At 30.2% G+C, this 243793-nt stretch overlaps 3 protein-coding genes and 1 non-coding gene across 8 annotated transcripts; 2 read left to right on the plus strand and 2 right to left on the minus strand.

Annotated features, from left to right (window-relative positions):
- The first annotated feature begins 68475 nt into the window (after positions 1 to 68475).
- LOC142329331 (UMP-CMP kinase 2, mitochondrial-like) lies at positions 68476 to 127066 on the plus strand. 3 transcript variants are annotated; one of them, XR_012757469.1, is made up of 6 exons: positions 68476 to 68821; positions 76096 to 76216; positions 83682 to 83883; positions 87614 to 87841; positions 124344 to 124427; positions 126592 to 127066. XR_012757469.1 is itself a non-coding variant. In XM_075373817.1 (5 exons), exons 1-5 carry the CDS (start codon positions 68759 to 68761, stop codon positions 126593 to 126595), a joined length of 618 nt encoding a protein of 205 aa, XP_075229932.1. In that variant the 5' UTR covers positions 68477 to 68758; the 3' UTR covers positions 126596 to 127066. The 3 variants fall into 3 exon arrangements, 2 of the variants coding, with proteins under 2 accessions (XP_075229932.1, XP_075229931.1); XM_075373817.1 differs by lacking the exon at positions 124344 to 124427 and having other exon boundaries at positions 68477 to 68821; XM_075373816.1 differs by lacking the exons at positions 124344 to 124427; positions 126592 to 127066 and adding an exon at positions 93243 to 93581 and having other exon boundaries at positions 68482 to 68821.
- Positions 99431 to 140303, minus strand: barr (non-SMC condensin I complex subunit H). The gene is made up of 14 exons (XM_075373815.1): positions 140144 to 140303; positions 138760 to 139173; positions 134531 to 134713; positions 125307 to 125399; positions 122179 to 122403; positions 119378 to 119609; positions 118248 to 118457; positions 114301 to 114558; positions 112762 to 112978; positions 110379 to 110520; positions 107999 to 108160; positions 106277 to 106378; positions 104135 to 104361; positions 99431 to 101155 (listed from the first exon to the last, which is right to left on the minus strand). The coding sequence occupies exons 2-14, from the start codon at positions 139129 to 139131 to the stop codon at positions 101113 to 101115; spliced, it is 2466 nt and encodes an 821-aa protein (XP_075229930.1). The 5' UTR covers positions 139132 to 139173; positions 140144 to 140303; the 3' UTR covers positions 99431 to 101112.
- Positions 140304 to 146045: 5742 nt separating this feature from the next.
- Positions 146046 to 146119, minus strand: TRNAI-AAU (transfer RNA isoleucine (anticodon AAU)). Its single transcript has one exon. It is a non-coding gene; the product is annotated as a tRNA-Ile (tRNA).
- A 415-nt stretch (positions 146120 to 146534) lies between these two features.
- LOC142329466 (large proline-rich protein BAG6) lies at positions 146535 to 242601 on the plus strand. 3 transcript variants are annotated; one of them, XM_075374126.1, is made up of 23 exons: positions 146535 to 146853; positions 156218 to 156293; positions 157873 to 157990; positions 160838 to 161065; positions 163589 to 163754; positions 170085 to 170224; positions 174049 to 174199; positions 177125 to 177278; positions 178909 to 179085; positions 181833 to 182124; positions 188424 to 188558; positions 196964 to 197260; positions 201384 to 201821; positions 206779 to 206885; positions 209219 to 209272; positions 209523 to 209651; positions 215925 to 216116; positions 219216 to 219324; positions 223447 to 223574; positions 230366 to 230572; positions 234012 to 234149; positions 236760 to 236916; positions 241347 to 242601. In XM_075374126.1, exons 2-23 carry the CDS (start codon positions 156231 to 156233, stop codon positions 241553 to 241555), a joined length of 3789 nt encoding a protein of 1262 aa, XP_075230241.1. In that variant the 5' UTR covers positions 146535 to 146853; positions 156218 to 156230; the 3' UTR covers positions 241556 to 242601. The 3 variants fall into 3 exon arrangements, with proteins under 3 accessions (XP_075230241.1, XP_075230242.1, XP_075230243.1); XM_075374127.1 differs by having other exon boundaries at positions 181833 to 182106; XM_075374128.1 differs by having other exon boundaries at positions 170085 to 170170.
- Positions 242602 to 243793: the final 1192 nt, after the last annotated feature.

Raw genomic sequence — 243793 nt, forward strand, 5'->3', positions numbered from 1 at the left:
GAAGCAGGACCGATATAAAATGCCGAATAGCACAAGCTAAACGAGCCTTCAGTAAGAAATATAATTTGTTTACATCAAAAATGAATTTAAATGTCAGGAAAAGATTTTTGAAAGTGTATGTTTGGAGTGTCGCTTTATATGGAAGTGAAACTTGGACGATCGGAGTATCTGAGAAGAAAAGATTAGAAGCTTTTGAAATGTGGTGCTATAGGAGAATGTTAAAAATCAGATGGGTGGATAAAGTGACAAATGAAGAGGTATTGCGGCAAATAGATGAAGAAAGTAGCATTTGGAAAAATATAGTTAAAAGAAGAGACAGACTTATAGGCCACATACTAAGGCATCCTGGAATAGTCGCTTTAATATTGGAAGGACAGGTAGAAGGGAAAAATTGTGTAGGCAGGCCACGTTTGGAGTATGTAAAACAAATTGTTAGGGATGTAGGATGTAGAGGGTATACTGAAATGAAACGACTAGCACTAGATAGGAAATCTTGGAGAGCTGCATGAAACCAGTCAAGTGACTGAAGAAAACAAAAAAAAAATTAACAATAACAAACTATTATACTACAAATCTCTCTTTTTCTGTTTAGCCTCCGGTAATTACCGTTCAGATAGTACTTCAGATAATGAATGAGGATGATATGTATGAGTGTATATGAAGTGTAGTGCTGTACAGTCCCAGTTCTACCATTCCTGAGATGTGTGGTTAATTGAAACCCAACAACCAAAGAACACCGGTATCCACGATCTAGTTTCAAATTAGTATAAAAGTATCTAGTAAAACCCTTTACTAAGACTTGAACGCTGGAACTCTCGATTATAATATACTATACTACAAACCTAAAAAAAATATTTTTTGACATCCAATTTCGTGTTTCACGTCGGATATCTTAAAAACTATTGGTATTACCGTTCTGTGACCTGTTTTATCCTATTTCCCTGATCAAATTACATAAGAAATTACAAACCTTGTCCCTTAATTTGGGTCCTAAAAATTACGTTAGGGCTTCTTTTTATTAGAAGAGTTGAAATCCAGGCGAAATCTTTCTCTAGCCGTAACTCGAAAACAAAGCGTTTATGTTTATATGAACTTTTTTCATTATTTTCACCAGTAGAACATAACCTCTCCGTTTCTTCAAGGGACACTAGTATATGAGGTAAAAGTCACAGAAACGTATTTATAGTGAAAATTAAATATGAAACCAATACGTCCCAAAATGGTAATTTAGCCATCATAAAATTTTTACTAATACTTTTTATAAATACATTCCATTCCTTTAATTCTTTTTAATATATTATTTATATATATATATATATATATATATATATATATATATATTACATTTTAAACAATGGAATGAATTTATATATACTGTATTTGAATATGATAATACTAATAATAAAACAATTCTTATTTTTACATTTTACCCGACTTAATCTGTTAACCAAATAGCTACAACAAAATATCGTTACTTTGTTGCATATCATATCGTACTGCTTTTTATATGCTACTTTTGTAGCATATCATATCGTTATGACGTGCTACAATATAAGCAGTGAAAATGGGGCTTAACATGTTTCGTTATCATTGTTCTTTTTCGGCTGCTTTCTTTTATAGAAAAGACAATACATAAAAAGAAATATAAGAAAAAACAACGGTAAAATTTCATTCTTTAGATATAATCATACACGTTTATGTGACTATAACATAACCGATAATCAAATATACAACGACCTGAAACACCATCATCTCGTATTCCAACCTATTGTAATCTACTTAACAAAAATGTTTCTTATATTACTTTTATAGTAATAATAACAATAATACAAATAAAACGTTTTGTTAATATACTATTACACGTATAATATTGTATGATAAAATAACAAATATCTCAAAAGTAACATGACTATTTTAAATAATTATTATTTAATAATATAAAATATTTTCAAAAAAAAAATGTATTATGTAACTTTTTTGTTCATTTCTAAATGAAATTAAAAAAAAAAATTATTTTGCGAATAGTTTGATTGGTTTTTAAGAATTATATGCAAGAATATATTTAATGTCCATTTTTAGAAAAATCGTGTTCACAAAGAATCATTTTATTACTTTGAATGGAAAAAGAGCTCCGATTCGAAATCTTGTCAATCATTAATTCAAAAAATATGGCTGCGGTGGTTGTTTAGGAATCTAAATAATCCTCTTGCCTTAGACTTATTGAAAACAGTCGAAGCGTTTTATTTATTTTTGTTTTCTTTCTTTGTATACAAATCAATATACCAAATCTTTTCACTAAGAAATTTCAAATTAATATATAAAGAGGAATATGGTTACGTACGTTTTTTTTTTGAAAAACACATCCATCCTAGTTTGGGTTACGGTCACGGGTTAGAACACAGTCCTTGGATAAATCTACAGAGTTGCTTCCATCAAACAACACAATGCCGAAGACCCCCTTATTTTTCAAGGTTCTCACATCGTTTACATAGATTCAGTGAACGTTTAATAAAATCCACGGATTACTAAAAAAGAGTAAGGGGTGGAATTAAGGGAAGAGGGAATCGGAAGGAAATCGCGACTAGAGCCCCCCGTCAACGCATTCCTGTCAGACCACCCGAGTTCTTAGTATCGAAACTGCTTTCAAAGGATGGAATAAAAAGAAATACCGCAGTGTGAATAATTGTAACTTTCTCGAAGCCTCCGACGACCTGAAACTATCACAAATACCTATATTATAGAAAAGGAATGAAAATCACTCCTTCCATTGATCTATTCATACAATACGAATAACATCAACTAAATCACACATAACCGCTGTTCCGCAAGAATCACCCAGCAGCAAGGGAGAAAAGTCAAGGGTCTATGACACATAAGAAGATCCTCCCCCACACACTTTTAATCAGTTCCTTTCTCGACCAGAAGATCAGATAAACAAACCAAAATAAAGGAGTTCTTCAATGATCCACTAGGTAATGGATGTCCAGCCTTCTCTTCCACAAGAGAATGTTGATATTTATCCCAAATGGGATAAAGACAGGTTATTATTAATCAATGATTTCTTGTTGACAACCTCAAGTATATATCCTGGAACAAAGTTTTTGTTTTCAAAATTTTAAATATTTGGAAGATTTTTTTGTACTACCGGTATTCTAATTACTTTTGTAATATACACGAACATTTAAGCAAAGTAAATTTAAAATCATTCTACGAAATACGTTTACATTTACATTTATTTAAGCATCTTATTAATCAACAGCACAATCTTAAATGAAAAAAAAAAAACAGACAACTATAAATCCAAAAGTAAAGATCGTTCTTATTTAACTAAATTGAGGTTGTTAAATGTAACGATGCTTATTTGAATTCAAAAGCAAGAATAGAATTGAAGTAGATAAGAATCTTTCTTTTAGATGAGCTACTTCTAGTGAAATGATTGTGAACTCCTATCTTACGGTCTTTTCTAAATACGTTAAATTCATTCTACTTTAAGATTGATTATTAGGACTATAAATGTTGCCTAACTTAAACTGATATGTCAGATAAATTAAGAAGAAAAAGAAAACAAATCCTATTACATTAATCGTCGATTCAATCAATCAATCAATAGGGAATGAAAGTACTGTCATACAAATGTATCAATCTGTCATAAGAATTGACAATAAAAATAATTAGACAAAAATTATAATTATTACTTTCCCGAATTGAACAAATTGTAAAAATAAAGGAAAACGAAATTTTATCATCAATTTCAAAAGGTTATACAGTTAACCGAGAGAAGCAAGAACCTGCTGAAAAAGACGTTTTTGTCATTTCATTTGTTCGTCTACCACTTCTTCCGATCTTTATTAAATTCTACAACACTTTTTCTTGTAATTAGAAGAAACGGCATACGATTTTTCCAGATTTTCCGTTTTAAATTGACGACCGATACAACTGTTGAAAAGAATGCCGATTGCTATCCGTCACCCACTGTGTTAACAGGTGCTCTTCGTACATACTACTTCGAAATTATTAACTAACTAAATTTGTATAACTTGATTCTATATTTGAAAAAGATTTGAAAGATGGAAAACAAATATGGATAAACGGTGGAAATACTTGCTAGCAAATCAGTGATATCCAGTGTCTAGAGAAGTGATTACACTATTGCTACTACAACAATTTTAATTTTGGACTTTGATAAATGTTTTATTATCAGTTATGATTCTTTGCATTATTTATCTCTTTATTAAGCCAATTTCGTTGCAGATTTCTATTTTTTTTTAAATACAACTGGGTTGGTCGATCATATATACAGTTATTAATATACAAAGAATTTTTAAACTTTTGAAAGCCATCAACTAATTTTTATTATATTACAATATTTTCTTCAGCAAAAACCCTCAGAATTTTAATAAAAATTTGGTAAAAAAACATTTTTTATCATATAATTTTCAACCTGGTTACCAGAATTCTCTGATCTAAATGCAAAAATGTCAGTGGATATAGAAAAGAGAAATGTCTGGTATATGTCAAAAGTGTAAAGACAAGTAAAAAAAATTAATTATTAATTTATTTAGCTTTATGAAAGAGCCAGTAAAAGAATTTTTCATTATTTTAAAAAAAATATATAAATTAGACAATTGAACTGAAAAGAATAAATATATTGTATCACTTTTCACTAAGCAGTGCGAATTTTTAAAATTCATCATTTAAGAACAGACAAAGAGAAAAATAAGTACGAAAAGTGGTAATAAAGTAATGTAGTAATTATAGAACTCTAAGCTTCAGTACTTTTAAAATACATATATGGAGAGCTTTGATAAATCTTTTTTTTAGTCCAACCTTTTTACTCGCCAGAAATTAATCTGACATGCACATGACAAAACATCATTCTCACACTAACAAATTATAAGAAAAACTAGTACTTTTCATGTTAAAGAACTAATATGAGTTCAACGTTCTTAAAAAAAAATCTAATACTTATTAAACCTCTATTCCATTTCATAAGAACACCTGGCTGTCGCTTTATAGATCGGTTGAATACTTCCATATTCCAAACAAACAATTCCAAGTGTCTGTGAAATACCAATTTATAATCCTGACTTATTCTCCGAATGGCTCTTCTAATTTCTGGAGAAAATCAATTTATCGCAACATCGTATTTAAGCAGGTCAATTCAAATTCATTCATAAATTTACCCAACTAGTTAAATGTAATTCGATAATTTATCAAAAGATTGATGGAAGTCCACAGAGTAAAGAAACCACATTGCACTCTTTTAAGGCACATCAAGTTTTTCATCCTTTTTCTTGTTCTTGATATTTTCTACTCGATATTGTCCCTTGAGATTTAGCCACACTCCCGATGAATCCGCACTAAGGACGTGAGGACCTGTAAATTTCCTATTGAGCTTCATGAATCTACATAGGAGATTGTTTCTTAGCCTATAACTGTACAAAAATATACTTCTATAATTGAAATTGAGATGTTTATCCGGTAATAATAACTTATCATAGTACATATACATCACCGGCGGATTGATAATTCTTGGCTCAAAGTTTTACCTATGAAAAAGACGATTTAGAGCGCCAACTTTTCCCTACAAAAATAAACATCTAACACAATAAAAAAAAACGACAATGATAAAAACGCACATATAAAGTACTCAAAATAAATAACAGAAACATTAAGAAAACTGATGAATTTAAATACCCTGGAGAAAACACCAATCACAAAAATGAAAAAGAGGCAATTAAAAAAAGAACAGAAAAATCGGGAAAATGTTTTTATAAAAGGAGTTTATACAACAAAAAATGTTTATCTAAAAATATTAAATCACTGTGACCAGTAATAAAACCAAAGGTTCTTTACGACATACAATTATTACTTATAATGCGGTATAAAGGTACAATAGGAGATTTAGAAAAGAAAGAAAGAAGAATTCTAAGGAAAATACTGGGTCCAACCATTAAAAAAGATGGGAAACTTCTTAACAACTAAATCACATGTCGACACGTTTCGAATGTACTCTACGTTTCCGAATCTCTACTAAAACGTAACGAAATCGAGAATTTCTAAAAAGGATGATTACAATTGATGAAAAATGGATAACCTACGACAACACTGCGTAAAAAAAACTGTGGTCGAAGAGAAAGAAAGCTCCACAATCTGTGGCAAAGCGCACACTGACGCGGCCCAGGAAGGTTATGCTCTGCATTTAGTGGGATCGGATAGGCATCGTGCACCACAAGCTGCTGCTGTCAAGCAAAATAATAGACTCAAACCTGTACTGTCAACAATTAGCGCGACTGTACCTAGCAATTCAAAAGAAACGGCCTGAACTGGTCAACAGAAAGGGTGTCGTATACCATGGTGACAATACCAGACCGCATACATCTTTAACGACCCGTCATTAATTTAGAGAACTTGACTGGGAGGTTTAAATGCATCCACGTTATAGCCCGGATCTGGTACCGTCAGACTATCACTTGTTTCGTTCTCTGCAGAACTCCGTGAATAGTGTTAAGTAAGTTTCAAAAGAGGCCTGTGAAAACCATGTATCACAAATTTTTTATAAGAAACCACAGAAGTTCTATAGCGATGGGATTGTGGTGTGATGTACGAACAGATGAAGTTCGGCGCTGATTCTAAAAATAATTAAAATCATAAGTCGATGTTATTATCAATTCTTTATTATATTTGAAAATACTTTTGTATGTATAAATTGAATGTTTAATATACTTAAAATGTTAAATGAATTATTTATATATTATTAAATGTTTATTATAATTGAATTATGAACTGGAACTGTTAACGAATGCGACTGTACAAGAATAATGCGATTGCCTTTTGTAGGCGGCTGGCTGGAACTGAACAAGAGTGACGACTGAAGAATGAATAATGAATGACCACAAGAATGACGATGGACTTGCTTAAATAATGTTACTGGAGCCGCTGTTTCGTCAGGAGCCGAGTGTATCCGAAAGGAGCCGAGTGATGTCGTCAGGAGTCGTGTGCATCCGAAAGGAGCCGAATGACGTATAACGAGCCGCTGAATCGTCAGCAGCCGAGTGCATACGAAACGAGGCGAGTATACTGTAAATACCGAATGAATGCGACCGAAGCCGAAGATATTTAAATTTAAAAGTCTTATTAAATACATTAAAGCTCCAATATTTAAACGATAACAAAATATAAATATCTAAAGAGTACTTAAAAATTAAAGAAACCTAAGTCTAAACATATGGTGCTGCCGGAAAAACGGCAGGTCATCTAAAATATAGTGCATATGTGGTGTCTTAATGTTATTTTCCAATAACAATGAACGTATTCAAATTTTAGCCTCAATGATAAGATGGAAAGTACGGCTTAAGATCAAACTCTGAACAGTACAACTTTTGCCAAAAAATAACAGATGAAATTAATAAAATAAGAAGAAAGATTAACTAAAAATAATACATAGCCTTTTTTTAAATAAAAAAAACCTAATCAAGGAAGAAAAAACTTGAAAAGATCTAAAAAACACATGAATTCCCACAACACATTTAAAGGAAATAAATGATCAGAAGAAAGGAAAAAGACCTTTGCAGAACGTATGAGAGAACACTGGAGAAAGAAATAGTTATATTTTCGTAGTACACAGCTGGTCGACATCGAAAAAACTAATGATTTTTTCACACAGTTACATAAGTAATTAACCATCTTTTTTAACTGCTAATATCATTACAATTATTTCTTCTGCATAATCAATTTTTCTAAATCACCTGTGTTTTAAATCAAAACTAACAATAAAGTAACTAACCTTACGAATTGTAGAATATAAATACAAGCGTAATAAATAATGATAATAACGCTAGCGACTTCATTATTATAGAAGAAGCGTCGTGACAAGATCAAATCGGTAAAATGGAATGAGTACGGAAGGGTGATAGTATAATATAATGTAGACAGGTTTCGGTTACATTAATCCAAGTCAGGAACATATACAACTCGGTCCCGCTGTCATTCCTTTGTTTAATAATTACTATTATTATTATTAGTTAATGTTACACAACTTAGATGGATGACTCAATTTAAAGTTTGCCTTGTCGCGTGCTCAACAGCGCTCCTGGTGGCGACAGCTCAAACTGATGACAGCATAGTATAACAACAGGAGGGGTTGGTTCGAAAGACTTTTTCTTCTTTTTTTTTTAAAAAAAAGACCTTTCATTTCTTTCATGCGATGAAAAGAACTTTTCCGTCTTTAGCCTTACTCCCCCTTCCACCGCTTTACCGTTACTCACTTATTCTCTCCTCCCTCCATCGTTGCCGCCATTTCATGGAAAGTAGCCGACTAGAAAATGAGCTAGTTTAAAATGATATACAAAAAAAAAGAATTCAATACTTAAGCCGGCCTTCTTTCGTCCCTCTTTCTCTATAATATCTCACTCCACAAGCTCTTTTCAGCAATCTTATTAGAACCGACCGACTTCGCTCACAAGTTCCTCCTTGCTCGGATTAAGCAGAAAATAAAAGTTCAGATCTCATAAAGAAATTGTAACCCCGACCGTGGTTCCATCCTTTAAAGAGGGTAGAAGAAGTACCACCGCCACCGCCCTCACCGACCGACCGACCGTACCCCATCATCCGACATCTTACTCACCAGTACTCTTCTTCTACACCCTCTTTTACCCCTCTATCTCTAAACTAAAGGCTTATCTAAAACAAATATCACAATCGCTTTAAAACCTTCATTCATTTAACTCTTCGAAGAAGAAAAAGTATTTAATATTAATGCAACCTAAAATGAACTTTTCAAGTAATTCGTTTAAAGAAAAAAAAAGAATTCGCGTTATTACTTTATATCTGCACCATTATTAGAACCATTATTTGTTACTTATTACAACTTGTTTTGTCATGTTTATTTTCATTCCTCAAACTAAACATTGATCCTTTACTGTTTTCTACACTTTTATTTATCTCTTTGTCATTCCTCATGTTTACGTATTTATTCGGTTACCAATTTTTTATCTTGTAAGCCAAGAATAAATTGTTTTCTATTAAAACATAAGGTGAAATAATATACATACAGAATAATTAATATCATATCCCGTAAGAATTTTTCCATCTACAGAATTTTTCCCCCTACAACAACATTTAAAAAAATAACTAAGATCTTTTCAAAAGGATTCACTCAAAAAATAAATAAACACTAATTAAATTTTATGAAAAAAAAAAGTTAGATTTAACATGTATAAATATAACTTTTTTTTTTTTTAAATATTTAACTTTTTATTCAAAAGATCTTTTTGGAAATTACTACTGATAGCGTATTAATATTGTTATGGGTATGAAATCCACACCTCAAATAACACTTGCATTATTATTTATAATAAAAGATTCAATTATTATAAATACTCAAAAAACAGGAAGCAAGTATAACTATATGAAAATTTTACGTAAACCCCAAGACCTCAACTCGACTGACAACATGAAATATAAAATACAGTAAATTTTGAAAAAACAACAGGACCAAACACAATAATATTACTGTTCCTTCAGAGAATTTATAATATACATAAATCGGCTTATAACTACTGTTAGCGATTTAGGGACAGATAATTCTATTAATATATTTTTTTTTTAAGGTAACATGAAATATAAATAAGTATATTATAATTGAAAGCATTAAAAAGTTGCCTAGGGCTATAAAAGAACAGATCATAATGAAAAGAATATAAAGAAAAATCAAAAAATAATGTGGAATAATTTGTGAGATAAAATGCTTTGTGGGAAAGATTAAAATGAAAATAATACATAATGATAAATAATGCAGTTATTTGTTTAACGACACAGAAGAGTAAATTAATTTTTTCTTTATACTCAAACTTTCTTATTCGGTTCTGAGATAATCAAACCTATTGAGATACAAAAAATATTACAGCAATAATTTTTTCTTTATCAAAAAATAATGATAATTCAATGAAAAATCAGTCCTTGAGATGAATAGAGTGAAGGTAAAATTTCTGTTAACTTCAAAACCATTTCGATAAGTTTGGCATGCTTATTATATAAATAAAACGCTCGTCTTGATTAAAAAACAGTTCAATTCTCACTTTTTCAATTATGCAAGACACTAACAACTTGTTCTAAAGGACGACTACAACGTTTTCAACTCAGATCACCGATAAATTAAAATTATACTTATACTGTACTTGAATATACGGTTCCATCGTTTACATAGATTTTACGATATCAAGAATTTTCTCGCATTATATAAAATTTTAAGAATAATATTTCTTAGCCTAAAATAACAACACAATAACCGTAATTTAAATTTAAAACCGTTTCTCGAGCGTTAAAAATTACTTCGTAAATTATCAAACGATTACTTTAAAATTTTTATAAAATAAAAGCGACTTAATTTTCGTACGTAGTTAATTGGTCGCAATATGACAGCGTCTTTATCAAAGAAACATTATCGCTGGCGGCGCTCTTACAAGAAGGAGAGACATGAGGACGGAAAGCCGCGGATTGTAATTTAAAGTATATTATTGAGAATTTGTTTTCGATATTAGCTAACAAACGCACTAATCTGTGATATATTGAAAGCGGTAAGAAATAGACAATAATATTCATAAGCTATCAAAAACACGGAATAGAGAATGATCGGCTGGTTCGTATGATATATCGGACGTTTCCAGTTATCTAGAGCGGTTTTCTTGATTCAGAGCCCGTAGATAGGCGAATATTAAGCATTTAGTTGAAAGAGTACATTATGTCAATACTTCACTATAATAATACATTCTTATTAGTAATGTTTTATTAAAGCTGTCTTTGTGGCAATACTGTAGTTACTGTTGATCAGATCAAAAGATAAAAATCCATCGCTGTATAATTTTTGAATCGTAAGATGACAATTTTTTTAATAAGAGTATGTATAAAGTCGGTAGTAAGTCACATACGTCTTTATCTTCTTCATATCGAAACTACACAGAGTTCGAACTCTTGGTTAGATGCGTCAAACTCTTGGTTAGATGCGATAACTTATTACATTTATGGATTATCAAACCAGAATGTGTCATTAATTAAAGCTTCATTACAAAATAGTGGCTGGAAATAGCCCACAGAAACCGTATCAGTTAAGATATAACCGGTTCGGCTGGGTCTCAAACTATCAACTTTCCACATGCGAAAGATAACGCTAATCATTTGCACCACTCCATATACTGACATTACACATTTACACATACAATATTAAATTTCAAAACCAAACAGCCAACCGGCTGTTTGATAAATTAAATAGTTTATCATTATGACGACAACGGTATAATATTTTCTTTTGGTAAACACTCTACAAAGTGTTTATTATAGTAGTAGTTTATTATTTATAGTACCAGATTTCAACTTTCAATTAATTTTTTCCCGCTAATGAATAACAGAAATATATATAATGGATTGTTTCAACACAGAAGAAGTTAAGATTAATTTATTACTTTACATTACCTATCCCAGATTGGTTGTGAAACATAAAAACCACTTAAGAGAAAATAATTAATCTTACTTCTCTGGAAGAATTGATTTTCATTTTCAGCCCATCTCTTGGGTTAGTCTGATGAATTTATCTCTTGTAGAATAGAAAATTTTCTACATTTTCTCGGATTAAGATGCCGGTCTACAACTGTATAATCAGTTCAAGAAAGGAGAGGTGAGTGAAAAATTACTTGATTTCTTACTTATCCACGTAGGTCTGACATGAAAAATTTAAATAGCCATCCTTTTTTTTTAATACTAACAAGCAATTTTTCTCAAAAAAATTGTATTATAAAAATATCATTAAAAAATTATATTGTAAATATAATTTTTATGAGTACACATAGGTGTACTCATAAAATCGATCTAAAAAAAAATACATTTGCACCAGAATAATAAGAGTAGATATTATTTTTAAAATATATCGCTAGTAGTATATTTTCTTTATTAAAATATAACAAGAAAGGTTTTATGATAAAGTTAAAAGAGGCAAGAAGAATGAAGAAAATGAAGTTAAAAATCTCCACAGAAAGACTCCTTTACAATATAGTCTACAGATTGAGTTTACAAGACTTCAGTAGGCTTTAAAAAGAGAAGAATAAAAAGAAAGAAAGGAAAAAAGTGTTTTATAATTCCTCGTTAAAGATATTTCCCTCCCGTTCACTACATCATTATACTCTCCCTCTTTCTCTCTTTATCTCCCTTTCCATTATCGAGTTGCTATAATTTATGACCGTTTCAGCGCCCCATAAAAATCTTTTCATGTTCACTGAAGCAATTCTTTGCCACCCACCCGAGCCAGTGTAAAACTTCTTTCATACTTCATTTTCCGTGTCGCGGGCTCATTTTACTTCAGATATTTTTAAATTTCTCTTGAAAAGCACTCATAACGTGAGTTTTTCATCGAGGGAGGGAGAAGATAAAATGAAAAATTATATTTTTAAGACGACTCGAAATCCCGTTAAATTATCAAATCGGCCTGCCGTATTTTGTTTATGAATCTTTTCCACTACGTAGTACTGTTAAATACTACATACATATTAATATTTATAATATCTTATGCATGTGCAGCCCACATTTTAGAAAATACGATTTAGATTGAAAATCTATATGTTAATATAGATACAGATATTAATATAGATAAGTTAATATCAGCCTGAAGTTCCTTCAATTCCACCAGAAACAACTATAAAAGCTTAGACAGCATTAGAAAGTTGTATCAAGTGAAGAATCATCATCATCAACTGGTGTTCTGACTGGCGGCAAGTCCCTTACGCCACTACCGTCTCCATCCATTTCTGTCTAGCCTTCGTCCTTCGTCTTCCTGTAATTTCCAATCTTCACCTTATGTATTAACTTTATCCTTCTTTTTTCTCGCTTCCTTCCTCCTTTTACTTTCAATGCAGTTGTCAAGATTTCCACTTCCTCTAGGCATAGTCCTAACCGTTTTCCTTTTCTTTCCTTCTTCCTGCATAAGTGCTCTAATCCTCTTCATTACTTTCTCATTCCTCACTTTATCCGTCCATCTTATTTACTTCATCCTTCTCCATAACCACATCTCAAAAGCCTCAATCTAGTTCCTCTTTCCCTTCTTCATCGTCCACGCTTCACTTCCGTACAAGTCACTTCATAAATAGAATTTGCTAACCTCTTCGTTGACTCTAAGTCCAGACTTTTACCGCATAATAATTTCCTCTTTTTATTTAAGCGTTTCATTTACCATCGCTGATCTTCATTTCAATTTCATTGCGTTCTTCTAATCCTCTGCCACCACGGTCCCCTAACATCTGTAATTTTTTTAATTTTTCTATTTTCCTTCGCTTGTCCTTTTACCACTATATTCTCTTTGTTGTTTACTTCCATTACTTAATGGAGATAAAGCTACTCGTGTACATTGCAGAATTGAGATTAGAATCTACCGTCTCAGTAGGCACGCCACTACAAGTAATCAACCGGACGCAAAATTGCCAAATCGTCCCAAAATTGTTACTTGCCACAGCCTGTCAGCCCCGGCGCTTGGAAACTGTTCTATGTTTGCCGCTGTCACTGTATGAGACTGGTAATCCAACCCGTCCCTTCTGACGATCAGCATTGAAAAATGCAGGGGTAGATCGTCTTCAGAAATAACTTTCGCTTTGTGTTGAGGATGGTAGACGATCTTAACGGAAAGCGCGCTAACAGCATAGAAGAGTAAACTCATCAACAATGCTACGCTTGTAAACGATACAAAATTGTTACGAAGGTAATCCAACTGTAGAATAGTTTATTCCTTTCTCTCTCCAATTATGCAGCTGCAAAACTGCCACACATACATAGACGTAACGATCCAACTGTTTCAACGCCAATTGGTGCCATAATCTGTTCCGCTTTCTGTCAAATCTTAATTCGATTCATTTTTCTTCTGTTATTTAAAATTGGATTTTCTTTATAATTAAACTCAAAACATCTGGTATAAGTTTTTTCTAGAATCCCAAACCCACTCGCACTTAAAAGACAACGTGCCACACAAAATAAAGTATAAAACAAAAAACACCGCTAGCGACAGAAAATAAATCTTAGTAACATACATCAATCAACTCATATAACATCGACAATATTTTCTGGAAAGAAGGTTACTGTGTCGCCTTTAAAACAAAAACAAAAAAAAATACATTATGATTATACGGAATACCAGCAGAACATCCACTGACCAACATAATAACTCAAGTGTGTACTGCAGCGTGAACTAAATATTGCACTGAACAGACTGACTGCACATCCACACAGAGGTATAGGAGCACTAACATAAAAACAAGATCAAAATTTTTCAAATCACTTCTAACAAAAAACAAATCGAACAAATATATTACCTGACTGTATACTTAAGGGTTTTAAAACGGACGACATTAAAAATTATGTTTATTTCATTAACGAAGATGCGACACAATTAGCCGGTGCTAAACGTCCAATGGAAGAAAACGTCCGGAATTCAGAGAGTAGCAAATTATTTAATAATTTTAAAGAACTTAGTAAGTATGGATTTTTTTCATCACTTTAAATAATTATTTTTCCTAATTACCTCCTTTTTAAACACTGAAACTTAAGAAAGTGAAAGAAAGCCAAAGATTAAAATTATTTCATATTCAGAGGAATCCAAAAATTGTATTCACTGTTTGCTAGTCCATGTTTGCCGTCTCGTGACAAACTTGACGACGTGACAACTTTGGGCACTGAAAGAGGGTTACAATCAATATGTGTTCAAAATGACCACCAGCAGCTTCACACAACGCCACTGCGCCGAACTGCACACCGATCTACGGCTGTTAGTGTATCTGCCGTAATGGCAGCATATGACTACGAAGTTTTCACGTAGCTCGTCGATTGTTGCTGGTTTTTGTCGATACACGTCATTCTTGACGGTAAATCAGAAGACGGAGGGGGTACTCAAGAGCACTTCTTCGATCCACCCACCGACCGGGTAGAGTTTTATCGAGATACAACCTGACATCTCGACGGTAGTGAGGCAGAGCTCTGTCTTGTACGTAAAAAGGTTCATCATCATACAGGTTTCTGATGGCAAGCAAAATCTTTGTCTGAAGCATATATCAAGGATACGCCTCACCAGTTACGGTATTCTCGAAGGGACCAATAAAACCACGCACTGATAGACCACATCACACAACAACCCCCGATAGATTCACTCCCCTGTCCATATGAGCGTGAGGATTTTCAAGAGTCCAGTAGACACAATTGTGGCGGTTCACAGTACCTTTAAGTTTGAACTGATCCTCGTTAGTCCACACAAACTTTCCTGCAAATTTCTCATCCTGGCCAACCATGAGCTGAAACCATTCACAGTACTCCATCCTTCGATCTGGGTCGTCCTCATTCATCGCGTGTAGCAGTCTTGAAATGTACACTTTCCGCTTTTCACTCCTCAGAATACGTTTTACAATTGACCGGCTCACCCGACTTAGCGCGTGGCTTGGTTCACTGATTTTTGCGGTGATCGGGTGAAATATTGCAAAACCGCAGCACTGGATCTTTCCTTGTGTACATCTTTAACAGTTCCGTCGGCTTCGAATTTATCGCGAATGTAGGCAATCGTTCGATGTGTTGGTGGTGGTACAATAAGCGAACCTCAGCCATTGTTGCTACTCGACTGTCTTCTGCTACACTGGCTCGTTCCACCACCCGCACATGCGCAACATAAATTGCCAGCTCCGCCTACCACGACAAATTTAATACCTTACACTACACTAGACATTAGATTAGTTAGTGTAAGTCTTACTATTTAGATATTATTTAATTGCACACAGTGAGTACACTTTTTTGGACCCCTCCGTACTATTCTTAAGAAATATGTGAAGAAAGAATGCTTTTTTGAAAGTATTTAATCAAAAAAAAAGAAAACGTTTTACCTATACTTCCTGTATACCGTTTCACCAGTTTATCTTATATTTACAATTTTAGTTTTTCTAATTTTGGAGTTGCTGTGCATGTAGGAGAAGGCTTTCTGAACCGAAGACCACCCAGAGAAAGTTAGATTGCTGTTCAAGTCTTACCAAACGACTACATTTGGAGCAACGTATAAATAAGAGAGAAAATGATATAGCAGGAATGAGGAGACAAATGTTTTGGGGGTGGGGGAAGGTCACAAAATATAATAGTGTAATTTAAAAAAATATGTTTCTGAAAACGAATAAAAAAATAATTAAATGAACCCATTATTGACATGCAATAATAAAAAAGCATAACTGTTATCAAACAATGAAATTTTGGTTTTTACTTACATTCACTCGACCCATATTCATTCTCATCTACTCTTCAAAATTTTCGTCCACATATACATTAATTACACAAGTTTTCGGTATTTTTTTTTTTTTTTTTGTGAAATTCTTCGCAAACTTTAGTCTGAGGGATATAATATTTTTGAGAGCCGTAAGTAAAACAACTTATTAAAGTAAGTAATTAAGAAAAAATTACCATTATGTATAATAAGTTAGTGTATTCCAAAGGTATATATACAATGTACTCATGTTTAAAGAGTCCATTGGCTAATTACTATGTATACTAAATATGTATAATATTATATTTTCGAGGAGATATAAATTTATTGGGTATTTATCCCTAAACTGATAATTTTTAAATTTGTCTTTAAATCTGCCATTATGATTTATTGGAGTTATGGTTAAATATATATATATTTATTGGAGTTACAGATACATACATAGATACATTCTTATATATATATATATATAGGGATCAAACACAAATTCGTGTATAAATCGCAAATGAGAATAGTCAAATGAATAAAATATGTCATAAAAGTACATGTTATTTGCAAGAAAAATTACGCTTATTTTTTCATGTAACTGTTCCATTAAATTTTATTAAATATGAAAAATTGCATATTTTTTTATGAATTTTAATGTGGTGCTACGATCATTTTGAAATAATTCATTCGAATCGCCTGTGGGATACGAGGATACTTTCATTATTTATGATCTATTTTTTTTTTTACGTTGAGGTAAATCTTGATCCTAGAACTTGTTGATTCGATCAACACTTGGTGGTCTGTGTTTGGACCGATATGAGGACTCTTTATTTATTAGATATCTTCATAATTACAAACCTACGGCTGAAGAGTTTTTAAGGTTGTATTTTCACTCAACAATATTAATGCAGTTATATTATGTTTTGAAATACTTTATCGTGATAAGATAACATTTTTTTTTTTTACTGTGGGAAAAAAGACAAAATTAATCATTTTGAAAACTAAAAAGACACTTCATTACGTCCTACACTGAAATAAAACCAAAAGAAAAATGTAGAGGTACGGATGGTACAAAACCAAAAGAAAATTCTTTTCATTATATTTTAAACATAAATTATGTAAAATAAACGTGTGTAAACTTATGTTTTTAAACATACTAGCTATATCTAATACAGTCGTAGTTAAAGTTATTAAAAAACAAGAACCTGGAGGGGTCGTAGAAATACACAAAAGAGGACAGTATACACTTGTCACCAAAACACCTGAAGAAATAATCCAGTACATAAATATTATCCAAAAATATAAGAACCACTATTCACGCTTGTGAAAACTAAGAAACAATTTTTAAGTCCCGATTTAAATGTAGAGAAATCGTGTTCATTGTATCAAGAATTTTGTGGTACAAATAAAATAGGTAAGGAAAAAGTAGTAAAAAGGTGGCTTTACATAGACATATTTAACAAAAAAATTCAATGAGCATAAACCTGTGATTCGTATGTAGTAAAATTAAAGGGTGAATGAACTTGACATGGAAAAACTCTATTCAAATTAGTTATAAATTGAACCTTAAGGAATCACAGAAGCGGTATGAACAAAAAGTAAAGATAATCAAGTTGAAGTGTTGACAACTGATTTACAAAAAAATATTTAGCAACACTACTTTGTTAACAGACACCGGAAGTGCAGGAAGTTGTGGACGTTTAATTTCATAATTTATGATTCCAATGATGCGACTTCATTCTGGATGATGCGGTGTGAAACTAAGACAGGACGTGGTGGGAATAAAATTGCTTCATGCATTCTAAAATGGGCTGAACAAAACATTCACAATTCAGAAATTGAAAAAATAAGAAGTTTGGCTTTTTTTTTATATTTTACACCGATATCTACAGATAAAACGTATTATTTATAAATTCTTGATAAAAGGCCGTACGCATATGGAAGCGGACAATGTGAAATGCGCTGATAGAACGAAACAAGAAGAAAATAATCAATTACTTAGATACTGATACCTAAGGAGCAGCTGATTTACCAGTGTTCAAAAGAATATTATGTTTTTTCAATATGAAATTATACGATTGCAAGAATTTTAAATTACTGTACGAAAAGACATGTATGTAATTTTTAATAAGCAGCCAGTACTCCTGTCACGATTTGTTCACGTTAAATTTTAGCAAAACAATATTTTATAAATATGAAACTGATAATGGTGTACAATTTCTTTTAGTTAATTTCTCACATAGAAATTTGAGAAAGAATTGACGTCAGATTTCCGGATGTACTTCATGTCATTAGAGTCGACCCAAAATCGTTATCACTATTAAAATACAAAGACCTGTTAACTCTACTTAAGTATTTATCATCAGTTGTCATCTGTTTTATCAAAATATACATAACTAAGGTGGAGTAAATGATTTCTCTGAAGAAAGTGATGAAGATTAAAAGAAATAAATAATAAGCTTTGTCTAACCCAAAATCGTTACCGGACCAATAAAATACGAGGAATGTGAAGTGAGCCGCACGCCGAATAGACAAGAGGTATAAAAAACCCCGGCCACCTGTTATAAGTAAACTGTTGTAACTTGCTTTTAATTTTAATACAAAGTTTTCAGTTTAATAAAACATTTTATCAGAAAATCAAGAATTTTTTTTATTTTTTAATATCATTTTTTTTTCTAATTTTGTTTTAATGAAATTCCCCAAATGTAAATTTACTTATATTGCATTTCGGTCAAAATCCGTTATATGCCCACACACTTAAAAATTTTTCTATAAACTTTTACTGTTAAGGGATAAATGACTAGAACAAACAGTTTTGGTTAGTTTTTGTATTTGTACATAATAAAAATTGTACCAAAGAACATATATACCTTCTGACCCCTTATGGGAAGACACCCACTATGTAACAGTTGCGGTCGCCACGCCACCCCCTCCGTACGTAGCCTTTAAGGGCTTTACCAGAGGTCATCTTCAGAACCTCGGCATTGACATCTTTCAGTCTTGCCTCAGCTAGGATGCCACCGATGCGAATGCCACAAATGAAATTCCCATCGGTGTACTACTATCCCTAAAAACAAAAAACAAAACACATCTCACGTTAGTTTCAAACAAGATTGAAAACCAAAATTGGAAAGGAACTGATATCCACTACCTACTCAAAGGCAAAAGAGTGAGTTCAACACGTAATTACAACAAAACAAATATTTAAAAATTACCAAGTAACAGATTGTTCAGGTGGCCAATAACCAGCTATATCCTAAAGGATTGTCTCACACGGGTTTGCTCCTGCTGAAAGTCGTTTACACCGCATAATTCAAACAGATAACTATCCAGCATCTTTGAATGATTACCAAACCGGCACCTAAAACTTGATTTAGCTATACCCCACATCACTGTATTGGTGTGTACGCCGGTAACCGGATCAATAAAATTTTGATTACGGTTAACTGTTTTGTGATCATACTCGTTATTAGCGGTTGGAGGATTTCCATTGATAAGACATATATATAGTGATCCAAATGCAATACTTTCAATTATTACAGGCATAAGTGAAGCAGGAGATCTGTTTTCAACTGCACACAAAATACACTCTTTGGTTTCCCGATAAATTGCTCCAAATACATAAGCTGCCACGCCCAACTCGACAGTACCTTTTGTCTCCGTATAGTACACGCTAGTGTGCAAAATTTATCAGCCAACCAACCTATCTGACTTATTCATTATTTTTTATTATTTAAATAAAATTATATCTGTTGCCAAAATCCATTCGACTGCGCTCGCGTGTATTTTGGATTTGTATCAAACATAAGTTTTCAAATGAAACATAAGCCTTTTGTTTAGAATTCTCCCGTAATTTAAAGATCGACTAGCGGCCTCTAGCGTTATTATTACTAAGTGATGTTATAACACGTCTCACCTCAAAACCCGTTGTTTTTTTCTTTCCTTTCCTGCTACAGATAAAATGAGTACCCAAAACCTATTTCCAGTCAATCCAGACGTTCTACTGGACGAATCAAGTTGATTTTTTTTATTTTGTTCGGAATGGCCAGCACATACGTCATCTAACACCGACGGACCTTCAAAGTGATTTTCCTGTGAGTAATAACCTCAAACACTTCTTCGATTAAAGAATAAGGATTTTATTAGGATTCTTAGAGGAGACTCAAAATTGGGGTCTGATTACACTTGATGACATATCTGTGGATCATTTCCGAGCAGAATAAAATAAAAATCAGCCCGATTCGTTTAGTAGAACTCCCACACTGATTGGAAGTAGGTTTCAGCCCAATATTTTCTAATATACTCGTATAAGATGGTTTAGTATTTTTCATAAAAAATGTGCCTTCCTTTTTCACCCCTTTATAGGAGAAGTTTTCCAAGATCCCAACTACGTTATAAAAACAATGTACCCTCAAAAATTCATCTACTTAGGTAAAGTGGTTTGAGCTGCGCGTTGATGAATCAGTCAGTATGTAGAACACTTCGTTTTATATATATTTTTTTTTTTGTCTTCAGTCATTTGACTGGTTTGATGCAGTTCTCCAAGATTCCCTACCTAGTGCTAGTCGTTTCATTTCAGTATACCCTCTACATCCTACATCCCTAACAGTTTGTTTTACATATTCCAAACGTGGCCTGCCTACACAATTTTTCCCTTCTACCAATATTAAAGCGACTATTCCAGGATGCCTTAGTATGTGGCCTATAAGTCTGTCTCTTCTTTTAACTATATTTTTCCAAATGGTTCTTTCTTCGTCTCTTTGCCGCAATACCTCTTCATTTGTCACTTTATCCACCCATCTGATTTTTAACATTCTCCTATAGCACCACATTTCAAAAGCTTCTAATCATTTCTTCTCAGATACTCCGATTGTCCAAGTTTTACTTCCATATAAAGCGACACTCCAAACATATACTTTCAAAAATCTTTTCCTGATATTTACATTAATTTTTGATGTAAACAAATTATATTTCTTACTGAAGACTCGTTTCGCTTGTGCTATTCGGCATTTTATATCGCTCCTGCTTCGTCCATCTTTAGTAATTCTACTTCCCAAATAACAAAATATATATAATATATATATATATATATATATATATATAAAATACAAAATATGTATTAATAACAAAATACATATTGTATATTTTGTTATAATGTTTTAATTAAGATTTTACCAAGGTTTCCCTTGATTCCTGTAAGCAAATACTAGGTTAGTCGCTATTTTATCCATAATATATTATATATATTATAATATATATTATATATAATATAATATATATTATATATATATATATATATATATATATATAAAATACAAAATATGTATTAATAACAAAAAGTCGCTATTTTATCCATAATATATTATATATATTATAATATATATTATATATAATATAATATATATTATATATATATATATATATATTATATATATATATATATATATATATATATATATAAAATACAAAATATGTATTAATAACAAAATACATATTGTATATTTTGTTATAATGTTTTAATTAAGATTTTACCAAGGTTTCCCTTGATTCCTGTAAGCAAATACTAGGTTAGTCGCTATTTTATCCATAATTTAACACACCTAACTATTCCTAATGTGATCTATATAATATTATACCGATCTTAAAAAAGATTTATTCAAACTTTTTTTGTATTGCCAATAATTCATAAATCGAAGTAATTCACCTTTATTAGTTCGATTAGGTATGCTAAACTAACGAATAAACCTAGTCAAGAAATAAAAATTAAGAAGTATGAAGAAAACAAACGCGTCAGTGTGGATGGGACGAAGAGTTAAGCGTTAAAGACCCATAGCGAACCAGATCTTCTTGTAACTACAAATTTTCGAAATATTACCTGTATTGCAGTTTAAAACTGTAAATAGTTTTAGTTCTCCTTAAAGCTACAAGGAATAAATAAGCAAATAAACTTAATGGTCTAATATTTTCATAAGGTATAGGATGTAGTTCCGTTTATAGAAGTAGATTTTTTGAATTTTTAAACAAAAAAAAAGCTAATTAAAATGCGGATTGAATCAAATTTTGTACATGTAATTCCAGATTTTACATTTAAGTTAACCGATAAACTTTGTATTTTTTAACATTGAACTACTGTTATTTAATCGTTAAAAGGATTTTTTTTTTAACTAATTAAAAAAGAAAAAAAAAGTAATCAAGGAAAATATTAAAACGCATTATCAGTACGAGTATAGCCGGGAATAAAGATAGTTTAATCTGATCTATTCTCAGAATCATAATAAAAAAATTAAAAAAACATAAATGAAGATCCACATTAAAAAACTGTTTTTAACGACAAAACAAAGATAAGAAAAAGGAAACAGGCAGAAAAAGAATTTTGTGAATGAAATAAATTAAATTATTCAAACTATTTCTGATATTTCTGCTTTACTTTTTATTACAGAAAAATAATGGAGTTTCACTGTTTGTTGAATAAAAAAACTATATTTAATATTTCTATATGTTTATTAGACATTAATGTAAAAAACAAAGTAAAACAAACAAAAAAAACCTAGGTAAAGAATAATCAAAACTAATACCGAGAAACTTTGGAATTCTGAAATTGTTTTCGGTTGTGAAAGAATTCTTTTGTAATTAAGTATAATTTTAAATATAAATAAAATGTTGAAACACACACTAACGTACGCAAATTCACGCGTATAGTATTAACACTAGGTTATTATTGATAGCATCACAGGAAGCATGCTTTGTATATATTTATAAGAATATGTAATAAATTTTGCTGTAAATTTTCGTGTGCTGGTTTTATATATATATATATATTTTTTTTTTTTTTTTTTTTACTGTACTTCTTGCTGCTTATATAATCATAAATATTTCTTCACAATTATTTATTTCTTATCTCTTTTTTATTTATTTATACATTCATTCACATATACATATATATAAAGATCACATCCGTTTTTAAAGCTTCTTATTTAGACTTAATTCGTGTACCGTGAATGACTGACTTTAGGCGTAAAAAGTTACTACGTTACTTACACAGCATAAATAGATAGATTTCTGACATTCATAATTTACGAGATTTAATTTTTTCTTTCTTTTTTTAATAACATGCAAAGATATTTAAATTAACGCGTACAAAATAAGAAGCTTTAATAATAGAAAAATGAACAATTACAGATTTTGTTCATTTTAATATATGTTGTTCTAGGGATTTTTTAGCCGTAGAACTTTCCTATCCCAATATCAGATGCGCTTATTTAAAAGGAAATATATCAAATTCTGCTAATAAATTTACCAGAAAAGTACAGTTTTTATTTATAGTGTATTGAAAGTAGCATGATGGAACATTTTTTAGTTCACCTTCTCCAAAACTAACGCAGAATATAATACAGTTATACTACTACTATCATATTAAAAAGACTCACTTTGTAGAGCACAGAGAATTTATAACACAAAACAGTATTGTTATCATGTCAAATATTACTCATTGAAATACATCAATTTTCTGACTCGGGAAACTGTAAAATACCAAGATCAGGAAAAAAATGGTTTTAAAAAAGGTTTACGTCCATGCACGCGTGTTGGTCGCTACGTCGGTTAAAAACTTAGTAACAGGTTGACGTAGAAATTTGATGAAATGACTTTTATACACGGAGAAATACGGAAGTAAAAGAGGTGTCACATCTATAAAAATTTCAGAATGGCAAATTTTTCCTTAGTTATTCTTACCTCTTTCAATATAAGTAATATTTGCGATAAAACAGAATTTTTCAGAAAACCATTCCCTTTCCCAAATATTTTCAATCAGAACTGGATTTCACTAATTCTATTGCAATTTAATAATAGTTAATTAATGGTAAAAATTAAAATATACGGATACTAAAAACTTAATTTGAAATCTCAAAAAAACTGGCGATAACGAATTTTAGTTACTGTTCGTGTTCTCAAACATGAAGTAGTTCATAACGTGATTGCTGTATACCAAACAACGGTCGATAAATTTTTAACTTAAAAGCACTGGCGGCTCGCGTATAGACACTGTGGAACTGCAGCACTTCCTATTTCCACTTGATATTATCGATAGCATTTAATATAATTAGTCCTCTTTTCTTTAATTCTTTCTTTACACTTGTACAATATATAATCCTTAATTTTTAATATCGGTAACCATCCCACAGTTTATGAAAAAAATACAAAACTCTTTGTGTGGAACTGTGCGCTTCACAGTTCCAGCGGCGTGGGGTTCAGCTGTTGTGCGCATGCGCACATAGGAAGATGCACGCGAGGCTGCAAGGGGAGAGAGCACTGTTGCTCTCGCAATACAGACTCTGGCGTGCCCGTGGAAGTAGTTTTTTTTTTTTTTTACTTCACGTGTGTGTGGATTGTTCCTTGTTCGTTCCCTTTTCTACTTTAGTCGGTGGTAGGAATATGAAACCGGTTTAGTTGCTTTTTAAGTAGCGATCAGAAGATGGCGGAAAGCAAGGGGCTTTGATTGCCAAATCTGTCCAAAAACACGCTGGAAGGGCGAAAGAGAAGGTAATTAGTAAAAACGAATTATATATTTGTTTCTGTGTACATATAAATTTAAATTAGGCACCTTTGGCCTACAGTTTTTTTAAGCGGACATTTTATTAAGTTATTATCTAATAATACTAAAAAATATTATCTGTATTGACTCTTTATTATTTATTCGGATAAACCGAATATAGTTTTTAAGAACAATGTGCTTAAAAACCGTGTACCATAGCCTGGAATGTGATAAAGTGTAGAATTATTATCCTGCTTCCAGCTATTCTATTTGATTCATTTTTTTAGATTCTTTTATTTTACAGAAACCTTTAACCGTGGCGTTGAAAAGGCCCAGAAAAAGATTTTCTGGATAAGTACCCCCACTAATTTTAGCTACGAGCCCCAGTTGCTTAAAAATAATTTCTTGATGTAAAAACATTTTCCAAAAAAGTCGAAAAAGTTGTGCAACTTGTTGCCCTTTTTTGAATTAGCATTTATTATTTTTATTAGATTAGAATTTTAATTATTTCAATAATTAGTTTGCAGTATAACTTCCTGACATTCTTAAGTGTAGCGTCAAAAATCCCATCCGGCCATAAGAAATCAAATTAATCCCAAAAAGAACTAGCGAAAAATGAGCTTAAAACATTTCTTTCTTTTTAAACTACTTCTGATAGAATTTATTTATTATTATCATACTTTATAGCTCAGTTTTACCCGATAGCTAGTTCACATATTAGGCTTATTTTGTAGCCTAAAAAACTAAAATAAAAAACAAAATCCTGTAAAGCCTAGTAATCTTCGCACAATTCTTATTTTCATGCGTATATATAAAATTACGAGTAATATAATTTCAACTTCTACTAAAATAGTAAATTAAAATTACTCACGGCGGCCATCCAATATAGAATACATTTACGAATTTTAGATTGACAGATTCATTATTTACTGATACGAGCGAAGACCTACGTAAAAAATTAAAATTTGAATTAAAAATGAACCAATAAAATAAAAAAAATTATGAAAATAACCAAAAATATGTTTTCTTAAGATTTAACTGTCACGCAAATTTAAAATTAAAACGATTTCTTTACGTAATGAATGTTCCCATTAGGAACCGATATATATTTAAACCTATCGGTTTATTTTTAAATTCTAGTTAATAATTACGTTAATTCTATAATTTAATGTTAATATTTTTAAAATGACATCTCCTACAAAATCTACAGCAGGAAGCAATTATACGTACTTTAAACAAAACAAAACAATTATAACAAATAAATTAATAATATTAAAGTAATTTTAATACTACTGTACATACCATGTGTTTTATTTCCTTTTGTTTTAAAATCGTACCAATTATTTTTGACCAATTCAGATTTGTAAGTTGTCCGAGCACTTTTTCTCCATGAAGTCATTTATTGCATTCGTGTTTTCTGAAAACATATTTAGCAAAAATCAAGGACCCAATACGAATTATAATTATTAAATAATAAACGAATCGTTTACAAAATATAATAAATAGATCATAAAAATTTATTTTCAATAGGATCTTTCCAGACTAACCACAAACATCTTCTTCTAGAAGAAGAAAGTAACCGCAATAATTAAACAGGTTTCGAAAGATTATTATTTTGAAGAAAAAATTAAATCTATTTTAAAGTAAACTCTTTAATGTATATCTGCAGTAGTTTTAATTAGTTTCATCACTTCATTCTCTTGTTAGACAAATACAATATTTTTTCGTTATTATTTTTATTCAAGTCTTAGGAATAAACTTCATAAAATTGATAATCGTTTCTGTTATTTCCGTAGAAGTTTCAAAAAGATTATTTATTTTATATATTCTCACAAACTTATCGTATTACCCACCGGGTTGGTCTAGTGGTGAACGCATCTTTCCAAATCAGCTGATTAGCAAGTTCCAACGTTCAAATCCTAGTAAAGGCAGTTACTTTTATACGGATTTGAATACTAGATCGTGGATACCGGTGTTCTTTAGTGGTTGGGTTTCAATTAACCACACATCTCAGAAATAGTTGGTCTGAGACTATAAAATTCTACACTTCACTTACACTCATACTTCTCATTCATCCTCTGAAGTAATACCTGACGATGATTCCTGGAGGATAAACAGGAAAATAAAAAAAATAAAAATTTGTGGTTATCTTATTCAACACCATAATTTCCACAAGCTTATGCTTATTTAATCGGTAATTATAGTTGTTAGTTAAAAATTAAAGTTTTAACATAACACACACACACACACACACACACACACACACACACCAAACATATAGTTAATAACACGAGAATAGTGCTTGTAAATTGCTAGTAAAGAATAAATACGACTGGATGATCCACATGAACCATGTTTTATTAGTTGAAGCCTATTTTTTTACGGCTGTTAACTCACATTAAGTGAATGTAAAAGAATGTTAGAAACAGGAAATCCCCCCAAGAAGCAGCGTCATCAGATGTTACTCGGGCACGCTATTTTTGATTGGAATCTGTAGCTATAATCCAACCATAAAACTTCCCCACAGAGAAATTTATTGAGACAATTCTTCCACGGCAAACTGAATTTAACCGTATTACGAATGAACGGACAGATTTTGAAGAGAATATCTTCTTACTGTCGGTCCTTTTTTTTACACACACACGCGCACTACATATATATAAAACTTGTCACTATATATCTTATACATTTTCCAATTGAAAAAGGGATATGAATCTATCATAACTTTACCTTGAGCATTTTTGTTATATTTTTATACTTTTTCTACTCGCTTTATAAATATTATAAAATTTCAAAAAAAGTTATAACATAAATTTAAAACTGAATTATTAGTTTTTTTATTTTTTATTAGATACATCATATTCTTTCTAAAACGATGGAAAGTTATAATAAAGTACGGGATACAGTTCTCTTAAGCGATGAAAATATTATTTCAAACTTATTTTAAAGCTATATAAAAGAATATCGAATTTATTTTATTTTAAGTATTACATGTTTTCAAAAACTTCTATTGACATATAAGTTATTTATTTTACTTCGTAATATTTACTAACATATTTTTTGACAATTTTACTAAAATATTATATATTAAACTACCAAAAACGCAACATAAAAATAAGTTTAGAATGTAAAAATTTTACATTAGAATAATTTATTTGTTTACACATTCATGTTTTAATGTAATAGTAATAATAATAATAAACCATCTCAATAACTTTCCTCTATGAAATTTATTTACGGCGGTGAATTTTACCAACATCGCAATATATGCTTCGTTTTATACATCCTGTAACTTGAAAACTATAGAATCTACAAAGTTGAAAATTTGTATGTTCGGTGTCACTTTTGAAAAAAAAACAAATTAATTGCTATTTAAATAAATAAACAACTATTTTTTTTCTCTGCTCAAAACAACACAACTTTGTTCTAATTACAAATTCATCTACCTGACCTGGTGTTTTTTTTAAATTGGAACAGATTTCAAACACCATTATCGTTCATTTGATATCGAATTGTAAATCTTTAGATTTTATTTTCCTAATGTGTACGTTACAATCTGTTCAACTTTCTTTTTCCTGTTTAGCCACCGGTAATTACCGTTCAGATAAAAGTTCAGAGGATGATATGTATGAGTGTAAATGAAGTGTAATATTGTACAATCTCAGTTCGACCACTCCTGAGATGTGTGGTTAATTGAACCCCAAACACCAAAGTACACCGGTACTTTGGTGTTTATTTAGTATCGATCGAAGTTAAAAGACATTTCTTCCTCAGAATCCGATATAATTAACAAAAGGATAAATAATGTAATATAGAAACTTAGTTACCTATGTACGTACGTACGTCACGCTGAAACCAGTCAAAATGGATTCAGGGATGATCAAAATGAATATTTCCGTTGAAATCTGAAAACCGAAATTTTTCGCGATCGCAATACTTCCTTTACTTTGTACAAGGGAAGCTGATACATTAAACAATACCAGTTTCTGATCTGATCAGTGGTTGAAAAGAGTAGGTTGAACGCTTTTCACCGCTTGAACACTTGTCACAATGAAAATGTCATAGAAAAAAATAAACAAATTTTGTATTATTTTAAATTAGCTTTCAATTGTCAAAATATAATAAACATAATGATATAATAATATAATGAATAGTTTTTTAACCATATAAATATGTTATCACACTTAAACTCTTATTTTCAGAAAATGCCTCGTACGTAGGTACTGGACGGGCTGAACTGAAAATAAACAAATAGTTGCACACTTCTTACGAAGAAGAATTGAAACTTTCACGGATAAGTTTTAAAATAAAAATAATTTAAGTCAAATAGTAGTAGTAGTATTTAGTAGTAGAGATATCGTCATTTGAATGATATATTTTCGTTTCAAGATGCCCCTTATTCAACAAATTTTAATCAAATAGATCGTGAGAGGATTGCTGCAGATTTTATTGTTTCAACTTGACATCCTAACCCAAAAAAAATTTATCCTTCTAAGATTTATTATTCTGATGTTCCAGCTAGAGTCGCTGAAAATAATCCTTTTTTCAGGATGCTTTATTTAAGTAACCCATCGGGTTGGTCCAGTGGTGAACGCGTCTTCCCAAATCAGCTGATTTGGAAGTCGAGAGTTCCAGCGTTCACGTTCTGGTGAAGCCAGTTACTTTTATAACGGATTTGAATACTTGATACCGGTATTGATTGTGGATACCGGTGTTCTTTAGTGGTTGGATTTTAATTAACCACACATCTCTGGAATGTACAAAACTACACTTAATTTACACTCGTACATATCATCCTCATTCATCCTCTGAAGTAATACCTGAACGGTAATTCCCGGAGGCTAACCAGAAAAAAGAAAAAGTGCTTTAATTGCCTAAACGCGTCAATACATGCTTTTTCTAAAAAAGAAAGAAATTAATAAAGCAGTGTACAGTTTCAAATATCCAGACAACGAAAGCATGATTTAATCTGTTCCTTACAAAGTAACAGCTGTGCTAAACCACCATTTAAATGAACCATAAAATTACAAACTATGTAACATGAAATAACAGCTTCATCATCACAGGATCAGAGCATAAAAAATGTTTACATCCCGGGCAAATATTATACGGTTCGGAAACTTACCGAAGGAAAAAAAATTCTATAAAAGGTTTGACAAAAATTTAGCGAAAACAATTTTACTCTAGAATAATGAAGAAAAGGATCTGATAAAAGTATGAACAAAAATGTTACACTTTCCTTAAAAAAAAGCAGCAAGATAAAGCATATTTAACCTTAGGCAAAAGAAAATTGAACTAGAGTAAGGATTTTGACTTTATAAATATATAAGACCAAAGAAAGCCTTATAGAATGGCAAAAAATGTTTTCAATAAGAAGAGGAAATTATTATGTAGTATAAATCTAGCATAAAAATTAACAAAGAGGTTAGCAAAATTTTATATATGAAGTGTCCTACTGCGTGGAAGTGAAGCATGAACGATGAGGAAGACAGACAGGAACTGAAATGAGGCTTTTGAGATATGGATAAGGAGGAGGACGGAGAAAATAAGATGGACAGATAGTGAGGAATGAGGGAGTAATGAACAGGATTAAACAAAAAAGCGCGTACTTCCCGCGTTATGCGGGAAGTACAAAGAAGAAAAAGTAACTGGTTAGGACATATGGTTATAGGAAGTGAAATTTGAAGGAGGAAGTTAACAGATGAGGTGAAGATTGAAACCCTTCGACGGGACGAAAGAGAACGGATGGGGCAGAGAAATTGATGAAGACAATGATAATGGTATAAGGCAGTGGTTCCCATACTTTTCCGTGTCGCGGCGCCCTTTTTCAATTAAAATAATTCCACGGCGCCCTACCCTAAGTAAAAGCATGACTACCTGTAAGTAACAGATAAAAATAAATAAATTCGATTATTTTTTTTACTTTATTAACATAAATTAATAATTATAAATATTTTGGTTCCACTTATTATGAAGCTTTTACAATATTTGTAAAAGGGCGGCGCACAGTTTGGGAATCACTGGTATAAGGGACTTGCGGCTGGGCAAAACACCAGATTATAATGACATCGTCTGAAAACTGGTCCAAAAAATAGCTTATAGAAATTTGAAAGTTTTAAACTTATCCAAATCAAATAAAAAGCGGGTAGTTAGAAAAAATAATTTACGATTCAGAAACTTCATTATTCAACGATATGAAACCAGCACCTTTAAAAAGTTTAAATACACTTACGATCTTTTTGTAAAATTTTTCTACCATAAAACTATTGAAACACCTTCCTTAAAATTGTTCATAGAAGGCGGCATTTCTTTGATCGGTTTGAGGTTCAAACTATCTCTTCCTTTCTCGAGATAAACTGTAACCTTATACGGAGAGTACATTAAGCATTTCGATTGGTTTTCCGTATTTCTTCTTCATTGAACCAAACGTAGTATAACACATTATCAGGCAAAATCCATCAGAAACTTTTGCCATATTGCTACATATTCATTATATGAACGATAAGGATTGGCTACATGATGAAAACCATTATTCTCAAAGAAGGCAACACTTTACTGCTGCTTCTTGTACCTCCAAAAATATTCTAATAAAATCTCCACTTCTTTTTTTAGATTTGACTTATAATGAATGATTTATCATAATAATACTTGTATATATTACATAATCAATTGTCCGTGTCCGATCTCCGTGGCGGAGTGGTAGCGTCTCGGTCTTTTATCTGGAGATCCCGGGTTCAAATACCGATCAGGCGTGGCATTCGTCGTGCTACAAAATTTCTTCTCGCGTACAAACTTTAACCGGATAAAAAATAAAATAAATTTCACGTACAAACTTCTTTGTGATTTTATCAACCAAAAAATAAATAAATAAATTACAACTATAAACCGTATTTCAGCGCCGACAATTTTGAAAATGTTGTAATTACTACAAAAATTAGTATTTGTATTAAATTAGTTTCTTCTGCATAAAATACTAAAGAAACTTGAAGATCGATATTAATAGTATCAACCAAACTTATAGTAAAGCGAACATTTTGCATATATATATATATACATACATACATACATTTTTTTTTAACGTTTAAACTGGCAAATTTTTACTACATACATAGATCTTAAATTCAAAAAAAGTATTAAAAAACTCGCATTGAAACCTGAATTGTTTATAAATATTAAAAAAATAATTTTTTTATAAAGAAATATTTCAGAATACTAAAAACAATAGCAACCTCAAAAATATAATTAAAAGAAAAAAATGATATATGATATAAATATTAATCCTAATTCTTGATTTAAGTTTGCATCCATTCAAATTCAATGTATTTTGTAACGTAAAAATATATAAAAAATAAAAATAAATTAAAAAAATACTAAAAAGTAATTTGTAAAAGGATTATTAATATCTCGGTAAATTAACAAAAATAAACTTAAGCTACTTCGAATTAAAGTTAAAGTCATTAAACAATGTCTTTATTAACTTATTTCCCACCGTCTCTGTTTGTGAAATTTTCGTATTATCATTTAAATACGATTCCGGTTAAAGTATTTTGAGAGGCATTAGAAGAAAGAGAAGGACAAAAATAAGTAAAAGAAGAGGAAAAATAAATAGAATAAGATAAAGAATAAGAAGTAGCATTTAATTTAAAACTAAACAAGTAAAGTAAATTTCAACACTGACAAATAACATCTACATCTTTCAGTTTTATATTAAAACATAAATAAAATGTCAGACTCGGATTTCCTTTTCTCTCTAACATTTGCGTTTAACAGAATCGCATCAGGATGTCTGGGCTGAGATATTAGATTTTAAGTGAATATAGATAGAAACTTGGCAATTTTGCAAGGAAAATAACTTTTTAATAAAGTAATGTTGAAGGAGTAAGACTTGCCACCGCTTATATTCGCCTTTTCAACGAAGAAGGATTAATATTAATGGACCCAGAAGATATTTTCGAGGGACAAGAGGAGTAAGGAGGGACGGTTGAAAGGGGAAAGGGGCGAGGCGTACGGGAAAGAGTAGGGAGTGTTTGCAAGTTGTACCGAGGGCTTCGAATATATTATTTATCAATGCAAATTAGTACACAGTTTTCATTTTTCACTTCTGTTCCGACGATATTGGATCCATTCAGCATGACGCGCGTTGACAGCTCCCAAAGGGTGAGGAGGAGGTTTAATTGTTTCGAAAATGCGATGTACATGTCAAGACGTTTTGACAACAGAATCGCTTCGCCATCAACAAACTGTTGGTCGTACGATATACAGAAGCGTTCGTTTACGACCGGGCTGCTGTCGGATCGTCGGTATGGTCTGTTACCTCACCCTCTCACCCCTTTCTATGTATTTTATCGCACTCTCGCTCTGTCAAAAAACGAAAAATATTGTCATTTTAATTAAAAAATGGAAGAACTTTCCATCATAACATGTATATGTATGCATGACGACTTCGACATCAGTCAATCTAAAACACATATGTCTCTTCCTCTCTTTCCGGTCCGTTCTACAAAATATAATTTACATAAAATCCTCACGGTCGCTCTTTTACTACCTTTTTAAAAATAGATGTTTCATGTTAAATATCATTTTTCATTATTTTTATTTTAGGGTAACAAGGTAAAAAAAGGTTGTACGTGTCACACAGTGTGATAATTAAAGTGTAGTGAGACATTCAAAATGTTTTTTACGTTAAAATTTATTTGATGGAAGTTATTTCAACAAAAATCCCAAAGCGGAAACATTATGTTCATAAAATATGCATCAAAGCTTATAAATAACAGTAGCGCACAGGAAACAGAAAAATGAAATTGATTCTTAAAATCCTTACCTTAAAAATATTTTTTTTAAAAATAACAATCATGTTTGCATGTATGTTCGCAATTTATTTAAGTGATATATTTCTGTGCGAATTCATTTTACGATCAAAATAAAAAAATACGTCCAAAAACGCTTCATTTTAGAATTACGATTAATAAAAGATATCATCCTGACATCTGCTTCAAAGTAAAAACGATGCTTTACTTCAATTCTTGAAATACAAACTTTAGGACTAAATTAGCAGTTTTATATATCTAATCTGAACCTTTTTCATAATTAGCCGTAAAACTTCATCTTTATAGTAATTCCTAAAACGTTGCTGTAAGTCACAAATAATTAAACGTTGAAAAATACGCTACGCTATTTAAGTATTAATGGTATTTTTTAAATTATCAATAAATAGATAAAACTTTACCGCATAATTTGTCGAGAATTTTATTTATAGGAAATTGGTGTAATAAAATTCTTTTAATAACTTCATTTCATTAGGTCAATTATAAACTGCTCAAATCTCAATTTTTTACAATTTTTTTTTAAATAAGTGATCAAGAGTAGATTAAAAAAATAATGAGTTGAAGTAGGCTCACTACAAAATAATTTGAATTTATCTGTTAAATGGGAAAACGGTTATAATTTATATATCACGGAGTTAGTTAGAACTTCGTGGTAAGAGGCGACGAAGTCAACGAACTACGCTTACAGTTCTAAGCATGATCTAACCTAACACTGAAATGAAAATTGGAAAAAATAAGCGTAAAAACATTCTATTTCAGTTGAATTAGATTAGTAAAAAAGAATATTTTTAACATACACCTCGAATTTTGTTAAACAACGTTTTTTTCCTTAGATGAACGGGAGGACTCGAATATGTCATTTTATACAATTTTTAATGTAACTTTACGAATCGCGCCACTAGATAGCAGTACTTGATAGTACTAGGTAGCGTAGAAAAACTTGATTATGTACTTGAAATAACAATATTTAAAAGAAAATTTACTACAGCTTGTTTTAATAGTAAATGCCGTTATGTAAATGAAAGTACTGAAGATGAAACAATTTTTTTAATTCCCATCACTTCTTAAAAAAAAATAAATAAAAGTATTAATTTGCAAGAGATTATACTAGTTTTATTTAAAAAATGAATAAATAAAACAGAAATAAATTCGATAGGTAAAATCGAATTTAACGATAAAAATCGAGGGTTACACTTACAAAGTAATAAGTGCAATATTACATCACGGATTTTCGATTCGTAAAGGTCATTATACTACTTTTATTAAAAAAGGAAAAATATGCTAAATGTGCATGATATGACTACAACAAACAAAAAATTGGCCGTGAAATTCAATTTTTTTTTTCTGAGGCAATATTTTAATAACAAATCCATAAGATAACAAACAATCAGTAATTAAAAAAAATAAAATAACAATCTAACAAAACGCAGTGATTTAAAAAAAAATTACAATAAAATTGTAAACAGTACGGTAAGAGTCTCGCAGATATATCTTCCAACCCATCGGGTTAGTCTAGTGGTGAACGCGTCTTCCCAAATCAGCTGATTTGGAAGTCGAGAGTTCCAGCGTTCAAGTCTTAGTAAAGCCAGCTATTTTTACACGGATTTGAATACTAGATCTTGGATACCGGTGGTTGGGTTTTAATTAACCACACATCTCAGGTATGGTCGAACTGAGGGAATGTACAAGACTACACTTCATTTACACTCACACATCATCCTCATTCATCCTCTGAAGTATTATCTAAACGGTAGTTACCAGAGGCTAAACAGGAAAAAGAAAGAAGATATCAATCATATCTTCCGCTCAAAGAACAAAATTTCTGTAATATAAATAAAACTGTTTTTAACAAAACTATACTGATATCAAAAAAGGTAAAACTCTACATTTCTATTATCAAAATTTGTTATTAATTTAGAATTTTCTTTAAAAATAATACACGTTAAATATATGTAATAGGCAATATATATGCAATAATAGATAATAAACAATGTTTAAGCGTTTCATATAATAAGAAAAATAAATAAATAATTTGTTACTAAACTAATCACATTTACAGAATTAATACAATTATGATTATTCGTTGTCAATTCGTCGTCAATTATGATGAGGTACCATGAAATAAAACTATTTTTCTACATATGACGTTACCAGACCCCAAGCATCCATGGAAGACATCTAAAAACAGTAAATGAAAAGGGTAAGATTGTTACAAATAATTTTAAAGGGTTTTAAAAAACGAACAATTTGACGTACAGCATTTCGGGCTACAACAGTCCTGCCCAAAATGGTGCCCAATTAATATTTTTAACAGCCGGATTCAAAAATAGCATATAGTACACCCCAAGTAGTGGTCACGTACCAAAATAAATTGGTGTTTTAAGGTAGGGGCATTTGCTACATTATTTAAAATAGTTCACTGTTGAGCAGTTATTTAAGAGGTACTGTAAACGATTTTTGAAACTAGCTGTAAAAAAACATTAAATGACCGTCATTCTGGTTAGGGTATTCAAACTTCGAAGTCAAGATTTTTGTTTTTCAATGTCCTCTGAAATGATCTGTCACAACTCTACCCTTTTTATTTAGAAGTTTTGAAATACCTCTCATATAAGCCCCCTGGGTGCTTGGAATATGGTGGTACAAAAAAATAATAATTTCGTGGTAGATAATTTGTTAAATTTCACTTTTTGCGTAACTTTATAAAGATATTTAATAGTTATATTTTATTAATCTTCACACACACACTCGCGCGCGCACGCGCACACACGCACACGCAAGCACGCACACGCAAGCACACATACGCGCGCACGCACGCAGGCGCAGACACACACGCGGGCACATGCATGCACACACGCATGCACGGACACACACGCGCGCACATGCATACACACACGCACACACATACCCGCGCGCGCGCACGCACACATACACACGCTTGTTCATACACGCGCGCGCGCGCGCGCGCACACACGCATGTGCACACGCATGCACGCACACACGCATACGCACGCGCACACACAATTTGGTTTCATGATATCGCCACATAATCTAGAGCATGGGATATGGAAATGAAATTTTTCAGCGTATGAAAAACGCCATGCCTGACCGGGATTCGAACCCGGGATTTCCGGATGAAAGGCCGAGACGCTACCACTCCGCCACAGAGATCGGCTACGTATATAGGAATACAAATATTAGAATATATATTCTCAGATAATCGAGGAATCGAGGATGTAAAAATATACTGATGCTAAAAGATTAGCAAATAACATAAAAGTGTAAAAAAATAACATGAAACCAGTTCAATGACGGATTACTCAAAAATAATACTACGCAAAATGAAAATCCAAATAAACATATAATATATTTTCTGTGCTTCCTTTTAATTCTTCTTTTGTTAATATAAAAAAGAAAAAAAACAATTATTTATAATTGCATAAATTTTTTTTTGTTTTGTTTTTTTTTTTTAATTCATAGGGATGACAACCTAAAGAATTAAACTTTGAAAAAATACTGAAAACGTAGTTTCAGAACTCAAAAATTTCATTTTTACTTACTTGTACGAAGTAAAGTAAGAATTGTATTCGCGAAAAATTTCAGTCTTCAGATTTCAACAGAAGTATCCACTTTGACCATCCCTGAAACAATTTTGACTATTTTCGACGTACGTATGTATGTAACTCAAAAACGATTAGCCCTAGAATGTTTAAATTTTGGATTTAGGACTGCTGTAATATCTAATTGTGCATCTCCCCTTTTGATTGCAATATATTTGACAAAAAATGTCCAAAAATGCCCAAAATCCAAAATATTTATATTTAGATTTTTTTTAACTGCAGTAATAAGCCCTCATTGAGAGCTTTTCAACGATATATCATTAGCGATACGTATTTTCATTGGTTCCAGAGTTATAACCCAATAAAATTTTAATTAATGAAATATTTGGATCTTACGAGGGGAAGGTACATCGGTTCGAATCAGATTTCATTTCCTTTTCATTTTTAATTTAAATATATTGATTTATTAATAATAATCGTACTTTAATCGGGTTGAAGCAAGGCAGAGTAAAATTTTATTTTAAAAATACTTCTGGCTTTGCCTGGTAGTACCTTCCACCAGCTTTCACTACTATTAGTAATATTTGAAGCACAGGATGTATATATCTGGTAGACCTTATTTTTAAAGAAATAATGGTAGAAAAAACCTCAAAATTTATTTTCTCCTTATTGCAAATCTACTTCTGAGTGTAGGGTGGCTTTACATTCGCTTATTGTTGCAGCTGATCACTTTCAACTGGAGCAGAGGTATAATTCTGTTCGTTGAAGTCTAGAAAATTTAGTTTCTAGATTTAAAGAATTATTGACTGTACTTACTTGGTGAACGCGTCTTCCCAAATCAGCTGATTTGGAAGGCGAGAGTTCCAGCGTTCAAGTCCTACTAAAGCCAGTTAATTTTACACGGATTTGAATACTAGATCGTGGATACCGGTGTTCTTTGGTGGTTGGGTGTCAATTAACCACACATCTCAGGAATGGTCGAACTGAGAATGTACAAGACACTTCATTTACACTCGTACATATCATTCTCATTCATCCTCTGAAGTATTATATAAACGGTAGTTACCGGAGGCTAAACAGGAAAAGAAAGAAAGCAATCTATTTCGCAATCTATCTTATAGACGCATATCTATTTCTTGTTATAAGTCGATTTATTATTGTACAAATACTTTTGGTCAGGTGAAGCATTATCACTATTTTCCAGTTAATTTTAGTTAAATTAATTTATTTCTCAGATCCCCTTTTGTAGTTTATTACACTTTTTTTAAAACTAGGAAAAATTGAAATTTATCAGTTTTGCAATTTTGTGAAAACATTGTTGTGAAACCGTTGAAGCATTTAAATGGTGTCTCACTATGCTATTCTTATTTTTAATAATTTACATAAAGTTAATGGTTTTTATAAGTTCTCTCGGCACGGTTATCTCTTACCCGTCTTTGATTTAGAATTTAACAGAAAATTTTCTTTTCAATTAAATTCAGTCGGAAATAGATCACGGGAACACTGAAGCTCTTGTCGATTATAAATTGAAGTATTCAGTGAATTTATTTTAAAGAATTGTCTCGTATTTGTTATCGAGAGGTCCTTTTTGTTTTTTGTAAGTAATTTTTGAGTTCTATATTACGTAGCCAACTCAATTAAAAATATCTAAACTTACGTGATTTATTAGTTGAAAAATGAAACAGAAAAACTGGGGGAAAAAATACAATTAATAGTAAGAGGAGATTAAAAGCAATACGATATATGAATATGAAAGAATTTCTTTTTGTTTTCAAGATGAATTTTATCGGCTTAGAAATACATAAAAAAAAAAAAAAAAAAAAAAACATAAGACCGCCTAATAAAAGCTAGACCGTGTTTTATTATGGGATAAAGCAATTTTCTTCGGTAGTTTATTGATAATGTCATTGTGCTGTGTACAATCGGTGAATTACGATTCCAGGCTTTAAAAAAAAAAGTAGTAACTGCAACACCCGAACCAAACTTAAAACACATTGTCCGTCCCTCAATAAAAATAAAATAAAACCGATTGAAGACACAAAATAAACACATTTCCGGGTATAAAAGGGGAGAAAAAAACACGGCTTATTCTTTGCTATTATGTTTACCCACATACGCCCTCTTCAAAAACCACAGCTGGAGGGACAAGGCGTAAATTTCCGGAAAACATTTCTGTTGTTTTTTTTTTTTGTATTTCCACCACAAAAATAAGTATCAATTGTGAATAAAAAGAAAACTTTGTATAAATAAAAAATCGCAATATTTTATTGCCTGATTAAAGTATATATACGTTTGGTCAAAATTTATTGTTTTTTTTTGTTACTAGCAGCCAAACCTCTGTCAGATAGCCACCGTCAAAATAATTATCCTCAAATACAATAAAAGACAGTACCATCGTTTACTACTAAATAAATTTATTTACGTAAATACTGAGAACTGCACGTTAAAATGAGAATATTATATTGCCAGATGTGAATCATCCGACAATTCTCAGTCTGCAATTCTTAACAACCAAGTATTTTCCCCTACGATTGTTTGGAACGAAATCAATTAAATTTTCAAGCATTTTAACATATCGATCACATAAAGAAACAAATCAATATTTTTATTGGTAAAGTTGACCAGAAAAATTGATTTATTTTTAATATCGCCAATTTATAAATTCAATCAAGAATTATTGGAATATCGACCTGTTAAAACTCCAACTTTTAACTGCTCCTTCTTTTCAATATTGAGCCAAAGTCTCAAAATTATTAATTGGAACTGGAGCGAAGAAAATTACGTATAGTTTTTATGTTGTTTTAGAGAGAACAAGTATCATCTGTATAATTTACCAGGTAAGTATAATAAAATAGGAAATTTAAAAAAAAACATTGGAGAAAAAAATTAGTAGTGTGTTGCCCCCCACAATTTTTTAAACCTACTTTTAAAAGAAACAATAACAAGTTAAATTTTAAAAAATTCAAGTCTGAAATTTCTACAATTTCTGTAACTTCAGGACTTTTGTTAGTAATTTCCAGCTAGAGTGCGACATATAAAACTCGCTTTCTATTTACTCATGGTGTACGATGATAAAATATAAACAATATCATTAAAGTAAAGATAGTTTTAAAAATGAACTTTAGTACAAAAATCATCTACAAAAAATTAGAATCCATAAATAAGTACGCATTTCGACAACCAATCAATACAAAATAAGATAAATAAATAAATTAAAATCAAATTACTAAACAAACAAAAATAAGAACTTACATATTACATGGTATGTAATATTTACATACCATTTTCTACAAGCATTTATGAAAATTATAAAAAATATCTGAACAACCAAAACACAAACACACATAAATACATATATATATATATATATATATACACACACTATTATATAAAGACGACCCGAAGAGGGTTTTTGTCTGTTCGGGGTAAACAAAAAACTACTCGATCAATAGCAACCAAATTTTTACCCATGTTTCTTGGCATAACTGAGAATGTTTATAGATATAATTCATCTCAAAAATTTTCGAAAAAGAATATATATATATATATATATATATATATTATATATATATATATATATACCCACATGTAGTACTGGAAATTTATTAACCACACATTTCAGGAATGGTCGGCCTGATACAATACTAAATTCATTTACATTCATACGTATCATCCTCTGAAGTAATAAGTAACTGTGGTCCCGGAGGCTAAACAGAAAAAAATATCCCTTTCGGCACGCCGGAAGGCGAAGGTAGATTTCACCGGTACTAAGTAGGAGATGAAAAAGATTTCCACCTTAAAATAAGAAAAACCTCAAATTTACTCAATACGACAATGGTTGCATGTGAAAAAGTTTCACATGTTTAGCATACGACAAACCATCTTACAATTCCAGCAAAATTTTGATGATCCCTTGCCGTAAGGTCTGGTCATATTAAAAATTGTTTCAAAGGTTTTAGGTAATGTTTAGAGGGCTAACGACCACTTTAAACCGATTCGATACTGTTCCTATTAAGGGAGGTATGATATTTTTTTTGTCTTTGAAACCCCATTTTCTCCATCCCTGGGCCAATGGTTGGCGACATTAAAAAATCTTTACTAACATAAGTTTTAGGCCCTTATCCAAAGAATCGTAGGAACTTTAAACGAATTCGATATTTTACTTAATAAGAAAGTTATAGCGATATTTTGTTTTTTCGAAAAAGCCTCCCCCCATTTCCATTTCCATGGTCCGATTTTGGCCGTTAACGAACTCGACGATTTTCGGACGAGTTATTTTTAAGGAACAATTTGAAAGTGATTGGCGCAAAACTACGGCAGTTATCGTGTCCACAAGAAAGTGAAATATATATCTATCTATATATATAAAAATGAATGTTTGTCTGTCTGTATGTCTCTTATGCCTTCCTAAACCGTTCATCCGATTGCAATGAAACTTTGGGGGATGGTTGGACGCATTCCAGGGAAGGTTTCTGAATTTGTTTGGATCCCCTAGGTGGCGCTGGCGTCGAGATATTTCGAAAAATTGAATTTATGGTCCGATTTGCCTCATATTCAGAATACGTGTTACATGGAAAGAATTATCTCTGCGAAAAATGGACCCGCTAGATGGCGCTAGGGTTGAGATATTTAGAAAAATTATATTTATGGACCGATTTGGTTCATATTCAGTATATGAATATTAGCTACGTGAAAAGAAATATTTTTGCAAAAACTATACCCGCTAGGTGGGGCCGGTGTCGAGATATTTACGAAACAAATAGATATACAAACAAACTTTTTTATTCTATGGGGGATGTGAAACGCGAAGATATGTCGAAATTTTCCGGAAGTTACAATAGGTAGATTTCTTATGAAATCTACTTAAAACAGATTAGATTCTCTAAAAATATAATGAAATAACTATTTTGTAATTTGGGGGTTTTTACCCATTTGCAACCCCTTAAAATTGGATAATTCATTCGATTTGAAAAAAATATATATTTTACATAAAAATAAAAACAATAATTTATTTTTTATTATTAAAGATCTCTTACTGATTTTGAATAAAAGTCCATTTAAAAACATCACGTCGTTTATATTAGAATAAACATCGGACATTTAATTATTAAATATCACGTCATTATTTTCAAGTCATTTAAATATAAAGTGATTCTTTGATATTAAAAGTATAAGTTAGCCCTATTATAATATATTAAATTTAAATTTGTTTTTCGTATTATAATTTATTATAAAGGTGTCATTGCACGTGTATTATTAGTATTTTTTTCAAATTTTCTTTTTATAACATAGGCAGTTTTAATATTATTACTTTCCATTAAATGAAATATTTTATCTCTTTAATTTTGAAATAGCAAACGTAATAATATTTTTTAATACTTTAGACCGGAACACTTGTTTATATTATATATATATATATATATATATATGTGTGTGTGTGTGTGTGTGTGTGTGAATTTTTACTTCAGGATTATTATCTTTTTTTTTCTGATTAGCCTCCGAAACTACCTAATGTATTACTACAGAGGATGAATGAGGATGATATCTATGAATGTACATGAAGACTAGTCTTGTACAGTCTCAGGTCGACTATTCCTGAAATGTGTGGTTAATTCAAACCCAACCACCAAAAACCACTGGTATCCACTATCTAGTATTCAAATCCGTAAAAAATGTTATTCTTGCCTTTGCTAGGATTTGAATCTTAGAACACTGGACTTCGAAATCAGTTGATTTTCGACGACGAGTTAACCACTAGACCAACCCGGTGGGTTTACCAATTAAGCCTGCTACTCCTTCAAGATCTGCGAAATCGAATTTTTACAGCAGTGAATTCAATAACCAATTACAAATAAAAATAATTTGGGATTAATTAAAGTAATTAACTGTTACTTATAAATCTCGATTTTTACATCCTTGTATTTAGTAAAGGAAGTATTGTAATCGCGAAAAATTTCGGTTTTCAGATTTCAACGGAAATTTCCATTTGACCACCCCTGAATCCATTCTGACTATTTTCGGCGTGACGTCTGTAGGTACGTATGTATCTCGCATAACTCAAAAACGATTAGCCGTAGGATGTTGAAATTTTGGATTTAGAACTGTTGAAACATCTAATTGTGCACCTCCCCTCCTTTTGATTGCAATCGACTTGACCAAAGATCTCCAAAAAATCCCAAAATACAAAATGTTTGGATTTTGAACTTTTTCTTAACTGTAGTAATAAATCCTCATTAAGAGCTTTTCAACGATGTATCATAAGTGACACTTATTTTCGTTGGATCCGGAGTTATAGCCAAATAAAATTTTAATTAATGAAATATTTGGCTTTTATAAGGAGAAGGTACATCGGTTCGAATCGACTTCATTTCCTTATTTTAAAATGAAAATTACAAAAAAATTTTATTTCACTAATAACTTCTGATTTTTTCATATTTTTTTAAAATTATTATTATTGAATTATTATTTATCGTAAAACGTTTTCTACAATCAGAGATTAACAATTATTAATAAATCAATATAGTTAAATTTAAAAAAAGTTGAAAAAACAGATTTCACTGGTGCTAAGGAGGGGATAAAAAAATTTGAAGAAAAACTTCAAATTTACTTAATACGACAATGGTTGCATGATAAAAAAAGTTTCACATGTTCAGCATACGACAAGCCCAATCTTACAATTCCACCAATATTTTGGTCATCCCTTGCCCTAAGGATTGGTTATAACAAAAAGTGTTTCAGACAAAAGTTTTAAGTAATGTTTAGAGGACTAACGACCACTTGAAACCGATTCGATACTATGCCTGTTAAGGTAGATATGTTTTTTTTTGTCTTCAAAACCCCATTTTTTCCACACCCTGGGTCAATGGTTGGTGATGTCAAAAACTTTACTTACATAATTTTTAGGCCCATATCCAAAGAATCGTAGGAACTTTAAACGAATCCGGCGATATTTTACGTAATAAAAAAGTTATATAAATAACTTAATTTTTTCGAAAAAGCCACCCCATTTCCACCCCTATGGTCCGATTTTGGCCGGTAATGAACTCGACCGAGATTTTGGGTAGAGAATTTTTAGGGAACAATTTGGAAGTGATTGGCGCAAAATTTCGGCAGTTATCGTGCCACAAGAAAGTGAAATATATACATATATAAAAATGTGTATATAAACGTTTGAGCTGACTGTGGTTTTGGGGTCTGGGGGATGTGAAACGCGAAGATATGTCGAAATTTTCTGGAAGTCAAATCATGGTACCTATTACGATAGGTAACTTTCTAATGAAATCTACCTAAAAGTGAATAGTGGAGATTTATCCGTTGAAGCAAATGAATTTAATGAATTGAATTAAACTGTGAACTATGAGTCACTACCAGTGTGTGAGCTGAGTTTGAACTGTATGATTCGAATCAATTGATAAAAGATATATTACAAAAACAATAGAATTAAATTTACGTTAAATAAAATAATATTAAATAAATTCAAAAAATTTCCGTTTAGCAATAATGGCTATCCCATGCCAACTGCGTGTGAGGCTAGAGTGGTGAGGTATGCAAACAACTATTGGTTAGCTAGACCAATCACCACCATTAACTGGCAACACACGGTGTGCCCCTGGGGTGCTGTTTTGGGAGGTGCAATGGGGTACTCTTATAATATCTTTGCAAACAATCATCCGATTTTCAAAATTCAAACGGGGTTATTTGTTAGTAGGTTAACTTTTGAATGCATCAGGTAAACTCTCGATCTAACAGATTACGGTTATTCGAAAATGTAATAAAGTTTGTCTGTTTGTTTGTTATCGCGTCACGCGTGAACCAACCGACCGATTACTTTCAAACTTGCATGATACATTTGTGTTATCCCAAGAAAGGTTTTAGGCATCGACTGAGGCCCTAGCTCCCTTGAAGTTAAGATATTAAAAATCTTCTCTTGGCCCCTCTTTTATAACTTAAGTTTCTTTTTCAGGTTTCTATAAAGCCTGAATACTACTTATTATTTATCATTATTATTCTCACAACCGTGAGAATAACGTACAGTGGGGGGATGCAGGGGGTGGAGCCCTCTGGGTAGATAGGAATGGCGACCGAGGCAAGCTCTGCGGGTATCAAGGGCGCCGGTGCCTCTGGCAGATTGGGAATGGCGAACGAGGTGAGCTCTGCAGCTATGGAGTAGGTTCCTTGGCCCCGAGAAGCCCGTGAGTTGGCTCCGGGATTCGCCTGGGCTGACCTGAGTCCTGAGGGTTCAGGTTGTGGGTAGACGGAACGGCTACCCGTATATATATATATATATATATTATATTTTCACATTTAGTGACGATTATTTTTATTGAAATATAATTTAGTTACAGAACTCATTCTTTTTATAAATGATAACTTATAAAGTAAATGAAAACTTCTTTGTAATTTTTATCTCAATAACCGTACATCATAACTCGTGATATAATTATTAAAAGGAAATGAATATTCTACGAAAATTACTCAAAAAATGATTCACTGGATGAACTGTAACCATCTAATTTTAAATATGCGACCGTTGCAATGAGCTTTTAAGGTAGACGTAACATTGCTGATCGCGTGCATAGAACTCCAGTAATTGACGATAGCATTTCTATTGTCCATAAAGTAAACTTTCTGGATGTATTATTAGATAGCAAGTTCTTGTGGGATGATCAAACTGTCAAACCGTACTGTTCTGCTTTGAAGCGCTTTAATAAAACGCTAATTTTATCGTAATTCTTGAAGAAATGCCATTCTAGCGTTACCAGGAAGGGAGGAGAGCCAGGGGTGGAGGTTTAGTCGGTAGTACGCAGGTATACAGACGCATATTCATAACATCTTACGGCACCTGTTAGCGAGCCCGACATTGCTTAGGCGTCCGTAAATGGGATTCCACCATCTCTATAACAAAAAAAAAAGCTTATCGTAATCATTAAATATTTATTATTCTCACACGCATTCCCGTATACAGTATATGTTACATCTTGGGAGCTACCTCAAAAAGCCAGAACGAGCTTTTAAGACGCAAAATGGGTTGTCAGATCATTATTTTTTTTTCATATTTATGAATGTCCAACCTTTGATAAAAAGAATAGTTACTAATTCCTAAAATAAAACAATATTCATCAGTACGAAAACCAGACAGCGGAACTAAATTGTTTTCACATTAAAACAATGTACGAGAAAGGACCTTATTATGCTTCCGTTGCCACTTTTAATAATAAATTACTGGAACATTTAAAAAAAAATCTATCCACAAATTTATTTAAAATGCAAATAAAAGGATTTGTTTTGTAGAAACAATACGCGGTCATCGAAAAAGGTTGCAGCAATAAAAGAAAAATCATATCTTCCTTTACAATTGAGGTAAAGTATTAATCGGAACTACAAAATAATCAGGATATCAAAGTTTATTTTAGACGTGACCGGCCGTGACCTTGAGCCGATGCGCACAACGGCACAACACACAACGGCTCTGCGCCACTGTCAGTCAGTGCAATGGCAACATTTCAGCAGCGCGTTTCCTGGTTAACGGAATATAAATCGGTTATAAATGTTCCAACAGACTTTCCGGCATGTTTATGACAATGATCTCCCTGATGCAAACAGCATTAGACGGTGGTACGAGCAGTTTAAGGAATCTGGCAATGTGGTAAGAGAAAAAATCTCCCGGACGGCCCAAAACGAGTGACGAAGCGGTTGAGCGTATACGCCAGATTTAATCAAATTGAACTAGATAGATCAAATTGAACAAGAGAGTAACGATCCTGTAATGTATCAACAAGATGGTGCGTCCCCACACTTTAGCCTAGGCGTTCGACGCGCTCTCAATGAACGATTCCCTAATCGTTGGATCGGTAGGGCCTCTCCTGTGCTTTGGCCTCCGTGATGCCCAGATATGACACCTCTAGATTTTTTTCTATGGGGATACGTTAAAAACACTGTTTACAGTGAAAAACTCGCCGCTGCTATTGCCACAGTTACGCCTGCGATGTTCCAGCGGACCTGGACAGAAATCAAATATCAAAAATCAAATATGTTTGCAGAGCGACCAACGGACCTCACACTGAAACATTCTAAGCTATGTAAAAACACTTTGGAATCGGTGAATTTTTTAACAAAATACTCGTTTGATTATCTTTAGTAGTCTCTGAGATTTTTTTAAACAGCTGCAACCTTTTTTGATGATCCTGCATTACTCTCTGATGAATTTTTAAATAATAATAATTAAAAAACTGCAAAGAAAACTCTGAATTTTCTTCATCCCGTTCAATCTAAACGTAAATATGTGCTCAAATAATTTTCAATAGCGACTTCTGAATCGTGAATTATTTTGTGTATATATTTTTACGTTTAGTATCTTAATAAACGTAACATTATTTTACGAGTCACTACTTCATTATGTTTTTATATACGTATAATTTATCATAAAACGGTGTGATCTATATATTATTATCTGCCGATCAGAATAAAAGATAAATTAACTACTAGTCTGTATTTAACAGAATCATAACCGAGCCTTGTTATTATCTAAAAAATGTTCAACTCCAACAGCTTTGAATAGAATTTTTTTTAACGCGGTTTCTGTATATTAACTTAAGGTACTGCAAAAAACCATTAACGGTTATAAAAAGCCATTTTCATGGTGGCGTTTAATAATCCACCAAAGAAACCTGCTACACTCACAAAACTGCAATAATTAAATTCATTCTGGATTCTTCTGTACATTCTTTAATAATGACAATAAATCAAAAATATTACAAAATAAGCTTAATATGTTTTAATATTAAAATTAAAAGATAAAATTTTATAATTCATCAAGAGGGAAATTTTAATCTTAAATAAACAATTAATTGAAATAATAATTGTGATTACTTCTGCTACGTAATTCAATTAAAGAAAATCATTTTCCACGCGACAATATCGTCATTAAATTCACCTACCATCACTCAGTTTACCTATTTTAAAATTAAAATAATTTAATTTTTAGTTAAATTAGTTTTATTTAACTTTCATTTTATTCGTACATAGATTTCCTTTAATTTTCACTACTAAATCGAACAATTTATCTATATTTTTCTAACATTTTTCACAAAAGCAACACACAAAAATAAAGTAGAATCTTTATTAAAAAAAAAATAAACAAAAAAGGTATGACGAATTAAAATTATTTTTAAAAAGACAAATAACGCTATTATAAAAGGCGCTAACTTATTAAATTTTAATTACCCCGCGTACGAGTAACTAAAGTTTTTTAATAAAATATCAAAACTGTAGGAGTAATAACTTATATAATACGACTAAAAAAAATTAAGTAAATAAAAACATCGACTTAAAAACAATTTGTAACAAGATTAAATGCTATAAAATTTATTTAGTTAAACGTATAAGACGAGTGTATTTCCCCTTTTATAAAACCCGACTTCAACAAGAGGTCTTTACTACGTATAACTCTATGTATACTGCTAAAGGAAAGAGGGCTGAGGCTTGTTTTGCTGTGCTGACACTATAAAAGGAAACCTTCTGTAGGAAGGCTGGCGATGTTTCACCGCAGACCATTATAGGACCGGAAGCGCGTCAGCAACCCCCTCCATTACGCAAAGGAAACCGTCCGATCACCCTTTCACACACTCGCTAACTTTTGTTTCCGGTTTACCCCCTTTTCGGATAGTGTACCCCTTCTCCGGACACAACTTTTTACCGCAGTAAATCAAATTTTAATACACCTAACCGTGTTACGCTTTCCTTTTTTTTCAAAATTTATATAAATCTCATAATGTATACCGGTTCCATTACTTTAAAATATAAATTTCCTTTAAAAATTAAAATAAAGAATCAAATCAAGCCGACTCGTAAGAGTCTACACAGTGCAGTTTCATCGCGTTAAACTGTATTCCATTATATTTCATTTTTACTAAACTACAAACATCTATAACTCAAATTTGATTAAAAGTAACTAACTCTTCCATAGCCGAATTCAAACACAAGTAATCGTCAAATTAAAGAAATTATATTAGATGATATGATATTAAAAACTCTGTCAAATGATTAGTTAAAAGAAGTAGTAAAAATAAAACAAATATGTAAATTAACCTTCATCTAAATTTATAAAAAGAAAAAATCGTGTATTTGAGTAATATCAACAAGAAAAGGTCAATAACAACAATCAAGACATATAAAATAAAGACAAAATACTGACAGCCAAATTAACTTCCGTTGATCGCTGAAATTAAATAAATACACCTGGATAAAGTTTCCTTGTTTTCTATTACAATTTATTAGTAGATTATCAAATCAATAAATATGACAAAATAATTATTTTTTTTTATAAAATAACTATGAGAAAGTATAAAAATACATCAAATTGATTTGACGTGAAAATACGGTCCAATAATTTCATTCGGTTTAGAATATCCCTTTTTTGTCCATTCAAATCCATTCTTTCTATCCTACACTTACTTAACTACTCACAATTCATTTAATCCATCCTGGTTCACCAGTCACTTTTACGCTACATGATTTTACACTTCAAAATAAGGAAATGGTTTAACTTCCCACTAACAATCTCATTTTTAATGAAGCCTACCTAACGGATGTTTTAAACCAGTGGTTTCAAAACACCACTGTGGTGTTCACAGAACTGAACTGTGGTGTTCAGAAACACCACCACAGTGGTTTCTGGGTTGTGGCACCATTTTTCAATTAAAATTTTTCCATGGCGCCCTACCCTTTCTTTTTCCTGCTTAGCCTCCGGTAACTACCGTTTAGATAATTCTTCAGAGGATGAATGAGGATGATATGTGTGAGTGTGAATGAAGTGTAGTCTTGTACATTCTCAGTTCGACCATACCTGAGATGTGTGGTTAATTGAAACCCAACCACCAAAGAACACCGGTATCCACGATCTAGTATTCAAGTCCGTATAAAAATAGCAGGCTTTACTAGGACTTGAATGCTGGAACTCTCGATTTCCAAATCAGCTGATTTGGGAAGACGCGTTCACCACTAGACCAACCCGGTGGGTTTATGGCGCCCTACCCTAAGTAAAAGTATAACTACTTGTAAGTAAGAGATAAAAATAAATAAAACTCGTGTACCTTCATTACTTTTTTACTTTATTAACATTAAATTAATAATTATAAATGTCTTGGTTCAATTAATTATGAAGCTTTTACAATATTTCATGGTGCCCCTGTGAAGAGGTCGTGATTTCCTGGGGCGCCGTGGTGCACAGTTTAGAAATCACTGCTATAAACTATCTAAAAACTATCATTTCAACAATTACACCTGATTTTCTTTTACCCTATACCACATAATGTTTAATATCCACTTTTTTTCCAACATAACAGCCTTTATTTTATAAATTTCAAATATGTATTACTCTATAGTTTAATATTCCAGCACCTACTGTATAATCCTATACAAAATGTATAATTTGTAGAATAAAATACGATTGTTTTCCCACAATGACTGTGGTTGGATTAATATTTCATAGTCAAGTGGTATTATATTAATTCATTAATGTACACTATTTTCCTGTGAATGCATAATCATTAGTTATTATAACTTACTGATCTGATCAAGGAGGAACAGGACACTTAATCCCGTAACATCTAACCATAGATATCTCTTAAATACTCCCTAGGTAAATGGTGAAAAGGAAACAAATTATTGTATTATAAAGGCAAATCAAACCAAATTTATTTTGACATTAACATTTTTAATCTTATCTCTTACCCCTTCAGTCGCTTTTGTAATCATCTTCAATAACTGACAATCACTGAAATTTAGTAGTTGTGTAGTTACAGACTCTCGCAATAAATAGTGTATATATTACAATGCTCCCTGCATAAGAAATATTAATAATGCTTCTTGTGGCTGTAACTAAAGTACAGACATGAAAGAGGAACTTCTCTGGGTTGGTTCTTCTGAAAGTAATAATATTAATTATACAAGCAGTCCTGCAGTGAACAGATGAAAATCATAGAATTTAAGAGAGTGTTGAACACTGATATCCAATAGTATAGTTTCGTTCAGTGAAAAGATCAATTTCAATCCTCACATTCCTAATAAATCTGGTATTTCATTCTTGGAAATGGTTATACAATTTACTTAAGTAACTAATGTCTAACATCAGGTCATGTATAACTATTATGTTTATAATGCCTAACAAATATACAAAGATTCTAATTATTTTATTATCTTAAAATAAATGAAAAATTTAAAAATATAAGTGCATAGAAACTTTTTTTTTTTGGAGGGCAAAAAACGCTTTTGCATTATCATCACCCAGTATAACATTTTTTTTTACAAAAAATAAAAAAAAAATAGTCTAAAACTTACAAATAATATTACAGCTAAAAACTAAAATTTAACTAATAATAAACAGAATCAACTAAGTCCGAAAGGGGTGTAAGGGCCCCTTCTCAGACAACAGAAAGACTAAAAACAATAATTAACATAATAACTAAAATAGAGAAATAAAACTTAAAACTAAATCACTAAAGAATGTATAACTAATATCACAGTAGGAAACTTAGCAAGATAAAATTTAAAACTTAATAAAAATAAATAAATAAAAAATTTAAATAAAACATCAATAAAATCCGAGAAGGGGATATAAGGTCCCTTCTCAGATACTGAATAAAAAAATAAAAATCAAAACACAATTTAATGAAAAGAAAAATAAACGAATTAAAATAATTTTTCTTTTTTTTTTTTTTTTTTTTTGTCTTCAGTCATTTAACTGGTTTGATGCAGCTCTCCAAGATTCCCTATCTAGTGCTAGTCGTTTCATTTCAGTATACCCTCTACATCCTACATCCCCAACAATTTGTTTTACATACTGCAAACGTGGCCTGCCTCTGCCTACACAATTTTTTCCTTCTACCTGTCCTTCCAATATTAAAGCGACTATTCCAGGATGCCTTAGTATGTGGCCTATAAGTCTGTCTCTTCTTTTACTATATTTTTCCAAATGCTTCTTTCTTCATCTATTTGCCGCAATACCTCTTCATTTGTCACTTTATCCACCCATCTGATTTTTAACATTCTCCTATAGCACCACATTTCAAAAGCTTCTAATCTTTTCTTCTCAGATACTCCGATTGTCCAAGTTTCACTTCCATATAAAGCGACACTCCAAACATACACTTTCAAAAATCTTTTCCTGACATTTAAATTAATTTTTGATGTAAACAAATTATATTTCTTACTGAAGGCTCGTTTAGCTTGTGCTATTCGGCATTTTATATCGCTCCTGCTTCGTCCATCTTTAGTAATTTTACTTCCCAAATAACAAAATTCTTCTACCTCCATAATCTTTTCTCCTCCTATTTTCACATTCAGCGGTCCGTCATTGTTATTTCTACTACATTTCATTACTTTTGTTTTGTTCTTGTTTATTTTCATGCGATAGTTTTTGCGTAGGACTTCATCTATGCCGTTCATTGTTTCTTCTAAATCCTTTTAATCTCGGCTAGAATTACTATATCATCAGCAAATCGTAGCATCTTTATCTTTTCACCTTGTACTGTTACTCCGAATCTAAATTGTTCTTTAACATCATTAACTGCTAGTTCCATGTAAAGATTAAAAAGTAACGGAGATAGGGAACATCCTTGTCGGACTCCCTTTCTTATTAGGGCTTCTTTCTTATGTTCTTCAATTGTTATTGTTGCTGTTTGGTTCCTGTACATGTTAGCAATTGTTCTTCTATCTCTGTATTTGAACCCTAATTTTTTTAAAATGCTGAACATTTTATTCCAGTCTACGTTATCGAAAGCCTTTTCTAGGTCTATAAACGCCAAGTATGTTGGTTTGTTTTTCTTTAATCTTCCTTCTACTAATAATCTGAGGCCTAAAATTGCTTCCCTTGTCCCTATACTTTTCCTGAAACCAAATTGGTCTTCTCCTAACACTTCTTCCACTCTCCTCTCAATTCTTCTGTATAAAATTCTAGTTAAGATTTTTGATGCATGACTAGTTAAACTAATTGTTCTGTATTCTTCACATTTATCTGCCCCTGCTTTCTTTGGTATCATGACTATAACACTTTTTTTGAAGTCTGACGGAAATTCCCCTTTTTCATAAATATTACACACCAGTTTGTATAATCTATCAATCGCTTCCTCACCTGCACTGCGCAGTAATTCTACAGGTATTCCGTCTATTCCAGGAGCCTTTCTGCCATTTAAATCTTTTAATGCTCTCTTAAATTCAGATCTCAGTATTGTTTCTCCCATTTCATCCTCCTCAACTTCCTCTTCTTCCTCTATAACACCATTTTCTAATTCATTTCCTCCGTATAACTCTGCAATATATTCCACCCATCTATCGACTTTACCTTTCGTATTATATATTGGTGTACCATCTTTGTTTAACACATTATTAGATTTTAATTTATGTACCCCAAAATTTTCCGTAACTTTCCTGTATGCTCCGTCTATTTTACCAATGTTCATTTCTCTTTCCACTTCTGAACACTTTTCTTTAATCCACTCTTCTTTCACCAGTTTGCACTTCCTGTTTATAGCATTTCTTAATTTCCGATAGTTCCTTTTACTTTCTTCATCACTAGCATTCTTATATTTTCTACGTTCATCCATCAGCTGCAATATATCGTCTGAAACCCAAGGTTTTCTACCGGTTCTCTTTATTCCGCCTAAGTTTGCTTCTGCTGATTTAAGAATTTCCTTTTTAACATTCTCCCATTCTTCTTCTACATTTTCTACCTTATCTTTTTTACTCAGACCTCTTGCGATGTCCTCCTCAAAAATCTTCTTTACCTCCTCTTCCTCAAGCTTCTCTAAATTCCACCGATTCATCTGACACCTTTTCTTCAGGTTTTTAAACCCCAATCTACATTTCATTATCACCAAATTATGGTCGCTATCAATGTCTGCTCCAGGGTAAGTTTTGCAGTCAACGAGTTGATTTCTAAATCTTTGCTTAACCATGATATAATCTATCTGATACCTTGCAGTATCGCCTGGCTTTTTCCATGTGTATATTCTTCTATTATGATTTTTAAATTGGGTGTTGGCAATTACTAAATTATACTTTATGCAAAACTCTATAAGTCTGTCCCCTCTTTCATTCCTTTTGCCCAGCCCGTATTCAACCTCTATATTTCCTTCCTTGCCTTTTCCAATGCTTGCATTCCAATCTCCAACTATTATTAAATTTTCATCTCCTTTTACGTGTTTAATTGCTTCATCAATCTCTTCGTATACACACTCTACCTCATCATCATCATGGGCGCTTGTAGTCATATACACGTTAACAATCGTTGTCGGTTTAGGTTTTGATTTTATCCTTATTACAATGATTCTATCGCTATGCGTCTTGAAATACTCCACTCTCCTCTCTATCTTCTTGTTCATCACGAAACCTACTCCTGCCTGCCCATTATTTGACGCTGAGTTAATTACTCTAAAATCACCTGACCAAAAGTCGCCTTCCTCTTCCCACCGAACCTCACTAATTCCTACTATATCCACATTTGTCCTACCCATTTCCCTTTTTAAATTTTCTAGCCTACCAACCTTTTTCAAGCTTCTAACATTCCACGCTCCGACTCGTAGAATGTTATTTTTTAATTTTCTGGTGACCCCTTCCTTAGTAGTCCCCACCCGGAGATCCGAACGGGGGACTATTTTACCTCCGGAATATTTTACCAAGGAAGGCGCCTCCATTATTGCTATGTGAAAATGCAGAGAGCCACATTTTCTTGGAAAAAAAGCAGCTGTAGTTTTCCATTGCTTTCAGCTGCGCAGTACTCAGAGGACTGAGTGATGTTGATACGGCCGTTTAAGTCATTGTGACTCACGCCCCTAACTACTGAAAGAGCTGCTGCCCTCTTTCAGGAATCATTCCTTAGTCTGGCTCTCAACAGATACCTCTCCGATATGGTTGCACCTTCGGTCCAGCTACTCTGTATCCCTGAGCACTCAAGCCCCCTCACCAACGGCAAGGTCTCATGATTCATAGAGGAGGAATAATTTTTCAACATGAGAAAAATATATTACAATTTTAAATTTTGTGTAACATGTTAACACTTCATAAAAATAGCAACTCCCATTCTAAACCTTATTACTGCCCAGAATTTGATGAATTTTTCTCTGTAATTTAATTTACGATGCAACGCCGCATAACATCTGCAATCCACAAGTATGTGGCGCACAGTCAAGCGGCAGTTGCATCTAAGGTGCACAGAAATGCACAATGAAAACATCTTTTCAAATATTCAGTGAAGCTACTTTATCAGTCAGATGAAAAAAACACCTGACAAAAGTGCTTCTCGATTTCTTTGAATATCTTTTAAAGTATACTTGGTGGCATCCTTTAAATTTGTTTTAACAAAGTTCGATCAACATTTTCCGCGTATTAAACACCTAATCTTTCTTATTTCTGTAGATTATGTGAAAAAGTATAACGAACATAGAAGTCCAAATAAAATGAACCACAAAGTAAAAATTTAGTCACATTCACAATTTAAATTACTTAAAACATGAAAAACAAAAATAAAAAAAAGAAATTCGTTTTTTGAGAATCCCAGTTAATATAAATGCAAAAAATGAGAAATTTGGGAGAACTACCTTTTTTAAAACTGATCTATATACATCTAAATAAAAACTCCAACTGTAATTTGATAGCTGATTCAGATTCTGACTGTGAAATCTTGAGACAATTACATTAACTGAACCACAACAATGAATCAATTTTGAATGATCTGCATTTCAATTATACAAAAGTATATATGCTTATTCCGCCTTATTGACTCAGTACTTTTTGTAAGTAGAATCAGAAAATTAAGAAAACATTATATATAGTTTTTCAGTTAAGATTTTTTTTTTTTAAATAAAAATAAAATCATTTAATACATTTAATAAAAAACATAAACATAAATACATTTTCTTCAGTTATGAAAATATTTGATAAAAGTAATTTTATTACAAACACTAATTTCATATGTTTATTTATCTAGTAACTTCATCCCTAATGAGGATAATTATGTTCAGATATTGTTTCAGTCCTTGCATTACATTATAATTATGAGAATCTAATTATTTTTATATATGTTCACCTAGAATTGAATAAATACATTTTAAAGGAACTGTCATAAATTATTCATTTTTAACAAATTGTTTACAGGTTTCATATCTATCTTCTTATTCCTACCAAGAATTTAATAGCTTCCTTCCTAAAAATTCTTTCTAATTTAGATTAGATGATCCTCAAACCAGGGCATTGAGCATTTTATATGAGACACTTTTGATCCATAATATGTGTTGTTCTCATCAATTAGTTATCACAAAGCATGGATACTTGAACTCAGATAAGAATGATTTGAACTTAAAGTTCTGTAAATGTTGTCATTTTGAAAGAGGTTATCATCAGTGTTACTCCCAGTAAATTCTCTAACAAAAAAGCAGACTGATTCAGATCTTACTGTCAAATCATAACAACTACATTCTCTGAGTAACAATAATCAAATAACACTGATGAATCTGCATTTAAATTATGGTAAAAATATTTTTTTTTTCTGGACAAGAAGGGTCCTTTACTTACCACCTATTATTAATTGCTAATTTATTTTTAAAAATGTTTTAGTACTTACGTATTAACACCACCGCAGCTACAGCTTTATTTAAAAACAACGTAGTCAATCGGATTTCGGTGGAAAATTTACAGTCTCTTTATTAATTTTAATAAATGGTAATTTATATTTATTTATTTTATAAATATAATTTAACCAAACTTAACATACAAACCTACATACAAACTTAACATGCTAACCTTGACTAATTAATACCATAATTTTTTGATTATTTATTTAATAAATTCAGTAATTATTGCAATTATTTATTATTTAAATAATCAAAACACTCCTGTTAATTAGTCAAGTTTAGTGAACGAAGCGAGCGTAGGTTAAGTTTGGTTAAATTATATTTATAAAATAAATAAATAATAACCATTTATTAAAATTAATAAAGAGACTGTTTTGAATCTATGTTAAATTCTATCGGCCCATTTTCCACCGAAATCCGATTGACTACTTTGTTTTTAAATAAAGCTGTAGCGGTGGCATTAATACGTAAGTACCAATGTTTTATTATCACAGGAGATATCAAACCACAGGATGTTTGAAAAACATCCTGCACTGGTACAACCTTCGTCAGTAAGAGGGCAGTAGTATTTATCACATTTAAGGTTATGTGGTTTTAAGGGCATCTTTAGTTACTGATGATTTCTGATATCAGACTACCATATGGAAAATATATAATACAGAATTATGAACACCAATACAAACCAGTGCCAGTATAAACACATTAGTATTTGTCATTTTTCCGGTGACTTAGTGCTACATGCGACTGCTTACATTCAAATAATGATGTTCGATAAATCTACTTGCTTCATTTGTTGCATTATAATTATGAGCATCCAATTTTTTTTATAAATCTGTTGATCTAGAATTGTATATTGCTTCTGAAATAAATAAAGAATGAAGATCTTTCATACACATCTTTAAAGGAGTGTTTAGAAGGTTACAATATCTCATTCCTACCATCAATCTAATACCTTTTTTGTATAGCTTAAAAATGATGCAACAACTTCAGGATCATTTGCTGCTTAATATAAAAGAAATAAGATTTTCTACCTTATTATCTAATCAACTGGATGGAAGAAATAGAATCATGAAATTACATAATCATTCTGTGTTATTATATGTTGAAGATTGCTTTAAAACTAGATCTATTTCCTCTAATTCACCATAAGAATGGTTCCATCTGCTTCCAAAATGTGAATGGTATTTTTCTAGAAATATTAGCAATAGAATATTTTACTGAAAGACATCTTGCACTGGTATAACAACTGTCATCAGTCAAGAGCTGTCAGTACAGATGTGTACAATATCTTTAAACAAGTAAATAGTACTTATGGAATAGTATTTATCACATTTAAGTCTATGTGGTTTTCTTACTGATGATTTCTGAGACCAGACTATTTTATGGAAGCCAAATAATTCAAAATTATGAACACTGATACAAACCAGTACAAGTATAAATGAATTTAAATTGTAATGTAAAATGTATAAATACGTTAACTATAATGTATTTATTTATATAATAAAGACATTACAGTATTTAGATACAAATATTTAACTCACTTTCAGTATAATTTCGTAATAAGTGAAAATAACTTTATAAGCTCTAAAAGTAAATATAATAAGCAAAATATATTGCTGGTTTCATAATAGGTAATAATACAATAGAATAGTCTGTTTTTTATTATTGAATTTCTTGGGAGTAACACTGATTATAACTTCTCTCACAATGACAATGTTGCAAAATTATATCTAAAATCGTTTTTATCTGAGTTTAAATATCCATGCTTTGTAATAATTGATTGATAAGAATAATATACATTACGGTTCAAAAGACTCTCATATAAAATGCTCAATGCCCTGCTTTGAAAATCACCATCTAATCTAAATTAGAAAGAATTTTTAGGAAGAAAGTAATTAGATTCTTGATAGGAATAATAAGATATGAAACCTGTAAACAATCCATTTAAGATGAATGATTTATGACTGTTCCTTTAAAATTTATTTATTTAATTCTAGGTGAACATAGAAAAGAATTATAATTCTCATAATTATAATGTAATACAATGACTAAAACAATATCTGAATATAAGTATCCTCATTTGGGGATGAAGTTACTAGATAAAAAACACATGGAATTAATGTTTGTAATAGAATCACTTTTATAAAATAGTTAAAGAATTTTCATAACTGAAGAAAATATATTTACGCTAAAAAAACCTGAAAGAAAAAATCTTAACTGAAAAAAACACATGTATATTTGTCTTCATTTTCTGATTCTACATACAAAAAGTACTGAGCCAATAAGGAGGAATAAGCATAGGATTCTTCATGTCTAGACAAAAATATACTTTTGTATAATTTAAATGTAGATCAATCAAAATTGCTTCATTGTTGTGGCTCAGTTAATATAAATGTCTCAAAATTTCAGTCAGAATCTGACAGCTATCAAATTACAGTTGGAGTTCTTATTTAGATGATGTATATAGATCAGTTTTAAAAAAAGGTAGTTCTCCCAAATTTCTCTTTTTTTCATTTATAATAACTAGAATTCTCAAAAAACAAATTTCCTTTTTTGAATTTTTTTTTTGTTCATGTTTCAAGTAATTTAAATTCTGAACACGACTAAATTTTTACTCTGCATTTCATTTTAATCTGGATGTACTTTTGGACTTCTTAGTTCGTTATACTTATTCACATAATCTACAGAAATAAGAAAGATTAGGTGATTAATACGCAGAAACTGTTGATTGAACTTTGTTAAAACAAATTTAAAGGATGCTACCAAGTATACTTCAAAAGATATTCAGAGAAATTGAGCAGCACTTTTATTAGGTATTTTTTTCATCTGACTGATAAAGTAGCTTCACAGAATATTTCAAAATATCTTTTCAGTATGCATTTCTACGCACTTGTACATATATTTCAATTTTTCATTTATTTTAAGATAATAAAACAATTACCTTTGTATCTATGTTAGGCATTATAAGCATAATAGTTATACATGATCTATGTTAGACATTAGCCACTCAAGTAAATTGTGTAACCATTTCCAAGAATGAAATACCACATTTATTAGGAACATGAGGATTGAAATTGATCTTTTCACCAAACGAAAATATACTATTGGATATCAGTGTTCAACACTAATAAATCCTATGATTTTCATCTGTTCACTGCACGACTGCTTGTATAATTAACATTATTGCTTTCAGAAGAACCAAACCAGACAAGCTCCTCTTTCATGTCTGTACCATAGTTACAGCCACAAGAAACAGTATTAATATTTTCTATGTAGAGAGCATTGTAATATACATATACTGTCTTTATTTATTACAAGGGTCTGTAACTGCACAACTACTAAATTTTAATATTATTGGTCATTGAAGATGATTGCAGAAGTGACTGAATTGGTTACGAGATGAGATAAGTTAATGTCAAAATAAATTTGGTTTGATTTGCCTTTACAATACAATAATTTGTTTCATTTTTACCATTTACCTCAGGACTATTTAAGAGATATATAGGATTAATTGTCCTGTTTCTACTTGTTCAGTAAGTTATAAGTAATGATTATTGACTCACAAGAAAATAGTGTACATTAATTAATTAATATAATACCATTTGACTCACAAATATTAATAAACCAGACATTATGGGAAAACAATCATATTTTATAAATTCTACATTTTGTGTTGGATTATAAAGGAGGCACTGGGATATATAACTACTGAATAACACACATTTGAAATTTATGAAATATATAGGCTGTTATGGTGACATAAAAGTGAATATTAAATATTATGGAGTAGAGGGTAAAGGAAAATCAGTTGTAGTTGTTGAAATGCAAATTTTTAGATTGTTTAAAAATTTGCATTATTTTGCATTTTCAGAAATAAGATTGTAAACTGGGAGTTAAATTATATGTCCCAATTTTGTATAAAATCATACCGTGTAAGAGTAAATATGCTGAACTGGGATGTGCGATGAATACTTAAATAACAGCAGTTTAGTAAGTAACTGATAAGAAGAAAGGATTCATGTGAACAACAAAAAAGGAATTCTGAACAAAATCAGAGTGAATGGACTGTATTTTTTGTATAAAACCATTTTTCTGTATAATCTGATGTATTTTTATACTTTTCTGATTATTATTTTATGAAAAAAAAAGTATTTTTTTTCATATTTACTGCTTTCTTTGGTGACTAATAGCAAACAAGGAAATTGGCGTACACCCGTTTCAATGGTCTGTGGAAACTGATCTATAAATTAGGTCTCTGGCTTCTAGTATTTTATCTTTAGTTCATATTCTTTCATTTTTTTAATCGTCTGTACCTTGTGTGGTAAGCCTCCTGTAGAACCATTGAATGCCTAAGCAATTAGAACAAAATATTCCTCATTAACTGGCAGCCCAAAAGCTCACGGTAGTACTGCTCTAACACTAAACACTTCTAAAAACCAAATTATCTAATTTTTTATCATTCACCTGCTCACTTTCTAGGGCGGTTTATTTTGTTAATTTAACCACTATTTCAATCTATTTTACGTTCAATTGTTCAATTGTTTGCTTATTTTATCTTTAGTTCAATTGTTTTTAACAAAGAAGCCTTACTTTTGTCAAAGTTGTGTTATAGGATGCTTAACTGAAAATTTTAAAACAGAAACATATTTTATTGTTCAGCATTTGCTTTGTTTGAATTAATGATTACGCAAAACAAACTTCATTTAAGGGTAACAACTTTGCAAATTATGACAAAACAGATAGCACGTTTACAAGTGAAGTGACAAAGTAGAACTGCTTTCTGTATGGCAAGGTTAGCTTCTCAGCTTAAACAAGCTTTCCTATTTACATCTCTTCTTCCCTTCCAAATGCTACAATCTACTTTCTGAGCATGTCCTTAACCTTACGCAATGTAACATATATGTAGAAAAGCTTGTTCTGTCATGAAATGACATACATTTCAGTACAACTTCCTTGACCTATCCATACCCAAACCAGATAACAAACAACAAACTCTGCACAAATAACATATTTATTGCTAAAGTACAGTAAATAGTGTAAATATGCAACCTTTTTTATACAAAATAAGCAGAAATAATCTACTTTATCTATTGTCAGCTCTAAAAAAAATATGTCAGCTCTAAAAAACTATAAAAAATTTTTTTATAGTTTATTAGTATTTTTATAATTTTTTATTTAGAATCATTGCAGTTTCAAGCCATGTTTTAACTTTAAACTTCTTTCCATGAACACATCTAATTCACAAATAATATTAGACAATTGCTTCGCTAAATACAAAATCTCATTTACTAAGAGCATTATAAAATATACATTACATTTATTATCTACATCTTCACCATTAATTTGATACTTTGGAGAGAAATTGTAACTACTAATTTATTCATATACTTTTGTGTCACCTCTACAATGTTTGACAACAAGACGTTTTGATTCAAAAAGTTATAAAGCTATTAAGATGATTAAATATCCAAATTATCCAAGTAATAATTGAATCTTAATACTGTTATAATTGTTTACTTTAATTTTCAAAAAACAGAAAAAATACACTAAACATTAATCTTAATTTCTTAACTGTATCCAAGTTGCTTAACAGATTGTATAAACAATTTAACTAATTTCTACTTTTGTGTCTAAAACAATCAAAATAAATTTTTTACTTTACTTAAGATAGTAATCAATTTTATTAAATTGCTTCTTTTTTTTTAATTCATGAAAAAATCATGTTGTACAATTAAAATTAAAATCTGATGTGGACACCAAATGACTTCCTTGCATGTCTATTAACTTACATACACACATTTTTTGCTGCACTTCATTTAAATTTATTTCATTTGAAAGTGAGATACGATCCTCCAATTCTTAAATAAGACACACAACTGCTGAAATATTAATTTTTATTAACATCAAATGTTTAAACAATTATTAATTCAACAATCTTACATGAAATATTAGGATAGTCTCTTTAGAATATTAGAAGAATATTAGAAGTCTCTTTATTACTCATATTACTAGGTCAGTATTGCTCATGTCTTTGTCAATTGCTGATTAACAAAAGTTTTAGATTTCTGGTGTGTCATATAAACAAAAGTTAATAATAATTCAACTATTCCGTTTAGTGAACTCCTGTATACTGGTTACAAATGTTAATTTTGACTTAAAATATTCAGTTTTTATTATTGGATTATTTGGTGAATAATCAGAAATGAAAAAGAAAAAAAATGCAGGAAAAAGATAACATGAAGAAATATATCTCAAAAAACACAAGATGATGAATATGAAGGGGAAGAAAATTTTAAGTACAAGAGAAGAATAAAAAGATTAAGAGAGGACAATGAATATGAAGAGAAGAAAATCTGAAAACTGGAAAATGTGTAAACAAATTAAGATCAGAATTATATGAAATCAAAGAGTGATTAAATGTCTGGCAACAAAAAACAAATAAATGAAATGATAATCAATTCCGACTCAGGGAGAATATTGTCCGACAATATCAGAGGAGAAATGAACTAAAAAATAAGAATTTCTTGCAATTTATTAAAGACTGGGCACATATGCCTCAGTGTAGATGTTCTTGGGAGGGTCTATTTTTCAGTTCTAACACTGATGCCATAGTTTAATATGTTTTTTTCATGTCGACTGCATGAGTTATTGGATTGGCTTTGTTGGAGTCAACAAAAACATGATATTCTTCAGGAATATGTTGAATTCCATGATCTTTCATAAGGCCATCAACATCAGTATAAACGCATAATGAATTTTTCATAGCAAAATAAGTTGAAAGAGTTTTATTTTGTGTTCTAAAAATAGTAACTTTTGTTTTTTCCGCTAAAAGATTCCAGTTGCAGTCTAGACCTCAGAAGTTCAGCTTTGCTGCTTTGATAACTTTAAATCGCAAACTAAATCATTAAGTTTATGTTCTTGAATTAAATGAAGAGATTTCTCATCAGCTGCAGGAAGAAATTCTTCAACATCCTCTAAATCATCTGCTTCATTTTCAGATTGATCTTCTAGCAATGTCTGATTAGAAGGTGGTACAGGTACAGGTATCTCCTCTCTGTGTGCTACCAGATTTAGAACTGAGGATACATCTGCATATTTTATGAACTTTTTATTTTTGAATGAAAATTCAAATATATTTGTCATACAAAAGTAGCAGTCAGTGTAGTCCTTAGGTCCATGCCAAACCAAAGGTCCAGCAAATGGCATGGCTCATTGTCTTCCCTTCAACCATAAGTTAGAGTTACTGAGCACAATATGCAAATAACATGAAGTGCCCAGATTTTATCTTTTACCCCGAGTGCACAATCAAAATAAAATTTATAAGCTGTTTTTATGAATTCAGAAATAGTCTTTTTTTGAGATTTAAGCATAAATTTACCACAGACAATAAAAATTGTCTGGATAATTTGAACATCCACAAATTTTTACAGAAGCCATGTTGTAGCAAATAAAAACAAGAAAAATTACTTTTGTATTATAAAGAATTGATGAAAATATAACAAAACAGTAATAACTCTGTTAAACACAACACACAGAATAGATAAATGATTGTTTGATTATTTTTTCATTTAAAATTTTTCAGTACATATTTGTTTCCATTTAGTTTCAAAATATCATAATTTATTGTTACAAACACATCTCACGCAACGATTAGATATTTTCAAATTTCATGATTTGTAAAAGATTTTTTGATTATTTAAATGTTTAATTAATTCATTTATTTTATAATACGTATAAAAAAGACATTTTTCATTAGTAGTTAATATTTAGAAAAAAATTCATCAAAAATTTTAATTTTTTTTAACATAAAAAAAACATGTCTGTAATTTTTATGAAATATATCACATATATTTGGATCAAATGAGTTTTATTTATTTATATACAATTTAACATTATGCTGAATATTCTATTCCTTAAATGCAATGATAAATATTTGAAATAATGTACATGAAGTAATATGATGTTTTTCCAGGTTATAATCAGGTGATCTCATTAAATTTTATATAAAACCACAAAAAATAGTAAAAAAATGCCACTTTTTTATGTTTTTTTATTGTAAATGTAGTCAGTTATTTTAGCAATCAAAAAAAAAATTTAATTATGAGAAAAATTGTAAGAATTTCAATTTTCAGATTAGCCTTGACCTGACGATAGCATTATTCTAACAAGGTTCACAATAGCAGTTAAGGGTTAAAGTTGGAAGTAAGTTAATTGAATTATTGGTTTAAAGAAAGATGGTAATATAATATACACTGCTTAGGAGTAATGTTCAAATAACAGCAAGTCTTATTATAATATCTGTTTTTGTTTAATTATTTACTTCTTGAATGTCTATTTTAGTTTTCTTTCAAAAAATTTAAATAATAAAATGCAGATATAGAAAATATATTAAGTTAATACTTTCTTTTTTATGTAAATTATCAGCACAATCAATATGAGGAAGACATAAATACACAGCAAAAACATGTAGAAACATAGCTGATCCATTTATTACAAATGGCAATTTATAACCATCAATCTGTTAATTAGATAAAAATAAAAACCATATATGTTTTAAATTTTTGCATGTATAATCATACATAATCTATATTTCTTTTGTTAATTATGAAATAGATAGGCAAACTACAAGGGATGGCTAAATTGTAATGCACACTGAACATAACAGGAGAACAAAATGTCAAAGCAACAGGTGCTGCTTTCTTGTAGTTTCATTCCCCTTTTAATAACACTCTAAAACATATTGACCTCACCCATCAAATTTTCTGTAAGTAACCACTGTTATGTTATGGTGTCAAGTATACCTGCTTTGTCAATGCTTCAAAAATAACATGCAGTAAGGGCATTTTTAATTGGAAAAAGTGAATAGTAATGTGAATGTTACTAGTCTCTAAAAACTGATTTTGGTGATTAAAAATGGTCGGGTATGGAATAGTGATTATGATTTGCCACAATAAAAAAAAATTCACAACACAACCCCTGAAAAAAATTTCTTAGTGTTCTGGGATACCAAACAAATGAATATGACTGTTTACTTGGATGCCAAGTTGTCTATAAATTCTAAGTAATATTTAGAGATGTTAAAACATCTGAGGAGACATATGTGTCATCTTTGGCAATCCATAAAGCTGTAGTAATGTAATGCTTGGCTACAAACATGTCATGCAACCATTGAGACTTTCGTGAAGTTGAAATTTGAACCTATGCCACATCCTCCAAACTCACCAGACTCGGCACCCTGTGATTTTTAATTCTTTCTGCAATTAAAGAGGGATATTCCCTATCAATACTTGACAGTATCATTATTCATGGCAATATCATCACAAAATAATTACCTCCTTGCTTATACATGCTTGTTTTTATCAACCTTCATCATAACAAATACAGTGTAACTAAAAATAATTCTATTGTCTGGTTTTACAAAGTAAATATTTAATAAACTAATATTTTTTTGCAGCAGTAACACATTTCTAAACACAAGGAAATGTACATCAGTAACAAATGAGAATGAATAACTAAAAATCACAAAGCATTACTGTACAGTTGATAAGAGGGCTAAAGTTTTTTATTCAGTAGAAATAAAAAACTTAATGTTCTTGTTCTCTTCACATCAAGCTAGAAATAAAGCATTTTTTTGACGTACATCAAACCAGATTCAACTGATACATTGAACCACAAAATATCAAAACCCCCCAAATCAATACCAACATGCACTGTTTGTGCATTTTCATATTCAACAAAAAATTTTAATTTGTAGCACATTTTGTTTAAGAACATTAATAGTTTTTTATCATGTCATCAATGGATGTGCCAGTATATTGTTTTATGAAATAAGATACACCTTCAAATGAATATAAAAAGAGTAGTTAAAAGCCATCCACAGCAAGTCAATATATACCAATCATGTAATATATACAAATCCATCAATAAAAATTAATAAAAATACAGAAATCAATCTGCATTAAAACAAAATTAAAAAATCAATGAAAATAAAACCTAAGATCAAAACAAAAAATTAACTAAGATATTCTATATTTACACAAAAAACGGCACATCTGTTAGGACAGATATGAGAGTAAGTAAATAACCAAACATTATTGAATACATGAAAATACAACAGTGATTTATTAAATAAACAGAAAAAATTCAAATCCAACCAGTTTTTGGTTTCATTCTAAATATGTCTGCCTAACTAAAATAAAACACCAGTAATAACCTCAGACAATGTGGTTGAGAACAGCAGCAGCACCAGTCACTGAAAATAATTTAATAAACCTTATTTATAAAATCTAAACACTAAAATATTAGTTACCACTACAATAATATCAAGCAAGGAAAAATTTAAGATTCAACCTAAAAAAATACTACTAAAGCAGTAGAATGCAGTATCAGTGTAGTTTATCTTCTACAAATTCCATTTCTTTCCTAAATGCTGAATTTTAAGAAAAACAAGCAATGTGAAACGCCTGTTCTGTATTGGTCTAAAACAATATTCAAACTACATAACAACTTAATTTCATCACATATACTTACATGAATCATACACTGCTTAATCTTTCATCAAGTAACGCTAACATAAAATAATGGTTTTATCTTCGTTTAAAGTAGAACAACATTAAGTATTATTGTTTAAAATCATTAAAATACATGTTTAATGCCGCCGACGCGCACACCACTAACCTTAACGGAAGACTATAACAAAATAAAACTATTCAGAGCATGTCTGTAGCGCCAACTTTTTGATAACATTTAGCGGAAGATATCACAGTTTAACCCATTATTATTGTTAAATTGGTAGAAATTGTATGTAAAAAATATTTGATTATTAAATGTAACTAAGCTTAATCTATTTTTTATTTCGTTATTTCAACTCATAATCATAAAATATCATTGGCTTAAAAATGGCTACTCTAAACAAACAAGTAAAATTGGCAATTTAATTGACTACTCTATTAGCTAAGAATATCGCTGCGAATATGTTCATTCCTGTCCCTTCAAATACTAGTATTTTTCTACAAAATACAAAACTTAAAATTATACAAAAGGTGTACTGTACAAAATACAAAGATTAAAATTATGATTGAAAATATAACGGGATATCTAGAATTATAACCAGTTATTACCCAAATTAAAATTCATCATGCTGCATTTCTTTTATTGGAAATATTGTAATAGGATTGTGTATACCCATTCATACTAGGCTATTCTGTATTGCATTATTTTAAACTACTACACGGTAATTTTCGTTGATCAGCACGACAAAACAAGATAACATGTTTTAAAAACTTTTTAATGTTAAACAATTCACTTTCGAAATGCATGGAACTGTGCTTCCAGATAATTTTAATTAACGTCTTCATTAGTGAAGTTGAAGAAAACACTGTTTTTATGTTATATTAGTTATATAAATGGGCGTTTTTCGACGGTTCGTAATTTTTAAAAATGTGTAAATTTTAGGGTATGCCGGGATAAACTATAACAAAGGACCAGATTGCAGCAATCTAGTATAGTAGCAATAAGGAGTTAACATTCATACACATCATTCTCTGAAGTAATAGCTTACGGTAGTTTCGGAGGCTAACAGAAAAAGAGAGAGCAGAACAAGGAGCTTAGGAAAATTTTTATTAGTTCTTTTAAATCGAATCATAATGTGAACACTGACCGAAAGCATCACCTTAATCAAGTCAGTGTTATTCACTTAATGTATTTACTAACCTCAGTTTAATATACCCCGTTAACTTCTTTTTACATTTCAGCTTTTGTTCTGAAATTACTATATCAGAAGACGTATCTGCCTCATTTTCCTAAACAAAGATCATATTTTTTATGAATGTAAAGTTTTTATTGATACGAAAAATGAGGCGTTAATTTATTATTTTTTAAGCAGATAAAACTTCCGTCCATTTCGTTGTAGTATTGTAATGACTCATTACTTAACAGTGTTGTTAACAGTATACGTGAACTGAATTGCAATGGAAGACTCGGTAGTTTTTAAATGTGTGGATTCTGTGATTAATGTTCTTGAAAATGAAGAGGTAATTTTATTTAAATTATAGGAGCAGCTTTACATACTGTTACATTTTATTAGAATCATTTCAGAAATAATTTTTGTATTCATTTTGTTAAATTGACTAGTTTGCATCAAACAGCGATGTTAATTCTATTATTGCTGTTTAAACATTGTATTATTTCATCAGCAAATTTATCTTTATATAACGTCAGCTACAACATTAAAAATTACTAAATTAAAAATGTTAATAAATTATGTATTTAATAATCTAGATAATTTCTGATCTGATAATTTGGGAATAGCATATTACAATGGACTTCTTTCTACTCATACGTCATTTTCAGAAACTGCCTGATAGATGGGAAAGTTCATTGTTTTGTTAACAGATTGTTCTTTTGTAATTGAGTAAAAATAAACCGAAAATTAAAGGACTGTACCAAATAACCATGCAAATGTGAATTTTTACAAATTTTATATTTTATTGTGAGCATATTATTTGTTATATTCAGTTATTACTTAATGAAATTTAATAAATCTAAGTTGACTTTCACGTTGAGGAGGGATTGCTGAACCGGTGACTAGCCTTTTGCTATCAAAAGTACTGTTGCAATATCATTCTGTATAGTACTGTTAGCAATGCCAATATTACTTTAGGCGTGCCAAGTTTGACTAAAAACTTTCTGCCTTTAGAGGCATAATTAATCTTACTGTTTTCTTTTTCAGAAAAGGAACATCAGTTGATATTCTGATTCAGTTGACTGAGACTTAGTATACTAAGTCTCAGTCAAGCAAGGTATATTTTAAATACTTTGTGTAATTTAATAGTTTCATATAAACCCTAATTTAATCAGTCTACTGTTGTGGACAATTGCATTGTATGCAGTGCTAATTATTAGGTATTTTGAATGATAGCTTAAATAAAATTTCAGTTGGAAGCATATTTAATTTCTTTTTCATTTTGGATTCTCAAAAATTGTACAGGAAGCACTAGTAGTAGTAAATCATAAAATCAAAAACTTTTAGGCATATTACTTGACCAATCACAGCCAGCTGAACGTGTAGGCAATAATAATAGTAAGTTAGGTCATTTGTTAATGTTAGAACAATCCATTAATATATATTTACCAAAATGGTTGCTTGGTCAGGATATTTAAACTTATAACACAGAATATACAAACAGTAATATGCAAATTATTAAGAAACGTAACTATTCACTTCTTATTTTTTTTTACACTTTTTTCATTTGTCAGTCCTCTGATTCTTGTTAATAACTGCCCAGATCTTTATAAATCTTACCCTGTTATAATTCCATTATTATTTTCTTTTATAAAATAAATTCTTTATAGAAACATAGGAAAAATAAAATATTAAAAACAAACTTCCAGTCATGAAAATTTGACATATCTAAATACAACACTGTTTAACATGATTTTTGTAACATTAATGAAAACACACTTTTTTTCATTTTTTGTGTAATTTTATTAGTTATTAAAATATCTATTCACAAAAATGTCCTACCACTTCCCATTTTAGAGTACCTGTTATACTTTCTACCTGTTAACCTGTTTTGAATTACCTGGAATTTTTTACACCAAGTGATTTTATTAAATTTTACATAATAGGCAAGTTCTTCCAGTCTTACAAAAATATACGGATAAATTTAGTCACATATGTGGAAGATTTACTTTAAAGTCATAGACTAGATCTATATCTCAGAAAATCAAAAGTCTACATTTTAGTAATTGCTACTTTTGCATTATTAAAATCAAGGGTATTCAAAAAAGCCAAAGGGCAAGATTGAGTATTCAAATTTGCCTTCAGCACTAAGGCCCATTCCTCACAGCCAGGAATTACCAGTGCCAATTGCACCTTTAAACTTGGACAATGTTATGTTTCCCAATGATTCTCATTCTTCATCAGGATCTGATTTGCAACTTCGTGAGATCGACCTAGATTTGTTAAAACAAAAACTCAAACTTCTTGGCTCCAGATCTCAACAGCAGAAGTTGTTAGAAGTATTTCACGTTACTGAAGATGAGATATAACATTTTCAAGTTTTTATAAAATGAAAGGATTGCTAAGCGTCTGTTACGGTATTGATAGTTTAATGAATGAACTTAATACGGAACCTATACCTTCGGAGTGGTGCATTTTCACAGATTCATCTAAATACCGCTTAAAAGTAGTCTTACTTCATACTGGAAACGAAAAACCCCTTTAGCTTATTCAGTGACAATGAAAGAAAACTATGATACCTTGGCTACCATATTAAATGAAGTTAAATGAGAACAGTATTAGTAGATTTAAAAGTGATAGGTATATTGGTAGGACTTCTAGGGGGTTTTACAAAGTATTGTTTTTTTATACCTATGGGACAGTTGGGCAACAAAATAATATTTTGTTAAGAAAGATTGGCCCCATAAAACTTCTTTTGAACCAGGTACTTCAAATATAAAGTATGCTCATCTCTTTGATCCAAAAAAGGTGTTTCTGCCGCCTCTCTATATTAATCTTGCACTAATGAAAAACTTTGTTCAAGCTATGTACAGGAAGGTAATGGTTTCAGATACCTAAAAGAGCTATTTTCCCAGTAAAGTGATGTAAAACTAAAAGAAGGCTGCTTTAGTGGACCTCAAATAAGGAAACTTTTAAGTGATCTCCTTTTAAAAGAAAAATTAAATGAGAAAGAATTGGGAGCTTGGAACTGTTTTGTAAGTGTAGTGAAGAGATTTCTGTGTAATAAGAAAGATAAGAACTAAAACCCTCATAGATGAACTCTTAAAAGCATATGAATTAATAGGATACTGCATGTGCTTAAAAATGTATTTTTTACACTCTCATTTGGATTTTTTCAGTAAATTTGAGTGTAGTAAGTGATGAACAAGGAGAGATATTACATCAGGACAATGAAAATATGATACCAGAGATGCTAGGATCCATCTATAATTAGTGACTACTGCTGGTTTTTAAAAAGAGAAGATTTTTCTGAACACAAAAGAAAAAAAGTGGAAGATGTTATCACTATGTAACATTTTTTATTGGATATGACTTAATAAAATGTCTTTAATTCAATTTCACGTGTTTTAGATGTAAAATACATTTTATTGAATATACATTACATTGCAAAAATATGTCATCTATTTTTAGTCAAACCCCGAACTCCTGTAAAAAAAAAAACTATGTGTTACTATATTTTGCATATCATCTATGAATTTAGTACCAAAAAATACTTTAAATACAGCTATTTTCATCATTGTTCAATTTGTTGATTAGCATAACATTCTTCTTTAGTTTTCAATTTGTGGGTTGGTTTACATTCGTCTTCTAGTCTGTACTACTTCCTCTTCCTTTTTTGTGTAATTTATGCAGTAGTAACTTCCATCATCTGTTTTACATATTAGATAATTAGATTTTTACTACCTTTTTCCATTCTGTAGGAACTTTTTAACTGAGCTTTCATGTCTTAAAACAGACTTACTTATTCTCCATTTTTTTTACACTCGTCCAAACACAAGTACCTTCTGTCTTGATAACTAATGTTAGTTATTATTTTTTCTTCAGATAATCCTGGCATTCTTGAATATTGTCACTTGAAAAGAAGAATTAGCTTAGTTTTCTTCTGTGTTCTGAAATTCAAGCTTTCACTCCAATGAAAATAGTTCAAAGTTCTTACCAGTATAGTACTCAAGATCCCTTTCATTTTCTGCCTCTACCAGTTTCTATCAAATCCTACTCAAAATATAAATTATACTCAGATTTTAAATTTGTCAAGATAGCAACTCTGTATTTAAGCTTAGTTGTAGATAACAGTTGAATAAACCTTGTCATCCACTAACACCATTTCGATATCCATTTCTTTGTATCAGCTATGTTGTCATTGAAAAATGAGTATCTGTTAATTGTAGACTTTTTCTTCATATAAATCTCTGAAACTTGAAAAACTATTTAAAGCTATCAGTAACTCTAATATTGTTTTTATTCAAAAGGACCCAGGCCAACAAGTTCTTGAGGACATGAAAAACTGCATATTCACTCATCCAGAAATTATCATAGAAAGTTATCTTAACAAATTGGTCTGTCAGTAGCTACTCCTTTCAGGTGTAAAAAAATTATGTTGCAAGTTTATTGCATTGATACTCATAAATTGAAAGAATTAGACAATGAAAAAATTAACACTATTGTTACTGGTTACAATCTTTTGTTGATGAAAGTGGGATTGAGTTGCTGGACCATTTTTATTGTATTGAAGTTTGGTTTCATCTAGACTATAGGAACTTTTTGAACTGTGAAATAGTATATGAAGCAGTAAAAATCTCTATATTTTTCATGAGCTATTAAACATACATAAAATAGTGTTTGTTATGTTCATCTTCACTTTGATAAGTTTGTAAATCATGAAGTTTATTGTCAACTTATTTAACAGTTTAATGAATTGTTAAATTAAAACAAATTAAGAATGTTGAGAATTATAATGCATTATCCTATCTCTCATACTGTTTATGAAATGACATCCATGTTGTAAGAATATTTTGGTAATCAATTAGCTTAAAACTTCTGGCTGTCTTCAAATCTTACACTACAATTTTTTTCTCATCTGGGTTTTTTAAAAAATTCTCATATACTTTATAAACTGAAAGTGAGATTACAAGTATTATGAAAAAATGCACATGTGAAACTGATAAGAAACAGCATCAAGGTCAGAGGAAATAACTCAATGTCTATTATTAAATTAAAAGTTTGTTTTTATAATTTGAGTGTGATATGAAAAAATAGTTCAGATATTCATGAAATTTGGTTTACATCCTTTTTAAAATGCTGTGTTCACCATTAATATTTCTTATTACCATCAGGCAAGGAATTCAGCTTAAACTCTTTAACTGTTTAAAATATCAATACCGTCAAATAATTTGAATAGAGATTAAGAAATAAAAAAAAATGGTACAACATGGCTTCTGCAAAGCCTTCGTGGATGTTCAAGTCATAACAGTTTTTGTCATGTCTGTAATAAATTTATGGCTAAATCTAAAAAAAAGACTATTGCTGAATTGATAAAAGCAGCTTATAAATTTTATTTTGATTGTGCCCTCGGGGCTCAAGAAAAATCTGGGCGCCTCATGTTATTTGCATATTATACTCAATTATACTTAACTGAATGGTTGAAGGGGAAATGACGAGCCATGCCATTTGTTGTACCGATGGTTTGGCATGAACCTAAGAACCACTTTACCCCGACTAATACTTTTGTATGAAGAATATATTTGGATTTTCATTTTAAATAGAAAGTTCATGAAATATGCAGATGTATACTTGGCTCTAAATATGTTTACACAAGGAGAGGAGTTACCTGTACCTGTACCACCATCTAATTCGACATTGCTAGAAAAACAATCAAAATGAAAATGAAGCAGTGATGTTGAAGAATTTCTTCCTGCATCTGATGAGAAATTAATTCATTTAATTCAACAACATGAACTTAATGATTTAGTTTGCAATTTAAAGTTATCAAAGCAGCAAGCTAAACGTTTGGGGTCTAGACTACAACAATGTAATCTTTTAGCGGAAAAAACGAAAGTTACTACTTTTAGAACACGAAATAAAACTCTTTAAACTTATTTTACTATGAAAAATTCATTGTGTTTCTACTGATGTTGATGGCCTTATGAAAAATCTTGGAATTCAGCATATTCCTGAAGAATATCATCTTTTTATTGACTCTTCTAAAGTTAGCATGAAAGCAGTTTTATTGCATAATGGTAACAAACAGCTATCCATTCCAATAACTCATGCAGTCGACATGAAAGAAACATATGAAACTATGGCATCAATGTTAGAAGCAATAAAATACAGTCCGCATATATGGCAAGTTTGCAGTGATCTGAAAGTTGTTGGGTTACTTAATTTGTTTACAAAGGTGGGTTTATGAAATATTGTTGTTTACTTTGTCTTTTGGGATAGTCAATATACAAAAAGTCATTACCAAGTAAAGAACTGACCATTGCAGCAGAAATTTTTGGCCGACGAAAAAGATATAAAGCATTTATCATTAATTGAGAAGGGTAAAATCATACTACTGTCACTTCACATAAAACTTAAACTCATGAAAAATATTGTAGAGGCACTAGACAAAGATGGACCAGGATTTAATAATTAAAAATAAGTTTTCGTAACGTGATTGATGATAAGCTGAAGAAGGGTGTATTTATCAGTTCGCAAATCAAGAAACTGTTTAAGGACTCAACTTCTGACAATAAACTTAGCGAATGTGAACTAGCTGCATGGAAGTCCTTTGAAGGTGTTGGTGTTTTTTAGGCAACAGAAAAGATGATTTTTTTTTTTGTTAATAAGCTGTTAGAAAACTACAAATATTTAGGATGTCATTAAAAATTAATTTTCTACACTACCAACTAGAATTTTTCCCTGAAAATTTAAACTCTGTCAGCAATGAGCAAGGAGAGCATTTACATCAAGATATTGTGACCATGGAGTATTGGTACCAAGGAAGATTGGATCCTAGAAGGGTTACTATTGCTGGTTTTCTTTTTTTTTAGAGAAACTTATCAAAAAAGAGAAACTGTTAAGCAAAAAAGTTTGTCAACATATTTTAAAAATTAAAGGTAAGACAATTCCAATGATTTAAACTTCTAAAAACTATTACTTTAAATACATTTCCAATTACTTAGAATTTTATAAACTGTTATTTTAAAATTATATTATTGTATTTCAATTTATCTGCCTTTAAATAAATAAAAATTTGGTTGATTTAAACAAATCTTAAATGAATACACATGAATAATAATTTTTTTTTTAAATACTGATTTCACAGTGACTGTGTAGTTATTGTTAATGTTAAATAAATAGTATATATAAAAAAAACAAAACATATTACACAAATTCTGATAACATTTATGAATTCAGCCCTCAAAATTATTTAAATCACCATGTACGATTCCAGATACAAAAAAATTTTTTTTTTTTTTTTTTACTATTGTAATTGGCACTACTATTAAAAAAAAACATAGTCCTTTTAGTTGATAAGAAAAAATCATGATTTATGTTCCTTTTTTTGTTTGTCATTATGTTGGAACAACATAATGAAAAGTCCAACATAACACATTAAGAATTTTTTGGCTTCCTTTTGTTTGTTTACATGTAAGTAATCATTAGATTACCAAATATTTTTTAACTTTTTGTAACAAATTATAAAACTATCTTTTTCTTATATACAATAAATTGAAAAATTAAAAACTTTTGGAAAATAAATTTATTATAATTAGGTTATGTTAATTTATATTTCATCAGAATTCTACATCACCAGAAGTACATGAATTGATATCTATTTATAACAAGAGTAAATCTAATGTGAACTTTGTGGTTGAAAAGAAGAATCCATTAATTGTGTTTGAAGGATTGGATGGAGCAGGTAATTACTGTTTTTTTTATTTTTAAGTCCATTATATTTTTTATTTTTGTATATTAAACTGATCGCTACCATTAACACTTGTATGTGTAACACTCACTATAATTAAATTATTTTCTTATGTGCATAATTTCCTATGATGAGTAAAGTAAGTAATGTATTTTTCCTCTACAGATTGTTATACAGTGATTTATTGCTTTATACTATCTGTCTTAACATTTCTTATAGCCATAACTATGATAACTAACTTAAATTGTAGACCTATCAGTTATATTTGCTTGCTTCAACAATGTTCACCACACAGTTAGCCCCTGTAGTGAATAAAGTTAAACATTCAGTTGTTGGTCTAGATATCATCTTGTATTTTGGTAGCCTTGGCATTCTGATGTACTACAATATATTCACTTCTGTTAAGAAGGCAAAATGAAACCACTTCACAACTAATTTTTAACTTGTAAGCCTGGTGTAGGTGATTGTTTTTCTTGATTATACATGAGAGCTCTGCTGAATAGTAGAGGTGATTTGGGGACATAGGAAATTTTGAAATTTGTGTTGTTAGGCATGGGGGAGTGTCAGCACTGAACAACTTATAGGGTCAAGTTAATAAAACATAACAACTTCATGTTATAATCTAGGGTGTAGTGATAGCTTTAAGTCAAATCAAAGGGAGTAAACAGTTGAGTTGCAATGCATTGTGACCTGGAGTAGGACTGGGAGATCAACAACCCTTCAGTGAAGCTGATTCAATTGAATCTGAACCATGTGGCTTTGGCACAGGACATTTTGGTGTGTAGTGTTTCAGAGATGAGTGCTGATTTAGCACTCGTCTCTGACCCTTATCGATCCCACTCTCGAACAGACTGGATAGTATCGTTGGATGGAACTTCTGCTATTTGGGTATATTCACCTTTATGGGTGAGGGACTCTCTGTGTAAATGTATGTTTACAAGAATGAATATCGGCAACACCTATTTCTACAGCATATATATGTCGCCGAACATAAGCATGGATAGATATAAGGAGACAATGGCAATACTTATTGAGGGTATAACTGTGCATCACCCGGCATTAGTTGTGGGTGATTTTAATGCATGCTCTGCATCGTTGGGCTTTGCCTACACTGATGCACAGAGTAGATTGCTTATTGAGGCGGCAGCAGATTTGGACCTGGTGTGTCTTAACACTGGGAAAGAATTTACTTACCAGAGAGGCATATATGGGTCTGTAGTGGATGTCACCTTTGCCACCCATGCCCTTGCGGTTAAAATTTGAGACTGGCGGGTGTGGGAAGGTATACAGGGAGTGACCTCCAGGCCAACCCACCGGGTCGGAGTGATGAACACGTCTTCCCAATCAGTTGATTTGGAAGTCGAGAATTCCAGCATTCAAGTCCTAGTAAAGCCAGTTATTTTTACACGGATTTGAATACTAGATTGTGGATACCGGTGTTCTTTGGTGGTTGGGTTTCAATTAACCACATATCTCAGGACTGGTCGAACTGAGAACGTACAAGACTACACTTCATTTACACTCATACATTTCATCCTCTGAAGTATTATCTGAACGGTAGTTACCAGAGGCTAAACAGGAAAAAGAAAAGACCACCAGGCTGTCGTTATGGCGATTGACGATGGCAGACATCGTGTCATAGGGCAACACCTGACTCAAGGATGGAGTGTGAAGGGAATGGATGCCCATATTCGAAGAGGGCCTTGATTTGAGGAAGGTTAAAGATGTGATGAGACAGAAGGAAAGGTTCAATTATTAATGGATTAATTGATGGCTTGTGATGGTCTCCTACCCCGAAGGTGTTACAGGCTGGTCATCCACCTGTTTATTGGTGGAATGAGGAAATCTCACGGAAACGCAGCCTAAGGACCAATGCCTATTGCAGCCTCAGGGCCAGAAGGGAAATTCAGCAGCCTTATTTCCATTCAACTAGGGAACATTGTAAGGTACTTTACAAACAGAGAAGGAGGGAGCTACAGAAGCTCATAAGGGAATCCAAGAAGGCTTACTAGCGGAAACTTATTGAAGAGATTGAAAAGGATCCATGGGGAAGACCATACAAGATTATTGTTAAGTATGCTGTGAAACCTAAAGTACCCATTAGTATGGATATGGAGGTAGCACATCATTGATGGATTATTTCAACATGGACTGTGATTCTGGTGACTACTTCAGGTGAGGTAGTGGATCTACCAATGTTCATGAAGGAAGAATTGATCACGGCAATGGAGTGTATCTCTCGTGACAAGGCCCTTGGTCCTGATGCGTTACCGAAACTTGTGATTAAATTGGCAGTCCGAGCTAATATAGATGTATTTCTCATCATTTATAATACCTGTCTGAGAGAGGGGGTATTCCCTGAAGCGTGTAAGGCAAAATGTCTTGTATTGTGCCAAAACCTGGACGTGATCTGGTGCTTCCATCGTCTTATCATCTACTGGTGATGATTAATACATAGGGGAAAATCATGGAGTTTATGCTCCAGCAAAGGCTGATTCGTGCAATGGAGGATTCAGGTAGCTTGTCAGGGAGACAATATGGTTTTCAAGCTGGCAGGTCTGCACTTGATGTGGTGGAGGAGGTGATAGGCATGGCTCGGATTTATCTTACAGAGCGTAAAATGTGTGCGTTGGTGGAGTTGGACTTGAGAAACGCATTCAATTGCATTTCTCACATTGCCATTGCGAATGTTCTCTGGAATCTGCAGGTTCCTGTAGAGTGGAGAATGGTACGATTGTAGGGACCATTGATTGGGGTGTGCCGCAGGGGTTGGTCCTTGGACTGACCTTATAGGGTATATGATGTAGTCCTTCGAATTTCACTTCCAGAGGACGTTGCTGTGGTCAGCTATGCGGATGACATAGTACTTGCTGTCGGGGCTACCGCAAAGAGAGAGATTGTGGACCAAATTACAAAAGTTGATGAATACTTGGTAAGAATGGTGGGATGCAGGAGAGAAAGGTCAGTGGACTTACTATCTGATTGGGAATGTAAGGAGTTGGTGCGGTAGGACTCGCTGATCAATTTATTATAGTCTTACGCAATTCCTGGACTGGTAGGTGGTTACAGGTCTTATCTTTTTAGGTTCACTCTTGACCATTCAGGCCGCTGTCCAGTCTGCAATGTTGAGGAAACTCTGTTGTACGAGGTTCCAGGATGCGCGGAGGTGCATGCCTGCGTGAAACAGTGGACTATTATTGCAAATTATAGTAGAAGAGTTTTAGAAGAACTTAGAAACACAGAAAAAACTCAAGAGATGACAAGCATTGGAGGGTGTTAGGTTGGACAGGTCTGCGGCTGAGTGCCTTAGGGGCCCTCTCAAGGATGAGGGGAGTTGCTTTGGTGTGGTGAGGTTGTGGACACTCTGCTCCCAGTACCTGAGGGCATTACTCATGTTTTTAGTGATTATGGCTGATGGGTCATGTGGATAAGTAATAAGTTGGTAAGTAGTTGAGTTGTGTGTGTATTAGATGGTGGGAATGAGTTTGTGTACTCTGGGTGAGATTGTGGAAATTTAATTAACTATTGTGCTTTGGTGGATAAGTTATGTCTTGTGGCCATGTCTTCATGATTGTTGTGCGCATGTCTTGTGTCGGCTTGATTGTATGAATGTATAAATGTGTGTAGTACATCTTAGTATCACACACTAGGTAGTTAGGTATGCTATGTTCCTGGGTGTTTTTCTCTGTTAGGTATTTGTGGTGTGTAGTGGTTTGGTATGAATGATGTTTGCTTGTGGAGACCGAATGTGTGTATGCGCGCTTACCCCTGTTCCTGAAGTAATACTTTATTGGCGGGAGGTGGGTTCGCCAGGGGTTGAGGTTTAGTCGGTAGTGCGCAGGAATTCATCCGTATTTTCTGTAACAGCTTGCAGAACCTGTTAGTGAGTCCGACACTGCTTTGGCACCCATAAATAGGGTTCCTCCACCTAAAAATAAAAGGGTGTGGTATCCAGGAAAACTGAAGATAGAGTTACAACTACAGGTAGTTGGATTTTTTTTTAAATTCCTTGGCAATTTAGGTTTTCAAAATGGGATTGCACTGGTGTCCATCATTCTACTGTGTGTAAAACTATAATCTTTATTATTTACAAGATTATTGCTAAAATTAATAACTGACCTAACCATGTCAAAGACTACTGACTAAGTGGAGTGTGCCCTACCTCAGACTTCTAAATAACGAGATTATAACTATATTTAAGTAGTTGTTTCTTCACTTAATGTACGTCAAAAGTGAAGTTATAACTACCTTTGCGGAAAAATGAAGTTTAACTGCAGGGGGTAGTTGTAACTTTCTTTTATTCATACCAAAAGTAATTAGAGCTTAAAAATACCATAGTGTTATCCTCAACTCCTTTTTATCCACTTTACCCATTGAAGCCAGCTCACACCTTCTTACCATTTAGTTGATCATGGATGCTTGGAGTGATGTACAATATACTTTTGCCATCAAAACTTTTTATAAAAATAATGACAGCAATAACGGAGGCTGCATGTAGAGAATTTTGACTCCATGATCAAGTACTGTCAGAATATGCAGTTAACACATGTGTATGTAATTTTGAGGGAACATGTTCATCAATGAAAAAAGGATCTCAGGCAGTGTGCAAACTGCTCAATCAGCAGTCATAATAAGTCTACACTGTTTAGTTTGTTGTCATGCAGTATCTTTACTGTTGCATAGTTCAAGTGTTTGAATAATATTGCTGCAGGACTTACTTTACCATCTGTACAAGTTGCAGATCATCCAGGAACTGAAACCAGACAATCACATAATGCATCAGTTGTGTGAACAAATGGTTGTAAAGATAAATGAAGACATGACTTTGTTATGAAACTCTGAATGTCAGACAAAGCTCATTTTTACCTTAATGGATTTGTTGATAAATAAGATTTTTGTGTTTGGGCACAGGAGAATTGTACACAGTTATATCAATACCTGCTGGATAGCAAAAAGGTTACATGTAATGTGCTGTGTCATTGTGTGGCATAGCAGGATCTTTTTTTTAAAAAATGAGGATGGTCTGACAACTACAGTCACAACAGATCCATACATCACCATGCCGGAAAACTTTATTGCACAAAAACTACCAAAATTATAAATTATTGACAACACTTGGTTTTAACAAGATAGATCAATATCACCCGCAACACGATTATCAGTAGCTGCTGTACATCAATTGTTTGGCAACACAATAATTTCAAGAAATTGTGACATTGCATGGCTCTCAGATCATCTGATTTGCGATTTCTTCTTATGGAGTCATCTTAAAAGTAAAGTGTATAGTAATTGACCTGTTATGACAGAAAAATTAATAACCAAGATCTGAATAGCAATAGCTGAAATTCCTGTTGAAATACTGCAAACCTTGCACAGTTTCACTATGAGACGATAGGAATGTCTATGCAGAGACAGAGCTCACCTGCAACATGTGATCTTCAAAAAATAAATTTTGTGTATGAATTCATATGTGGCATGCTTTTTTCATTTAAATGTTACAAATATATTTATTTAATATAATTTTTTCATTAGAATATTTCATTTTCAAAATTTCCTGTTTTCCTTTATAACCTGTATAACTAAATAAATAATACTTAATGTAAAAGAGTATCTATTAGTTTCTGTAAAATAAAAATTACCAAAATCTGTACATAAATGTTTTTAAATATCTATTTGCATCTCGGAGTTGGGAATCTGAGTGGTTTAAACAAGTTTTTTAAGCTAACTTTCTACTTTTAACTGAAATTGTTTAAAACAATACAACATAGCCTTTAAAATAAAGAAATAAATACCCTTTTTTTAGCATTACATAATTTTTGTTATTTAATTATCATATCATTAACAAACAAAATATGAGTAATTAAATAATTTTTCTTTTTTTATAATGAACATTATCTATTTTTTAATATATACTGAGTATATCTATGCCATTTTCAGGACTGTTATACTGTCCTGATAGTAATTAGTAAACAATAGTTTACTAACACCAACTGATTAGTAATAGCATCTAACAGACACAAAATAGCATTAACCAGATGGTTGGATAATCAACATAAGTGTAAACAAATAATAATATATTCAATTTAATGTTTTATATGATATGCAGAATCATATAAAAATATGAAAATTGAGAAATAGAAAATTGCAACTACATATGTAACATTCAAAGATCAGAAATTTTCAAAAACGTTTTTTTATTAAAAAAAAAAATATATATATATATTAATATATTAATATATATATAGTGAATTTCCTAGTTAGTAAAAGCAATTACATAATATTTTATTTCTTGATAAAAGAATAAGTTAATTTTTTACCTTTTTTTCTATTCTAATCTTTCTTCTGGCTGTGATGTATGTAAGCATCTAAAATATAAAATGAAAGACAAAGTTGTTTTTTCTGATAGTAATGTTGTTCACTGTACAGTCTTGCTGTGGTGAACAAAGTAAAGATGTGAGTTTACTTACTTAATGGTGAATGTCACCATTATTTCTTTGACTTAGTGAAAAAGTTTATGGGAAACCGCTTCAATCCTAACTTTCTGTAATACGGCTGGCATGAGTTTCTTATTAATTTGTAAATAGCTATGCCAATTCCTGCAGTATCTTACCTTATATCAGATCACCTACATCCTTTTTGATTATGGCACCGTTACTTTTCAAGAGGATACCGATAAGGCAATCTATAGTTAATCAGTTGAAGGTTAAACTTGATATCTGAATACCTAAGTAATATATACTTATTTAGTTTGTCCTGAATATCACTGTCACTATCACTTAGCTAATAAAGATAAACTATTGCTTTAATATTAAGAATATAAAAAAATCCATCGCTTTGCTAATAAAGATAAACTTTGTATCTGAATACCTAAATAGGACGTAAAATTATAAATATAATCTAACCAAACTTAACCTACACTAGCGAGCAAAGTGAGCATTACAATTTTATTTATTTATTTTAATTCAGTATAGCCTTTCAGTGGCGCCATCTAACATCTAACTGACTAACTACAGATCACCTTATCGGTTGCAAGCATCTTCTTGAAAAGTACCATGGCACCTCACATACATGAATTGTCAGTTATAAATTGTAAAAGAAATTATCATTAGTTTTTTTTTTACTCCATACAGTTTTTCACAGTTCAAACTAAACAATTTTTCAGGCCCATCCTTAGTCTTTTCTCCAGAGATCCATGAAATACCCTTAACTTTTGATGAAATTGTGCTTGTTTGTTTTTTTTACTTTTATGTGATTTCCATTTTTACTTCCTTATGCAGTACATTTAGCTTTTTATTAATCTGCTTTCTAGGAACCTTATCTTGCTTATCTAGGAACCTTAATAAATCACTTGCTTGTTTACAAATTCATGGTAGATTCCTATTCTTGCTCCTCTCTTTAGTTTTAGGTTTATTAGACTTAATGTATTTTCATTTTAATAAAAAATTTTTTTCCATTTTAGGAAAATCAACCATTATGAAAGTACTAAATGAACGTATTAAATGTAAAACAATATCAACACCACCAGATAATATTAAACATTTACGTAGTTACTTTGATAATAAATCTACAGTACTAAGAAGAGCTTTTTATTCACTAGGAAATTATATAGCCGCAGAACAAATTAAATGTATGTTAAAAGAAACAGCTGTTCTTGTGGATAGGTAAATCAAAATTATTGTAATTATTTAATAATATTTTACAATGCAAATTGAATATTGTTATTTTTAAAAAGTTTGTAAATAATAACATTAGAAAACTACATGAATTTTGCACATGGTTAAAATAAATACCCACCACTTAAATTGTAGTTTCCTTATGTAGTTATTTATAGGTCTATGTATAAAATTTTGTGCTCGAAAATCCCTAAAACTAATAAGAAGATCAATTTCATTAAAATTTAGATATGCTGTAGTAGTATTTCTCAAGTTAATATGAAAATTTAATGAAGATTGGTTCAGTCATTCTTGAGTTATGCTCAATTTAAGGCCAAAAAAATCAGATGAGGCTGGGTCGGGGCAGACAGCCATTGATTTAACGTAAATGTTACAGACCTTGGATGAAGTTCCTCTGAGCTAGACAGACCAACTTATCTGTAGAGTTAAATGGAAGAGCTACCATTGTATTGTTTAAACAAAACTGAATTTCCAATGGAAAACTTTAATTCCTTCATTTAGCCACCTCTACAGATAAATTGTCAGTCTGTCAGCATTGACCAGTGTCCTCAACGTTGCAAGATAGACCAAACAGATTGTTTTCAAATACAGTTTTGAAGCGTTTGTCCACTGCACCCCAATGGTCCTGTATCGCATCAATTTGACTGATGTTGATATTCATCAGCCTGGGGACGTTTTCGACATATGTATGGGGTGTTATCATCACTCATTATATCCATTAGTTTGGGTACAACAGCGGTAGAGGTGCTTGCGCCATCAGCATCATTCACTGAACATGCCGTGCCAGCTTCGCGACACTCCCAAAACAGACTCACTCGCTCGGTACCAGACATTGGGATACCTGTGTGCGGCCCATAACCTCCCCTTTCCAACGATATGCGTAATTTATATTTCCAGCTGGCTTTTGCACGGGTTGAGGCTGACATTGAATTTTTATACTTTTTTACGTGTTTATTTTAATTTTTTTACCCAAAAATGTTGTCCAAAATACACTTATTATTTAAGTCAATCTATCTTGACAAACTCTAAACACAAACACACGAATCACCACACTATCATGTCTAAATCGTAAGCTCACTGAATAGAAATGAAACAAGAGTTTCCAGTTTTGACCGATCTGTGCTGTGCCCCCTCCTCTCCAGCCAGCTCACCAGTTAGTTTCGGCAAGCTGACCATGTAAGTTTTAAAATGTCCACCGTATTTACGTCTCTGAAACTAATAGTTAGGGAGTTGTTAAGGCAGGACAATATAGACCGTTTCATTATACTACAAGTTTCTGTTCTGGTACCCATATATTTTGGTGTAATTTTAAAGATGTTTCACATCAAAAATTTGAGTGGACAATTAGCAGCATGGTTCGTTATGATGCTGCAAGTTGCAATGTGGAAACAACGCAAGATTCTTTTTTTTGTTTCAGACATGCCTGCTAGCCTATGTAACCTATTTGAGTAACCTGCTAGCCTATGTAAGTATTTTTAACTCTATCAATGTACTGTAATTTTTTAATAAAATGTGGTACCGGTATTTAATGACAACTTAATTTTGAAGTACATATTTTAGTATTTAATTTTTATTGTACCAAAAATATATAGAAATCAATTGAAAATGTTGTTTTAAAGTTTTTCTCAAAAACTACATCATTATTTTTCGGGAATGTGTCATACTGAAGTAAATATAGTTATTAAGACATATTATGTTTAATATTGTATTTGCACTTAACATAAAATGATATTTATCATAAATAAGGATTATTTTCATGTAATATTTTTTACTTCCATCAAATTTAGTATTGGTTTTTGTAGGTTTACTTTTATTATTATTGTGTTTATATTTGGTTTACATTTTTTTATTAGTAAATATATACTTTACATTTAGTATTATTGTTATATAATTATTACATTAAATATTTGACCAACATTAATGGTACTATATTTAAAATACTATCAGTATTGTACATATCTTGTCGTGTTCACAGTTTGATAAGAATATTGAGAAACTTAACGAATGTAAAAATTTCTTATAATACAATTTATTACTCTAAAAATAAAATAAATAATGATAACAAATATATATAACATACAGAATAGTAATTCAAATAAAAAGATATGATCTATATGTATAAAAAAAAAAATTCAACCTTACCAACAACTCTCCACATTTTCTTTTATAGCACTTTAGGATGGTCCTTTGACCATCCTCAGGAAAACAAAATGATCCAACATTTGATTTTGTTAAAAAATATTAATTTGAGTCGCAATACAGAAAAGTAAAATACAACGCATTTACTACAAACATGGAAATTATATTCCGCTTATCACATGTTCAATAAGACCACTATCACGTCTAGCAAGTTCAACACAAACTACTATGTTGTTAATAACTTGACGACACATATCCTCTGTTATCTCATTGCACGCCTCAATGATCAGCTCTCGCAGTTCAATCACTATACAAGGGTGTTTAGGGAAAATCTTTTTGTTTAGAAACCCCCGAAGAAAATAATCTTCAAGGACTGCTTATTGGTTTGAAATAACATTTCTATTAAAAGTTTCATACAGAAAATCTAAAGCAACATTAGCTATGTGTGGTCTGGCTCCATCCTGCATGTACCACTCATTTTGTAATCAAAATCCTTTTGCAAGAAGCTGAGGAACAAAATTATTACGCAGCGTGTTTAGATAATGTTCACTGTCCAAAAAAGAATGGTCCTATTACCCTTATGACTTGAGAAGGCAGCCCATACCATAACTCTTGGAGCATAATGCACCTTTTCATGAAGCATGTGTGGATTTTCAAAAGCCCAAAAATACACATTTTGTTTATTAACAACCTTATCTAGGTGAAAATGTGCCTCATAAGAAAACCAAATATTGTTCAACAATGCGTCTTGTTACACAGCCTATTCAGCGAATCCCATTCTTTAATGTTTGTTGTCAACTGTTAATTTGGGCAAAACTGTTGTTTTTTACAAATACAAATGCAAATTAGTTTTTAAAATTCACTGCACAGATTGCCAAAAAATCTCTAGTTGTGCTGTTGATTTTTTTGTTGATTTGTCCAGGCTCTTCAGCAACATTACTCTGACAACTTCAACATTCTGTGGAGAACTAACATCAGCAGACCGTTTGCGCTTACTTTCAAATACTGAACCATCACTAATAAATTTTTTGTAAAAACTATGTATTGTGTTAATTGAGGTTGACCACAGTGTTGGAAAAGGGGAACGAAACCATTGTTGTTAAGCACCACACGTTTCATTTCATTTAAAAACAACAGAGTCTTTGCGTGCTGTTCAGCAGTCAGCCATCTTGGAATGATACACAAACAGCTCATTCAGAAAGAGAAGTACTAACACTCATAAACCGCTGTCACTTCTGCCAACATAAAACACATTAATAATTGTTAACCTAAACAATTATTGACAAAACAAAATGTTGGATCATTTCGTGCGTCACCCTGTAATTGAACTTGCCTATATTTAAGTAAAAAAATTAGGAAATTACATGTAATACTGTTAAAAAAGCAGCCAAACAAAAAAATATATTTATAGACATTTCAAAATACTATTTAAAAATATGAGCTTTTCTTTAAGGTAGCTGTGTACTGTTGGAATTTAGTGCCTTATTGACGAAGCAGTCAAAACATTTATACATATATCAACAAAAAAATTTGTAAAATGGGTGTGAATTTTTATTTCAAGAATTAAATTTTTTTACAGATTTTGGAATAGTACGTGTGCATTTGCCTTAGCAAATGAAGCATCTGAAGTATCAAAACTTCGCCCAGAAGGAAATGAAATATATATGTGGCCAAAAGATCTTTTGAAACCTGATGTTGTAATATTTTTATTTGTTCCTGAAAATGAAAGAATTAAACGTTTAGCAAGAAGAGCTACTTATTCTGCTGAGGAAGATCGCTTAAAAAATGATGATAACTTCAGAGAAACGTAAGTTTTATTACATTTACTTTTTTTTTTTAATAAAGTCTAATTCCATCTAAAACGGAAAATATTTCATTTTAGAAAATTAATTTTTCAGTTTGCTGGAATGTATGTCAATGTAAATACTTTTAGTATTTTCATTATTATGTGAATGTCTGTCTAATATTACAGTCTATCTAATAGCAGTTAGAATAGTATATAGGGGATTTTATTTCATAATAAGTATATGATTTTCTACATAAAAATAGAACAGAACTTTTACCAAAAATATTGTTATATTAAAATTTAACAGGCTAGGTTAATAATTCTGTGGGTATAGGTCACACCATAATATCAATTTAGGTCTATGCTGATGATGTGCATCCCTCGTGTGTGCACTACTAGGGGGATAGTTGCTTGTAGATCTGTCTTTTGGCGTAAGCATAATCTCTATTAAAATACAGTAGGTCTCTTAATCTCTTTTCTTTTCTTTTTTCTTCAGTCATTTGACTGGTTTGATGTAGCTCTCCAAGATTCCCTATCTAGTGCTAGTGGTTTCATTTCAGTATACCCTCTACATCCTACATCCCTAACAATTTGTTTGTTTTACATATTCCAAACATGGCCTGCCTACACAATTTTTCCCTTCTACCTGTCCTTCCAATATTAAAGCGACTATTCCAGGATGCCTTAGTATGTGGCTTATAAGTCTGTCTCTTCTTTTAACTATATTTTTCCAAATGCTTCTTTCTTCATCTATTTGCCGCAATACCTCTTCATTTGTCACTTTATCCACCCATCTGATTTTTAACATTCTCCTATAGCACCACATTTCAAAAGCTTCTAATCTTTTCTTCTCAGATACTCCGATCGTCCAAGTTTCACTTCCATATAAAGCGACACTCCAAACATACACTTTCAAAAATCTTTTCCTGACATTTAAATTAATTTTTGATGTAAACAAATTATATTTCTTACTGAAGGCTCGTTTAGCTTGTGCTATTCGGCATTTTATATCGCTCCTGCTTCGTCCATCTTTAGTAATTCTACTTCCCAAATAACAAAATTCTTCCACCTCCATAATCTTTTCTCCTCCTATTTTCACATTCAGCGGTCCATCTTTGTTATTTCTACTACATTTCATTACTTTTGTTTTGTTCTTGTTTATTTTCATGCGATAGTTCTTGCGTAGGACTTCATCTATGCCGTTCATTGTTTCTTCTAAATCCTTTTTACTCTCGGCTAGAATTACTATATCATCAGCAAATCGTAGCATCTTTATCTTTTCACCTTGTACTGTTACTCCGAATCTAAATTGTTCTTTAACATCATTAATTGCTAGTTCCATGTAAAGATTAAAAAGTAACGTTGATAGGGAACATCCTTGTCAGACTCCCTTTCTTATTACGGCTTCTTTCTTATGTTCTTCAATTGTTACTGTTGCTATTTAGTTCCTGTTCATGTTAGCAATTGTTCTATCTCTGTATTTGAACCCTAATTTTTTTAAAATGCTGAATATTTTATTCCAGTCTACGTTATCGAATGCCTTTTTCTAGGTCTATAAACGCCAAGTATGTCGGTTTGTTTTTCTTTAATCTTCCTTCTACTATTAATCTGAGGCCTAAAATTGCTTCCCTTGTCCCTATACTTTTCCTGAAACCAAATTGGTCTTCTCCTAACACTTCTTCCAGTCTCCTCTCAATTCTTCTGTATAGAATTCTAGTTAAGATTTTTGATGCATGACTAGTTAAACTAATTGTTCTGTATTCTTCACATTTATCTGCCCCTGCTTTCTTTGCTATCATGACTATAACACTTTTTTTGAAGTCTGACGGAAATTCCCCTTTTTCATAAATATTACACACCAGTTTGTATAATCTATCAATCGCTTCCTCACCTGCACTGCGCAGTAATTCTACAGGTATTCCGTCTATTCCAGGAGCCTTTCTGCCATTTAAATCTTTTAATGCTCTCTTAAATTCAGATCTCAGTATTGTTTCTCCCATTTCATCCTCCTCAACTTCCTCTTCTTCCTCTATAACACCATTTTCTAATTCATTTCCTCCGTATAACTCTGCAATATATTCCACCCATCTATCGACTTTACCTTTCGTATTATATATTGGTGTACCATCTTTGTTTAACACATTATTAGATTTTAATTTATGTACCCCAAAATTTTCCGTAACTTTCCTGTATGCTCCGTCTATTTTACCAATGTTCATTTCTCTTTCCACTTCTGAACACTTTTCTTTAATCCACTCTTCTTTCACCAGTTTGCACTTCCTGTTTATAGCATTTCTTAATTTCCGATAGTTCCTTTTACTTTCTTCATCACTAGCATTCTTATATTTTCTACGTTCATCCATCAGCTGCAATATATCGTCTGAAACCCAAGGTTTTCTACCGGTTCTCTTTATTCCGCCTAAGTTTGCTTCTGCTGATTTAAGAATTTCCTTTTTAACATTCTCCCATTCTTCTTCTACATTTTCTACCTTGTCTTTTTTACTCAGACCTCTTGCAATGTCCTCCTCAAAAATCTTCTTTACCTCCTCTTCCTCAAGCTTCTCTAAATTCCACCGATTCATCTGACACCTTTTCTTCAGGTTTTTAAACCCCAATCTAGATTTCATTATCACCAAATTATGGTCGCTATCAATGTCTGCTCCAGGGTAAGTTTTGCAGTCAACGAGTTGATTTCTCAATCTTTGCTTAACCATGATATAATCTATCTGATACCTTGCAGTACCACCTGGCTTTTTCCAAGTGTATATTCTTCTATTATGATTTTTAAATTGGGTGTTGGCAATTACTAAATTATACTTTATGCAAAACTCTATAAGTCGGTCCCCTCTTTCTTTCCTTTTGCCCAGCCCGTATTCACCCACTATATTTTCTTCCTTGCCTTTTCCAATGCTTGCATTCCAATCTCCAACTATTATTAAATTTTCATCTCCTTTTACGTGTTTAATTGCTTCATCAATCTCTTCGTATACACACTCTACCTCATCATCATCATGGGCGCTTGTAGGCATATAGACGTTAACAATCGTTGTCGGTTTAGGCTTTGATTTTATCCTTATTACAATGATTCCATCGCTATGCGTCTTGAAATACTCCACTCTCCTCCCTATCTTCTTGTTCATCACGAAACCTACTCCTGCCTGCCCATTATTTGACGCTGAGTTAATTACTCTAAAATCACCTGACTAAAAGTCGCCTTCCTCTTCCCACCAAACCTCACTAATTCCTACTACATCCACATTTATCCTATCCATTTCCCTTTTTAAATTTTCTAGCCTACCAACCTTTTTTAAGCTTCTAACATTCCACGCTCCGACTCGTAGAATGTTATTTTTTAGTTTTCTGGTGACCCATTCCTTAGTAGTCCCCACCCGGAGATCCGAACGGGGGACTCTTTTACCTCCGGAATATTTTACCAAGGAAGGCACCTCCATTATTGTTATGTAAAAATGCAGAGAGCACATTTTCTTGGGAAAAAAAACAGCTGTAGTTTTCCATTGCTTTCAGCTGCGCAGTACTCAGAAGACTGAGTGATGTTGATATGGCCGTTTAAGTCATTGTGACTCACGCCCCTAACTACTGAAAGAGCTGCTGCCCTCTTTCAGGAATCATTCCTTAGTCTGGCTCTCAACAGATACCTCTCCGATATGGTTGCTCTCTTAAAATACAATAAATAAATTGAATATTTAGGTTTTGGTCACACTTTATGCAAGAATTGCCCTGCAATTACATAATGTTTACCCTTTAAACATTATGTATTGTTACACAATGAAACAAAACCTCATTTTGTTTAAATACACTAAGAAACAATTGCCCAAAAAACTAAAAACCAACTGCTGTACTATAACTGGACATACAAACTTAAGACGAACAATTTCAAGATAAACAAACACTAAATGATTACACATTTAAATGTTTGTAGACAAAATCATATAAGAGAGATTATGTAAATATATTTTTTGTAACTATTCTGTTAATTTTATTGGAGCAATTTTGTTTTTCTTTTTGAAGATTGTTTGAGTCCTGGTCAGGCTTGATATTTTTTTAATACTTTTAAATTCAACTCTCGTCATAGATTACTATAGTGTAGTTTAAATGCTTATAGTAACTTTAAATGTACATAATTAAATTAATAATTGAGTTAATCTAGATGAAGTGATTTTATATGTTATTCTCACACACATTGGCAATTAAAATCAGGTCTTTTTCTTTTTATTCCTGCTCTACTTAAGAGCAGTGGCCATTTTTGTTTAGCAGTGTGTGCTGATTTTGATTCTGCAGACGTTACCATAAACTTACCTTAAATAGGATTACCTTAAATTACCTTTGAATAGGATTATGCTGAAACATAACAACGTACACCATCTTTTTTTCTTTAATTTGGGCCCTTTACATTAAAAGCTTTAATAAGCCTTATCAGTGAAAATGATATCAAAAGTTTGATATCAAAATTTAACAACTTCCACTTTTTAGAGTTTAAATTTGCAGTGAAGGGATAAAATATCAAAGTTGATTTTTTACTATTATTATGTTTGCTGCCATACTCACCATAGCTAGAGTAAGAACACCGATCTGTGTTTACTTCTTTTTGTATGATTTTGAAAATACAATTTTTATATTTATTGGAGGTTTGAGACACTTGATATCTCTGGTGGGGTTTGTGATAAATACCCAATTTTTGCTCATATTATACATCTTGTTACCACATATATGCGTAGTGTAATAATATCGGCAGACCCAATGCTAACAGCTTAGATGTCAGCAGGAGTACAGTATATGTATGTGCTTGCACAACTGTCACTCCCACCACATAGATGACTCCCCGACTACAGCCAAGTCAACTTCACCAGAGACCAGCTTCTAGACCCAACCTCAAACAGCCCTTCTCAGGGCTACCGTAAGGTTTTAAGGTGCCACCTAAGCCACCGGTAATCTATATAACAGCAAACTACTATAAAAAATCTCAACTTTGATACTTCACTTGAAACCATGTTATGGATTTTCAGATTTCACACAAATAGTGTATGTTTAGAGTTAATTAACCACCCTGAAATTTAAGAAATATATATTTCACAACCTAAATCATAGAACACTGTTTTTGAATGAAATATTTATTTTGTAGTGTTCAGCAAAGTTTAGATTTTTTGTAGCCTACAACATATTATTTAACAATTAAAAATGGAAATTAATTTTAAAATAAAATAAAATCAAAAAGTTCATTAACCAAATAAATACTAAAAGTAAATGAAAATAAGTAAGTTTACATTTTCTTTTATTATACAAAAAAGTAAAATTTTATATATATTGCAGTAACATAAAAAATATTAAAAAAGGTGAAGCAACCAATGCTCCACCATTTTTTGACCACCTCATATGGATTGACTCAATCTTATTTAATTTTCAGGTTGTTTACTGCATATCATAGAATGAAAGATCCATCAGTTACTGAAATAATGTCAATATATTCACCAAAGAAAACAGCAAATTTTATTTTTAGAAAGCTAACTAATGATATGGGTTTATGTTTGGAAACAAAATAGTTCTTCACAATTAAAATGATCATTTGATTTTATTAATTTTTTAAATATTTTAATTATGATGATGTGTTGCAATACAGAAATGGAAAGGCAAGAAAAAATGGCCAAAATGTTAATAGGGATTAAGTTTTTACTATATATATATATATATATAAATCATGAACAGTAAACAGAATTAGAATAAATCAAATTTGTTTAATCATAAAGTTCTGTGTTATGTTATTTTATGAAGTTCTTGTCATGGTAGATACCATTTATGCTTAGATTTTATTTCATTTCATTCTTAACTACCTTTAACCACTCTGAATAAATCATCACCAGATACATTCCTGTATTATCTAGCACCTATGCAATTTATAGTATGTTCTTTCTCCACTAAAATAAACACTAAAACCAACTCCACAAATATACACAATCTCCATGATCATATTTCACAGCTTCCAGTTTTTCATTCTCTCTTTCTGCCTGTGCCCAACGTAATGTCACACTATCCAAACATTTTTCTTTTGTCTGTTCATGGTATAATGGTTGTCTCTTCTTCAGAGCCATGTACAAACATAATATATATATACATATATATTATATGAATTAAACAGCCTAACTTTACCTCATAACTGCCTTACATCCAGGTAGGCTTTTCTGTATGGCCACCAGCACCAAATAGAAAATCAATTCATTGGGTCAAGTCACCCAGAGATGATTGCACTATCATTCTTCATTTTGTAATTTTTTTCTACATTCATTCCCTCACATCTCAAGAATTTAAAATCAATTTTTTTTTATAAATCTGTTTGTATACACTAGATTAAATTTTCAATGCTCCACATGTCATTTTTTGGCATTTGCACTTCGTCGAATATCTTTGAAACTAATTGACCTAGAGACTTAAAACTAAAACCATTTTATTCTACACCAAAATAATTACATAATGTGTGATGCACATCATTTTACTATCTTGTATTTTTATGCTCTAAAGTCAGCACTGAATAAAAAAATAATTTAATTCAGAATGCAAATATTTCAATTTCAATTTTTACGCAGATATTTTACTGTGAAGAGAAGGGACATCACTAACAATATTAATACCCCTCCTTAACATAGTTCTAGAGACTAATTATGAATTTTGAAGTCTAATATGTTCCCTTTCCCTTATTTTTTATAAACGTCAAAAGTGCAGAATTTTTCAAAATGTATTCTGTCTAATATACGTCTTATTTTGTCACATGCATGCCTTACATTTAATATTGGGAACATAATTCAGAAATTTTTTGTTGAAGCCGCATAAGAAAGGAATAATCAGTAACAATATAACATGATATTTAACTGAAAAGCAAGATATTCTTTTATATGCTCGAAAAATGGTAAAACTGGAAAGTATCACTTTTCCTTTTAAGAATAGATCTTGTACTTAAGAGACAATTAAAATTCCAAAAATTAGATTTTTTTATTTAGCCATAAAATTAATTTGATAAAAGTTCTCATAATGTAAAATAATTTAGGCCAAGTTAACTAATAAGAAAATATTTGAAATACTGGTAAACGGTGATGTAAAGGTAAACTCCAATTAATCTTGACACATATTTAATGGTGTATACTAAATTCATGTATTACAGAAAGTAAATCTAAGACACTCTGATGGAAAATTATAAATGCCAAAAAATGATAAAACTGGCGTGCATGGCATTGTAAAATTTAGCCTAGTGCACAGATGCAATTTTTTAAAAGTAAAAAAAATTGGTTTTGAACTCTTGGAAGTATAAGAGAACGAATATACAAAAATCAAAATGGTCATCCAACCATTTAATTTTAGATCGGGTGATCTGATATGGAATGACCCAAGACTAAATGTAAAGCTCCCATACCTTCCAAACGAGCCATTCTTCTGACATATATCCCTCCATATATATATATATATATATATATAAAGCATGCTTCCAGTAGAGAACTAGCCAAATCCCACAGAACACTCAAGAAAAGAAAAGATCAAGAATACAGATCATCCATCTATATAAGATCTGCAAACAAGAAATGACATACCTATACTCAAAGGAAAGCTCAAGTCCCTAAAGTTGTAGGAACCACATACCTACGAATATTTAGATATCTTTATAGAGTGAGAACACATGGCTGATTTTAAACTGTAATAAATATTTTAATTCCAGCTACTAAAGAACTACCCACTAAAGATTTGGCTAAACTTAAAGTAAACCTAAGCATCTCAGAATTTCATAATACCATTTCAGCAATATCCACCACTTCCCAACATTCAGCATTTGTGGAGTGCAGGTTTAAAAAGTTAAACCATTCATCCACATCCACATCCACATCGTACAGTTCTCTTAAGAACTGTTTTAGGTATTTGTATTCACATTTAACAATCTGGCTGTTATAAGCATTTTCCGTAATTCAGTTTCCTAAATGCTTATCTGAAAATTCTTACATGATTTATTTCTTTCTGTTATGGCTTACTAGATGTTTTAATAGAAATAAGAAGTATTAGGTAGTTATTACCATATATGGTTACATTAGGTAAACTTTTAATTAGGTACACAATGAAAAATAATAATGGTATATGCAACAACACAGAAAAATATCACTTAGATTAGTTCAATAGTAAACAGTGATGGAGAAACAGACTTTCATTAGTTTTTTTAAATATCATACTTTAAACTGTTTGGTTACTTTGATATAAACAATGATGGGCACTATAGTACACTAACAATGTTTTCATCTATTCCATAACAAAATGTAATCTCAAATTATAAAATCTTAAATCGATAAACAGAAAAAAGGTTAACTACTTCTTGGGTTAACTTTTTTTATATACAAAAGTGTTTATTAAATGATAAACACATAATCTGAATGAAAGCTAGATACAGAAAAAGGTGATAAAATAAAAAGCTGTTTACATAAACAACACAAGAAAACTCTTTAAAAACGTTCTCCAGTTTTTGGTAATCTTTAATGTTATATTAAATTAACCATAAATAATATCCATTTAAACCAAGAAAGCAGCAGACAGCTTTGTTGGTTTTACCAGTTATACAGCCTGCTGAATATTGTGAGGAATTTTTGTAGCAATAATTAAAATTATATAAAAAATGCTGAGATTTATATTAAAAAAACTCATTTTAAACATTTTTTTCTATTTGTATAGAATAAAAAATGTTGTATTGGGAACATAAAATCAATATAATCAAGTAAGATGGTATACTCACTTTAATTCCCTCTCTAAATGTGATGGATCTAACTAGTAGATAAAAAATACTCAGATCAGAATGAAAGAAAGCCTCAGGAGGCTCCACAAAAATTAACAAGATTAACTGAAATCTGGATAGCAAATTTATCATAATAGTATTATCAATAATTCATTAACATGTTCACTGCGGTACAGGGTATATATGTCCCATACTGCAGTTGTCTGTGATGCAGCTGAGAAAGAAATAATGTTCCTCTGCTGTGCATTGAGTATTTTTACAACCGATATACATCCCATAACGCAGTGAAGTAATAACACTGCTATGTGGAGTGTGGATTCTCTTTTCTGTTTGATTTCCATTAAAATTATTGTTATATTTTGGTTGGTAGTTTTTTAATATACAGTATTTTGTAAATTATGGATTCAGTAATTATTCATGATCTAAAATCAGTCATATACAATTATCTCATAATGTATTATATTGGTGATATCATTTCAAATGACTAATGATTGATGTTTGTTTTTTTTCTGAAAAAAAAAAACAGTAACTAATCTTCATACTTTTTCTCATAATTTTCAATAATCTTATTATGATATTTTTTTAATTCCAATGTGAATAAAGTTACATTTTACTGTTATTTAGTTACTTTGTTTTTCAATTTTGTGTTTTTTGCAGTAATATTAACCCAATTTTCCTGCATAATATTTGTACGTTACATATGTTCTGTTCAGTTGAACATTGTTTAAATATTTAAGGGGTTAACTTTTGTATTTATATTAAAGTAAAATATTGTTTTATAATGTATAATGAAATAAATAAACTGTAATGTAGCTTCTTGATAAATTAACTTTTGACTACACTTTATTATTTATTTTTCCTTTAAAATTAATTTTATGCCATATGGGTTAATAAAACATATTTAGATAACTTTTAAATACTTCCACTAAGAATACTTAGATTGTTATATTTGATAGATGAGGTAAAAATTTGACATTTTAACACAAAACATGCATAAAATTCAGTTTGCTTGTAATTCAACACAAGATGCTGCAGAGACGAACTGTTTCTGCTGGAATGTACATATTGTTTGACTCTATAAAAACTATACATTTTTTGGCCACGAAGATTTACAAAAGTATTGGTGTACAGAACAAATGGACCTCATACCGCAGGTAGTGAGAAAATGGTATGGGTCATCATGTATGCCCCGTAACGCAGGGTAGCGACGCAAGATATTTAGGCCGCAGCAGCAAACATGTTAATATAGTATTGTGAATGATAATAATTATAATGAATGAAGTGAAATAACACAGATGTGTTTACACATGTTTCTAAGAAATTATCAAACTGACTCATTCAATAAAAAAATGTAGTTCTGCAAGCAGACCAGTTTTTTATACACTTTCCCCTGGTGATACTGTATATAGGATTACTGAATAAAATTGTGTTAAAATAAAATATGGATAAAAAATTTACTTAAATAAACAGAATCTTTTTAAACAGCATAATAAAAATAAAAGTGTTTCTAAACAACTATATTTTAATAACACATCGCATCTTCTCTCTCTCTCTCTCTCTCTCTCTCTCTCTCTCTCACTCTCATCACTTACCATTAACTATTGCAATGTCATAGCAAACAGCTTAATAAAATTATAATTACTTACTTATTTATTTACTTAAATAAATTATAATTAATTTATACAATTATTAAATACATACAATTATAAAATTTAAAATGGTTAAATGTAATATATAACAAGTTGATAAAAAAGAATAAAAAAATAAATAATTTCACAACACTAAAATATAACAATCATAAAAATAAACTAATTGTTAGCAGTACAGAGTAGTAAATTTCTATTAAAAATCCACTGGTATCATGAAATATTACATTGATACCATGTGAAGTAGTTTTATAATTTTTCAGATACTTAAATTACATTAAAAAATTGTTCTTTTAACATGTAACATCAAGATAAATTCATTCATAAATACATCAATTTTTTCCAATAAATAATTCCAAATTTGCCCACTGCTGTAAAAATTTAATGAATTCATAATTAGTTATCGATTATAATGCAATAACAATAGTGTTCAACAATCATTACAATTAAATCAAGAAGAAACAAGTTGAATTTTAGCATATACCCCTCAAGCGATAAGACTGTACAATACATTTCCTCTTATAGGTTTATCAGATAAGTCGATCAAAGTATAAATGAAAGTGAACACATCCCCCTTTCGGTGTAAAGTCTGTGCTGTAATACAGTTAGTGAACATGAATTTAAATGTAAAAAAAACCTAGTATTTATATATTAACACTAATTTGACAAAAAATTGAATGAAGTTGACACTGAATCAGACAACATTGAGATGTATAACTGAGTTTAGATACACATATTGACAAAAAGGAAAAAATAATTTGGAATAATAATGAATTAGAATATCTTTAGAATTCTATCCTAAATTCAAATTATTCAATATGCAGGATCATACTACCTGAGATGAGATGTTCCAGAATTTGAGAAGCATTAAATTAACAAATGTCAGTGAATTCAAAAATATAGTAGATTTAAAAGTAAAATTATTTTATTGATTTATTTAACAAAATAACATATTTATAATGTTTTACTACACATTATGTATTGAAATAATATTACCTAAGTTTAATTTATTAATTTTAAATTCAAATTAAAAAATTCTTAAGAAAAAAAGTCTTCCATCAAGTTTTCACAATGTAAAATACTGAATGGTTAACAAAAGTTTTAATATTTAACAGATAGTAATGCAAAATCTATAAATTTCTGAAATCATTTTTTTTTTAAAGCATCACTTTAATGACATGCCATCAGTTATTGAAGAAAAAAAAGATACAGATTCTGAATTTTATAGCAGCAAGCACTGAATCTATAATTTATTAGCTCTTATCTAATTACTTAAAAGTAAAATATTATCACAAAGCAAAATATAGTACTGCAATCAAGAAATAAATGCAATTTTTTGTTTAACCTTATGCATCTCAATCACAAGGCAAGGCATTAAATTTTATTCTACAAAATAAAAATAAGCTACAGCAACAAAATAAAAAACTACATCTTAAAATTAATATAACTATAATAAAAACTGTAAAAATAATTACTATTAATAATCAATGTCTATAGAATGGACATTTCTTAACTAACTTCTTGGAATGGATTTTGGGAAAATATGATATAAATGTAAATAATTTAAGAACAAAAACACAATCTTGTTAATGTTTTATACACCAGCTAAGTTCATAATTGAATAATTTATACGTCTTGTACATAAGCCTCCTCAATTTTTTTAACAAATTAAATGATTTAATCGGAAATGTTACTTCCTGTAACCCTTAATAATAAAACTGACTTCTGAACAAATAAAGCTCTAAAATCTTTATTCAGTACAAAGATTCGTGGCAATCACAGACTTCCATAACCAGTAAGTCTTATTATTCACAAATTTAAGAGAGTTGATTTAAATATATAAAACTTTATTTTCCTGTTACGTGATGTTATGATATTTTTGAAATTTGGGAATCGTATTAGCCCAAATCATCTGGCACGTTATCAGTCAGTCACTGTTACAATATCTAATCAAAATTCTATGTCTAACAAAAATTCTGTAATTGCAAACCAATATTAAATTTTTTAAAAAATGACTTCAATTTTTCTGAAATTTTGAAGACATCAAAGTCTTTGGAATTTGTATTGCGTACTGGAAAAAGAACCTAGAGCGTAACGATCAAGAATAAGTTATGTCCAACAACAATTCAAAAACTGATGTTATTTTTTGAGCCCATTGACAAATAAATTTGAACAAAAATTCAGAATTACTTTGGGTACAACGAGGAAACAGTGCCGATGAAATTATGGAAAAAATTGTAATTTTTTTGTATTATCATGGACAATTATTCATAGTTGATAAAGTCAGCTGAATGTGACAAGTGAAAATGAATGTTTGCCAAATTAAGCTTTTAGTTAAATGTAATAAGTTAACGCATTGTTTTTGACACTGTTCAATTTTACCTCAATTTAGAAACCATACAAATGGTTAACATTAACCACACATTTCAGTAGGTTGAACTGAGACTGTACAAGATTACAGTTCATTTACACTCGTACATATCATCCTCTGAAGTAATACCTGAATGGTAATTCCTGGAAGCTAAACAGGAAAAAAGAAGAAGATTTGAATACTAGACAGGGGATGCCAATGTACTTTGGTGGCTGGGGTTCAATTAACCACTTGACTAAAGGATGGTAGCCTGAGTCTGTACAAGACTATATCTCGTTTACATGTCATATGTATCCATCCTCAATTAATTGGGCCGTCAGGGAGCTTATTGTTCACTAGTTGAACAGGTAGCAATGTACATATCAGGAAAATAAATAAAAATAGATCACAGATTAAAATTTATATAAAACATACATATATCTAAAGCGAAATGGTAACAGTCTTTATAAAAAAAAATCAGTTTTGCTTACCGAAAACTTGGTTTTCTGAACTTGCACTCTTTCTAAAATGACTGATTCAGTTGTAAATGACATATTACAGGACAACTGCCAGTGAAAACAAACAGTATATTTAATTATTTGCTTAAATAATCTTGACAATAGGCTTAGCTATCAGTTCTTTTAGTCATTAATAGTTATTTACACTATATGTGTTATTATTAACATTTTATTCTAAAATTTTTGTTTTATTTGCTTTGTTAAGTTAAATTTTGTTACAGCAGTATTACATTTTTATAATTTCTTTTAAAAAAGGAAGTCGTTTAAGAAACCAATCTAAAGAACTAGCTTACAACTTGTGAAATACTTTGAAGATTAACAATTTAAAAGTAACAAGAAAAGTATCTTCATAATCTTGATGAATCTTCTTGTATTTTGCAAACAAAATTATAAAAACACATTCAAAAATGGACAATGAAAAATTTCAGCAGCAAATTTAAACTACATTATTTTTGAGAATTTCTTCACTTTTCAGACATTGCTACACTCATTTAAGAAAGTAGATTTATTCAAAAAGAATAAAATTAGTTTATTCATTGTTTAAAATTCTTAAGGTTTTAAATGGAAGAAATTTTCAAGTTGAAAAATTTTGCAGAGAAGAGGAGACACCAATGATTGGAGATCTAGATTTATTAAGCAAGTTCTTAAAAATGTTCATGAACATCGATGGATTATGGGTCAATCCATCCAGGCATTACATATGAGCTGACAATACGATTCACAACACAATGAAAATGCCTATCATTTAGTGTAGCTGACTTATTCTTTTGCAAGCAGATTCAGTTTACAATGCTTATATTCTATATAAGAATTCTTGAAGAAATGACAACAGAAAACTTTGAAAAATTGGTTTCATTATTTTTAAAATTGGTTACAACAAAAACTGGAAATTACAAAATACCACAAAACTTTTAAAGTACAAATTAGTTTCTAAATGAATGGGCATATTGGGCATCCCCAACAGAACTAGGGTGGAGTGAAATAAAATATGAGGTTAAAAATAATTAAATGGATAGTTTTAATGTAAAAACTAGCCGGTCAGTTTTAATGTAAACTGGATCTTCAACATGCTCGTATCCTCATATTTTTCTTTAAATGAAATATTAGTGTGTAAAGAATCATTTTTTGAACATTTTTATGTTTTTCATTTAAAATAGGCTTAAAGAGTGAGTAGATACAGATTTAATAGTTTTTAATAGAAATATAATGTTTAATGCTAGCCATATTGATAACAGGGAGTTAGCTTCGGGACACCATCTTCTTCGCTTCGTCTTGTGTGTGTTCGTGTGAGGTTGTGTTAGCTGCTAGTCCAGCTGCTGCTATTAGTGCAGAGTAGACCACATGTGCGCCAACAACTCTCTCTCTTTTTAAATAAAGAATCCTCTTTTTACTGCTAAATATTAACTAATAATCCCTTTCTTTTATTAATAAAATTAAATAAATAAAAATAATAAACAAATAAAAATAATCTATGCTTAAAAATTAAATAATACATAAATTGACAATTAACTGCTTCTAGCAAAAGAGAGTTGGTGTGCGCAGCCACCTGGTGCACCACCATTGATCTGCTCTGCGCCAACTGCAGCTACAAAAAAAATGTGAGTGAATACTATAAACAAACAAACCCATGCACCATCCTTTTTTATGGAGATTGATAAAAAAAAGAAAGTAAAGTAAAATAGTTAATCATCAAAAGAAGCATTAGAACTATTGTAGGATGAAATAAAATATTAAGTGAAAAATAACTTAAATTTGTTAAATTTTAACTACACAAGCCACTGGAAAAATATATGTTTGATAAGTGAGAAAAAGGTTTTCACCACATATGGAAAAAGAAAATCCACCCACATTCCTCGACTCGCAAAGGGATTTGCAAAAAAATTTTTTTTTTATTTACATGACAAAATAATTTATTTGACACAAATAAATTTTATTAGGAAATGATTTGAATTTCACCATTATAATAGTAGCTTTTGTTCATCAAATATAATAACAATATTCTTACTTAGGAAGTTAGAAAATATGAATACTTGCATTAAATAAAATATGAATTTTCATTCTTTACGGTAGCTCTTCTTCAAACATCTTTAAAGAAAATTTTTTTAGAAAAATTATTAAATATAACAGCACGATTTCTATTGAAATTTATTAATTAATGATGAAAGAAAATACGGTCTAATGAAATCCCATGTTATTAGATACATCTATAATATGTGATAAATATAAACAATTTTTATACACAAAATTTTATTACAGTAACAAAGATAACAACCTTTAAGTTACTTGTTGCTTTATAGAACAATGCACCAATGCCTGCCTTGTGTTACATGAAAAGACTAACTGGCATTAACTTCCAAATTTAGTAGTCATTTAAATAAAAATCCCAGTAAAATAATGCCCAAGATTAAAAAAAAAAAAATAAATATAAATAACCTTAAAAATCTGAAGATTGGTATCGTTATCTTTAACTTAATGTTACTTAAAAAATTAACTCTTTAGAAATTAAAATATTACAACTCGTATAAAATTAAAGTAAAGAAATAAAAGTGAAAGTAAATTTACAAATTTACAGTATATACGTACAGTTTTTGAAAAGATTTTAAATGCAAATTTATAATATATTTACATGAAGTATCAAAAAACAATGTTAATTAAACAGACCTCACCTACTGAGAAGTATAATTTAATATTTAGATCATCTCCAGGTTTGATTGATGGTTTGTAAAATTATGCTATTAAATGCATAATTTTACAAACAATCACAGACCATGATCTGATCAGAAATAAAATAATTAACAAAAGATGTTTCACAATAGATGAGATCTGTTTTAATAAATGCTAGGTGGTTTAACACTGGTGGTGTAAATGATTTTATACCTTTATGATGGATACTATGTTTCAATTACATTTAAAACTTTATATATCTACAGCACAATTACATTAATCCAAATTTTTTTGAAATAATATGATATTTTATTTGATTATTTTTTCTTATATAAATAAATTTATTGAGCTATACTAACTTACCCCAGATCCTTTTGAATTGTAAAATTTGTTAATAAATCTTTATCTAAAGAAGTCAACCGTAACATTTTCTCATTAGCTAAATGCAGTACGGAGAGAAAAGCTAACGCAGGACTTAAATCATTTCTCGAATCAGTGGGTAGATGTTTAGGAAGTTCTAAATACAAATCACTGAATTTTACTGCATTATCTGAGCTTCTACCATTTAATAGATTTCCGGACTGATTTTCCTATAAAATAATTAAAATAATAAATCTAAACCAATCAAATAAAATATTTTAAATTAAACTTACATCATGATGGTTAAATCAAAATGCTCTACCGATAAACATATGTTAAAAAATACTGGTTATAGTATAGGAAATTATGAGAAAGTAACCTCAATTTATTCATCAATCTAATATTTCTAAATATAAAAAATTAAAACAATTAAAGAGAAATTGCTGACTTGATTTAAGGCGGCCTATCACAGATTGACATAAGCTCCATGCTAAATATTTAGAACAAGGAAATTGACAAGAACTAAATGCAGATAAACATGAAATAATTCCAAGATTAGTTCTGCTGTAAGAAAATTTATTTTTATTATAAATTTTACTTTTATATTATTGAATTATGATCAGCTATAATTTTGAAGAATAAATCTTAAAAAAAACATTGTATAGAAGATATGAAAGAGATAATGGCCTCCAAAGCATTTATTGAAAGTGAAAAAAAACCAACAGATATAATCCAGAAGAATTATCTTATCAATGCAATTTATACATTAAAAAAGCTAAAATTCTATACTTTAAAAAAACAGTTTAGAGTAGAAATGGAAGATGCTGAAACAACCCAAGTTTTGGAAGAGAATAATATAACTCTGTAGAACGCTATCAATCAAAAATAATTTTACCTAGTTTACTAGCTGATGACATTGTTTTTTAAGTTTTTGATGAGGAATTTTTTTTGAAGATATGAAAATAATTAGAAATTTCAATACCAGCACAGACTTCAAAGACGCACAGTGTACTTAATTTTAAAAATAACAATAATTAAGTGTATTTAGTATATATTACAATATTACTAATAATTTTTTTTAATTTTTAACAGTATGTAGTTTATAAAAAAGTTAAGATTTAAATGTTTCTTCTGATAATAAAAACCAAAACAAAAAGAAAATCAGTACTAAAACTGAAATTAATGTTGTAAGCAGTATAATATAAATCATAAGTAACATAATAATCTTCTTTTCATTGTTCTTCTCCACAATACTTATAATAAATAACAATAGCTTGCAATCTGAAGCTTTAAAACAAATTGTACAGTTTTTTTAAATTTCATTTGCAGTATGGTTCAGTTTGTTGTTGCAAACATTTTTATGTAAAAATAATAATAGTAATAATATATAATACAATAATATTAGGTTTTATATTTATATAAACGTAAATACACATAAAATTGTTGACTTACGTTTCAAAATGATATTTCTATTCAGTAATTTCTCTCACATATAGGAGAAAGAGATTTACACTAGGTAAAATTATGTTTTAAATAATTTAAATATTTTTCAGAAGAAGTTACAAAATAAATCATTAACATATGTGTAAATGTTAAAATATTAAAATTAATAAAATTGAAAGAAAAAACTTTAACTTAATTTTCTCAGAAATATCACAAAACCTTTAAAAAAAATCAAACTTAAAAGAAGAAAATAAAGTTTAAAAAAAGACCCACATGATGTACTATTCAGCTGTAGAAGAACCTAAGAATAAACAAGAACCCTACATATTCAACCCAAAAGTGAATATCTAATATTGTCATCTCATGGATCAACATAACCTGGTATGAATGTATTAACATTCATTAATAAAGACAAATAAAATAATTTTATTCCCATGTTAAATAGCCAAAAAAGAACTTCAAAAAGCATTAAAAACATTAACACTTTTATAGTTTCGTTGAAAAAGCAAGCATATCCAAAATGAAAAAGTTAAAATGAATTCAAAAAACTACTCTTAACAATCATTTAATAATTTGGGACAAAAGTTAATCCGCTGTTGATATATATGAAAGCCTACTACAATCGCAGATTACTGTTACACAGTTTTAAAGAAAGATCAAAACTGCTAATGATGAAACAATAAATAAATAAATCATACTTACTTTATCACCTTCTAAGTCCATTAAATTCCAGACAGTTTCTTTCAGTTGTTTCATATTAACTCTTTTGGGTACAGTTGCATATGTTATTGTTCCACATTGAACCTGCAACAAAATATTAATCAAGAAATATTTAAATGTTCTTATTAAAAGACAAATTATAAAAATAAAATTAACTTAGCAACTATTTATAAAAAGATTTATATGTTAAAAGAACCTCTAGAACAGATCATTGAAATATATTATGATCAATAAAGGATATCTTTTCTGTAAATCATGCAAAAATGTTTAAAGAATTTTATACAGATAATCCTGATAGTTTACTTGATTATAAAATAATCACTTGATTATAAATAATATACATAATTTAATATAACTAACTAATAAAAAAAACTTGAACATAAAAAAATGGAGCAAGATTTTTTTATTACTATATTAACTTAGTATTACATGAAAACACTAGTTTACTTAAAACAAAAACAAAATTAAGAAAAAAAATATATATATACAGGATATTTGGGCTAAAGGTATTCAAAAGTAATGACCGACCTACATTTTGAAAACTAGTAGTCATAATCTTTTAAATGTAGGCTCAATCGACAGGAAATATCTCCAAGATTTATTCTGTACACTCTCAAGATCAGCAAATAAGCAAGCACACTCACAATGCAATAGTAGTCATTTGAGAGGTGGATCCCATACAACAGAATTTTCAGAGCATGCTTTGGTTAGCAGAGTTTCAATCAGTTACGCCTGTTCAATGGCATGTACAACTGAATGGAATATTGATCCTCCTTATTGAGCTTGGTTTCACAAACTGAAAATCTTCAAACAGTTTCAGTTAGTGATGAGACTGAGGATCGTGTATGCAATGCATTCTCTGCCAATCCTGGAAAATCAATTAGGCAGCCTAGTTAATTCCTCATTCTACTGTTCACTACATTGTTCATAAGCAGTTTCATTTGTAAACATACAATTTTTTTTTTAACCTCCAGGAAAAACAAAAACAATTCTAATTATCTTGATACACTGTTATTTAGTGATGAGTCAATCTTTCCTTCATGCGGTAAAGTTAAGAGACACAATTGTTGAACTTGGGATACTGAAAACTTGCCATACAGTATTGAAAATGAAAGGTGCAGACTGAAAGTCAAAGTCTGATTAGCACTACACAAAAATGTCATAATCATTCTGTTTTTTCATGGAGCCCACTGTAACAGGACACATGTACCTCAACATTCTCAAGAACTTTGCTGTTCCTAAGATTCCTTCAGGCTTCAGTTTCCAATAAGATGGTGCTCCATCACACTTTATCAAAATGTTACCACGTTCTTGAACTATACTTTCCCTGGATGTTGGATTGGATGAGAACATCCAACTGCATGGCTACCTAGTAGATCTCCAGATATCAGTTTTAACATTTTTGCTTGAAGATTTATTAAAAGTTGTGTGTATCAAAGAAAAGTTTGAGATTTGGACAATTTAAGACAGAATTGTTGAATTTGTTGGTCTAATAAAACCATAGATACTGCTAAACACTTGGCAACAGTTAGTTTATCATCTAGATATCATAGTAAGGATGTAGATAAAATGAAAAAAAATCATGAAAAATTTGGAAATTGTTATTTTGGGAAGAAATGGGTTAACTAGTTCTCTTAACATAAGCTGTTACTTTTGGATACCTTTAGCCCAGACATTCTGAACACATATATATTCTTTTTTTACCATTCGAGGAAGGGGAACCAAATTATCAGTCATCAATGGTTCTGAAGATAGTGGAACTTCTTCATTTAATATTTCTATTTTGTCTCTAATATCTCCATTTTCTGACTGATTATCATGAACTGATTCTTGGTCTGAGACAAAATCATCCAACTCATGAAGCACCTACATTAAAAACAAACAAAAGATTAAGATTAATGGCATAAGTGATAATAAAACATTTTAACTACTATAAAAAAAATTAAATAAAAATCTTTGTAAACGTTTAGATTAGATGAATTACCTGTTCCAATTCAATCAATAACTATACTTATTTAATTATTTTACTACTTAGTGATGGTTAAATATTCATTCCTATTCCAGGAAGTATGTAGCCTCTAATTTAAGCAACGTAACTCCACATTATTTATCAGTGTTTTTGTCAGTTTTTTCAGTAAAGAACACAATTTCTTATTTCATAAAACTTCCCTTACAATTTCTGTAATTTGGGTTAGATTTTCACAACGTAGTTATCAAGATTTTGAGCGAGAATCAAATTGTTTAGAATGAATAGTCCTACATCCAACAAAGTTATATTGACTAAGCCCATCAACATGAGTCATACATACACATATCAAATCTATGTTCATTTGTATAATCATAATTCTGCAACTCAAGAACCTATCAAGCAATTCGCAGATTAATATCAATCTTCTTCAGAGCCAGGTACTGAATTGCAATTTGTTATGAGTTAGAATTGAATCTCAAACAAACATATATGAAATCATTTCAATGCATAAAAAATTTCAAACATTTCCAACTCAAAATTATGATAATGAATCTTGCTTCAATTCAAAAAATAAAAAACTGAGCTACTGACTCAATGAAGACGTACTGACTCCTGCTGTCATTGACAAAGACAAAAACTGTTGTGCCTGTTGCAGCTGCTTACTGAACATCCCTATCATAGTCTGGAAGGTCTCCCACAGCATGTCCTGCACTGAATTTTGCAACATTAACATGATCTGCGGTTGCAAATCCATCGATGCAATCGATGTTGTACCGATACTAGCTTGTGCAGTTGACAGAGTATTTTGAACTAGACATCCAGTCCCCGTTGCTTGATCTACTTCATTTGCTGACAATATATTCTAGCTACTTCTGTTTAACCTGCAGCTTGAAACTTTCCATTCTTGAATCCAAATTCAATCTGGACCTGCTTGCTCCAATCTCTACATTAATTCTGCTTTATTACCACCACAAAGAATACTTTTCCGATGTAGAATATCTTAATTTGTTTACAGTCAAATCTGCAGCCATTGTTTTGTTTATAATGCACAATGTAAACAACGGATTTGAAATTTTCAGGTTATAACCTCTCAATCACCTAGCAAATATGAGAACAGCTATGTGTAAACAAACAACAGAACCAACCTAGTAATGGTTTGTTTATGTTTACACACTGTATTGACAACACAATAAATATCATAATTTGGCAAAACAGTTTATTATGTGTACGAGACACTAATCTCATACAACAAAAATCCACAAATTTTACTACACTTATAGATACCCTGCATGTAAATTTCACAGTCATGTCGCGATGCAATTCACAAATATACACACAGGCGAGTGTGGCCAAGGATTGAACACAGCCTCTGTGACGCACACACTACTAGACTTGTGATGTTTTTGTAAGTATTGATATTCTTGCTTGATCACTACCTCTACAATAACACAAAGTTTAAGAAATACTGCCAAGTTAAGCAGTAAAGCGTCCACAACATCACATTTCTTGATATCATAACCTTCTTGCACAATTATTATCTCCAACCTCAAGAAATGATGACTCATTAAGTTATGTGATGAGACACTCTGCACATGATGTATTTGGAATACATTCATGACAACAGCACTCCACACACACAGCAATACATCACAGTGAAATAAAACTGCAGTTTTCACACAATCGCAGCAATTTTTTCTTTGAAGTTTAATTTAATCTAATTCAACAGCAGTTCCAATGTCCAATCCAGTTCCAATTCAGAAGTGTCAGATGACTTTTAGATGACAGGCATAGTATTATCACAATTTATTGAATATAAAGTAAATAAACAATACAACTTCAAGTATTCATTACTGAGGCCCAAACATATCTGGCACAATTAGCATCGTATACGCACATCTGTTATTTCCCACATTCAAAATATATCGATTTTGCTCATGCTACATACCATACACATATACTCTTACAAAATTAGTTTTCTTTATCCATACCTCTTGACATTTATTAAAAAATCCAACTTCTGCAAAATAATTTCAAAACATTTTTTTACTGAATCAAATAATTTTTTTAATGATAAAATCAAATGGTAATAAAATAAATCAAATTATAAGAACCTACCGACATTTGCTCAGTTGTAAAATTATTATCTTCCAAAACATCTTCAATATCATCTGCATACTTGGTTTCAAATTTAAATTCTTCATCATCTTTTTCAGGTTTTACTAATGGTTTCCAGAATAAAGTTTTTCGTAAGAATGACCTGTAAATTAAACAAATATATGAATAATTTTGTTTTTTCACTAATTTTTTTAAATTAATTAACATAATGGCTAAAATTACTTTAATGACCTTACTTAAATCCTACAACTGTAAAGAGAATGCCATACACACTAACGGTAACTTTCAACTGGATAGAATTGCAGCATTATTATTGTTATTGTTAAGCAATTGTAGAGTTCAACAAACTGCAAGAACTGTTTAAAAAAAATGTAAAGCTTGCACATAATACTATAACCAAAATACAACTATATAATTAATATTATTGTAACTACTACTAGCAAAAAACATATAACTTTAAAAATTTTTATGAAGTTATTTTTAAGAAAAAAAGACTTTATCAAACAAGAACGCATTATCAATTAAATATCTTTTGATTGCAAAAGATAATTTATAAAATCTTACAATATTTGAAAATGTTTATACAGTGTCCCATTAAAACGCAACCCAACCTTATATTGGTAGGTATTGAAATAATAAAAAGGCATGTGTAAATGTAAATGTAATTTTTATTATTACCATCCATTACCTTTCATTTAGAGTAAATGTTGGAAGTGGCCGCCATCTTCTTGAATACAAGCTTCAATTCTTTTTACAGCGTTTCTTGCAACTTTTTTCAAAGTTTGTGGCTGGATATTTAATACAGCTTGTTCAATATTGACTTTCAAGTGTTCGTGGTTTGTTACTGTAGGCTTTTTCTTTGAGGTAACCCCATAGAAAAAAATCCGCCACAGTCAAATCTGGAGATCTTGGTGGCCACAAGCCTCGACCGATAACACGATTACCAAAGAATTCCTCAACGAAATCAGAGGTTGAACCTGCGTAGTGCGATGTCGCACCGTCATGTTGTAGCCAGCAGTGTCTGTCTTCCTCTTCCAAGAGTGCAATGAACTGAAATAAAACATCCTGATATCATTCTGCATTAATGGTCTACTCGAAAAAAATAGGACCAATTATTTTCTTCCGTGATATCGCACACCACACGCCCAACTTCTGCGGGTGTAATTGTTTGTCATGATAAACGTGGGGATTTTCAGCACTCCAAATTCTACTGTTTTGGCTGTTTACGTAGCCATCCAAATGAAACCGTGCTTCATCTGTGAAAAATAACGAATCCATAACATTAATTCCCTCACACAGAAATCGACAGAACCATTGACAATACTGTAGCCGTTTTTCTTTGTAGGGCTCAAGAAGTCGATGAACCGTTTGAATGCGATAAGGTCGTAATTGTAATTGTTTGGTCACCCGATGAACAGTTGATTTAGATAAATTAATTTCAGCAGACAAACGTCTGATCGATTTATTTGGCGAGGCAAGTAATCGGTCTTTGATTTCAGTGACTGTATCTGTATTCAACACTGACGCAGATCATTTGTGTTCCTTGTTATTACCAGAACCGGTCTCTCTAAATTTTGCAACTAACCTTAATACTGATGTTTTGTTAGGAGCTGGTTTATCTGGGTACTTATGGCGAAACAAATCTTGCACTGCAACCGCTGATTTCGTACTGAAGTACGACTCAACAATGAAAACACGTTCATCTAGCGAAAACACCATCTTGTCTTTAGCAATACACTGAACGTTATGATTGCATTGTTGTTACTATCGGTAGTGTTCTACTGCGTCGCCGCAATATTCAGATGTTGGACGAATCCATTTCAGTAACGAGTATGGGAGTAAGCTTGACTTTTGAAATTTCATGGATGATTGATGGGTTGCGTTTTATATGGGACACCCTGTATTTATATTAATGAATCACCTTATTTCTTGTATTACGATCATATTTTCTTTTATTTAAGGTAAAAAATTTTACATACACAATAATTTCATCGTATATTTACAAATTCAGAACTGTACATAAACCTAACGATACAAAAACCTGTATATAGAAACTATTTGTTTCATATTTAACATAGCCCTAACGGCACTTTTATTTCTAAGTTAAAAAAAGATCACTTACAAGTGATTGGAACGACTTACATGATATCCATCATACAAGACATTAAATAGATGTCATTAAAGATAACACTACAAGATCAGCACTGGGTTCAGAAACAAATTTTGTTGGCATTTCAACAAATTTTTTTACCTTATTTATTTCCACCTGAGAGGGGAAAAGATATTTTTCATCTTTAAAAAAAATTACTGTACTGAAAAAAAACATTTCTCACAATTTAATAAAAAGTAAGGCACATAAGAAAAATTCACTTATAACATTCACCTATACAGATTATCCACTTTATATTCTGTTTTAACTGGAAGCGTAACTTTCTTTTCTGACCATTTTCTAACAGTTTTTGACTGTAATGATGAATTTACTTTTTTACTTAGTATACTATCTAGCATACTAAAATCCTCAAATGATATACCATCTGACCATTTCTTTTTCATCTTTTTTGGCTTTTTTTCTGCACATTCAGCAACAACAGCAGGTTTACCTAGAAAAAAAGTAATTATTATTTGTGTTGCCAAATTAACATAGTACAATTACTTGGATTTTTAGATAATTTTCAAATAATAAATTTGTTTCACTTAAAATGTAAAACATTTTTACAAATGCATTAAATTAAACAAAATTAATTAATAGACAGCATAAACCTTAGTAATTTTAGTGTCTGTAGGAGCATCACAAAGTAGAATATTATCACTGCTGTTAAACTGAAACTTGACAGAGACAACTTGCCAGTTAAAATGAACTGAACAAGGACGGTATACACAAGGTTACAGAGATAATCTTGCTATTCTAATTATGAGTAAATTTTCTGAATAGAGGAAGAGGCCATGAAACAATTTTTATAATATATTTTCTGTTAGTATGAAAAGAAGTGTATCACAGTCAATTTTGAAAATATTGTCTATTTCATCCTGAAAAGGAAATTGAGTGGTATTCATAATATTACCACTGTGGCTCTTCTAGACACTACACAATAATCATCCAAATAATATCAATAAGGTGAGATAGTGACTTTAACCTGTAAACAGTTTATTTGTGCTGGGATTTAGAGCTATCTGTGGGTATGTGGTGCATAAAGCAATGGTTAGACAACCTATGTAAAGTAAAAAGCTCCAGATGTAATAGCTAAGCCAAGGTAGAAATTAGAGTATCATCTTCTGGATACTTTAAAAGAAAATTAACAACTGCTCATGATTAATTTCAAGTGTAATTCCAGTAGAACTTTGCATCCTAGATGAACTGAGGATGTAGCCTGCAGAATATTTTGTTGTGGGCAACAAAGAGATCGCCATGAAGATACCATTTCTCTATACAAAACAGCCCAGTAAAATTAAATAACCTTTTTTAAGCAATAATGAATTTAAGTTAATAATGCTGACTTTTGAATCAGATCGTACAGTACAAAAGTTAATATTTTTAAAACTTCAAAGTCCAAGTTGTTCTCACAGAAGAAAAATTTGTAACTTTTATTTATTTACTTTTATAAAATTTGCTAAATCTAATACTGTCTTAATATTAGCTTTATCAGTATTATGATGTATGTCTGTAATGGAAGATAACATAAAAACAAGAGAAATATAGTGAATTGCTATTTCATACTACGAAATTATTCATTCTTTAAAAACTATGACAACAGAGGAAGCTCTCATTCATTTTAATTCAACAAGGAATATCTAATCTAACTACAAAACATGCAGAACAATGCAAATAAAAATAACTCAACATCACTTACCACAAACAGATCAAAAATGATAAAATGCTTATCAGAGTGCAACACAAAAATATTAAATAAAAATAAATAAATACCTCTTTTAAATATAGGTTTCCAGTGATCTGGTCCAGCCCACAACATGGGTATAACATCTGTATTCATATATGAATAATCATTTTCACCGTCTGCTAAAACCAGTTTAGATTTAACTAAACTTAATGCATCAATATGTTCCTTTCCTCTCCTGTTTTGTTTTAATGAACATTTACTCTCTTCTTCAATTTTCACAGAATCAATATTACAATCAGGTACATCAGGTTTTACTGGTTCATCAAAATCTAAATCGGGTCCATCTTAGAACAAACAGAGATATTATTATAACAAAGGTTATAGAAACAGTAAAAATAATTTTTTTTTAAACCTACATTCTTACTCCTTTAATTATTTTAATTTAAATTGTCTTAATCATATACATCTTAAAGTGTATTATCTTAAAATGTAGATTTATATTTAATCTATAATCTTCAGGCTGTTGATGTCAAATTAGTGATATTAACCAAACTGTCATTAGTTATATAACTTTCTTTGTCAATAACTTTTAACAGTTTTTATTTTATAGAAATAATTCTGAATGATTATAATTTTATATGTATTTACTGGATGGTATATCTTAACAAAAAGATTATTTTTGTAAATTATGTTATCTAGCTGTAAATCTCTAAATAGTTACTCAAGCATAAATAATTAATTGATGCACAGCTTAACATTTGAAGTATGAGTAGAACAGAATATGGGAATCAAAAATCATTTTACCATGTATGCATAATTCAATTCAATATAATTACATGCAATTTACAAGACATATCCAAAAATCAAGTACCATTTCCTAATACCGTTGCCACAGCACTGTGATTGCAGCTCTGAACATGTGCACCATATTCTCATTCATCAGCTTTTAATAGATCCCATTACAAGTTCAATAACATTTGTTTACAGTTGATTAAACAAATTTTAAATGTTCAAGTCAATCGAGAATCCTGCCAATTATGAAAGAGGGCAGTTATTTGATTTTTAAAAGTGAAAAATGTCAAACCAACTGACCTTCCTTAGCAAATTGGTGAAGTTTTTGGTAAAAAAAACTATGAGTAATGGATTGGTTAGAAAGTTGATGCGGCAGTTCAGTAAGGGATGGAGTAATGTACATAATAAGTAAAGCTGTCATGAATAAAGATTCGGTTGATAAAAGAGTGGATAAAAAATTGATTATTTACAAAGAAAATCAATTGTTTACAATCTATTCATATTGAATTATCTAAAAATTCCTATAGATCTACAAGAAATCATAACACAAAATCTAGGCTATTGCACACTCTGCTCCTGTTGGATGCTGAATATGTTGAAAGAACTTACAAAATGAAGCAATCAAGACTGCTCAGACTTTTCTCATTTCTCACCCACTATGAAAATTAATATGATAATTTTTTGAGCTGAATTAAGAATGGTGATGAGACTTGAGTCTCTCACATTACTACAGAATCCAAACAGTAGTTTATTGAATGGTGGCACACAGATCTCTGAAAAAAATTCAAGTTCAAACCACTAACTCAACATAAAAGATCATATACACTGCTTTATTAGATAAGAAGAGGTTTTTTAGATCGTATTCTTGAAGAGAGGTGAGACTATTAATGCTTCGCTTTATTGTAATACTCCCAAAAAAACTGCACCGTGCAATCCAAAACAACAAGAGAGGCATACTCAGTTATGGGGTTTTGTTGTTCACTACAATGTTTACCCACATATCACCAGTAAAACTGAAAATCTGATCAAATGATTTGGCTGGGAGCAATTGAAGCACCCATCTTATAGTCCTGACTCAGCGGTTCTGACTACCACTTGCTTCTTCATCCGAAGTGATCCCTTCCTGGTCAGTACTACAACAATGCCTACATAAAAAATACTATACAACAGTGGTTATCTTCATTGGCCATACCGTTCTTTGAGAAAGAAATGAAAAACTGATTAAGATAAGAAAGGTGCATTAATAACGTTAGAAATTATTAAATTTTTTTTTTCTTGAGCATACAATAAAGCGTTGTTATCAGCGCCTGGACACAATATTACTTTATGAAACAATTTAACTTAATAACACCAAACTTAAACATTACATAACATCATAATATAAAAAAAATAAATAAATAAATAAATAAAATCAACAATTCAAATGTAAAACAATATAACGAAAACTATTCCTCATACCGTACAGCATAGATATAAGTGCCTAGATGTAAAGTTTGTATTTCAAACTACAATGAAATACAGTATTAAAAATCCAACTTTAAAACAACAAAATTACCATCTGGCATACATACACGAAACACATTATACTAATAATCAAATATTATAATAGATTCACAGCCTTAAGAAATAGTAAGATAACATTTTTTTCAAATGTCAGCCCCTAATTTAGATTTACGATGCAATGCCGCATTACAGACACAATTCACAGGGAAGTGGTGTACAATTAGTTCACAGTCGCAGCGAACACAAACAGGTGCATCAGTCTGGGTCATGAGATGTACATGAATGGATTTAATGTGCCCTATTCACAAACATCAAATAATAGCATCCTCTTAACAATTATTCCTGCTTAAAGAGCTCCATACTGATACAGTGTTCTTAATTGGAAAAGTTTATTAATGGTAGCATTCCACTCTGCCACTCATCACAAACCACTCTCTTAAGAAACCAGATAAGATCATTCAAAATAACACAATTAGTGAAAAGAGGCTGCAAACAAGCCTCTTTTGCCATACTATCATACGTTCATTGGCTGGAGATCCAGCAGAACCTCACATTTATGTTATGGTGAATCATTTTAAAAATAACAGATTGTATCTCATGCACAACAGGGTTCTAGAGTACATATCACTAATCGCCTGCAAGGCACTCATGGAATCTGAACAGACAAGTATGAGTCAACATGTTGGGATAATTATATTTACAGCCTTACTAATAGCATACAGCTCCATATTGAAAACACTGATAGTACTGGGAAGGCAAAACATGTATGTACAACTGCCAAACATAGAAGCACAACCAACGTAGTTATCTTGTTAGAGCTATCTGTATAAACTATACCATCAGGATTTATGCTATTTACAATATTATAAAATTTTCCTTGTAAGATAACCGGATTCATGTACTTTTTGATATTGAAAAGACTAATGCAAACATTTACAAGAGAAGGCCGCCATGCGGGGTAATAATATTCAGTAACAGTAAGAACTGGAGGTAATTGTTTACTTAAAAATAAGAAAAGGCGCTGAGCTCTGATGTCTAGCGGAGCAGTAGATCTCGGCTGTTCCTGATATCGACTAAAATGCAGGTTAGAGAACATCGGCATCAAAGGTTGAATGATTTGGTTGCGCTTTAATCCAAGCTACAAAGGAGCAGATCATTTGGTTTTATCTATACCAAAGAGATGGCTAACCACTGTCCACTAGAAGACTTACCCCACAGGGCTTAAATAAAATACACCTGTAGCAAAATGGACAAATGAATGATGGACTACATCAAACATCATAAAATCAGTGGCTCATGCAAATGAATAAGCCACACAGCCGTAGTCCAAGCAGGAATGGACCACAGCTTGATAGAAGTACAACATGTATACTCGAACAGCTCCCCAATGTAAATTGAAAAATCTTCAAATAAAAAATACAAAACAGATTTCCACACACAATTTATTATAGCGTTTATGTTTATGGCAAACAAGATAACACTTCCCTGTGTTATTCCATTTTCTAGTGTGAAATTGTCAGATACCATCGTTACAACCCAAACTTAAAAGGACCAACTACTGAGGAAAACTTTGAATGCAAATTATGTAAAAAAAGATATGCTCCTTTAAAGTAATTTCTTCCCTTACGGTATATTCTTCCATGTAATAAAACTGTTCTGTTGATACCTATTTGTATTTTTTAATAATAAAACAGTACTACTTCCTTCCAGATACAGCACATATATCTAAATACTTTACCTGGAGTCATAAAGTTGTCATCATCAGAAGTAATATCCTGAGAATCAGTGCATATACCTCTATCAACAATCACTGATTTATCCTCAAGTGTTTGCATTGCTTCATTTTCTATTTCACTGATTGTTGAAGTACAATTTTTATCATTCGATTTTTTATCCCACTCAAATTTAAACGAAGAGCTAAATAATGGTGAATTTATAGATAGAGAATCTGAAAAAAATATACAAATGCAATAAACAAAAGCCAAACACAATTTTATAATTCATAATAATTTTAACATATTAACGCTAACATTTTCTAATTTACTATTTATATAGGCGTTCCTCAGCATTAAAATGAATAATCAAATAAAAGATAATGTTTATATTTGCAAAATATTTGTTATATTATACTCAACTCTGATTTAGTGACTTGTTATTTATTATAGAAATATACTAAGTTTGTTATTTGCCTTAACATTCAGCTGATGCATTAATTATTTATCTAGTTATATAAACTTATAAGAGAAAAGAAATAACCCTACTAAATTAATTAACAGCTACAATGTTAATCTAAGCACATAATTGCAAAAATTAACATCCCTTATACATCTACTAATATATATAATAAAAGTGGAAGTAATACAAAATGATAGAAGGAAACATGGCAATACCCTATCTATATAAGCGGCACTGCTGAAAGGAAGTGGGCATTATATGTTTCCTTGGCACCTGGTATTAAATAAATCTTTTAAGTTAATTTTCAAAAACTCCATTAATCATATTCTTCTTTTGAATTCCCAATTTTTACAATCCATTCAATTAACACTGATAAAATATTCAGCCCATTACTGCAACGCACAGATAGGTTTAATCTTAATTTTGCACAACAGTTCATCTTCAAAAAGTACGAATTTAAGATAATTACAAGAAACTTAGCTTTAACAGAAAATATGCAACTAAGAGAAAAAGTTTTATTATATTCTAATCATTAAACTTAAAATCAGTAAAATAAGCCACTCTTCTACCATCCTAACCTTATTCATTCAGATTTAAGTCTCCAAAGAGATGTACATTAAAATGCTTACAAATGGCAAACAATAAATATGATATTAAATATTTACAATGATAAATGTAATTTAATACACCTACCAGGAAACTCTGTCTCTACAGTTGATTGTTCACATGATGTTTGTGTTGATGTTTTGTCAGGCATAAGTGAAACAGAATCTTTTAAAAGCGATAAACCAGCTCCACGACTTTGTGTCATTCTTGACAGATTAAATAGTGCTGTGAAATTCGGTTCAATAGCTTTACGAGACATCCAGTTAGCTACTTCTATACAATTTCTATTAACTGCTTTTGATGATGAAGCTAAAACTGCCTAATAACAAAATTGCAATTACAATTAAAAATTACACTTCTTTAAAATGTAAAAATCAAATCAAATGAGAAACATTATGGGTGAATATAATTTCCTACTTATAATTATAATTATAATTATAATAAATTATAATTATAATAAAAGTAGGCTTTTCAAAAGCATTCATCTAACAATAAAAGAAAATTATTAATTACTCATTATTGGGTACTACTGAACGGGGTTTACAATTACATAATTTGAATGCAACACAATAATTATCACTTGCAATTCAAGTTTTCTTTAATTCTTTGAGAACCACTTAATAACTTTTTGTCAATCCCAATTTATCAAAAAAAAAGTACCACTTGATGATTTATCTCCAAAAAAAACATGAATAACAATTTAAAGCAGATGTAAAAGTAAAGTTAATACTGTTTTAATGGCAGTCAGCTGGTTATAGAAGTTAAAAAACATAACATCAGTAGTTATAATAGAAAACAACTTTCTTGTTGACTTCTATAACTGCGCATAATCAGAATATAAACAAATGTTTTATTTGATTTTTAAAGTGTATTTTAATAATCAATCATCTTTTTATTTGTTGTAACATAATTTTAGAGTTAGTATTGCATAATACTTAAAATTTTATTTTATTAATAATTCTAATATTTGGATCTTAAAGGGGAATTTTAATTAAAATTTAATTTGGCTATAACTCTGGAACCAATGAAAATAAGTACCACTTACAAAATATCATTGAAAAGCTCTCATTGAATACTTGTTACTGCAGTTAAAAAAAGTCCAAAATACAAAAGGGCTTTTTTGGACAATTTTGGTTCAGACGATTGCAATTAAAAAGGGAGGTGCACAACTAAATGTTACAACAGACCTAAATCCAAAATTTTAACATCCTATGATGAATCAATTTGAGTTATGCAACATACATACGTACGTATATAAAATACATACATACATACTTACATATTAACAGATGTCACGCCGAAACTAGTCAAAATGGATTCGGGGATGGTTAAAATGGCTATTCCGTTGAAATCTGAAAACCAAAATTTTTCGCGATCACAATACTTCCTTTACTTCGTACAAGGAAGTAAAAATAGATGTGATTAAATTGTTGTTATTATTAAAAAATTTCTAAGGTAAAAACATCATTTGTCATGGCTATTAAGACCAAAATTTTTTACTGAAAATTTTAGCCTTATTGATTAATTATTATTGATTCCTTTAAATATTAATTAAGTCATTAATAAACCCTTTGCTGTATTTGAATTAAAAATTTATCAGGGCAAAGCCAGGAATGATATTCAATTCTTTGCTGGCATTGTTTGTTTCCTTTCTTCTTATATGATTCTTTTATTTTTCATTATTATCAGTTGCGTATTTTCATTATTATTTGCTTGACAATTTTCTTTATTATTTCATTAAACAATCTGATCAATTTCATTACTAGAACACTGACTTTGCATGCCTGTCACTTACATCATTACCTTCAGTATTATTTGTACCATTGCTTCATCGTTTACGCTACTGTTATTATGTTTTTCTTCAACAACTTCTTTATTAAGTAGTTCAACTTCCATTATCTACCATGTGCATAAGGCTACATACGGGACATTTTACCATATGGAAACTTAATAATAATTCAGAAAAACCTAATACAGGCATAATGGTATACAAAAAAGTTTTATGTGAAGATTACAAATATTCTGAAAAACTCAATGTAAGAGTCAATGTAATCCCATGTAACAGCAACAAATGAGATTTATCCAAACAATAAGAAAGCTTGCATTTGAAAGGTTTTGAAAATTTACTTTATTAATTTTTAAATATGGCTTAATAAGTAGGAGGTCTGACCAAATGCTAGAGAAAGACCAAAACTATCAAAAGAAACAAAAATCCTACTTCAGCAAAAAAAAAAAAAAAAAAAAAAAAAAAAACTTTAATACCGAAGATTTTCCAAGCGATGATATATTTAAATTATAAAAATAAATATTAACGTATAAATATAAATACAAATATTTTTAAAGATTAAATTCAAATATAAATTATTTGAATTTGGCCTCTAATATCTATATCTAGATATGTAATATTTATACTGTAAATCGTACCTATCAGAAGGCAACATATTTTTAAAAAATAGTTACAAAGCAACACAACACACATTATAAGTATAGGAGTATGGCAAAAGGCAGAAAGAACAACTATGCAATCATTAGGAGAAGATTAAAAGTTCAAAACATCCCCAAATATTTTTCAAAGTAGCTTCATAAGTCAAACTCAAAATCCTTTACAATAACTACACATATATCATTTAGATCAATATCAATAAGCTAAAGTTCAGGTTAAAGGCACAATTCTCTGCTGTTTACGGTTTTTCCTCCTATACTTTCCATCTTTTCATCTTTCTCATTGAAATAAGTAGAAGCTGATTGTAATAGGAAAAAAGAACTGCAGATGTTAGGTAACACTGTATACTAACACACCAACATAATATTCAGATTAATTTTATCTCACTTAACAAATTCAGGTAAAAAGATTTTTGATAAAATAAAAATAACAAGTTGCCATCTACCTTTCTTTTTTTAGTTCTACCACGATTAGATATTTCTTCATCATCATCATCATCATCATCATTATCTCCTTCTTGTCTATCAACAGAACTGTTTAGATCTTTTGACTTCTTTTTCTTTTTATCTGCTGTAGCTAAACCTGTGACTATTTCCATTATACCTAAATGAACATTATCCACACGACATGCATAGATTCTAGTACTTGCATCCAAACCACAACTCATCGTCTAAAATAAAAATGAAAAATTTATAAGTTAAAGTTAAACTGATAAACAACAAAAATATACTTAATATATTCACAAGTTAATAAAATAATATATAGTTCACTTTACGAGTGGTTGCTGTACACTGAAAAAAAAAAATTTTTTTGCAATATATATGTCTAAATCTTTGATTGATTTCACAACTGCTCCATCTTATATTATATCCAAAATAATAGATAAAATACTTAGATTAAAAATAAATTTGGATTATAAATAGAATATAAAAACGGACTGATTTGAATTTGTAAATAAATTAAAAGATTTAACAATTGGAGAAAAAAATAGGATGGTAAGTTATAACATTAATAATATGTGCCTTAGCATACCCATAGAGAAAACAATTCAAATAATAAAAAAAAAAATTAATATACAATAATGAAGACCCATTGTTTATTGATAATATTATTACTATTGTAGAAATATTTGCAAACAAAATTACTTTAAACTTAATGATAAATCTTATACTCAGGAAAATACTTTACCAATTGGTTTTCCATTATCAGCTATCATGTTCGAAATTTATTTAAGGATTTTGAAAATAAAATTATTTATGACATTATTCATACTCATGATATTCTATTATCGACTCAGTATGTTGATGATGTCTTTGTAGTTTATAATCCCATTATACACAATAAACATTTAATAATTAATTTTATTCAAAATTAATTCTTATTATAATAGTTTGAAATTTACTTTTGAAATTGACATAAATAGAAAAATTAATTTTTTAGATGTTAATATCAAAATTAACAAAAATGATAATTTTATAATGTCAGTATATAGGAAATTCACAACCAATAAAATTACAATACATAGAAATTCAAATCATCCATGTTCACACAAAATTAATACATGTACAACCATGGTTAATAAAGCGATTAATTATAGAGTGTATTAAAAATAATAAATTAAACAAAAAATAGATATTATAAAAACAAATTGCTAACATAATGGTTATGTTTCTTTAATTGATAATAAATACAAAAAACAAATTTCAAAAATTGATAATACTACAACTCTTATACCTATAAATGATACACAAAAAATTGACAACATATATTTAAAGTTATAATAGTTATACACTGATAGCTATAATAGTTATACACTGATAATGTTGTTGAAAATATAACTAATATTTACAATAAAAGTAAATTTAAACCGACATGCAAAACAAAAAAATCATAAAATAAAATATTTAAAAAATAACAATCACATTGACTTATATAATTCATGCAGAATTTATAAAATAAAATGATCAATACATATAGATCAATACAAGTATGACCATATACATATAGGTAAGTACAATAGGTCTTTTAAAACTAGATTTTTAAAACATATTAGACATTATAAAAATGGTAAATTTGGTTTATCTAATGTTGCTGACCATCTTATTAATAACAAACATTCTGTATCTGATATTAGGACAAATTTGGAAATAGTGGAAATCAAGAAATTTAATTAAAATAATAATAGTAAAAGTTTGGACATTTTGGAGCGATTTTATATATATAAATAAAAAAAAAATTCCAACTTGATCAACTTTCAGACATATGAAGATGACACTTATAAAAGCAGTAACAGATGGCAGCATGTTTTTAGATAAAAGTAGAAATAATCATAATGTATATAAATAATTTAATTCAAATCTACTCAGTAAGGTAACATTGTCTGGCCAGGTTACATAGTATAAATTTGTTCTATTTATTTTTTTAATTTAAATTTAACTTTAAATTTTTTAATTATGATATCATATGTATATATATATATATATATATATATATATATATATATATATATATATATATATATATATATGTAGTTATTCTACTTAACTTACTTCATATGATTGAATATGTAATTGTAATTTTAATCTTTTAATTTTAATTTTTTTATGTTAGATATGTAATTTTATATAAATATATATGACTGATGATGCGGGATATCCGATGAAAGTGCTTTTGGAATAATTATGAAAAAATAATGTAAGTGTCACCTCATTTACTTTTTAATTCTGTACGTGGATGGTTCAAGTTGGTTTTTGATTAAAAAAATACAATACATTGGTAAAGAGGAATATGGGACTTATTCACTTTAGAAAATTTATTTTCACTTTATTAATCACTTTAAAAAATTTATTTATATATATATATTTTTTCCTTTAATAGTATAGGAAAATCAGTAAGAAAATAGTAAGGAAATCAGCGACTCTTACTTTTTTAAAAACTTCCTTTTAAATAAGCTGAAATTAAAATAAAAATAAAAGAATGCTTTTGCTCTTCATTACTAAAAATATGAGAGCAAAGAATATTTTTTTATATAACATTTCACTTAAAAAAAAAAACTATCACAGTAAGTGTATCATATGAGCAGATTTATGGTTTTAGTTAACCTTGATAATGTACTCAAAGATGCAGTTTTCACCTCTAAATCCAGTTCCTCTGAACTGATTCGCTTGAAAATCAATATGATTTTGCTACTATTAAGTTTACATCATCCTACAAAATTTCATCAAATAAGTTAAATATTGCACCCAGTAGAATTAAAAAAAGCTGAAAATGTACCCAAAAATCCTGTTGTTTGTATCTCGTAACTCCAGTTCCTCTGAACCAATTCGCTTGAGGATCAACAGGACTCTATTCCCAAGAGGTCTGGATCATCCCACCTGCTTTCATCAAAATCTGTTACGATTTGCGTCTGGTAGGGTGAACGAAAAAAAATATTATACATGCATATATATATATATATATATATAGACTAGACCAGGCGAAGTAGCTATTTCCAAATTCTTTGGAAATCTGTTAAAAACAAACATTAATTCCTACAAAACCTAAAAACTGATAGTAGATTAACAAGATACTTACAGGAAAATCTTTCATTGTTTTGTCATTTCGTTTTAGAAGTACAACCATATAATCTATTAGTTTCAGATTAAAAGCATTGTTTACGTTTATTTTCTGAAACAAAATAAAACGTAAGAAATCAAGATTTTTTCAATTACATTAAATGTTCATAAAATAAAAACACAAGAGAAACCATGAAAGCACACATTCACTTTTCTTTCATGATTAAAAATAAAAACATAACTTTTATTTAGAAATAATACTTAGGCATGAGATAAAACTATGAAAACTTCACTTAAAGCAATATTTCCTATATTCTACTGCATCCTAGCTGTATGATATACTGAAAATGAATTAAAATTCATCTTTATAATGGTGACTTTAAACACTTTGTCAAAGTGTTTTTATCACACAATTACATCAACAAAAATACCATTGATAATTTGTTTTCTTTTTATTCTATAATTATTAAAAATACTAAGTAATATGTTTAAAACACAGAAAAAGCTAAATAAGTAAGGAAAAGTATGATTGTTTTTTCTGTTTTAAATTTATAACGTTTAATGTTTTTAATAATTACAATAAGTTTTAAAAATATTATTGATATTATTATTTATGTAATATACACTATAAAAATGTTTTGATACAAGATATTAGCAATAATTATATTATAAAGAAATATTATTTTACACTTATTTTACCAATTCAGAATTGTAAATTGAATCTCCTAAAATTAGTTTTATCTTAAGTTCATTCAGCAACAATACTATTTGTTCACTAAATCTTATTCCATGAAAACAAAATAAAATTTTAATAGATAAATCTTCATCCCTCAAACTATGTATCGGAAGACAAAAAAAATGTATTATATTTGAGATAGCTGTAAAAAATTCTGAGAATTTGGTGCCTTTCATTTAAAATTGCAATCATGACATAGAAATTGTTGATACATAAGTTGGCAACAATTATGTCATAACATGAGCAACATTATATTTTTATCTTATCTCCAACCATAGTTACAGATGTGTGTTTGCATCATGAATGAATGAAACTAGTACTGTTAAAGAAATGTCATCATTGAATAGTAATAGAATAAAAATAAAAAATCAAATTTCCCATTTTGCTTAAAAATCATTGTCAAAAATATTAACACTCCTTGAAATATTATGAAAATGGGTGAAAAACATAAGTTTATGAATATTGAAGTGATTTTGTGGAGTAGTGACAGTGATGATGAAGTTCATATAAGTGACCATCTGGCACAAAAATGACAGGAACATTAAACATTTTTGAAATCTTGTTTTAGGTGAAGAAAGAAAATCTACTGAAGAAAACTGTAACAGAAATTGATGATCAAGAGATGATCAGAAGATGCACTGAATTTTATTGGCTTATTGTTCCAAGAATGTTGTCATCATATAAATTCATATGAGTCAAGAAGTACTTTGAATAGCATAATATATATTATTTCTGGACCTACAATTAAATTTCACAACTTGGCACCAGTGAATTGTTGCTCTAAGAAATTGACTAAAAATAAAGCACTACTAGGATGTTGATGACTTCATCAGAAAAAAAACAGTTAAGTTTTTAAATATGGTTTCCATGAATGTATCCTAAGACTTTATGAATGTTGGTAAAAATCTGCAGCTACAAACTGAAATTACCCTGAAAGAAATATAATTTTTTAATGTACACAATTTTTGTAAAGTAAATGTATGTACTTTTTAAATTTACCTCTCAGTTAAAAACATTATACCAAAATATTTTATTAATTTCAATATTTCACATTTTATAATTTACTTTCTACCTGGTTTCAAATGATAAAAATCATAGCAGTACAGTGAAATAAAAATAAATGACTTCAGTGCAATTTAACTAAAATAAATTTAGCAAAAATATTAATACGCCATTTCAAACAACAAAAACCGAACTATTTAAGTTTAATGAAATCTCAACAGGGCTCCAGAATTAAACACATCCTTGGATATTATTTTTTTCAAGAAAACCATAATTTCTTCAAGTGACACAATATAATCTCATCATTGGTGCACAAATAAAAGCTTATACAGAAATCTGTATTAAAAAAAAAATTACAAACCAACATCAAATTTCACTAAATTATCCAATACGACTCATTCATCCATCATAAATATATCAAAACTATTGTTTCAATAAAACTCAATTTTATGAAATACATACATTCTTATTTATTAATCAAACCAATTAACAGAAAAAACATTTGAAGAGTTAATAGTATAATTTAATTACATAAACATTTCAATAATTAAGAGAGTTTGCAATCAAGTGATGTTTTTTAAATGCCATTTTTGAGAATTGAGAAAGAATAAGGAACCTATTGGAGCGCATTATATAACAACATTCAATACACAAGAAGTTGTATGAATAATAAATTTTAGAGATACCTTAATCTGGAATCAGGCTCTAAAATGTTCATAAAAAGTACTTTCAGCAGAACAGAGCAACAGTTTACACAATCAATTGAACATGTCAATATCATTTCTAAATTTAATATCAAATTTCCAAATTTAATCTTGCAATCTCACAACCCCAAATAATTTTTTTCTGGTATCGCTTAAAAAATCAATGACTAGAAGATTTTAACAAGAAAGAAAGCAGCAACTCCCAAAACCTTCAGAGAAAGTCCACAGCAATTGATGTATATAAGTTAACTTTCACTTGAAACACTTCAAAAAGTGTATCCACTGCAATGAATACTGATTTTAAGAAAGAAGTTAGTAATTAATTATAATACATTACACGACTGAAATGTTCTACAATAATTTAAAATTTAGTTTTTCTTTCATTAATAAAACCACAGGGCAAAACAGTGAAGTAGGAAAAATTAAAAGTTTGATTATTAATTTGGCATTTGAATGAGAATGCTGAATTTGACAATATACTGTGAGTCATTTAATGTCATTCAGTTACCATAGAACAGTGGTCAGATAAACATCATGCTTTCTGTGTTAAATCATTTTATAAAAATGATGAGTTTGTGACAAATGTACAAAGGTTATTTAGCAATCATTCAATATTCAGCATCATCAGCAAGTACCATCTGTTCACGCAATTTACTTGTCAATTAAGAGGTTTGAGGATAATGGTTTCACATTAAATTTAAAACATAAAAGAGTATAACAGCTACATAAATAAGTATAAAAGATATTGAGAGCTGAAAACCCACTTCATTTTACATGAGAAACCGTTACACATTCCTAAGGTCACAGTGTGCACTTTCATCATCTTACACTACTATACTATTATTATAGTAGTATTATAGTAGTATTATTATAGTGTTAGAATGCCAAAAAAACACAGATAAGAGTTTGAACTGCTGTAATATATAGTCCAAAACATTCTGTGATCAAACATGCATTTAGTATTAAATATCAGTGTATCATCGATTCAATGGACCATCGAATCAGTGTAGCAACCATCGAATCATACATAAAGACGTAAGTTTCCACCCAAATAGAATTCAAATTGTTCAGAAACTAAAAGATGCTGATTTGGTTGTTCGGAAGAATTTTTTCAGGATAGTGATGAAAACTTAATCCCCACATGTTTATGGTCAGCTGAAGCTCATTTTCACCTTAACAGCTACATAAATAAGTATAAAAGATATTGAGAGCTGAAAACCCACTTCATTTTACATGAGAAACCGTTACACATTCCTAAGGTCACAGTGTGCACTTTCATCATCTTACACTACTATACTATTCTTTTTTCAAGATGATCAAGGAACCTTAAAAATTTTTAATTCAAGAAAAAGCTGCATGCATTACATAGACTATATTACAATAAGTATGGAAAATGTTTGATTATGACTAGATGTGTGAATAGATCACAATTATGGCTCTTGTCAACCATTATATTTAAAAAGCAAAATGGCATTTGAACTTTTTTAAGTTCAAATATTATTGAACTTAACTGTAGAAACATTCATCTAAAAAAAAACTTATTTAAATATAGGTGTTTTAAATTTTCCTACTTCACTGACATAGGTATGTCAGTGAAGTTTGTATAAATATAGGTATATTTATACAAACTTTAAAAAAGCACTGGTTGGTTTTTTGATATAATCCTTTCATGATATAATTAGTCACAATTTTTTCACACTTAAAATTAAAAATTTATTTTTTAACTTTGAAGAACGTATAACACAAATATAAAGTAAAAATAACCATTTCACTTAACTATTTATAAAATATCTAGGCCCGGTCGGTCGCGAAATAAAAACCCACACAAAAATCAGATGAACCTTTGCGCATATGTGTTGCGCAGCGTCTCCAGTATGGCCTTCAAACACTGTGTCACTTCATTTAGTTCTGAACATGCAGCTAGCACATAAACATGTCTACAACAATAGCATCTCCCGCCAAGTGTGAAGTGCGTGCAGTAATTAGATTTCTTCAGGCTGAGGGGTGTGTGTAATGCAGCTGAAATTCATAGACGAATAACTAATGTGTACAGTGAAACTTCAATGAGTGATAGCAAAGTGCGACAATGGTGCAGGGCGTACAGATGTTCATGATGCAGGCGGTCAGGGAAGGAAGCGCATGTCAACTGATGATCTTGTTGGGCGAGTGGATGAGGCAATTTGAGAAAATCGTCAGTTCACAATTTCTGTATTGAGCGATTCGTTTCCTGAAATTTCATGCTCAGCTCTCTATACCATTGTGAGTGAGAGACTTCAGTACCGCAAACTGTGTGCGAGATGTGTTCCCAAAATGCTGGCCAACCATCACAAAACAATGAGAATGGACGTCTCCCTAACATTTCTCCAGCGCTACCACAATGAAGGAGAAGATTTTTTGAACAAAATTGTCACAGGGGACGAGACATGGGTCCATTTTGAAACTGAAGAAACAAAAGAACAATCCAAACAGTGGATGCATTCTCATTCTCCCAGTAAACCAAAGAAGTTCAAGCGAACCTTCTCCAACAGAAAGTGTATGGCTACTGTGTTCTGGGACCGGAATGGAGTTCTCTTGGTGGAATTCATGGAACGTGGCACGACCATCACTGCAGCCTCATACTGCGTGACTCTTCAACGTCTACGAACGGCAATGCAGAATAAGCAGAGAGGAATGTTGTCATCAGGAATTGTCTTTCTCCATGACAATGCTCGGCCGCACACTGCAGCTGTAACAAAGAAGCTTCTGCAGCGTTTTCATCAGGAAGTGTTTGATCACCCACCATGCAGCCCGGACTTGGCTCCATCCAATTTTCACCTCTTTACTCACATGAAACACTGGCTAGGAGGACAACATTTTGGCACAGACATCGAGCTGCAGACCAGTGTAGAAACATGGCTGAAAACACAGGCGCCTCCGTCTATGACGAGGGTATTGGAAAGTTGGTACCACACTACGACAAATATCTAAATCGGAGTGGCAACTATGAAGAGAAATAGCGTAACTATGTAAGTACTTGTTATGAAGAAAAAATTTTTTATTTTCACTGTGGTTTTAACTTCGTGACCGATCGGACCTTGAAAAAAAATAACCCTCATAAAAGTTAAAACACTATATAAACAAAATAAAAATAAAAATGTTATTATTACCAACAGATATTACTATTTAAATCAAGTAGTGATTACTGGTCTACTTAAGTAGTAAAAAGGCATTACAGCACAATCTTTTGTCTAATAACAGCTTGGGTAAACCGATTTAACCTAAATTTTATAGGAAAATTCTGATACTATAGCCTGTCTCAAGAAGCAGTGCAGCATTTGTAAATATTAATTCAGCATGTATGAGTAATATCTCAGTAGCTTAGGCTGAACCATTCTGTCACTCCTAAGTGCAACTGCAATTATATACTATAAGTTATCACTTGTCTGATGCAATGACATGCTGATGATAAGCAATTAAAGATTTTGTTGAGTCTTTGATGTTTAATAACAATAAGATCATTTGAAATGCTTCGCAAAATTAATTAGTTCAGTGAAAGAAAATATTTCAATCTATGTTACAATCTGTATGGTACATACTGGTACTCTGTATGGTACAATCAAGTTTTATACTTCATTTTCATAGGTTTATTCAGTGTTATTTTCATTAAATTTAATTTATCTTTTGTATTTGTGCCAATCAGGTTTAATAATGAGCGATTATGTTGTGAAATATAAACCGGAAAAACCTTTAAATTGTTCCAAAAAAAAAAAAAAAATCAGCAACATATATATGAAACTTTACAACACAATAACCTTGAAACTGTAATTAGAGACATTGCTCGGAAAGCAAATAGTGCAATAGTTGTTAGCGAAAGAACAATTTTCTCATCCTTTCCTCAGGATGAAATCACAAAATCAAAAAATTGTGTCATGTTGCATCATCATCCATACTACTCCAATTTTAACCTGATAGAATCGATATATGCATAAGTCATACATTACATTGGAAGTAATAACAAAATTAGGTTAAGTGATGTAAAACATTTATTGATAGAAGATGTTAATAGAGAAGATGCAGATGCTTGGAAAAATGGTATTCCCCATGTAATTACAGAAGATAAAAAAAAGAGAAGTGGGCAGACAGTTTGCATGAAAATATTATTGAAGATATACTGATAAATTTGGGAAACAATGAGATACAGTATGTGAGCACTACATACAGATGCTGCAGCAATTAGTAAACACTATACCAGCAGACTTGCTAGAGTACACATGGTTTCAGCAGGACAATGATATGGCTCATACAGCCAAAATTATGATTTTCTTGCATCAGTGTTTCATGGACAAGTGATTTCGAAGGCATTGTGGCCCCTCGGTCACCTTGATTTATCCCTTCCTGACTTTTTCTTGTGGGAATACCATAAGGATTCTGCTTACAAAACGCATCCTCACACCATTTCTGAACTGTAGAGCAAAACTGAATGGTGTACCGCTGCAATTACCCACTAAATGTTACATGTGTTTAAGAGCATGCGACTTACGTCATATTCAATTAGGTGAATCACATAATGGAGGCCACTTTCAACAACTATTGTAACCTATCATTTTTCCATAAGCTTGCGTCACTTTTTGAACACCCATAAAAAATCATGTCAGTTCTAAAATGTAACCAATCATTAAAAAGGGAAATAGGAGACTGATTTGCAAGGATTTTTTAATAAAGAATATCAATATTAGGATTAAAGGATAAATATCATTTTAAAGGAATATAATATTTTAAATGATCATAACTTAAAAATTAATGATTTTAGTTTATGGAACTCAGAGAGAAGAGCAATCTAGCTTTAGAAGTAGAGCTCATATAGACCTTGATCAAAATCATTGAAAAGCAATAAAAATATAAACACTGAATACTTAATACTTATAGTAGGTATTTCAAAATTGTTTGTCAGGAAAAAGTTGTAGGAGACATTACAGCAAAAAGAAAATTTTCAGGTGATTCTCTAAATATATAGTTATAAAAAGAAATCCATTGCTAAGGTAACAAAAACAGTAAATGTAAATTGGCAAGTTCAAGATCTTTATATTTTCAAATTCTTTGCAACATTTATACTGATGATCTTTTCGACATTACATGGATAATATCAGAAATTTTATGTATGTCCTACAATCAGAAGAATTTGACTGTTAATGCTATTCGCATTAATCTAATAGTTGTGGCTAATAATGGGTATTGTTTATAAGAAATCATTTGAATCTGTTTATCTGCAGAGTGCAGTATGATTGAGCCAGGGAAGAAAACTAAAGTAATTTTTTTTGTTTTTATTTTTTTTAACTGAACAAACAAGTTGTTCATGTTCTAACATTAATTTTTACACATCCGTGTGCTAAATTAAATTTCTGTTTAGATGAAAACTATGAAGGTTTTCATTCTCTTTCCATTAGTATAAATTATGCTAAGTTAATCTAACAAATAAAGATCATCAGTCATTTTAAATTTATATATACAAACAAGAACCAAAAGATACACATTTTATATGAAGTTTCACCCAACCTTTCAGATTTTATTTCTTAGAAATCATCGTGAAAATCTATAAAAAAAAAATACATACACCAACACATTTTCCAGATAAATAATTTTTTTTTTAATATTTCTGATAAAATATCTCAAAGTAATCTACACCATAAAAATGTTATAAGCAAACATTTTTTTTTTTCAATGATGTTGGATTAGATTAAAGGAACAGGTCTCAGACCAAACAATTCAATCCCACAATATAACTCAATGTCTATTTACAAAAATTTAGAAGAAAATGAAAAAAGTCACTAATGTTTGTTTTGTATATGTTTCAATAAAAAAAATTTAAAAAGCTGAAGGAAATGAAAGATAGCTAATCAGAGTTACAAATCAATCTTTCTGTTCTTATTACATAAAAATAATTTAAATTGTTTCTAAACTGCAAACATAATTGTCAAATGACTGACTGATTTTGCATAGTCATAAATTTTTAAAACTATTTTTAATATTTGTTAACATTATATTAAATTAAATGTTTTTAAGAGTAACATATTTATTATTAGCTTCTGTTTCAAGTTATGTAACCATATTATGATCACTAAAATATATTTTTTTATGGATTAAAAAAACCAATAGCTGTTCCGTAACTGTTCATCTTAAATTAAGTCTGTTACAAATGTTTGCATCTGATATTTTAGTCTTAATATTTTATTTTAATTTTCTGGCTTCTAACTTATGAAAATCATCAATAAAGTAGATAAAGAGAACAAACAATGGAGAAATTAACAGAAAATAAAATATCAGTACTTTTCACACATAAGCATTCATCTGAAAGTCAGTGTAAAAAAAACTTTGAAAACTGAAAAAATTACTGTGATCTGCAATATCTATTTCTATAGTAAAACATTTCAAAGTTTAATAAACTATCCAGTCCATAATTCTGTTCACTCAAACAACTTAACCTTATGTACACACAAAATTAAAAATGTACCACTGTATAATAAAACAACAATTTTCTTAATATGTTACAACCTTATTAAAATAAAAAGTCCCTTCCAAAAATAATTTGTATGTAAATAAAATAAACAAATGGCATGCAACAAAATAATTTAATAACATAAATGTCTTATAAAATAAAATACATACAGTATCACATAAATATATCTGTCATTCATTATTTTGGGCAGACAAATACACAAAACAAAAAATGTAATTATTTTATAACATAAGTTTACTATAACTGCGTATAATAATAGATACAAAAGAAAATCCGTAAAAATAAATTTATTTTATATTCATAGTTACATTCGCAGCATTAAGCTCAATACAGCTTGCAAGATGAGCGGCCAGTTGTTCTGAACTTAAATCAATATCTAAAAAGTGTGCAAGTATTTCAAGTGACCTTGATCCTTTTTCTCCATCTAATGTACTATCTTGGCCAGATACTTGATTTTCACGTTCAACACGAAGCTCTTCAGCATCATCATTCTAATACAAAAACAAAAAAGCTAATGAAAATTAACTAAACTACATTGTTTGCATAATAACGACCAGTGTAATATAAATGCATTAATCCAGACTATAATAGTTTGGATTGGTTAACCCACACTCATATACAAAAATATGAAATTTTTAAGTTTTTAAAAAAAATATAAATAAAAATAACTTCCTTTTGAACACTATATAACCTATTAATTATTTATTTATTTTCTTTTGTTAATTTAATTATTAAAATCCAGAATTTTGGAACACTGTAACATACTATTTATAATATAAGATTTTCAAGATTTTTTCTAGATTTTCTAAAGACAACTCATTTATTTCTCTGTAACATTTTAATGAACTTAGGCTACATTAATCTATAAAAAACATAAATGAATAATGGCAAAAAAATATGGATACTTCAGAGATATTTCACACTGAGAGAAGAAACACAGTAAACAGGATTTATGATAACGCAATGAAAACAAAATATAAGAAACCATCTGCAGCAGAAGTTACAGAATTATTGATGGTGTTGAAAGTTAACTAAAGATAATATAACAACACAAAATGTGATGATATACAGCAATGAATAGTCACTAGCTAGAGCTTGCTTCATTCCCAAAAAATGCTTTTACCTAATTCCTAATATCAAAAATTAAAAAATTGAACCAAAAAAGTACTAATACATCTAATAATTACTAATGTAACAGGCACCTAGACTAACTGATCTGTGATGTGAATGCTCTAAAAGATATTTATATGAATTTATACACCAGTAAACTACTGGGGAAGCATTTAGCAAAAGATAGAGAACTGAAAAAGAATGGAGATATAGTAACGCATTAAGGCTCTTAAATAACTTGAATGGTGAACATACAAAAAGAAGGTGAAGATCACAATAAGTGTTGGTAGGAAATAGATTTTAAAAGGGTACAAATAAAAAACTGTAGAGGAATCCAATGATTAAGTAATGGTAATAGACCATGATGAAGCCTAAAGTCACCACGGCTGCAGCATCTGAGAGTAAATCCAGAAATAAAACCAATAAGGCTGAATGTTTAAAGATAAATCTGAAAATTATCTCATATACATAGAATAAACATACTATAAAGATATTAATACAGAACAAAAATTTTGCACATAACCAATAAAAGATAAATATACTGAATATAATACAGAATTTACAAAAACAAACTGAATGAGAAAAAATAAACTAATGCATATGCTAAAAAATACGCTAATAAAAATAGGCTAAACATACATACCAAGCACTTTAAAAAAGCACCAATAACAATTGCATCTGTAATACCAGTGAAGAAATTACTATAATACTGAAAAGATTTTCTGGAAGCAAATTCCCACATAATTAGAAAGTGATAATAGATTATTCTTTAGTTAACTCACTTCATCATTGTAATGGACATATCTTTTTCTCAATTTCACTTCCAATTTAATTATTTGCAATAAATTTAAGAATATTAATGGCTTTAATCAGCATGTAAAAAGATTTAGCCAATGTCACACTAATCTTTTAACCACAAAGTATTTACTACATGTTATATCCTGAATTTTCTGATAGTATAGTTTTTACCTATTCACAATCATCTATTAAAAATCTTAAAAGCATTTAGTACCGACCAACAGACTTTAAGATATGTTTAAAATCATTAAAATATATACATCACTGTAATTATAGAACAACACAACACTACACTCACTTATTAAATATATATATATATATATATATATATATATATATATATATATATATATAAAAGTTGTTTTTCTTGTCACTTCTTGTTTTTATGGAAAATTATGATGAACTTACCAGCATCCAAAAGAAAACCAACATTATTTCTGTAATGAATTCTGTGATAAAAAAGTGAGTTCTTACTACTATAATATCATTAAGTAATTCAGGTAAATAAAACAGGGTTTTATTAAAGATTTAAGATTTTTTTAAATATTTAAATTTATTTTTATTTTAAACAAACAGGTTTTACAAAATTTAAAAAGCTTAAAAGTTATTATATAAATTGTAAACAGTTTAAGAATTTTTAAAAGATATTACTGAGAATGGGCTTAGGCCCAAAAGCATTTTGATAAAGTAAAAAATTAAAGGTAAGAATGTTTCTTAATTCTGAGCTTTGTGGAGGCGGAAAGAATATAATATTGTACATATTGATATTTACATAGAGGAAAAAATGGACTATAAAAAGTTTAACCTAAATAAACAAATTAATATATATATAGGTCTAACAATAGAGATATGATAGATGAGCTAAAAGAAAAACAAAAATTCTAATTTTTATTAAAAGAATTTGCTTATTCTTCAATATTTTCATTGTACCCTTCAAAGTAGTCTCCCATAGATGCGACACACTTATGCCAATGTTTCTTACAATCCTGTGGAAAGCAAAATGCCAATTTTGTGGAAAGCATTTTTTGTTATAGTCTTAAGTTCACTTAGCAATTTTTCTTTATTTATGCATGGGAAAAAGATGAACTTGTTCAAATGAGAAAGCACACTAATTTTAAAATTCTCATTTTTTTTATCACATTTCTTATGTCTGAATAAAAATAAGTTAATCTCTTATTTTATTGTTATTGTTATTATCTCATATTTTATTGAGGATGTTATAATGATACAATTGAAAAGGTAGGTAGTTACAATCCTCATTAACATATAAAAATTATTATTTTATGAGATATTGGTGATGTAACCAGGCAAAAATAACAATAAGTAAAATTGGAATGCAATAAAATAACAACTTAATGACATAAATTCTAAATATTTAAGTATGTATATATGTAAACATTAAGTGTGTATGCAAAAATAAATCTGATAGTAAATAATAAGATTTCTTTTGATTACTTAAAAATTATTATTAAGATTATTAAAAATTATTAAAAAATTATAAAAATCTTAAAAGATTATTTAAAAATTCACAAACAATTTTTTTTTTCAGTAAATGAAAATTTTTTATTGAATTATAAATATATTGACTGGAAGATTTTTTAAATCAATAAATAATTAATTTAAAATAAGGAAGAAGTAATATTGTAATATTTTTTTATGTGATATGTATAAAGTATTCTTATGAGTCAGTCAGAATAAAGATTTATTTGTTTGACAAAAATCAGTCTCTTTAAGAAAGAATGGAGTCCTCAAGCCAGCACAACAAACATTTTTTCTGAGCAATATTTTCAGATAAAATTTCAACTTCAAAATGTAGGAGTTAAATATGAGTAATATTTTGTGCTAACCATTATTTTATATTATTAATATCTGATATACAGAATATTCACTATAGTAAGTTACCAATAAAAATCAAGACTGAATAAAGTTAACTAAAATTCAACTACATCTGAATTGAGAATTTCTATTGATAACATATCTACTTATAAACTATCAAGAATAAACACAAAGCAATAATAACCTGTTGAATAACAAGCAGAATGGAAAATGTGGCACAAATAAATACCAGGGCAAATAATTCAAGATAAAAAAACTGCTTTTGAAATAGTTTTAAGTTTTAGCAATAATTAAGTCTAGTGTTTACAATAAATTATCAAAGCGACAGAAAAAAATTTCAATGAACACATTAAGTTGCCTTTTGTGTGCATATGAAGCATGGATCTATTATCATTTCACAAAAAAAAAAGGAATACATATATAACATACGATCTGAAGAAAAAGAATCAGGCGACAACAAATAGAAGAAAGTTATATATTCACAATGAGTATTTTTATCTGTCAGAATGTTAATATATTCTCTATACATGTAGCAGGTCATCTAAACGATAAATATGTAGGTAAATTGTTGTTTATAAACATTAAATCTTCTGATTTTTAAAGGAAATAACAAAAAAATTATCCACTGTATAAAAAAATTAGTTCTGCTAAGTTGTGTTTAATCACTTTGTATACTAATGTTATGTAATTAAGCGCAAAATAAATATGGCATGATACTATTTAAACAGTAAAATTATATATAAATGGTAAGCTGGCTTTACAAACTTAGAAATACTGCAAAACAATCACTTACAATTTCAGTATCATCCTGATCAGTACATTTGTCATCGCCAAACAAAGTTCTTCTACCTGTTGGTGGAGTGAATGTGGCAACATTTTTAGGCGTGCTGGCGGAAAATCCTGATTTACTTCCAATGATTGCCGGATGTGATACTGAACTTTTTGATGTCACTGTACCATTTGATAACCTTGAAATTTTTGATGACCTTAAATTATTTTTACCATTCGACTGTCTTCTAGAGTTTGACAAATTTGGATTCACTGAACTTTCTTCATCCGATGTATTTTTATAAGACCATTTTCTCTTTTCTAACCTCTTATTTTTTACTTTCCCAACACTACACTGTTGTTCAAAAGAATTTTCTTCACTATCCGGACTAAACATTTCTGATTATTATACAGAATTTCTTTATGGAGAATCTAAATTCTGAAAATAAGAAAAAGCAAACATCAAACACTGTCTACATCAAAATGGATTAAAATAAGAAAACTTACAAAATTAAGATAGGTGAAATCACGAAATAATGAGCTATTAAAAAATGTATTTCTTAAATACAAATAATATATTGGTTTAGCACATGACACTACATTGGAATAATAAATGAGTTATATACTAAATAGAATACCTAATTTGTATTATCATAGTTCTTAAGAAAACAATTTTTACAGAATGTTGAACATTCCTGTACTGATGAATCAATATGAATTCTAAGAATACTGTCAATAATAAACACAAAAAAGGAAATTAGATTTAAATGCTTCATTCTAATATTTGTATCTTTTATTGGAAGTATTAGATAATTGGTAAATTAATGTCTCATTAGTATCTAAAATTGAGATCACAGGGAATAATACAACGAATGTTACAGCAACATCAAAAATGTAATCGCTTAACAATTAAACAATCTTCAAAAAAGGGTCTTTCAAATAAGTTATAATTATGAAATCAAAGCACTGACTCAATAAAACGGTGTTTGCTCCTAAAATTAAGTACAGTAAAAGTACATTAATACCAAATAAAAATATCAAAATTTAAGTCCTATTCAACTTGAATGGGGTTTTTAAGCAAATATTAAAAATAGTAACATTTAACCATAATATATTAGTAAATATTATTTCGGGGCAAAAAAAAAATAAAACTAAAAACTTTACCATTTTAATGTAAAAAAGTAATGAAGAAATCACTTAGTTTTTACTACTTATATTTGTTACCAAATTAAATTAAAATAAGACAAATCTAACAAAAAAAAACATGTAGTTTAATAATAATAATAATAATAATAATAATCCATCAACGATAATTAAATTAAAATCAACAGAAATAGGAAAATTATTTTTCAGTTAACTAATTGTAACTACTTTCAAAACAATGAAAACATAAGAAAAACACTAATTACCGAAAAGTTTTGAAAATTCTTCTCTTATGCATGACACCTCAACATCCCCACATTCAAATGGTGATTTTACTTTAAATCACAATCCACGATAAACCAAATATAAAACAGAGAAATGAAATAGTGACATTAATAAATTTTTAGGTTATAACATTCGCGCCTTTATGACAACAACCACCATCTTATTTGAAACAACCAATATGGCCACACATATTAGCAACAAGAAACAAATAACGTCTGTATAACTCTTCTTGTATATTATTAATAATAACAACACTGAAGATAAATTCCTTATTTAAATCAAGTATTTTATTATAATTTATTTATATACGCCTTTCAAAAATTGGAATACCTCTCCCACTCTTTATACACAAAAAGAGTATATTTTATATATGTGAAGTAAGAGATATGTAAGGAGTTCCCTTTTCTTTTTTCTTAAAACAAAAAAAAAAGAAATTCCCATAAAGAAATACACATTACTTCGTTCTATTTTTTCAGATTTTTTAAACGTGAATTTTGAATTTTATTTTAGTTAAATTTTCGAATAGATTATTGAAGGGAAATCAAGTTTCAATTTTCTACCGTTAGATATTTCTTCAGAGGATAAGATGAATGATTTGCAGCGTATGTGAAAAAGCCATGCCTGACCGGGATTCGAACCCGGGACGTACAGATGATAGGCCGAGACGCTACCACTCGCGCCACGGAGACCAGGCGTTCTTTATACTTGCTTTTCTTTAACTCCCACTGTTTTTTTTTCATGTATGTCCTCAAATCTTGCATCCTTAATTTACATACTTCTTGACAACGCCGATTGATGAAATTTTGCTGAAAAATGAAGTTACTAAGGTCGAGTGTCAATACAATATTCAACCATAACTTTTGCAACATGCCCCCGTACTGGTTAAATTACGGGTGGGGATGTAAAAAATTGAAAAATCTGCTAAACTGTTACGCAGGGTTTTTGGGGTTGCAGATGACAAATCCGATAGCGGTTTGACTTACAAAAAGTGTCAAAAACTTGGATGAGAGGTTTTGAATTTGACCACATTTCATATATGATCTTTTGAAATATGATCCATATATGATCCTTTAAAATCCAAATTAACCTACTAATTAAACTCATGCAACATATGATAATTTGATTAAAGTTCGACTAAAAAGTACAAAGCAAGTTTTAAAAAATTTTTGAAATATGTATAGAAAAAACTTTTTCTGTAAGTTTAGATCAGATAGGGTGATTTTACTGTTCATTCAGCAAATCATTTTATGAAAACTGTTTTTCTGTAAATTTATCAATCAAAATCTCTCGTTCTTCAGGAGAATGAACTCTTCTTGAAGCAAAGATGGCTACTTTTAAACTCATAGGCATAAATAAAATTAGTAATAGGCTCAGTAATGCACTTGCTGTTACAGGCCCAGTGTTAGCAAGAATAATACTGGTATCAACCTTAAAGAAAATATTTTTCATGCAATATTCAAACTTTTATTTTTTGCTAAGTAATCAGAAAGCTTAAAAAAACATGTACTTATCCAAGAGATTTGGGTCTTATAGCTACTTACGAGTTCTAGCATACAACATTGACAACTAATTGTACTTTTAATATTGAGATCTCTTACTGCAACCCCTTTGAATTTTCTTTTAAAATTGCAACCTGAAGATAAACTATAATACTTAATGACATCCAAGAAGTTCAAGTCCCCTTTTCCTCATGAGTCACTAACCACTCAATTATCAGAAAATGAAATATTTTGAAGTTTAAACCAGTTCTTTTTTAAAATGTGTTCTACATTCAGAAAAAACAGCAGAATTAGAGGTTCAGTCATACTAGTACTATCCAAGAGGTTCAGCGTACTTCCATCCATAGCCTCGCCCTAACCATTTTAAATTCAGTTTTTTCAAAATATTCTTTTCAAAATTTAATCTGACATCAAAAAAATAGAGAAAATCTTATTTTTTAATCTATCAAGAAAATGAACCATCACAATGAAGGAATTACTTAATTAGGAAAGCAGAGACTGTATATAAATGCTATCGTGGTTGAGAGTTATCACTTTTTTTAAAGGAGAAATACATCTTAAAAAAGGATTTATTGAACCTTTATCATTTTAAAAATAATTTCAGTATACAATAACAAACATAATTCAGTTTATGCCAGAAAATTAAGCTACACATCCATGTAGACCTAATTAATAAAATTTACTAATTAAAAAACTAAAGTACTAAGTAATGGGCAATAGCTATTCTTACTTCTTACAAGATATTACAAAAAGTTAACTATTCATAATTTGTGTTTAAGTAAAGCATCAAAATCCCATGTTTATTTTTTTTAATTTTATTTTTATTTATTCAATTAAGTCATTATGGTCCTTATTTTTAACTTCTGGGGTTAAGTCCTTAGATATTTCTTCTTGGGATCCTCCCTGTTAAACTTAATTTGCACTTAGGAAAGGGACTTGTATTTCCTTTTATTTTTGATCTTGTTTATTAAATTACATTTTAATCATTCTTCATACTTATTATTCTACAAAGAAATGTCAAATACATGTATTATACAACTCAGATACCTTTTGTATTTTCTATGTTTTATTAATTATTATACTAAAAAACTAAAAAAAAAAAAATGTTTGCTAATCTGTATTAAGGCAGTATGATACCAATTAAAACAAAAATCATGATCTTAAATAAAACAAAATCAACGCTGTCGTTTTTCCTTTGTAATAATTAATTTTAATCATGACATGATTAATATTAATTAAGTCAACATTCTATATGATGTCAGGATCCTGATTGCATATAAGCCCCGATGGTTACCAGGAACAACTCACTCTCTTACAAGACTCCAACTCTCTCTCTCTCTCTGAGGTTCTCACTCTCTACTCAAGACAGCTGTAGTCATCATGGACAGGAAACAGCAAGGATATCTGTGGCCATGCAAGGAAAGTCCACCTGCCTAATCCATCATTGTTCATGATGACTCATCAGAATGACAACTCCAGCCTGACATGACCTCAGCTGGTACAAATAATTATTTATATATTTTATTATTATAATCAAAAAGTTAATTTCAAAAATATAATTTCATCACCACATTTCTGGGAGCAGGACTATCCACTCAACTACCCAAGGCTAGCAACCTTATTATTTTATTAGTCTATTTTTTTAAATTAAAACTTAAGGATTTTTCTTTTTCTTTCAATATTAATGATCATGATTTTTACTTCCTTGAACAAAGTAAAGGAAGTATTGTGACTGCAAAAAATTTCAGTTTTCAGATTTCAATGGAGAATATCCATTCTGACCATCCCTGAATCCATTTTGACGAGTTTCGGCATGATATCTGTATGTACATATGAATGTATCTCGCATAACTCAAAAACGATTAGCCTTAGGATGTTGAAATTTTGGATTTAGGACTGTTGTAACATTTAGTTGTGCACATCCCCTTTTGATTCCAATCAACTGAACCAAAAGTGTCCAAAAAAAGCCCAAAATCCCAAAACATTTGGATTTCGGACATTTTCTTAACTACAGTAATAAGACCTCATTGAGAGCTTTTCAGTGATATCATAAGTGGTACATATTTTCACTGTTTCCAGAGTTATAGCTAAATAAAATTTTAATTAATGAAATATTTGGATCTTAGGGGAAGGCATATCAGTTCAAATCAAATTTCATCTCCTTTTTTTCTAATTTAATTCTTTTAACCTTTTTTTTAATTTAAATATATTGATTTGTTATAATTATCAACCCATGATTGTAAAAATAGTTTTATAATAACTAATAATTCAATAATAACAATAAAAATTTTAAATAAATTAAAAAATCAGAAGTTAATAATGAAATAAAACTTTATGTACTAATAGTTTTATGTAATTTAATAGAATTATTGTGTGTGTTTGTGTGTGTGTGTGTGTGTGTGTGTGTGTGTGTGTATGTGTGTGTGTGTGTGTGATAGACCTGTGTGTAATAACACCTGATTATTTAATATTAACTGAAAATTATAATTTAAAATTGTACTATTTTTGGATTTTCTAGTTTAATTTAATTATTCTGAAATTTCTGTTTAATTTTTTCTACACTAAAGTTAACTAGGGAGTGACTGAATAATAGACCCGCACAAGAACAACATATGCACTGAGGCATATATGCCCGATCTTTTATAAATTGCAAAAATTCTCATCTTTTAGTTCATTACTCCTCTGATATTGTTGGACAATGTTCTCCCTAATCTGGAGTTTAAATCATTTCATTTATTTGTTTTTTGTTGCCAAATATTTAATTGCTCTTTGATTTGATATAATTCTTCTATCTTAATTTGTGTATACATTCTCTAGTTTCAGCAATTGTATAACTGTCTACTTTATTAAAGAATTGGAGTATTGTATCTCACTTTCAAATGAAATAAGTTTAAATGAAGTGCAGAAAAAATGTGTATAAGTAATTTAATAGGCGTTCAAGGAAGTCATGTGGTGTCCACATCAAATTTTTTCTTCAAAATTTAACTTCTTTTATTTGTAACTTATTTTATTGGTTCAATAAACTTTATATTTAATATTTCATCATAAGCATAACAATTTCTTTTTTAATCAAAAACTTTACTTCAAAACTTTACTTTTTAGTAAAACTTTACTACATCCTTATTATATTTATCAGACTAATGGTATATGAAATTTATTAAATAACAAATTTCATACCATTAAAATAAATACAAATATAATAACTAATAAAATACACAGTTCTGTACATTGCACTGTATCTTATCATTTCAGTTGAAACTGAAGAAAGTCAGAAAATCATTAGTAAAACATTGTATTATTTACTCAAACAAAACAGAAGAAGAAACCATCTGAAATAACTTGATTAAATTGTGCAATTTCATATAATTATAATACATATTATTGAAGGTAGATTTCACAACAAAGCATAGATATTTTAACTTTGCTAAGAGAAACCTATCATTCATTTTTACCCACAACGGAACGGAGATGGTATATGTGTTTGGGGTAACAGGTTGTTTGTGTGTATGTCTGTTACCATTTTCCTCAAAAACTACTGGACCGATTTTGATGGTTTATGTTCTGCTGCAAAACATAGGTATCACTTCAGAGCAGGTTCTTAGACATGTTTTATGGTTATAGGCCATCAGAGGGTGCTGCAGTACATGTGTTTCTCTAAAATGGCTGGGCTGATTTTGATGTGGTGGTTCTTTACATTACGTAAAATAGGTATCAATTTAGAGCAGATTCTTAGACATGTTGTACAGTTATAGCTCACCAGGGGGTGCTGCAATAGATGTATTTATCTAAAACGACTGGGCCGATTTTGATGCAGTTTTTTGCATTACATAGATATCACCTCAGAACAGGTTCTTAGATTAGTTTTACAATTATAAGCCACGAGGGGGCGCTGCAGTAGATATGTGTCTTCAAAATGGCTTTTGAGTGTTTGTAAGTCTTTTCAACTCCAGCAAAGCTAAATTTTTGAGTGAATTATTAAATAAATAATTTGTGCTGGTCAAGTATAGTAAACTTTCATCATGATCATCAGCCTATAAACGCCCACTGTTGGGCACAGGCTTACTAATCTTTAAAAAGTAATAAATAAAATTAAAAATTTGAAAAACCCTTGATGAAAAAACCATAAAAAATGTGAAATAATTAAATAACTTTATTTTTACCTTATACTCCTCTGTGACACTGTTTTTAAGACAATAAAATTTAAGATTTTGATTGACTGTCATGATTGATCTGTAGACTGCATGGATAAGCTTTAGTTATTATCATAGTCATGTAAGATGGTTAATCAAAATCTTAAACTTTATTGTCTTAAAAACAATATCACAGAGGATCATAAGGTAAAAATACAATTATTTAATTATTTCACGTCAAAAAAAATATAAAGTGGCCCATGGGGGGATCGAACCCACGACCTTCGCGTTATTAGCACGACGCTCTAACCAACTGAGCTAATGGGCCATGCGGTAAGATAAGCCTTATTTGACAATATTTAAAAACTAGTTATATTAAATAGAAAATTTCCATTTTCCGTAGGTATAATTACGTAAGTATTAATCATGAATATTTGAATTACACTCACATAAAAAATAAATAATTATTTTTCGTTGTAATATATTTATAACTTGGCAGCTTCACTTACAGAAATTTATTCATGCTTACGTAAGAGAAACATTAATCACGATTTTTATTTTTGTAAATAAAATTGAGCATGTATTATTTATTATAAGACAACAAATTCTGGTTAATAATTTAATTATTTTTATCATTATAAAATAAATTGTGATCAGACTTCTGCAATATCGTTTGCTTAGCGTAAAATTCTGGGGTAGTAGTAAATTCAAGGAAATCTTTTTATGATACGTGAGCTTTAAGGTGGCAAGCATGTTTACGGATGGCGATAATTTGTTGGTGGTATGTGTTTTTCTCTGCGCAATGTTTTTTAAATTAAGGGTATTCATTAATTGATTTAATTTTTGAATTGAAGTGTATCGTTTGTGCTCAAAGACTCATGAAAAATAGTATACTATTAATGTGTCTATTTAGTGATAAACCGAACTTGTAGTTTCAATAACATTCCCGTAACCGTAACTGGTCAGCAGTGTTCGTATCCTACGCCATAAGTTGTTTGGCCTATTCGTATACGGCTTTACAATTCTGAATATTTTTACAATTCTCCTCTTTGTTAAGAATAGGTAAGTGTGTATGATAATAATTTATTTAAAACTGTAGGTCATAATAATGAAAATATTTTTAAAGAGAATGAAAATTACTCTTAGAGGTAGTTGGCAAACGTCTACTCTTCGGCTACAAGCCCATGGTTGCACTATATATCGGAATCGTTTGCACATATTAAAAAATGTAAATTGAATGTTTTTTTTATACAAGCTACAGATATTATTAATCATGGTCGTCTAGTAATGTTTTAAGAATGTATTCTGTAACAGCTGTTTAGAATATTGTGCAACAGTATGACACTGCAGGATTATTAATTTCCCAAAATAATCGATCATTCATTTATTCAGCTTTATGATTCATTGGATTTGCACGTACTACGTTTTATATTTTGTTTAAGATCATCTTTGTGGTAAACTTTTTTATGTATATTTTAATGATACATTATTAAAGTTTATAACCTAACCTGTGCCATACAATGCAGGCATATGTAGGAAGGGTGTTATTATTTTCTGAAATATAATTTATATTTAGTATGTTTCTGTAATTAGTTTGCTTTGAACATGTCAATTGATTGACTATGGTTAATTAAAAACCGAGACAAAATCAGTTAATATGATTTTGAAATTTAAATTTATTTGGAAGTTGTTTTATTTTCTTTGTTCTCAGATGTTTGAAATGTCTAAAAGTTGACTGTACTCTATATTTGCTTCTTTTATAAATTTAAGATGATTATTGAAAAGTTCATTATAGATTATGTATCTGTAGACTAAAATTAGGTTCCTTTCACATGATTTCATCTTTATATCATCCTTAAACTTAACGTAATTATGATATTTGCACCTCCACTACAGTTGTACGATATCAATAGTAATATCATTGGCCCATCTTCTGGAAGCTTGTAGTATTTTTGTCTATACTGTTTCTGTTATACCAAATCTAAAAATTTATATTTTCTAGTTGTTGCTGTTGTGGCTTTTTATAAAAGACTTCTGTATTCCTTGGATGTTTGCTAAATAATCTAACCCCCAAATAACATAGAGGTATGATTGCCTTTATTGGCAGTTTTTCAGGTGCCTCAGTATTTACTGATTGCTCTCTGTAGTCTGGTGATTGGGTGAACTTGCTTGGGTGTGATGGATCTTTTTTTTGCTAGGAATATTCTATTATAAATTGAGAAAGTAGAAATATCAACTTAAATTATATTCAGCGTTAACAAAGAAAATCTAAACAGAAGTTTAGATTAAATTTCTCTTATTTAATGTAAAAAAAGTACGTGGTAATTGTAATAACTATCTATTTAATTTTATTAAATATTACTGTCACTACAGGTGACAATATAGTGATAGACTCCAATATACTCATATGATACAGGTAAGTAATTGAATCTGGTCTCAGATTCAATTACTGTCATAGGTCTAACATTTTTCAACTAATCTTTCTAATCTTATTTATTAAAGTATGTTGAGGATGTCTGAAGTTGTAATACTAACTCAGCTTTGGCAAAATAAAAATTACCCAAATGAAGAGGTGCAACATCATATTATTTTATAAAATTTTGCCATAATTTAAACCAAGGATGTAATAACCTTGTTGACTTAGTTCTGATTGTACAGCTGTCCAACATAGTGACAAGTTAGACATATATTTCAAATTTATTGCTGCCAATATCCTTTAGTTGAATTAAAATGAACTGCATATTAGAATTAACCTTAATAATAACCATCATGCTAACAGGGGGTAAAGCATCATCTGCTATAATCAGGATAAAACTATTTTTTTCTTTACATAAAGTCTTTAAAAATTATTGGATATTAATTTTTTTATTAAAATTACATGAGGCATGACCCACTTTACAAGTGAGTAACAGATATTCATTAATTGGCTGGTAAGTTAGTGTAATGGGTTAGATTCACTAGCTTATAGATTATCTGGTCTGAGATTCAACTGTTAAGTTAGGCATTTGGGTCAATCCATTCAAAGTAGTCCAGAAAAAAAATTATTGGTTGCTTGACAATCTCAGAAGAATTCTTATTTTGTAGGTACATTCCCTTATGTTTTGGGAGTTCAAAACTAATTCTTTTAAATTTTTATTCTATCCACTTTAAAAAGGGCAGACATTTTTGTTGTAAGCCTTATTCTGTTTTTCATGTTTGCAGACATCTACAATTTTCTAAATTACTCAGCATTGTCGTTCTAGGCTTTTCAAATAAACTCCATTGTACTCAGTACTTTATGCCCTACAAATCAAAGCTGTATGTACTTAATTTGATTTCATGTACATTTTATAGCTCTATGTTATCAAATGCGAATGAACAAAATCCAGTTTTCATAGGGTATTTTCTTAGCCTCAGTTTTTTCTCTGCTTTTATATAAGAGAAAAATTACTTTATATAAAATATCAGTGTGAGTAGCTTACCTATTAAAAATTACACACTTTTGAAATTAAGTATAAACTTCAATTTTGAGATTAATCTCAATGTAAGCATAAAAAATGATGAATTCAAGCAAAAATGATTGCTTGATTTCCACATCCAGGATAAGTGGACATAAGGAGTTATTCTATTATATCTAAGGCATTTTAAAGTAAGAAAATCACATTTCTTAAAAATAAATAAAGTTCTTTATTATAAATAAGCATGTAGACTGCCCAATATATAATTTTGAATTATTTTATATGGGTCAAACCATTTTAAGTGTCCCAAAAAACATAAGCTGATTGTTTGACTGATTAAAAAGAAATTGAAACTTACCCACTTGTTTCCTACATGTTTCATGACCTTAAAACTATTTTTTTTAAGCAGTTTACCTGTGGTGGCCATATTTTTAATGTTGTGCACATTTATTTTTATGATTGTATGGGTTTACGGAAAAAATCAAAACTCTAAGACTGTTGGTCCTGGAAGGAAGAAACAAAAAGCATTTTAATTATATTTTCTCAAGTTAAAAGATTGGTTCAGTGGATTATTTACCTATCTCCATTCTTTCTATTAGAAAATTACCAATAAAGTTGAACATGAAATGTAATTTCACTTTTGGTAATTTTTTTCAAGAGGCAGGGATGTGTGGACTGTGTGGCATACACAGTTTGAATTATTTTTTTTATATGTAGGTATATGTTAGTAGTTTTACCATAAATAATATTAATGTCTCATTGCACTTTACATTTTTTTATATATTTTTAATATCTAGCCCCCGTGTTGTTGAAGTTGACATTCTCATTATTTTTAAAATTATTAGTGATAGGTTCTAATGTAATTATAACTTACTCAATACCAGTAAGGGTCAATCCATATCAAATCAACCAATGATGGTTGCTGACAAAATTTATTTTTTATTTTTTTATCTAAGCTTGTACTATACTCAGAGTTAAAAACAGGTATTCATTAATTTTTTAGATGTTCAGTTTTTTAAGCAGCCATTTTGTATTTGTGCATCAGCCTATTTTACATTTTACAGAGGTTTATGTTAAATGCTGTAGCTTTTGTTTTCATTTGAAATCAAACAAATTAAACTTTCTATAAAGTGAAGAATTAGTTTGATTTCATATTAAACAAATGATTGATATCAAACAAATTAAACTTTCTATAAAGTGAAGAATTAGTTTGATTTCATATTTCATTGTCTATAATAGTATAAATTATAAAGTATGTAAAAAAAGATTAAGATTTAAACAGATATATTTAATAGACATGTGTTATAATTAACAGTCTTCTGTTAGAGAAGTTATTGTAGTTGTGATACTGATGAGCAGGTAATGATGTAACAAATACTTTTTCACATATTCTCACAAAAAAAAAGTCAAGGTATAATGTCTGGGGATCTCAGGGGCCAAGAGTTTGGTGACAAGCCTTGGGCTCCCATGTGCTCTGTTTAGCGTCAAGGTAATATTTCATTTAGAAACCGACAAACTTGGTTGCACCAAAGTGGTGGGGCCATGACTTGTTGAAAAATGAATTCTTCAAGCTTTATTTAGTTTAGGAAAAAGCCAGTCTTACTGCATCTCAAAATAAGAATGCCTAGTTACTGTGAATAAATAAATTTTCGTTAATGAAACCACACAAAAAACATTAACTTGATGAATCTAACTCCTGCTATATAGTCTCATGTGGATTCTCAAGTTTTCATGTGTGAATGGGGAGGAAGTAAATGATTTGGGATTTGGGAATGATAAGTTCAAAACTGGGGTCTAAGCTGCATTGACTTTTATAAGAGAAGACTGTCTGCAACGCGCTGCAGAAGAATTCAGCTATCGTCTTGATGTTATCCATGTTTGAGATGGAGGGCATATAAAACTATAACTTTGTTCGTGAAATTTTAAATATATTTAAATGGTATGTAATTTGTATTAAAATTATTAAAAAAAAATTATTATGAAATATGTTTTTGAAATCTGGTCATTTTTTAAAAAAATATTTTGTATTTTTTTCTTGTTTCATGATACTTATATAGAGACGTATACTTATATATACTTTTTACTTCCTTGTATGAAGTAAAGGAAGTATTGTGATCATGAAAAATTTTGGTTTTCAGATTTCAACGGAAATAGCCATTTTGACCATCCCTAAATCCATTTTGACTAGTTTCCGCATGATGTCTACATATGTATGTACGTACATATGCATCTCGCATAACTCAAAAACGACTAGCCATAGGATGTTGAAATATTGGATTTAGTATTGTTGCAACATCCAGTTGTGCACTCCCCTTTTGATTGCAATCGAATGAATCAAAAATGTCCAAAATCCAAAAAAAAATTGGGATTTTGGACACTTCTTAACTGTAGTAATAAGCCCTCATTGAGAGCTTTTCAGCCATATAACACTGTACTTATTTTCATTGGTTCCAGAGTTACAGCCAAATGAAAATTTATTTAATAAAATGTATGGATCTTAAAGGGGAAGGCACATCAGTTTGAGTCAGATTTCATATCCTTCTTTTTTAAAATTTTTTTTAATTTAAATATATTTATTGATTTATTAGTAATTATTAACCTCCGATTGTAAAATTTTTTTTACGCTAAATAATAATTCAATAATAACAAAAAAAAATTATGAAAGAATATCAGAAGTTAATAATGAAATAAAATTTTATGCACTTTCACGTAAAAAAAAAGTGTATAAGTAATTTAATAGGCATTCAAGGAAGTCATGTGGTGTCCACATCAGATGTTTTATTTAGTTGTAAGTACTTTACAGTGGCTAGCAGAAATAAGATTAATGCTTGTTTTGTCTACTGATTTAATTGATAAAAAAAATTTCTACTGTTGATTATATTTATTTATCATCTTTAACCATATTTTTACCTTAATATTCATGTATTAAGCGTGCAGTTAAGTATATATATATACTTATTTACTAGCCAACACCCACCCTTGGCTGTTGAGCCATTTGGTGATGCGCTGACCAATAAAGACAGGCTTCTGTGAATTCTGGGTTCTTATCCAGTTGGGTGTGGTCCAGGGTTATCAGCATCTCTCAGGTTATCAGCATCCATTGTCCCGCAACCACACAGCAGACACTCGGGAGACAGCAGTACATAGACGCAGTGAAGGTGATAGTTGTGTTCCAGCAAGATAGGTGCGGCCAGTTTTTTGTCAGAAGGCAGACAGTATGTGGTAGGGTGGGGTCGATAGGACCATCAGTAATCAAAGTCTCCCATCTGCTACCAGCAGCCATCTCAGAGAGGCGTTGTTCGTTCCATCTGTTGACCGCTGTGTCGACCAGCACCCTGGAGGAATGCAAGGAGACAGTGCAACTAGGTCGGGGTAGAATCGTTCCTAACTTGGTCAGTTTATCAGCCTCATTTCCACATACGTTGACATGACTGGGTATACACTGAAACATCAGTGTCCACCCATGATTTCCCAACCTTTTCAGTCTTCTTCTACACTCAACCATCCTCCAGCAGTCTGTTTGAGTGCTGCACGATAGATTTATGTATAGTGGTTTGGGAGTCAACCAAAAACTTTGCTTTCAAAGGAGAAACTAGTTCTTCCAATTCGGCTGCAGCAGTGTGCACTGCTCCAACTATCAGCATAATTATTGAGGGAGGCACCTACGACCTCCCTGGAAAAGGCGGCACCAACTCCTGTTTCTCCACTGCCTGAAATTGCAGATCCGTCAGTGTAGACGTGAAGAATCCTTTCGTCCTCTGGAGATTCCTTGTGGATGGTTTGTACGGCTAGTAGCTGCTTCAATTCATGTTGTATGGAGAGGCATGTTTTGGCGTCGAATGGTTCTTGAGTTTGTAGCGAGCCAAGGTAAGTAAATGTTTAAAGAAGTCCTGGTTCATGCACAGGGGTGCAGTGTCCGCAGATGGAATATCATATTTCCAGAATCTCAATGTTATCCTCTCTCAGTATGATTGTAGGGACTCAGTCTGAGTCTGTGGCTGCAATACGGGTGGACTTAGCAGTGCCTCTGATTACCCTTAAGGCTGTTTTTGAACTAGGTTGAGCTTGCTTAGTGTGCTAGCGCTGGCTGTGACCATCACTTCACTCCCTTATACTAGCACAGGTCTTATGTACAAGACCTGACATGACTAGCACAGTCATGAGAACATCCTAATCTGCATTCCACCCTGTGGCTGTCAGTCTTCTTAGTAGGCAGGTTCTTTTTACTGCCTTTTCTACACTGATCCACATGGGGTTTCCACATTAAATGTCTGTCCAGTTGAACCCCTAATTTAGTTACATTGCTTTAGTCCAGCACTATTCCATTGTGCTGGAGGTGGATCTGTGGTATTTTTGTTGACAGAGAAAAGCTGAAAGGTGGTTTTTGATGCTTTCACTGTCAATGTGTTTTGGCTTGCCCATTGGAAAAAAAGTATGTGTTCTTTTTCCCAGTTAATTGCTTTTATTTTTCATTGTAAGTTTTTGTTTTAATTTCTTAGTAATTAATGTTGTTTCTATTCCTTTTTAACTATTTATTTTTGTATTCTCTTTTATAAAATTTTATTCCAGGCAATGATAATGCCAATGCTTTCTTTGCCCAAACCCCCCCCAAAAAAAATGTTATCAAAATTACTTTACATTTTATATGACGAATAATAAAAGCATGGGTTGCCCTTCATTGTATTACATAGCAAATTATCATAGTGATTATAAAATATAATGTGGGTGCCCCACACTTTTATTATTCGTGATATGAAAGATGATAATCCTGACGTCAGTTTTCAGTGTGGTTGTTAATTTATTGGTGAAATTTTATATTACAAGCTATTCCTCTTTTTTCAATTATAGCTTTTAAAGTGTCCTTCATAAAAGTCCTTGGTCTACACATGCTTAGTGTTTGGAGGAGGTTGTGATCCCCTACTCGTACTTTAGTAACAATCACAGATAGTATTGTTGGAGAAAGGATGATGGGTGGGGATCATTTAACATTTTGTATTGTATTGCTATTCACGTGGGCTGATTATGATTAACAAAATGTTTTACAAAGTGTAAGTGTAGATTGATAACTACATTTAGCTTATATTATTTCACTTGCACACACACGTGCGCATATGTGATTTATATTATGCTATGTTATACTGGATGATTTAGAAGGAAAGGAAATAATTTTGGATCTGATTCAAGAGCTTGAAATGAGGGAAAAAGTTCATTTAACATATGCCTGAAAACTCTTGTTATGGAGTTGCAGCTAGAAAAAAATATTTGTCTGGATTTCACTTGACCTGGTGAAATTAGATCAAACTGAAATTTTTAAGGCGTTATATAAGAGGTAAACTTGATGGTTTCTTATGTTTTTTGATTTGAAAAATTTAATTGAAATAAATTTTACAAGGAGAGAAATTTAATACGGTGTAATAGAAAGATAGTTAATTACGAGTGAATATTTAGACATAACTTCTCTTTATAGAGTAAGATTACAAAGGATGGATGAAGTAGGATAGAGATGAAAAGCAGATTGGCACAATCAAGAACTTTGAACCATAAAAGAAGTCTGATAGTATAAAATTTTGTGGTTATCAATTAGGAATTGAATATATTTCTGTGTGTTGTTATATAATCTGTTATAATTGAAAGAAAAGAAAGAAACTGAAAGAAAAGTGTGGTGTTCCAGAAATATGTTGAAAATTAAGTGGATTGTTAAAATATGAAATGAATTTTACAATGGAAAGAAGGGAGAAATTTTAGCAGAATCTTCTGAAGACAAATTAAATTAGTGGACATCCATTAAGATTAATTTGATTATAGAAATTCATAGGGACAAAACTCATAGAGACAGAGATGCAAATTTATAAAGAATAACTGAGGATGTAGGATATATCAATTATATTGATATTAAAAGGTAAGCATGGAACAAAAGGGAATGGAGAATAGAATCAAATAAATCAAATCACTGGTAACTCCAAAAAAGGAAGTATTTCTCTTACTGATAAATTGATGTTTTATTTTGTTTATTAATTTATTCTTTATATTTTCAGCTGCTGTATACATTTTATTTTTTCATAACGTAGCAATGTTTGTTGTATTAATGTACAAATACTTATACAATAATATATTGAATTGATAATGCTGGCTTTGTGGGTTGTTAGAAAGTTTTCTTTATTCAGATTGCATGTCTTTATTATTATTATTATTATTTTATAAATAGATTTGAAAAAATCTGACCAGGAGTAGATCCATTTTATTTTATTGTTAAGTCATATATTTCATATTCTAGGTTGCTAAATAATGTATTAGATAAATACTCATATGTACATAAATAATATTTAATTTAATTTACTGAAATAAATTTATTTGTGATATTCAAAAAAAAGAAACTATTTTGTTGTAAAAACTGTAGTATTTTGTTTTGAATGTGTTATTTATTGTTTTATATAGTTATTAAAACTAAATTTCATGAAACCTTTCCGCTGTAATTGTATCTTTTTATTTCACACAATATGTTGATTTCTATTTAGTATACCTTTTCCTTTCTCTTAAGGACAGCAAGTATTTCTCATCAGCAGATGGAGTACTAATTAAAAGAGGGATGTAGAATCAAGGCTGTGGTAAAAAAAAAACACAAAATTAACTAGTAATTGTTTAGAAAATTGAGGTTTTTTTTAAACAATTAAACAATAATTTAACAGATTAAGTTAATATATACAATCATTCATTTCTTTCTTACATTTACATACAACACATTGCATTTCTTATGAGTTCTGGATTACTTGAAACTGAATTCAATCCATTTATTTTGGATAACAGAGGTCATACAATTCATTGTACTATGAATACAATGAATGTTGATCAAACGCTTCTTGCATTGGTTGTTATCTGTTTAATTATGAGGCAGTTGTAAATTGAGTATGCATGTAATTATAAATAAGAAATAGAACTGTAGTGTTCAATATTTTTAATTTAGATCATTTTTCTTGTTTTTTTTTTTTCAGGAAGTAAGACATAATGATTGATCTCACAGTTAAGACTTTAGATTCTCGTAATCATGGATTCTCTGTTCCTGATGATGTAAGTTTTTACATACACATACACAAACACATATATATATATATATATATATATATATATATATATTTTGATTGATGCATTATATGTTTTATCAGAAAAGTTTGCATTCTGGTATTTTATTTTACTTATGTTAAAATTGAGACTCTTCTGTTTTAAAAAAAGTATTTACATTTTTTTAATAATAAACTATTTTATGTTCACCTAATTGATGTACCGCACTGCTTACATACTACTATTTTTAATTGATTCATCAATTAATTTAATATTGTGCTTGCTGCTCTTTATTTAAAAAAAGGTAATTTCACTGAAATTGTGTCATTAACCCTGGATTTTTGTCCCTTGCTGGTGGAATTTAATGTTCTTATGAAATGGTTTATTATGATTGTTGTTAAAATTTTTGAATTATGAAAAGTAGGATTATGTTGCAATATTTCTAGAGCACTAAAGTTTTGAGGTTGAAGGAGTGTGGTGGGGTCACTGGGAGAGTTGCACACTTGCATACTGCTCTTGGTGCATTCCCTTTACCTATTACTGCAGTCCCCTAACCTTTACAGGGTATGACCAAGGGTGGTCCAACAGGAATGTGCCTGATGGGGTTTCAGGTTCTAGTTGTTATATGTTGTCTCTGCAACAAAAGGTATAAGGTGTTGGCTAATAGCAGGTAATTGCAATTGGTCCTGTAAGTTTTAGTTTGGTTGGTTAAGAAAAGCAGGAACCTGCTTTTAATAGGTTTTTCATCTATTCTTCTCCTTGTGCATTAGAGTAGACTTCCTTCATTTCTTCTTTATTTTTTCCTGACTCCTTTTTTGTGATTGTCTTTTTGCAATCCATTAACCTGAGAATTATTGTGAGCTTTTAAAAGATTATCATAGTAAAGAGTGCAATTTCTTATTAACTCATATCTTTTGCCCTCTTTTCATTTGAGTCATCTTTCTAGAGAAATGCAAAGGATTGAGATGTTTTCTTGGTTAAAAACTGCTTAAAAAAAAGTTTTGTGGATGGTTTATCTTTTTGCAAAATCAAACCTCAATTGCTTCTTTTTTCTATGCTCTTCTTTAAAAATTGTTTTTGTTCTTGGGCAGTCTTAATATAACGGTATTAATAGACGTTGTGAATTTGTCAATTCACTTGTAACATGATTGCCCTTGATATCAAAGAGGAACTACCAACTTATTCAGTTTAGGGCCTAAAGATTTTTTTTTGTTTTTATGGTGTAGTATTCAATGTTACACATTGCATGTTTTATGTTGTACCAAAGCATTATTTTTCATTACACATCCATCATTACTTTTTCAACAATGAAAGTTTTAAATCCAGTCTGAATGAAGCACTTGTACATTTATTGCTGTTAAATCTGAAATAAATATTATAAGTTGTTACTTCTTAAGTTAAAAGATTATGTAAATAATTTACATTGAATATATGTTTATGTTGAATTAATGTGTTAAATTATAAGTTGTGTAATTTTGTTTACATGTTGAGGCTAGTGTGTATTAGTATACATGTTAAGTTTGTCCATTCTCTATGTTTATAAATAAGAGAAAATAATAATTATGCATTGATGTATTTGTTTTAATAGATAACAGTAAAACAGTTGAAGGAAAGAATAGCAGATTCAGTAAATGTTCCTGCTGATTCGCAACGGCTTATTTATTGTGGTCGGGTTTTGCAAGATGATAAAAATCTATCAGAGTATGGTAAGATATACTTTTTTCAGTTTATTTGTTGCATTAATTTGTAAAATAAATTTGTTTTAATGCATTTTTGTAGGTGCGTGGTCAAAATTTATAAGGATTATATCAATTTCTTTATTAGAATGACAAATTTCAGAGTGGGTAAATAAAAGTAAATAATATTAGTGGATCCTGGGTAGACTGTAAAGTGATTCCTTTATAGCATTAGTTCTAAAATAATATCTGGGAAATTGAAAGAGTTTGAATATAAAGTATTACAGAGAAGCTATATTCAATGAAAAGTTTTTAAGATATGTAAAGTTGAACAATACTGAGTGGAGTTATACTGCATGATGTTAGTAATTATTGGCTAATAATCGTAGCAATTGATATCATTGAAAAAAAAATTAAGATGTACTAAGAAAATAAAAATTATACTCTACTGCTACAGCAGCATATCCATAAAGGGAAAGTCAAACAGCCTGACAAAATTTTGGGTATCAGACTTTTTCAAGTGTAAACATTTTAAGACCTTTGTCCCAAACCACAAAAAGTTATAGAACTTTCTGATAGATATATGTTGGCCTATATTTTGATTAATAGTTCCAGACTGGTTCAACACAAATTCTGAAAATAGCTCAAAAAATGTTCAAATGTGGAGCATTAATGGTCTTTAATTTTGGAAATTTTTTGAAGTTTTCTGTAGTCTTTATACAAATTTTGGGGTTTAGTGCTATAAAATTACTCATTAAGTTATTTAAAATTTTAACTATTTAAATCAATCGGATTTAAATAGATGGAGGATATTCAACATTAGTTCTAAACAATTTTTGCCTCTTAAAAACCTACTGACTATAAAGATTGAAATTTGGCTACAGATCTTTTAAAAAACATCAAATTTTTAAAAAATTACTAATACTTTTATTTGTTTTTCAAATTGTGGCTGTTATTAAGATCTTTTATGAGGTAGCATCGAGCAAGGGACTCAAATTGGATATAAATCTTTTTTACTAAGAATTTTGGTATTTTAGCAATTGTGCTTTAAATTAAATTTAATTTTGATGATAAAATGTTATGTAGTTATAAGGAGGTCAATTGGGACCCAGCATTTTTTTTACCAAGAATGTTAATCTTTTCCTCAGTTATACTTTTAATACTGTGTAATTTAAATGGTAAAACTGTTATTTGATCAATGGGATCAAATTGAACATAAAGTTTTTTGCTGAAAGTTTTGATATTTTTTGCAGTTATTCTCTAAATATTGCCCATTTAAGTCATTGATATTTAAAAACTTTATGGCATATTTGAAGTAAAAATCTATCAGGGCAAAGTTGGTAAAGTTTTTCAACTCTTTGTTGAGGTTTTTTTTTTTGGTTAGATATAGGAATAACAAATTCATACTTGTTTTAGAAGGGTGTTAACAAAAAATGGCACATCTTACCTGGATTTGAGTGGGTATGAATGAAATAAAAACATATCTTCAGAGAGTTTTGCTTTCAAATGTTTGTATATTTTTTACATCCAGTTAAAGAACACTGTGTTACTGTAGGGCTCTTCATGTAGGAATAACTGTCATGAGGAGGTATTTGCTGTTTGCAGATAGGGCATTCTAGGCTCACTCATGAATATCTGATAACTCAGACTGATTCACATGTTTGCGTTCACTGTGATTACCAACTAACGATGCATCACATCCTTTGGACTACATTTGTTATGCAGCATTGTGTCAGAAGTTTAAACTTGGGCCTAACATACAAAATATCCTAGGCCACAATGCATCGATGTTGTCTAATGTTGGATGATTTCTTAAGGCCATGCATCTGGATTCAAATATTTGATTAAAACTATCATGTTTCTGCCTTTTGAAGTTGTTTTATGTTAAGTCTTTAATATTGCTTTTATTTTAATTTTATTTCAAACTTAGCATTCCGCATAGGAATTTTACATCATTTTAATTTTTAAGGTAAATTTTAATTGTTAATTTTTACTCATTTGCTATGGTAATTTTGTGTCCAGGTGCTGATAATGATACCTTGTTGTGTGTCCAGGCAAAAAAATATATGTTTTTTAATTTTGAGTAATCATTTTTACCCACGACGGAATGGAGATGTGTATAATATATGTGCGTGCATGCGCATTTTATCATTTTCCTCAAAAACTACTGGACTGATTCTATGCGGATTTTTGCATTACCCAACATAGGTATCACTTCAGAACCGATTCTTAGACATGTTGTGTGGTTATAAGCCACCAGAGGGTACTGCAGTAGATGTGTTTCTCTAAAACAACTAGGCCAATTTTAATGTGTTTTTTCACTACACAGGTATCACCTCAGAGTAGGTTCTTAGATTAGTTTTACGGTTATAAACCGCCAGGGAGTGCTGCAGTAGATAGGCTTCTTCAAAACGGCTTCGTGGGTTTTTAAGATTTTACATTTTATCACTTGTTCATTATTTATCTACGGATAAAAAATTTAATCAGTGAAAATGTTTTCAGTTATTCTCAAAAGACTTCTAGTTATTTACTGAAGAAAAAAAATTCATTATAGTTTTGCTCAAAATATTTATCTAGATGCATGAAGATTTTCATACCTTTCAAAGTGTGCTTTTCAGTTAAAATCAACATGGTGAAATCTCTGTTTTCACAGTTTCCATCACCACATATAATGTCCATTGTTAAGGTAAAATGTCAAAAAATGCAGTGTTTACACAATTTGAGTTTTTTAAATCAGCAAGTGTGTATCAAAAAAAGTGAAGCAGAATTACATATTATACTGTAACATATTATATGGCATAGAGGTTTTATTTTATAAATTTATTTTTTTAATATTGTGTTAAATTGGTTTTAAAATGAGTTCTCTGATTCTTGCAGATGTTAATGGTAAAGTCATTCATCTTGTACAAAGACCTCCACCGATGCCCCATAGTGGTGGGTCTGAAGGAAGCGGAGCTTCCAGGAATTCATCTCAACCATATTCACGTGGCACTGGTGCTAATCACCGCAGACATATTTTTCAAGGACCAGGTGCACGGATTGATGGAGGAAATGCTATGTATCTTGGTGCAATGGCTTTTCCAGCTGATCTTATGGAATCACAAGGTAGCTATTATTTAAATAAATTAAAAAGTGTTAATGCTTTAAAATTAAAAATGATAATGTACTTAAAAAGTTTCCTTTGGGACATAAGGAAGTAAGAATAGTAATTTAACAAGATGTATTTTAAATTAAATTTTTCCCTTTATTTTAATTTACTTAAAGTTTTTTTTTTTTAGTTAATAAACAAGATGTATTTTAAATGAAATTCTCCCCTATATTTTAATTAACTTGAAGTTTTATTAACAATAAGCAAAATAGATTAACTTGTTTTCTTTTTTTAAGTGATGATTAGCCTAGTTGTTATCTATAAAGAATATGTTAATTTTATGAAGTATTTTGGCAAAGTAGTTCTTAAGTAGTTTTAAATATAACATATTTTTTATTACTGTATAATAGTAGTATTTTATAGCCAAAACTGATAAGCAGTGCAATCAGTCCTTAATATAATTTAAGATCTGCTATAACTCTATGGAATAAATACTTGTTCCTATAAGTGTTGATAAATATTAACAGAAATTATATAATTAAATTAGCTATATTTAGTTATTTTTTAGCCTGTGTGTTTTGTAACTTTATCTCTTTACCACTTAATCATGCTTAAATCTGTTTTGCTAATCTTTAAAGTTATTCCCACATTCAGTAAAAACAACTTAACATTTCAACGCATAGAAAATAAATAAATAGAAATAAAAATGTGTGCAATAAATAAATAACCTAAACAGCAGACTGGCCAATTACTGTAGGACTTGGCATACTTTAAATAGTTATGTAATCTTGAAATTTGATTTGTGGCAAGTATCAGCTGCTTTTAATATAGTAGATGAAATTTTCTTAATTGCTCTTCATACATATTCTGCTAATATTCATTTTTATTGTTATAATGTGATAAATGCAGCTGCAGTAATTAATAAAGTTTTGATGTATAAACCTAAATAAAAATATAGAAATGACAACAGAGATTGTAACAATATAATACAGGCTTTGTTAAATGGAGAGTATTTTTTTATAAAAATTTAGAGTGTTTCCAAAATCAAGTAGGGGTATATGATACCACAGAACAATTGAGAGAAGTATGCCATAATACCAAGTGATTCAAAAAGGACTTCATAGCTTTAAAAGCATATAAAAATCTATTTAGATTACTTAGAAATTAATTTGAGGTCTCATTTCGTAGCAGAACACGTCAAGTTTGGCTTACATAGTTCAGTAGTACCAGATTTGGCTGCCAGCACTGTTACCAGTGTTGTTAAAAATGAATACATTTACTGGCATGGAATGTTTTTTGGTTCCACAATTTGCAGTTGAATGTAATTTTTGTAGAGTGGTTGGGAACCTCTTAATAGGCATAAAATTTACTCTTGGCACCAAATCTTTGTTGAGACAGGTTGTTCTGTTAAACATACAAAATAACAAAGATGCCTGCCCACACATCCCTGAAGTTGTTGTGGAACAGCTCAGAGAAAGCTTTGCATGTAGCCTGAAGAAATCAACAACTTGATGTGCTTCACTTAAGATTGGCATTCCACAAATGATTCTTTGGTACATATATTGTAAATTATTGCACTTGAAGCGCCATACAAACTAACCATGGTACAGATGACAAAGTTGTATGACTTTGTGTAGAAATGATGTGTAGAATTCAGACTGCAATAGATTTTTAGACAATGTAATTTTTGGTGATGAGTCAGCATTTCACATCAGTGGCTATCCCACATTCACTCCTGAATATAGGGTAGCGAAAACTCTCATGAAACTTTGCAGCACATTCTTGATAGAGCCCTAAGATCAATGTTTTGTGTGCCCTACGCAAACAAAGTACGACCCATTCTTCCAGGAGGCAACTGTCAGTGGTATAGTTTATCTGGACATGCTAGAAAATATTCTAATTCCTCAGTTAGATGATGATGACAACCAAGATGGACACATTACTATCAGCAAGATGGAGCACCACCTCACTATCACCTAGAAGTCCAAGATTTTCTTTGTACTAGATTTTTTCTTGTGGGGTTTCATTAAAAATTGGGTTAATGTACACCTTTGCGTGCTGATCTTGTTGAACTGAGACCTTGAATTAATGCTGCAGCTGCAGAGGTAACGCCCAGCTTGCTGGCTTCAGTCTGGAATGAAATCAATTTCAGGTGGGATGTATGTTGCATTACAAATGGAAGCCATGTAGAACCAACGTGAATGTTGGGTGAAAAAATTGATGTGTTTTTCTATGAAATGAGACTCAACTGAATCTGTAAGTTGTCTCAGTAGGATTTTATATGCTTTTTAAGTTGTGAAGTCCTTTTTTAATCACCTGTTAAGTCTCTCTGTACCTGATAGGATATTCCAAAACCTGAACTAGTTATTCAGTTACTGCAGTACTGGGTGAACAACTTAAAACCTGAACCACTATTGACTAAACACAGTTGCAGTATATGTAACATTTTATGAATGAAATTGAAATAATGAAAACATTATATTGAATTATTCTGTGATGTATTTTATATATTTGTGTATTTTTATGTTTGTTTAATGAAGGATTAACAATGCCTCAGCCAAGACAGTGTTTGTCTCAGAGTAGATTAGCAGTTGCTAAACAAATGTTACGTCGTGCCAGTAATACTTTAAATCGCTTAGAACATCCTAATGCCAGTAATGATTCTCCTACTGATAACTCTCCAGATACCAATTCTAACATCAGCAGGTAAATTTTAACATTGTTTTTTATTAAATGATCTTACATGAATGTTAATGAATCATATAATTACAGTTTGTTCGGTGAGTGGTGGCTTATAAGCTGTGCAAATGCTTAGTTGTCTTGATCCAGTAACAGAGAGAGTTTTGGTCTGTAAACAGAATACAGAGAGCAAATTTTCATCTACAATTATAGTTAATAACACTTCGCTCCACAATTTTGCCTTCACCAAAGTGCCTTACATCCCTAATATATTACACTTAAGTAGCCAGTCATAAATCTACTTCAGTAAAACAAAGCTTGGTTTAACTATGCTTAGTTTTAGTTCTATATAATTGTGTATGGTGACATTGATTCATGATTTTTATTTCTAAGAATTTTTACCGCATGTCCAATGTACACAATTAACGACACTATACGCAAATCAAACATATTAAACAAAACATTCGCTATAAATCAATCTCATAAATCTTAACTCATTTGATGTCAATGGAGTCTAATTTGTCAATGAAATAATAACAAAAAATATCATTACATTATATAATGATCATGACGCTAATAGTAATTAAAAAATTAACTTACTAAAAAACCATCGATTTACCATAATACCAATATTAATCACATTATAATATTATACAATTTTCAAATTGGTTCCATAAATTTTTACTAGACTCACTAAATTAATACATTACCTAACGCATAACATATTTAATTTTTTCAAAGTTAAGTATTTTTTCAACTCCACTCACTATGTTCTCTTCGTCGCCACTGTCCTCATGGAACTATCTGTGAAATTAGCTTCATGTAATTTTACAATAAAATGCTCAGACATTTCATCTAACATCGGTTCAGGTTTTAAATAATTTGTCTTAAAATTTTTCACAGCCTTGCAAAATGCCTTTCATTTATTTCTCTAATTTTTTTCTTTCGCCAGTTCTATTGTATCTTCTAAATCGAATGTTATATACTTTTGGGCTATGTAATGTTTAGCACATGCCCAGACATTCTCAGTAGCTTTTAAGTTGGGATGTTAAGTTGATAATTTGAAAACAGTTCGTCCTTTTTCAGCAAACAAAGAATCTATTTTGTATGTCTTAAATTGTAGTTTATGTAGTTTTATCTGTGTATACAATTTAGGTTTGAACATTCCATGTGAAAATGGTATCTTGTTTTTAATGAGCCAGTTGATCATGCCTTATTTTTTAATTCAAATTAGGTGCTGAATTTATTTGAATATTGTGGTATGGTGTGTGTTGTCCATGATTACTATGCAGGTCTCAATGACAGATTTGGTAGCAATTGAGAAAACCCATTTTTGAAAGTTATTAAAATTCATATTATCATGGTAATCGCCTGATTTTTGACCAGACTTAAATATTAGGAGAACAGTTTCGATGGAACTGTCTTTTCCTCCCGCATTAAGTAACGGGTGTTCAAAAAGTAATACAACCTTATAAGAAAATTAATAAGTTGCAGTAGTTGTTAAAATTGGCCTCTCTTATGTGATTCACATAATTGAATATGACATTGCATGCTCTTAAACACATGCTGTATCATGTGTTAAGGAATTGCAGCAACATATTGTTGAATTTCGATCTGAAATTCAGGAACGGTGTGAGGATGAGTTTTGTAAGCACCATCCTTAAGGTATCCTCACAAGAAAAGGTCAGGAGGGGATAAATCAGGAGACTTAGGGGCACAACACCCTTTGAAATCACTTGTCCATGAAAACACTGATTCAAGAAAGTCATGGTGTTGTTGGCTGTATGAGTTGTAGCATTGTCCTGGTGAAATCACGTGTATTCTAGCTGGTCTGCAGGTGTAATGGTTACTAATTGTCGCACCATCTGTTTGTAGTGCTCACTGTTATCTGTTCCATGAAAGAATCTCATGAAGATAACTTACATGATATTGCACACCAAACACCCAGTTGTGCAGCTGATGTGGATTTTCCATATACCAAATGTGTGAATTACGTGGACTCATCAAGGTTGAATAATGCCTCCTCAGACCAAAACTAATCAGCGAGTTCTTCCCCATCTGGCATTACAGATGAATGAACTGCCGACAGAAAGCTACATGTTTTCTAGTGTGTGCAGGTAACAACTCATGAACAACATGAATTCTGTATGGATACAGCTTTAAACACTTGCGCAATGCTGTGTGGGCACTATCAACAGAGAGACCAGACTGGCTGGGTAGTTGTCGCACAGACTTCTTGGGACTGACAGAATATGCAACTTGCATGTCGATTAACAGTTCTGGAATTAACATTTCTGGTTGACTACTTTTGGCTCCATCTGCCACATTACCTGTCTCTTGGAACTTGTATAGCCAGGAGGACTTGTTTGATGCTTCCACACCATACTTATCTGTGAAGGCATTGTGGGCCTACGCATAACTGGCACATCTAATATACTGGTAGGTAATGAATATTCTCTGTTGCATTGTGTAACCCATTTTTCCTCAATCTTCCTCAAACCTGCAACAAAAGAAGAAAACCTTCTGTAAGGTTGCATCACTTTTTGAACATCTTTATTATTGCTTAACTCAATTTAGAAATGGGAGCTTTTAGCCCATCTGAAGAACCATTGGTCCATGCTTGACCCTTCATTTAGGAAGAATGTATATAGATTTTATCTATGTGTACAGTTAGACAATTTTTTATCTGTACTGCATTATGGAGTACAAATAATGCAACCTTTTATATCTTATATCATCATTCTTGATCAAAATTTTTCTGTTGTTCTCAGCTTTTTTTCCACTGGAAATCTAATTTTTTCATGACTACATGAAGAGTCTAAATGCTCCCTTCAAACATTATTTACTCTTTTACTAATGGAGAAAGTTTCCTCAGAGAGAGTGGTGTTATCCATACCGTAACTGAAACTCATTCGCCTTCCTCCGAGTGACACCTTTTTTAAAATTGTCCAGGTCAGTTTCCAACTTCTTCCTTGACTGGTTTTTATGAGGAGTACTGAATTCACTTTCAATAGTTTTGAGTTGTTGTTGTTGCTTTAAAATCCACTGAAGAAATTTAACGGATACACAGTCACTTTAGAAATACTAAGCCAGAATTATTTGTTTTAATTTTTTTGCTTGTCCTTCTCTGGCTTCTTTCTTCAATAAAATTATAAATATGGAGAATAACTGTTTAGTCTTACTTTAGATAATCCTCTTTCTCCCAGTTTTACTGGTTTTTGCCGACATTATGGGTTTATGTTTTAACTACAATAAGTTAAGTTCACAAACAATTCAGTAATGTTAAGTAAACAGTTTACATCAAAAATTAATTTAAATGTCAGGAAAAGATTTTTGAAAGTGTATGTTTGGAGTGTCGCTTTATATGGAAGTGAAACTTGGACAATCTGAGTATCTGAGAAGAAAAGATTAGAAGCTTTTGAAATGCGGTGCTATAGGAGAATGTTAAAAATCAGATGGGTGGATAAAGTGACACATGAAGAGGTATTGCGGCAAATAGATGAAGAAAGAAGCATTTGGAAAAATATAGTTAAAAGAAGAGACAGACTTATAGGCCACATACTAAGGCATCCTGGAATAGTCGCTTTAATATTGGAAGGACAGGTAGAAGAGAAAAATTGTGTAGGCAGGCCACGTTTGGAATATGTAAAACAAATTGTTAGGGATGTAGGATGTAGAGGATATACTGAAATGAAACAACTAGCACTAGATAGGGGGGAATCTTGGAGAGCTGCATCAAACCAGTCAAATGACTGAAGACAAAAAAAAAGAAAAAGTAAACAGTAACTTTTCTTTAACAACGCTAACATTATTTGTAAAATTATTAACAAATTACAGCTGTAAACAAAGTTCGATTATGTAAGTATTAAATCCAGTTATTGATTATAAACACGTACAATGTTTTCAGAAAAGTATGTAAACATGATTTTTTTATGCTGAAGAGTTTTGATCTCAACTGAAAAGATGTTTTATGCACATCACAAATCATTACTGCGATGCTATGGCGCATCCAATCTCTATCCACCAGCACTGAACACACAAGCTATAACTGTTATATACAAGAATCATTTTTCAACTGTTACCAACAACCTGGTTAATTCTAATTGTAATATTAAAAATAATAATTACTAAATTGAATTTGATAACTGTAGTAGCCAATCATCATCATATGGTTATTTACCCTGAGGCAAGTTACTTAAACTATATCTGTCTCAATTTTCCTGGTGAATTTTGAGCTCTTGGTAGCTTCCATTTCCTTCTAGATTGTTTAATATTTTTTACACCTTTCTGGGCCTTCTTTTCTTTGCATCATTTATTAATTTTAATGATGATTAAAAAAGAATTTTCTTCTAATATTTCCCAGCCAGTACTCTTTTCTGTTACAAAATATTCTGAATAAGCTTCTCTTCTTATTCAACCTCCTTATTTTTTTCTTTTTCACTCTTTGTTCATTTAAATTTTCTCTTGCCTTCATTTTTTTATTTTTGTCCATGTTTCACATCCATACAGTTCATTCCCAATGTGGGAGACAATTAAAAGAAGGAAGAAAATAAATGGAAAAAAATGATTGAAAATATTCATAGTAGGGAGCAGTTAGCTCAAGTTTTTAAGGAAATAAATGCAGTTCAAATGAATCTTGGTTAATATGAAGGTGACAAAATCAGCAACAGAATAGATAATTGCTTTTCTGAGGGAATAATAAAGAGGCCATGGTTTACCACAGAAACTATTGAAAAAAATGAGAGCGACAAAAATTCAGGAATGGAAAAGATGGAAAGTTAAAAGCTCTACAGAAAATTTGCAGAATAAAATAAATGTAAAAAAGTAAATAAATTTGCAGATGAATACTCAGGTGTAGAAGATTTAGAAAGAAAAGGATGGCATGAATATGTAAATATAAAACGGTAAAAACAATAATTCGCAATAAAAGAGAAAGAGTAGAGGCACTAAACAGACTTTTATTTGAGATGCAAAATTGCTATTTTACAAAGGGGAAGAAGATAAAAAAGAAAAGAAATAAATAAATTCAAAGAAATAGTTTTAAAAAATATTGGAATGTTTAGGCTTTTTATTTTTCTTAAATATTCAATAAGCCATTCTTCCTTTTATTTGTTGGCTCCAGTCCATACTTTACCATTATTTGATCTTCCCTTCATTCTTCTATCATTGTTCAAATCTATTATCCTATAACTCTTTTTACATGTCTTTAATCTTATTTATCAGTAGGATCATCCTCATGTTGATCGGTGAGGAACTGCAATTGTACAAAACAAATCCTAAGGGTTTATTATTTTTCTGAACTTGGTTCAGTCATTATGAGGTTTGTCCTTTGTACACATTTCTTTTATTTTCTTAAATCATTATTTTTATTTGAATGATATTTTTTAGGTCATGTTTTTTATTTCTGAATTGCAATATTGTTCTATTAATCTCATCTTTGCCTTCCCGTTTCATTTTAGTTCTAGTTATACCCATTTTTACTAAAAGTGTTTTGCAGTTACTTAATGAACCTGAGATTTCCTTAATATCACTTTATTTACTGCATTATGAATGTTTTTTCCTCCATCAAGATCATACTGATGCCTGCCCTCCTCGTCAACATAACTGTACTGATTTACCTTTTCAGATTCTTTGTTCCTCTCAATATAGTAGTTATGAAGCATTTAAAAAAATTGTAGCTGTAATTTTTTTTTGAATTCTTAACTTTTTGAGTTCTTTTGACTGATTTATTTTATCTTAAATATGTTTTCAATTGCACATATAAATAAATTCACGTTATTTTTCTTCCATATTAATAAATTAATTAAAATAATGACATGAAGTTGATTCTATGTTTTCATTAATTCATTAATGTTTGCTAACTTGTTAATTTAGAAATTTATGTTAGGTGCAGTTGCTCTAAAATATTAAAGTATTGTAATGGAAAGGAATTTTTAAACTTTTGATTTGTCTGTTCAGCCAAAAAATTTACTAATCAGGTTAATCTGTAATTGAATAATTATCAAGTAACTTAATTTTGAGTTTTGTGCTGGAAAATAAGAATTATGTATTATAGTCCAATTTTGATAGTAGAGGGTTATATGTGTAGTTAGAGGCTGCAAATATATGCAGCTACGTAAACAACCTGCATAAACTGGGTAGACAGATTTTTTCTATTGGTTCTACAAATTTGTATAAAAGATGTAGATATTTGTGAGTAAATATATTAATTTTTTACAGTTTAAATTTTATGTATATATTGCCCTGTTTTTTTAAAATAAGGAGACCGATGTGTAATAAGTTTTTTCTGAAAATTTCACTTCCATTTAATCAAAAGTTGAAATTGTTGAACTTCAATGTTATGCATTTTTTTTTCAGTGATGAAGCACTCCCTGGAAGTATCGCAGTAGCAGCACAAGTTGCAACGGCAGCAGCAATAGCTGCAGCAGTCTCAGCAGCGCAAGGTACATCTGTACATGTCCCTCACATTGAGCAACCATCACAGCTTCGTATGGATGGTAACCTTATGTCTGACATTTGATAAAGATAAAATACTTATTTCTTGTTTCTGTTATTTATTTATTTTTAGTTAACCAGCTGAATTAAGCTATCAATGTAGCAGATTTATTGAAGCTTCTTAGTCATGTACTGTAAATTAATTTTAAATTTTTATAATTTATTTTACACATTTAATAATTTTTTATTTTCTTGGTTTTTATTGTAAGTGGGTTGTCATAACTATTATCAAATTACCCTAGCTATCATAGAATTACAGACTTACCTTTTCAGATTTCTTGTTACTCAGTCTTTTGTAGTACTTGTAATTAATGAAGCACTTAAAAAAATTGTAGCTGTAAATTTTTTTTTTTTAATTCTAACTTTTTGAGTTCGTTTGGATGTTATTTTATCTTAAATTTTTTCAATTACACACATTTTATTAGTGTCAGATGGATAGTTTTTAAAAGTATTTTTACTTTAAGAAATGCATATCTTATTGTTCATTTCTTTATCCTGTAGATTTATTTACTTTTTATAATTGAATTTTCAATTCCTCATTTTTATGTATTAACCAATATATGTTAATAAATTAGCAACATCCTATATCATCATCATATTCTAATTATAGTCTTTCCTTGAGGACCTTTATCTTCTATATTTGTAAATAATTAACTAATTCCTAATTGTAAGATATGACCCAGCCAACATGGTCATTGTTTTACTCATTTCTGCTACTAAATTATTTTTTTCCCTGCTAATCTTTGCTTTTTTTGATTCTTAACTTTATAATTTTAAATATTATTAAATTAAACTTATAATAAACTTATTATAAAGTTTACTTTTTCAATATTTTCTGCAGAATTTTCCGATTCATGTTTTACAGCATAATGCACTTATATTTTTAAAAAGGACTAATATTTTTAAAATTTACTTAATTTAATTTACTTTATTCATTTATTTTTTTAATTTATTCTTGTTTAATTAACTTGTTTTCTGAATGAAAGTCTATCTTTCTTTGCATAGATGTTTCTTTGCATAATTTAAAAAATTTTATCTATGTAACAAAATTCTTGTAGCTTGTTGACTGCCACCTCAATAACATGTACAGAGCGTCTTTTGTAGTCCTATGTGTCAACTCCATAGTGAATATGGAGCTCTACTATACTTTCTAAAACTCTCCTCCAACTCACTGAATGTAACATGTCTAGTTGTTGAATTATACAGTATGATTCCTACTTCATTGCTTAGTGTTGGTTCTAGTGATTAGTCTTTTTTTACTTTTATGATACAGTAATTTATTTGGTCTAGCTTCTTAATGTAATTTAGGTAATAAAAATGTTTTTTTTTTTGTTTTCATTTAACTGTTTTTATTATAAACTGACAGTAAAAGCTTTAATTTTTAATTATAATTGTTATTGTAAAAATATACATTTATTGACAAGATACAGTAGATGAGTTTTCTCATCTGATTAAAGAATAAATTTATTCACTGGATTAAATTGTAAATCCTATAATTATTTCAGTAGAAACTTCATAAATCAAAGAATGTGAAACATCGAGAACCATCAAAGACAATTGTGACATGTTGAAGCACTGGTTTTTCAAATTTTTTTGTCAAATTTTTCAGTCAGTCCATTATCAGTGATGGCTGGTTGCTACTTTCTTCATCATGAATATTAGTTCACCTTTCTCAAGATGAATGGCAGCAATCTTACTTCAGCATCACTCATAATATTTGGCTGATAAACATCACCAATTTGCGTATAAAATTCAACTGCAGAATTTTTTTTTGCCATGAAAAATGTTGGATTACTTCTTTTTTTTTGGAAAAAGTGGATTACTTCTTGTACTTCATATTTGGTGGGATCACAAATTGAAATGCTCATTATAAATGGATGAATATAAATCAACTATCAACATAGTGATTAACTCTTATTTGCTAACAGCAAATACGATTAAAATAACAGCTGTGCAAGCTTCGTCTACATCTTGTATACAGGCGGCAAATTCAAAATGAACCTTACTTTTAAAAACTTGGTGGCTCTTATATAAAATCAAAATAAAATTGTTAATTATGAGGATTTTCATTTGAAGTAAACCCTTATTTTTTCAATTTAAACCATAGTGAAGTTCTTAAAAATATTTTTTTAGGGGGGAAAATATATTAGTTTATTCACAGCATTAAAAACATATAAAAATTTATTGAGAAAACTTACAGATTTAGTTGAGGTCTCATTTCATACAAAAAACACATTAAGTTTGTCACCCAACATTCTCTTTGGTTTGATATGGCTTCTATTTGTAATGTGACATGCATCCCACCTGCAGTCAATTTCATTTCAGACTGTAGCCAGCAAGTTGGGCATTACCTCTGCACTGCAGTATTAATTTGACATCTTAGATCAACAAGATCAGCAGGCAAAGATGGTGTGTAGATCCCACCTTTAATGAAATCCTACAAGAAAAAATCTAGCAGATTCAAATCGGGAGCAAGGGATTGGAACAATCCACTGACTTGGGAATTGAGTATCAAGAAAATCTCAAACTTATAAGTGGTAGTGAGGTAGTGCCCTGTCTTGCTGATAGTGATGGCATCCATCTTGATCATCATTGAGAAATTAGAAAATTTTGAAGTATGTCCAGATAAACAATACCACTTATGATTGCCTCCTGGAAGAACAGGCTGTACAGTTTTTGTTTGCTTAGGGCACAAAAAACGTGTGTGTGTGTGTGTGCACACACATACACACACAGATTGGTTTTCAATAAAAACGAATTTGAAAACATTGTGTTCAGTGTTCATTGACATTGATTACATCACTTTTTTAAGAATTAAATTCTCTACAAGTTCTGTAGAAAACATTTATTCATTTATTACTCAAGAAAGTTATTTTAAACTAAACATTAAAAAGTTGTTTTTTGGACCCTTACTTTTGGGTTTTAAATCAGATATCTTACAAACTAAAGGAGATACAGTTGTTGGCCTACTTTATTGAACTTTTCAGGTCAAACAACATAGAAAACCAATAATTTTGCCTCTAGATTAACATCCAAAAGTGCAACTTTGTTTCACTGGTGGAGTTAAGATCCAGGTGAAATCTTTCGCTAGCTGTAACTCACTAACAAAGCATTTAAAAATCTATGTTTATATGAACTTATTTTATTGTTTTGATAAGCTTAATATGCCTGTAAAGTATTGCAAATTCTTTGTGAAACATGCACAACGTGTGTGCACGCACGTGCAATTATTGTTAAATAAATTTAAACCATCAGTGCAAAATTTAAATGCTTTCTGCATTTCAATATCATCTAGCAAAAAGCAAGTTGTTTTTATTTTGATGCAAGAAACATTGACTCTGAAATTTGTAATCTAAACTGTAAAAACGTTCTTTGTTGTTTGTTATTATGTGTACTTGTTGGCTGTTTGTACTTGGCGATTCATTTAATTTTAATTTTAATCTGTTTATTTATAATTCATAAGAGTGTAGGATATTTCAATAACAATAATTATATCACACTGTGTTTTACATTAAAATGCTTTGCATATTGTATTTCTCTTTGTAGTGTATGGGAACGGTTTATTTTTAACTATTATATGAAATTATGAATTGCATCTTCTAAAACTGCTGTATAGTTGCAACTAACAAATTTTTGTTATTATGCACCTTAATAAATTTTCATTTTTACTGTTATTCATTGTTTATGGAAATGTTATACTATGAGACTAAAATTATTAATTTTATAATTTAATCATTTCATTTTTTGTTTTGTAAAAATATTATACAAAAACTGTTGTTGAATGAATTGATTATTCTTACTAATTTTTGTTGACTAATTTTTACAGGCACTACAGTTGCAGAAGATGAAATGCGTACAGATGATTTAGCTACTGGAGGTGTTACTGCTGCAGAAACAGGAACTACTGCAACAAATGCTAACCAAGATCAACCTCAGCAGCCACCACAACCTGCTTCTGGAACTGATGATCAATCACAGTATGTAAAATTAAATAAAATGTTAACTTATATATATATATATATATAAATGAACAATAGCCATCTAACTAGTTTGAAGTTATTCTCCATTCCTATCTGCTCCATTTTCTGCTGTTTTAACATGAATGTAATTACCTTTTACCATCACTCTTATAAATTCAAATCCACATAATTTTTTTTTATCCTCTCATTTCTCTACTACCAAATTTAATAAATATGGATATCTTTAATTTATGTCTGCCTAGTTTATCTCTTTGCTTCTTACAACACTTTGATTTTTGATTCTTCCAAAATTCTCTTTCCTCTCCTACTTTTCTTAACACCTCTTCGTTTTACATTTTATTCACCTCATGGTTTTCAACATACTTCTGTAACAACAAGTTTCACAGGTTTCTATTTTTTTTCCTGTTTATGTTTTACACAGCCATTAAGCTGAGCTTGTTTGGAATGTAGTTACATTCCGTACATACATTTAAAAGAATATCTTTATAATTCTAATATTCATATTTGATTCTAGTAGATTTATTTTTTTGCATGAAAACTCTCTTTGCTTATACCAGTTTGTTGTATTTCTACATTAACTTATCTATCCTTAGTAAGTTTACTCCATCTTTCGTTAACATTATGCTCTATTTCTTAATCCAGTGTTTCTCAACCAGGGCTTGCCTCATAAAGCATGCTTCCCAAAGGGCACGCCCCAACCTGTAGGGCACGCCTCCTTAGGGGAAATGCCCTACAGGTTGAGAAACACTCAACCCCCCACCCGTAACTTGTTACCAAGTTGTCATCAGCAAGAAAATACCTTTTAAAATTATTTTTCAGCATGGCTAAATGATTTTCAATGGTTAAAAAAACAACTTTCACATGTTGTTCTTCAGTATTGTAAGTTAACACATTCATCCATATTTGCAAAATTTTTAGGTTTGTTTGCTTTAATTCTGCTCCACAATTCCAATTTCCTACAAAAAGCATTAACTTTATCACTTGTATCCAATATATGTGTATTTGCGTTCCTTGGAGTTAAAGACTCAAAATATCTAATTTCTCAAATATGTCGACCAAGTAGCTCAATTCCATCACAAATGGAAATGTACTGGTAAACCCAAAATTTAAGTATTCTTGATTTTATTTTTGGAACCATGCTTGTTGTGTACTTGATGTTACACTATCGTCTAATGCTTGCTTATGCCCACTTGAAAATTTATCCATGATTCTGTATAAATCTACTGTCATGAATACTTAATACCATGGATTGCAATTAACATGTAGATTACAACATACACATTCACAATAGATTCAATATTGATAGAAGGATCGACTTAACTGAGACTGGTTGGAATTGAATGTGGTGCAACATTTATACACGTTTGCACAGACATTTCAGAATGTTCGAGACAAACCGTAACTTCTTGCAAAGCTGCGAGAATGTCTGATACGGTGGACACACATTATTATTGTATGAGAGGGGGGTGTGATAAAAAATATCATTGAAAATTGGGTCGCAAATGCTGAAAGGTTGAGAAATGCTGCCTTAACCTAAATTTCATTCTTCACACTCACTATAAACTTCCTTCATTTATTTGTAAATTTTAGTGGGTAGAAACGTTTTCAATTTCAAAAACCAGATCACATTATGTACTTAACATTTGGCAGAATTTTCTGTTTTGTCATACATTTTGAAAGCATATAAAAAAGTATAAATCTTTTTATTTACAGCATTGCAGTTTAGCTCACACTGAGCTTATAGTGGAAGGAGTTCAGTGACAAATCTACAATGGCTGACACATGACAAGACATGTGCCAAGGTCAAACATTCTTTATTTTCTGGACAACCCTAGTGTGGTCACTAAAAATGGCCTCTAGATATAGATTTATTTCAAATGATGAGGTCAAAGCTGAGAAAAATAATTATTTTACAGACTTCAACAAATTCCATTATGAGAATGGTTATAAAAAAATTTGTGTGCTTCATCCACAATAATATTTGTCCACACAGAGTACAGAAACTTGAGCTTTATTTAAATGTTTTGGCTGGGATGTTTTTCAGCATCCACCTTACAGCCCTGATTTTGTACCAAGTGACTATCATTTATCCCCCAAGTTGAAGGAGTTTTTAGGAGGCAGGCACTTGATGAGATGAAAGAAGTTGTCAATGAATGGTTGAAGAAGTTATCAGTAGAAGTGTGTAATGAAGGTAAGTGTATAATGAAGGTAAGTTTATAACTGTTAAATGAAAGTCTCTGTGTCATCTGGAGATCCCAGGTTCAAATCCCGGTCAGACATTGCATTATTCATATCCATTTCATATCCTATGCACTCCTTTTCATATATTCCTATGTACTGGCTTTGAGCTTGTTTGGTGAATTAATAAAAAGAAACAACAAAACATACCACACTACATAAGTGTCGCAATTTGTGTGGCAACCATGTTGAAATGAAGTTTGTATAAATAAAAAATGAGAATTTAATTAATTCTTATCTTGAATTTCTCTATATCCAAACATTCTTTATTTTCTGGACAACCTTAATTTTTGTGATTAAATTGTATATTTGTGTTAACATCATTTCATTTAATTTCTTTATAACTATGGAATATTTTTTGTTAATATATAATGGGATATTTTTTGTTGATATGTAGCTATGTGTAGTATATTTTGGAAAAATAATCCATCATTATGATTATTATTATTACTTTAAGTAAGTGTGTATTTTACTTTTAGTCATCTCTAAAATGAGACTGGTCTATCTACTCTGAAGGTGTTTTTATTGTATTTTTCATAAACCACTATTAACATTTAATGAATCATTTTATGATTTTTCAAGTTGCATCTTTATTTTCACTTTCCAATTCTAGCTATCATAACATACAAAATAAACAAGGTTGTATACTATATTTTATTAATTTATTTTGATTTTTTTTTAAAGGAATGATAACAGAAATGGAGGTAGATCTCGCTATCCAAGAACTACAGCTATGGCTGAACTTTTGGACACATTGGCTGATGTGAATCGTCGTCTCCAACCATTCCTTGAACAATTTCATCAGACAATGCGGGAAGATCCTGTATTGGAATCACCTGTAAGTACCCAAATAGCTAGCTGTAATGTTTTTTCCAATAAAAAATAAAAGAATAATAACTGAAATCAGTCATCTAGACTACAATTGTCAACTTCAGTAAATAAATTGTGGAGTTACGTAATTAAAACAAGATCAAAATTTTATATACGGTCTATGTACATAATACTGTTTTGTATATGTATTGTAACAGGACCAGTATAATGGATCTGGGTAACGGATTCCTTTTAATTAAGAAGAAAGTATGATAGAATAATAATGAAAGGAATCCAGAAAAAACTAAAAGGCTAACAGACCTGTTAGCCTTTCTCAGGCTAACAGGTCTGTTTAGCAATCTGTTCTTTGTAGTACTGACAATAGGCACACCTCTAACAGCTGTTTGATGAGAAGGGTTACCTGGCCAGAATAGGTATTTATGGGGAAATTTAAGGGTGCAGACATTGAAATTGTTATGCTTCAACAGTTAAGAAATGAAGTGGGTACTGGTTCTCCAGAACAAGTAGTTAAGTGAGTATTAAGCAAGTAGTTCTTAAGTGAGTATTAAGCGAGTGGTTTGGAGAGGCTGTATATGACATAGTTGCCATCACAGTCAGTAGTGCTACCAGGCCGTTTTTGATGCAATTGTGAGACAGCGTTATCAGTTAGCGTATAATAACGAGTAAAGAGTATGTCACAAGCATTCCAGTGTAGACAGTGGTTGAATGTAGGAAGTTGTTTGGTGAGTTATTGGAAGACAGTAGTCAATATACAATTTAGTAGTAGACAATATAATTCATTCATAGAGTGTAGTGTAGTTTTACTGTAAACAACAAAAGTAATCGTATTTGTAGAGAACGGAACTGTACAAACTGTAGAGTTGTCTAATCTTATCTTGTTGTTAATGCAATATTAGGTGTTAGCAGTCATAATATCTTTAATCAATTGGACTGTATTCTGGTTATGAAACTATCTTTAAACAAGTCTTGTCTTTATTTGAAATTGTATTTTGTATGTCATTTATTCAGTATTATTATTAATGTGGTTTTTACTATTATTATTGTTCTTTATTATTATTATTTATTTATTTTATTTTCTATGTTCTTAGACTAATAAATTGTATTTATATAAACCTTTTTTATTAGTTCCCAATATCCTAGTTGCGAGCCATGAACACATGACGGTATGTACAATTACATGATATTAGAGCTGGTATGATTTTATCCAATTAAGGTCTAAGCGTAATCTGGAACTACTTTTATAGTCCAACTTGGCCACCAGAATAAAAAATTGCACTCACCATGGTAGTAGGTCTATAGGCAGAACAATCACCATCAAACCATATAAATACCGTAGAATAGTCAAGACAGGATCCAAAAGCTAAAGCAAAGTGCTATAGAACCCCATAAGGAAATAAATAATCAAAATTTGTTTGTTTTGAATAATCTGTTTGTTTTCTGTTTCTATTACTTAACATATTATGCTTGTAATATGAAAGAATTTAATAAAGCATACTTACTATATTCTTGAAGTTTAATGTTGTGTTTTTCTTGTTTTTGTAATACTGTTTTAAGTATTGATGATTATGCTTTAATTAATTGTTTGAGTTACATTACATTTTTTTGTGCTAATTTTAATTTTTCTGGATTTTTTTAAGGAAGAGACTCAGAGAATGTTTGCTCAGGTATCTGAAGTAATGCATTTCTTATCACATGCTTATCATGCCCTTAGTGATATTATGTGCGACTTTTCACAACCACCTCCACGATATCTTCGTTGTCGTCCTGTGCTTATTCAGCATTCTGCTGTTGTTCAAACTGGTATTCCTATTCAGGTAATTATTAATTAAATTTATATGTATTCAGTTAAGAACACATTTAACTTTAAAGAGTTTATTAACGATTAACAGATTAAAAACAATTTTGTAAAACAATCCTCTTAATTTATTTAAAATAAATTATTGTTATTGAGAAAAGAAAAAATTATTTCAATTTAGACATCTTTAGACACTGCTTAATTTTTTTCATATTCACATATTCATTGTATTTTTAAATCATGCTTTGCATTGAGGATTTAACGTTTTAAATATTTATTCATTGATTAATTTATCGACATTATTAATGTAAGTAATGATTACATAGTCTATGTTGGTAGGGATGTACAGTTTAGTAATATAAATAGCAGAAAGAAGGAAATCAATCGCTTTAAAAAATCTGAGGAAGGAATTTATTTTTAAAAGAACACAGAGGTTTTAGACCAAGAGAATCGGCTAAGAAAGTTAATGAAACGACTATAAAATATACATTATTACATTAAAGTAGAGGTAATATTAAAAACCTTAGACATATATGTAAAAAAAAAGTAAGAACTGCTAACAATGGGGTTAGATAAATTAGAACCTGTGAAAGCATCATACTGAAAATAAAAAAAAATCTTAAAAAACTGTGGAGCTCCTCACGCAGAAATTACAGCCGAGAGGAGGCTATTTGCTGTTTTTGAATAGGGCACACTAGGATCACTCTGGATATCTCATGACTCAAACAGGTGCACCTGTTTGTGCTTGCTGCAGCTGCCAACTAACAGTGCACCACATCCTTTATGGATTGTATCTGTTATCCAGCATTGCGTTGTAAGTTTAAACTAGGGGCTAACATGTAATCTATGCTATGGAATAATGAATGTTACCTTATGTTTTATGATTTCTTACAGCCGTCTGTTTATATTCGTATATTTGAGTTTGTTGTAGTGTGTTTTAGCTATTTATGCAATTTGCCATATAACAGATGGTAATTTTAAGATGGCAGATGGCATTTTCCTTTTAAGATGAATTTTTATATTGCTGGGTTTTAGTTTTTTAATTGTTTTTTTTAACATTTATTTATTTATAACAAATATATATTGTCTGGGCGATGATAATGTGAAAGTGTTTTTGTCCAAAAAAAAAAAACAGATGAAAGTATTAATTTTTCATAATTTCTTTTTCACTTTTATGAGGGTTGTTTGGAAAGCAGTCAGCCTGACACAGAAATGGCACAAGTATGACCAAATGACTGTAGTCATTACTTTATGATATACTGCTGCAAAGTTTCAGATGTGTGTATTTAGTTGCTTGTTTGTGGCGGTCAAGTAAAGCAAACAAGTTCTGAAACACATTTTCTGAAAAGTAGAAAAAATCAAAGTTTGAGCTATTTTAAAGTATTTAGTTTTAAAAGGTTTAACCCTGATATACATACAAAAAGAGTTTAATTCTGCTTTAAAGGAATTTCCCCCGTTTGTTTTCAATAGTAAAAAAGGAGCGCTATATTTAAACATGTACGGCTACTGAAGATTATGAACACTTGCAACTGCATGTATGCAAGCTTGCTGAAATCATAAACAACTATACTTACTGTGTCCACATTTTACATTATGTTTTGGGTATGACAAAGCTTTTGGCTAAGTGAGCGCTATGTTGTTAACAATCTATAAAAAAAACATTTGAATGAACACTTCTCAAGGATATTTAGACTTTAAACATAACTGCTGAGCTTCTTCAACGTTTTATAACAGTAGATGAGACATGGATTAACCATTTCATGTTGGACTTCATGAATTATGCTTCAAAGTGCTTCCACATTCACCAGATTTGACTCACAGCAATTATTTGCTTTTTCCATACCTGAAGTAATGGCTCAGATGAAAAGTAGATTTTCATTATATTGAGAGTATTAAAAAGTTGATAAATTGTTGGTTTAAAGTGTATCAAATTGTAGGATATGTTGAAAAATAAAACTAAATCTCTGCAAAGTCTTGTGTTTTTTTGTCAGGCTGAGAACTTTCTGATTGGCCCTCATAATTGTTCACATTGTCTTCTTCCTTGCACAGTGTCTGACTGACTTCATCTTTGTTGTTTCATTTTCAATGATTTCATTTTTCATAGTAAAAGAAAATCTAGGTAATTAGGTCATATCATTTTTTTATTTCAAAGCAACTTACAACTTATTATTTTCCACCAATGAAGCATCTTATGTTTAAGCACCAATGAATTTTCTTCCAGTATTTCATTGTTCGTGTCACATTAAAACTTTATTGAAGTGGGATAATGGTGATTTTATTTTTAATATTTTTTCATCTAGATTCTTTTAAAAACCCACCACTGACAGTAACAAAGAATATCTAGTGTTACTTAATCAGTCATTTTGTAAGTAATGTTTTATTTTTACATAGATTTTTTATTAAGTTTTAGTTTGAATAGTGTAAGATCTATATTTTATCTTATTGTGCATATATATATATATATATATATATATATATATATATTGTGCATATATATAATAACATAAAAAGTAAGAGCCAATGTTAGTTTTAATTATTAAAACATTTATTCAATTAAACTATTTTTTATTTGTATCAAAGGAAATTCATTAAAAACAATTTGACACAGAAATCTGACAATTTTATGAATAATTAATGGAATTTTGAATTATTAGGTTTCATTGTACATTTTCAAACTGATAAGAAATCATGTGTATGGATTAAGTTTATTATTGTTATATACATTACTATAGTCTGCTGTATTGAAAAAATACTGGATGATTTCAGGCTCAGATCAATTTGACTGCAAATGCTTTGAACCAGAATCAGGCGTCTAACCAGGGACAGCAACAAGCGGGTAGTCAGGCTAGTAGAGAAACCTCTGAGGTGACTAGTGATACTTCAGCCAATAACAGCAGTGTAGGTACAGGAACAACTGATTCAAGTAATGCAGTGTCAGGAGAACAGACAGGTGGAGCTGGAGTGGTAGCAGGGGCAGCTGGTGGTACAAACGTAACTGCGACTAGTGACGATCATGCTAATCGTACACAGCCTACCCAAGGTAGGACCAGATTGAGAGGTAGGGTTGAATTTAAATAAACATGTGTATTCTTTTTCCTTCTCTGCTCTTTACTATTATAGATAGTATAATATAGTTGGATAAGTTTTTCCTCCCACTATTCACCTTTAGCATCTCAAATCAATTTATTGTTTCTAATGTGGCTAGTTGTTTGGTGTACACGTTAGTTTCATAGTCTAGTAAGACATTTTTTTCCTGGAACAGTTGAGTTTTATTTAACAACCTCAAAACTTCAGCAATATAGGTTGCTAAATCTGAATTCAAATAGCATAAAACCATTGTTTTAGGTGAAATATAGAAACTACAAATTCTTGAAATCAATCTTTTATCTGATCTTAAATTTATTCTCCTTTTTCATTTTAGGGTGAGTCGCCTTTATACTTAATTAGTTTCAATTATATAAAATAATTTATTTAACATTTAAATTTACAGTTTGTGAATGTGTTATATGTACTTTCTCTTCTGAGAAATGTATCCATCTAGCTTAGCTTCCAAAATTATTTTAGTTACTGGAAGTCATTTTACAACGTCTGTAATATAATTTACTTGTAACTCATGATCACACTATAGTGAACAAAGTTATTTGAATATATCTGTTTTATTATTATGTATGTATTTAAAGATCATTATTTGTTTTATATATATTTTGAAATTTGTTATTATATTTTTTTTTATGTCTTGTAGCTGTTCTCAAAATTCTGTTATTTTTCGTAGTTTAATGTAGTGAAGTATTCTGTTACTTGTGTTTTTCAAGTGATAAAACCTGTAATAATCTAACTCTTGAAAAAACAAAATATCACGAAGTTAACTTTGTTGGTGTACCTGCAATATTAGAAACAATAAAGGGGGAAACATTAGTAAATAAACCGTGAAACTTTCAATTATTCGCAATACCAAAGTACATAAATCTGAGTTGAAAATAATTAGAGTTTCATGCCATTTTTGTAATTTATTCTCCTTTATTACTTTGTACAATATTAAAATTAAATTTGGGCTAAGACACATCCATTTAATTGATGGGCTGATGATATTCCAGTTTTTTTAAAAACTGTTCTAATTTTCCTGCTATAATCCTTAATTTATAGTTATATTTTTCTTTGACCATCTGTATCACGTTCTCTTGAGCAATTAAAATTTACGAAGGAAACAATTGGAGTAACCCCAATTTAGTACTGCTGGTGACTGAATCCGTGTTCGTTGTGTTGTATATTTTACTTTCACTTAGTAAAAAAAATGTCCTTTTGTCTTGTAGTTTGTTTTAATTTTATTCTATGTACTATTTTTAGTTCTTGATATTAAATTAAAGATTTGATTAAATTAAAGATTTGATTAAAAAAAAATTCATTTTATGGAGTTTTAATATTATTAATGCAGACAGTCTAAATAAACCATATTCGTTAATATTATATTATCCACAGCATGTTCATTGTTAAAACATTACCTGAGCCCATTTTTTTGTTTGGCTGTCATTCACTTAAAAATTATAAAAATATTGCATTTTTTTTTATTAACTTTTTTAAGTAAAGTTCATCTAAACAAAAAAAAATGCAAAAAAATATCTGGACATTTTTAATTATTTGGTAAATTTGTTATAGGTGTTTTAAATTTTCCTAATTACCGTTTGTTTTTAGTGAAATTCAAAATGCACTTGATAGTGTTTTTGCCTCATTTTTACATTGGTTTTAGTAACACCAGGTATCCGAGAATTATTTTAACAACTTCGATGTTTGGTAAATAATTTAATTAAGATTCAAAAATGGTTTGTATGAATTTAGAAACATTAAAACTGAAAGTTTTTTTTTTACTTGAAATCAAAGACATTTTTTAATGTGTGCACCATTAGTAATTCACAAAATATCCAACTGGTAACCAGTTTCATGCCATGTTTGTTGCCACATCCACATCTATGAGTTCAAATGCATTAACAGTTTTCTCCTTAAAGGTCATCAGTAATTCACTACGTGAGTTTTGTTTACGTTATCCTTGATGAAACCCCATAAGGGTTTCAAAAATCACACAGAGTTATATCTGTTAATCACGGAGGCCTAGCAATCAGTCCATCATGTCAATCCACTGATTTGGGAATGTATTGTTGAGCGATTCACGCATTAATAACTTTCAATGTGGTGGTGCTCCATCTTGTTGGAATATGACTTCAGGTTGTAACTCTTCAATCTGAGGATAAACAAACCCTTCTAACAAATCCAGATAGATATTTGCATTAACAGCCATTTCCATAAAGAAAAAAGGCCCACTCAGATGGTCATGTAGGAATCTGCACTAAATATTAATTTTTGGGTTATCTCTAATATGGTCAAGTGTAACTTGATTTCTCTGATCCCCATTTTTGAACATTCTGAGAGTTCACTTTTCCAGACATTTGAAATGTAGCCTAATCTGAGAACATAGCATTTAAATTCTTTCAATCATTTCCACAGCAAATTTCTTTCTAGCAGTGTGATCTTGTGGTGTAATGTGCTGTGCAATATTTGTAATTGTTAAAAAACAATTTTAATCATTTATTAAACACCATGAATGGTAGATCTTGGAAGATTTAATTTGCACGTTGCACTCAGAGTTGACATCTCTGGGCTGCGAACAAAAGACTTGACAAATGATCTTCATTTTTTTCATATGATGTTCTAGGCCTGCCTGCGCCCTTCTCATGTTCAACATTGCCAGTTTCTTTAAATTTATCATACCATGAATGAATACTTGTTTTAGAGGATGGCTCTAAATTATACCGAGTTCTAAAATTGCATCGAACGTGTGTCAGATTTTGTTTCATTAAACCACTGTATGCATTGTGCTTTTGTCTGTGGATTCATGGCGACTGATGTATGTGGTTACATATTCAATCACAGTGCTATCTAGTATTTACTGAGAAAACTTTGAGTTAATCTGTTATAGACAGCTCAACTATTCATTAATAGGGCTATTACTTTTTTCTAACAAGATACAAATTTGTTTAGATAATTCTCGGACACCTCATGTATTAAAGAAAAAAGGAGAAATACATGGTTGTAATAATTTATTAAAACCAAATAAAAAATATTAGGATTTATGTCAGTATGAATTCTAGACAAACTCATTAAAAAGAAATTATGTTTGAAAATCATTCAGTTATTAAATTTATTGTTTTTAACTATGTATGGAAACTATTGGTACAAAGTGAGAAAGCTATTATTTTCATAGACAAAACTATCAGATTTCTTAAAAATTAGATTTTTTGGTTTTATGTTGTCATAATATGGTTTGATAAATGTATACTAATCTTTTGGTAATTGTTTTCTAAGAAAAAAATAAATTGCCAAGCAAAATTTCATTGTAAATTGGTTTTCAAATTAACAAGAAACCTTATTTTTGTTTAAAAATGTATGTATAGCAAAATACTGCTTAGTTTTATGTTTCTATTAGCCAAATCAACAAAATTATGCTATTTTACAAAGGTAACAATTCACAATTTTTTTTTATTGTCATTTTTGAGAAGAATTTTGCTGTTAGATGATATAACGTATATTATTTGTAATTATTGAGGAATAAATTTACTAAATATGAAGGAATAAAAAGGAAAAAAATATTAACCTTTTCATCAATTATGTAGAAATTAGTTATTTCTAATATATACATTTTATCAGGGTTTTACTGGTTAAGTTTTTTACTTTATTTCTATAATAAATTAGAGAATTCTATTTATATAGATTATAAAATATGCTTTATTTCTAATTTTAAGATAAAAAACAGGGGATAAAGGAGGGATGAATGGAACAAATCTTCTGGATCAGTGTATAATTAACAACTTGTAGTGAGTAGGATCTATGCCTATGATCACTGCTGGTTGAGGTTGCGAGGAATAAAGGGGAAAATTAAGGAAATAAATATTTCAACTATATTCTTTAAGATGATTACATGTGTGAAGTGCCTTTAACTTCTAAGACTCTCTAAGTTAACTTTGTATCCATCTTGAGCAGATTCTTTTTAATTTTTATAAATCAGTTTGTTGAAAAAATGTAATAAACTTTGCTCACATTTTTTAACTTTCTCATTTTTTAAAAATAAATTTATAATTGTGAGATTGCTTTTTTTATCACTTTTAAACTGGTCAGCTCAACTTAAAAATCTAAATTACTTGTGCGACTTTTTGCATTTAGCATTCCGGCAAAGTTGTAAATTTGTTACTTTGAAATGAGAAATGATATCAGTGAAACCAGTCCTGTAGAAAGTTCAGTGTTTGTTATAAGTAGTGTTATTCAGTGTTTGCAAAGGTAATGTTTGATTTTAATTCTTGTTCTATGACAAGCTTAAAGTTTTGAAATTTTTTAATAATTAGCTATTTTAGCATTTTATTTATTTAAAATTTGTTTTATGTTATTTAATTTTGTTATTAGTTTTAAAACAATTAAGTAATTAGATAAATACTTTTTAATAATTTATATGCTTTCATATTGAAACATTTCCTTTGTTTAAAAAAAAAATACTTAAAAAAAGTAAAAAAATAAATTAAAAATTTAGAATGAATTATACTAATTTTGAAGAACATGGGATTTGACTTCCAGATTGCTGGTACCATGGAAGACTAGATGTTATTAAACAGATTTAATTAGTAATTATCATTTGATATTAATTTTAAAAGATGTTTTTTAAGTATGGTTTTTTTTTGTTAAATAATTTACCTGGTGTAACAAAAATTTAGCATTTCTAGAAATTTAGATTTGACGTAAAATAAAAATAATAAACTTATTTCCTGAATTGAACCTTTTATAAAAAATTCTTTGGACCAATTATGTATTTCTCTTTATAGCTGCAGCTGCATACAGCACCAATAGAGCTGTAAAAAGTAAAAAATTGAAAGTAAAAATAAAAATTTCTGTAAAAAATGCTTTGACTGAACATTTTTATACAGAATGCATCACAAAGTTCTACCAGTACTCTCATAAGCTATTCTACTCAAGAAAATAATGGCAAAAGTTAATATAAACATATGTCCTAAAATACTTTGTGAGTTACAGCTAGTGAAAGATTTCGCTTTGATTTTAGCTACCCTGATGAAATGAGGTTGTACTGTAGGAAATTAATTAAGCAGCAGAATTAGTGATTTTGGTTTTTGACCCGAAAAATTGAATAAAATAAGTCCCAGAAATGTGTCTGCAGTAGTGTTGAGAAATCTGGAGTGAAAATCAATAAATTGGGGTAAGAAACCCTGTTTTTTTATGTGTGATGTACAGTAAATATGTTAAATGCATAATAGAAAAGTTAAAACAAAACTTGTAGAGAATTTAATCCTGAACAAAATGGTGTAAGCTAAGTTAAATAAAACAATGTTGAATAAAATTAAAAAAAAGTAAAAAAAAAAAAAAAGAGGCAACTTTGCAAGTATGCTTTGTTTACCAATCCAAATTTCATTCGAGATGGTGTTAACTTATGCAGTGAGCATACATGTCAGAAGTAAAGCCTTATGAAACTGCGGAAGGCAATTTACAACATCGATTTAGGGTCAATTTATGATGTGGCCTTCTTCACAATTAACTGTCTGCACTATGGATGCGGTTGAACAGCTTAAGGTCAGCCCCGAAGAACTAAAAAGAGCAGCAAAAACAATACTGAAGTGTGCCAAGAAATGTGTTGAAAAATGGTGGGCTTATTTGAACATTTATTATAAACTAGTATGTATAATGAATTTTGGTCTAGTGTACCGTTTCTAAATAAAATTTCAATTTTTCTAACTCTTCTTTGTTTTATTCAACTTACTTATATCATTTTGTTCAGAAATAAATTCTCTACAAGTTTTGTTTAAGAGTTTTATGCATTTATTACCCATTTAACAAAGTTATTGCATGTCAAACATAAAAAACAGGGTTTTCATCCTAATTTATTGGTTTAAATTTTTCAGGTCAAAAACCATAAGAAATTAATTCTGTCCTGTCCCTTAATCCTAAAAATCTTAAAAATTTCAGTACAACCACATTTCGCTGGGTTAGCTGAAATCCGAGCAAAATTTTTCACTAACTGTAACTCACAAACTAAGCGTTTAAGTGTATATTTATAAGGAGTTTTTCAATTATTTCCATGAGTGGAATAGTTTATAAAGTCCCGACAGAAGTTTGTGATAACCCTTTTAAAATAGGAAACAAGAATATGATTAATTTCATCAAACCTATTTTATGTTTGTTTTCATTAAATACTGCTATTAATCCTTTTTTATTACATTTAAATAATTTTTTTTGTTAATTTGTAATTTAATATTTATAAAATCAGTATGTATTAATAAATTCTATTAACAAGATTGTAATTAATTTTAGGAAGCCGTTCTGTTAACATTGGTGGACCCAATTTTGAACTTTTCATGGATGTTGCTCCAGGCTCTATTACAATTGATTCTTTAGAAGCCACCGTTGTCACAAATGCTAATTCTAGTAATCCTAATGAAGTTAATGGTAAATCTTAAATTTTATTTATTTTTATTTTTTGAATCATCAGTCAGTTCTGGTGTAATTATCTATTTGTTTCTGTTCTGTGTTAACTTTTTACTCATGTAACCTGTTAACTACATTATTATATACATCTTTAGTTTTGTGTTTAATTTATTTCAATGTTTGTCTTCCAATGGAGCTTTTACCTTTCTATTACAAAATTAATAAACCTGGATGCCTTAATATGTGGCTAGTAGCCAGCCAGCTTAGTTAAATTTCTTTTGTTATACATTTTCCCAAAAATATTATTATTTCATCCAAAGATCCATTTTAAGATCTCTTCATTTTGATTTTTATTCGTGTAATTTTCAACATCATCCTTGTAACATCTCTTTACCTTTTCTTTTATGTTTTTCTGATTGTCTATGTTTCACTCCCATGAAACATTACTACATTCCAAATATTTTCAAAAATTTATTTCTTTTGTTTAGTGTTTAGATCTGTATTTGATTAAAAAAAAAAGCTGCTGCTAGCAGACTTTTTTTTGCTTGAAAGCCCTTATTTGACCAGTTTGATGTCTTTGTAACTTTACTACCTAAATAATTAAATTTTTTCTCATATTTTATATACTTTGTTTCCCTAACTTAATATTTAATAATTCATTATCATCATTTATATTATATCTTTTAGTTTCTGAATTGGTCTCCTGGCAATAAATCCATGGCAGTTAACATTTCTTCTAGCTTACTTTTTATTTTTTCTTGGTCATCAGAACAATATCATCAGCAAATTTTAACTTCTTAATTTTCTTTTTTATGGATTGTAAGTCCATTCCCAAATTTTTCTTTTAATTCTTGTTCTTTAACACGTTGTCTGCCATAATATATAAGGAAATACATAGTTCTGGTGGCACAATGTACAAGGGAAAACCTGTCAGGCCATAACAAATAACTGTTTTTAATTTTTAAGGCATATTTCTGTTTGTATGTATGTGTGTGTAGTTAAATTTAATTTTTACTTCAAATATTAAAAAAAGTGAAAGTACTGCTGATACTCATGGCCTCATAATGATGGATGTTTAATTCATGTGACATGAGTATCACGAGCATTACTCTCCTTAATTTCTTCTAATAAAGTTTAATTTTTATATTAATATTAGGATTTAAAATTACAATGTACTTAGACATTTTATAAGTAACCAAAAATAATAAAAATTAACACTAGTCGTTTTATTTCAAAATCTAATTTTACTCTTAGTGATGTTTGGTAAAGCATGGCAAGCATAAAAACTTTTTACATTCAGTACACTTTGTTTATGCAAATTTTACATTTTTTTGTGCTATCGCTCATTCCTTTTGTAGTATATGCATAGGAATGCGCACATCACCATTGAATTATCTGTTTTTGTTAATTTCTTTCTGAAGTAGCTTCTAACATGTGTTTCTTGACTTCCTGTTCATTTGCAACATTTTGTTTACTAATAGACTTTCTAATATTTATCCACGTTGAACATCTGTAAAACTAGCTGCTCCCTGAATGTCATAATGAGAATTTTATTGTTACGAAAATGGTTATAAATGTGCCAAGCATTTACTACTGAAGTGTTCAGTAATAATTCAAATGCAACCTTATATTACCATCTATTAATTCATTGCAAAGGTGTAAAGTAACTGTACATCTGATCAGAAAGATCTATTTCGTGCTTACCCTTATTATCATCAATTATTGTCGTTAGTTTACTCGGTAGTTCTACCAACCTATTTTTTCCTCTATGGTAATCTCTTCTAATGTGTGTTTTGTACTATGAAAGAAAACTTCTTGCTTGTCCCTCCATTTTCCAACGACATTGTCTTCTTTATTCTGCTTCCAGTTACTTCGCCTTTTTTGATATTTTTCTGTATTACATCAGATGGCAGATGTTTTCTGTTTCGCCTAAGTGTACTCAGTAAATGAGTATTTTTATCTAATAATAAAATCGCTAATTGAACTGATGTATAGAAGTTATTAGTAATAATTACTCTTCCAGAAGACAAATATTTATTGGCAAGTTGAAGCACACAACTCTTTCAGGCAGACCACTTAAATGTAAGTCAGATTTCCCAGAAAATACTGACACTTGGAGGGTGTAACCTACAGAACTACAAGCTTAAACATCTCGAGTCCATATTTGTGTCTTTTGTTTGGATCATACTGTCTAAAGAATAATCTCCCTTTAAATGGAATGATTGATTCATCTACAGTAATAAACTCACCAGGTATGTATTCTTCATGAAATCTCTCCTGAATTTTGTTGATCAGTTTTCTAATTTTATTTAGTCAATCATCAGTAGCTGTTTCATTGTTATGAATGAATTTAAGAAGTATTTGAAAAAGATTCCTGCTCATAATTGTAAGTACTAAACAATTAGTATAAAGAATTGATGTATCCCAGTAGTCAGAAATTTTGAAATATTTCACTATCCCCATGTGTATTATTATGGAAAAAAATTTCTACATTTCATAAGAACGTGTCAAACCACTGACTTCAGCGATTAGTACATTTTCTTCTATTTTTCATCAGAAATTTTTAGCATTTTTGTTTGCTTCCAGTACAATAAGGTTTAAAATTTCATCATAAAAAATCTTTTACATATTTCAGTAGTGTTAAAGATTCTTTATTCTCAGGGTACGTAATATGATAATTTTCTTTTTCTTTTCCTGTAAACTGGGTATGAAGAGGTGATTTGGCCCTGTTAGCTTGGTGCCACTAAACTTCTGATGGCCCCACCTTTTCTATAGTTTTCTTTTCATTTTTTAAATACTGTTCTGGAACCATATTTTCGTTAATAAAAGGAGTATGTAAAATTCTGTCAGGCTCATACTCTCATTCAAACAAAGAAAATATATACTTTCTTCATCACTCAAAATATGGCATGAAGTTCTTCATCAGTTCCAGTTTTTTGTTGTCTTAGTTACATGATAATGAAAATACAAGTATTTAAATTGTAAACATTGTTAAAAGATGAGAAATTTCTTAAAATGTTTATTTGTTCTTTAAAAAAACAGTAAAATATATTCTATACACCAAAACCTAATTCATAACTAAAACATTTAGGAATAGATATCAATAAGAATATAACAAATGTGAAAGTTCTTTTTATAATTTTTACTCGTAATTAAATGTAATACAGATTTAGCGTTCATATAACTGTAAACTGATTAATTAAAAACAATGCGAAAAACATAAGAAAATATTTTGAAAAAAATAACCTATTAGTATACAACACAATAACTTGCTTACCCGACAATTGTAAGTTCATAAAACAGGAAATTGGAATGTCAGAAGATGATGCCACTATGCAATCACATTGTCTGATATTCCTTATAAGCCATATACAAACAACAAAGCATTCAAAACAGGTGAAGCTATATAACAGTATATTCTATAAAAGTGTGTTTGAGAAGCCTGTGTGTTTGGCTACTCATGGCCTATTTGTAATGGAATCTTGATTACTGCCAGCGCATCTCACAGATTATATATAAATCAATCCTGAGTAATGCTGGCACATCTCATGGCAGCCAACATGTTAATGTAAAATTTGAACGCTATGGGGTTAATAAAATACACTATTATCTTCTGAATCGCAGATTAACTTTCTTTTTTTTACACTTACAATTAGTACTTCATTTTTGAATGTACTTTTTGAATGGCTTTTGATAAAAAACCAGAATTATGTTCTGCCTTGTACACATCCTCTTTTAACTTGTCTTTTTCTAGTACATCTTCCAGATGTACTAGAAACCCATGTTTTTCTGATTGCTGTAAATAATCCTTAGTATTCTTCATGCATGAGATGTTGAATTGGCAACATGATATCATGTTGCCAATGATAACCATGTGGTAGTGTCTTATTTTTACGTTTATTGATAGGCATTTTTTGTTATAAGTGTATCAGGTTAATTTTTGAGCTTTAGCTAGTTTGTTTCTTCTTAGCAAGTTAATTTCTTGGATTGAGATTTTTTCACTTAAGTTTGTTATTATTTCTGTGAATTATTTAAATTGAGTTTCTATTTTGATTTTATTTCCATTTATGTTTACTTCTTTTAATTGTGTTGGCTTTGGGGGGCATAATTTCTGTCTTTTCTAAATGACATATAACATCAACGAAGCTAAATCTGTGATTTCGTTGATGTTATTTGTTAGCAGTGTCAAGTTGTTGGCGAGATTTTTTAAGCTATTTTTACTTTTGAGGGGCATTTTTTAAGCCATTCCCTCATTACCATTTCTAGAGTGCAGTTGAATAATAGTGGTCCATTGCCTTGGCACCCACCGGGTTGGTCTAGTGGTGAACGCGTCTTCCCAAATCAGCTGATTTGGAAGTCGAGAGTTCCAGCGTTCAAGTCCTAGTAAAGCCAGTTATTTTTACACGGATTTGAATACTAGATCGTGGATACCGGTGTTCTTTGGTGGTTGGGTTTCAATTAACCACACATCTCAGGAATGGTCGAACTGAGAATGCACAAGACTACACTTCATTTACACTCATACATATCATCCTCATTCATCCTCTGAAGAATTATCTAAACGGTAGTTACCGGAGGCTAAACAGGAAAAAAGGAGGAGGTCCATTGCCTTGGCACAGTCCTGTTTTGATTTCAAATGTTCCAAGAGCTTGCCTCTGAATTGTATCTTTGACTTAGTGTTTGTTAGGGTCAGTTTTATCATATTAATTTGGTATTAGTCTGAAGTGTCTTAGAATTTCTAGTAGGGATTCTCTGTGAATGCAGTCATAAGCTTTTTTGAAATCTACAAATGTTATCACCATGTCTCTGTTTCTTTTCCTGTTGTAATCTGTTATTAGCTTGAGACTCATGATCTGGTCTGGACAGTTCCTCGCGGTTCTGAAACCTCCCTGGTGTTCTCCTAGTTCTTTCTTGAGTTGTGAACCAATACTGTTGAGAATTATTGTTGAAAGAATTTTGTATGTTGTGTCTAGGAATGAGATTCCCCTATAGTTATTAGGGTCTGTTTTGCCCCCTTTTTTGTGTTACTAATGGATGAGGGCTGTTGTCCAGTCTTCTGGTAGTTTTTGATCCAGATGTTTACAAGCTGTTGATGAAGGGCAATCTTTGCTGTTCTACCTGCATGTTTCCAGATCTCTACAAAAGTCAGATCTTCTCCTATTGCTTTGTAATTCTTCATCTCACTCAGTGCTTGGTAGATTTCTTTTATTGTGGGAGGGTTGATGTTTTCTGGTGGTGTTGGGGGGGTTGAAGTTTAGGAGTTTGTTGGTTTTTCGCAATTTAGAAGCTTGTTGAGATATTTAACTACGATTTCCTTGTTGTGTTTATTGTTATGGGCCTGTTTATCTTTTTCATTCTTTATTAGTAGGATTGAGGGTTTGTATTTTTAGAGCTGATTTTTTAAGGCTTTGTAGTAGTGTTTAGATTATTTTTTATTGAATACTACTTCTATTGACTTTCAGTATCTTTATGGTGTTGTCTTTTTATTCTTCTTAATGTTCGGGTGGTTCTTTTTTCTTTGTTTTACTAGATTTTGGATACATATTTCTGATTTTGGGATTGGTGAAATAGCCATGCTTGATGGTTTTTCCGCCGTTTTGTCACATTCACTGTTACACCATTGATGTTTTTTTTTACAGGATTTTGTTGTTAATTCTTCTGCTATTTAAGCTTATTTTAAATATAATATTAAAATCAGCTTACCAGTAGATTAGTTAATTCCCTCAGACATTTTCGGCTATTCCATCATCTTCAGGAGGATTGATCTTATAATAATTTAGAATTAAATTATATAATTTATAAACATATCAAAATATATAGAATTCATAAGATAAAATTGTTAGTACTAACAATCATTGTAAGTTAAAAAATGTAAATTTAAAGTAAAAGTAAGTACATCTGGTTTGTAAGAATGTCACAATTATTAGATTGTAAGATAATTCTTCTGGACATGCCATTTTCCGATGATGTCATGGTATCTTCTTTCCCTGCCTAGTTGAGCATTGAAATCTTTGATTAATTGTTAATCATGTTTTGTAAACATGGTTTTTGGGGATGTTATTTATAGTCAGGCCAAGTAGATACCAGAACTTTTCTGTTTGTTTACAGTCTTTTGGAGAGTTATTTTTATTATTAGTGGGTGTGTGGGCATTTGTTACAGTATAGATTTTATTAGATGCTTTTAGGGTGAGTTTTGAGATTCTTGGGGATTGACTTTAATTCTTGTACAGAGTTTATAGTTTTGAGGCTGACTAAAAAGACTGTTCCAAACTGTGGGACATTTTTGTTCATTCTCTTCTCAGGTATACCTTCGTAGAGCCTATATCTTTGAGGTTTCATGGCGTCCTGGTGTGTATTTCTTATTTCCTGCAGACCCTCGATAAGAATTTTGTGTTTGTCGATTAGCCTAATTATTATTTTTAATTTACCAGTCTGAATGAGCGAGTCTATATTGTGTGTGGAAATGTAAGTGATTTATACTTTGGTTTGATTTTGGACTTTGTATTTTTCTTCTTTGTGTGTAGGGTTGCATTCCAATGCTTCCAGTTACATTCTTGTTTGTGTTTGTAGTGTTGGGGCATTCCAATTCTTCTTATCGCATGTTATCTTCTAAGTGGCAGCCCGTCATATCTGAATACTGCCTACTCTAAACTCTAGTGTTGCTTTGTTCAGCTGTTGTTGGCGTATTCCTTAAAGACCTTTCATGGTTGACTGTCAAGGGGTCACCTGTGGTGGGACTGGTCCCGAGTTACAACTCTGGAGGTGTGATTTGCTGATAAATGAAGCTGTGAAGTTTATTTAGATTCAGTTCACTAGACAAATTTCTTCTATTTGTTCCGGATATATCCAGGTGCACCTCATTGAGTCTCAATCCGACTTTGTTGAAGCTGTTATTTTAGAGAAAAGTTACAGTCTGATCCTAAACATTACACCCTGTAATATATATATTGAACTATACAATATATGTATAACTAGAGTACTTCACGTTTGTGCAGTAAGCATACAACTAATATAATATTAAATGAAATATAAACCTCCAAACACAGTAATTAGATTTACCATATTAATTTCCAATAATCGATTTTAGCTGTATCCTGAATCTTCAGTTGGTATTGAAGTTTATAACTGCATTAAAATATATATTCTTTTAATAATTTATCATTTTATTCTAAATTGTTTTCTGTTTTGAAATTTTGAATGTATATTTAAATTTTTCTGACCAACATTGGAATTTGATGTGATATACCATGGAAATTAATATGCTAAGTTTAACTTATATAATTACTGTGTTTTGGTAGGATATAATATCCTATAGTATTAAATTTTATTAACACTATGTTACAGAATGTTGTATGAATGAATGTTACTGAATATAATCAATATGTTAATGAATTATTTAAAAAAAGTTTTATATATATATATATATATAGCCACTGTGCTGTTGATCTAATAACTAATATATCAACTATTGCAATAATTTATTCTAATAGTAATTAATAATTTCTGTTTAAAAAAGGTGTAATTTAAATTTCAGTATTTATTTTTTATTCAGATATAAAAATTCATGAAGAAGCTCTTAACTTTTTTTTGTAATTCATTAATTGAATGGAATGAATCATGAACTTCTTTGCTAATGAGAATGATTGAAAAACAGTAAGTTGTTTTAAAGATTCTTTAAAAAATTGTCATGTGATGGTGTATTTTTTAAAAATCTGATTTATATTAACTTTTTGAACTTAGATGCAAGATGTAATGTTGGTATGATGCATCTTTGTTTAAGCTTTTAGAGCTTACATTGGCAAGACAGGAGTTGCATTATGTTATTAGGATTATCAAAAATGAAAATTGCCTAAAATTGGTGAATTTAAAAAAAAAATAGTTGAGGCTTTAGTGTGAATGTATGTACCCATTGTGTAGCATTCTTTTAGGTTGATTTTGATTTTTCTATGGATTATAAATATAGAAACTGAATGTGGCTTTAATATGATGAGTTTCTATACTGAATTTTAAAACAGTAGCTGATAGTTTGAGGTACTGTGAAGTGAAGTAATTTTCTCATTTAAAATTTGTACAAACTTTTGTAATTCTCACAATTCTGTTTAATTTTGTTAGATATTTTCCATTTGTTTAGAGGAAATTTGTTTTGTAATTTTACAAAATAATGATTTTATACATACAATTTAGTCAAATTTTTAATGTACTTGTTCAAAGCTTTTACCATCTTTCTTGAAGAATAGAAATTACCTTTCTGTCTGTTCCTTTCTATAGTATTGATTTAAATTGTTATTTGAGTTTGATGTTAAAATTAATAAAATAATGAAAATTCTATGTATATTAGTTCATGGAATTTATTGTTCGTTGTAAGTAGTTATGTACAATACTAACAATGATTCTTTTCATTGTTACCAATAATTTTATTTTCCTAGTTATGGGTGGATTTCCATGGGGTACTCCACCTCCTGCAGAATTTATTCAAAATTTGATGCAAGCACTTGCTGGCCAAATGATTGATGGAGGTGCTAACAGACAGACAGCTACTACTGCTAGTAGTACTACAAATACGAGTACAACTCAGCAAACACCAACCGCTCAGCAAGCACAGAATCCTCCGACTGCAACAGCAAATTCTCAAGCTAGAGGTAACACTGCTACTCATCCCACAACTTCTACTCAGACCCGTTCTACATCTCGCCCTCATGTACATCTTACACCGGCTGTACAAGGTATGTTAAGATAATATTATAAAACTGAAGTTGTTGCTACCTTTATATCATAATCATTGTTTTTGGTTTATTTTCTTCTTTGTATTTTTGTTTTATTTCATATAGTTTTTTTTTAATACTCAATTTTTGATGATAATTTTTATATTTTCTATTTCGTAAAAGAACAAATGATGCCACTGGGTTTTTTTTCCTTTGAAGACTTTTCCTTTATGTAGTACTTTAATTATTTAATGCAAGTCATTTTAACTGGTACACATCAAATTAAAGTTTAGATATAGTATTTGGAAAGAAGAGTAACAAACATTAAAGGGTTTGTTCTATTAATACTGTTTAATTTATAGTACGTTGTGCTGTATGGTTTTGGTTAACCTTAAAATCTTTTAAAAATTAATAAAATAAGTGAAGTATATCAGTTGATGCAGTTGAAAAATTTGCCTGAACCAAACGGTCAGCAGCCTCGAAGGCTTGGCGTCCATCACCGTGCTGTAATACCAGGCACACGCAGTCCATCTCTCACTGGGAGATAACATCAACCGCATTCGCATGACTCCTCCCCCGGTGAGTTCAATCGCCATGCGGTATCTCCTGCTTCCCTCTGGGGCACACAAAGAAGGCGCACTTCACTATATCCATATCATCACAGTACTGGCAAGCCCTATGCTTATGTTTCCAATCCTATAGAGGATTTACATGACACATTCAATCGATACTTAAAATGAATAATATTTACAATATTTACAGCTTCAAATTTACACTATAGCTATGCTGGTTTCAGACAGCAAGAACGCATCTTGCGGAAGCCACAGGCAACGACAATCCCTAGGCCCCCTGCCACCTTCCCCAGAAGGCTGGCACCCATTGCTGTCCTCAGCCGACATCTCCGTTGTCTGCCTAGCGGTCCTCCTGTATTAGTTTCTGCTTTAGCACCCTTTTAAACCACTGGGCACACACAGTCCATCTCTCACCAGAAGAGAGCATCAACTGCATGACTCCCCCTGGTGAGTTCAAATCGCCACATGATATCTCCTGCCTTCATCTGGGGCACACAAAGGTGTGCTGCACCGTATCCACATCATCACAGTACTGACACAGTTCTGTGCACCTCTTTTTGATCCTGCTGAGGTAGACTCCGAATGACCCGACCAGAAGTCCACCTCTCCATGCAGTCAGTCTATTGACTCAAGCAGCCACCTCTGAGATCAAGGTGTAGGTCCAGTGCCCCTCCTTCGCACTATGCCACTTCTCCTGCCAGTCAGCCAGCACGCAGCCCCTCGCCTCCTCTGTACCATCTATGGCTCTATCTCTTCTCTCTTTGGCCAGCAGGTCCAACGGCTGCATACCAGCCACCATCAGTGAGGCATCCAGTGATACTGTCTGGTAGAGCTGCGCTACTCTTATCACCAGCCTCCTACATATGCCATTCAATCTTCAGGCATTTCTCACCACTCCAAAGGCCTCCCACCATACCGGTGTCGCATACAATATCATTGATGCCACAGTAGATGCTAGCATTCTGTGCTTGAATGTCCTAGGACCCCCGGGATTGGCCATAAGCCTCAGCAATGTAGAGGACTTCTTTCCACCTTCATGGTCACTTGCTGCACATGAAGTGGGAAACCCCTTGACCTATGGAGCCACACTCCCAAGTATTTTACCGCTTCCTTCGGGGTGATTATTTCTCCATTGACTTGGACAGCAAAAAGAGGGGATATTCGCTGCCTCTCTGTCATTGCTACAAGTACTTATTGTTTAGCATTTTCTATCTACGGCTATTTTACGTTTATCCTAAGTAAAGTAATATAAACTTGGCAAAATTCTAAAAAATGTTGTGAACTAAAATCTGACTAAATTCTTCCTTAAGGATATAATTTTTATTTATGTTGTTGCAGTGATGTGTAATACTGAAAATTTATGTTAACTTATGCTTTTGATATATCAGTGTTGTATGTAGTTTGTAATGTTATATCATTTGTTTGTTATATCATTTTCTACATATTTTTTTTATTTAGTTTTTTACTAAATTAATTTATATAAAATATACCAGATTATATAAATGTCAGTTGTTTTTCTAATATTTATTTCTTAAAGTAAGTTTTGTTTAGGGCTTGATGGACATTATTAAAAATAAGATCTTTTCATTGTAGATAATTTATAACCTTCCAAACCTATAACATCAATAAATAAATTGCTAAATACTAATTCTACTTAGGAAATAGTGTGGTATGTAAGAAAATAAAATAATATAATATATTGAAATCTTCACTTTTATGAAATATTTTTTTTCTTCATTAAAAAAAAAGAAATCACTTTTATTGTATATTGGAATTAAGAAAATCAGTATCAACTTAGAAGTAAGAAAATTAGTTTTCTTATGCCCTAGAGGCACCAACTTGTAATTAATTAATCAATTAGCTTCTTGTTAAAAAGTGGTAAAATAGTATCTATGAAACTGACCTGCAAATAAATAGAAGCTGGTAGAGGTAAAAATTATGGTATCATTATAGGGTATTTAAGAATTAAAATGTAATTATGGTAAAAATTCATGTGGCCTCAACATTTGGAAAAAGAAATGCAAGTCTAAGTTTTATGTCGATTTAGAAATATCAAGGCTACTTCCATTTGCTTTTTCTTGTTTTATTAATATTTTTTTGAGAAATTCTTCCGGGACAAACGTTTTTTGTACCCAATATGTTCACTGACATTTCATGCTGGAGAGATCTTGAAATCTGAAGAAGTGAACTATGTAATCAGTCATTTGTAAATTGATTTTAATTATGGATTTCATTATCATTTTTTTTTTTAGTCTCATAAAATGATCATCCAGAATGATCTTTGTCTGTACATTTGACCTTCATTGAATTTTATCTTCCACTTTTACTATTAATTATTATTTACTTTTTATTTATTATTTCATCTGCATACGTTGTCCATGTTTGCTTATAAATTGGTGCTGGGTGATTTTTTTCTGAGACAAACTGGATCACAATGAATTTTGTATTTAGCAGAAGAATTTTCTATTTTTTGCACATTTTTAAAGCTGAGGAAAATGACAAAGTGTTGATAGATAGGAACTTTTCTCAGATTGTTATGTGCGTGCGCTCGTGTGGCTGAAATTTAAAATTTGTGGCACAAATTTTGCTGCTATTCATTTTTTACTGCAAATGTCAATTAAAATTGTCTTACATAGAAGGCATAAGATATTTCCACATCTTCAGCAACTTATCTAATAGTAATACGACAATTTTTTATCACAATGTCCTTTATTTTGTTGATATTACATCTATTGTTGATGTGTTACGGTATCCAACCTTTTTGTGACCTTCAAGCTCTTGAAACTGCTTGTATCACTCTTAACCCTTGGTGTTGACATAACTTCCATCACCAAAAGCCTCTAACAACTTCATCTCTTCACTGCAGTTTATTCCATTTTTAATGCAGAATTTAACACTAATCGTTTGTTCCATCATTTTCAAACAAAATAAATCACTATTCATAATAAAATACGTCCTAATTATTTAGTTGCAAAATTTGAACTACACGTCTAATATGGGTGAAAATATTGATATACAGTACAGGCAGTGCTGCCACTGTGTTGTGAGATGACAAATTCAATTAAAAAGATGTGTGTGTACATTTTAAAATTTTGGTTACTCTTTTATCAGCCACAAGAGCGCACACACATAACAGTCTGAGAAAAGTTCTTATCTATCAACACATTACCATTTTCCTCAGTGTTAAAAATGTGCAAAAAATAGAATCATTACAAAGGATACATCTATATCATTATACCAAAGATGAACTACATACACATTACTGCTATTTGCAGTTTCCTTTTTAGGGAAAAATAGGGATCTATTAAAAGAGAGATTTATTTTAGGTCTATTTTTTATCCCTAGTAAAGTAGGAATATATTTTACTTCACAAAATAATAATTTACTTTCTACTAGTAGTGAATGATGTTACTGACAATATGTAATGATGATGTGGTATCATAGTTCACTTATAGTTCATTATAATGTAAATAAGTACCTTTGTTCTTAAAGTTACTGAATTCAGGTTTCTTTATATCATTTGATTTGTAGCAGAACTTTGTTATTTATTAGTTTCTTTATATTCTTTATAGGTCTTGGAGCAAGTAATTTTGATCCATTTCTACCTTGTAATTCACACCACATTCGAGCTACACGAAGGCGCAATTCACAACAGCAGCAGGCACAGCAACAGCAGCAGCAACAGCAAGGAAGTCAACAGCAGCAGTCTCAACAATCACCACCAAGTGCTCAGCAGCAAGCAACACAGAATACATCACAGTCACAATCATCACAGAATGTTGGCGGAACAGGACAGCAGGCAATGCCCAATAATGCACCGTCAACACCCCGTCGCATTCAGGTTGTTCCACCAATGCCAGCTCAGGATAGAAATGTTCCAAATATGCCTACAATTGATGCAGCATTTAACAGTTTTGTTACGGTTGTAATGAATATGGCTAATCGTAATCTTGGACGATGGAATGTCGGTCCTAGAACTAATAGCACAGCAACTAATACTACAGGCTCAGGTTTGTTTTATGTCTGCTATCTCTATTGTTCCATTTAAAACTATTAAATAGGTAGTTTTTAAAATACTGTAACCGTTTGGTAACAACCTATCTTACTACAGTTATGGTGATAAATCTACTGATAAAACGTTGCTGCTAATTACTCCCAAAGGTTCTTTAAAGAAAAAGTTTCAGTATTTTCAAAGAAAGTAAATTAATATTAATTTCAAAATGCTTTCTTCTTACGTTATGTTGATCGATGAAAAATAATTATTTTCTTGTTAAAAAACTGCTAAAATTTGAATGTTTTTGGATAGCGTACTTTCTTGCAAAATATTTCCAGAATATTAAAATAAGAAAGTACGCTACCCAAAAACATACAAATACTATTTGTCTGTTAGGTTTAGTCTTATTTACAGATGACATAAAAGCAGGTTTATGAAATTAATCTCCATTTCTTTTTATAAATGCCATGTAAAGATATAACATTGAAAGTTGTCTGTCATTTTACTTAACTGGCTCACCAGGAAGATACTATACATGTATTTTTTTTATTTAGGAAGCTTTGTATTTTAAGAAATGCGACTTAATATAGTTCTGTTTTGTTTTTTCTTAAAAACAAGTAAATGAATGTGGACTTTCATAATATACTTGAATTTTTTAATACACATACTTGCTTTTTAATATGCTTGAATTGCACATTGGTATGCATTATATTATTGCCCACATAGGGATCTACTAATTGTGAATGATGTTAACTGACAATATGTAATCATATTGTATCATAGTTCATTGTAATATAAAACCTTTGTTCTTATAGATACTGAATTCAGATTTTTTTTATATTAGATTTTTGCAGAACTTTATTATTTATTAGTTTCTTAATATTTTTTACAGGTCTTTACGTAATAAATATATTATATAAAGAAGTTATAAGGAGTTGTGGCAGTAGTTACATTTGTGTAGTTTGGTTAAGTAGTGGTATTCCCTTATTGATTATAGAAGATTTTTTTCAACAGAATGAATTCAGTTTTATGGTTTGACTATGATACAAAGTGGTAAATCTTTTTAGATGATAAATTATGTTGTTTTAATGGGTTTGATTTTTAAAAAAGTGAAATTACAATGAGTGAAGGCTGTATGCTACTCAAACCTCAAAATCAAATTGCTTGTATTTGTTTTACTTTCTTCTTAAGAATTATTATAAAACATGTCAAAATTTTCCATAATAAAGGTCTTAAACAAAATCTCTAAAAATATGAAAATATCTATAATTTTCCTTGAAAATTTAAAATCATAATAATCAAAAGATAAAATCTGATTAAATACAAGCTTTTTTTTTGTTTAATTAGAACTCATAAGTCACTTCTCTATTTTTTCTGTCGTGTGCAGAAAGAATCATGTTATCTTAAGATGATTATCTTAAGAATCATCTAATCATTCTCAGTTTTATATATATATATATATATCTTCAACTGCCTTTAAAGATTTTATTTTAGTTGTTACATTCTTTCTTTATACTAATTAAAAAATAAATAGTACTGACTATTTTCTTTTCCAAATCCTAAGTATGTCTGCTTGCCTTACCTAATTTTGCCAAATATTATAGATAACTAATTGTGCAAATAATAAATAACTATTTTTTTAAACTTTTTTTAAGTTTAGATAATTTTTAAGTCGCTTGAATTTTTTATGTTAATTTGTATAGCCTATGTTCAATCCTACTTCTCTGAGATTGTTTAAAATTCAGATGATTTATTGTAGTTTCATCCTGATTTATTCTTCCTTTAAAACTTTGAGAGCTTTGCCAAAATCTGATTGTAATATTTCTTCTGAGATCACAAATTTCTTTTCCTCTAGCACTCTAATCACTGAGATTTATCTTTATGCAGATCTGCATTGCTGTACTTATTAGATTCTCCTTGAAAATTCCTTTTTTCCTTTGAACCTCTGATATTACTATGATTTGGTTTTATTTCCCTAAAATTATCTCTTTTATTTTTATGTCATTACATCTTCTTCTGTTTTTTGTTATTAGTTTCTTTCAAATTCAAATAGTTAGTTTCAAATTTATTCATTTGTTTTATTTTGTATCACTTTCATAGTAACATGTATAACCAAAGCTTTGTTTTATTTATTTTTAACTTCCCATTTAATATCATTCTCTTTTTATCCGCCTGCACGATAGATAGTTAGAGACGTTTTCTAAATCTCAAATAAAAAAATCTTCATTATTAAATAATTGTAATTTAAGCATCTTTTATGATTACATTTATTAATGAACTTTTGGAATATTATTTTCTCCATTATTATTATTATTATTTAATTTCTTATTTAATTTTTTTATAATTGGTACTTTTATTTTATATTTTTTTCTTTTGTATAGTCATGTTATTAGAATTTCTTTTAAACCAGTTTTGTCTTCTATCAGGGTACATTGTCATCATTTAATCATAGCATTTTATTTTCCAGCGTAGGATCAAACTTTTTTTTTCCATTAATTTTAATCTAAATTTAATGGTTTCATGTTTCAGATGTGACAAATTTTGTAAGGAAAATTGTAAGATTTATAAATATTTATATATTATTGAAATTAATTTTTTTAATGTTCATATTATTCCTCTGTACTGTTAAATTATAATTAAATTCTATTAAATAAACCACTTATATTATATATCCAGCACAGAATACTGAGATAAGACATATCTTACCTTAATTTTTCTATGAAAGCACTTACTAAATTTTACTAAATTTTTGCGATAATTGAATTATTACTATCAGTGGTGATTTTAATAATTCCATTACTGCATAGTAAAAATGTAAAATAAAAGTACTATAATAATGATGATTGCATATTAATTTGCATGACTCCTGCTATCTGTTGCAGTTTTAATGATATTGTCTTCTTCAAACACTATCAGATGGTTTATCGAATTGAAATTTTGTTTGCATTTATATATGTAATATTTTTCTGATATATTTAATTTTTGTCATTTTTATTAATTTTTAATATTTCTAAATTTGTGTCTATATGTTTATATTTAAATAGATGCAGGGTGCCCCATGAAGATGCAGAGAAACTTTCAGGACATGTTCTATTGATGAAAATAATGAAAAAGGTTCATATAAACATAGGTCTGGAAACCTTTTGTTTTTGAGTTGTGGCTCAAAGATTTTGCTTGGATTTCAGCTCTTCTAATAAAAAGAAGCCTTACTGTAATTTTTGGGATCCAAATTAAGGAGTAAAGTTGGTGGTTTCTTATGTAATTTGAGCTGGGAAATTGGATAAAACAGGTCCCAGAGCTGTACCTCAGCAATTTTTAAGATAAGGTTAATGTGTTGTGTACATTATGAAGGAGGAAATTTCAAACAATTACTCTAACTGAGGTTTGTTTTTCAGTTATTATTAATCATTTCATGTATTTTACTTTTTCGATTTGCTATATTAAGAATTTACTAGTACAGAAAGAATAATACAATTTTCTGCTTATTTTTCATCTATTTTGCTTTGATAAAAAAATAATTTTTAAAAGTTTTTATTTATTTTTTATAGGCTGTATTTACATTAATATTTACATTAATATTCTCAGAATTAAATTCTCTGCAATTTTTGTTACTAAATCTCCGCATTTATTAGTCTTTTAACAAAGCTGTTGTACTATAAAATAAAAAAAATTGTTTTTAGACACCAAAATTTTGTTTTACATCAGATATAAAAAAAACTACTGGAGTTACAGTTCTGGGACCTGTTTTATCCTATTTCCCAGCTCAAATTACAAAACAAGTCACCAACTTTATTCCTTAATTTGGGTCCCAAAAATTACAGCAAGGCTTTTTTTTATTAGAAGAGCTGAAATCCAGGCAAAACTTTCGCTAGCTATAACTCGAAAACAAAGGGTTTCCAGACCTTTGAACTTTTCATTATTTTTACCTGCAGAACATGTCTTAAAATTTTCTTGTGGGACACTGTGTATGTGCGCATGCATGCGCGCACACACACACACACACACACGAGGTATATCTCTAAAGTGAATACCGCTGGGAAATTTTTCTCCTTAAGGTTGGTGAACCTGTCTTGTTCATGGTCGTGCTAGTATTGTACGCACTGTATTGTCTGTTGTCGCATTGTATAATCTTTGATTACGTGTGAGTTATTATGTTATAAACTGAATAGGAAAATCGATGTTGTCACCAGCTGTGAAATACATGGAGTCATATGTTTTTTAAACCATCAAAACATTAAGCCAGCTGAAATTCATAGGCAGTTGGTTTGGCAACTTTTGGCCACAGTCTTTTGGGATTGGTTTGGCATTCTGCTAATTGATTTCATGCCACGTGGAATGACTATAAAGCCTACTGTGAAACTATGTAAGTTATGGCATGCCATTCAAAATTGGCGACATGGGTGGCATACCGATGGTGTTGTCGTGCTGCACGATAATGCACATCCACATGTTGTGAGTCTGACACATGATTTACTGAACATTTGGATGGGAAATTTACGATCACCCACCATATAGTTCGGACTTAGCTCATCAGATTACCATTTGTTTGGGAAATTGAAAGAATTTTTGAGTGGTAAGCGATTCACAGGTGACGATGAACTTCAAAATGCCAATAGTCAGTGGCTAAATGGACTGGCGGCGAAGAATGCGATGAGGGTATATTGAAACTGGTGTATTGCTATGATAAATGTCTTTAATTCATGTGGCAATTATATAGAGAAGTAGTTAGTATAAGAAGGTATGTAGTTTAAGAGAAATAAAAAATATTTATTAAGTTTTCAGAATAAATTTTTTTACAGTGAAACTGTCTTTACTTTAGATTCATATGTGTTTTTACTCTCATATGTGTATATATTGTTTATTTAATCTCCGATTAAAGTAATTAAAATTACTAATTTTAATTTTTTAAATTAAAGTAATGAATTTTTTTCTGTAATTGATCAGTTTGTGTCTAATCATGAAGTTGTGTTTAGGACCAACAAGAAACGAAGGGGATAACGTTACTGTTACCACTCAGACTCCACCGATACAAGTTCTTCCTAATGCGTTCCTTGCCACTAATGCTGGTGGATCTATTCAGGTATTATTTTGCTTAGTAATTTTTTTATTCATATTTATGCGTGTTAGGATTTGTTAAGTTACATTGGAATCAGAATTTTAAATCCTTTGTTAGGATGATGGCAATTGAAAGTGTTAGTTTTCCTACTGGTCATTAGGGCATTTTAGCCTCTTCGGTCGCTTTGTCAGTTGGATCTCTCCCACTCATTGCATTAACATGTTTCACATGAATTTATTTGTTCGTATCATATCTTTATTACATTTTCAGTTAATGTAATCATGTTATGTTTTTTACATACAAAACAAGTTTAAGCCTCTTCTATAAGTGTGCATTTTTTAATTTATCTAAACTCTTTCAATGGCTATCATCAGGCAGTATAATGTATTCGTTTAAGTCAGTAAACATGGTTGCAGTGTGTTTATAATTTAACAATTATTTACTACCTCAAACATTCTTAACAATTGCAATCCTTAAATGATTCAAGGAAGGTTTCTAACAGGATCTGTTTAAAACAACACATTTTTGAGTCATTGTATTGTTGTTTTGCTTTAACTAGATTGGAATTCATTGTTTAGTGTAATTACTTTTTCTAGTTTTTCTTTGCTGAATTTAAAATTTAAAACTTTTGTCAACATGGTAAAAGAATCCTGGTATAAAAATGGGTAATTATCAGAGGGCTGATAGGGAACCAAGAACTGTTTAATCAGATAACTCTGTCAGTTGATTTATTATATGTGTTTTTGGCTAGGTTAGTATCAAAGGTGAAATTACAACTACTATATTATTGTATAGATTTGTTTTCTTTGCCTACCAACAAAAATGTCTGGTAAGGAAGGACATTTTTATTTATATTTATGAGTGTTAAGGGAATTACTAAGATTGGGATTGGTAAGTTGTAGAATTTTCAAAAATTGTTTTGTGTTCAAATTTTTTTCTTTAAGAAATAAATAATATGTATAATTTAAGAGCATTGTTGTAAAAAGTCAATATATAAAATAAATTCTGTAATTAAATATTTTTAGCATCACTTATGAACCTATGATATATATTTATGTTTCAATGCATTTCCTTCAATGATTAAAGTAACTACTATTACTTTATATTGTTATTTATAAAGTCTATATTTAATAAACTTAGTTCTGTAAATATTATTTGTAATTTAATTTTTATATGAAATGATTTATTTATGAATAGAGATTTATATATTATTTCTATTCTATATTATTATTATTATTTCATTTCTATATATTATTTCTATGATTTATATATTATTTTATATATATTCATTTCTACTCTATTATTAATATTCATATTAATTTACATATTATTTCTATTTACAAATAAGGAAAGTAATCAATACTCTTAAATTATTTAACAAATAGATAATTTTTATATGTAAAATCAATCTAAATCAGATGTCTTTAGATTTATAGGCTATTTTATTATAACTTGGAAAAATGTTTTTTGTTGTATTAAATTATGTTTTATAACTTTTTTTTTTACAAATTCCTCTATGAAATTGTAACTGGGATAGAAGTAATATTTTATCAGATTATCTTAATGTGTCAAATAAGTTAAAATTGAGGACACAGAGAAATGAGGAACATGAACTCTTGACTGCTGTAGGTAAATATGTTTTAAGTAGATGTAGTCAGTGAGAATTTTGAACTAGTATTTGTGTTGTTAATTCATAACATTGTGATTGAAGAGTCTTCATACTATATTATGTGTAACTCAGGATACAGCCTTATTTACATTTTATACACTGGATTATCTTTGTAGTTATATTTTTTATGCAGAGTGTCTTCTACTTCAGTGGTTAAAAATAATGAAATTTATCCTTAAATATAACTTTTTATGAAGGAGGAAGGATACTTAAACTGAAATAAATAAGGCTTTATATTAGTGTTAAAACATTTTTTATGATTTTTTTTTATAAATGGACTACTGTGGTTGGTCATAACCAATAAGAAGTAAAAAATAATTTTAACAGTTTTATGATAAAGAGAAGTAAGTTATGTCAGATTAAATATCTGACATATATTTGTTAAACAGTTTATAAAATTTAAAAAAAAAAATTATGAAAGGTACTATGAAACTGCTGCATTGTATACATAAAATTAATGTTTCTGAATGAATGTGAGCAACGAATGAACATAGTTAAATGTGCTTTACCTGATGTAGATGAACAATAATTATACATTCCAGAATGTCAGTAGATTGACACTGTCTATGAGAACAGTATAATGACTATTGTAATCTATAGCCTTGAATGTGTTATGTGTTTTACTTTACTTAATTACAGTTCTGGCATTAATAATCTTGTTAATATAAATAATTTTTTTTTATTCCAGGAATTGCCTCTTCCCCCTGGATTTCCTGTAGCAATGATGAATCATGTTATTTCGGTACATTACCTAATATACTATTATTTTTACTTAATTTATCAAAATTATATTCTTATAAGTGATTAATTTATTAATTGTAATTTCTATTGTGTGAAAGTAAAAACTTAGTCAAATCTTTTTTACTGTAAGTAGAGTAAGCCTTTTCATGTAATTAGAGCTATGTACTGTAAAGTTTGTTTTTGTAATTCAAAATATAGTTTTTATAACTGTTTTTAATTTGTTTCATGTTTACAACAGTTTTCTGTTACAGGCATTAAGTGGAGGTACTCAGATAACTTCAACTTCATCATCTGCTTTATCTGAAGTTTTACTACAAGCATTACCTGATTTCTCTTATACTCCAGGAGAATCAATATTTATGGATCTTTTTATGAATTTGGTATGCAATTAAAGATTTTAGTATTTTTTAAAACATATAATGGTAACTGTAACAATATGTACTAACAAGTGTATCCCATTTTTTTTTAATTTCAGGAAATTGTAAGTTATCCTGAATTTGCCTTTTTTCATACAGAAAATGTTTTCTAAATTTTCACTTTTTGTAAAAAAAAATTTCAAATATGAAACTTGCCAATTATTTTATAATCCCTTCATTTATAAAATATGTTGTACATATAATGCAGAGTGTTCTGGTACATATTCACCAAATTTCAGGTACTGATTCAAGACACCAAAATTAGCAAAAAAGTTCATATCAACGTAAGTTATATTTTGCTTTGTTTTCCTTCTGGATGCCAATTTGTGATTTTCAAGAAAAAAAATTATTTCTCAGGAACAGGTAGACATACCTTAATTAAATTTGGCAAATCTAAGACTAATGTCTTATTCTACAAAATAAAAAATGTTGATGACCTCAATCCAAAAAATTCTAAATTGCGGCCATATTAATCTTTTAATCTGTAGTATCTTTGAAATTGTTTGTTAGATCAAATTTTTACTTATAAAATTTATTAAGCATTTTATTTTAAACAAAATAATACCTCATTTTTAAAATTTTGTTTACAAACAATAGAGTTATTGCAGACAATTAACCTGGCAGTACACGTGCACACTGTAATGCAAGCTGAAACTTTTTGCCTGTTTTTATTTCTCCCACTAAATGTAATAAAAATTATTAATGATAAATAATAATAGTAAATTAATAAAAAAAATTGTTTTGTAGAGTAAGACACTACGTTTGCCAAATTTAATTAAAGTAGGTTTACTCATTCCTGAGAAGTAATCTTTTTTGTTGAAAATCACAAAATGGTGTGCAGAAGAAAAACAAAGCAAAGTAGGGCTTATTCAATATGAACCTTTTTGCTCATTTTGGTGTCCTGAGTCATTAGCTGAAGTTCGGCTAGTATGTCCTGGAACACTATGTATAAATCAACTCAGTTGTTCTGTGATTTCTGCAGTATTTCAATCCAAGTTAGGTTATTTAGATTTGAATTCCTCTTTTACTACTATTACTTTGTCTAGTTTCATCTTTGGCAGTTAATTAACAATGCAACTTCAGCATAATTTTTATGCTCATGATGCATGGTTTTAAATGAGCTTGAAGTTCCAGTATATTTACAGTTCATGTTCTGCTTATATTTGTAATAGTATCTTGAGTATTTGACCTCTCTTTAGAAATAAGTTACCTCTATCTTGTAGAGTCTCTATCTGGGACTTATGTTCTAAATTGTGTGGATAAAAATATGGTCATCCTTTTGAAGGAAATTGTGAATTTCTCTTTTAATGCAGTCTAGATTATAATTATAAGTCATTGTTAACTTATTGTATCAGTAAGTTAATTTAACATACCGGTCTGAAATGTTTCAATGCTCTCTTTTATTTACTTATCATATCAGTCCTAAGTTTTTGGATTTTTTCCCATTCATTTGATTAGTTTGATGTACTTTATATCTTTCTTTCCTGCACTAATCTGTTAATTTTTCATTTCTCCTTCATCGTAGATTCTCAGATATCTATTAAAATTCTATTTTCCATTTTAGCTCATTGTTTTATCCTCTATACTTCATTATACTTTGAAATTCATTTATACAGCCTATCAGCCTTGTTCTTTTTACAATATCTACCCCATAGTTCTCTTTTCTTCAGTTTACCTTAAAACTTCATTTCATATTGTATTCACTTTCTAATTTTTAATATACTACTACTATTCTTAGTTTTTTTTTGTTCAATTCAGTTCAAAATATCTTCATTCATTATTTTAACAGATGTCATAGAGTATGTCATTAAGTAATACATTGTAATATAAAAAAATAAAGAAGTGGCTTTCCCAAATAACACTTAAGTACTGATTTCTTCAAACTCTGAGATGGAATCAAATGCTAATTTTTATAATTTTTTTATAGTTAATTTCATTTTTAATGCAATCAGATATTCTGTTAAAAAAGGTTATTTTCTTTATAAATGATTTTCTTTTTGGTTTTTCTTTTACCATTGGTAGAAAGTTTTTCCAATTTAAAAAAAAAAAAAAAAATAAATTCATTAACTTGTGATTGTTTTTAAAAAAATATAATTGACTCAGATTAATTAAATTAATACGTAGTTAAGATTTTTATTCTTTAAAAGGATTTTTAATAATTTCATTTTATTAAAAATTTAATGTTATTCTATTTTCATTTTTTTTGTATTTTTAAAATCTCATTAAAATTCTTTTTTAATAACACCTTATACAGAAATTCACAATCAATGTTGGAATGACTGTAAAAAAAATCTGATGTAAACACCACTTGACTTCCTTGTACGCCTATTAAATTTCATATACACATTTAAAAAAAATGAAAAGTACATAAACTTTTATTTCATTAATAGCTTCTGATATATTTTTTTTCTATTGCTATTATTGAATTATTTTCTATAGTAAAAACATTTTTTTCAATCAGAGTTAATGATTACTAATAAATAAATATATTTAAATAAAAAAAAAGAGGAGATGAAGTCTGATTCGAACCGATGTGCCTTCCCCTTATAAGATCCAAATATTTCATTAATTAAAATTTTATTTGGTTATAACTCAGGAAACAATGAAATAAGAATCACTTATGATATATTGTTGAAAAGCTCTCAATGAGGACTTATTACTGCAGTTAAGAAAGTCCAAAATCCAAATTTTTTTGATTTTGTTAGATGAAATTATCTGTTTAAGAACTAAACAACTCTGCCCTTAATACCAATGTTTTTCAATATATAAAGAAGCAAATGCTGTTGAATGTTTTAGACATACATAAAAATGCCTATTAATCTCTTTTCCTTTATTCATAAAGTCAGTTATAAATTTAATAAAATTGATGGGAGGAGTAAGTAGTAATGGTGGATTTCAATTTTGTAAAATGTGTTGAGAATGTTTTCCAGATTTTTTTTTAAATTTAAAATAATCATGCTACTTTTTAAAAACATTTTGTAATTTTAGGTAATGAAACTGGTAAATAATTAAGCATAAGAGTAGGCCATAGTGTTGTTTTTATAATTAGTATAACCCAGGCAATTTAAGTATAAAGGAGAAGGTGGTACTAACAAAATGATTTATGGCATATACTAATATTTTAATAATTTCTTCTTACTCCTTTTATTATTGCTATTAGTATTTCATCATGTTTGCTTTAAAATTAGTCATTTTTTTTTTTTGTAACTTCTTCATGTGTAATTTGTCATAATTTATATAAATTGAAAGTCTTGAGAATAACGCAGAAAAAACACTATAAAGTGATATAAAATTTAGCTTTTTCTAACTCATAGTTCATAAGGTATAACTCTTCAAAGATAAAGAATTTTCTTGTGATGAATGCTGCAGGAGAGAGTAATTCTTAAATTAATATTTGATACTAGTAGATTACTTTTTGGTATAACAGCTGTCATGGTTGTGCCACTCCACTTTGTCATTTTATTAAAATACAAAATGTGTCACTTTTTTCTGTTTAATGTTTCTAATTTGATCTAATTTTTTCTGTCCTCTATTTCTGTTGAATTCATTCTTTGTTTGTAGTTTAAAAAAAAAAAAACAACGTTATCTACAAATTGTGACATTTTTATTTTTTGTCCCTGGATTGTTACTCTAATCTCAATACATACAACTCAAAAAGCAGTGTGGGTATAGTTCTTACTCTTTGCTCATTGTAGCTTGTCTTTTTGCATTTCCTACTTGTATTATGACTTCCAGATTGTAAATAATATTCTCTATTTTAATCTAATTTTTCCTACTATATTAAGTATTTTATTCTGTTTTAAATTATCAAATGCCTTTGATAAAAAGACCTTGTTAAATTAGTGTATATTTCACTGTTGAAATATACACTAAATATATACACTGGTCTTCTGCCTCAGTTTAGTAATTTTGTGCTTTGTTTTAATTAAATTAAAAAAACAAAAGAACAAATCTTGGATTATTTTTTCTCTTGCATAGTCAGATCTTATATAATATACGACAGAATAATTTTTACTTTATACTGTTATGCAGCTTCAATTCTTCTGAAATGCTGCAGAACATCAAAGAACTATAATCATAATTTCAAAATTGAATTTTTATGTCGCAATATTTTCCTGTAGAAAAGGTGCCCACTTTACTTATGTTCTAACAGTTGTTACCCTTTTTTACAATTTATATACTATCTGAATATACTTTATTAAGGTAAAAGCTTATCACTATTTGTTTCTTAAATTTTTCCAGAAGTTTCTTTGGACTTTTTTTAATATAGAAAAAATTTAAATAGATTACAGTATTCCAATTTTAATAAATACTGACCACCTGAACGGTATGTGTATTAAAGAAAAGACATGCTTATTTACTGAGATGACAACAGATATTGTCAAATTATCTATTCACTGTAGGAATAACTAGTTTTACTGTTATTTTAATGATATCACTATTAATATGATAAAAGATTTATTCTAGTTTGATAATGAATTTACTTATAAGCACTTTTCATATGTTAATAAATTATATTTAAGTGCACTGATATCCCTTAATCACTAAATTATATTAAAGGAATAATGATGAGGTTATTTAAATATACCTTTTGTATATCCCTCCTACATGTATGATTCTTATAATTTTTTATTGCTGTAGATATAGTTAAGAATAGTAATAAATTTGGTGCTTGAGATTTACTATTTGTTACCTACCACATTATAACATACACTGGAAATGAGCGATGGTGTCATTGGACTTACTGTATTTCGTTTTTGTTGAATGTTGTTTACCTTAGTGTTTTATAGTTGCATTTAGTAAACAAATTGAGATTTTATATTTTTATTTAGTTTTACTTAACTATATTAAAAATTTATAGATTTTACACATATGAGGACTGTTTACAAAATAACCGAACAGTTTTACTTACGAGATATTAAGTGATTTGTGGTTGGCAGCATTATGTTCTGCATAACCTCCTTTGTAACAACATGTTGAAGTGTTTGTAGCGATTTTTGTAATGTTTAATTTTCAGGAGCAACAATACAAAGTAAAATTTTCCATGAAACTGAGAAAAACTTTTACAGAAATGTTTCAACTTTTGAAGCAAACTTACAGAGGTGCTCTGGGTCATGCGCAATGTTACAAATAGTTTTCATAATTTAAAAGTGGTCGTCAGTCAGTTGAAGATGACCCTCAACCAGGAAGGCGTTAAAGTTCAACTTAAACTGATGACACCCACATTTAGAAAATCAATGATCTGGTGCTTGCAAATCCCTCATTGACTGTCAGAGGACTTTCAGAAGTGGTTAGCATTTCAATTGGATCATGCTGTGACATTTTAACTGAAAATTGAACATGCATGGAGTTGCAGCAAAGTTTGTTCCTCGTTTGATGACTAAATAGCAGAAAGAACATTGAGTAGACGTTTGTCGGCTACTTCTTGTACAAGCTGATGACGATGAAACATTCATGCAGAGGATCATAACAGGAGACAAAAGCTGGATTTATAGCTAAAACATCGAGATAAAAGTTTAACCATTCAATAAATTGGCAAAGAATTTCCCAAGAAAGCACGTCAGTCTCGATCCAATGTCAAAGTGGTGCTCTCTGTTTTTTCGATTTTAAAGGAATTGTGCAATTTGAATTCTTGCCTCAAGGTGAAACGGTGAACCATGTGTATTATCAAGACATTTTACAACAGTTATGTGAAAAAATCCACAAAAAGAGACCAGAGTTGTGGTGAGACAACTCATTGTTCCTTCACCACAACAATGCGCTTGCACATTCAACTTTGTCAATTTATCAGTTTTGTGATTTTAAGCAAAAATCAGACTGTCCTCCCTCAGGCTCCCTACTCGCCAGACCTGGCTCCTTGCGATTTTTTTCTTATTTCCGAAATTAAAATCAATGATGAAAGGACGCCATTTTGAGACTATTTATGACATTAAAGCAAATTCATCATGGACCTTAAAGGCTATTTCAAATGAAGCTATCTAGGACTGCTTCACAAAGCAGAAACCACTGGGAAAAGTGTGTGATAGGGGAGGGGAGTACTTTGAAGGGGACAAGGACCAATAATCTGTAAAATTAATAAAGATTAAAAAAATAAAAGTTTATTATTTTCTGAACAGACCTCATATACATATATTTGTCCATACATTTACCTGTTTTTATAAGCACATACACTTATGCATACATTTGTATTTTAATTATTACGAGTTAATATGTTTTGTTTTGTAAATGTAAATATAGGCTCAGAGTTTGACATTTGTGGATATGGTGAACCTTGGTTTCGGTCATTCAGAAGGATTAATTAGAGCTAGGTCAAGATTACGTGAGTTCCTATCTGAAAGACTGTTAGAAAACAGGCCGTTTTCTCAAGCTGCTGCTACTCAAGCGACTGGAATTATCAACCAGGAGCTTCGTTCCTTTTTAGAGAATGTGGTTTGTAAATTCTATAAGATATTTTTGATATAAGACAAAACCAGCAGCCGTATGTAAACAATCTTAGTTCTATTAATAAATTCATTACCAAGTTAATACTCAAGTAAGTATGTAACGTGATAAATAATCTTACACAATGATTATTTATTTTCATTGTGCGATGCAAGCATTCTGTTATAGTTTGATATAAGGAAGAATTTTTTCTCAGATACTATGATTCTCCTTAAGTGGAGTAAAACTAGAAAAAATTAGCATTAAAAAATAATTTACATGACAAGGTTTAACCCTCTGTACTCTTTTGTCAAATACAGTTCGACATCATAATTTACTGGTACCGCTCCTTTGTCAAGTATAACTTGACAAGAAAATTTACATGCAGCACTCTGTCAAGTATGGCTTGACATTTTCAAACTAACATGGCTATACACAGAGATTCAAAAATGAATTAACTTCTGTTTGTAAGATCATAAAACCCACGTAATATTTATAGGATCAAAAGTAGATCATTTTGCGCTTAATTACATTCTCAATGTGAGGTTATGTATTCTGTTAGTCGGCATGGCATTTACCAGTCCTTGTAGTTTTTTAACTGATTCTGATATTGAAAGAATTTATTGATAATACTGATGAAGATTCTGATTATAATTTTGAAGAAAGTGATCAAGAAAATGGTATTTTGGACAATTATAGTGAAAGTGAATGTAGTGATGATGAAATAGATTAACCCCAATGTAAGCCTACTTCTAACATTCGTACTGTTTCTCATTCGTTGTGAAATCTGTCAAATGACTTGAATTTTTCCTAATTTACATTTAATAATGCAAGTAAAGGTTATAGATCCCCTTTTGGAATAATATCACCAGTTGAATTTTTTATTATTTTTTTTCCACCAGAGCTATGTGATCAAACTTGTGCAACAAATCCGTATGTCAAGAAAAAAATTCAAAAAGTGACTCCATTTAGCATTCAATTTGGTCTAAATTCACTAATGTTACTAGTAAAAAAATGTTTTACTGAATGTGGCTCTGAAAAATAAAAACAATTGCAAGAGTTTTTTTTTCATCTCAATTGTTGAGTCCTCTGAATTTTTTCAAATTTTTTGGGCTCTTCATGTGTCTTCACTACTTCAGCAACAAATTTAGGATTAAGTAAACAAGTTAGATCAAGATTATGTAAAGTAAAAGATGTTTTAGATTACATAGAAACCAGATTTTTAGATTATTCACAAAGTCAATATTTATCCACAGATGAGTCCACTGTAAGTTACAAGGGACATGTTCTTATTAAAATGTATAATAAAGATAAACCTATTAGGTAGGGACTTAGAATCTATGTTATTTGCGATGCAAAAAATGGTTGAATTTGTTCAGTTATATCGTATTATGGCTCTGTAACAAGAGACTTGTTAATGAGTCCTGAATCTTCATTCACTGAACGGATTGTTCTTCAGTTGATCATGAACATGACTAATATCACTCAAAAATCTGGTTACTGTTTATTCACGGACAGATTTTATACATTAGTTAATTTATCCCAAGAATTATTAGCATTGAGAGCCCATTTAACTGGTACTGTTCAACCATGCAGGCAAGGAATGCCTAAAGAAGTAAACAAAATGAATCTGAAGGGGAAACTTGCTGTCCATGAATCCATTGTAAAAGAAAAAACTAATAAAGATATTGAAAAACCAAAGGTAATTTTAGACTATGCATCACATATGGGTGTAGTTGACCATGCCAACCACTATATTTCGAGTTATTGTTTTGCTGCAAAACTTTTAAAATGGTGGAAACTTTATTTTTAGTTAGTGGTGTTGGTTGTCAACAGTTTTATTTTGTGTAATGAGTATCTCACTAGTCAAAGGCAACAACCAACAACGCATAAAAACATATTGAAGATTGTTGATTACTGGTCTGGTTAGCGACATCAGGAACATAAACCGTAAGTGAGGTCAACTTTCATCAAAAGGTGATGAAGGTTGAATGGGGTGCTTCATATTATAAATAAAATGCTGATAACAAAACAAGGATGGCGCTATGTGCTTCAATCAACAAAGGTAGTAGAAGAGAGACTATGTTTTCATGTGAAAAGTGTCCCAGAAACCCGGGTTTATACTCAGAAAATTGTTTCAAGAAATATCAGATTGAAAAAAATTATCATAATTGACATGCAAGTTCTATTTTTTGATTAAATGAATGTTTTTGTAAAAAAAAATAATTTTTTTGATATAAGCAATTTTGCCATTTACATAAGGTAACCAACCATACATTTAATTAGTAGCTGACAGGGAATTAAGTGAAAAAAATTGGAGACCCAATGGCACTAGTGCACTACTTGATTTCACAATTGGAGGGAGAAGGGTTAGTTACAACATAAAGAAAATATACTTATGCATTTTCTACTATTTCTTTTAAGTTTATTAACTTTCAGGACTGTTAGAAATATTAATCATGATTCACATCTTTTTCATATAAGCAGTTGGATATTATCCTTTGATTACTGACCTAAGAATATGCCCATATTCCTAAAGTAACACATGCCCATGTGTTACTTGTCTGGTTTATTTGACATAAGTTGTGGATTATTATCTTACAGAATATTGATTTATCTTTGTTATTTTTCATTACTTTTTTTAATTTCTAGTATATGTTAAAAGTTGTATGTTATAAAATTGAAAAATTTGTGAAATTCAGTGAAAAATAATTTATATTTTATGTAAGTAAGTATTTGTAATCCCTATATATTTATTCTGTTTATTCCGTTTTTATTATGAAATTTTTTTATAAAGAGTAATTAATTAATTGAAAGTACTAAATAAATCTAAAAGAAAATGAAAAAAATTAAGATTGGAACAAGTATAATAATTGAAGAAGAGGATGTAGAAAGTATGATTATAATGATAAGAAATATATATATTCAAAGAAGCATTATAAGTCTTCAAGATCGAAGTGAAGTACTTCGTACATAATTATTGTTTTTTATCGCATGACATGATGTTTAAGTAGGGGAATGCATTTTTGTAAGAAATTATAACTTACGTTTGCTAAATTACATAAAAATCTGTATTTAATAAATTATTAATTTCTTTGTTATTGGTAGATTTCTCAATGTGAAAATAGACTTCGTGAAGATATTGATTTGATAGCTACTATAAATCAGTTTAATCTTCATCATTTACCCATGATTATGACTACAATATTAGAAGAATGTAAGTTATCTTTACATATATTTATAATATTGTATTATATAAAATGTATATTTATAAAATTATATTGCTTATTTTTTGGCAGTTAATATTTGTAATTGTTAATTTTGCTTTTATACGGATTTGAATACTAGATTGTGGATAGTGGTGTTCTTTGGTGGTTGGGTTTCAACCACATATACATCTCAGGAATGGTCAGTCTGAGACTGTACAAGAAATGCACTTCATTTATATTCATACATATCATCCTCATTTATCCTCTGAAGTAATATCTGAACGATAATTCCCGGAGGCTAAACAGGAAAAAACTTAATGAATGGTGTAACCCTCATGTTCATTGACACAGATAATCAACTGGATGTTAGTAACATAACTCTTTTTGTATCAATTAATTATTTGAGTTAACTAAAATTTTTTAATTTTCAATTCTTTAACTGTTTGATTGAATTTAATTTCTGTGATAACAAAATTTTAATCCTATCTAGTAAGGTCCATTTACTAACTGGGACCACCTGCTAAGGTCTCATAAAGGAAGACAAAATTTTATTAAACATTTGTTTACAAAATATTATATCTAGTATTCTTTTTGTTGAAATTTTTTTTTATATGCTGTGTTTTCCATAATGTAATTATATAATTCAGATGTGAATAAATGTTGGCATAATGAATACTAAGAGTATTTGACATTGAATACATTTTAGAAAGTTAAGATTCATAATCGCGTTAATTTGAATTATTTTACTAGACCCTCAAAGTGTGAGATTTCCAGGACAGCTCATCCAGTAATATTCTCAAAAACTTTGTTAACTTATTAAATTTAATTATTGATAATTTCTGAAAAAACTATTGGACAGATTCCATTTCTTTTATCAAGAGAAGTCTTGAGTTATTCAGTTTTATTAAATTTTTATTGCCTAAAATTCTTATTCCAAGATAATACAGTTTGAATTTGCAATTTGACAGTTTGAATTAGCCTACATGACTAATTTATAGGGCAAAATATGTCATAGCCAGTCATATATAAATTAATCATTAGTTATTAATTAAATAAATTAGGAATTTTTAAGGCCACATGCTGTAAAAATGTCAGAAACTTTAAGTTTAATATTTTGATCATTCATAACTTATATCTAACATAAAACCCCCATCCTCAAATCAACCCTTTATTCGCATATTTTTCTTACCTGTCATGCATTGAAATAAGAAAATATGGCAGACAATCAATCCTATATATATATATATTTTTTTTAGTAAGTGGTTTTTGAAATATGCCGTAAAACTTTTACAAATATTTCAAGTAATTATGATTTTTCCATTTTAATATACTTTTTTCCATCACCATCACAGAATAAAAGTTAGCTTTCTTCGTTATGTATGTTGTTGATTACTGATTTATTTATTATTTGAGGGATTTCTTTTATCTAAGAGCCCTTTAGATTCAAGACATAAGTGAATGATATATAAAATATTTTATTATATTAAAAAAACTTGTGTATATTATTTTTCCACATACTCACAATTTACCTCACACACTAAATATTGTTCTACTAGGGTTTATTATTCCTACTTTGAAACATTTTCCCATCAGTGATTTAAATTACCTAGTTACTTTGTCTTTCAGTTACTCATCATTCTCAAAATTCTGTCATGCAAAGCCATTGTTTTAAACTGAGAAAAAGGTAATTGCTGGTATGAGGCTCGGCGGATAAATTTTACACTCTAGCATGTTACATGAGAAAATTTACTATCAAGTTGGGCGTGGCAGCACATGATAGCTAAAATCCCCTTACAAACCTGCAATAGTGCTTTAAAATCCGTGTACCAGTTTGTTTTCAGTAGCAGTTAAAAAGGAGTCAAGTACGGTCAATATGTCAACACAATTAGAACAGCAGCATTCAGTGATAGAATTTTTAACAGTAGAAAATGTGAATCCTACGAATATTTTTCATTGTTAAAAAGTGGTTTAAGGTAGTGAAACTGTTGACGAGAATACTGTGAATAAGTAGGCGTTGAAATTTTGTGAATGTGATGCTGGTTAAGTGACAATTGAGGATGCACCTCACAGCCGACAACCAGTTTCTGTGATTGATGAGAAACGTCGAAAGGAGGTGGATGATTTGCTTCAAAGAGATTGGCAAATCACCCAGTAATGCATCACTATTCAGTTAGGCATATCTAAAGAGTGTTTAGACCATATTATCAAGCATTGGGTTACCATAAAATCTGTGCACAATGGTTACCGTGCAAACTGACACAAGCAGTGTCATTTTGAATATTATGAAGAACCTTTACAGTGCTATCGTGCCACAGGAAATTACTTCCTTTTCAATATTATGACTGGGGATGAGAGTTGGGTATATCATTATGACCAGAAGAAAAGGCAAAGCATGGAATACAGACATTAGAATCACCAAAATAAAAAAAAAATTCAGAACTAAGTCTCGACAAAGAAACTCCTTTTGATGGTGTTTTGGCGCACCAGATACGTTTATGTGACTGAGTATCCTGGAACATGGGATGACTGTGAACTCCAAACAGTACATTGAGACGTTAAAACACCTTAGATGATAAGTATGTTGTGTTCGAGAGACCACCATGTCCATAATCTTGCACCATTACAATGTGCGGCCTCACACATTGCACGCCGCTGTAGAGGCTCTCCGGAAGCTGAAGTTTGAGCCTATTCCGTATCCACCATACTCGCTGGATTTGGCTCCATGCAACTTCCACTTCTTCCCTCATCTGAAGAGGGATCTCACAGGGGATCTTTACACCACTGACGGTGAGGTGAAGGAAGCTATGGCCATTTGGATCTGAGAAAGACTGCCAGAATTTTTCATTGACAATGCAAATACTTGTCACACGTTGGGAAAATTGTATCAGTGTAAATGGGGATTATATTGAAAAGTAAATACTGCATTTTGTAGCTAAGGTTGTACTTTTATTCATTTTTTATTTCATTCCCATGCTACGCATATATGTGCAAAATTTATCAGCCGAGCCTTGTAATTGCAAGGTTAGGATTTTTGCAAGATTTCCAGCAAAGTTGCTTTAATTCTTCATTTAGTTTTGTTACAGTATACAGTCAGCTGTTGTATAGAAACAATAGTCTATTGGATTGCTTCATAGATCTTTTGTTCTTAGTTGCAAGTCAATAAAATATGTCAGCGTCTCAAATTTTTTTGTGGATTTCAGCAACAAATTTCTCCTTCACTGTTAAGAAACGAGTTACTGCTTGAACTTCAGAGTAAGCAGGACTGGTTCTTATTTCAGTTAAGCCATGCATGGCTACCAACATAAGTATGATCAGACTATTGTTGCCTACAAAGTAAATATAAATATGGTTTGCAAGTTCTATTTCCTTTGAAATAATGAATCGGTGGCAGAGTTGAAACAGTCTTTAAATAAAAACTGTAATTAATATATGTTTCTACATAATATTTAGAATTATTATTAATTTAATTACACTGTATGAATGTTATTTTAGAATATCGTACTATACATTCAAGTTAAGGTTGTGTATAATTTTATATTAAATTATTTTGATTAAAATTGTGTAAAGATATAGAACTCTTGTATTAATCATGTTGGGTGTACATAAATGGGATGTTTGATAAACTGATGGTTGCTGTACTAGAGGAGGAAAGATTAAAAGGATTCTTAAACTCTGTCCATTTTCTTGCTGATGTGAAAAGTCAATTTTCAATTAATATTCAGTAATTTTATTTCAAGTGTAATAAAGTTAAGTTGTTGATGTAGAGTTATTTTATTGGTCAGTAAAAAAATATATTTATATATTTTTTGTCAATTTGACTAAATATCTATCAAATGTTTCCAAAGAAGTTTGTGTAATAGCTATATATTGATTGGAAAGACTGACTTTACTGTAGGGTTTAAGTTTTCATTTTGATTACTTAGTGCAATGGAAAAATACTGTCTTACTAAGGGCTACAACAGTTACGTTTATAAATAAATAATAGTCAACATTCTTCAATATCTGTTGAATCCCAGTGGGTTGAGGTAAGTTTCTGATGTTTTTTTTCTATTGAATATATCAAAAAATAAATGAAATTGATTCCTTTTAAAGGATTACGTTCTCTTTCATTTTTCACCATTATGTTACAGCTGATGAAAACTTTCATAGAGTTTTGTTCCGTCAGTGCCATGAATATATTAATTATTTCTTTGCTATTATGCAGTATTGTTGCCTTGATGGTGCACAAGGAATGGAAAATATTATCAGAGGCTTTGTTGTAAGTATTACTGTCATTTTTTCAAGTACTATTTTTACACTATATATAATTACTTTTTTCTTATTCGTACAATTTCTGTGGAAATTTATTTATTCTTTCTATTTAGTTTTGTGTATGTTTTATGCGATTTATTTAATGTTTTAACTATGGAAAGAATTCAATTCTTAGAACCAAGACTGTTTTTACTATACATAAATCTTGTAAGCGACAGTTTTTTTTTTATTTTGACTGAAGTAATTTTCATAGCTATATTAAAATTTATTATTTGTAATTTTTTACTTTATTTTTGTTTTGTTTTGTTTATTATTATTATTATTATTGCTGTAATTATAAATTAGTTGATAAAAATTCTTTTTCATGTGGTATGAGTATATTTATCTATTGCAAGTTTCACCTTTGGTATTCGAATATTAACCTTGGAAGGAATAATTGTTATTTTTTAACAGATGTGCAGTTCAAAATGTAGATGTAAAAAAATAAATACTTGTTTATTTCTGTTATTAGAAGTTCTGAAGAACTTTGGTGAATTTATAAACTTAATTTTATTTCTTATATTTTCAGATATTTCTAAAGTTTAGGCAAATAATCACTAAACTGTATCCTGTAAATAAATAAATCCCACTTTTGTGTTTCCTTATTATAACAGTTTTCCCCTGCGAAGTTGAAGCAATAACTGTATAAAGCATTGTTTCATGATAGAAGGATACATTAACCTGTTACTGTATCTGTCCTAGTCATGGCTGAGTAACTCATCATAATTCTTACTATGAACAAATTGAAAGTATTACTGCTAAGAATAAATGTAATGTGTATTTCAGTGGATTTGGCATTCAGTATGCAAGAGTATATTGCATATACTCTTATTGTAGCTTCGAAAAAGACCTTGAGAATCTATGAGAGCTGTTTTTTTTTTCAACCTACGACAGGCTATAAAAATTGACACGCAAACATAACAAAATGATTTCATTGCTGAAAGTAAGTAGTGTCTAACTTATTTTTCTACATAATCACCAAAACAATTGAGGCATTTGTCGTATCATGACACTATCTTTATGATGCCCTCTTCAAAGAAATTTGTCACCAGTGCGGTAAGGTAGGTCTTGACAGTTTCCTGAAGTTCTTCGTTGGTGGTGAAGTGTTGTCCGCCCAACCACGCCTTCAATTCTCGAAAGAGGTGAAAATCGCTAGGTGCTAGGTCTGGACTATAAGGTGGATGGTTGAAAACTTCCCACTTGAATTGTTTGAGGTCTTGCGTCACGTTGGCACAATGCAGTCAAACATTGTTATAGATCAAAACTACACAGGATGAGAGCATGCCTCTTCATTTGTTCTGGATTGCCCTGATGAGGTGACGTAAAGATTCACAATAAACTTTTTGTTTGATATTGTTGTTCTCTGCTCCATAAAGTCCACCAACAAGCACCTTTATGATCCCAAAAAAACTGTAGCCATTGTTTTCCTGTTGTTCAGTGTCTGTTTGAACTTTTTCGGCTTGTTTGGAGAAGTGTGCATCCACTGCTTAAACTGTTCTTTGGTTTCTGGATTGTTATACTGGATCCAAGTCTTATCACCAGCAACGATAGACTTTAAAAACTCTTCCCCCTCATTATTGTAACGTGTGAGAAACATTAATGTTGATGCCATTCCCTGCATTTTGTTATCGTCACTTGACATTTTTGGGACCCAACATGCACACCCGTTTCTAGTATCTAGGTCTTTTAGATACAATCGTGTACAGAGAAGACTTTGAAATTTATGCAGAAAGTTCACTTATCGAAGACCTCTGTTTGTTGCACACAAAATCATCATGCTCAACCAGGTTTACAGTAATGACAGACTTGTTTCCTTGCCCACCTTCGTCATGGACTTCTTTTCGCTCTTCTTTAAATTTCCTACACCACTCATACACTACCATCACTTATAAAGTTTTCACCATACACTAGGCTCTTTCTGGGATGGATTACAGCAGTGCTGCATCCTTCTGCTTGGAGAAACGTATTACACTTAGCGAGAGCATCAATCGTAACGGCCATGTTCAATTGCTCATAGCTCGGCTCAAACTGATGCAGTGGATCCAGCAATGGCAGAGGTTGTGGTTTGGGGGGGGGGGGTCACAATCTCATGTTGCGCAGACCTGGCTCCTGCCTATCTCTTGTTTACTTAGATGCACGATTGGAGGTTGAAAAAAAAACAGCCCTCATATTTCTCATCTCACTTTTCATAGCCTGTCTGCCATGGAATCTTGTTATTATTGAAAGTAATTATATCATTTTAGGACTTGATTGTGCTGACTCATGTCAGTTCATAGTCATTTTGATTGGTAAATATACGTACAATTAACTGCTTTATTTTCCCTTACATACATAGAACTTTTTGAATAAATTCTAAAAACAAATCTTTCTTTTCATTTTTATCTTTTTAATTTTAAATTTATATTACTTCTTTTTATCTTATTCTTTTTCTTTTCTTTTTTTATGTTATCATCATCTTAATTTTCTCAACAGGCTTCAGGCTTGTTATATTTACTTATTAATAGAAAATAATTAATCAGATTAGCTTTAAAATGATGTGTAAAACTAACTGAATCCAAAATAACTAAAGCAGCTTAACAAAAAACAAAAAGATGGAGCATTCAATCAACACATTCAGTGCTAAGCACTTGCAGGCATATGCTGTGCATAAATGCAACCTGCTGACTACTTATGTACATGTGGTAATACAGTGGCTTTTCTATCTCTGCTTGTGGGTATTTCCATGTTACTGTTTACTAGGTACTTTATCTGTATTTGAATACTAGATTGTGGATACCAGTGTTCTTTGGTGGTTGGGTTTCAGTTAACCACACATCTTTAGGAATGGTTGACCTGAGACTGTACAAGACTATACTTCAGTTAACATTCATACATATTATCCTTATTCATCCTTTTAACATTATCACATCAGAAACGTTTATATTTTATTACTGAGTAGTTCATTTGTAGTTGCACTGAACCAGCTTTTTTTTTATGGAATTTTGAATTTGTGTGAATTTTCATCACTTTTGAAAGAGGATAGATTTATAATAAACATATTTATTTTATAAATTATTTATATTTCAGTTAGTATTGATTAGACAGTTATATATAATTTTTTAACCTTTTCCCATCACAATGATCCGCGGTTGGTTAGCGCTCCGCGAAAATATGTTGGTATTATAGTCTTATGCTACCCTCTTGTGAAAAAAATTAAAAAATTACAGTATATTAAAGAGATTTAACAGATTCTGACGAAAAAAAACCATCACTATTGAATATTTTTTATGCCTCTAACAAAAAAAAAAATTGAAACAGTACAAAAATTACCATAATTTAATTGCAGAATTTTTTTTGCGCATTTCTACCACGTTTTTTTATAACAAAATTTTTTTGTTACGTTTTATAAGAATTCCCACCACTCAAAAGGCTATTCAGATCCACAAAAATCAATTTTTACTGTATAGTGTTATTCATTACGAATCGTTATGTGTTACATGTTTACCGATATCATTTGTCAGAAAAGATATTTATAGACCTCAAGTAAAAGTGATGTATTTATGACCACAAATTCCTTTTTTTTTTTGTGTGCCGTATATCATAATTTATTATGTGTTTCAATACATCGATATGTTGCTAGTAAGATAAGCTATTTTTGTAAATAATAAATAAATCCGTAACCCTCATAGCAATTATAATACACAAGTCACACACACATAAGCACATTTCTGAGAAAAAATGGTCATATTCTTTCTAGTCTAAATAAAACATTTTACATCGTATAAACATTGTTCAAATTGTGTAATAAAACTGATTCCTTTGTGAATATAAAACAAAATAACCGACTTAGATGCCATATAAAATGATTTTGTAACAGCGTTTTAAAACTGACGCCGTACATAACCAGTTCCAAGGCTACATGATCTGAAAAGGTTAATTATATATTCATTTTAATTTAATACTTTTTGGCGATTATTATATCCTTTATAACAAAATGTATGTTACATAAATATTTTTAATTTTATTATTTTTCTTTTAAATAAAAATTTTAAAATATACAATGTATTATTTCATTATGTGTTTGAAACATAAGTAGTGTAGTTATTTTACTTGTTTGTCAGATCTTTTGTAAAACATTAGAGGAATTTACATGAAAGCTAATTTTTCAAATCTTGATAAACTAGTCTGGTAATAGATGAAATCAAATGAAAAAATACTGTAAATTAATCTAACTAGTAAAAAGTAAAATAAAAAATTCTAAATCAATTATTGATATGTGGATAAATTTAGTACTTACAGCCTATAAATTTAGCACTGACTTTTTAAAGTAAAATCCATTTTTATAAGTAAAATTTTATGTTTCTTTTTACATAAAACGAAGAAATAAATTATTTTTATCTAATTAAAAAACTAGAAAATTATTCAACGTAAATTGCCAGCATGAACAAGTAAGACGTTTATGAATATGCTCAACCATGCGCAAGTGGTATTCAGCAAGACGATATAATTTCAGTGCTTTTTTTATCCCCTGTGCACACTGTACACTAGTGTGTGGTCATGTTTTTCAAACAGTTTTTCATTCCAAAACTTAAACAAATGTTGATAACTAGTATACTTAAGAGAGTTAAAAAAAAAAAATCAGCAAGCAGGATTAATACATCCATAAAAAGGCAGCAGTGAAAGTGTTAATAAATTTATTTTAAATAAGTTACCAAATTACAGTTTGTATGCTTAAAAGTATGATTTTTGTTTAAATGTATCTGTCAAATTAAAAATGTTTTAAAACTTAGCCTCCCTCCCCTACCCCCCCAACTCCACCACATCCACTCCTTCCATTTCTTCCATCTCCATCCCTTCGTTCAGTAATGTTTCCTATTAGTACTAGCAAAAAATTACTTTGCACAAAATTTAATTTTGTCAGATGTTTTATTTTTCTTTTATGATAGTGTATTAATACATTTAGAGTATTTATTACAAATTTTCAGTTTATTTTCTGTGATAAATAATACAGAGGAAAGTGGGGGATGTCTTGTTAATGATCATGAACATTGTAATTGTAATTCTGTTGTTAATAAAACTAATACTAGGTTCTGTATATGCTATTGTAATTGTTATCTGTTATTAATCCATTCAGACATGAGTTTTCTCTGAAAATGCCACCCTTTTCAGGCCTTGTAATTTTATTTGTAAGTCATGCATACCTCTGAGAAATAGTATTTTATTTTTTAAACCAACATTTCGATGTAATACTCTTAACTCTTAAAAAGAGATTTATTATTTTGAAATATGTTTCTGGAATAGGTGTAGTTAGAAGAGTATATGTGCATATTTTTAAAACAATTTTATTTTCAAGTTGGCAGATTATTTAAGTTGCATAAGACAGAAAATTGCAATCCATTATAGCAAAACAAATTAAAATTGTAAATTTAATTTGACTGAACTTATTTAATTTTATTATTAACAGAGACATATAGTCTCACATCACTGCTATTAAGTGATTGTTTATGATATTAAAATAGTTACATAAAAAGAATGTTAAATAGGCAGTTGGAATTGTAGAGGGGTAAAACAACTGAAAATGGAGTAATTTTGATTTCCCAGCAAAACATTTATTGTCTGAAGTATTGGCTTTGTTAAAAAAAAGTACCTGACAAATGTACCTATATTTGCTTTAAAATTTTCAGGATGGCTCCATCTCTCAGAGTTACTAAATTAGTTCATGAGTCATAAATAAGATAACATCTTGAAACATGCAATTACATCCTTTATTGTACTTATCGTGATTATAAAAGAAAAAGAAGTTGTCATCTTCTTGTACTTCATAAATTACCATAAAAGTTATTTTACATTTTATTATCTACCGTGATGGCAGACACCATAGTATTTCTCACCACAATAAGCACGTGTGTTGGCTAGATCTTACACTTAATGTAGTAGCATCTTCTTCCTCTAAGCTTTCAAGAATGTTATCTCTTTAATTTCTATAAAATATTGTAGGTAATATTGTATTTGTAAGCGATTTGATATTTTCTAGATACGACTTCTTAAAAATACTTTCATATGATTACATCAGCAAAAGATTGTTAACCAGTAAAGTTTTCAAACGTGACAGTGATTATTACAATAAAAAGTATTTAGTATTTATATACTTATTCAGGACTACTTTAGTAATATACAGTAATGCACTTGTATTGTACATATATATTTATACTTGTGAATATATTTTCATATACATGCAAAAAGTAATGTACTTGTTACTTTCTGAGATTACATAGAAGTCATTTTGGGATGTAATTGTAGAATTAATAATTTTTTTTTCTAATGGTTATGTCTCTGTAATCTGCATTGTTACACATTCAACCATTCACTGTGGAATTTCATTATTATTTTGCTTCACAATTTTAAAATACAGTGAAATCTCACTTGAATGGCATCAAAGGGACTGACAGTTTTCATCTCCATAATGTGATTCTCATTATGAAGAAAGTTAAGTATGAACTTTAATAATCTTTATATATAAGATATATAAAACAAAAATATTGTTGCAAAAAAAAAAATCTTTTTGGCCAAGAAAATATTGCTGCTGCAGAGAGATTAATAGAATTTTATCTTGCCTAATAGATGAAGTAACATACATTTCTCAATAGAAGAATGTGAAGGAACCAATAAATATTGCAAAGAACATAGATTGGTGTTTCAAGGAGAGCCACAATAGTGAGATTTTGCTGTATTCCTGAAAGAATTAATTAAATTTAAAGACCTTTTTTTTATTGCCTTTAGCGACAGATGACCACTGGTGTACCAGAGCAGTTACGAGCATGGACTGTATCAAGTTCAGTTGTTAACTTTAGACACTATTTATTGTCTAGAAGTTCACAGACGAATTTATCGCATATTTACCAATTCATTGTGTATAGGGCACAGCCACCTAGCACACAACCACCAACACAGATTCCTGCCACAGAACACATAGCTCCCCCTGCAGAGGTAATTTATTTATCTGTTTTTTCATTTTTGTGAATGAACTGTTTGGTTTAATAGATTGTATGCAATGAATGTTATTTTTTATGCAATGTATGTTTTTAAATTTTATAATTTATTTATTTTTCTTGATCTTACACGCATTGGTTGGAGGTAAATGTGATTGCCTACTTGTAGTTTGATGCCATCCCTGTATGATTTCATTGGCTGTACATGTAAAATTGGGGGGTTGTTTAATTAATTAACAATTGTTCACATTTTCCTGACTAATAAAGAAGTTAATATTGTATATAGTTAATGACTTATGTATTGTATTAATCTGAAGAACTTCAGTCATTATGTCTACAATAATTAGTTTAATTTCTGAAATTGTTCTAATTTCTGTTTTATCCTATGGATGAACTCTGAAAATCAAAAAAATCTTCTTTGATCAGGGAAAATTTTTTTAGAAAATAATAGATGAAAATAGAAATATAATTTGAACTCTGTCTTACTGATGTACAAGTTGTAGCGTTTCTTTTAATTGCACTCGGTCTGCCTTTTTTTTTATTCTAAATAAAAGCGTCATTTTTTAATTGAAAGTGAAAGAATGTTTAAACATTTTCATTATTTTCTTAATCAGAATTTGTTTTACGTACCTACTGTTTTTGCTTATTTACAGCTGTAATAAGATTATTTTATAATTGAGTTGTTTGTACAAATGAAAAAATAGAAATAGAAATGAAAAATAGGTTTCTGTATTCTTGGTTTATCCTGTCTTAAACGAAAATGATGTTCTGATCCCAGATATTATATCATATTTAACAATAATTATTTATAAGAACAGAGAGTACTTACGAGTTTGGAGCTTTAAAACTGATGCTATACTTGAAATCATAACTAAAGCTTATTTAGCTCATGTTTTGTTATCCCACAAAAAAAAAAAAACATTGATATCAGTAGATGGGATACTTATTTGTTGAAATAATAATAGTTTTCTCCAAGAAGTTTTTATGAATTATGTGTATGGTAAACATGTGAGTTGGATTTAAAAGCACAAAAACATACTGACATTTGTGATCGCAAGAAACTTAACCTTTTCCCATCACAATGATCTGCGGTTGATTAGCGCTCCGCAAAAATATGTTGGTATCTGATTGCCTCCCTTCATAGTTGAGTCCAAAACCTAAAAATATCTATTAAGCGGACTGTAAATCCAACGGGTGGTTCATCCGTCGGGAGAATAAATAAAATAAATGCGTAATTGCTCAAAATCTTCACTGACACTCAGTGAATTTATTGAACGCATCAATTAGCAGGTGTAATCTTGCGCTAACATTGTGTATGCTATGACGCTGGGGGTCATAAGTGCTTGTGATGAACGTTTAGGCTCGTGTTATGGTAGCCTTGTGAAAACCTCGTTTTTTAACAAGATCTGCTTTCTCAGTCTTATCCATTGTTAACAATGTAATAATAACTGCACTTAAGAAATAAACAAATATAAAATAAACATAAAAAAAAAACGAAGTAATAACGGTAATATGTAGGCAATATAACATATAATACATTGACAATGAGCTAATTATCGTAATCAATTACGGCTGATGATGAATATGTAGTCTTAATATGAATAAGGAAGGAATTATAGGTTGATAAGCTAATGATTAAAAAGTAAACATAAAGGATAATTAAGAAGGCTGATAGTGATTCTCAAAATAAATTGATTAAACTGATATTACGCACTTCATAATAATCCAGACTGCTGCATGACATCATTAATGACTCAGCGTTGTGGTATGCGACTGCTGGCCGGCGATGTTGATAACGTAGGCAAGAAGCTGATATAATGTGTAGAATCAGATTCATGCACGTTAAATAAATGTTTAATCTCACCAATAATACACAGAATATACGAAGTTTCAATCACCAGTTAACAAAAACTTTTAACATGGCCCTTGATAATGCACCCGTAGCATATTATTAGCACTGAATTTTTATAGAAACCTTTAACATAACGAGTTACCCGAAGTCACTGTTTATTTATTCATATTTTTACACTCTAACACTGTCAATGAGGCCTTATAACACACAAAAATATTAATTATCCTGCCCGATAAGAGGACCATATGTTGAGTCTAAAAACTAAAAATATCTATTAAGCGGACTGTAAATCCAACAGGTGGTTCATCCGTCGGGAGAATAAATAAAATAAATGCATAATTGCTCAAAATCTTATTATAATAATACAAACACTTATTACTATTAACACACAAGTACATATAAAAACATAATATCCGAACGTCTATAGTTCGAGTAACAACTTGCCGCTAACATATCCCGCAGCCAATTGAGACTAGTACTATCCAGCCAAGCGGCCAAACCTGGAACCAGCAGGGCGCGAACCAATCCAGAAACACGCTGAACAATAGTATTATGCTCTTGTGAAAAAATTTCAAAAAATTACAGTTTATTAAACAGATTTTCACAAAAAAACCCGTTACGATTGGATATTTTTTTTGCGCATTTCTACCGCGTTTTTTATTAACAAATTTTTTTTTTGCTTTGTGTTTATAAAACTTAGTTTGCTGTTTTTAAAAATAATACTTTCATGCAAATCGGTTGAAAATTGGGCAAAATATGATGAAGAACCCGTGTCATAAATCACAGATTAGTAACATATGTTAGTATAAGTGAAAGAGATTCAGAAAGCTACGTTTTATAAAAATTCCCACCACTCAAAAAGCTATTCAGATCCACAAAAATCAATTTTTACTGTATAGTGTTATTCATTACGAATCGTTATGTGTTACATGTTTACCGATATCATTTGTCAGAAAATATATTTATAGACCTTAAGTAAAAGTGACATATTTATGACCACAAATACCTTTTTTTTTGTATGCCATATATCATAATTTATTATGACTTTCAATACATTGATATGTTGCTAGTAAGATAAGCTATTTTTGTAAATAATAAATAAATTCGTATTACCCTTATAGCAATTATAATACACAAGTCACACACACACAAGCACATTTCTGAGAAAAAAATGGTCATATTCTTTCTAGTCTAAATAAAACATTTTACATTGTATAAACATTGTTCAAATTGTATAATAAAACTGATTTCTTTGTAAACACAAAAAAAATAACCAACTTAGATGCCATATAAAATGATTTTGTAACAACGTTTTAAAACTGACTTTTATGGCGTCAGTTTAGTGGCTAAAACTGATGAGAAAAGGTTAAATAAGTTGTTGAGCTTATCAGTTATTTTGTACTGTAAGTTGCTTATGGATTACATGTATGCAAATAATATTTGTGTTCCAGGGATCATCTGTATTGTCTTTTTCTACTTCTTGAATGTGATATTAATTTCAATTTTATTGTTTTTTAATTTTAAATAAAAACTTTTTTAGGATGTTTTGATTGCAGTTAACTGGAAGTTGTTTTTAATTTTTTAGCCTATGGACACTGAACCACCAAATAATGTTGAATGCATTGAAGAAGCTGTACTTCCAGCAACAGCAGAAATAACTAATACTGAATCTCTGCCGGATGTACTACTTGGATCTGAAGATTGGCACAACTCACTTCCTTCAGTAAGTGTATGAATTATTATTTTAAATATTTTTCAGGTTTGGTTCTTCAGTTGTGTGCAGTTATAATATACTGCATTTTTTTAAATTCGATAGCATGGTTATTAGCTACTAAGTAGCAAATGCCAAAAATGTATAAAAATTATACCAAACATTTTTAACCTGTGAGATTTACAGAAACTTAGTTTTTGAATTTCATTTTGGCTGATTGAATTTAATCTTTATATTATGTAATTTTGAGGCTGCTATTTCCTGAGATGTTGCAGGTGTTTTGGGTTCAGTAGGTTGTGAGGATGCAGTTGACTGTTTTACCTGCCTCCCAAACTCATTTTTACAGTAAGTGTTACATGTTATGTATAAAATAGTATGTTTTACTTTGGAGTATATAATATTTAGTCTGATATTGTCCTACATGTATAGGAACTAATTAGACTGAACTTTTGATTTATCCAAACTGTTGTCACAATATCTTCAAATCATGACTTATTTTTTGTACATCTCAGGATGATGTTTTCTGTTGCTACAAACATTTTAATAATATTGAATCAAATATTGGTGTTTTCGTGCGTGCCCAGAATTGCAGCGAGACAAAATTTGGATTTTGAAAATTTAAGGAACTGTTATCGCACATAAATATGTGTAAAAAAAATTGATTGAATGGATATATTGAATAAACTAGCGAGGCCAAAATCTGCAACAAATAATAACAAATTGTTAGAGATTATAGAAGAATTTATTGAGAATCCCCTCATACCTCAATTTGGAACAGCAGCAAAAAACATAACATTAGCTATAGTTCAATGATTTGAACATTAAAAAGTGAAAATTTCAAACCTTCAAAATTAATCTGGTGCTAGAACTTAATGAAGATGACTACGATTGAAGAGTTTAGTTTTGCAAAATGATGATGAACTATATTTATGCAAATCCTAATTTATTAAACAACATATCTGTGTTTTTTTTTTTTGTAGTAACTTTGTTGTCATTTATGGTGATGAAGCTGATTTTATATGATTTTTGTGATTTTTTTATATGGCCATATGAATTGTCATAATTGTTGATTCGGGACTCTATATTAATCTACACTGGTATCGTGAGGCACACAGAGTATCCAGTCAAAGTAAAAGTATGGGCAGGTATTATTAGTAGACGATAGATGGGGCGGCCTATATTTATTGATGGAAATTTAAATACAGTGAAATATGAGGTTTTTGTTCTCAACCATATCATTCCAAACATTTAAAATGTTGTTGGCCCCAACTCCCTCCGCTAAAGCTATTACTGGCTAGGAACAGAGGGGGTGGGGGTGGTATAGAGACCTGACACGCTACAAGGCGGGATCTTCTTCCCTCGGGAGGAAATCGAGATGGCCCAAACTCCAAAACATTTGGTTTCAAGATGGTTTCACGCCTCATTCAGTTTTTAGATACATGAAATTTTTAATTTTTCCTGCAAGATGGATTGGTCGAAGAGGTTAAATAGAATGGTCAGCAAGATCATCTGACTTGTCACCATCAGATTACTTTCTATGGAGCCACTTAAAAAGTACTGTTAATCATAAAAGTCCCAAGATATTCATTTACAAAATGAAATTTGAGAATCTGTAGGAAATATCACTAGGAAATTGTTGTTAAGATAATAATAGTTAATGTTATCTTTTCTGCTAAGATCACTATAGTTTCTATGTTAACTACCGCTTACCTTTCTTAGCTTCATTCTTTTATCTCTTGTTGACACATTTTTAAACCTTTCCATTGCCAAAAGTTACTGTACTGATACTTTATGTTTCTGTTATCTTTATATAGCGTTTACGCCCAACCCTATATTCGATGTCATACCTTATCTAGCCTTCTTGTTTATTTGTTATTAATGGTTATACTTATTTTTTAATTTTATTTATCTCTTTCCTGCTTTCAATTAATCGAGGTTCTTGAAAAGGATATCCGTGTGATTGATGGTTCATTTATGATTATTTTATTGTTACTTTTTAATTTAAAGATATTTAAATTTTCATTCTTCAACATATTTGTGAATTAATTTTGTTTATTCTTCCATTTTCATTAGGGGTATGTCCTTTTGTTAAAAGTATTACATAATTAGGATCATTTTTTTGATTTTTGAAAGATCTCATTTGTTTGTTATATCTAATTTTCTCCCAGTTTGTCCTATGCATTTAAATTTTATTTTGTATATACCATTACTGTTGTGTATATCTTTTTCTTTTATGTTGTTATTAAACATTTTTTGTAGTGTATTATTTATATTTATAAACATTTTTATATTATTAAATTGTCGCAGTTGGGAACAGTGTTTATGTACGTAGTTGAGTGACGTTTTAAATTTATTATTCCAATTGGCATTGAGTTGTTCAGGTTTTGTGCTTAATAGGGTTTACGTTTTCTAAATTTTTTGTTTTTGTTTGCTGTAATTTTGGAATTTAGTACCGACTGATGATGCAGGATCCCGTGAAAGTCAACTTTTGATTTTAGTTTTCTAGATTTTGTTACTGTGTTTGGTGGTTATTATTTTTTTTTATTTGAGACATAATATATATATATATATATATATATTGTATAAAGATATGTTTTAGAAGAAAGACTTGTTTGCTTACAGGACTGGGTACCAATTATTACACGTGATACTCAACGTCAACGCCGGCAGAATCCTCAACCTCCATTTAGTGATGCTTACCTTTCTGGCATGCCATCCAAACGACGTAAATTAATAACTTCTGCCAAACCTCAGGGAAATCTTTCACAAGTCATATCTGGTAAGGCTTATATATTCATTAAAATAATGTTTTTTTAATGTGTGCTTTACTTAATATTTTGCCATCCATCATTAACTGCTTAGAAAATATACTATTTAAACAATTGCAGTACTTTTTAAAACTTGATTTGACAAATCTTAATATTTTAAAACCAATTTTCTAAGTCTAAGATAAGATAAGATAGGATTTTCTAAGATAAGTTTATACTAATTGTGATAAATATGTTTGTTATCTGTCTCTAAACAACTTTCACTTAATAAATATATTTTTGGATACTTTTCATAGTTATATAGCTCCTACTGTTATTTCAGTTATATTTTTTATATTGGTCTAGTTGTTTAGTGGTATGAGGAACGTTGTTAAATAGAGTATTACATTATATAGAGAAATTGTTGATACTTTCAGAAAAATATATTTTAGCCGTTGATAAAGGGCAGAAAAATATATTTTAGCCGTTGATAAAGGGATCATAATCCTTAAAATTAGATGCTCATTAAAAATTCAAGGCTGTTGTATCTGCTATGACATTATCTTTTAGGTAGCAACCTGTTTTTGGACTGTTAAAGAGCTATAAATTCAGTTAGTCTTGGTAAACCATGTTTATTAATAATCTGATGTTAAAAGTACATAACATTAGGTGGCAGCAGTTTTGGTTTAAAGCCCAGCAAAGAAGCTAAGCTATGTTCGTCAGTGAAATCTACATATACAGTGCTTTTTATTTTTGTCTGCAACGTATTGTTGACTCTAATATGTACAACCTATCCTAAATCTTCCTTATGGTTTTCAGTATGCTCTGCAATATCATCCAACTCATAGCAGCCTGAAGGTATAGCAACAGTACCTTTTTGCTTTACAATACAATTGTTGTTTTCATCTTTGTTTACATCTGCTTGATAAGCGAATGTAAATCTGTTAACATTCTCTTTCACGTTCGGTATGTTGTTACCAGTCATTATGTACTGTAATCTATTTCCTATTGTCTTGGTGACAGTTCCAACTCCGGAATGAACGTGTGCGTGATTGAAGATCCTTTACCGCTGAATGGACAGTGAGAGCGACATCATTCTACAAAAAAAAAAATTTTTTTAAAATACGTTATTCTAGTTTTAACTGAAGTAACCTTCAGCAACATTCTTTTATTAAATCATTAATCGGTTTATTGTAATGTTTATAAAACTCTTTACTAAATGAATAGGAATTTTTATATTCATAATCGTTTATGATACACAGTATTACACTACTTTTTGTTTCAAATAGATATTCTATGTATTCATCATTATTTAGAGGATTTCACTGCACATACCAATAGCAGTTGTAAGGTAATGTTTTAAAGTATGTTTGCTTGCTTTGAAATATCACTAAGCATGCTGTGCAGCTCAATTAAGATTTTCCCTTATTTCTTCTAAAAGTGCTCCTTGTAATTTCTCAGAATTTTAACTATAGTTGAATTTCTGTTTCTCTATTTACAATATTACCTGCTTTCATAAACAAACTCTCTAACATACCAACAGATGTTCTGTAATTAATCTTGTCATTATCTCAGAGCTGACTACAAATGCTAGTGTATAAACTGACAAGATGTGTTGTAATTCCACATCTACAATATAAATGCCTCTGTGTGTCTACTACTAATTAACCAGCTTTTTAAATCAGACACTGTATAGCTCTAAAACTATGGTCTATCATAACGTATCCAGCCATATCACACAGAAACCATAGGCAAAGGTGACACATATTTTACATCATCCTTAGCCTGATATCTGGTATAGTTGTAGAAAACATCATTGTTCTTGCCGAAGTAGCTCATCAGTTCTAATGGAGGAGGAATTTTGCCAATACTATCGGCAAAATTCCTCCTCCAAAAAATAGTCTGCCGCTTGATCCACCTTCCTGTAGCAGACCCAATGTATATCTGGTCCTTAGTCACATCCAGATTGACTATAGCTGCCTCTTCTCTTCCATGGCTTATTCAATAAATTATCTTGCAGGAAAATGCCTCTAAAGCAAGGTATGTTTAATGCTCTATTGTGCTTTGTCAATTCCTTATCATTCGCTCATTGGATTGGTATATTACCTGTTATTTCTTTTTAAGATTTAATTGACTGCCACATTTATTTTTCTTGACTATACCACTGATTTTTGATTCCAACTTCATTGCATTTGTAACACCCCCAAGTGTATGCTTTTCTGCTAAGCTGGAATCTGATGCAGTCACACTCTGCCAAGCCCCATTTGGCCAACTCCTCAGCTCAGCTCTGTACACATTAACTTTGTATTTAGCATAAGCTCTTTGCATGCCTGATCCAACTTATTTATGCCAGGATCACCTCTTCTCAATCTCTTTTCCAGTTTAGCGCCAGGACTGCAGTACCAATAGCCAGTTAAGTGAGCTCTACTGGTAGATAATCTGTAGCTGTATTCACTACAGTGCCGATAACATTACCCAATGATGACGCAATTCCATCACCTTTTTTCCTAGTTTTTGTTTTTCACTTCTTCACCGATCTATTTGCCACAGCCACCTATAGTTACAAATTGTGAAGCCTTATTAACCATATTGGAAATTATCAGCAACATCGGGTCTGATTTCAAAACCTTTGGGTAAAGTCTTCCCAGTCGTTTCTCCCTAATCTCGTTCTCCTCGTTTGTTTTCTCCCTAATTAACTTTGCTTCATCGCTATTGATATCATGTCCTATGAACGCTTCCATTACATGTAACTTAATGTCATTCATGAAGTCCTTCGTTCTATTTTCGAAGTATGTTGTGAGATTAGCTGCAAGAAATCTTGGGTGATGAAATTTTCGCTTAAACAATTGTTTTCTAATTCATGTAATTTTGATTTAATTTTAACTGTTTATCTCTTATGTCATTAATCGTTTGATTTATATCATCAGACTTTGATAGTTTTTTTTTATATATTTGATCGCTTCTGATTCATGTATGAGTAACTTAACCTCATTCATGAAATCTTTTATCTTCCTTTGATATCGTTTCTAATGGTACCATCACAGTTTTTATTTCATCCATAACTTTAGATAGTTTGTTTATATACTCTTCGATAAAGTGTTCTTTAATGTGGTTATTGTATTTGTTAAACATACTGGCAACCCACCCGCAATTGACGACATTCCCCTCCTTATTGGGATTGGCTATGTTGCACTGTTGTTTTCTTTTCATAACATTGTCTGTGGTCAAAGCAAAGCCAACACCTGATGGGTTGCGAATAGCCTACATCTTTTGCGACTACCACTACTGCTACCAATCTTTAATCTCAGCATCTTCTACATATAAGAACTGTAAAAACAAAATCAATATACTACTACAACCACCAGTGATGGTGTAGTCATTTAAACGATACCATGCTCTTTCAACTCCTCCACTACGGCAACAATTTCGTTGTTCATGCCTGTATTACCAGTGCTATATTCGTCGTAAAGATCTCAAAGTCTATTGACCAATTCATTTTGATCATCCCAGTAAATGTATTCAGGTCTTGACTGTCGCAGATTGGAATGGAGTCTTGGCAGTTCAGAGTCAGTTGTTCTTGTATCATCATCATGCATTCTTTGTTTCGGGAATTTTTCTTTGCTAGTAGATGATAGTTTTGTTCCTGGAGATTTTGATTTGTCACACAGTTTATTCATACGTGTGTGTCTTTTTATTGCTTTTTCAGACTTAATAATGCCTCTAATAACTCATTAACTACTTCACCTTCAGGGTTACAAGGTCTTTTGTTTAAACTGAACCACAGTGATGCATCACTGTCACCATCATATTCTTGGGTGTGCATAGGAGAAGAATGGGTATTGATTCTAATCGCAGTGGAGAGGGAGGTGGTCTTCGAACTGGATTAGGTGTATGCAATTTACTTTCCCTATCTAACGAGGTGAATCGATGACAGCTCAGGCTCTTAGTTCTATTTACACTATGTGAAATATGTCTTTCATTAGATGTGGAGGTGATAGGTTGAGGAGGAGATGATGACTTGACCGTGTCAAGTCACCCCCCTACCTGTGATGTCAAACCTGAGGCACCCCAGGAATGCAAGCCCGTGATTTGACCTTGAACTGGTCTAGAACATTCATATGTATCCTATTATCCTGGATACTGTTGTCTGTGACTTTTGATCTGATAAAGAGAAATATTTTTTGTGATTCACAATGTGTAATCTCAATTTTGTCTAAATCAATGTGATTTTTAAATTTTATGTATTGTCAGAAAGTTCTTTATTTCAAAGTTGCATTGTTATTTCACCAAAGTTTCTTCAAGTATTTGTACAGTTTACTTTCTATATTTCTTCCCTTCTGATTACATGCCAAGCAGCTCATCAGAAATTCTTGAGCTAGAATTAAACAGCTAATTTCAGTTATGTATAACTGTTGGAGTTCCAAACATATAAAAGTTAACTTACAAAATTTTTTTCTTCCAGAAAATATGCAAGCAGCAGTCGGAGCAGCTGGAGTGACTGCTCCTGGTGTAGAAGTTGGAGTTGTAGCTCAGGGTGCTGGTGCAGATCCTACTCTGAGGTTGGCATATCGAGATCAAATAAGAGCTAGCGTACGACAAAATTTACAGTCACATCCTGATTATACACCTGATAAGTATCCCAATGCTGCTAAATATTTTGACACCAAATAAAAGATGTATATTTATAAAATGTAATAAAATATAATTAATTATCAGTTAATTAAATTTTATAATATGTTCTTAAATATATCGTATTGAAAAAATTCTTCTGAAAATTTATTTTATAATATTTTTCTTTGATTTTTTTATCACTTGTTGAAATGAATAAATTTTTTCTGGATTGTCACTGAAAAGTAAAATTAAATTTAATTCATTAGGTAATTTGTTAATAACACCAATTATTTGTTTTCCTTTTGTTTAATAGGAAAATTAGCAAACTTAGTGTATTATTATTATCGTCTAGTTAAGTAGTACATAATATCTTGTAACATTTATTTATTAATGATAAGTAATATATTTGAAATACATACAAAACACTATTCATGTACTGACTGCTATTAGAATTTTATTATCATTTTTCATTATTCTTGTCTCTGTTTACTTTTTAATTGACTGATTAGCTACCGTATATTTACATAAGAAATAATAAAGCTAATATTCATTATTAGTAGTAAATTAAAATAATAAGTGATTAGTTATTACATTATTGTTAATATATGTTTATATATTAAGCTTAGTATTATGAGATAATTATTGTTATATTATAGAAATAAGGAATAATTTTAATCTACATTTGCTGTAAGATGTGATAATATTTCCGTAAAAGACTATGATGAAAATATGTGAGACAGATAAGATATAAGAATGTATGAGTTATAGAGGAATATAGAGGTATGTTGGTAGGTAGGTAGATAAAAAAATATGATGTTTGGTTTAAAAATCTATGTAGCCAGCATCTTTTGTTGTGTAATCCAAGTTATTTTTTTATTTCCTAAGTTGAACTCTGGCATTATAATTTGAACTCCATTTAATATTACTTTTATATATAATATTGCCTACGAAAAATATCCTTTCAAATAAATTAATTTAAATTCTGTTTAAACTAGTGTGTGAACTAGTTAATAGTTTTAAAAATCAATATTTATTACCTAGAAAAAATTTACTATTATATATATGATTTGTAGATAATAAAGCACAATACTTTGTATTGAAATGTTTATGCTGTTCCTTTGATTACCTTATATATTTTACTTATTTATATATTGCACTAGTAGTTTACAACTTTTTCCAAGATTTTGAAAAAAAAAATGTTACCATTTATTTATTTGTTAGGAGGTAGCAAGCGTTGTGTTAACATAAACATTATGTACAATGCTATTCTTATATGACAGTTTATTTCTCATTTGTACTGGTATTGAAATGGACAAATATTTGGGAAGTACTTTAAATGAATGTTTTGAAAACACCTTATTTTACCCTTGACATTGATGATGATGATTAGTGTTAAAATTTTATTACCAGTATTTTTTCTTTTGTAAAGGTTTTTTAGATTTTTTTTTTATATAATAGTGTGGACTGTAGTAACAATAAAACAGCTTCACTTACATTTTATGTTGATAAATGTAAATTTAACCACAATACATATTAAAATTATAGAGAAGTTTCATGGAGTAGCATCAAAATGAAAAGTATATCTTGTGAAAAAATTCAGTTTCTTAATTTTGGAAGTTAACATAATATTGAAAATCCTAAAATTTAATACGTGCACATTACATGAATTTTGTATGTTATACCTTTCCAAATTAACAGATTTTACATGTAAGTATGAAATTCCACCTAAATGTTACAGCGAATATTAGTCATTATAAATAAATATTTTATTCAAATCAATACATAAATAATATACATTTTATGATAGATCATGTCAAATGGGTAGGTGGATTGTTTATGAATAAAAAGAGGACTGCGCAGGTATCTGTGAATGGATAAAAAACTCAGTAAAATCTTCATGGGGAAAAATAATCATAATGTTTACAGTTAATTATAAAAAAAGATTTTGAGAGTATTAAATTAATGTAAAAAGAAGTGTTATTGAAGCACATATTTATTATTTGCATAAGTTAAACAAAGATGCAGAAAATATATGTTTTTTAAATTATAACTTGACAAGAGAGTTTTATTGATATTGTAGAAATAAAATTTTTACGTATTTTTAATTAGTTACGGCAAAATGGTTTTTAAATGGGTTAAGTTATCAAAGATTTTGATGAAAGCATTATAAGTTACTTTCTCATATGCCACAATGCGGTGTTGAGTTACATGAAAATAGCACTGTTTTGTTGTTTGATACGGGTAATTATTGTAATTTTTTTTAGAATAAGAGAATTTTTTTTATTAATAATAATAACA

The sequence above is a fragment of the Lycorma delicatula genome, chromosome 8 (assembly GCF_047948215.1).
Source record: "Lycorma delicatula isolate Av1 chromosome 8, ASM4794821v1, whole genome shotgun sequence".
NCBI lineage: Eukaryota > Metazoa > Arthropoda > Insecta > Hemiptera > Fulgoridae > Lycorma > Lycorma delicatula.

Excerpts from the sequence above, each read along its gene's own strand:
- LOC142329331 (XM_075373816.1), top strand. The coding sequence starts at position 68,759 with ATGGAAGACTCGGTAGTTTTTAAATGTGTGGATTCTGTGATTAATGTT. Across the intron at positions 83,884-87,613 it reads ACAGCTGTTCTTGTGGATAG|ATTTTGGAATAGTACGTGTG; the intron begins GTAAATCAAAAT and ends ATTTTTTTACAG. Across the intron at positions 87,842-93,242 it reads GATGATAACTTCAGAGAAAC|GTTGTTTACTGCATATCATA; the intron begins GTAAGTTTTATT and ends TTTAATTTTCAG.
- barr (XM_075373815.1), bottom strand. The coding sequence starts at position 139,131 with ATGTTTAGTCCGGATAGTGAAGAAAATTCTTTTGAACAACAGTGTAGT. Across the intron at positions 134,714-138,759 it reads ATCAGGATGATACTGAAATT|AATGATGATGCTGAAGAGCT; the intron begins GTAAGTGATTGT and ends TTTTTGTATTAG. Across the intron at positions 101,156-104,134 it reads ACAATTCAAAAGGATCTGGG|TTGTCCTGTAATATGTCATT; the intron begins GTAAGTTAGTAT and ends TTTCACTGGCAG.
- LOC142329466 (XM_075374126.1), top strand. The coding sequence starts at position 156,231 with ATGATTGATCTCACAGTTAAGACTTTAGATTCTCGTAATCATGGATTC. Across the intron at positions 179,086-181,832 it reads AAACTGGTATTCCTATTCAG|GCTCAGATCAATTTGACTGC; the intron begins GTAATTATTAAT and ends GGATGATTTCAG. Across the intron at positions 197,261-201,383 it reads TCTTACACCGGCTGTACAAG|GTCTTGGAGCAAGTAATTTT; the intron begins GTATGTTAAGAT and ends TATTCTTTATAG.